Source organism: Oryctolagus cuniculus, chromosome 12 (genome assembly GCF_051225735.1).
Source record: "Oryctolagus cuniculus isolate XC-2025 breed Fujian yellow rabbit chromosome 12, ASM5122573v1, whole genome shotgun sequence".
NCBI lineage: Eukaryota > Metazoa > Chordata > Mammalia > Lagomorpha > Leporidae > Oryctolagus > Oryctolagus cuniculus.
The window spans coordinates 75,383,474-75,671,831 of record NC_142878.1 but is presented as its reverse complement, the minus strand read 5'-3'; the positions used below and the strand labels follow the sequence as shown (position 1 = coordinate 75,671,831).

At 43.9% G+C, this 288,358-nt stretch overlaps 2 protein-coding genes, 3 long non-coding RNA genes and 1 other non-coding gene across 19 annotated transcripts; 5 read left to right on the top strand and 1 right to left on the bottom strand.

The window, feature by feature from the left end:
- The first annotated feature begins 30,499 nt into the window (after window positions 1-30,499).
- On the top strand, window positions 30,500-30,606 carry LOC127483874 (U6 spliceosomal RNA). Its single transcript, XR_007910668.2, has one exon. It is a non-coding gene; the product is annotated as a U6 spliceosomal RNA (small nuclear RNA).
- An 11,628-nt stretch (window positions 30,607-42,234) lies between these two features.
- On the top strand, window positions 42,235-45,496 carry LOC108178254 (uncharacterized). Its single transcript, XR_007910423.3, has 3 exons — window positions 42,235-42,854; window positions 43,047-43,135; window positions 44,685-45,496. It is a non-coding gene; the product is annotated as an uncharacterized LOC108178254 (long non-coding RNA).
- A 1,462-nt stretch (window positions 45,497-46,958) lies between these two features.
- On the bottom strand, window positions 46,959-50,798 carry LOC103351105 (uncharacterized). 4 transcript variants are annotated; one of them, XR_016217576.1, is made up of 3 exons: window positions 50,780-50,798; window positions 47,468-47,656; window positions 46,959-47,243 (listed from the first exon to the last, which is right to left on the bottom strand). It is a non-coding gene; the product is annotated as an uncharacterized LOC103351105 (long non-coding RNA). The 4 variants fall into 4 exon arrangements; XR_016217575.1 differs by lacking the exon at window positions 50,780-50,798 and adding an exon at window positions 48,209-49,003; XR_007910421.3 differs by lacking the exon at window positions 50,780-50,798 and adding an exon at window positions 47,888-48,147 and having other exon boundaries at window positions 47,468-47,799.
- Window positions 50,794-52,424, top strand: LOC149123105 (uncharacterized). Its single transcript, XR_016217577.1, has 2 exons — window positions 50,794-50,948; window positions 51,715-52,424. It is a non-coding gene; the product is annotated as an uncharacterized LOC149123105 (long non-coding RNA).
- Window positions 52,425-56,113: 3,689 nt separating this feature from the next.
- Window positions 56,114-101,631, top strand: ONECUT1 (one cut homeobox 1). The gene is made up of 2 exons (XM_002717743.6): window positions 56,114-57,700; window positions 93,932-101,631. Exons 1-2 carry the CDS (start codon window positions 56,596-56,598, stop codon window positions 94,222-94,224), a joined length of 1,398 nt encoding a protein of 465 aa, XP_002717789.2. The 5' UTR covers window positions 56,114-56,595; the 3' UTR covers window positions 94,225-101,631.
- Window positions 101,632-144,124: 42,493 nt separating this feature from the next.
- On the top strand, window positions 144,125-288,153 carry ATOSA (atos homolog A). 11 transcript variants are annotated; one of them, XR_016218152.1, is made up of 14 exons: window positions 144,128-144,263; window positions 144,562-144,757; window positions 171,712-171,831; window positions 249,925-250,109; window positions 251,404-251,606; window positions 251,891-252,016; window positions 253,096-254,932; window positions 258,863-258,976; window positions 263,794-263,873; window positions 264,938-265,046; window positions 274,942-275,100; window positions 282,558-282,721; window positions 285,084-285,283; window positions 287,180-288,153. XR_016218152.1 is itself a non-coding variant. In XM_089310357.1 (14 exons), the coding sequence occupies exons 3-14, from the start codon at window positions 171,816-171,818 to the stop codon at window positions 287,331-287,333; spliced, it is 3,252 nt and encodes a 1,083-aa protein (XP_089166483.1). In that variant the 5' UTR covers window positions 144,128-144,263; window positions 144,562-144,757; window positions 171,712-171,815; the 3' UTR covers window positions 287,334-288,153. The 11 variants fall into 11 exon arrangements, 7 of the variants coding, with proteins under 7 accessions (XP_069910313.2, XP_089166483.1, XP_051678327.3 ...); XM_089310357.1 differs by having other exon boundaries at window positions 282,558-282,626; XM_070054212.2 differs by lacking the exon at window positions 144,562-144,757 and having other exon boundaries at window positions 144,125-144,263; window positions 282,558-282,626.
- The last annotated feature ends 205 nt before the right edge of the window (window positions 288,154-288,358 follow it).

Genomic DNA, 288,358 nt, shown 5'->3' with positions numbered 1-288,358 from the left:
TGGGGACAACTAACTGAGCACCAAAGGGGAAACTTGTTGAAGTGAAATGGACACTATGAGAAACAGTGACTTGATCAGCTCTTGTCCGGACGGTTGATGTACAATGTAATACTTTATCCATTTTAGTATTTTGTTTGTTTGTTCTACTTAATACTTTTGGTTGAATACTGTAATCAATACACAGTTCTTCTTAAGTGCTGAAACTTAACTGAAAAGTGATCACTGTTAAATATAAGAGTGGGAATAAGAGAGGGAAGAGATGTGCAATTCGGGATATGCTCAAGCTGACTTACCTCAAACAGTAGAGTTAGAAACATACCAGGTGATTCCAATTCAATCCCATCAAGGTGGCATGTACCAATGCCATCTCACTAGTCCCAGTGATCAATTTCTGTTCACAATTGATCATAATGATAGGACTAAGAATCAAAGGGATCACATAAACAAGAATAGTGTCTGCAAATACTGGCTGATAGAATAAAAAAGGGAGAGAATGATTCAACATGGGAAGTGAGATACACAGCAGACTCATAGAATGGCAGATGTCCTAAACAGCACTCTGGCCTCGGAATCAGCCCTTAAGGCATGCGGATCTGGCTGAAAAGCCCATGAGAGTATTTCAGGCATGGAAAGCCAAGACACTCTGGCAAAAAAAAAAAAAAAAAAACACCACCTAAATGAAAGATGTCTGCGAGTGAGATCCCAGTGGAAAGAACGGGTCATCAAAGAAGGAGGTACCTTTCTCTGAAGGGAGGAGAGAACTTCCACTTTGACCATGGCCTTGTCTAAATATGATCAGAGTCAGTGAACTCAGGGGGCTTCCATAGCCTTGGCAGCTCATGACAAGAGCCTAGGGTGATTACTGATGCCATAAACAAGAGTATCAATTTGTTAAGTCAACAACAGGAGTCACTGTGCACTTACTCCTCATGTAGGATCTCTGTCCTTACTGTGCTGTACATTGAGATTTAATGCTATAACTAGTACTCAAACAGTATTTTTCACTTTATGTTTCTGTGTGGGAGCAAACTGTTGAAATCTTTACTTAATGTATGCTAAACTGATCTTCTGTATATAAAGAGAATAGAAAATGAATCTTGATGTGAATGGAAGGGGAGAGGGAGTGGGAAAAGGGAGGGTTGCGGGTGGGAGGGACGTTATGGGGGGAAGCCATTGTAATCCATAAGCTGTACTTTGGAAATTTATAATCATTAAATAAAAGTTAAAAAAAAGAAAAATTACTGTTTTCCTAATGTTGTATTTACAAGACACATACAAATAAATTTTAAAAATTTTAAATTAAAAAAATAAAATGCCCATGTTCCACATCAGAGTATGTGAGTTCTATACCTAGCTCCAGCTCCTGGCTCTAGTTTCCTGCTAATGCAGATCCTGGGGGCAGTGGTGATGACTCAAGTGATTGGGTTTAGATTGAGTTTCTGACTTCCAGCTTTGGTCCAAGCTCAGCCCCAGCCATTGTGGGTATTTGGATAGTAAACCTCTCTCTCTCCTTCTCTCTCTCTCTTTCTGACTCTCAAATGAATAAAAACAAATTTTAAGACAAAGCTTTCACAGGGGAAACAGAGTGTTTGTGGAACTTGAGGTCGCGTGTTCTCAGAGAGCAGGTACTACAGAAGTGTTTGACTTTTTTATCTGGATGAAGCAAAGGGGCAGGAGGGTAAGGAGCTCATATACACATGGGGAGGCCAGAGGGCCAATGAGCAGCTGGCGCCAGCCGAGGGGAAGGCCTGTCGGGAGGGGAAGGTCTTCCTCCATGCAGCGAGTCCCTTAGAAGAGCACACTTATGGAACAGTGTTCTGTTCCATGATTACACACTATGTGCAGCATCTGCAGATCTTGACGGCGTCTACAGCCCGCTTCAGAAAAGAGCTCTTGCCAGTGCTCCTGGGGAGGTGTTTTGTACGGGCTTGCAGGGAGCTCAGCCCTGCTAAGTCCCAGTCAACAGTCAACAGCACCACCGCTGGATATAAAAATCACCGGAACAAACTCTACACTGGGAAACTGACAGAACGGTGATCATTTTATTTCTTGCAGAGCAAAGTGGAAATGATTTCCCTCAGTGGGGACGGAATCTTGGAGGCAGAGAGCCTCGGTTCTTTGGCATGACAAGGACTTGCAAACGGTCTACTTCCCTCTGTCTCTCGTCTTCTGCCACCTCCAAAAGAACAGAGAAGAGCTCAGAGCTCAGAGAGAAGTGAGCTGAACCTTTTAAACTATTTTAGCAGCAATTTGTGCAACAGCAGAGTCCTCAGAGTGATTTTCTCTAAGCTGAAATGTCCTCGGGGGCAGCAAAGGGTAGATGTGAGGGCCTTTGCAGCTGAGCCTGAAGACCTGCGGGCATGGCCTGCCCCTGAGCAGCCCCACTCTGGGCAGACTCCACAGTGAGAAGGAGAGAAGCCTCCTGTGTAAGCCATGTCCGGGGAGCGAGCCTGCTTTCCTCATTAAACCCTATCTCACGATGGTGCTCACAGAATTAACTCATAATAAACGTGAGGGCACCTAGGGCAAAGCAGGGTCTCCCTGAGGCAAACCCAAGACAAGGTTCAGGTAGTATAATTGAGAGGTACAAGAAATAGCCCTGAGCAATTGAGCACCTGAGACTGGAAGGTGACACTGTGCAAGAGTAGCCAATAGAAAATCGCAGGAAGATGTATTCTCAGAACCAGAAGCCACCATGCCTTAAACAGAGTCTGCAGCTATCTCCAGAAAGTCAGGCAGGCATCCACTCCTTTGCAGAAAATTCTGCAGGTAGAATCATAAGATGTTCAAGATGGAACTTGAGGTCGCGTGTTCTCAGAGAGCAGGTACTTTAAAAAAAAAAAAAAAGACTGATTTTTATTTATTTGAAAGGCAGAGTTACAGAGAGAGGTAGAGAGAGACAGAGAGTGACACAGAGAGAGAGAGAGGTCTTCCATCTGCTGATTCATTCCTTAAATGCCCGCAACCACCAGAGCCGAGCCAGAGCCAGGAGCTTCCTCCAGGTCTCCCAAGTGGGTGCAAGGGCCCAAGCATTTGGTCCATCCTCTGCTGCCTTCCCAGGGGTATCAGCAGGGACCTCAAACAGACTAGCTGTGAATTCTTCCAATTCCTGTCCAAGTTGGTCTCGCACTTTTGAAAGCCTCTCACATTCTTCATCTTTTAACTTCAGTTCCCTCTGAGCTTTTGCAAGTTCTTCTTTTAATCTTTCATAGCCCTTTTCTCTAAAAGACATTGGGGGTCAGGTTGCCCAATCCTTTCAGTCCACAGATGAGGAAAGAGGGCAAGGGAAGGGGAGGGGACTGTCCCAAGGGCATCCAGAAGTCTCCTTCCAAAAGAGCCTGGAGTCCCCAGCCTCTTCCTACTCAAATGCACCCCAAGTGCATGGTCTGAGGCTGTCAGACCACCCTGAGGGTGTTGGGAAAGACTTCCCAACCTCTTCAGGGCCATTGGGAAGCCCCAGGGCAAAGCTGGTGGCAGATCTTCCTCCAGCATTCCTGGGTGACAGCAGGGAGGGTGACTTCAAGGTCCCCCAACTTCTCCCCTTCCACAGTCAGTCCTTTCCAGGCCTTCGTTTATCACTGTCGAACTTGAGAGCGAAGCCAGAGGAGGCGAGGCCACCATCTATGCCTTTTCTCCACACAGCTTCTCCTGCACAGAATCCCTTCTGCCAGAAGCCCAGCTCCCAAAACAGTGCGGGGCATTGGCGGAGGTCCAAGAGCTAACAGGGACGGCCGCGCTGACCCGTTTTAACTGAGCTAATTTAGAATTTACCTGACCAAGAGGACCATAAAACGTACTCCCAAAGATGAGATTGTTAATTACCGCACAATGACTCTGGGCTTGGCGGCTGGAGGGAGCTGGAGGGGAAAGGCTGGTTTCCAGAAATAATCCTTTCCTCCTCACCAAATAGGAATTAAATGTGGGAAAGGGCAAAGGGGATGGACGGAGAGATTTGCCCACAGGAACTAAACAGGGTTATAATTAGTTTGTGCGCTTGCAGGTGTCATCTTTCACCCTCTGCCCGCGGAGGAGACTGCGGCTAAGCTCAGAATCCTTTGTGTCTCTTGGAGAAGGGCACTGAAATCCTTGGGGTGTTGGAGGAAGAGCTGGAAGAAGATGACAGCTAGGAGCAAGGCAGGCACAGTCTCTGTGGTGCAGAGAGACGCCCAATGCGATGACCCTCCGAATAAAACACTGTTTACTGACAGCAGCTCCCCGAAGCTATTACAGCGCTGCCTGAGAGCGTCCTAATTAGGGAGGGTTGTCAGCACTCCCATTATAATCCCCAGCTGAGTGAGCTAAGCGTTTATCTCAGCCACTCCAAGTCACAGCCCCTGCGCCAGCCTTGAGTGGCCAGTCTCGAGTTGTTCTTACCTTATTATGGATTCCAGCCACCTCCACGGTTCCTGTGCCTCTCAAATGCATATTGAAGCAGAGCCATCGCCCATTCAAGGGGATTCCCATAGCTGAGATGTTTATCATTCTGCAAAACCGTTCTCCCTAAGTACTCCCTTCCCGCAGGTCTCTAAGGCAGGGGTTGTAAGTTGGATTCAGAGTCCTTTTTTCCAGCCCTTGCTTTGCTGTTTTCTCTCCTGCTGATTCGGTATCTGGGTCTTGACCTCACCAGAGTGGCTCTGAGTAAGCAGGAATTTGTTCACGCTTTTTGACATCTTGGATTACAGTCATGCTTGTGAATCAGTTAAAGATTATGCTCAGCCTGGGGCCAGTGTCATGGCACAGCAGGTTACTGTGTTATCACTCTAGAACGCTGCCACCTACTACACCCAGCATCTCATAGGAGCTCTGGTTCAAGTCCTGGCTGCTCTGCTTCCTGTTCAGCTCCCTGCTAATGTACCCACAAAAGCAGCTGAAGATGACCCAAGTGCTTGGGTCCCTGCCACCCACATGGGAGACCCCGATGGAATTCCAAGCTCCTGGCTTCAGCTTGGTCCAACCCTGGTTCCTGTGGCCATTTGAGGAGTGAAGCAGAGGATGAAAGATCTGTCTCTCCATCTTCCTCTCCCTCTCTCTCTCTCTCTCTCTCTCTGTAACTGTGCCTTTCAAATAAAGAAATCTTAAAAAAAAAAAAAAAGAAAGAAAAAGGAAAAAGATCATGCTCAGTGAACTCATCCCAAGCATGCTCTCCTCAATAACTGTTAATTCATAAAACCCTCTTGAAATTTGAGCTGTGTTAGATACTTAATCTTCCTGTTATGTCATAAACCTTTGCGTGCCATCATTTGTTTCATGCGTAGAAGAGCCTTATTAAAAGGCAGGGGTGTCTTGCATTCTGAATAGGGAAAGCATTTCAAAGAACAATGATAAAGCTCAAGCAGGATGACAAATGTGTAAAAATGTGACCCATGTGGTTACAGTCCTCTGACCACTGCCTCGCTTTGTCACAAGCCCCTTTCTCCATGGCCGCAATTGTCAGGAGAATCCCAGGGTGAAAGAGGGAGGGCTTGAGATGGGCTGATTTTCTCGAAGCACCAGACACTACTATAGGTGAGTGTAGCAAATGTCTCAGGCTTCCCTTAGGCAGTGTGGAGCTGACACCAGCTTAAGTCTGACACCAAAACCAGTGACTTTGTGAAAAGAGAGAAGCCTGGGTAAAATTCACATTAAAGATCTTTAATGTGAATTTGTCAAACAATGTACGACCAGTAACAACCATTGAATCCAGTCATTTCAATTCACAGAGGTATAAATCAACAGTTCAAGAATTTTAAGATTATTTTTAGCTTCTTATAAGGAAAATGTTCAAACCTATACAAATGTAGGGAGAATAATTTGATGAACCCCAGTGTGTCCATCACCCCAACTCAAACACTATGAATCAAAAACTCCACCACGACTACTTCTACCCACCCCCCCGACTATCTCACAATTAAATTCAGACAACTGCTAGACTTTAAGCTGGCTATTCTTGTGCCTTAGACAGTCTATTCTACTTTGACTGATGCCTCCAGTTAGTGCACTGGGCCCTCCCCCTGTAGTAGCCTCAATCCCTACCACCCTTATGAAGGACTTGTAACTGCTGCCTCCTGAAAACGCCTCTCATGTTGTCTTCAAACATACTTTGAATCCAGTCAGGTGTCCAGAATGTGAAGAAGTGACCAGGTGCCCCAAGTAAAAGCAGTTATTGGGGCTGGTGCTGTGGTGCAGTGGGTTAAGGGGTCCCAGGACCCCTGTGAGCTAAAGTTCGAGTCCCAGCTGCTCCACTTCTGATCCAGCTCCCTGCTAATGCATCTGCAAAAGCAGCAGAAGATGGCCTGAATGCATTGGTCCCTGCCACCCATGTGGGAGACCCAAACGGAGATCCAGTCTCCTGGCTATGACTGGGCCATTGTGGAGTGAAACAGCACATCTCTTTCTCTCTCTCTCTCTCTCTCTCTCTCTCGCTCTCTGTAACTTGGCATTTTAGATAAATAAATAAATATTTTTTAAAAAATAAAAGTACTTATTGGATGATGCCAGATGACACTCACACCTTGAGGGACAGCTCTACTCACAGCCTGTGGCATGCAAATGGCTAAGAACTAATGCAAGAACATCAAGTGCTCTATTATCAAAACCCTGGAAATAAGAAAAGTGAAAAAATTCAATGTTCTTACAAACAAAAACAATAGGGGCAGGCATTTGGTACAGGCCATTGCTTAGGGCGCCTGCCTCCTGCATCAGAGTCCTCAGTTCAAATCCTGGCTCCACTCCTGAGTCCAGCTTCCTGCTGATGCACACCCTGGGAGGCAGTAGTGATGACTGAAGTAATTGGGTCTCTGCCACCAAATGGTAGACCTTGATGGAGTTCCAGACCTAGGAACTCCAGGAACCTAGGTTTTGGCCTAGCCCAGCCCTGGCTGTTGTGAGCATTTGGAGAGTGAATCAGCAGATAAGATCAATTCTCTCTCTCTCTCTCTCTCTCTCTCTCTCTCTCTCTCATTCTCTCTCTCTCTTTCTTTCTCTTAGCCTCTTAAATAACATTTTTAAGTTGTTCTAATTTTAGATAAAATAAGCATATGCATAGTTTGTAAACAAGTGTGGCCTTCATTCTATAAATGCATATGGAATGTGATATCTTTACAATGAAACCCTCCCACAAAATCAAAATAGAGCTTATAATACAGAATTGAGAACTAGAGACTCCCATGTCCTCTACAACTATTTATGTATTTGTAACTATTCTCTTTTTTAAGATTTATTTTATTCATTTGGAAGGCAGGACTACAGGGTGGGGGTGAGAAAGAGAGAGAGAGAGAGAGAGAGAGAGAGAGAGAGAGAGAGAGAGAATCTTCTATCCACTGGTTCACTCCCCAAATGGCTGCAGTGGCCAGGGCTGGGCCATACCAGAGCCAGGAGCCAGGATCTTTATCTGGGTCTCCCGTGTGGATGGCAGGGGCTCAAGCACTTGGGTCACCTTCTGCTCTTTTCCTAAGCATTTTAGCAGGGAGCTAGATCTAAAGTGGAGCAGGCAGGACTCGAACCAGTGGCCATATGGGATGCCAGCATTGCAAACAGCAGCTTAATCCATTACACTACAACACCAGCCTCTATTTGTAACTATTCTTTCTGGAATCACATCAGGAAAGCATCCAATGAAAAAACATATTTGTACTCCCTAGAAAGCTATTTACTTTATACCTATTAGCTTAAGGCTAATAACAAATGTACAAATAAATATCTAAGGTGATAATGACCAGTGAGAATTTTTTGGGATCTAAGAAATATTCTTAAAATCAGCAAGCCCCTGATCTTGGCACATCAACAGCTATAAATACACTAAAATGATTTACTTTCAAAGCAATCAAAGATATTCTCCACTGGGAAGCAAACAAGTTTGATTAAGAAGATGAGCTGGTACTAACCTTGTAATTTTCTCCATCAGAGCAATGGTAAATCTGGCTCTTAACGAGCAAATACACATTTACAGATGACATTCTAAGAAATACACATCCAAGAGATTGTACATCTACAGAATAGCTAACTTGGGAAGAAGGGAAACATTTGAGTTACTGGTTAGTAGGGAAAAGGAAGGAGACCTTCTTAATCAGCCTTTGTCAATCACTACTGGGAGCATGAGGAGAATGGTAACCATGCCTTGTCAGCAAGGAAGGCAGAGCTGAAGAAGCCCCAAGAGTTAAAAGCCTGTTTACTATGTCTGGAGGTGGTGCAATCTGTATACCAATCACTGAAGTCATTTGAGGCTTGCCTGTTGCTGACAAATGTAGATGGACAGATATGTAAAGATGATGCGTCATGAACTACAGCTGATGAATTTCCTACAGAAGCCCTGGTACTCACATCAGAGGTGTCAAGAGGTGACAGAGCTACATCACACTGAGTCTGGCAGTTTAATTTGGTGTCGGCTATTAGTGTTGACTCTCAGCGCTATTGCCATTCAGTGTTTCTGCTGGCAAGGTGACACAGACTCAGAGATTGCTAAATTTCTTTGTTGAGTGAAAGAGAGGTTGCCTGGTTTTTTACAGTAACCCCTTGCTGAACAAAGGGGCATGGGGAGTGAATAGGGGAAAAAAGAACTCAATCCACAGGGCTCCTCTAAAACTTTCCTTGCATTATGCATTATTTCGTGTAAGAATCAGAAAATCTGTTGGGTGAAAAATATGTGGGGCAAGGATGATTTGTGCTGCAGGTTTGGCTTAGCTGAGTTAGAAGCTTCTGAGTGCACTGGCATCATAGGAGTACTCTCCCTACACAAATCCTGTTGAAACCACCAAATTCACTCCGAAGGAGACTTCAGTTTGCTCTGACCTCTGTATATCACCCAGTGAGTTCCATTCCCTTCACTTGAAAGAGAGGTAGACTTTGGCAGTGCAGTCAAGAAATCTCAGCCTTCCTTGAGGTGCCCTTACTCTGCATCCCATTCCCACCCCATACCACTGCTGACAGAATGAGAAGCCATGGGGTTCAGACAAGGAGGTGTCTGGCAACTCCTTGCTACCTAAGGGAAGATGACACTGACTCAACTTACATTGACCTGCCATTAATCAGGTCAAAGACTAATAATACACAGCTTCACCCTCACTCCCCAGGACAACATTCCCCTAGAAATGTGCCCTGGTCCACACACGGAGGCCACAGGAAGATGATAATAAAGATTACCACTCCTAAGATATACCTTTCAGAGCTAATGTAAGAGTAGGGGAAGGGTAGGAAGAAACAGAGGAAAAAGAATCTTATTAGTAGTGAAGTAATCTCTATAGCAATGAGAAAAACGTGTCTCAATGTTTAGGCCATTTGTCCAAGTTACCAACTGGGATTAGAACAGGGCAAAGAGGATACCCTGAAGGAGCTCTATGTTATAAAAATGAGAGCAGGTTTTGATGCTTCTTAGCTCCTGCCCTACCACACTGAGCAAGTGCCTGCTCACAAGACTATGCTACTTGTATTTCTAAAGATTGTGGCATTTGCATCCATATCTCATTGGGGCCTCATTCATTGCATGAGTTATTGAAAGCATGCCCAGAGCCCACCCTCCAGTTCTAAGTTCCTCTGGTTCTTCAACTGACAGTCACATTCTCATCCGTTATAGAAGAAAGTTACATATTCCAGGCTGATTTCATCCAAGTCATGGAGTCAACCCATCTAAAATCAACACATAGCATGATTCAGATTTTCTGTGATGAAAAGGTAGAGAAAATTTCCAAGACAGAAATATGTAGGGCAGTCCAAGACAATCTATATAGACAAGGAAGATGTGGGGTCACTAAGCCTGTTTAAGGAACATCTTCGGGATGATTTTCCACCCTAAAATCTTTGGGAAACCAAATTCAGAATTACAGCGCTCTAGTGGGGTTTGTTACCCATGAAACTTTCTCCAGTTGAAAGATCCTGCTACCAACACTCTAGAGATCCTATATCCCTGGCTTATGCTTTCAGAAACCATCTTCGTTCCACAAACATCTTTAGAAAAGTTTCAGAAAGATTCTCCAAGGGATAAAAGGATATATATGCCTGGATATCATGCACAGAACAGAGTTAGGGATAGTTCCAGCTCCTTGCTGGTCACCCATATAGAGTGTTGTGCTCAGCTCTGGGAACTGCACTTTATAAGGGGAATTGAAAGGTGTATGGAATCACAGAACAGCAGCTGGGGCAGCGAGGAGTCAACCACATCACAGCACGTAGGAAAAGGTCCTCGGCCAGAGACCACAAGAACAAGTCTAGTCCAAATCTTGAAATACTTGAAGAGTCGTCACATAAAGATGTTTATGGAGAATGTAGCAAGACCCAAAGAGTGAGAGTTTATGAAGGAAGAACTCTCTTGTGGGAACCTGAAGTGCAGTGGGCTGCCTCAAGAGGCCATGGGTTGTGTCCATGGGGAGTCTGAGCCAATTGTCAAAAAGTGCTTTGGAGAATATTAAAGAAAGAATTTGTTCATCATATAAGAGGCTGGAATAAACTTCTGCTGATGTTCCTTTCCACTCCAACGTCCCATGGTCCTGGGACCTTCTCCATTTAGACCTTGATGAATTATAGAATAATGAGTAAACTTCAGAAATTGCATGTCCTATCAACAGATGAGGTACTAATGGCTGTGGCCAACAAGGGAAGAAAGTGTGAGATAAGGGAAATCATTCAATGGGCCTCTCTATGTTTTCTCCCTTTTCTTTCCTGGAGGCTTCAAGTCAGAAGAAGCTCCACCTTCTTCCAAATCTGATTAAATTTCACTGGTTCCAGGGCTGGCATTGTGGCAAAGTGGATAAAACCACGGGCAACATCAGCGTCTCATATGGGTGCCAGCTTGAGTCCAGGCTGCTCCACTTCCAATCTGGCTCCCTGTTAATGTGCCTGGGAAGCAGTGGAAGATGGCCCAAGAAATTAGACCCCTGAACCCACATGGGAGACCCAGAAGAAGCACCTGGCTCCTGGTTTTGGCCTGGCCCAGCCCTAATCATTGCAGTCATTTGGGGAGTAAACCAGTGGATGGAAGATCACGCTCACTCTCCACCTCTCTCTCTATTTCTCTCTATATAGCTCTTTCAAATAAATAATCTTTAAAAATTTTTTCTAATAAAAAAAGAAATGGATCTCAAAGGTTATATAGTCAAAACCCTTTCATATTTCAACTGACATAAGGCAACTGACATTCAGAAAGGTCAGTTGCATATCCTAACATCACGTTGATAAGTATTAGCAAGGGTGGGCCATGACCATGATTCTCCTGATTCCCAATCCAGTGGTCTTGCATCTGTGAAAGGCCATTTTATCCACTGGGGATACAAATACCAGCCTCTCCAACAAATCAGTGGCAAGGGAAGCAAATATATTAATAAAAATTTAAAAAAAAAAACACTGAAGAAAAGACATTCTTGAGACAAATAGCAAAACTGAATATGAATTGAGCATTATATATTATTTGTTGGCATTTATTAAATGTGATAATGGCATCTAGTATATGTAACATTTAAGTTCTTATCAGAATGTATTTTGGGGTATTGACAAGTGACAAAACACAGTATCTTGGATTTGTTTAAAATACTGTTATGGATTGGGAAATAGTTTGGGTAGCTTTAAAAGGCCCATGCATTTAGGGTCTTGGTTCCCAAAGTCTTACACTAGTGGAATAATGTTAATGTTTAATGGATTAGGGTAGAGATTCCATTTAATTGCAGCATTTAGGCGGTGAGCCCAGTGAGAGGTCTTTGGGTTATTGGGGGCTTGCCCTCAGAAGGTAATTCTCATAAGAGTTTAGTTTTATAAACCAAACATGTTACCTGTTTCTGCTTCCTAACTCTCCATGTGATCCTTCTTCTGCAACACATTCTGACATCTATCCTCACAAGATGCCAGACCAATAGAACCACCTAGTCTTAGACTGTGAATCAGCAAAATGTGAGCCAAAATAAGCCTTAATCTTCCTGAGTTGCTCTTCTCAGATGTTTGGTCAAAGTAATGAAAAACTAACTGACACATTCAGTCCAGAAAAATTGAGGGAAATGGTAATGGATGAAATAAAGTTGGCAAAAGTTAGTCATTGTTGAAGCCGAATAATGAGTACATGATGGCTCATTAAGCTACCCTCCCCACCATTGTGCATAGTTGGTAATGTTAATTAAAAGATTTTTAGAATAAAAAAAAATACTAATCCAGACTTAATGCTGGGCAAGTTAAAAGCACAACCTGTTCCTTGTCTCTGGCTGAATTCTTCTGGGAGGGAATGGGGAGGAGCAGCATGGGACTGGTCCACAATGCTCCCCTGGGTCCTTCACTCACCTCCAATCTTCTCCTCCCTGAGTATGTCAGATTGAGGGCAGAGCAGGAAATCACACTGTGTTTTATTCATATTTACCCATATGTTATTTTGTCTTTCTGCTAACAGCAAATTAGAATCCTTCCAGGAAAATGGTCTTGGGCTGTGTTTTCCAGACCCTAATTCTCTATTAAAATAACTTTGCATTCATCTCATGCATAATACCCAAAAAGCACCTGGCTAAATTAGACACAGCATGAGGGCTCATGAACATTATACCTGTATCACCAATTCTGCCTCCTTTTGCATTGTGCCTTCCTCTACACACGTGAGCACGCATACACACACACATCACACACACAAATTAACTGTCAACTGTGCATATTAATCACAAAGAGAACCTACTCCTGGATCCAAGTGGAAACTTGCCTGTAATATGGATTCAGAATGTGGTTTGGCTTCAGACTATGCTTCTTCTCCATTTAATCCTCTCATGGGACTTGAGTAAGTTTGGCTTTCATAATTAAAGAAGTTGTGTCTTTGTGGGAACATTTGAAATAACTTTGGAGTTGAATTCACATACCACTGAAATGTTGATCTAACAGCTTATAATAGTGAACCCAAGGGCATTCACAGCCCTCTGCCCCATGACATTATGAAATAGAATTGGGGAAGGGTGCAAGGAAAAAAAATCAGAAACTTTGAGTTGTTACAAATATGACCAAGACTGAATAACTTTCAACTCAAAATAATTTACCTTGATTCTACCACATTTGCTCCCTTCCTGGTCCTAACTATTGCTGCCTTGTTTTACTGCTATCAACTCCATAGTGCACAGTTTTTGAACATCAATGATGTTCTCCACTCTTATAGACATCCTTGTGGGAAATCATAAACTTACCAAGTACCATCATAGCCAACTTTATTGTGGAGGAAATGAGAGGCAAGACTCTGTACTAAGGTTTGGATTCTGGGAAATAATGCATGGAGGTGTAAAGTCATGAGGTTTGATTCTAGGCCCCAAACTACTAAACAATTCATTAGTATTTGCAAAGGAACATACCTTGTATTAGTCATCTTTTCATTACTATAACAAAATACCCAAGGCACTCTAACTTTATAAAGAAAAGAGGTTTAGTTAGCTCACAGTTCTGGAAATGAAGGTCTGGGAGCCTTATTTGGTGACCTTCTTGCTGGCAGAGACTGAAGGCAGTGCAATACCAAGGCATGGTAACAGACAAGGAGCATGTGTGTCTGTCCTATGTCTCTGTGATCTCTCTCCTCTTCTTATAAAACCACCAGGATTAAATCATAAAGGCCCCCACCCTAATGACTTTATTTAATCTTAATCACTCTCTAAAGTCCCACCTCTAAACATTATAGTTGGATTAAGTTCCACTCTCAATATTATTAACATAAAACTTTGGGGATTCAACTCCTGCATGTGTTTGGGGGGAAAATCATATTCAAGCCATAGAATAACCATAACTACTCTCCCTACTTCCCTATAACGCAGACTATCTGTACATAGGCATTAATATGAATACAGGGACTAGCTCTCTCAGTTACTTGTGTCTCCCGAAAATCTCAGCACAATGTCCTATACCTCATAAGAACTCAATAAGCAATTAATGGATTGGATCAGAGTGTTGTTAGCAAAATTGCACCAAGAACAAAACTGCAAGACTCACCAATGCTAGTCCCAGTAGAAATTCACCCTGCTCAAAACTATACATAAAGGCAATAGATTTGTAGCCTTAAAGTTTCAAAGTGTTGATGTTTCTAATCTGGAGAAAGAAATAGCTTAATCCTACTGCACCTTTCAGTTTAAGATATTGTATTATACTGCATTCCCACGGACTTACACCTAAGGGTAAAGCTGAAAATTTGCAGTAGTACTCCAAATTCCATTAAGTTGGAAGGTACTAATGCCATCTTAAATGTTAAAGTGATCATATTAAGTGTGTAACTGATCATATAGATAGGATTAAGTGTCAAAGGGATCACATAAATAAGACCAAGTGTCTGATAATAACAATAGATAGAATTAAAAAAGAGAGAATGATCCAACATGGGAAGCAGGCCACACAGCAGACTCATAGAATAACAAATGCCCTAAATAGCACTCTGACCTCAGAATCAGCCCTTAAGGCTTTTGGATCTGGCTGAAAAGCCTAGGAGAGCATTTTAGGCATGGAAAGCCAAGACACTGTGGCAAAAAATAACCTACATGAAAGATCTCTGTAAGACCCCAAGTAGAGTGGAAAGAAGGAGTTATCAAAGAAGGATGTACTTTTCTCTGAAGGGAGGAGAGAAATTCCACTTTGCATATGGCCCTCTCTGAAAACTGACAGAGTTTGTGGACTCAAAAGGCTTCTATAGCCTTGGCAGCTCATGTCAAGAGCCTTGGGTGGTCACGGACGTAAAAATAAGAGTGTTAATTCTTAAATCAACAACAGGAGTCACTGTGCACTTACTCCTCATGTTGGATCTCTGTCTTTCATGAGGTGTACTATGAGAATTAATGGTAAAACCTGTCTTCAAACAGTTCTTTATACTTTGTTTTGTCTTAGTGGGTACAAACAGTGGAAATCTCTACTTAGTATAGAGTTTGTCTTCTGTATATAAAGTGAATTAAAAACAAATCTTAATGAAAAATGGAATGGGAGAGGGAGAAGGAGGTGAGAGGAGACTGAGGGTGGGAGGGCGGGAATAGGGGGAAGAAACACCATATTCCTAAGAGCTGTACATATGAAATTTGTATCCATTAAATAAAAACCTTTTCAAAAAGATATTGTATTGCACTGAAATAAAGATTATAACTTACTCAAGAGAGACCTCTTCTAGTCTCATTCTATTAGTGATAACAAGACCCCATCATTAAGGCCTTTCCTTCCTCACTGGGGAGAGAGAGCTTATGATGGGTGACTGATTTCATAGTTGGCTTAGGAAGCCAGACTCATTCATTAAATAGAAGAAAAAGGACATCAAGGAAAGAATATATCATCAAAAAATAACTCTCTAAACTTAGTTGTTTTTTTTTTCCATTCCTTGAATCATGCCATTAGCATCTTTCTTGTGAAAGGGACAGGTTTGAGTGCTCAGGTGACCCCAGTTGATCCAGAGCATTCATTGAGTACTGATTGTATACAAATTCTTCAATGATATAGCTATTGCTGAAGAACCCACTGCATACCTGGGTCAAACAGGCTCTACCTCAAAAGTTTATTGTTTCATTGAAAAGACTGAAAACAGAGGCAAATATTTTTTCCAACTAGAGAAATACCATTATCAAAGCTAGTACCAAAGATTAGGATGCAAATGAAGCACCCAAGGGCCAGGTAGAGTTGGATTAAAGCCACACAAAAAAATTAATGTAGTCAGTAATATGTAATTCTTTCTGAGCAAGGCATTTGGCGTAGCAGTTGAGCTGTTCCTTGGGATGCCAGTGTCCCATATCAGAGTGCCTGGGTTTGACTCCTGGCTCTGGCTCCCCATTCCAGCTTCCTGCTAATGCAGATGCTTAAAGGTAGCAGGTGATGACTCAAGAAATTAGGTCCCTGACACCCAGGTAGGAGGCCTGAATTGAGTTCCTGCCTCCCCAAGTTGGTCATAGTAAGCATTTGGGGAATGAACCAGTGGGTGAGAGTGCTCGCTCTCTCTCTCTCTCTCTCTCTCTGCCTCTCAAATAAATAATTCCTTTCATTTGTGTAGTGCTCCAGAGTTTCCTAAATTTTGCAAGCCATTGTCTCTTTCCAATTTAGAACAACTTTGTGATGTAGCTTCTATCCTCTCCAATTGCCCCAGGAGAAAACAGCCCCACATAGTTGAGCTGATGTGTCCAAGACCCCTGAGCTGGTAAGTGGCAGAGCTGAGCAGAAATAATTCCGACTTCTAAATCACTGCCCTGCAGACTCTGCTGTTCCCACTTTCCAGCTTTATCCCTCAACACCTGTCTGTGCAGAGGTCTGCTTTCACAAAGTATGTTCAAGAGCACTTTATCATTTGACCTTCCCAGTAAGAGAAGTAGCACAGAAATCCCACAGTCAGCAAACTAAAGTCTTGGTGAGTTTTCCTGCCTGAAGTCACCTAAGCTGAGGCTGCCAGTGAATCCTGACACCCAAGCTAGCCACCGCTCCTCTGGCCAAGTGGAATGTTCCAGGTGGAGTAGGCAAGAGAAAGGACAAGGGCAGAAGGGCCACTTCTGCATTTTCATTTCTTCCTGGGTCCACACCTGTGAGGTAACAGTTAAAACCCATGAGACTGGAAGAAAAAATGCTGCCACACAGAGCAGCCTGTTCTCTGTGCAACTACACCACATTTCAGAGCCTCTCTCCTCACCCCAAGTCACCCTGCACCCCTTTGCTGGGACCGAGACACTGCAGTCGGATAATAAATTCAAGTCAGGCGCTCAGCAGCCCGCACTAACCCGTCTAACCCATCAGTACAACCACCACAATCTCCTGTGTTTTCCATGCTCTCTCTGGAGGAGGAGGAGGAGAGAGTGAGCCCAGGGGCGAGCAGAGAACCCCTCTGGGAAATGTGTTCCCGCAGCGCCCTGGAGGAGCGGGCTAATTGGCTCCAGCGGCCATGGCGCGGGCAGGTAGGCTTGCGCCGCCTTTATTGAGTTGCCGCAGTGGCTTGTTGGGAACCTGTGTTCATTAGCTGTGTGTAAAGTGGTATTAGAGGAGAGACGAGCGGTCCTGTGCTGAATGATTGAGCGCCCCACCTGACGGAGGTGCGTTATGTAAAGGCGCCTTCGAGAGAGTAATCGAGTTACTTAAGTGGATGTGTTGAGCGTATCTGAGCGGGTGCTGCCGCGAGAATGCAAGATCAGGGGGCGTTGAAATGTGACAGGCGACTCCATTTTAGTTGGAAATAGGGCCTCAACCTGTCTGCCAAGTCTCACTCCACTTAGCCAGCTGGGAAGTCTACTTTCTGGGTTTCCTTGGTGCCAACGCGAGCAAACCAGCTGCCTACCCGGGTCCCATGGTCTGACAGTCCCAGGAGAGAAGCAGCCAGGCGCTTCTTCCTTCAAAGCTCCCTGCATCCCTTCCGTGACATGAAGAAGCCCAGTCGCTAATCTCTGGGCTTTAAAACGTTCCAAAAAATCAAAGCACGGCACTAGATCAATGGTGCTGCCTAGGATGTCGCTAAGCAAGTCAAAAGTGGCAAAGAGCTCTCATATTTTAGAGGCATAGTAAGAAGAGGTGTGGATAGCATCAGCTTTGTGCAGAGGCCAAACCACTGCCAACACGGGGAGAGCACCTGAAGAGCCACAGGCCTGTCCCTGGGGCCCCTTCTTTTCTCCCAGGGCCATGTATGTACAAGAAATACATGTAGCACAGTAAGTGAAATTAATATCCTTTTCTATGTGTCCCTAAAAAACAGTTTCTTGCCCTGAGCAAGTGGCTATTTGCAAGGCCCTGCCAAATATTTCAAATTGTCAGCTAAAGAGTGAGTGATCCACCACCTTCCTTTGGCACAAGTTCAAAGTTCAAAGAGGTGGGACTGGTTCCACTGTGCAGTAGGTTAATCCTCAGCCTGAGGTGCTGGCATCCCATATGGGCGCTGGTTCTAGTCCCAGCTGCGCCTCTTCCAGTCCAGCTCTCTGCTATGGCCTGGGAAAGCAGTAGAACATGGCCCAAGTGGGAGACCTGGAAGAAGTTCCTGGCTCCTGGCTTCAGATTGGCGCAGCTCCGGCCATTGCAGCCATTTGGGAAGAGAACCAATGGAAAGAAGACCTTTCTCTCTGTCTCTCTCTCTCACTGTCTGTAACTCTACCTCTCAAATAAATGAATAAAATTAAAAAAAAAAAGTTCAAAGAGGGTGATGAGTCACAGGGAAGAGTCCCTGAGTCCTCACCGTTCTCCGGGCTGCAGGTTAGAGGTTCTGTAGCCTGAAGGTCATGACCCTACTGAGTGAGGACAGTGGCTAGAACCAGACCAGAGAGGCCCAGAGTGGGGAAGGGTGGGCATTGTCCCTCTGCAGCTCACTTCATCCCTGACTTTCCCTGGCCACTCCCAGAGTCAGCCAAACAGACGTGTTAGAAGGCTTCTGGAATATTGAATTGATTTCCACTTCCTTGTAACTCCCTGGTCCTAATGTTACTCCAAGGGCAGAACTTTAGGGTGGATAAGGATCAAGTAGAATTGCTTTTATCTTTTCTTTCGAGTGAATGACTTATGAGGGAATATTCCTTTCAAATTCCCCTTTCTCTGTCTTCCCATTCTTCTTTCTCATCCTTTCATTTTGTACCCATTTCTCTGAGGCAAATGAATAATAAAGAAATGAGAAAAGGGGTCGGTGTTGTGGCACAGTGGGTTAAGTCACCACTTGCAACACCTATATCAAAGCACCAGGTCAAATCCCAGCTGCTTCACTTCTGATCCAGCTCCTTGCTAATACCCTTGCTAAAGCCCCTGGGAAGGCAACAGAAGACTGGACAAAGAAAATGTGGTATATATACACAATGGAACACTACTCAGCCATAAAAAACAATGAAAGGAAGGAGGAGAGATAGAGGGAGGGACATATCATTATGTTCTTAGAATTGTATCTATGAACTACATGAAATTTGTTCTCTTCATATTAACAAAAAATTACTTATTAAAAAATACCTGGGTCCATGCCACCCATGTAGGAGACCTGGATTGAATTACAGACTCCTGACTTTGTCCTGGCCCAGCCCTGGCTATTGTGGGCATTCAGAGATGAACCAGTAGATGGAAGATATCTCTCTGTCTATCTAGATGGCTAGCTAGCTGTCTGTATATCTCTAAATCTGTATATCTCTATATCCTCTGCCTTTCAAATAAACATGGAAAGAAGTAAATAAATTTAAAAAAAAAAAAAAACATAGTCTGGGGCTGGCGCTGTGGTGCAGTAGGCTGATCCTCTGCCTGCGGCATGAGCATCCCATATGGGCACTGGTTCCTGTCCCAGCTGCTCCTCTTCCAGTCCAGCTCTCTGCTGTGGCCTGGGAAAGCAGTAGAAGATGGCCCAAGTCCTTGGGCCCCTGCACCTGCATGGGAGACCAGGAAGAAGTTCCTGGCTCCTGGCTTCAGATCGGCGCAGCTCCAGCCATTGCGGCCATTTGGGAAGACAACCACCAGAAAGAAGACCTTTCTCTCTGTCTCTCTCTCTCACTGTCTGTAACTCTTATCTCTCAAATAAATAAATAAAATCTTAAAAAAAAAAAAAAAGAATGTAGTCAGTTTGTATGAGGATTTGGCCCTGCAGTGAAGATACTACTTGGGATGTCCAATTCCCTATCAGAGTTCCTGGGTGCATGTCCTGCTTTGGCTTTCAGTTCCAGCTTCCTGCTAATGCACACCCTCAAAGGCAGCAGATGCTGGCTCAAGTGGTTGAGTCTCTGCCACACGTGTAGGAGAATCAGATGGAGTTCCAGTCTCCTGGCCCAGCCCCAGCTGTTGTGGGCATTTGGGGAGTGAACTAGTGGGTAGACGCTCTGTCTGTCTACATCTCTTCCTCTCTCTCTCTCTCTCTCTCTCTCTCTCTCTCCCCCCGCTTGTCAATATACTTTTTAAATAAACAAAAATAAATTACTTTTTAATTGTTTTTGAAAGAGCATTGTCAATTTGGATTTGACAAGTCAATTCAGAGGCTAATTGTTTAACTCCCCCCAAGCCATTTGGAATTATGAGAGAGCCCAAAATAATGATGGAAAACAAGTAATGTCCATTTGTTACTATGCGCTTCTGCTGGAGACAGGTTAATGAAGTTGGCTTGCAAAATATCATTTATACTTTGCTCTTAAGGTTTTCTGGAGCATTTTATTTTCCTTCATTTTTTCCCTTCTGAAAGTTTCTTAGCACTTTTTCTTGCAAAAATCACCTTTTCAAGGAGTGGCACAATTGAACATAGACACGCACTCTCTGCTGCAATTCAGAATCCCACACACCCAGTTACTCAGTAGCTTTTCCAATCAGCCGTATCCATGAAAGCTACATGGCAAAGGGGTGCCCCCACCATTATTTTTCTTCTGCAAATTAATGGTGTTTATACTATGCTTTTGCTTACGTAAAATAAAATAAGATATGGATAGAAGTATGCAGAGACATAAAGAAGTAGATAAATCTCTGGTACATCTCTCAAAGGTACACAAAAACCTCTGGCCATAGTAGTTGCCTATCAGGAAAGGGAGAACACTCAGGGTCAGTGGTAGGACAGAGCCTTCTGTTCTCTGTGTACCATTTTACACTGCTGAAATTTTATTATCATTGCATATGTTGCCTGCATTACCTATTCAAAACTCACAATTCAATTCAATTCAAGTGAAAGTAATAAAATAAATGTTTGATTTTAATTGAAGCTGAACTGAACAACCCTGAAATTAATAATGGAACTGGCCAGAGTAGTCAAATTACCCATTGCCAATGAGTTCAGCATTCAGTAAGAGAATTTTATTTCTCCAATTATATAGCAATCCAATGCCAAGTGGAATTCATTAGTTTTAATAATGGTAAAGCAATGAATGTGCTTATAAAATTAATAAATCAGACACAATTTTTTCATGTTGAGAAATTTTATCCTAGAGCATTCAAATTCTATCAGCTGACAAAATCAGTTCACTAACAATGTGAATTCTCAGAGGTCATATTTTTTTACCCCGTATTGTTATTGGAAAGTGTTGTCAAAGAATAAAATTTAAAAATTGCAATACATATGAGGTACTTTTAAAACTTGACAGAAAATGAATTAAAAGATAAGTTTATTTTGAAGCAAAAAATTTTGAAATCCATGCAAATCTCTTTCATAATACACACTTGTACTGATGGATTTCAAAATGTTTCCACCAAAACAAATTTATCTTTAAAATTTTTATTTATTTTTATTTATTTGAAAGGCAAGGAGACAGACAGACAAAGATCCAGACAGACAGAGATCTCCCATCCACTAGTTCACTATCCAAAACCTCCCAACATCTGATGCTGGGCCAAGCTGAAACCAGGAGCCCAGAACACACTCCAAGTCTCCCATATGGGTAACAGGGACTCAACTACTTAAGCCATCACCTGCTGCCTCCAACAATGACATTAGCAGGAAGCTGGGATTGGGAGCCAAGCCAGAACTCAAACACAGGCACTCTGATGCAGGAAGAAGACTGCCTAAGCAGTGTCTTAACTACCAGGCCAAGCAGATGCCCCATAAGTTTATCTTCTAGATCCATCTTTCCATGACCTTTTTCAAGTACCCTCATTTAGCATTAAATTCTACAAGTCTTATAAATGATAGAGGTGAATCCTTGCTGGCAATGTGTGCATACAGGGAACAAAAAGTGTCCTTAGAGTTCAAGATATGACACAGCTTGAGAAACCTCTCTCCAGGAAGGTCTGGAGCATGGTATTTGTAGCTAAGAGGCCTCCTGACTGGGCAGTGAGGCCCGGTTTGCCCAGACCTGGGGAGAAAATGACCGCTTTCCTAGTTTCCCCCATGCCTACCGACCTGAGATATCACGGTTGCCCCTTCTATGTACGCCGATATCCTTCTCTCATAACCTGGTAGCACCTGCAGGAGCATTCAAAGCAAGAGCGAAGAAAAGAGCCCTCTCCACACACGCAGGGACAGCCAGGTGCCTTCGCCACCCCGTCGGGTGAAAAGCCCCTGCTCTGGACCCCAGGATGTCATTACTTTCATCATTGTCTTAGCCTCTGGAGCTGCAAATGTTACACGTGGCAGTTAAATTATCCTGCCGTGTCCCCGATCTCCTTTTAAAGAGTCGTCTTGATGTATGAGCAGCTCTGCAGCCCACTCCTGGAGGCTCTCAGCAGAGCAACGGGGGCAGAAAGGAGACCCCAGCAGCAGCAGCAGCAGATCCTGGGGGACGCTAATGAGGGGCAGGGCCAGCGCCCGGGAGAAACACTACTTATTATTAGCACATTAGCCCTGCAAGGAACCGTGCCAATTTTAATAAGCCACCAATCTGGCATGCCAGCCCCACTATGAAAGATCTGGAAATTCAGGGGGAAAAAATACCAGCCAGTACCGTAATACTTCACTTCCAACAGTGCCTGGAAAAACACTTTTTCATAACAATAAATTCTCAGCACTATTAATTATGATAGTAATCTTAACTGTTATGGTTAACAATAGACATGAGTGTTATTACTTTCTTTTTTTAAAAGTTATTTATTTGAGAGGCAGAGTTACAGACAGAGAGAGGGAGAGACAGAGAGGGAGAAATCTTCCATCTGCTGGTTCACTCTCCAAATGGCTTCAATGGAGGTCTGAAGCCAGGAGCCAGGTACTTAATCTGGGTCTCCCACGTGGATGCAGGGGCCCAAGCCCTTAGGCCATCTCTGCTGTCTTCCCAAGTCATTAGCAGAGAGCTGGATTGGAAGAGGAGCAGCCTGGATGTGAACCAGTGCCCATATGGGACGCACCGCAGGCAGAGGCTTAGCCTACTACACCAAAGCCCCAACTCCTATTATTACTTGCTATCACCTGTATGGTTATCAGTGAGTATAAACTAAATTTCCTACTAGAGGATCTACATGCTAATACTCATGAACTATTATAATATATCCTGTTCACCATTGTATCACCAGACACTGGCCTGGGATATGGCAGGTGCCTAATATTTGTTGGATTTATAGATGGTCGGTAATATATCCTCTTATATCTAGGGGAGAAATGGAATTGATTCAATGTGTTTCAAAGTGAATTCTGACTCCCAAATTTCTATCTGCAGAAATCATCATTTTCTTAAAAAACCAAAAAGAAAAGAGACAGAAAGGAAGTCAGAGATGGGCTACATCCTGGGAAAGAAACTAAGGGGAAGACGGGGGCCCCTGAGCAGCCAGACCGCGGTAGTCCTAAGCTGCCTCGTGGTGCCTTCCCGCAGGGATGCGAGAAGCTGTGCTCTCCCCTGGACAAGATGCCTTGCTGCATTTTGGCCTCTGGCACTTCTCAGGGGTTCCTCCCCCTCTTCGTGCCCTCCAGTGCAGGATATGCCCTGCGTGGCTGATAGGAAGTGTTTGGAACCAGTCCTCCCCAGAATCGGGAAGAGACATCAGCAATGCCCTTCAAATTCCAGGTTTCCATTGTGCACTGATGCTTGGCAAGAATACTGGTACAAGCCTTTTGAAGAGCAATTTGGCAATATCCTTAGCACGCACACTATTTGGCCCAAGGATTCACCTCCTTAAAGCCAACCTGAGGAAATCATCCAAAATACATTAAAGGCTTTCTAGTCAAAGCTGCAGCTCTAATCGTGGGAACCTGGATGTGACCTAAATTTCTAATAATAGCAGAATGGTTTATTCCAGTCTCATGTTAGAACATTACACAGTCATTAAAAAGTATTTATGAAGAGCAACAAGGGTGAATACCTATGTTGTAATTGTAAGTGGAAATATACAAAGGTATGGGTATACAGAATAATCTTAATGATATAAAAATACATGCATAAAGAAAAGATTCAATTTCAGTAGGAAAGAGGCAAATAAATAGTAGGAAAGAAGATTACTGCACAGCAGCAGAGCAGCAGAGTTTGCAGTGTGACATGCCAAGTGTTAGTGAAGCTGTGGAATAATGAGAACTGGCACTAAAATTGGATAATATCTAGTAAAACTGAAGAGTTTCTTCTCGGCATATACCCAAGACAAACCTTGTACATGAATAACTCCCCATGAGGGGCCAGTGCCGTGGCTCACTTGGTTAATCCTCCATCTGTGACGCCGGCATCCCATATTGGCACCGGGTTCTATATAAAACTGAAGCACCCACAACTAGCCTCTGGTGCTATCCACATTTAGACTTTATCAGTTTTATGAGCTTAGAGAAAGAACATTCCAAAAATAGCTGGAAGGTCCTTGGAGAACAGGAGGGAAAAATAAAAACTATGTGCTTCCAAACTAGCTTGAAGGGAAAAATCTACTGACCAGCTCATTCACTTAGCCAACATCTGTATGGTGCTTACCATGGCCAAGTCCAGCAGTTAGTGCTTTACAGATATTAACACATTCAGCCCTCATACTAACCCTCTGAAGTACGCACAATTAGCATTCCATTTGTAGATGAGGAAAGTGAAGCACAAGATCACACAGCTACCAGGTGGAGGAACCAGCAGTCAGAGCCACCCACGCAGCCAAGCTTGAGAATCGACATCCTCACCGCGATGCTGAGCTGCTACCCCATGTGAAGGAGCTGGTAGGGAGCAGGAATATAAACCACATTCCGTCAATGGCCCGGCAAAATAAGTCTCCACACCCCATTTTACTGGGGACTCATTGCTTCTACAGTCCGAGACTTTTCCAGACTGAACTGAATCACGTGAGCCATCTCCACTCCCTATGGGCTAATGAAAGATCATGAACCCCTGATCTCAACTCACCCTCCCGGGGCACAGCCAACCACTCACCATCATTTATTCAAGGGGTTTATTCTGGGGAGCGGGAGGGTTTGAGCAAGGAAGCAAGTCCTCAGTTCAGGAATCTCCAGCCAGTTCCAGAGGAAGAAGTGACTCTTGCTGGGACCTACGAAGGCCTAACAAAGAAACTTTCTTCTTCTTCTTTTTTTTTTTTTTTTTTTTTTTTTTTTTACAGGCAGAGTGGACAGTGAGAGAGAGAGAGACAGAGAGAAAGGTCTTCCTTTTCTGTTGGTTCACCCCCCAGTGGCTGCTGTGGCCAGCACGCTGATCTGAAGCCAGGAGCCAGGTGCTTCTCCTGGTCTCCCACAGGGTGCAGGGCCCAAGCACTTGGGCCATCCTCCACTGCCTTCCCGGGCCACAGCAGAGAACTGGCCTGGAAGAGGGGCAACCAGGAAAGAATCCGGCGCCCCGACCTGGACTAGAACCCAGGGTGCCAGCGCCGCAGGCAGAGGATTAGCCTAGTGAGCCGCAGTGCCAGCCTACAAAGAAAGTTTTTAAGACTGCAAGTCAAAATAACAGCATGATACTTGTCTTTGCACTTTTTTCCAGAATAGCAAAAAAAAAAACAAAAACAAAAAAAAAAGTTTTTCATGATAGCTAACTCTGCCTTTCAAATAAAATAAATAAATCTTTTAAATAAATAACACTAACTTTAAAATCATGAATATATAATTATATTTATTTTTTAAGATTTATTTATCTGGCCAGCACCGCGGCTCAATAGGCTAATCCTCCGCCTAGCGGCGCCAGCACACCAGGTTCTAGTCCCAGTCGGTGTGCCGGATTCTGTCCCAGTTGCCCCTCTTCCAGGCCAGCTCTCTGCTATGGCCAGGGAGTGCAGTGGAGGATGGCCCAAGTGCTTGGGCCCTGCACCCCCTGGGAGACCAGGAGAAGCACCTGGCTCCTGGCTTCGGATCAGCGCAGTGCGCCGGCCACAGTGGCCATTGGAGGGTGAACCAACGGTAAAGGAAGACCTTTCTCTCTCTCTCTCTCTCTCTCTCTCTCACTGTCTGAGAGTCAGAGTTACACAGAGAGAGGAGAGGCAGAGAAAGAGAGGTCTTCCATCTGCTGGTTCACTTCCCAATTGGCCACAATGGCCGGAGCTGAGCTGATCTGAAGCCAGGAGCCAGGAGCTTCCCCCGGGTCTCCCACATGGATGCAGGGGCCCAACGACTTGGACCAACTTCTATAGCTTACACAGGCCATAGCAGAGAGCTGGATCCAAAGTGGAGCAGCCAGACTCGAACCAGCGCCCATATGGGATGCTGGTGCTTCAGGCCAGGGAGTTAACCCGCTGCGTCACAGTACTGGCCCTAATTCTATTTCAGACTTTTTTTTTTTTTAAGATTTTTATTTATTTATTTGAGAGGTAGAGTTACAGACAGTGAGAGGGAGAGGCAGAGAGAAAGGTCTTCCTTCCGTTGGTTCACTCTCCAAATGGCCACAACGGCCAGAGCTGCGCCAATCCGAAGCCAAGAGCCAGGTGCTTTTTCCTGGTCTCCCACGTGGGTGCAGGGGCCCAAGGACTTGGTCCATCTTCTAGTGCTTTCCCAGACCATAGCAGAGAGCTGGATTGGAAGAAGAGCAGCCGGGACTAGAACTGGGATGCCAGCACCACAGGCAGAGGATTAACCTACTGCAACACAGCGCCAGCCCCTCTAATTCTATTTCTTAAACACTTTTTTTTAAGAGTTACCCATTTATTTTGGTAGTCAGAGTTACAGAAAGAGAGTTTTCTGTCTACTGCTTCACTTTCCAGATGGCCACAACAGCCAGGGTTAGGCCAAGCCAAAACCAGGAGTCTGAGCTTTATCAAGGTCTCCCATGAGGGTGTCAGGGACCCAGATAGTTGGGCCATCCTCCACTGTTTCCCAGGCAATTAGCAGGGAGCTGAATCAGAATCAGAGCAGCCGGGATATGAACTGGCACCCTATGGGATGCTGACATCGCAAGCAGAGGCTTTACTCACCATGCCACAACACCAAACCCTCTTAAACATTCTTTTCTTTTTTTTTTTAAGATTTTATTTATTTCTTTGAGAGGTAGAGTTACAGAAAGAGGGAGAGACAAAGAAAAAGATCTTTCATCTGCTGGTTCACTTCCCAAATAGCCATAATGGCCAGAACTAAGCAGACCCAGAGCCTAGAGCCAGGAGCGCCTTGCAGCTCTCCTATGCAGGGTCAGGGGCCCAGGGATTTGGGCCATCTTCCACTGCTTTCCCAGGCCACAGCAGAGAGCCTGATGGGAAGAGGAGCATCCGGGACATGAACTGGTGCCCATATCGCAGAGGCTTAGCCTGTTATGCCACAGCTCCGGACCCTGAAACATTCTTTATATTCCCTTTCTTCCACCTCCATAACACTCTGCCTTAATTGGAATGACAAAATTTTTTTAGTGGATAATATAAAGCTGAATCCAACTATCACAAATTTTAAATAACTCCTCCAAATTAATCTCACCGTAGTATGCTTTGTCTGTGATTTCACAAAGTATCTATTATTATGAAGGGTTCTTGAAGTTATGAGTATTCAGAACTACAAATGATGTCCATGTGGAAAGGCGTTCACAGGAGGTGAAAAATGAAAAAGAAAAAAACTAGGTAAGACAAGAAAGCATTTCTGTATGGAGGAGATTTGTGGGCAGTAAATGTGATTACAAAGGAAGGGGTATTTCTCTGTAACTGAAATTTGACAGAAAAGCCATTAAGATATGACAGCGTTTGAATAGACTAGATTTGGAAAGGTGGAATCATAAGGCTGGAAGAAACTCCAGGAGATTTCCCAGGGTCTTTAAAAGAATAACAATTATTTGATGGTATAAGATACTGAAAAATGTGAGGCAAAATTATCTGCTAAACATCATAAGAATATAAATCTAAACTCTGTGTAGATCAGTAAAAGCAATCTCAGTTAAAAATAGGCAAAAACGAATGCTGTGTGCTTTATTTCTGAAGATCTCTTAGTATAGGACTCCTATACTTTGATACAAAAAGTAGGGTCATCATTCACCCTATTTACCTGGGACTAAGGGCATTCTTGATAGGCTAGATTTTCAAGGATAACAGTAGGACCACCCCAGGCAAACCAAGAGAGGATAGATAGATGATAGATAGATAGATAGATAGATAGATAGATAGATAGATAGATAGATAGATAGAATCTTAGAAATAGGTTTCTGAAACATGTTGTGGAGCACTATAAATAAATTATTACCATGGCTCCTATTATTTTTAATAAAAACAACATAAATGAACTCAGTCATTAGTCTGCCTCCAAATTCCTTCCCTTCAAGCAAAATGGATGGTATAGCGAAACTGCAAAGTTTGTGCACAGAAGAAAATACTTCTCTCTTGCCCATCAAGATGATTACAGTTGAGTCCGTGCAAGATCTATCTTTATCCAACTTGACAGTACTTCATAGTATTTTTAGGTTTTCTTTTTAACTAAGTAGGGCAATTTCTGGAATGCAAGAATTCTCAGTTTGCTCCCTTAGTTAATAGATATTCACAGAGCAGCTAATTTGTGCTATATTATTAATATAACATGGCCATCAGAATCAGCCCTAAAGGCACTCGGATCTGGCTGAAAAGCCCATGAGAGTATTTCAGGCATGGAAAGCCAAGACACTCTGGCAAAAAGATCTCTGTGAGTGAGATCCCAGTGGAAAGAACGGGTCTTCAAAGAGGGAGGTGCCTTTCTCTGAAGGGAGGAGAGAACCTCCACTTTGACTATGACCTTGTCTAAACAAGATAAGAGTCGGAGAACTCAAGGGGCTTCCATAGCCTTGGAAACTCATAACTGGTGCATAGGGAGATTACTGATGCCATAAACAGGAGTGTCAATTGGTAAAGTCAACAACAGGAGTCACTGTGCACTTACTCCTCATGTAGGATCTCGGTCCTTAACGTGCTGTACACTGAGGCTTAATGCTATAACGAGTACTCAAACAGTATATTTCACTTTGTGTTTCTATGGGGGTGCAAACGACTGAAATCTTTACTTAATGTACACTAAACTGATCTTCTGTTAAAAAAAAAAAAAAAAAGAAAGAAAGAAAGAAATTTTCAATTCCCAACTTGACTCTCACTGGGATTAAACATGACAATAGGTCTGATCTGATTTCATCATCATTTTAAAAAAATCATCTATTATTTTTCACTTTATGTTTCTGTGTGGGAGCAAACTGTTGAAATACTTACTTAAGGTATACTAAGCTGATCTTCTGTATATTAAGATAATCGAAAATGAATCTTGATGTGAATGGAAGGGGAGAGGGAGTGGGAAAGGGGAGGGTTGTTGGTGGGAGGGACGGTATGGGGGGGAAAGCCATTGTAACCCATGAGTCGTACTTTGGAAATTTATATTCATTAAATAAAAGATAAAAAAAATAAAATAAAATAAAAACAGAAAAAAAAAATATAACATGGCCAAAGACACTACTATAATTTTCCATCCAATTTCACCTCCTCCCTATTCCAAAGAGGGAAGATTGGTCTGTATGCTGTAGTTTGAACAGTGAAGTGGAAGGGAAGAGTAGCATCAAGCTGGGCTTAGGAGGAGGTTTTAGACAAAGAAGGGGGCAAAATTCCCTAATTTGCACCCTGAGAATGATGAGACAAGTAGGTAGGAAAGGAAGGGGGATTTTAAGGAGGGTTTTAGTGGACTATATATGTGAATCCTTCCTACAGTTTTTGAACAGCACTGTAGAGGGACACCAAGGATTTACACTCTTCTCAAGTGGTGATTACTTGACTGTGGTTATCTGCCATAACCCAAGAATGAGCTGTGTGGGTGCTTGCTTTACACAGGTTACATCAGAACCAAGTACCACGTGTGTTGTAAACATGTAAATGTATGATCAAAGAAAGCAACCATCACTTGTTTGTATTTTATTTCGAGTTCACAGGAAAGATTTCCTGCAAGGTAGTTGAAACCCAAATATTCTTCACACCGCAGTGAGCGTGTGAGTATTAGGGTTTTAGCTCAGCAATCTAAGTACCAGCCACAGGCACATAGGCAATTCAGAAGATTTTCACTCAGGTTCATGGAATGAATAGAACAAAAATAAGATGACTTGGCTTGGTTAAAACGTAAGCTATGCACTTTACTGATTTTGTATTGAATTATCAAATTCTACAAGAACAATAGACAACAAAAACAGAAGCAGCATCATGTGTTTAGACCAGAAAAACATGTGCAGCAATGAAAAAGTTTGTCTACAACAGTTTTTCACATCAGCAAATTAAATTCTGTGCTGGAGAACAGCAGGTATGTTCAAATTTGCTACATCATTTATATTTCCAAGCCTAAGGATTCAACCACGCACATCTGCATAGATTGAAAGATATGCAGAATAAAAAGGAAACTTAGAGATTATCTGACACAACTCCCTTATTTTACAAAGGAAAAATTGAGATCCAAGAGAATTAAACAACTTTACTAGAAGCACGTAGCTCCAGGGGTGTGCCCAGTACTTGAATCCAAGTCTACCAGCTCAGAATCTGCATCTTGCCTGTACTCAACCACTGTCTCACCTGTAGTCTATGTCTCAATCCATGCGCCACATTTCTCACAGCATTTGCAGTATATTTTCTGAAGTATTATCTACACTCACCATAGAAGATTTTATAAGTAATTTCTTCATAATGGACATTAAAACAGATGGCCATCCAGGAGGAGAGACAGTTTTGATTCTTTGTTTGTTTGTGGCTGACAGATAAAGATAAAAACATATGAAAGGGACATGTCTTTTAACAGATGTTCTGTGTCTGGATGGCAGACCAATCAATGAAGCATTGACAGAGGTCTAAATAGAAATTAAATCTTAAGAGAATCAGATAGTAAGAAAATTACAAAGTTGGAATAGGGAATGCCTTTTTTGAAATAATACAAATTTCTGTGCTTGCTTCGGCAGCACATATACTAAAATTGGAATGATACAAAGAAGATTAGCATGGCCCCTGCACAAGAACGACACACAAATTCGTGAAGCGTTCCATATTAAAAAAAAAAAAAGAAATAATACAAATTTCAAAAGCTATAAAGAAAATAATGGATGACTTTTCTTATTTAAAAATGCAAAAGAACTAATAACCAGACACTTTTTCACATCAATGACTATTAAAGACCATTGGAGTTAAAGAAATAGAATGTTGGGGAGAATTCTCAGAGATTGTTAGTTGAATGTGAATGGGAGTGACTTCTTTTCAGTCAAAGATGACAATATCACAAATGTCTACAACATCGAACTCAAAGAAACTCCCTTTAACTTCTTATAATTTGATGCAGAGCATCTACAATAAACCCACAAGTAATATACTTAAAGATGAAATACCTGACTGCTTTCTCTCTAAGACAGAAAACAGGTAAAGATGTTTCCTCTCACCACTGTTAAACATAGCACTGGCAGTAAAAGAAAGAAAGAAAAAGAAATAGAAAACATACAGATTAGAAAGGGAGAATAAATCTGTCCCTATTTGTATATGACATGATTGTCCAGGTAGAAAATCCTAGGGAATATACCCAAAATAGGAAAAATAAAAATACACCCTAAAATTTAAAAACAAGTACAGCATGGTCACAGGATATAAGAATAAAACATAGGCCGGCGCCGCAGCTCACTAGGCTAATCCTCCGCCTAGCGGCGCCGGCACACCGGGTTCTAGTCCCGGTTGGGGCGCCGGATTCTGTCCCGGTTGCCCCTCTTCCAGGCCAGCTCTCTGCTGTGGCCAGGGAGTGCAGTGGAGGATGGCCCAGGTGCTTGGGCCCTGCACCCGCATGGGAGACCAGGAAAAGCACCTGGCTCCTGGCTCCTGCCATCGGATCAGCGCGGTGCGCTGGCCGCAGTGCGCCGGCCGCGGCGGCCATTGGAGGGTGAACCAACGGCAAAGGAAGACCTTTCTCTCTGTCTCTCTCTCTCACTGTCCACTCTGCCTGTCAAAAAAAAAAATAAATAAATAAATAAATAAATAAATAAATAAAAAGAAAAGAAAAGAAAGAATAAAACATAAAGGGCCGGCGCCGCGGCTCACTAGGCTAATCCTCCGCCTAGCAGCCCCGGCACACCGGGTTCTAGTCCCGGTCGGGGCGCCAGATTCTGTCCCGGTTGCCCCTCTTCCAGGCCAGCTCTCTGCTGTGGCCCAGGAGTGCAGGGGAGGATGGCCCAAGTGCTTGGGCCCTGCACCCCTTGGGAGACCAGGAGAAGTACCTGGCTCCTGCCTTCGGATCAGCGTGGTGCGCCAGCTGCAGTGCGCCAGCCGTGGCAGCCATTGGAGGGTGAACCAACAGCAAAGGAAGACTTTTCTCTCTGTCTCTCTCTCTCACTGTCCACTCTGCCTGTCAAAAAAAAAAAAAGAATAAAGAATAAAACATAAAACTCAATCATGGGGGCATGGGGACTGACATTGTGGCTTAACAGGTAAAGCTGCTGCCTGTAACGCCAGCATCCCATTACCAGCACCAGTTCATGTCCCGGCTGCTCCACTTCCTATCCAGCTCCCTGCTAATGCTCTGGGAAAAACAGTGGTAGAGGGCCCAAGGGTTTGGTCTCTTGCCACCCGTATGGGAGACCCAGATGAAGCGCTTGGCTCCTAGCTTCAGCCTGACACAGTCTTGGCTGTTGCAGCCATCTGGGGAATAATCCAATGGATAGAAAATCTCTCTCTTTCTCTCTCTCTCTCTCTCTCTCTCTCTCTCTAACTCAAACTTTCAGAAAAATAAATTAAATCTTTTTTAAAAAAACACAAGTTGTATCAGTCCCTCTGTTAGAAGTTCATCCATGGCTTTTCAAGGCGTTTGGAACATAATACAGATGTCTCTACCAGGACCCTGTGTGATCCAGTCCCTGCCTGTGTCTCCAATCCTGTCTTGTGCCACTCTAACCCTCAACTCCCATGCTTTAACTTTCAAATAGGTTCAGCTCAACGGACAGATTTATTGATTTTGAGCAAATATATTCCAAATTTGTTGGAGTCAGCAGCAGGAAGGTAGCATACTGCCTACATCAATAACAAAAAGAAATTATCCTGTTATTTAACTTAAATCTAGCATTTAGATTCCCTTATTTGTGCCTCATAGATAAAATCTGAAATAAGTTGGCAGGTACCATTGTCTTCTTTGACAATTGGAAAATTCAAACACCCAGAAAGGTCATAATGCATGAAATGGCCATTCCTACTTTAAGTTAGATGTAAATTAAACACTAATGGAATTTCAGGTCACAATTCATCCTACAGAGAAATATTAAGTCAGCATCAAATATATGCTCTTTTGCAAAATGTTTTAAGAACTAGAATGTTACTTCTCTTCCATTCATTTTTTTAAAAAACCATGTTTTAAACATCTGTGAAATATATCTAGTATCTATGATATGGTATTGTTCCAATTCAGAATTATCTCTACAGAGAAAATTTGTTTAGCATCATCATTATGGCAAAGAAGGTCTTAAAATACATAAACCACCCATCTCAATCAGACAACATCATTAATTCCTAATGTCAAATATCAGCTTAGGAATCTGAGGCATTGTAAAACAAAACAAAAAGCTCAGAAAAATAAGCAGAATATGTTTACCAATGTTTAAGAATTACTTTTTGTTTTAATTATATGATTAATTTGTGAAAGAGAATTTTTCATTTTATTTGCTCACTTGTTAGCAGTCACAGATTTTCCTAAGAATGGGGAGAACTAAATTACCTAGAGGTGAAGAAAATATTGATTATTTATGTCCACCTGAGTTCAACAAAAAGAATATGGTACTAAGTACTGATTTCCTATTACTTTTGACAAAAAAAATTCATACACATGAATTCAAACCAAAAATATTTTCTTTTTCTTTTATTATTAATTTTGTTTGAAAGACAGAGTTAGAGAGAGAGGTAGAGGTAGAGAGAGAAAGAGGTCTTCCATCTGTTGGTTCACTCCTCAAACGGCCGCAACGGCCAGAGCTGAGCTGATCCAAAGCCAGGAGCCAGGAGCTTCTTCTTGGTCTCCCACAAGAGTACAGGGTGCCAAGGACTTGAGCCATCCTCCACTGCTTTCCCAGGCACATTAGCAGGGAACTGGATCAGAAGTGGAACAGCCAGGACTTGAACCAGCATCCATATGGGATGCCAGTGCTGCAGGCCAGGGCTTTAACCCACTGCAAATATTTTCTAAAGTAAAATTAATCTGAATGGGAGTTGAAATACAGTGCTCCCTTGCTGAACCTCCCTTTCCACAGTTTTCCTGGGAACCTAAGGTTTATGATATCCACATTTTATATTCCATAGAAGTTGCTGGAATTTTACTTTTGGTCTCGCTGAAAATACAGTGTTTAAAAAAAATTACTGTTTGAAGGCCAGCATTACAGAAAGAAGGAGAGACAGAGGCAGAGAAGATCTTCCATCTACTGTATCACTCCCCAAATGACTGCAATGGCTGGGACTGGGCCAGACTGAAGCCAGGACCCCAGAACTTCCATCCAGGTCTCCCACGTGGGTGTAGGGGTTCAAGCACTTAGGCCATCCTCCACTGTGTTCCAGGGCACATTATCAGGGAGCTGGATCTGAAGTGGAGCAGCAGGGACTCAAACCAGCACTCTTATGGGATACCAGTGTTGTAGGTAGTTGCTTAATCTGCTTTACCACAACACCAATCTTGAAAATAGTGGCTCACTTAGTTAATCCTCTGCCTGCGGTGCTGGCATCCTATATGGGCACCGGGTTCTAGTCCCGGCTGCTCCTCTTCCAGTCCAGCTCTCTGCGATGGGCCAGGAAGGTAGTGGAGGATGACCCAAGTGCTTGGGCACCTACACCCGTGTGTAGGAGGAAGCTCCTGGCTCCTGGCTTCGGATTGGCATAGTGCACCAGCCGTAGCAGCCATTTGGGGGGTGAACCAACGGAAGGAAGACCTTTCTCTCTGTCTCTCTCTCTCTCACTAACTCTATCTGTTAAAAAAAATTTTTTAAATAGTGGACTTTAAAGCACAAGTTTAAGAAGCTTTATATGTTTTATTTTGGTTTTGACCTAATGTATTAGCTCTGCTTCTATTCCTATTTCACATTGCCCATCACACTCTACCTTCTTTTATGGTTCTCTGAGCTTTTATTTTGTCTCCATACACTGCAACGGCAGTGACTATCATGAGGTTTGAATTTATTTTTTAAGGCTTATTTATTTATTTATTTATTTTGAAAGTATTACAGAGCTAGAGGGAGGGACAGAAAGGGGGATCTTCTGTTTGCTAGTTCACTCCCCAGAAAGCCACAATGGCCAGGGCTAGGCAAGACCAAAGCAAGGAGTTTCACCTAGGCCTCTCATGTGGATGACAGGGGCCCAACTACTTGGGCCATTCTCTGTTGAACACGTGGGCCATCCTCCAGTGCTTTCCCAGGCCATCAGCAGGGAACTGGATCAGAAGTGGAGCAGCCATTCTCAAACCAGCACCAATATGGGAGGCTGGCATCACTACACCACAACACTGGCCCCTAGAATCTACTTTCAAAGTCTGCAGATGTTGTATCACTTCTACAGTGGTGGGGGACATTTCTTCTGCCAAGGGCTGTGTGATATTTATAATGTCATTCACGGGCCATACAAAACAATCAACTTAAAAATTAGCCGGCTATACATTTACTGAATTTTGAGTCCTCCCCTGCAAATACATTAACAAAGCCAGACCAAATGATTCTGTGGGCTCTGTGTGGCCTGTGGACTGGGCGTTCCCCACCCCTAACTTAGAGAAATGTTGACTATTAACACACCTGAAATAGCCTTGACTTACCTATAACAGAGGCCATGTCTCTCTCACAATACAGAGCTTCACACCAAGGGCTGCAATGATGTTTCCATGGGCATCGCTGCTGCACCATCTTCAACACATAGCTTTTTTTAAAAAAAAGATTTATTTATTTGAAAGTCAGAGTTACACAGAGAGAGAAGGAGAGGCAGAGAGAGAGAGAGAGAGAGAGAGAGGTCTTCCATCCACTGGTTCACTCCCCAATTGGACACAACAGCCGAAGGTGCGCCGATCTGAAGTTATTCCGGGTTTCCCACGTGGGTGCAGGGTCCCAAGCACTTGAGCCATCTTCTACTGCTTTCCCAGGCCATAGCAGAGAGCTGGATTGGAAGTGGAGTAGCCAGACTCAAACCGGTGCCCATATGGGATGCTGGCACTACAGGCAGTGGCTTTACCCGCTACACCATAGCGCCAGCCCCAGCACATAGCTTTTATCCTCAAAATCATCTCATACTTTCAGGACGATTGCTGCAGCTCCAACCATCATTTTGTCATGATCTAGTCATCAGGAAAAAGAAATGTATAAGGACTACAGGTCACACATCCCAGCTGATTCAAAGCCTTCTAAAGTGCTTTTCTGGAAATCTTACCACAAGGTACATGTTTACCTCCCATGAACCACTTCTTTCGGTAAGAGAAACTGGGAGACACATTTTAACAATATGGGAGTCCAGCCCTACAGCTTGGCTCATTACATGAGTGGGTCCTCACACCCAGAGCACCCTGTGGTCTCCCTTCCACATCCACAAACCCTACCAAGCTGGAGTCTCACCTCTTCCCTGAAACCTTTTCTTGTTACTCTGGTCCAACTGACCTTTCTCTTTTCTGAATTTTCACTGAGCTGTCTACCAGACATGTCAGCAATCCACTGTTTGATGTTTCCAAGGCATATTACGTCACCCAATGGAAGAAAGGAGCGTTTCCTCCAAAACTCCATCAGGGAGTTTCTCCTCCAGAGAAAAAGGAGCCGGAGAAGGAGGAAGTGGTGGGAAGTGAGCACCAGGGCAAAGAGCAGGCTGCAGCCACAGGAACTCTGCAGTGACTATTTTAGCAGTGGGGAGAAACATGGGATAAGAACGGAGATTTAAAGATGAACTTTGGGAAGATTATGGTGTGGAGTGCTACACAAGAAAGGGCAGTGCAGATTTTAAGACACTCTCAGAAAGACAAACAGTGAAGATTTCCATTTTCCTTCTAAGCTTTTTGAGTTGCTTTGTGTTTTATTCCAATATGGTCAGCACACACTACCTACCAGTAAGGACAAGTTTCTCACTGAGGCAGGGCTTTGATTCCAGGACAGTCATTGTCCGCCCAGGACAGCAACTCAGAAAATAACAGCAAGAAAAGCCAAAGGCAAACCTATAGGGAACTTATGGTAATGGAAAGGAACATTAACCAAGAGGAATAATAAATAGAAAGGCATCACAATTATTCTCACATTAGTTTATACTTTGATTTATCTGTGGTTCATCTGAAAAAAATGGAATTTGGAAAATCATTTGTTGGAGTCGGTGCTGTGGCATAGCTGGTAGAGCCACCACCTGCAGCATCGGCATCCCATATGGGTGCCGGTTCACGTCCCAGCTGCTCCACTTCTGATCCAGCTCTCTGCTATGGCCTGAGACAGCAGTAGAAGATGGCCCAGGTCCTTAGACCCCTGATCCCATGTTGGAGACCCGGAAGAAACTCCTGGCTCCTGGCTTTGGATGGGCGCAGCTCTGGCCATTGTGGCCAATTGGGAAGTGAAGCAGCAGATGGAAGACTCTCTCTCTCTCTGCCTCTCCTTTTCTATCTAAATATGTCAAATAATATTTTTTTAAAAAGAAAATCGTTTGTTCGAGTTGAGGAGAGTAGGGAACAGGAAGAGGGAAAGGTTGGCCAATGGGCACTAACTTACAGTTGAATCACATGGTACCCCAAAAACTTGTACATTTTTTATGTGTCAATTTTTAAAATTAAAGGAAAAAACCTTTCCCATGGGTATCACAAAACAAAATGTGAGGGACTGCAACAATGTTTTCCCTTCTTTTTTTTAAGATTTTATTTATTTGAAAGACAGAGTTACAGAGAGAGGTGGAGACAGAGAGAGAGGTCTTCCATCTGCTGGTTTACTCCCGAACTGGCCACAACAGCCGGAGCTGCCCATTCGGAAGCCAGGAGCCAGGAGCTTCTTCTGGGTCTCCCACGTGGGTGCAGGGGCCCAAGGACTTGGGCCATCTTCTACTGCTTTCCCAGGCCATAGCAGAGAGCTGGATCAGAAGAGGAGCAGCCAGGACTAGAACCGGCGCCCATATGAGATGCTGCTGCTACTGGCCAGGGTGTTAACCCGCTGCACCACAGCACTGGCCCCTGTTTTCCCTTCTATATACTGGATCATTACAGAGTTGAAAGAGAAAGGAAAGAGTAAGAACAAAAAAGTAGAAGGTCAGAGAGAGAGAGAGAGAGAGAGAGAGGGCTGTGTTAAGCCAGACTATTGTCTGTTAACTCACACCTCATTTTATACCCTGCTGCATATTAGGAAATGGTCCTGACCAATCCTTCTCCCCTTTCCCATTGGTCTTTATATCTGGGCACATCCACTACCTACCAAACATGAAAAGGAAAATTTGATCTGCACCAAAAATCAAAATTCTGTGATCTGACTAGGATATTTACTCTATCTAGACAAATGTCTATCTTGTCAGTATTAAAACATGTGTTGTATTAAGTAGTATTCATTTTGCGCTAGCCAACAAAAAGAATTCAAGATTTCTATTGTCTATAACCAGCAATGTCCAACAAATCAATTCTGTTCTTTTCTCAGATCCTTTGAGAAATATTCTTAAAATAAGATGGCTTATCTTTTTAACAATTGACACTTCAATTGTCTGAAGCTTCGTTCCCTATCTTCAGCTATTTCATGTTCAGCATCTGCAGATTCCAGTGCCGAGTGAGCTCAGCCCACAGAGTTTCTAATTTCTTGAGCTCTCAGTTCTGACCTGATTCCTGCCCCTAGGGAAATATAATGCTGCTCCTGGAATCTTTCTAAACCACACAAGGACTATTGTGTAAGGACATTTCAGTGATCAGAGTTTATGACTCGGAGCTTCTGCAAATCTGAGTTCTAGTGTCTGTTCTTACAGCACCTCTTGGTCAGAATGTAGGGCTCCTAGCTTCTAGTTAGGAAAACTTGATCAAAGAATTGATGAGACAAATGACACTGGCAAACATCAAGTGCTTTTGCAACGTTAGAGTATGATGACAGGGTGTTGTAGAGACAACAGGAATAAATATAAGGAGAGAGAAGTCTAATGAATTTTTAGCAGAAAATTAGAAGTTAACCAAGTATTTATTGAGTACCTACTGTATGTCAAGCAATTTATTCTCCTGTTCAGTCTTTAACTATAGCAAAAACATCCCACTTTCAGAGGGGACACTGAGGCTCCAAGGAAATGAGCCACTGCACTGGCTTGAAAGTCCGCCTGCCAGTGAGGGCCACGGGATCTGAAACTCTCCGTTCAGAATTCCTTCCACAATCTCACACTGTGTTGGAAAAACTAATACACTCCAGGTTGAACATTCCCATTCTTTATCCAAGATCCAATATTTAGCATAAACCTACCAAAATACAACTCGGGGCAGGCATTTGATGCAGTAGTTAAGATGCAACTTGGGACACCCTGCATCCCGTATCAAAGTGCTTGGTTTCAAGTCCCAGCTCTGCTTTGGATTTCAGCTTCCTGCTAACCATACCCTGGGAGGGAGCAGGTGGTGGCTCAAGTACGTAGACCCCTGCCACTCACATGAGAGATCCAGATGGAATTCCTGGCTCCTGGCTTCTGTCTGTCCTAGCCTTGCTGTTGAGGGCATTTGGGCAATGCACCAGCAAATGGAAGATCTCTCTCTCTCTCTCTCTCATTCAAATAAATATAAAATACAAATAAATATAAATAAAATATTTTAAACAATAAAATGTACACATTTTCTACTTTAGTACAACCTCAAAAAACTAGTTTGCCTCAAAAAGTGGAATTGAGAAACCTCCCCTATTCTTGAGATCCCCTGTTCTTGAAGGACTAGAAAAGGCAGAATTTGCAGAGACTTAACACTGTTCCCAGGGTCCTTAGCAAATGGAATAATGCCTGTCTAATGCAGACTGCCCAGCGGCCTCCTCCTTTTGGACTAGATGAGGCCCTTTTATGGAGGAAGCTGCTAAAATGGCATCAGGCTATTAATGGGAAGAGCATTTACTTTAGATTAAGAAGAGTGTAAAGTAGAGCGGGGGTCCTCTATGACTGGCTATTAGGGATGTTAATTAAATATTTATAATGTCTAAATTAGCATAGTGAAAGCTCAATTCATCAATTTGTTCTGGCCTGTTTGTATGGGGGAAAAAATAACTCCAAATGCCCCCGAAGAAAGATGCTGTGTGAGTCAATAGGAAGATGACTGAACAATTTATTATGATTGTGGTAAACTTTTTATTTTGATTTTATTTAAAGGTACTTGTTGCTGCACCTTACCTTAAAGACCATTTACCACAGTCAATATACTGGAGGGCCATGCATTATTCATTGTTATCCAAGGAAATTTTTGCTAAGATGCTTCAATGCTGAATGCCAGATTGATTAATTGATTGCTTGATAGTTACTTCCAAAAAGAGGGGACTAGGTTTAATGTTGAGAACCTGGAGCTGGAAGCTAGAATGCCTGTTGAAGAACCTAGACTTCAGAGCTTGAGATGACAATCTTCCTGACAGAGCTGTTTTCAGGCCTCATGGTTAGTAATTGAGAGTTGAATCTTCCACTGACAACTGCTAAGACTGTGGCCGCCCTACCCTCAGTGGGGTGGAGAAGCTGAGCCTATTAATACCTACATGCCCACAAGCCTGTGGATGCTTAATGAATGTACTTTATGAATTCCATTAGTTACAATGTTTTACCTCTTTTATTATAGGACAGTCTCAGAAGGGAAAGGGCAACTGTCCAACCTACTTTCAACAGTGGAAGAGCCTGGCCACAGCAGACTTTGATGGAGTTTTCTGTAGGGAGCTGAAGGTCATCGCCATCCACACACACACACACACTGGGGTCAACACTTTCGGGGACTGGGGGGACAGAGAGAAAGTTCTGGGAGTCTTCCCGATTCACTCTTCCCCACACCGGCCCAGTTTTTGTCACATGGTCACAGCAAATGAACTTCTTTTCCCAAAACTAAAAATTAAAACATAAAACTTTATGACGACCTTTTGTTTTGGTTGTAACAAACTTTTTTTTTAATCTTGTAGGTATACCATTTGCTTTTCCTATGGAGAAATGACCAGAAATATAGCTTGAACCCTCTTCATACAGGGTGCATCTGATCTCTCTCTCTCTCTCTCCCTCCCTCTCTCTCTCCCCCCTCTTTCGGACAATCTGGCCTTCCCCAGAGGGAAGCTGGCGCGAAAGGGGTTAAAGGTTCGTTGGTCAAAATAGCCCAACAGAAGGAGCCCGGCCCAGAGCTGAAATCTAAGTGCTAATGACCGCTGCCCTTCACCCCGCTGCTGTCCACCGGCCGGACCTGCGGTCGGGTGGGGCCCGAGACTGGGAGCCGACACAATGTTGTGCATTTAACATTTGAACTTCTCCTATCCGAGGCAGCAGGCCGTTTTGTCCTGGGGTCGCTGACCCTGGCTCCCCCATCAGCTGCCCTGAAACCTTAATTGAATGACAGATGGTCATCTTCGGGGGCGCCAGAAGCTGCGGGCGGCCAGCGACGCAGGGGCTGCGGTCCCGGGCCCCGCCAGCGAGGTGGCGGATGGCCGAGGCGGCAGGCGGCTTGCGGGGGGCCTGCCTGGCCCGCGGGCGCGGCGAGGTCGGTGGGCGTCGGCCAAACGCGCGCGCCGCGCCGTGGCCCGGGAGGCAACCCGGGTCCAGCGGGCCGCGCTGGCCAGAGATCTCCGGGTCCTAACGTTCCAGCCTTTCCTGCAGGCCCAAGGCCGCACGCAGGCGAGGCGCAAGCTAGGCCAGCCGCGAGCCTGGAAGGCTGAAGAAAGAGGACAAAGCCGCTCCCTTCCTAGGCCTTGAGGCCCCGGGCTTCTGCACCTTCCGGCCCCAGGTAGAGGTCTCGGACCTCTGTGGCCCAGGGTCAGCGCCCACGCTCAATACCTCAGCCCCAGGTCTGGGCCGCCGCCCTGAGTCCATACTGGTGGGCGTCACCCCTGGCTGGAAGCCACACGAGCCCCGCGAGTCAGCCAGACCCCCTAGATGGGCCATGGCCCACGCCGGGGCGCTCAATCCCGCAACCTGCGGGATTTGAGGAGGGGGGTGCTTTCTGGATTCATTGGTGAGAGACAGACGCCCCAAAAGACCCCCGGAGGCGCCGCGGCCCAAGCGCGCGGCCTCAGCCGCCTGCCCGCGCCCTAGTGTCCTATTTCTTTAAAATAAAAGCTGCGAGCCCTACAATTACTGGGATTACAGTGAGCGGGTATTGATCTGCAGCCGGCATTGTAGGATCAAGCGGGCGGGCGAAGGCTGACATCGCCGCCTTCCCCACCCCCACCCCCACCCCCAGCCTCCGCCTCATCCAGCAAAGCGCTAAAAAAAAAATCTAAATGTTTGATTTTAGAAGTACCATCAACACCTGCTGCAAAAGAATGACACCCCACCCCAGCCCACCCCCACCGCGCCCAGGCGGTCCCACCTCTCCCCCTCTCCGCCCGTGGGCCTCTTGGGCCCGAGCCAGCCACGCCACCACCTTCAGCCTTATTTATTTATTTATTTATTCATTTATTTATTTATTTTATTTAATTACGGAGGGAGAATATACACATAAGCCAAAAAAAAAAAAAAAAGCCTCCCCGGCAGGCGCGAGCGGGAGTAGCGCGGAGGCCGAGGAAGGCGGTAATGCAGCCCTAATGCACACATAGCTGACATCAACTTCCGTCAGGCAGCTCCGAGAGATCGAACCTTTCGATTGTAACTGGGACAATTTGCATAGTGATTCCCTTTCAGAGCTTTCCCGAGTCCATAACGAGCCCAGGCAGCTATTCAAATGCAAGTTGCATCCCCAAACGCGAGGCTGGCCTGACCAAAAAGAGCCACTCGGCGCCCGAGACAGGCGAGGCTCGCGCTCCGGGTCTCGTCCCTCTCTTTTCTCCTTTCCTCTCCCTTTTGCTCCTCTGCTTCCTGGTCTAACTGGGAGCTGTTTATTTATGGCTGCAAATGTGTGCGTGCGAGAGAAGGAGAGAGCGAGAGGAAGGGGGGGGGGGGGCGGTGGCGGGATTGATCTTTTGCCTGGACTTAAAGATGGAGCCGAAGAAGCTGGAGGGAATTTGGGTTTGCGCGCCGGGCTCCGACCCTGGGCGCCGAGCCCTGCGTGCCTCCGCCCGCGACCACGCAGGAATCCGTGGGCCCAGGAGCAGCCCGGATGGTCCACCTGCCCCGCGGTCGCGCTACCGAGAAAGTCTTCGCGCTGGGGGCCCATCCCACCCCTGTGTTTAAAACGAGCGCAATAAAAGGTATCACCTGCGACGTGTGCTGATTACTTTTTCGTGCTGTGCATTGGGCGCTGGAGGTGCGGGGCGTGGGGTTGATTTATGGGTTGGGGAGGGGAGGAGAAATTGGGGGGCTTGACCTTCGTCCCCCCCCCCTCGTTTCCCTGTTTCTCACTTGAAATTATGCAAATGGCCTCTCGTTTCCCTTCCTCCTAGGAGGCTAGTCCTCGTGCATGAACCCGATCGCATGTCACAGAAGCAACTTGCCGTGAAATCCGCTAATGCGCCGCGACTCGCCCACCAGGGTAAGCGGGGCTCACGGGCGTGTGCGGGAGGAGGGGGCAGACTGGGGCGGAGGCCGGGTCAGGGGCTCCGGGCGCCTGGCCACGCGTGCCCACCGCTGAGCCCGCGGTCACGCGAGCGGGCTAGGCGCTGGGGGCGGAGGGCAGCGGCCGCGTCACGCTCGAGGAGCCGAGCGGGGGCGCCCCCCTCCTAGCCCGCTTGCCCGGCCACAGCCGCTGACAGGTCCTCCCCGCGAGTTTGAAGCAGCAAATGAGAGAGGAGAGGGGGCCCCCGGCACGGTGTAAATAACGCGGGCATGCCCCGCGCCGGGGGCCGCTGTGCGGGCGCGTGTCTGTGGTTCGTGCGCTGTTCTTCCCCTGGGCAGCCTGCGGCGACCACACCTCACCTACATTTGTGTGCCTTGGGGAAACGGAGCTGGGCGATTCACTCACCCGGGGGTAATCCTCAACTTGGAGTTTATCTACGCTTCCTCGGGCTGGTTCGCGGTTGCTAAATCTCCCGGTGGCTTTGCTCTCTCCAAGTCCGACCCAAACCCGCTAAGGATCCCAGGCCAGGGAACTTCCAGAGCAAAAGCAGCTCCGGTAGCCAGAGGGCATTAAGGTGGCTAAATTCGTGTTTTGTTCTGAAGTTTTGGTGGAAAATGTAGTCTCCTTAAACCCGCAGGAACAGCCAAGCACACGTTTTGAGATGTCCTCTGCTCACTCCATTGGTTCCAACGCTGGAAGCTGGCAGTGAGCTTTTTTTGTTGCGGCCTGTTTTATTCAGGGCATACACGGATGTTTTCCCCATTTTTAAAGCCTTGGCATCTTTCTTTTAAAAATGTAGACCGTGTCTCCAATCATTTCACAGCTGGTTCCTTAAGGACAAGATACGTAAGAGCCTTGAGCACTGAATGGTGGTAACAGCAGGCTGTGTTGGACAAATAAACCCCATACAAATGGAAAACAAATTGAACAAATGAAATGCTTTCGAAAGAAGATGAGGGAATTGACTTTGGGGGGTGGGGTGAGCTTAGGACCTGAACTGTCCAGATTTGATGATGACACAAAACCAAATCTAAAAGATTTCCTTTGCCCTTGCATGTACAAACTGAAAAACAACAGGCCTTCCTGGCCATCTCAGCCAATGGCACATTTTGATACAGTTCAAAGGACAATTCAGCTTTGGGACACTTGCATAGTTTTTTTGTAAACTACCCCAATTAGATAACCTTTAGTCCTAGTGGAAAACCATTTTAAATGTATTTCTGGTTTGGGGGTGGGGAGAATTTAAACTCCGACACTTAAATTATTCACTGGTTTCTGCGGGGTTAATTTGATGTAAATAATCTGTTCTCCTGTCAGCACAGGGGGAAGGTACAGGCCTGGCAGGGAGAAAGGACAAGTCAGGCGGTGACAAAGCCCTGTGCCTCTGCTTCCGAAGGGGGAGTTAGGGGGCTCTGAACCTAGCTTTGGTTTTCCTGCATCTCTGTGCTCTTAAAACAGTAACTCAAGATGTAAGTAAAAGTGTTTTCATTTTTTATTGATCCCGCTAACATCTTTCATTATCCAGCATGTAGCCACAGCAAATTATTGCTCATTTGATACTGAGAATTCTATTGACCATGGCTTTCGTCGGAGAGAGAATTCCAACTACTCGGCTGCTCTGCCGTCAGTCAGAGCTGAGGCTGGGGACGTGGCAAAGCTAAAACCCCAGTAAATTGAGCCCTCTGCCTCCAGGAATTGATGGAGATGTGTTCATTACATGGGGCCACGTGGACGTGCATAGAAATCTGCTTTTTACTCTGCTGGCCTTGCCCCCATTCGGGCGAAAGGTCGGCCCCTTTGGAACATAACTGCCTTCTTGCAGGACTGGGCATTCGTTTGCCTCTCCTGGATCCCTCCTGGCAGCCTATTTCCAGCTCTGGCCAGGTTGGGGCGATTAAATGATGCAAGGGAAGATTGTTCCTCATTCTGTGGTCAAAGCCACCCCAGTTTGGACTGTTAAAGAAATTATGAAAACGTCCCCTCCACAAACAAACAAAACCACCTTCCTAAAATGCCCAGATGAACGCTCTCTGGTCCAGATGTCATTTCCTAAATTAAACTGCACCACCCATACCCTACCCCTTTCTGGACCCCAAGTAGCCCTGGAGGGGCTGAGCTGGGGCACAGGGAGCTCGAACATCGTCTGTTCCCTCTGGTCGGTCGGAGTGGGCATCCAGCCTGAATCCAGCGTGTCCCTTGGCAGCGGGGTGGAGAAGCCACCCGGGCCTGGAAAATGCCTGACCTTTGACACTTGGACCTGCAGCTCCAGGGCTTGAGAGGCTGGAGAGGGAGGCCAGCTGGGAGAAGAGGCTGGAGATGAGGACCCAAGGGGACAATGGGAGAGGCTGGGATTGCTGGTGGCGCAATCTGCCTTCACCTGAAAGCAGCCGGGCCACCCGATGCCTTCCTCCTCCCCAGGGCGGCTGTCTCCGGACTTCAGCGGGTCTCTCACCACCTGCATCCTGACGTCCCGCGGAAGGGCTCCCCACCTGGAGGATGCCTCGGCCTCGCAAGATAGGAGCAAGAGGGAGAAACGGCCCGACGGCCGGCAGCGGCTGAGCTAGTGGGCCTCCAGGGCCTGTCAGATTTCCCTGCAAGGAGGGATCCACTTCCAGCCCCTCACACTCTCCGCTTCAAGTGAACCGAGCCACCTGGAGGAGCCAGGTCCCTGGGGACTCCGTGGAGCGGATGGCTTGGTTGGGTTTCATTTCTACACCAACCAAGAGCTAAGCCCTATCGGTTAGGTTCCAGAACAAAAGGAGAACCAATGAAGGACTTGACCAACGAGCCCCCCAGACCACGCGGCAGGCCAAACAGCACCAGCTCCAAATCTGAAGGCGCATTTGGGGACTCTAAGGGACCTGGCTTGGAAGTTATTTTTCTAATGCTGCTATTACGTGTGCATGAAGCTATGTGCACTCCGGGAGTCCAAGATCCCAGACCCCTTGCGCAGCCGGGAGCCACTTTGCCCCGGAATAAGGCAGTGAACTGGTGGGCGCACGCGCAGCTCACGCGGGAGTCACCCACGAGCAGCAGCGTGGAGACGCGGGTGGATTCTGACTCGGCGTGGGGAGGGGGATGTGTAAGATGAGATGCACACTGTGGATTTTTCTGGTTTTGCCTTTTTGTTTTTTAACGTAGATAACTAGCTCCCGGCGTCGGGGTAACCGGCGCGCTCCCAAGGCTGGAAATGTGCACACCGCCCGCCAAGCTTGGAGAATCCAGCCCACGGAGGTTTCGGAAACCCGGTTTTCCTGGTTTCAACCGGACTCTGAAACCCCACGATCCTCTCCGGGGGTGGGGGAGAGTGGCCGGCCCTGGCCAAGCAGGCAGTCCCACGCACGCGCGCGCTCACGCACGCCCGGCGTTCCTAGGATCCAAGGCCGTATGCAAAGCGAACCAAGTCTCCGGAACTGCTCCAATCCAGCAACCAATAAGGCAGCGACGTTCTAAAAGTTATTTGGGGGAACGAGGCTGAAACCTGAAAAGTTAAAGGCACGGCACAGGGCACCCAGCCTTCTACTGCAGCGAGGCAGAACTGAGAACTGCCTCGCTGGCCCGGCGCTGTCACCGAAAGAGACGCGGAAATGTCTTCTCATCACGTACAAAGCAGCGCCCAAGTCCGACGGCGAGCTCACCTCCGTGTAGGAGGCACCCTGGCTCTGCCATCGCACTTCCCAGCCACCCTCTCGGCGCTTCCTCCGGGTGTTTCCAGGCAAATGAAAGGAGCGGGATTCGAGATCGAGATCGTAAATTATTTTGTTCAGCCTTCTGTCTTTTTTATGAAAATAAAATCCAACACTTTGTCATTTTTAATCACATAAGCAGACAATAAATCTAATTCCTATATTGATTTTTGTTCCAGAATCAAGTGATTTTCTGCAGTGTCTGTTGTGTTTCCGAGGCAGGGCAGATTGCGTGGCGATGAGGCTGGGTCTCCGCGAGCCAGGGCTTATCTGGAACACGCAGTTGATGGTGGACTTTGAAGTCTGACAGCAGAGAAGGGATTCTTCCTGGGTGGCAGGAAGTTCGGGTTTTGTCTAATTATCTTGATAATGGTCTCCACTGGGCCACCCTTGGTGTTCTAGGAAAGATGAAAGGTTTTGCTGGTGCTTTTAGGGATTACTGCCTTAGAAATTTATTTATTTAGCAAAATAAAATCAAATCAAAACGAATCAAAAAATGTGCTGATGCCAGGGGCCCGGATGGCACTGGGGGCGTTAGCAAGGGGAACGGGCCCACCATAAACACTAAGTTCCAGACTCGGGGCCTGCGCCGACCAGGAAGGGAATGGTAGGCGAGACCCACCTGGGAGGCGTCAGTTATGGCCAGTTACAGCGCCAAGGCCTCTCCCAAGCGCAGGCGATCCCTTTGCATCCTGCCGCACACCTGCCCCTCCGCTTTTTCAGAAACAGGGCTCATTTCCGTCGGTGCCAGATACACTTGGCGTCTTTCATATAAAAAGCTGTAGGTTCACAGACTCCCCCGGGCCTCCATCTAGGGAAGAGGGGTGGGGAAGGAAGGAAGAAAGCAGAAGAGAAAAATAAGAGGCGGAGAAAAGGAATGAGGAAAAGGAGGGAGGGAGGAAGGGACACGGAGAAAGAGAAGGAGGGGAGGGAAGGGGCTTGGAGATGAAGGGGCTGAAATGGAAGAAAGAAAACGGTGAGAAGGATGATGGCGGGAGAGCAGATTTTTAACAGACTTAATAAGGAAAATACACAAAATTACCCGGTTCCTCCGAGGGAAACTGGTTGCCCTTGTGCACCACCCGCCTTCTTCTGCCGCTGCCCATCTTCTCTTCTCCCTCTACGCACTGAATAAATGCCCCCGGCCTCCTCCACAGCTCCAAAAACCTAAACCCGGGGCGCGCTGCCAGGCGGGAACCGCCACGCACCTCCCTAGCATCCGCGGCACTGCCCCCACCCCGGGCTGCCAGGGCCTCCGCCTCCTGGCGCCGTAGACCCTGGCTGGGGGAAGGGGCCCGGTGGCTCTACGCCCAGCAGAGCGGGGGATGGGACCTGGGCTTGCTATTGACCCTGAGGCTCTGACCTTTCCTGCTGTCCGCCAGGATCAGGCTTTAACCTTTCCCTTCCCCGCTCTGGGCCCTCCCGGCTCTCGGTGGCCCTCTGCTAAGGAGAAAGGGTGGATATTTGCGGCTGATAGGGCAGGCGGCGCGGCCCAGACCCCACGCTCCAGAACCCGGAGCCCAGAGGATCCCGCGCTGCCTGGGCCCTGTTAAGCCGCCTGGCCGGGCATTGGATTTGGGGAGGCGCCGGGGAGGAGAGAACGTGCCTCCACAGTTTCCCGCCCCTGTTTGGAACACCCTCGCTTCCAGTAAAGCGTCCCCTCTCCTGCTCAGGCACCAGCCAACAAGGTGCATTTCGGGGATCCACGGGCGGCAGGCAACAGTGCAGATCCGCACCTGCGCCCCGCACAGAGCCAAAGCTGTTGACTCCTGACCACCTGCGGGTGCCAAAAGGAACCAGTGATGAAATCGGGCAAAGTCCCAGACCGCTGGGCCCCACTGACCTGACTCCCGGCCCCCGCCAGGACAGCAAGGACCAACCCCAAGCCCGCTCCATTCCACCCAAGTCCAAAAGCTTCTCCGACCGGCGTCCCAGAGGGCTCCCCCGCCGGGGACTGGGAGAGAGGGGGCGGCAAACCGGAGGCGGCTGCGGCGGGTGGAGGCCCCCAGTCCCCTAGCTCTCCGAGGCTTGGGGTTTTCGCGGTCTCCCCAGCTGGAGCCGGGGCCGCCAGGAGCCGAGAGCGTTGGGTTCAAATGCATCAAGGCTCTGAAGTCATTTATCCGGTTTCATAAATAATTTTCTTATTACACTTAAGTCCAATTCCTGCCCCCTTCCCGTTTTTATTGCGGGGTTTCAGTGGCTAAAAAGTTTCTAAGTCGGTGGGCCGTTGTTTTCCTTTTTCCATCATTAACATCATTAATATAAGCTATCAATAACCCTGTCGTTGGGAGCCGAGTTTCACGGTATTGATCCACGCAGCTATTCATCTCTGCCATGCAAGACACGGAATAATTTTCGCATTACAGTAGCTTGGATTTGCTTTTAATTCATATTTAAAGCTGCAACCGGCTCAGTGGAATGCTCTGCGAAAGACTAGAGGCGCCTAATTAATAATAAGTTAGAAACGAAGGAAGGCACCGGCGAATAAATAATTAATACAGACATCTATGTCTCTTTGAATATTGCTCCTTTAAAAATTTAGACTTACCAGGACCATACTGTAAGTCTGCAATTTATATTGCGGGGATGATTTAAGAAAGCTATTTTTTTTCCTTGAAATACAATACTAAATTATTTACAGTGTTTTGCAAACCTAAGTTCCTTCATTAGCCAGCCCCTCTGGTTTATTCCTTCCAGGTGGAAAATACCATTTTTAAAAAAAAACTAATCATAATAAGAATCATCAACTTCTGACATGAACTGCCAGCTGAGTTTTGTTTCTGATGGCTTGAGTAGGGGGGCAGGATGGTGGGAGAGCGAGTGTGGGGGTCCCTGTAGGTCCCCAGCCCTAGACAGCTGCTGGCAGCTGCCTTGATTGAGGTTTTGTTATAGACAGAAAACACCAAAAACTATAGTCATTGGCCAGTGACTTGGGGCATCCACTGGTGCTGCAAGGATGCATTTAAGGTTACTCGGGGGTCCTTAAATAGCCCCAGGAGACAGGGATCTAGGATTTGGAGGGTCCTGGGTTCTCCCCATGGCTTAAAAAATTAGGGATTTTTGGAGAAGGGCTATTTAAAGCCAAGATCAGATTCCTGACTAGCTAGGATTACAGTGGGCTAGAGGAGAATAACATTCAAGGAGATAGGAGTGACTGAAAATCGGAGGAGGTTTTTGTGTGAGAGACACTAGGATTTGTTTGCAATGTTGTTAGCAATATTGATTTTTTTTTTTGTTACTTGGATTAATGTATGTTAAACAGGAAAATGCAAGCATTAGTCAAGTACATTATAATCATCTATCGTTGAGAGCAAAGTTTCTTAGATGGGTGGCAGAGACCTGGGACTTGGAGGTAGTTCCCAGGGCTCCCCGCCTTGTAGCCTGGGGTCCGGGCAGTGTGGGGAGAAGGAAAAGGCTTTGCCTCCAGCTCACTCTGGCTCTCCCCTTTTTTGGAATTATCACCTCATTTTTAAGCAGCACAATACCTAGGTTCAGCACCTGCCTGTCTGTGGAGCCAACCAATTAGAAGAACCAAGGGGACAGAGGTGTTCTCGACCTCTGGGGTCCCCAAGGCTCCCCACCCAACCTGCCCATCAGCCCTGCCTCCAGGTCTGTAGTCCTGGGTGACCACCCTTTCAACCTTCTGGGATCTCAGATTTGGGTTGGAGGCTCCTTGCAGCAGAGGGCCGGGCGTGGCATACAACTCCCTGCCTTCCCTCACCCAGACAAAGACACACACAGGGACACACACCTGTTTGTCCAGAAAAGGACACAGGAAGGGGAGGAAGACTAGAGCAGCTGTTAAGGAGCATCTGGATACCCCCTGTCCCCACTTCCCTCTTCAAGCCTGGAACCCTGGGAGCTGGTCCCCCCAGAGTGGGAGGCTGAAGTCCCCACCACCACCACAGCAGTCCGCCAGAACGTTCCCTGTTACCTTCCCCAAAGCCGGCAAGCCCTGCTGCCCTGCCTGGCCCCCGGGGGCGGGGGGGTAGGAACCAAAGCCAGTCTCTTGGCTTTTCCTCTTTACCCCCTCTTTCCCGACCCGGGTCACCCCATTTCTGGACCCGGAGACGCACGCAGCAGAACTCGCCGAAAAGATGAAGGTCTTTGCTGGGCTCCACAGAAACGAAAGGGCAGGCGCTTGGGTTTTGATTGGGTTCAGGAAGGGGCGGCGGGGTGAGAGTTCAGGAAAAAGGCCACTGGGCGCTTGGCGACTCCATAATCCTACGCCTGGATGGCGCTAGGGCCAAAAGGCAGGCGGCTGACCCGGAGTCCCCAGGGTCCGGATCCCGCAGGCTGGTTCTCATGCCAGCTAAGGATAGGGGTGAGGGGAGGTGAGGAGGTCAAGACCTGGAAGGACACGACAGGGCCAGAAGGGCAGGAGAAGGCGGCAGCGCGTGCCAAGTGCGCGGTGGGTGGAGGGACCACGAGGAGGCTTGCCCTGGAGAAAGAAAAGGCCTGATGCTAGCCGAGCAGGCCGGGCAGTGAGGCGCGGGCGAGGGATGGGGAGCGCAGAACCCTGGCGTTTTATTTTTAAATCTTCTAGGTGTCTGCGGGTCAAATAAAGACAAGGGCGGTAACGATTATTCTGTTAAATCTATGGTACTTGACTGCGCAAACACTAATTGATTAGCCACCAAAATGATTTGTTTAAAGAGTTTTCCTTCCCAAGTGTCGCTGCTGCTCTCGGGCCGGGCCCGGCGTTCCCCGGCGCGGTCTGGAGAACACCGCCAAGTGGGCGGTGCGCCCAGGGCCGCCGAGCCCGCCAGCGGCGGAGGGTGCCGTGGCAGGTTCACGCCCGCGGACCCGGGGCTCCCGGCTGCGCAGGGACCAGCGAGCCGCGACTTGAGCCCTTCCTCATCCCTCCAGGGCGGGCGCGCAGCGGAGGGCCGTCGTGCACCTGGAGACCGTCTCGCCCTTCGCCTGGCCTCACTTGGGTCGCTTTGAACCAGGCCCCCTCCTTTTCCCGCCCTGCTGTCCCTCCAGCTTCAGCCTTGTCACTCTCTCTTCTCGCGCGCCGCTCGTCCAGGGCAGACCCGCAGATGGGCAGGCGCCCGAAGATGAGCCGCTCCAAATCTGGAAAATTCCTCGCTCTAGGCGGCCTGAGCCAACCTCCTTAGTTACACACTTCAACGATATAAAGTTGGGCCCAAAAAAGAGAAAAGCTACTGAAAGGATGGCGAATGATGGTCAGCTCCCCCAGAGGTGGGCAGTCGGTGGCCAGAGAGTCATTTGGGAACCTCGAACCCCTGCCTCAGCGCCACAGCGGACTTCTCCCCACAGTGCTCTTGGCTTGAACCGTCCAAAGGCCCTCCGCCAAGCGAACTCCCGCCAGAACGAGTCTGACCCCGGAACAAGCCCTCCTAATTGGAGCGAGGGTGCAGGACAGCTAGCTATGCCCAGGATGGTAACCAGAGGCACTCGCAGAGTGGCCGGACGTCCTCCGAAGGCTTCGAGATCGCCCTCGCAGCTCCTGGACCCGTATCGCAGCGGAATGCTCAGGAGCCACCAGCTCTCCCGCAGGTCCTCTTTGAGAAGTGGGGAAAAAAAGGAAGTGCAAAATTGCTGAGTTAGAAAAATATATTTTTCATGAGCCAAGAAACAGGATTTAAGAAGGAAAAAAAGTTAACAGATGAAGAAAAACTACACACTACATAGGAGGTTAAAGACTGAACAGGGGGGCTGGAATAATTGGTTATCACTTCCAAGGATAAATCTTTGACTAATTTTAAAAATGGTTTTCAATAGTGAAACACCAGGCCACCTTCTTCTAGATTTCCTGAGGTTCTCTTCTAAGTCAACAATATTCTCAAAATTTCTCCTGCGGTGGGAGACTGCACAAGGAGACAGGAGAGCTTGGCAGGAGGCATCCAGGACCAAATCCTCTACCACTAATTCCCAAGTGCTCCACTGTGGCCAGATCCCTAAGAAGTGGTTCCTCACCCTGAGTGTAAGTCTAGCCTGGCTACAAGGCATGAGAAATGCTGGCAGGCTGTGAAGGGGTCAGCCTCTCCCTGGTGCCTTAGGTGAGGGAATGTACCCTAGAACCTGGGATTGCTGTTTGTGAGGCCAAGAAATGAGAGGGGGGCATTTGATGGCTCAGAGAGGCTAGAAACATTTCTTCAGAATGGTCCTGAAAACTGAGACTGGGCCATATGTTACGTCTCTGACTCTGAGACTGATGGAAGGCTCTCCAGAACCTTCTGTGGCCAGCACTGGGAGGAACAGTCTTATTCATCATTTTTTCTTTTCTGAGCCTGGTGTGGTTGCATGGCAAGCTCCAGCCTACCCAGCAAAAGGATTGCACCTGTCCTCCCCACCCCCTAAGGCTCTTTTCCTGTTATTTACAAAATAAACATTGATATCTTCCTTTCCTGAAAATACTGCCAGCAATGAGCATCCAGTTGATAGTCTTCCACTTAAAATATATATATACTTGTATGTAATTGTTTCATTGTTAATTGTTATTAACTTGTATGTAATTGTTGGTTGATATTATTTTTTTCTTTAAACACTGTGCAGCTACTCCAAATCTAAGCAGCTAATAAGTAATAATACACCTTGACCTACCAAATTTCAAGCAATCGTCCCTTGCGCTTTCATTCCTTCACGCACCCAGAGTGAATCACCTGGGTGCTGAGGCGTTGTGCTGGGCACAGGATTGGGAAAAGGAGAGGGACAAAAAGTAATCCCACCCAGCACCCCTTCCCAGACCATTCCCTCTGCTCCCAGAGCAACCGCGGGGTGGGGGTGGGGGGATGATCCCAGCCCTCTCCTAACCAGTGCACACTCACCTGAACTAGACCTGAGAAGAGCGTCCTTCCTACACATCCCACATCCTGAGGAAGAGGGAAATTGGCTGAGAGGTCAAGAATATGCCATTTCTGATTGAGAAATCACTGCAACTCAGTTAACTATGGGAAAACAAAGATTAAATAAAAGGTATGCATAGCCAAGAAAAATGAGGGAGATTTGCAAACTAAAATAATCCTGCACTTGCATTTTTAAAAATGTTTTAGAAAAAAAAAAGTCAAATGAAACATTAAACTGAACCAGCCCAGCCCTTACTAAATTTGTGCAAATCTTTCCCTTGCTCCCCCCCCCTTTCTTAAAATCCCTGGGGGGGAGGGGTTGAGCTCACCTGATCCCAGCCCCCTTCAGGTGGCTTCCAGAGGTTCAGCTGGGAGCTGCCAAACAAGGAGGCTTCCCAGATCAAGTCCCTAATTAGTGATACGAAGAGAAAACCATGAACAATTTGTGCACTTGGTGGTATTTACTTCTTGCTTTCTTTTAACAAACTGCCTTTTGGGAAGACAGTTGTCATAGGGCAAATCAATCATTTCAGCAGGATTAAAAATATGGGGGGTGCGGGGTATGCACAGGGACACAGAGCTGAGCTCAAAGGCTGATGCTACTTAACTCATCATTGGGTCTCAAAGGAGAGCCCAGCCAAATGTATACCTTGTAGAAGAGGACAAAAACAATAAACAAGAATAATCTGTTTTATGCTTTTGTATACAGATAGGAGTTTAAACAGAGTAACTTTGTTTTCTGAGTTCCTTTATGCTAGTGTCATTTTCCCAAAGGCCTTTTCCTCTCCAGGGGCCCTAAATTCTTAGCCCTTCACTGTGCAAGTAAATATGAAGCCCACTGAGACTTCCCTTTGCAGGGCCTCCACACACATTGGGGTTGGGGAGGAGTGTGTCTGGGGCTGAAACTAGCTGTAGTACCCAGTTCCTGGGCCACAGCCACTTTCAAGGATGTCCTAGTGACAATACCCACTCACCTTGACCTCCCTGGTTCATGACATTGCTCTCAGATACGGGCCTGCTCCTGCCTTAGCTGATGGGGACCTCTCCCCAGGGGTTGTTGAGCTCAAGCCTTTGTCCTGAGGATCCAAGGGCCACCACAACCAGCGATGCCAGACCTGGCCTCTGCTGGGAGTGCTGGGAGCATTTGCAGTGGAGACACGGCTGGTGGGCTCCAGCCCAGGGCCCCAACAAACAAATCTACAGACTGTGATGGGCCCAATGCAGGCCACACACATCATGTTCCACCTCTGGGTCCAGGAGGCTGTCCCCATTGTGACCACTGGTCGCCGGGGGCTGAGGCTCAGCACTGACCCGGCTGTAACTGCCAAGGACTGGACAATGGGCACATCTGTCCTTTCTCTGACGGATGAAAGCACCTAAGCAGACACGCTCTGCCTTTTGTTACGGATTTTTCCCCTTTCTTTCATCAATGAAAGGAAGCCGCACGGCATGTGGCAGCCGGGTGTAAGTGCCACTCTGGGAGCCTCCCCACGCGTCCCCACCAGGCCTAAGACCAGGTTCGATCCCGGACTGGAGCGTGACTGTGGGAAGGGCGTAATTACGCTCAAAGCTGAATTGATTTTCAAAGCTGGAGGCTTCTCTGGGGGACGCCGGGAAGAAGGTTTCCTCGTGGGCAGAACGGAGACCCGCATGCCTACGTCCACCCTGCCTGCCGCAGGACTGGCCGGGCAGCGGTCTCTGGATGCTGCTCCAGGAGGGCCGTGGGCACCCGGAAGTTAACGTAGAAACCCACCGGGGCGCTCGCTCCCCTCCCCACACCCGCCACGCGCCGAGTCAGCGGCAAAGCGGGCGCACAGCCTTAATTAGAAGCGGAGCGAGAGACGGACCCAGGCGGCCGGGGACAGCGAGGTATGGCCCAGATCGGGACCTCGGCTCTGAGCGCTCCTCTGTCTAGGGCGCGGATGAGGAAGGGTGGCCAGGAGGACGGAGGGTGCAGGGTCAGCGGCCACCGAGCTGCCTCGGGGCCTTTAAGATATCTGGACCATTGAAGGGTGGGGGAGTGCGGACCCTCGGCAGCGCGCCGGGAAATGAAGCCTCGCTGGCCAGGCGGATGGGCTGAGGACGCAGTCCCCCGGTCTGCGGGTCACCTGCACCGCGGAGAGAGAGGGGGCGACGGCTTTCCAGGCAGGGCGCGCCCACCGCGGTGGGAACCGGGCACTGGCGCCAGCCCACCCGCGCCAAGGGGGACGAGCGGGCCACGAGTCTCCCGACACTGTGGCGGCAGCACCAGGTCGCCTCCGCGCCTGTCTTTCGCACGTGCCCGCGGCTCCCAGGCCATCCGGTGCTGCCGGGGAGGCGCACGGCCCCCTCCTTCATTTGCACGGGGACGTCACGGGCCCGGGCGCGCGGGGACCGAGGGGGTGGGGCCGAGCCGCGCGCATGCGCCCTGCGCCCGGCGGGCGTGAGGGCGGGCCGCGGTGGCGGCGGCGGCGGCGGCCACGGCGGCGGCAGCGGCGGCGGCGGCGGGCAGCGAGCGAACCGCGGCCAGAGAGAGTCTGCAGCAGTAACCGAGCCATGGCTCGAGCTGGCGAGCGGCGAGGGCAGGCAGCAGCCGCGGCGGGCGCGCGGGCCGCGTCCGGGGAGCCAGGGGCCTCACAATTCTGAGAGGGGCGAGAGGGGGCTGAGGGCGGGAGGGTTAGGGGGCACCGCGCTCTCCCAACGGCGCGGATCGTTTTTTTGGAAATTAATATTAAAAAAAAGCCGAGGACGCAGAGGGGAAGGTGGGGGCAAGAAGGAAGGCGAGACACACACACACACACGCACGCACACACGCACAGAGACACAGAGCCCACAACGAGAGGAAGGCAGGAAGCAACATTCGCCGGCAGCCGATGTGAAGACCGGACTCCGTGCGCCCCTCGCCGCCTCTGCCCGACCACATCGATGTGGTGTCCGCCGCCCGTTCGCCCGGATCACGATGAACGCGCAGCTGACCATGGAGGCGATCGGCGAGCTGCACGCGGTGAGCCATGAGCCGGTGCCCGCCCCGGCCGACCTGCTGGGCGGCAGCCCCCACGCGCGCAGCTCCGTGGCACACCGCGGCAGCCACCTGCCCCCCGCGCACCCGCGCTCCATGGGCATGGCGTCCCTGCTGGACGGCGGCGGCGGCGGCGGCGACTATCACCACCACCACCGGGCCCCCGAGCACAGCCTGGCCGGCCCCCTGCACCCCACCATGACCATGGCCTGCGAGACTCCCCCAGGTATGAGCATGCCCACCACCTACACCACCTTAACCCCTCTGCAACCGCTGCCGCCCATCTCCACCGTCTCGGACAAGTTCCCCCACCATCACCACCACCACCACCACCACCACCACCCGCACCACCACCAGCGCCTGGCGGGCAACGTGAGCGGTAGCTTCACGCTCATGCGGGACGAGCGCGGGCTGGCCTCCATGAATAATCTCTATACCCCCTACCACAAGGACGTGGCCAGCATGGGCCAGAGCCTCTCGCCCCTCTCCGGCTCCGGTCTGGGCGGCATCCACAACTCCCAGCAAGGGCTCCCCCACTACGCCCACCCTGGCGCCGCCATGCCCGCCGACAAGATGCTCACCCCCAACGGTTTTGAAGCCCACCACCCGGCCATGCTTGGCCGCCACGGGGAGCAGCACCTCACGCCCACCTCGGCCGGCATGGTGCCCATCAACGGCCTTCCTCCGCACCACCCCCACGCCCACCTGAACGCCCAGGGCCACGGACAGCTCCTGGGCACGGCCCGGGAGCCCAACCCTTCGGTGACCGGCGCGCAGGTCAGCAATGGAAGTAATTCAGGGCAGATGGAAGAGATCAATACCAAAGAGGTGGCGCAGCGCATCACCACCGAGCTCAAGCGCTACAGCATCCCGCAGGCCATCTTCGCGCAGAGGGTGCTCTGCCGCTCCCAGGGGACCCTCTCGGACCTGCTGCGCAACCCCAAACCCTGGAGCAAACTCAAGTCCGGCCGGGAGACCTTCCGGAGGATGTGGAAGTGGCTGCAGGAGCCGGAGTTCCAGCGCATGTCCGCGCTCCGCTTAGCAGGTGAGCCAGCCCTGAAGCTGGGCGCACGCGGGGATGCCGGGGACCAGGCAGCCCAAGGGACCAAGGGAGGGAGGGAAGGAGAGAGGGCCAGGCGCATTTCATCTTGCCTCCTCCTTTCCTCCAGTTGGAGGTTCACGGGCTCGAAGGGGCCCGCGTGCGGCTGCGGGAGACGACCGCCTGCCTCCTCCAGTTCTCTGCGCCTTGGGCTTTGGAAGGCTCTGGGAGCCCAGCCGCTCGGCCTCGGTGATTGCAAGAACGCATTTGTGCCCGGAAGGGCGCACAGCCCAGGGCTCAGAGAAGTCCGCGCACCCGGCGACACGCGCGGTCTGTGCGCCGCTTTTCGGTTGAGCGCTCGGGGTTCGGGAAGAGGGAAGCGACGCGTGCGTGGAACTGCGTGCGGCTGCTACGGGGCCGCTACTCCTTGGCACACGTCCGGCCCTGGGCAGCAGTGTGCCGGGGCTACCCGTCTGGGTCTGGCTGAACTCGCTGCGTTGACCATCTCTGAGGTCTTTTCATGGGCGCCGGCGTGCTCCGGGGAGCCACGCTCTGAAAGTTTGGGCAAACGTTCCGAAGCCGCGGGGGCAGCAGGGGAGGGGGGAGGTGTCACGGACGCTGCCTGTTACCATGCACTCCGCGAGTGGAACGGGTTTTGCGGAGGATAAGGAACCAGGCAGGCAGTGCCGAAGTCCGGCACAGGCGGCACAGCGATAAGAGAGTTGCCAGCCAACGCAGGGACCGCCTTCGCTGCCCACTCGCTTAGGACTTTGCATTTCGTTTTATTCCTCTTTGTGATCCCCCCCCCCTCGTCTGGATTCCGGAGCAGGATGGTGGGGGTGTGTAAATGACCTCCAAGTCTGAAAGCCAAGCTGAGGGCTCGCGCCCAAACCCTGAGCCTTCCGCGGGAAGGCACCCACGGCGCTGCGCAGACACTGCGCTGGGTTCCCCAGGCGGCCTACGGGCCCATGGGAGGGCTGAGGCCAGCCTGAGAAGCGCCGGGGATTTCAGGCGGATTCCGTGACCCACTGAGGGTGGAGGACCTAACGGGAGATAGAGCCGAGTGCAGCGGAGGGCGGACTGGGTTTCCTGGGACCCGCGCGGAGCTTGCCAAGTTGAGTGACTTCGGGGGTCTGCGCCCCACCACCACCCCATCCTCATCTCAACTGGGCGCCCATGCCTGAGCCTCAGCAAAGAGAAAGGCAAAAGCCGGAATGAGGGTTTGTTAATTAACTGATCGTTCTCCATTAATTCGTCCCTGGAGAACGAGAGGCAGTCAATCCGCCCTGAGCCGGGGGCACTGAGCCGTTTCACAGTCTAAAATCAAAGCGCAAGGCCGGAGCCCCCTCCCCCACTCCGTGCCTGCCAATAAGAAGCCAGGCTGGAGGCTGGTGCCCGGGAACCGGCGCTTACAGCCCAGTGCGACCCGAAGCGCTCCTTGGGGCCTGGGGCCTGTGTCTTGCCAGGGCTTCCAGCCCAGCTCCGAACTCTATTGCCGCGGGAAAAGTCCTAATGCTGCCGGCACCCGGGCTGCAGAGGCATGGGGGTAGGCGCTGACCGAGAAACCCCAGGCCGCCGAGGTTCGGGAGAGGCTGGGGCATAGAAGCTGCTTTCCTTCCGACTTCTTCTTTACCCAAGCAGTCCCCGAGAAATGTGGCAAGGAGGTTGACCTAGTGAAGGGTAGCCTGCACCCCATGATGCCACTTGATCCCAACTTCAGGGACTCTCCTTGCCCCACTGCCTTCTGTCATCTACAGACTACCGGGTTCTGTTCAGACACTGCCCTCAAGCCTTGGAAACCCGGCCTCACACCCTCTGACCTCCAAGCTTGGAGACCCGAACTTCAGGGACCCCGCTGGAGGGGAGGCACCCAAGGTCTGCCTAAGAGCTGGGTGTTGGGTAGCTGCTCTGGGGACCCAAGAGGTCTCCAGAGGGGCCGCTTCCGTAGCCCCCAGCGGCGCCTTATGGTGAGCCATGCTGCCCTCGGCCCAGGCACGTGGTCTTTTCCTCGAAAAAGTGGGAACTCTGAAACCTGGCTGGGATGTCGTCTCTTTCAGTTGTGTTTCTTTGATTTTCAGCACAGAGGGCTGGGACGAGCATGCCTGTGTCCATCAGGGCCTTATGCAAGGAACCTGGAGCAATCCCGCAGCTACAAAAACCACCATTTCCTTCTAAGTCTCTCATTAACATTGTCTTTAAAAAAAAAAAAGTGAAGTCGTTTTTCTGAGCCCTCCAAATGATCAGTGCATTCCCTGAGTAGTTACAGGACACCTTGGCCCTGGCAGCAGAAGCTTAGTGCCTGCTCGCCCCCGCCCCCAGCTCCCACTTGCCGAGGTGCCCCTTGCAACTTTGCTGGGGCAAATGTCCATGTGCACATCCATAGGGGCCAGTGCTCACAGAGGTGGGAGCATGGCTTTTCCAGGTCCCTGTCTGTGTCCCCGTGCCACAGAGTCCAAACACTCTGCCATAGGGACGCCTTCCCCTCCTGAAATTACAGGCTGGTGGAAGATGGGTGAGAGGAGGAAACTCACCAAATTAACTACCTTTTTTTAAAAAAAATCAGTATGTTCTCTCCATGTAATCCTTGCTGCTGCCCCCATTACAGAGCACACTGCTCCTGGTCCCAGGTAGGGTGGGGGACTGGGCTGGGCTGTGTGGGTAGGTGCCCCGCCTCTGACGTGGGCGCCTATCAAGACGCAAGGAGATTAGTTTCCAATTAAAGATTCCAGAAGGCTTCTGCGGTAACTGCCGGCACAGAAGAGGCTGCGACGCTCACCCACCCACCGCGTCGGATTCCCGAGGCAGCAGCGCAGCAGGCTGGAGGTTCAGGCGGGGGATGGGGGGGTACTGGGCCACTCTGACCTTGCCCAACTTGGAGAACAGGACACCTCCAAACTGCATGGGGGTGAGGGGTGCCCAGCTGGGCCTCCAGCACTGGGGCCTGCACCCCCTACCTGTCCTGTGTTTGCCTCCAGCACGACCTGCAGCAGACGCTGGGCTTGGGGGAGAGGGGAGGCAGTCCTGAGAAAGTCCTGCCCAACCCAACCTGGGCCGTGTTTGCCTTGAGTGGCCTTGCGGCCTCGCTGATTGATAACTGGCCCTGAGCAAGTCCATTTGCTTTTTGTTAATGTTTATCCCGGCAGGTGACATTTCAGCTGTCCCCTGCAGGAGTGCCATGCTGGGCCATAGAACAGTACTTCCTCACTCTGCGAATACTCCTGGTTGGGGAGAGAAGCCAGGACTGGGCGTATGGGACATGGGAGCCAGCAGGACTGCGGGGGCCCAAGAGTGGGAGGAGAGGGCGCCAGGCGCTCTGCTGTCCCTGCGCTTGGCCTCCAGGCGCCACACATCCCGAGTCGCGCAGCTGCTCACCGCGCTGTCAGCGTAAACAAAGGGCCAGCGGGGCGCGCCCGACCGTGTCCGCCTCCAAGCCTGGGAGCCAAGGGGGCTGCCTGAGGGGTGCGCCTCTTCCGAAAGCCTGGGGTGGTCTCCTCCCAGTGTTGATCGGGAGAGACGGAGCAATCCAAGAGCCTGCTGGGCCGAAGGGTGGCAGTGCGCTGGGGTAGTCCATGGGGACACATACATACACACACACACACCTGCCCTTTTCAAAACCAAAAGGTATGGCTCTTGGGGACAGTCTCCAGAAAGCCAAGCATCTTTCTCACAGCCCGTGTCTGCCCCTTTGAGGGTGTGGGACAATACTTCTTTCTGTGCAGTGCCCATTAGGGAGCACAAACCCAACGAGGCCAGGAAGGTGGTGGCATGGGGTGAAGACTGTATGGGGGAAACCTGCTTGGGGCTGGTGTGTGTGTGTGTGTGTGTGTGTGTGTGTAGAAGGGTCCCCTGTCGACTGCCCCCCCCCCAGGAGGCCCGATGGCTTTTGTTTGTTGACCTTGGTGTCGTCGCAGCTAGGATGACTGCCAGAGACAATAAACTCCATGGCCTGTTGAGGAGGTATCTGGCTGTCCCACCAGCAGGTGCAGCCCTGAGTGCCTTGAAGAGCGATGCCAGGAGCCCGAGCCACCCCTCTGCCCCAGGGCACGGCGTTCACTGGAGACCCAGCTCAGCTATCTCCGCCTGCCACGGACGCTTGGGTCGGACGGTGCTGACAATAGCACAGCTGTGTTGTAGCAGCAAAGCGACTCATGAGCGCGTCTTTCTTGCTCTCTAAAGCCCAGAGCGCGTCTGTCTTTCTCTTCAGGTCTTGATCCCTCTGTGCGCCAAAGGGAGCTGGATTCCTGTGTCCTGATTCCCTCTCTTTGAGTTCACCTGCTCTGGGCAGGCGAACTGGATGAGCGGCGGAAGCCGCGTGCGCCCCCTGCAGGCCGCGAGGCCCGGTGCCAAGCGAGTGCCTGTTCAGCCCGCTGCAAGAGAGGAGGAATCCGACCGCGTCTTTGTTTTTAGAACCCGGCAGTCCTGGTGATTTTCAAGACGACGACCGTTTTGATAGCAACAGGGTCTGGGGAAGGAAGAGGAGATCCAGAGGCACTGTTGAGGTCCCTACCGATGCCTGAATGTTACTTCTACTGATGGAGGTAACATTTCCGTCCCCACAAAGTATACCCCAACTCTAACCTCCGCAAAGGAGACATGCTTTTGGATTGTCTGTCCGAATTGTACTTTTACTGGCTTCTTGTTGTTATAGAAAAGCAGGGGCAGTGTAGAGAAGGTGACCCTGGCAGTGTGAAGTCAGAGGTTGGGGCTGAAGGATTAGTGGCTCCTTTGTTTCGTGGTTTCCCCTTCCAGCTAACTGACAGGAGTCGGGAGGCAGTCCCGAGGCCTTGAGCTTGGAAGCCTTTGTTTCCTTCCGGGTGCGGTGGGTGAGAAACCAAGGGGAGGCGGCCGAGCCTGGGGCTCCAGGCTCGGCGTCAGGACCCTGGACAGGGCGCCGCCGCGGAGTCGCCCAGCCCAGTTCCTGGCGGCTAGGATACTTTGCCTAAGCTGCAGGGAGAAAACGGAAATTCACCGCAGATACTCAGAAACTTGTGTGTGATATTCACGAGCTCGTCAGACAAATGAGAAAATACCAAACCGCGTCGATCAGATGAGTGATCTTTCGGTCCCTTCACTGCAGCTTTGTGTGTGCGTCCGGGTACACGTGCACACCTGCTTCTGGCATCAGAATTGGTGTCCCTGTGGGTGTGACAGAGGTTGGATCATTAAGCTAAAACGTTCAATTCAGTCCCTTTGATCCGTGCTGGGGAAAATCTATAGTCATCTCTAATCTACGAGGTCTTTAAGGAGGTTGTTACTCGGGTTGTTTTGATGTCATCATTTCCACATTCCTGGCAAATTCAGCTAATCAAACAGAGGCTGCTACGCAAAGTTCTCAGAGGAAATCGTTCTTACAGGGCATATTGGTAAAATGTATTCCTGATTTTCTTTTAAGAAAGAAAATCCTCAAGTCTAAGAAAGGTGAGTAATTAAAGAGGAGGCTCTCAGCTTCCATGGTTAGAGGCCTTGTCCTCCAGCTGAGTACTCTGTGGACTGTCTATATGGGAATATTTAAAGTTGATATTTTAACTCAACCAAAGATCCTTGATGGATGGAATGAGAAATGACTAGTTTCATTTCAGTCCTCACGACAGCAGCAGGATTCCCCACTCTTGACAAAATTGAACGGCCCCCAACCTCGGGAACCAACAGAAAGAGAATCTTATTGGAGTCCTGTTGCCAGTGGATACACCTCTCATAAGGCTGCAGCAAAGTATTCAACAAATATTCATTTGATGTTGTTTTCATTATGTCTCTATTTAAATAAGATTAATAATCCCCTTTGGGAGGAAAAAGCCACCTTATCTTTTATCAATAAGATTTTATGGCTTTTTATTGCAATAACTGCATGCTAGTACTAATAAATGCTAATACTAACAGGACGCTAATACTAATAGTAATAAAGCTTAGTTTCCCCTGAGATTATACGATTGGGCTAGGTGACTAGACCAATCACAGAACAACCTGAGGATTTTGATGACAATATATAAATAGCTTATCATATATGTCCCTCCCAATAAATGATACATTATTATAAAATTGAAACAAAATCTAGAAATTTTCTTCTCCTTTCGTAGTAGCTTCTGAGTAGAACCAGACCCTAAAGTACAGCTCATCAGATTTGTCACAGCCATCGATTAGGAAGGAGCTAAAAGTTTGTTGTGCATGTTTTATCTGTTGAATGTTGTGGTAGGAACATCGATAGTCTCATTTAATTACTCACCAGCTATGCTAGTGGCTCTCAAATCCTACACATTGGAATCACTTGTCTTCGAGACATTGAAGACAAAAAGAAAAAATGATGTCTTGGGCATGGGGATTTTTAAGAACTTTAAGGTGAATTTTATGTGCAGAAAAGTTTGGGGCACCCCTAGACTACATGGAAGTTACCCTTTCCTTTCCTTGGCACTCTCCTCAGTGAAGTTTAATAGTTTGCCTGGGCAACATGGCTGAACAACACTGGTTCCTTGAGCTCAGCTTTCCCAGTTCAAAACCCAGAACCTTCTTACCCTCCAACCCAGGCTTCTATTACCAGTATGGGTCCACCAGGTCAGTGGCAGCAAAATGTGGAAATGTCTGATAAACACCAAATTTAGAAAATCTCTGCATAATGAAGTTCTTGAAATTAGAGAGAGAGTATGTGTGTGTATCTTGCCTCTGGGGCTCTCAAATGGAGTTACTTATGGAAACTTATTTCTTTTTTACTCAAGACTTATAAGAGAGCTATTTTATTGCTCTCCTTTGAAGAAGCAGCCAGAGGGAATGTAATGGAGCTAGACGTGCAACCCAAGTCTCCCTTTCCATTTGTTCACTTAAACAATTATTGATGTGCAAGACACATCTCATTAGATGTGGGTAGGGCTGGTCCATTGGGACCCATGCCTGGAGGAGGGCCCAAGAGCCCAGATCCTCCCAGACTTTCCGGCATTGGTGTTCTGATCAGGGCTTGGGTAGCGCTTACATTTCTTGGCTCTACATCAGGGCCTGCCTCACCATTCCAAAGCTTGCCCATTACTCATGTTTTAGGACTCCACACAAAAAATATATTGAATAAAACTGTATGTGTGTGTGTGTGTGTGTGTGGAGAGAGAGAGAGAGAGAGAGACAGTGAGACAGTGATAGAATGACAGACAGACAGAGGCAGTTGTCCAGAGGGCAACTTACAATTTCCTCAAACCCTGCAAATTTCCAGTCACCCACGCGTTTCTCATCTTCCTTTGCATATGCTAAGGAGTAGTCAGGATCAGCAGTTTCTGAAATCACTGCTTTCGTTTTCACATCTGGTGATGATCTCATAGTCCCAAAGAGAGGTTATCGGAGGAACACAATAAACTGTGTGCTTTTCGCTTTCTTTCCTGTCGTCTTCTAAAACAGATCAATGGGGAGAATTAAATAAACAAACGAAGGAAGCACGCCACCTAGTGACCTCCGTGCTCACTGCAGGTCCCGCAACTGGAGTGCGTGCGAGGAGTGGCTAAAGCGATTCAAGTATTGATGGAGTCACAAAAATCGTTCATTAAGGCAATTTAATCTTTGCTATTAAATGTCCTTTCAATTCATTTGGGGTAATTAAGATGCAGTTAAAGTGATTAAATTCTAATTACTTATGCTAGACAAAGACATATTTGTCACACTAATGCGGTTAACTAAGGACTCAGAAAGAAAGTTAACATTTACTTCAAATGATGCAACTGGAAAAATCAGTTCCTCTTTTCATCATTAATCCAGTGAGCTGGGTGATTATGTAATGGTGCTACAAGCTCATTAAATAGGGGAAGTACTGATTAAAATGACTGCTAGGAGGAAACTTGAAGTGTTTCAGAACCGTTTGGTCAGCATTTCTAGGCAAAATTACTCAGAGTTCTTTCCCGGTGGAGACCCCCAACCCCCAGAGATGGACAGCCCCTGAGTTTTAGCCTGACACTAAAAAGAGGCATGCCTCACAGGATGCTTGCTTTATCAGCCTACAGAGGCTGTTAAACCAAAAGGGTTTGTTTGTTTTCATGATGAAGGGGTTCTGGGATGGAAAGCATGGAGGCAGGTGGGCAGGTATGGGAGGAAGAGAGTTCCTAAAGGGAGCGGCCCCAGAATGAGCATTTCCCCTGCAGGTTTCAGAGGCCACCTTGTGTCCCAGGAATGCCCTTCCTGCTCCCAGTTCCTATCTCACTGCTCTGGATGGACAGGGACAGACTGCCTGCACAGGACTGTGCCACATTCGATTATTATGCACATTCTGACACCTGCCTGGCACCTCTGCTACCAACCAGTCTCTTGTCAGTGTTGTAAAAACCAGCTTCGGTTCTAAACTTCCAGAGCACCGAGGCTATTTTGCCAGTCTCCACATACAGATGCATTTAAACTTGGAGAATTTTTGCCTTCCTCACACAAATGACTTTGAAAGGAGGTGCCTAGTGTTTGCCTGGTAGGGGCCAAAGGAAGGCAGTAGGGTGATCCAAGGACAAGAATGACCCGTGTGATAATTGGGGATTATTTTTTCTGGGAGACTCGCATCTTTTTAGTAGTTAAATTGGCGAGTTGAAACCAGGATTGCGGAGGTGATATCTTCCCCCTGTTTATCCCCTTGAATAATACTATCCCTGATCACTTACTTCATCAGCAAAGGAGCTAAGGTTAGCAAATCCATCAGTCACTTAAGTAAAACAACCACCTTCTAAAAATAAGTTGGTCGGTTTGAATACTTACTGACTCATTGCAGTCTTAAATTACTAAGAAAATAAAGCCTCTGGATTAAGATTCCCGCGCCCTGGAGGAAGGTTCTTGCAGTAATTAGCTCTCAGATCTTGTCAGGGAATTCAGCCTTTCTGGGCCAGCCTCCTTCAGTGGAAAATGAAGGGTTTGGCCCGAGGCTCCCTTCCAGGCCACACCTTCTGTGAGTGGTGGCCTCAGTGATGACTGCGCATCCTCATGAAGCCCAGCTGTACCCGGGTGTCTTATCTCAGTTTACAGCTTTGTCCCCAACATCAGGACTCAGCAGGCCAGGCTCCCCTCTCAGGAGGTCAAGTGAACATAGGTGATGCAGTCAGAAGTGCTGCCTTCTGGCACAGAAGCACCTGTGTCCCTGTAACACAGTTGCTGGCAAAGATAGGGACCATTAGAAGCTCTTACGCACTGCTGCCAGGCTTGTAAATTGGCAAACTTGATTTAAGAAACTGATTTGGCTTCATCTTATAACCCTGGACCTCCACATATCTAGCAGTTCTACTCACTGGTACCTACTTGTATTTTAGATAAACTCACAAATACTCCTAGAGATGTGAAAAGACTAAAAATAGAAAAATTATTCCTAGAGAGAAGAAAACACCTGGAAACACCCTAAATGTTCACTAACAAGGAATGCATACATAGATCTTGATGCAGTCATGTAGTGCAATAGTGTACTGTGAGGGCAAGATTGAGCCACAGTTATACACGGCATCGCTAAGTCTTGGGAAGAATATTGAGCTTTTTTTTTTTTCAGTTAAAACTGTAGAAAACCACATCAGAGCAAAGCCATTTTTTATGAAGCGCAAAAGCAAGCAGCACTGAACAGCTCATTGTTTAAGATGCATAGATGTGTGCAGAAATTACTTTTTAAAAGCCAGAATAATACAAAATCAGGAGAGTGCTTACCTTTGAAAGGGAAAGGTCAGAGATCAGGAGCGAGAACCAGGTGTAGCATCACAAGACAGCGAACTTTCTAGTTCTTTTCTTGGGCGGCAGCCTCATAGGTACTTTTTGTTACTGTGCTTCTGATGTTACATACACTACATATGGTTTTGCAAGCAGCAGCTAGTTTTTTAACTTTTGATTTTGGAGAGGAAGAGATGGGTTTTGTCTCGTTCTTCAACTCAATTTGGCGCAAACCAACCCCAGGACATTTTGCATTGCAATTTAGGCAAGTCCTCACCCAGTAACAAAATGTCAGCAACTGTTGAGAGGGTGTGGGAAGTGAAAGAGGAAATTGCATTGATGTGGAAAGAGGGGTTAAATTCTACATTCACTGGAGCACCTGCTACAGCAGACTCTGTGCTCAGGACTGGGGATGGAGGGTTCAACACATTTGTCCTTTGGGACTCCCAGGCTAGTGAGGTAGAGAGCCACCATAGAGTTGTTCACTTGAGATGGGGTGTGTGTGTGTGTGTGTGTGTGTTCTGGGAAAGTGAAGCTTAGAGTGGGATGAAGGGATAATTGTGAAGATCAGGAGGAGGAGGAGGACTAGGGTCCGAACTGGAAGAAGAGGTTTCCAGGCAGAGGGAGCAACAGTTAACATCCCTTTGCAGATTTCTTGGATCTGCTTTACAATGAAACTGGAAGCCTGTTCTTCCCCAAACAGGCGGTGGTTTTCAGTGGTGAGGGGTGGTGGACAGAGGATTTCATATTCCTCTTGCAGAGCAAACCATATTGGCGGGAGAGAAGAGACAAGAGAACATGTTATTTGGGAAAAGCTTCCCAGGTGATTCTAATATAAGTCCAGGTTGACAGCTAGAATATTGCTATTGAGAATTTAAGAATAAATGACTCTTTATTTTTATCCTCATTTACTTGTTTTATGATTATTGCTGGAATAACCTATAGCTCCATCACTTACTGTTGTGAGTGTGTGAATTTGCATCATATCTTTTACTTCTTTTGATCTTTTTGAAATCTAAAGATCACTCAAAAATTCAGAATCCCTGTAGGAATAATTGACTCCACATACTCCTGCAGCTAGAAGTGTAGGTCCTTACCACTCAAAGTGCAGCTCTTGACCAGCAACATCAGCCTCACCTGGGAACTTGCAAGAACTGTAGACCTTCAGGTTCCAGCCCAGACTTAAGGAATCTGAATCTGCCTTCTAACAAGACCCCAGGAAAGTCCTATGTACATTAAAGTCTGAGAAACACCACTGGGGGCCCCATTATATCGTGCAAAACCCTCCATTCCTTCAGTCACTCAGACATGGGTGCAGTGCATCCTGTGTACCAGGCCCGGGCTGAGTGCCAGGGCAGGAAAGAAAGCAAAGTGATGATGAGTGGCATCCTGGCAAAGCTCCCAGGAGGGCGAAGTCTTGGACAAGTGCTGTGATCCAGGTGGGAATACAGTTCTGTGAGAGTAAGAGAGGAAACCAGGAAGAGACGGCAGAGAGATGACAAAGGACCTTGTGTGTCTGTGCCTGCCAAGGCATCTGGGCCCACAACAGCAGGAACTAGAGGGAGGTGCAACCTGCTGCGGGCCAGAAGGCTCAGATTTGTGTTTGGAAGCATGCTAGGGTGGGAGGTGATGGGAAAAGTAGCAGGGGACTAGCTGGTAGCTGAGGTGTGTGTGTGTGTGTGTGTGTGTGTGTGTGTGTTGGGGTGATGATGGATTATAAGGGTCTAACCAAATATCATTGTCAGCAAGGGTGGAGGAAATGGGTGGGCAAAATTCAAGAGCTGTTTATAAAATAAAACAGAGCAGACATGGTAGGAAATGGAGATGAGCCAGGACCTGACCCTGTGGCTCTGGCTGGAGAGCTGGCTGTGTAGAGACGCATGTATATATACATGTATATATACACCTTCAACCACAGAGTGGAGGTACATAGACACATGAAAAGTTTCAGACTAGCCCACCCTCTCTAAACCCTTTCCTAGCAGGCCTGAGCTCCTCGGCCTCTGCACAGCTTTGAGGTATCAAATGAAGAAGATTTCTCTGCCTCATCCCAAAATGCTACTTCCTGGGCAAGAGGTGCTGTGGGCGTGATGCTGGTGAGGTTGTCTCTGTGGCTCAGTTGTCATTTCCCAACAGTGGTGGGCAGTGGTGGTCACGCTGCAGCCAGCCGACCCCTTGCTGGTGAGCAGGCACCCCTGAAGAACCAGGTAAAAGGTTAACCCAAGGTCGTCCCGCCTGTTGGAGAACAGAAGCAACCCTCAGCAAAGGCAGGTCAGAAGCTTTTGTCTATGAGTGAAGGCAGCAGAAAGAGACAGAAACACAGCCCTGTTGGCAGGACCAGGGTTGACTAGTCTTGGTTTGAGTCACAGATTAGTCTGTGACAGGAACTAAGCATTGTAAAGGCAGGTGCATTTTTATAAGAAAGCAAAATTTGCATTTCTCTCATCTAATTGTTTTTGCCATGAGCTCCAAGTTATTTTTTTTTAAAGACTTATTTATTTACTTGAAATTCAGAGTAACACAGAGAGAGAAGGAGAGGCAGAGAGAGAGAGAGGTCTTCCATCTGCTGGTTCACTCCCCCAGATGGCTGCAACAGCCAGAGCTATGCTTATCTGAAGCCAGGAGCCAGGAGCTTCCTCTGGGTCTCCCATGCAGGTGCAGGGGCCCAAGGACCTGGACCATCTTGTACTGCTTTCTCAGGCCGCAGCACGGAGTGGAAATCACAAGTGGAGCCGCCGGGACTCGAACCGGTGTCCATATGGGATGCCAGCACTGCAGGTGTCAGCTTTACACCACTGTGCTGGCCCCTGAGCTCTGAGTTTTTAAAAATAACTGTTTTCCACTGATGTTTATTTTCAATATATATTACTTGCATATCATTTTTTTTTTAAAAGTTAACCTTAGAAGGGACCCAAGGAACACCAAGTTTTCCTTCCAACACATTTCCACATTACCTGGTCCCTCCCCCTTAGAGGAAACCCCTGTACTAGTTTCTCCTGTAGTCTTCAGAGACAGTCCACGGCTTTTCAAGGGTGTGAGTGCAAATGTGTGTGTGTGTGTGTGTGTGTGTGTGTGTCTTTAAAAAAACTGAGGGCTTCTTCCATCTTACAAAGAGTCACTTTCAAGGGAAAATAGCAAATGACTCTTACTTCCTTTAATTGTTTTGGTTGACAGTTGCCTCCCTAGAAATATATTTACATGCTCAGCCAGGAGCTGCCCCGTGCAGTGATTTGAGAAATGAAATTAAAGAGAAATAGCGCAAGTGAACACCCTTCTTGGTAGATTGAAAAAATAACCGCAGGTGCTCCAACTGTGGTCCCCTTAATCCATCTCTTTCATAAAAGCCAACCCAATGTATAAAACTTGTTCAGGGGCAGTGGTTTGGCATAGCAGCTAAGATGCCTCTTGGGACTCCCACATCCCATGTCAGAGTACCTGGGTTCTGAGTCATGGTTTCACAATCAACTCCAGCTTCCTACTCATGCACACCCTGGGAGGCAGCAGGTGCTGGTTTAAGTGGTTGTGTCCCTGCCACCCATGTGGCAGACCCAAATTATTCCCAAAAGTTCCTGGCTGGATCCCTGCTCCTGGCTTCGACCTGGCCCAGCCCCAGCTGTTGCAGGTATCTGGGAACTGAACTCCAGATGAAGATCTCTGTCTATGTGTCTGTTTATTCCTTTATATCTCACACAGACGTAATCACAATATCATTTTACAACACTGCTTTTAACACAAGGGTAGAGATTTTTCCCCAATAACTGTTCTACTATATATGTATAATTTTCAGTTATTCCTTTTTTTAAAAAAATATTTATTTGAAATGCAGAGTTAGAGAGAGAGAGAGAGAGAAATCAATCTTCCTTCTGCTGATTCACTCCCCAAATGCCCACAACAGCCAGAGCTGGGCCAGGCTGAAGCCAGAAGCCAGGAACTTCCTTTGGCTCTCCCATGCGGGTGCAGGGACCCAAAGACTTAGGCCATCTTCTGCTGCTTCCCAGGTGCATTAGCAGGGAGCTGGCTAGGAGGTAGAATAGCCAACTCACAAACCAGCGCCCATATGAGATGCCAGAGTTTCACTTAGTGGCCCAACCCATTATGCCATAACACGGGTCCCTCTATCCTTCTTTTGTCATGACATGACTTATAACATTTTTTTACTATTTGTTGCATAATTACTATATTCAAGCACCTTGAATCTTATTTTATAAGTTTTAAAATTACAGTGCCCTTTTAAAAATAGCTTCTTATATATAAGTACTAGCTTATATATAAATACTAGCTTATATGTATAGTACTTATATATAAGTACTAGCTTCTTATTATATAAGTACTAAATATATATTTTTAAAAGATTTATTTGAAAGGCAGAGTTACAGAGAGGCAAAGGAAGAGAGAGAAAGCAGTCTTCCATCCACTGGTTCACTCCCCAGATGGCCACAATGGCCGAAGCTGAGCTGATCCAAAGCCAGGAACTTCTTCTGGGTCTCCCATGGGGGTGCAGGAGTCCAAGGACTTGGGCCATCTTCTGGCCCAAGCAGAGAGCTGGATCAGAAATGGAGCAGCCAGGACACAAACCCGCACCCATATGGGATGCTGGCACTGCAGGCGACAGCTTTACCCAGTACACTGCAGCACCAGTCCCAATACTATATATTAATGAAGTACTAGAATTACCCAAAACATGCCCACATCATTTATGTGTAAGCATCTTTCTAATCTTTTTTCAATGGGATGATATGTATGTGTTGTTTTGTCATTTTTTATTTGTTTAAATATTTTATTCATTTTATTTGAGAGTTAGAGTTACAGACAGTGAGAAGGAGAGGCAGAGAGAAAGGTCTTGCTTCCATTGGTTCAATCCCCAAATAGCCACTACAGACAGAGCTACGCCGATCCAAAGCCAGGAGCCAGGCACTTCTTCCTAGTCTCCCATGTGGGTGCAGGACCCCAAGGTCCTGGGCCATCTTCTGCTGCTTTCCCAGGCCGCAGCAGAGAACTGGACTGGAAGAAGAGCAGCCAGGACTAGAACTGGTGCCCATATGGGATGCCAGCGCTGCAGGCAGAGGATTAACCTACTGCGCCCCTTGTCATTTTTTTATTTAAAAATTCCATATTAGGGGCAGGCATTTGGCCTGGCAGGTAAGATACTGGTTGAAATGCCTGTATTCTCTGTCTCAGTACCTGTACTCAATTTCCATCTCCAGCTTCCCGCTAAGGCATACCCTGATGGCACAAGTGATTGTGTCCCTGCCTCCCACATGGGAGACCTGGTTTGAATTCCTGGCTCAGCCTTCAGCCTGACCAGCCCAGGCATTTGAGGAATGAACCAGCTGGGTGGGAGTGTGCTCACTCTTTCTTTTTCTCTTTCTCAGTCGCTCTTGCTCTGCCTCCCTTCCTCCTGGTTTCTCTTTCTCAAATAATAATAATTAAATTTATGCTGGAGTATTTGAAAAATTTAAAAGAATTCCTGATAATTGCATCATCCTGCGCTAATGCTTTTCCTCTGCTCCAGGAGCACTATTTTTCAGAAAACATTCTTTTTTTTTTTTTTAAGATTTATTTATTTTACTTGAAAATCAGAGTTATACAGAGAGAGGAGAGGCAGAGAAAGAGAGATCTTCCATCCACTGGTTCACTCTCCAGATGGCCACAACAGCCAATCTGAAGCCAGGATCCCAGAGCTTCTTCCGGGTCTCCCACACAGGTACAGGGGCCCAAGGACTCGGGCCATCTTCTGCTTTCCCAGGCCATAGCAGAGAGCTGGATAGGAAGTGGAGCAGCCGGGACTCGAACCAGCGCCCATATGAGATTCCGGTACTGTGGACAGTGGCTTTGTGCACTACACCACAGTGCCAGCCCCTCAGTAAACATTCTACAGCTCTCCTGTTTTACAGAATTCTGTTTTATGCTATAATTTAGCCAGTTCACCTGTCTTAGACACTTAGACTGGTCCACAAATTGGTGGGATAGGACAAATTTTTATGATTTTCTAATATTTTAGAAGTATAATTTACATAACATTTCCAAACAAGCTCTCCTATCATTGAACATTTCAGTTGGAACATTCATATCCATTCACTGGACATTTCAAACTCTGTTCTATTTATGCCATTATTAATGAATGACAGCAATCAGGAACACTACACCTGAAGGTTTACTGAATATTTGTTTTCTTCCTCCAAAAATAATTTTTCTCTAAGAATTAAAGCAATACATATTCAATGTAGAAACTTCAGAAACCATGGAACATTATAAACAAAGAGTAAAATCTCCCTTAGTATCATATCCAGAGATAATACTGACTTACCCACTGACATGTTTGAAGAATGCAATTCCCTCTCTTTTTTTTAAGATTTATTTATTTATAAGGCAGAGTGGCAGAGAAGGAGAGACAAACAGACAGAGAGAGAGAGAGAGAGAGAGAGAGAGAGATCTTCCATCCACTGGTTCACTCCCCAAGTGGCTACAATGGCTGGTATGGTCCAGGCTGAAGCCAGGAGCCCAGGGCTCCAGCCAGGTCTCCCAGATGGGTGGCAGGGATCCAAGCACATCTTCCATGCTTTGCCAGGTGCATCAGCAGGGAGCTGCATTGGAAGCAGAACTGCTGGAACTCAAACCAGGACTCTGATATGGGACGTCAGCATTCAGGTGGCAGCTTAGCTCTCTGCAGCATGACACCAATCCCCAGTTCCCTCACAAAAGAGCTCCTCTATGTGTTTATCTGATGGTTCTTCATAATTATCTCTGAAATTACTTATATAAAATTCATTTTAAATCTTTATTTTGCATGATGTTTAGTTCATGGAGGATTTATGATTGAACATATCTTAATATAATTAAACATGATTTAAAGCATGATTTTAAATTTTTTATTCTGCAATTATTTCAAATTTATTAAATGTTGCAAAAATCAGATAGTGCAAAGAATATCACTGTACCCTTTCCGTTGGCCAGTTGCCCAGTTGTTGACATTTTACCCTGTTTGGTTCACTATTTTCTCATGCATGGGAATTTTTTCCTGAACTGTTTGCCTGTAAGTTACCTATGTCATGGCCCCTTACTCCTAAATTCTTGATCCAGTGATGTTCTTTCTGGCAGCCTTCTCCTCTAGCATACCTTTCTTAGGAAACATTTCCACAGTGTTTCTTTGTCTTTTGCCACTTTGAAATGTTTAAAGTGTTCCCTCTTTTTGAACTAGAGCATCCTTCCTTTGTGTTTATCTGGTGATTAGGCTGAATTTTATGATTTCTTCCCAAGAAAGATGCAAGAGGAGAGGGTATCCTCCTTGGGGATCACATTCGGAGGCCCACAATGTCTGTCTGTCTCTCACTTAATTGTGAGTTTTAATTTTGATCACTCAACCAAGATCCTGTTTGGTTTCTCCACTGTATAATCACTGGATTTTTTCTCCCACACAAATAATAAGCAATCAGAGGGGAGATAGTTTAAGACCGTGCAAATATCCTACTCCTCATCAAAATTCCCCATAGATGTAACATCCATTGATCCTTGCCTGATCTAATCTTTATCACAATAGATTTAAAATGATTTCCATCTCCGGCATGCCTGCCATGTTTAACATTCTGCTTTGAGCTCTCTGCAGTGTGCAAGAGCCCTCCCTTCTCTCCCATTTATTACTGGCGTGGACTTCTGCATTCCTTTCCCAGTGGCTTATAATTCACTTATTATGCTTAACTATTCTGGTGCCCACGTTGTCCTAGTTCTGACTGGTGGAATGCCCTTCAGTCTGGTTCCTGTGTCCTTGTGACATATGCCCTTTTCCTTCCTTGGGTCCCTTCTTTAATGAGCCCAGGGTTATTTTGGTGGGACATGGTGTGAAGACCAAGATGACTTTGACACTTGTAGTGCCCATGGCTTTTAGGATGACTTTGTTATTTTATTGTTTCAGACAAAACCAGGAAATATATGCACTTATATTTGTGTGTGCATGTATACAAATAGAGACCAAGCTGCCATTTGCAAGGATGACATCCCATATCAGAGGGCACTCTGGAGTCCCAGGCACTCCGCTTCCAATCCAGCTCCCTGCTAATACCCCTGGGAAAGCAAAAGATGGCCCAAGTCTTTGGGTCCCTTATTTAAAAATAAGCCTGATATATCTTAAATCTTAGCACTTAAACATGCATTCACTATTTTAAAGATTCATTTATTTAATATGAGAGGCAGAGTTACAGACAGAGAGGGAAAGACAGAGAGAGAGGTCTTCCATCTGCTGGTTCACTCCCCAAATAGCCGCAATGGCCAGAGCTGGGCCTATCTGAAGCTGGGGCCAGGAGCTTCTTCCGGGTCTCCCACACAGGTGCAGGGTCCCAAGGACTTGGGCCATCTTCCACTGCTTTCCTAGGCCATAGTAGAGAACTGGATTGGAAGTGGAGCAGCCGGGACTGGAACCAGCACCCAGCTGGCATGCTGGTACTGTAGGCAGCAGCTTTACCCACTATGCCACAGCTGTGGCTCCTTTTCTCTCTTTCTTTCTTTTTTTTTCTCTTAGGATTTATTTATTTATTTGGAAAGCAGAGTGGCAAAGAGAGAGGGAAAGAGAGAAGATCTTGCATCCTCTGTTTCATTCCCCAAATGGCTACAACAGCCGAGACTCGGCCAGGTTGAAGCCAGGAGACGGGAACTCCATCCAAGCTTTCCATGTGGGTGGCGGGGACCCAAGTACTTGGGCCATCTTGCACTGCTTTCCCAGGCACATTAGCAGGGAGCTGGATTGGAAGCAGAGCAGCCATAACTCCAACTGGCACTCTGATACAGTGTGCCAGCGTGGCAAACCACTGCTTAACCTGCTGCACCACACTGTCAGCCCCAAGAGTTTTTCTTGCTTTCTCTTATTCCCTTCCTTTCATCCACAGTGAGAACCCTGGCACCCAAAACCTGCTTCTTTTTTTTTTTTTTTAATTTATTTTATTTTTATTTTTTTTATTTTTTGACAGGCAGAGTGGACAGTGAGAGAGAGAGACAGAGAGAAAGGTCTTCCTTTTGCCATTGGTTCACCCTCCAATGGCCGCCGCGGCCAGCGCGCTGCGGCCGGCGCACCGCGCTGATCCGATGGCAGGAGCCAGGAGCCAGGTGCTTTTCCTGGTCTCCCATGGGGTGCAGGGCCCAAGCACTTGGGCCATCCTCCACTGCACTCCCTGGCCACAGCAGAGAGCTGGCCTGGAAGAGGGGCAACGGGGACAGAATCCGGCGCCCCGACCGGGACTAGAACCTGGTGTGCCGGCGCCGCAAGGCGGAGGATTAGCCTAGTGAGCCGCGGCGCTGGCCCAAAACCTGCTTCTTGCTCGCTCTCTTTCAGACAAACACACATTTACTCATTTGCTCAATCCTTAGTACATAATGCATCTAAAATAGTTCCAAAATTGCTTTACCTATATGTATAAAATAAGCCTGCTCAACAAAAAATTTAGGTAGGGTTCATTTTCAAACCCCTTCATACTCAAATCCCATGCACTCCAGCATCACTGGGGACCTTGTTCGAAACCATACAGAAACAAACTCCGGGGTAGAGCTGAGTAGTCTGTTTGTTAATAAGCCTTCAAAGTGTTTTTTTTTTAGATTTATTATATTTATTTGAAAGACAGAGTTACAGAGAGAGGTAGAGACACAGAGAGAGGTCTTCCATCTGCTGGTTTACTCCCCAGTTGGCCGAAACAGCTGGAGCTGCATTGATCTGAAGCCAGGAGCTTCTGGGTCTCCCACATGGGTGCAGGGGCCCAGGACTTGGGCCATCTTCCACTGCTTTCCCAGGCCATAGCAGAGAGCTGGATCGGAAGAGGAGCAGCCGGGACTAGAACCGGCGCCCATATGGAATGCCAGTGCCTCAGGCCAGGGCTTTAACCCACTGCGCCATAGCACCAGCCCCTCAAAGTGATTCTATAGCATGCTAAAATGTGGGCAGCACAGCCCAGACTATGCAGTATGGGTCATTACATGTGTATGTAGGAGACATCATCTACAGGAACACTTTAAACACACTCCATATGTAATAGCCATTAGCCCAGCCCCGTGCAGGTTAACGGTCCTCTGTACCAGCATGGGTATGGAGATGTAGATATAAAAGAACATCAACCTGCAGTTTCTTGGTTCAGGAAGGTGGGTAGTCAAGGGTGGGCACAGCACCCCTTCTTTTCCTCTCTCTGGCTGTGAAATAGACCTTCCAGCCCCCTGACCCCCCCCCAGAAGATTCTCCCCAGCCCCACAGCTGCCTGCCCCCCACCTCAGGCCTTGGCACCAAACCCAGATGTGAAGATGGAGACAGTCCTGCCATGTAGTGCTTAAAGGCTCACAGTTGGTGATGAATCGAATCCTTGCCCTGTTCCCATGCAGCTCCCTCTGCATTGGGGTCACAGAGCAAACACCTCCACCTGCAGCAGGGGACACCATGGGCACGTCTGCCTCTGCACTTGCCCAACCCCATACATCGGCTGCTTGTCCTCTGCCAGACTCTCTCTGACAGCCCATGTCACTGGATTTTAGAGGACCAATTTCATCTGGGGAGAGGGAGGAGGGTTACCTGGACCTTCCCTAAGCCAGCCCCCACATAAGCCTCAAAGCAGGCTTTCCTAGACCTGTAATAATAGGAATAACCTGTGTCCCTTTTCTAAGATGTGTTGATTTGAAAAGCAGAGAGATGGCAGGGGGCAATATCTTCCATACACTGGTTCATGCCCCAAATGGCCTCAATAGCATGGGCTGGTCCAGGCCAACGCCAGGAGTCTAGAACTCCATCTGTGTCTCCCATGTAGATGGCAGGGGCACACACACTTCAGCCATCTTCTCCTGCCTTCCCAGGCACATTAACAGGGAGCTGGATCAAAAGCAGAGCAGGCAGGACTCAAGCAAGATGCTGGTGATGCAAGAGGTGGCTTAACCCACTGTGTCACAATGTCAGCCCCCTGTGTCCTTTGTAAAGAACAGATTCCCAGGTCCCTACCCTAAAATTCTGGTGTGGTCACTGTGTTTTTGACAGGCTGATTCTTTTGATCTTGGAAACTTTTAAAATACTGGCGAGGAGCAAGTGGCTCTCCAACTTTATTGAGCATCTAAATCACCCAGGAAGCATGCTTGACATGTCTGTCTGTGGACCTGCGCTCAGAGTAGGTATAGGATGGGGTTCCAAAAGTGCCTTCTGAACAAGCTGCCCTTTGATGCGCCCGGCTGGCATCGATGCATTTGGCCCACACCTTAATTAGAGCTCATGCTCCAGTCTCAGGGCCCTCGTTACTCAGAGTTTGGTCCCGGACAGGCGTCACCTGGGAACTTGTTAGATGTTCAGGCTCTCAGGCCCCACCCTCACCTGACACATCAGCATCTTCACCTTAACAAGGTGTGCGAGCAATCTGGGATTGAGAAGCACTGATTTAGAGTAGTGGTTCCCAGGCCGGCCATGGGTCAAAGTCACCTGGGAGCTTTCACACATCCCAGGCTTAGGCCTCAGCTCCACCGAATAAATCAGGATCTCAAGAAATGGGTCTTTTGTAAGTTTTGTAAGTTTCTAGGGTGGTTCCAGTGTGTAGGCAAGACTAAGAACTGCTGAGGATCCTTCGGCCTCTCCCTCTGCAAATCCAGGCCGATCTGGGAGCCTGGGAGAAAGTAATGACACCTTTTTTTTTTTTTTTTTTAAGATTTATTTCTTTAAAGTCAGAGTTACACAAAGAGAGGAGAGGCAGAGAGAGGAGAGGCAGAGAGAGAGAGGCAGAAAGGTCTTCCATCCACTGGTTCACTCCCCAATTGGCCGCAACGGCCGGAGCTGTGCCAATCCGAAGCCAGGAGCTGGGAGCTTCTTCCAGGTCTCTCATGGAGGTGCAGCGGCCCAAGGACTTGGGCCATCTTCTACTGTTTTCTCAGGCCATATCAGAGCTGGATTGGAAGTGGAACAGCCAGGACTCAAGCTGGCACCCATATGGGATGCTGGCACTGCAGGTGGTGACTTCACCCGCTACACCACAGCATCGGCCCCAGTAATGACACCTTGACCAAGGACCCAGGGCACCAGGCAAGAGGCCCTACACAAGAAGTACATGACTTAGAAGTTGCCAGAGCAAAAGAAACACGATGGTATTTTATTTCACCTTCATGGGGGTCCTTTATATCTTGAATTTGAATTTCCCCAAGACTACTCCTAAGGAGCCTTCTCATTAACTTGTTGTTATGGTCTCCACCAGACAAACTCTGGATATTTGCTGACTTTATCCATAAGTCTGATCCTTATCTCCTCTATATTTAACTAAGCCCTACATGGGCCAGTCAACACCCAAGCTTAGCAAGGACACAGACAGTGCCTGGACACCCCCTAGAGAAGGGGCTATTTACCCTACTCACTCTTTGTAATGTCCCACCTTAAGTTAATTTCCTTCTGCTCCTCCAGTACTGCCTGCAGCCTGCTCCCTCCCTGGGCCTGAACCACACTCTGGCTCAGTCACAGGACTGGCAGCAGTAGAGCGTCCCTCACCAAGGGCTCAGCGTCCTTCCTTGGCCTCCAGTGTTATAAGTAGCCCCACAGCACCATTAAGCTGCTTCAGCATCAACCATCCAATAAGGGATTGAGGATGTGTCATGGGACTGTATACACAGTTCAGAAGTTAAAGAATTTCATCTCAGATGTCTGTATTTTTCTTTTTTTTTAATATTTTCTATTTAATTTTTTTGAGAGAAAACTGATTATTCCCCTCAAATGCCCATGATAGCAAGAGCTGGGCCTGGCTGAAGCCATGAGCTGGGAATCCAATCCAGGTTTCTCACATGGGTGGCAGGGACCCAACTACTTGAGCTACCATCTGCTGCCTCCCAGGATAAAGAAGCCAGAAATTGGAGCAGAGCCAGGACTGGCACTCAGGGCCTCTGATCATCTTAACTACCAGACCAAATGCCCACTCATCTTAACTACTCGACCAAATGCCCACTCTGGTTGTCTCAGTTTTCTATGGAGCCAGAGCCAACTTATTTCTCCAACTGTGAAGTTAGGTATGCCAAGAAATAGTCCATGGTCAGGACTTACCGACTGTGTAAGAGCAGTGAGTAGGTAAATAAGTAATTATATTCTCCCAGAATGGGAAACAGAATGGAGAAGGCTTAGCAGAAAAATGAGATACTTGGACTTGCTCACATGGGGAGCTTTTTTGCACAGAAAACAGACAGGAAGGACATTCTGAGTAGAGAAACAAAGGATAGAAATGGGAAAGTTCATGATGTCTTGAGGAGTTCTGCGCAGTGTGGCTGTGGTGGGAGAAGTGGCTGAAGTTGGAGTGTCAAGGTCCTTGAATGTTGTGGTAGGGCAGCCGCTCGGAGACGTCTTCCTGGGCTTCGCTCTTGTGAAGCTAACTGGAGAACGCATGTTATCAGAGGAACGGCATTTACAGTTTGATCCAACAGATCACTTTCCAGAAATGCAAGCAAGGAAAACTTCACTAACTTGAGATTAATTATAGAAAATGTTTGATGACTCAGTGAAAAGTCAAAATTGTAGATTATTTTTAAAGGAATTCTATTTTGTAATTTTCAATTGCTGTGAATATTATAAAGTAATATTCATAGCTATTAATTACAGAAATGTGATCAATAAACTTTACAATTCACTGTGGGCCTATATGAGCTAAAAATGCATAGCAAGCATGTAATTCATCAGTATGCCATCTGCTTTGACTGTTTTGTAGGATAAACATTGGCAATGGGGCATCCATATCATGTATTTACAATTACTGGAGTTCAAACTTATGAGGGCCTTTTTAACATGAAAGATAATGATGCAATAAAATTCTAGGAGACCAGGCATTAACACAAGTTTAAGAATTTAGCAATCAGAATTCTTGTAGCTTCCTTTGAAAAACAAGCCACGTTATCCTTTGCAACCAATCAAACAAGCAGGTGCAAGGCAGCTGGTTCTCTCCTTGTCAGAGTCTATATCACAGGGGAGCACTTCCTGGAGGGAGCCTCAGGTTGGTGGGTATCTCTTCCTGCAGGTGTAGAAAAGCTCATGGCTGTGCCCCAGGTGTGTGTGCCTGGCTGAGCAAGCATGGCCAGCAACAGCATAACAGGTATCACTGGAGTAGGAAATGTATTCATTCATTGGAAATGCCCAGTTCAGCTTTCTGGCTCTGGTTCAGCCTGTGCCTACTGGAACACCAAACAAATGAGGGAAGACAGTGTGTGTGTGTGTGTGTGTGTGTGTGCGTGCGCCAGGGTTATGTGTTGTGCTTCTCTGGGCCCACACCTCTGCTCCTCACAATACTATCCCTGCACCTACCACTGGCTCAAATCCAAGCTTCCCCATTTACAGTCAGGGTGACCTTGGGCTGGTCCCTTAGCCTCGCAGAGCCTCAGGCCTCTCATCTTTCGTTTTCTTTCTTTCTTTCTTTCTTTCTTTCTTTCTTTCTTTCTTTCTTTCTTTCTTTCTTTCTTTCTTTCTTTCTTTCTTTTTTTTTTCTTGACAGGCAGAGTTAGTGAGAGAGAGACAGAGAGAAAGGTCTTCCTTCCGTTGGTTCACTCCCCAAATGGCCGCCATGGCCAGAGCTATGCCCATCCGAAGCCAGGAGCCAGGTACTTCCTCCTGGTCTCCCATGCGGGTGCAGGGCCCAAGTACTTGGGCCATCCTCCACTGCACTCCCTGGCCACAGAAGAGAGCTGGACTGCAAGAGGAGCAACCGGGACAGAATCCAGTGCCCCAACCAGGACTAGAACCCGTTGTGCTGGCGCCTCAGGCGGAGAATTAGCCAAGTGAGCTGCGGCGCTGGCCATGGCCTCTCATTTTTCAACTAGAGACAATAACAGATAACAATAGTGCCTCCCTGGGGTAGCTGTGAGGATGCGGAGCTTCCACAGGACCAAGCAGCCTGGCCTCCTTTCACCACGAAGTGCAGAGGCCCCACCTTTCCTGCACTACAGCCAAGGAGCGTTCCCTAGAGAGGAGAGGCTGATGGAGGTATCCCACACACTCATTCTGGAAGGGTCCCAGGTAACAATGCGTGGGCGGGCAGGTGTCTGTCCCAGACCAACTGGGGCAAGGCAGGAGAGGTCTGGGTGACTTTTCCCACCTGAGTGTGATGGAGTCGCCCTGTCCTGGCTTTAACCCAAGCCCTCTGCTCCCCATCCTTTCTTTCCACTGGATTAGCCAGTTCCTCCCACTTCTCAGAGCCCACAGCGACCTGGATGGCCAGCTGCTGCTGCCCCGCTCACCTTGGCTGCAGGCTCCCCGGGCTCCATCCACGCTCTGCTGCAGCTCCTGCCACTGCTTCACCTTCCTGGGCAGTTTTCATGATGTGCATCAGGACACAGCGTTGGAGGCCTCCCCACCAGCTGTGTGCCCATAGGCGAGTCCCCCAACCTCTCTGCCAGCACTTCTTGTGCGAAAACGGAAGAATCCCTCTTCCATCTCATCGGAGTTCAGCAGGGGTCACACGGGAAGACTTTTGGGTGTCTTCAGTGCTGTGAAGTGAGAGTAAGGCGTGAGCACAGTCACGGCTCCTCTCCAGGAATGTCAGCTCTTTGGATCTTTCATTAGGCTTTTCGTGTGCACACCCAGAAGAGTTTCCAGCACCCCCAAGTTCACAGACACAGAGCAGAGAGAGCTGGAGTCCAGCCTCCACCTCCCCCAGCTGGCCGTCACAGTTTCCAGACCACCTGCGCAAGGATTCGCTGCCTGTACAGAGTCTGCCCTTGGTCTTGTAGGAGTTCACTGGTGTTGCTTTTCAAACTGCCTGTTGTGCTGCGCCCTCTGAATTTGCCTCATTGCAAAAACAATGGGAGGCCCAGCTTACAAAAATAAACACAGCACAGCAAAATAACCCAAGGCCAGGCAAATAAGGCTCTGTCCCAGGACTCCCGGAGTCTGAGCTGCAGTCTTGGAGCCGCTGTGCTCTGTCCACTGGCATTTGAGGCTCCACTGTGTGGGCGGGGACTGGCCCGGAAACTGGGCTCAGGGACAGACCTGCCCTTACCTCCACAGTTCCTGCTTTAAGCGTCTGTTCCTACTCTGTCTCGTTTTACTGAACTCTGTTCCGTTCTTACGCCTGCTTGTCCACATGCCTTGTCTAGCGGAGTTAATGCGGAAATGCAGCTTCAGCTGCCGGGAGAATCTGGGGAACTCAGGGGCAGGAAGAGCTGGGGCCTCCTCCTCTCCTTGGTGCATCCCGGAAGTGGTTCTGTCTTGGTGGCAGTCAGCGGTGAGAGCTGTGCCCTTTCCCCACTTCCCCACCCAGGCCCATGTGCAAGCCCAGCAGTTGCTTTTTAAAAAGATTTATTTATTTATTTACTTATTTTTTTTTATTTGAAAGTCAGAGAGACAGAAAGAGACAGAATCCACTGAGTCACTCTCCCATTGGCCACAACAACCAGGGTTAAGCCAGGCTGAAGCCAGGAGCCCAGCACTCTCTCCAGATCTCTCACGTGGGTGCAGGGGCCCAAGCACTTGGGCCATCTTCTGCTGCTTGCCTAGGCGCATTAGTGGCAGGGAGCCAGATTGCAAGTGAAGCAGCCAGGACTAGAACTGCTGCCTGTTTGTGATGCCAGCATTGCAAGCAGCAGCTGCACCCCCTGTGCCACAATGCCACCCCCTCCTCATCGCTGTTGCCGTACCTTCCAGGTTCTCTATGAAGACTTTGAAGCTGAAGCTGTCCTCTCCTTGGGTTCAGTTCCAAAATTTCCTCCATCCTGTTAAATGTGATACCTCACAGAGCTGTTGTCTGAATTAAGTAACGTCTTCAGGGGTAGGTGATTGATATGGCAGCTGTTTGGAGGCACTGGCATTGTGGCATAATGGGTAAAGCCACCACCTGCAGTGCCGGCATCCCATATGGGCTCCATTTCCAGTCCAGCTCCCTGCTAATGGCCTGATAAAGCAGCAGAATGTGGCCCAAGTGTTTGTTCCCTGCTATCTATGTGGGAGACTTAGAAGAAGCTGCAGACTCCTGGCTTTGGCCTGGCCCAGCCCCAGCCATTGCAGCCACCTGGGGTGTGACCCAGCAAATGGAAGACCTCTCTCTCTCTCTCTCTCTCTGGCTCTGTCTCTCCCTCTCGCTGTAACTCTGCCTTTCAGGTAAATAAATACATCTTTAAAAAAAAAAAAAAGATGCTACTTGGAACACTTGCATCCCATACTGAGTGGGTGTCTTGGCTTTGCTGGGGACCCAGCTTCCTGCAAATGCATACCTTAGGAAACAGCAGGTGACAGGTCAAGTGGTTGGGTCCCTGCCACTCCCGTGACATCCTGGAGAGGATGAGTTTAAGGTAAACTCGGGGTCCTAAAATAGCCCCCAAGGACAGGATGCTGGGATTTGGAGGGTCCCAGGTTCTCCTCAAAAGAAAAAAAAGATTTTTGAAGAAGAGCTGTTGAAAGCCAGGATCAGATTCCAGGCTAGCTGCGAGCTACAGTGGCTTAGAGCAGAGTGACAAAATTCAAGGGGATAGGAGAGACTGAAAATTGGAAGAGTCTTTTATGTGAGAGAGACACTGGGATTTGTTTGTAAATGTTGTTAGCAATATGGATCTTTATGTTCTCTCTCTCTGTTTTTTGAATGAATAACTTAATAAATAAAATTTAAATGATGTCTTTAAAGTGACAGAAATGTAGCCTACCATTCCCTCACCCCATCCCCTTCTTACTCTATCAGATACCCTGGCTCCCTAGAAGTAGGTCAGTCCCCAATTTGTCATGTGTCTATGTACATATCCACACTTTCCCCCAAACATGCACACACTTTTCCATATTTCTCCTGAGTGTCACTAAGACAAACAGGAAGCTTTAAAAGGAATTTTACAAATTATGTATAAGAGAAACCTAGTCTTTAAAAGCTAATTTCCCAGACTTACAAGACCTGGTGCCATGTTCACTAAGCACAGAGACTCCGTTCCCTTTCCCACCTCCTCGGAAGGTGCTCTTCCCCCAGGGCCTCCCCTCCACAGCCCACTCCGTCTCTGTGTGCCAGGAGTGAGATTGAGCATGGTACACGGACAGGCTGACACAAGAGCGAGTGTGCTCCGTGGGGGCCGCCCAGGCATCTCTAGAGTGAGCAGTTCAACTCTCACTCTGCTCCAGGGGCCCATTTATTACTGAGAAGCCAATAGTCCTAGACTCTGTCTGCAGTGCCTGCTGCCTCCCCCAGGGCTGAAGTGGAGGGGCTGTTAATACACATCAAGTCACAGAGCTGCGCCTCCGAGGATTGGCAGTTACTCAGCCCAGCTCCTTCTTTTTGCAATGAAGGAATCACTTCCCAGCTTGGTGAAGGGATTTAACCCAGTCTCTCAATTAATAACAGCGGAAACCTGAGCCCAAATCCTCTGCTACCTTTTCTGTCATCTCACCTCCCTTATAGACTGGAAAGGCAGAGAATACCCTGAAATGTGGCCAGCCCTGCCTCCTGCCAGTAAAGGGCCTATTTTTAACCCACCATTCCACCCTGGGGGAAGCAGCCAGCAGTGGGACAGGTATACCAGGGCCTTCAGGAAACTTGTTAAACTACTCAATTCTCCTACACTTGCAAGTAGAAGTTCAGTAAAATGCCTAAAATATCTATTGACTAGTGGCCCCGAGTCCCAAAGAACAGAAGCTCAACTGTGAAGTCTGAGGTGGGTGGTATTATTTTCATCTTTCAAGTTCATAAGGTCAAAGCAACTGTAATGAAGGTGTTTATGTTTTTAAGATTTATTTTTGTTTGTTTGAAAGGCAGAGTGACAGAGAGAGGAGAGAAAGAGAGGGGAGAGAAAGGAGAGAGGAGAAAGGAGAGAGAGAGAGAGAGAGAGAGAGAGATCGATCTTCCATCTTCTGGCTCATTCTCCCAAGGACCACAGTAGCCATGAACTCCATGCAGGTCTCCCACAAGAGTGACAGGAATCCAAGCACTTAGGCTCATCTACTGCCTTCCCAGGCACATTAACAGGAAGTTGGATTGGATGTCGCCTTGAACCAGGCACTCTGACATGGGACACCGATATCCCAGGCAGCAGCTTAAGTCTCCACACCACAGGCCCACCCCTGTGTTGTCATACTTTGGTTTAGATGAGTGTGGAGCAGGACTGGCTGATGGGCTTGCGAAGCCGCTGCTTGCTCCTTCTGAGAAGTCGTAAAGGATGGAGATGATTCCATGGAAAAGCCAACCTAGTAGCTATATGTTCCAAAGGAGAGGGAAAGGTTATCTTGGAAATTTTTTAAAAAACTCTTTATTTCAGAGGCAGAGAGAGTTTCCATCCACTGGTTGCAATGGCGAGGGGACTGAAGCTGGGAGCCAGGAACTCAATTCAGAGCTCCTACGTGTGTGACAGAAACCTAACACTATGAGCCAGGTCTGCTGCCTCCCAGGGTCTGCATTGGCAGAAAGCTGGAGTCAGGAGTCAGAGCTGGGAATCAAGCACCCCAAGCACTCTGAGTTGGGATGCACACATCTTAACCACTAGACTAAATGCCCATCCCACACTGGGATTTTTCTAACTGAGATAATGGTAGACTTTGGAAACCAGCTATGAATTCATTGACTTGGAGGGCCTCCAAACCCACAGGGATGCTAGAATACAGTCTTCCTATTAAAGAGAACTACAGGGAGAGAGAGCAAGTGATGTGTCCAAATTCACACCACAGGTTATAAGTGGAGTAACATATAAGCCTGATGTAAATACAGTGCGTATGCTGGTAAGTTCAAGTTTTATACTTGCATTTTTTTTTGAAAGGTAGAGTTAGAAGGAGAGAGGGAGAAATAGAGAGAGGGAGAGAGAAATATCTTCCATCCGCTGTTTCATTCCTCGAATGGCTGCAACAGCCAGGGCTGAGCCAGGCCGAAGCCAGGAGCCAAGATCATCTTCTGGGCCTCCCATTTGGATGCAGGGACCCAAGCACTTGGATCATCTTCCACTGCTTTCCCAGGTGCATTAGCAGAGAGCTGGATGCCAAGTGGAGCAGCCAGGACCTGAACTAGTGCCCATATGGGATGCCAGCACTGCAAGTTGGGGCTTAACCTGTTACACTACAGAGCCAGCCGCTATGCTTGTGTCTTGACTGAAAAAGAAAGGATCAGTAAGTTAATTTGCAAACATCTAGCATATTCCTTAAAGATTAGTAGTTTTAATCACTTGAACATCTTATTTAATAATGCTCATTACACAGGATGTGAGTGAGATAAGAAAGCCATTGTCTTCCATTCTGCAACTGGGGGCACTAAGCTCAGGAAAGGCAAGGATGTCCTCAATTTTACCTGCCCATCTATCAGCAGCCACACAGCTGGGCTTGGGTTCGGGTTTTCAGAGTCCAACTCCATCTAAGAGGCTGTATTATAAATCCATTTGGTTTAATAAGTGTCTCCTAGGCCAGTATGTCTGTGTCTATATATTCTCAGAAATAGTTACTGTGTAAAGTCCTCTGTGTCGTGAAGTCAGCTTGACTGACAGCTGTTCCAAGAATTATTTTTTTTTTGACAAGCAGAGTTAGACAGTGAGAGAGAGAGACAGAGAGAAAGGTCTTCCTTCTGTTGGTTCACTCCCCAAATGGCTGCCACAGCCAGCAAGCTGCGCTGATCCGAAGCCAGGAGCCAGGTGCTTCCTCTTCGTCTCCTATGCGGATGCAGGGCACAAGCACTTGGGCCATCCTCCACTGCCTTCTCGGGCCACAGCAGAGAGCTGGACTGGAAGAGGAGCAACTGGGACAGAATCCGGCACCCTGACTGGGACTAGAACCGGGGGTACCGGCGCTGCAGGCGGAGGATTAGCCTAGTGAGCCGTGGCGCCAGCCCCAAGAATTTTAATATAATACTATGTTTTATCACATGCATTCCAAGGCAGGGCTTCTTAAGTTCCAGGTAATCAAAGAGCAGCTTTTTAATGGTTTAATTCTAATTTCCATCTGTCCCGGACCAATGGTTTTGATAATACAATGAAAACTACATTACTAGAAAAGTAATCACACACTTTAATGTTGTAGCAGTGCCAAAATACCATAAACCTTTCTAACTGCTTAGACTCGAGTTTCAGATGGCAGATTTTCAGGGCTGGACACAGCCCAGCACACGTCTGGCAGCCACGGGTCCAAGGGAGCGCTGTTCTAAGTAATGCCATTCTGGAGAGAAATTTCCTGAATAAAGAATTCCTCAATCAGATACGTTTGTAAGACCCCATAAACTAGAAAGCATTGGTGCACATGAATATATTAAAGGCTCTGAGAATTCCTGAATTGAAGAAATTTGTTGAGTCACTAATTAGTTCTTCCCAAACTGACTTGCTCATAAAGTGCCTTTCAGTATCCCTACAGATTCATATTTCTTGGTTGTGCCTTGTCTGCTGTAGGCAAAGCATGGCCCAGGTTGCCTGAAATAGCAGCCTCTGTCCTTTGCCGAAGTCCTCATGCCCTGTGTTTTGTTGTTTCCTTTACGTCTCTGATTCCTAAAGTGCACCTGGTCTGACTTTGCCCACCGTCCATGCTTCTGCTTCCTGCATTGTTCTCACCGACAGAGACCAAGGTCAGCGGTCTGTCTGAGACAGCCCCCACTGGGTCCTGCACAGTATCTGCCTGCCGACTGTGTGGAGGTGACTGCTGACAGATCTCCTCCAGCTTCAGGGCTGCCTTTCACAAACAATAGGAGTCTCTTTCCTGTTTAATCCTGAGCTCTGATAAATCATCGCTATCTTTAATGGAAACTACCCTGCCACACATTGCTCTTCTCTAAGCGGTACCTCCACTCCCTGACCCTCTCTACCTTGCGTGTGTGTGTGGAAGCTCGTGACGTCCAGTCGGTGGCTTCCTGCTTCATGATGGGCAGTCTGCACCCTGAAGTAAATATATGGAAACTCCAAGGCATCACTCTCATTCCTACTCTCAAACCAACTCTAACAGCTCTAGCCCTGTGAAAGCTTCTAGACGTAGGATCTTACTGCTGTGGATTACCCCTCCTGGCCTCCTCTGGCCGCCCAGGAACCCTCAACCAGCTTTGTAGTCTGTTCTCCCTCCTACTGATATCTCAGCAACTCCAACTACAGAAGTCTGTCCAGAGTTCTCTCCAGATATATAACCTCATCCATGTATTCACAGACACCACCCCCTGATCCCAAGCTCCCCTTGCAGCCTGAGATGTGTACCAAGTGCCCTGCAGATATAGATGGGCCAGCTGGGGCCCCTGCTCCAAGGCAATCTCACTTCTAGGCTACTGACATTGTACTCTCTGTGAGGCTTGAGATAGTACAATGTCAGAGAGCTTGGGGCAGGAACTTCCAATCTGCATTTCTCCAAATGTTGATATTATATGAGACACAGCCTCAGAATCAGCCTCTAAGGCATTCATATCTGGCTAAAAAGCCCATGAGAGTTTCTCAGGCATGGAAAGTCAAGACACTGTGGCAAAAAATGACCTAAATGAAAGATCTCTGTGAGTGAGATTCTGGTGGAAAGAAGGGGCCATCAAAGAAGGAAGTACCTTTCTCTGAAGGGAGGAGAGAACTTCCACTTTGATTATTGCCTTATCTAAATAAAGTCAGAGTTTGTGAACTCAAGAGGCTTCCATAGCCTTGGCAGCTCATGACAAGAGCCTCAGGTAATTACTGACGTCATAAATAAGAGTGTCAATTGTTAAATCAACAACAGGAGTCACTGTGCACTTGCTCCACATGTAGGATCTCTGTCCTTAATGTGCTGTACTATGCGAATTAACAGTAAAACTAGTATTGAAACAGTACTTAATGCTTCGTGTGTCTGTGTGGGTGCAATCTGTTGAAATCTTTACTTAGTATATACTGCTTTGATCTTCTGTACATAAAGATAATTAAAAATGAATCTTAATGAAAAATGGGATGGGAGAGGGAGTAGGAGATGGGATGGTTTGCTGGTGGGAGGGAGTTATGGGGGAAAAAACTGCTATAATCCAAAGTTGTACTTTCAAAATTTATATTTATTAAATAAAAGTTTTCTAAATAAATAAAAAAACATTTGCAACCTTTAAACAATATTATTTGAGACACTAATAGAGAGTCTCCACCAAAAGGTGTTGTGGGATTAAATAAATTTGGGAGAAAGAAGTGCATGTACTAACACATATTATTAATTTTAGGCTTCTCTCAATGCTCTTGACCTGCAAGTCATCTTTTCAAAGAACCCGGTTTAAGACAGTGTCATTCCTCTGACATCGTTCAGGAAATGCTGGCTCAGGGGTAGCTTCAGCCCAATCAGTCCTGCCAATGCCAAGGACCAGATTGAAAGTCATTAGATACACACCCTGGTTAGGTAGAAGACAGATATCTCTTTGTAATTTCCCTTAGCTCTGCCTTTTGAATGATAAATAAGTCGAGGATTCATCCAACATTCAAGTTATTTACTTTTCCGTAGGTACATGTTCTGTGCAATTTATCATCCAGAGCCCTAATGACTTTCGCGTCTATATTTCTAGCCCAGCTATCTCCCTTGAGCTTCACACTCCATACATTCCGCTGTCTTCTGGACAATCACCTATTGGAGATCTTTAGCAGAATGTCCAGCAGGCACTCCCAATGCATTTTGTCCCATGTGGAAGCGATCACAGCCTTCATCAAGCCCATTGCTCCATCTGCATCCCCTGATGGCCCTAGTGCTACCATCCAATCAAAAACCTGGGAGCTGTTTCCACCTCCACCCTCCCCGTCAAGTTGTCAATAATTCCTCTTGATTCTACCTACTGAGAAGTTCTTCTCCATCCCCAACTGCCTTGGTCTAATTTTGCGTCCTCAATAGAGAGGTTTTCTAGCTGACTTCTGAGGTCAGGTTTTCTGGGATGCAGACCCTGATTCTGTGAGATTTGCCTGCAGGGAAGTTATTGGAGACTGCAAGAGCGAGTAACTCCTGTGGGGGATGGGGAATTAAGCTGAAGTGCCACGTTCGTGCAGGAATAGCCTCATCCAGTCTTACAGGGTGCTCTGGAACTCCGTGGCCCTTCAGACTTGTCCCAAGTCAATGGGGGTAGGCAGAGGGGAGCACTTAAACCAACACATTCCCTCTCTCATGACCCTCCATCCTCCCCCTCCCCCCTCTCCCACCTTCCCCTGCATGTGGGCAGCCTCCCCACCTTCCCCCCACCACCACCACCAGGGCAGCACTCAGGAACCCCTCCTTCCCTATGGATAACTCGGATCTGATGTGTCTGCCGTGACGGCTCATTGCCCACAGCTTGCTTGGCCACCTGTACACTCTGCCAGGGCTCATCAGTCCTTCCCCAGTGCTGCTCCGTCGGCAGGGAGTGATGCTCAGCGCCCTCACCAGCAAACCTGCACTTGTCCTTTCAGGCTCCTGGTGATCCCTTCCTTAACGTCCTCTAGTGGAGAGCGTATCCTGTGTGTTCCTTGTATGCTCCTGCAGCTGTTTGCTTGTGTTTCCACAAACAAACAGTCTTCCTTAAGAAGCAAAGCCCATGTTACACTCATTTTTTAATGTGAATGTATGAATCAGTCAGCAACATCTATCAGTATTGCCCATGGGCCTACTCAAACTCCGTGAGTTGACTTCAGCCTGGCCAATATTTTTCAGGAACTTCATTGAGTTGCCCAGTGAGGGCGGTCAGCCTGGGGAAAGAACTTTGTCACCCGGGACATATAGCTCAGTGCTCGGAGGAAACTGGACAATTAATACATGCTTCCCATTATGTTGATGCTGCCCCTTGTGGTGGGCAAAGGGCATTGCTGGTGAACTAAGCTTAAGTTACAAAAGGCAATGTAAGGTTTGACTTGCCTGCAAATCTGTCTGGTAGGACTGAGTTGCCCTCTCACATTCCTTCTGGAATTCTTGCTCTTACATTTCCTAGTGGTTGGACCCAGGCTGGGGCAAGCTGAAACACCTGGAGAAGGGAATTTCCATGTCTCCTTTCACAATTTCTATCTGTTGTGCTTGCTTTAGAATGTGCATAATATAGCAGACTAACAACATGTGCCTGTCACTCATAAATAAGGGACTGCACACAAAACATTTTTTTACTGAGTATTACATTGTTTAAAAAAATTTTGGACCCTTTTGCTTTTCACTTGTAAAACTTCTTAAGCCTTTTTACTGTAATGTGAATTTAAAATCTGTTATCTCAAAAACTAAAAGGTGGGAAGGAAGGAGGGAGGGAAGAGGAAGGAAGAAAGGGAAGAGGGAGTATCATTATGGTCTTAGAATTGTATCTACAAATCACATTGAATCTGCTAAAAACTAATGAAGAATCAGTTTTAATGAATTTGGAGACTCTGAGATTGGACTCCAAAGATTAGAAATGTCTTTAGGTTTTTACCAATGAGCTCTTTGCCTGGGCCATTGTTGACCTTATTTGTCCCAATGGACACCCAAGTTTTTAGGGAACTCTGAACACCAGGATCTGGAGCAGTTGGGAGGCAGGCAGAGGAGCAGGGCTGCCTGCGGGAGAGCACAGCCCTAATCAGAGCTGGGGCACCATCCAGGGAGGAGTTGAGGAGCCAGACTACACAGAGGCACTAGCGGAAGCAGGAGGCAGCCCCAGGCAGGGTAGCCAACCACAGGTCTAAGGCATGAAGGAGGGGAAGTTCTTGCCTCCCCCAGCAAACACCCCCACAGGCCTCTTTGTATTGGAGAGAGATGAGAGGAGGGCAGTGGTGGCTGCAGGGTGCCTGTGGGAGCCCTGAGAGGAAGCAGTGTGCCCAGGAGCCTTGGGGGGGCAGCAGAACCAGCATGCGCTTTCTCCTCGGGTTGTGTGGTTACTTGGGGATGGCTGAGATGAGGTCACAGGGAGGGCCCTGTTAGCAATGCAGCCCTCAGTGCCCTTTGGTTGCTGAGCTGCCTTAGGCTGGGAAGAGGAGCCCAGGATCTAAGATGAGAGACCCTGATCGAGTGCCAGACCTGAGCGCCCGAGGGCTGCTGGGACACAGGGTTGGGAAATGGGCCTCTCTCTGGGAAACCAGGTGAGGGAACAGAGGGAATCCAAAAGCAAAACTTGCAAAGACAGCAAAAGAGGAGGCACAAAGACGCCCCCCAGGGGGACCTGGCTAGCTTAACTGGTGCAGCTTCGAAGCTGAAGAAGGAGGGTTCACACCTGCACAATTCCTGGTTCTACTGAAGAATCAGCGCCAGGGGTTCGTAGGATGCTGCATACAGAGCTTTCCTTTCACAGAATTCCCTGGAAAACAAATGCAGTTCCTTTGTGTTGTGTTTTTATGCCCTCAATTAGGCTCTTAATGTCCCACCATCAGGAAACTGTAAATCTTTCTTGCTGCCTCAGATGCCTTGTGTCTGTGAAACACTTCAGTTAGCCTACATGCGCTGCTGCATACCACAGCCTTGTAGGATGAGTATGCTGTTATCCACCATTTTGCAGGTGGAGAAGTAAACGTTCAAAGCGATAGGTTCACTTAGCCAAAACTTCACATCCTAGAGTTGAGGAACCTTGGGCCCCACTGGAGTTGACAGGCTCATCTAGAACCACAACAACCAAAACCAAGCAGAAACCCACACCTAGAGAACTGCTCCCGCATCCCGGTCCTCCAGCCCTCTTTACGCTTCCCTTCCAAACCCCCACAGTGCTCAGTCAGAGGTCAGCAGGCAGAAGCAGACGGGCCACTAGCTACAGCCCACGCGTGTTATGCACTCTGCCTTTCTGCTCTGGCTTCTCGCGGGCTATTTGTTCTAACATCTCCCATGTCTCTTTGCAGCCTGCAAAAGGAAAGAGCAAGAACACGGGAAAGATAGAGGCAACACACCCAAAAAGCCCAGGTTGGTCTTCACAGATGTCCAGCGTCGAACTCTCCATGCAATATTCAAGGAAAATAAGCGTCCGTCCAAAGAATTGCAAATCACCATTTCCCAGCAGCTGGGGTTGGAGCTGAGCACTGTCAGCAACTTCTTCATGAACGCGAGGAGGAGGAGTCTGGACAAGTGGCAGGACGAGGGCAGCTCCAATTCAGGCAACTCATCTTCTTCATCAAGCACTTGTACCAAAGCATGAAGGAAGAACCACAAACTAAAACCTCGGTGGAAAAGCTTTAAATACAAAAAGAAATTAAAAAAAAAAAAAAAAAAACCCGGACCTCAAGATAGCAGGTTTATACTTAGAAATATTTGAAGAAGAAGAAAAAAAGTGTTATTTATAGTCCAAAGAAACCAAAGACTTAGCTCACCTGCATTCTGACTCTGTTCGGAGACACACACTTCGGCGGGGCGACAAGTTGGCAACAGGAATTCTGAGCGGGAAAACCCTGCGTCTCACACCTTCCGTCCGCGAACCGTTCTTGCAGTGCTTGGCTGTTGCGTGGCTAGCAGCATAGTGATTTTGAGCCATTGAGTGGACATCTCCTAAGATCTGACTTTTCTCATCTGTTCCACCGCACCGGGAAGGTGTATGGTGTCTCAGTATGTGCGTGAGTACACGCACATACACACACACACACACCACCACCACCACCACCACCACCACCACCACCAGTGGTTAGGGACTTAGGCAGGGCTGGTCTTCAGGAAGGGTTGTGCTCAGAAGTGCAACTAGCATGGTGTGAAGAGTTCATTGGATTAAGAGTGTGATTTCGCCTGTCTAGCCTAACAAATGTTTGAACCTGCCAGGCCCGCAACCTAAATGCAGATTCAAACCCAGCAAAGCAAATTTGAATGACACCTAAACCAGTGCATTCTCTTTGTTTGTTAAGGAATGTTCAGATATTTTTTAAGAGATGAAACAAGAGTCCATCCATTAAGAAAATAAAGAAATAAATCACCTAGGTACCAAAGAACACACTTAATATTATAGTGCAGGTATTTTATTGCAATGATTTTAATAACCAAAGCTATTTTTACACAAGATGCTATGTAAAGTTATACTATACATATGAACTGATCTAGCTGTAATACACATGCCACATAGAATCATGACTATTATTTATGACTCTTGAAGCATTTGAAATATGAGTTTTCAGAACTGGCAAGAAAGAATGTAGCTTCAGGGAAGCAATTAATATCATGGCAGAGAGGTTGGTGTAGTGACTGTGTGCATCCAGATGGCACATTCCTTTCCAGGACCCATAAATGTCACTTAAGCAGAGAGAGAGCCAGGATCCCGCAGTCTGTTCACACAGCTGAGCAAATCTGCACATCCTTCTAAGGTAGCAGCTCATCCGTACCACAGAAAATCAAGTTTCAAATAGGGCAGGTAACTAAATGAGAAAACTTGTGCAAAGTAATGCTTTGTATTTAAACACTATCAAAGAAAGAAGTCTATACCTGGGTTAATTTGACTTAAATTTGCTTTGTGCATTTAGTACCAAATGCCTTTATAAAAAATGTTTTACACACAAATAAGGTGAATAGACCAGTATTATGAAAATGAATGACTCAGTATTTGTAACTACCCTAAAAAGTAATCCGACTGATTATACTGCCAATCCTAGACATTTTATGACTTGGACATCAATGAAAGAGTAGGTGCACCTGAGCCATGGTGGCATTGATGGAACTGCATAGAAAAAGCCAGAGTTCTAGTAGAACACAAGACTTTTGGTTCTGCAAGTGTGAAGCTGTTTATTTCACCAAGCATAACCTCCAAAGCGTACTACATTCTTTCTTGCTAACACGTAAAGCTGGAATTTTATAACATAGATTCCTCTCTCTAACAGGGACAAATAAAAACTAGACCTGAGCTTGCAAATACAAAATTTGAATTTCTATTTTTCCTAATCATTTAAGCGGGACTATAGAAATCAAGGCAAAAAAAATCCAAAAAGATAACAAAATTGTACTAATGGTACCCCAAGGAATCCCTTGATTCCCCAAAACATTCTCTCTGATTTCAACTGAATTATGACTTACATGTGGATACCTGTTGTACTTTTTGTTAATGAATTGGATACTCTATTAATTGCCGTACCTAACTAGAAACAGGAAGTCAAATATTATCCTAGAAATAAGTTGGTTATTGAGATTCACTAAAATGCCAAAGGAAAAAATTAAATCATCTTAATACAAAATGTAGCTCCTTAAGATCCAATCTCACCATCTCGTCAGGTCTGAAATAGGTAAGAGCCTAAAGAGATGAAGCTAAACCAGCAAGCCATGTCTGTGTCTCCTTCAGGTCTGCTGTACAGTAAGGAAAGGAAGCCAACACTGAATTCTCCACTGATGAAATACTACATTTGCCTCAACATATTTTGTCTTAGTATGTTTTTACTCCACCAAAAATTCCAGCTTACAAGTTTCCCTTCTAAATATGGCACAAGTATAGTTCAGCTCTTAAAAGAGACCATTTAATTGACCATGCTTCATGAGATTTGCTAAAACTCTTTTCAATGACATAAATAAAAAGGAAAAAGACTCATTAATTTTTTTCTCTCCAGAAATGGAGGGAATTGGGGGTACAGCTATATAATGAATTTATAATTTAGGAGGGAGGAAAGCCTTATGTATTTAAAATGTGAGAATTTAAAATGCAGGGAATTCAAGCTGTGTCTACACACAATCTTAACAAATTCAGTACTCCAGAAAAACAAAAGTTGAATTCAAACAATCATATTTTTTGCTTTGTTTTTATTATATTACCCCCCAAATTATTTCAACTACATTTTACATTTTCAATCTAGTTTGATACTGTGTGGGCACGGTCTCAAAAAATACTGCTACATTTCTGATATCCCATCTGACTGATTTTATCAAAAAAGAACCAGTTATCCTATTTGCTAACACCAAAGATGATTTTCATACCAGCATTGAATTTGCACCCATTATGCAATTTCAGGGCCTAGAGATATATTTTCTCATAAACAGATGCACAAAGCAGAGCCTGAAAAGCAATTTTTTTACTTGACTCTTTAAGCATACTCACAACCTTTGCTTTTTGGAACTCATAATAGATAAACGCCGCTTCTCACAAGCAATACACCTGTCACACCAGGTACAACACACTCTCCCTGACTTCAGAGATGGCACGTAGGAAAATGCACTTCCACTCCTCCTAACGCAGCGTGGATCAGTGGCTCCTGTTCCTGAACCTACCACACAGAGCAGACCTCAGGCCACCGATTCACCTTCCATTTCTCAATCCTCCAGCAAAATTCCCCTAAAAAAGCCATCTCACTCTTTTATTGGTATGTTCTGTTCATTCCCAAACTGCGCTTCAAATAACACACACACACACACACACACACATACACACTCACACACCCAAGCTTGTCTGTTTTGGGCCATGAACCATTCAGGCCCGCTCACGGTTGGCAGCTTTGCCGCCACCAGAGGGCTCAGAGCTGTTGTGTAGCTTGCACAGCCGCAGAGCCCAGCCTCCAGGTAGTGTTCACAAGCTTTGGCTGTCGGGAACTGAGCTTCCATCCCAGTCCCCGGATGCAGTTGCAAGAGGCCCCCAAAACCAAAGAAAACGTTGGGGGAAATCCAGAAGTTCTAACTGAACTCGTCACTCATCATGTTCTCCCTTCCCCTCCCTCCAAAACAAAGCGTAATTATTTTTCCAGGCAAATATGAAAGCACTATGCTACTTTTGGACGCATTCCACTCCCATCTCTCCCACAGGAAAAAGACCCGTCTTGGCAGGTTAAATGCAAACTTTGCTATACCAAAGAGTCCTTGGGACATTGTCACATGAGCTATACAAAGGCATTTTCCCTAAGAAAGGGCCTCCCTTCTTTGTACAGAAAGGATGAAAACTATGCATTTAGCAAACAAAGAGAAAGCACTTCTCCCTTTTCTATCTAGATGTTTAGGGTGCATTCAAACCCCAGAGGCTGTTTTGAGATGTGTTTGCCTTCTGGGCGATTATTGTGGTGTGGTTAGCTTTCCAGTACATTTGGTAACTATTTCTGAAATAGTAAGGACAAAGAAGCAGAAGGTAAGAAATAGCTACTTCCACGTGTAAAAAAAAAAAAAAGAAAAGAAAAAAGAAAAAAAAAAGAAGTGTAAAGATCTACTATTTATAGTGTGAACCAAAGACGCTACCTCACTCGATTTCCATTGGTGATTTTAATCACATTGATGATACCAAAGAATACCAAAGACATTTTCGTGCACGGCCACGGTCTGCAGAGGGAACCCCGCCCCTTCCTTGCCCCCACCTCCTCTCCCCTCCTCACTCTTCACTCAGTGTGTAAACTTGTCTTCATTCTTAATAACGATACGATAATGATAACAACATCCTTAGGAAATACTACTCTGACTACTGCTAGTTCTTCTTGTGAATCTCTAGGCGAACATGTTGCGAACTTCGTAAACTCCTAGGACGAGTGCCTTGCTTGAACCAAAGTGTTAAACCGCTGTTAACCTCTCTCACCTTATACTCTTTGAATACCTCAGCCTCTTAGAAAGGCCACTAATGAAAAAAAAAAAAAAAGGAATAATTATTCACCGTGGTGCTTTTCCCGTGCAACCATGCAATGAAACTTTCTTTGATACCAAAGGATGACTTTTTTCCCCCAATTTCTTGCTGATAAACCAAAGCTCCTCCTCCTTGTTCCCTCTCGAGTCCCTCCCACCCCTTCACTGGGTCCCTTGGCCAGGCAAGCCGTGCACCTTTTACCAATTCCTCCAAATACCTCATAGTAATAAAGTTTTAGGGTTATGTTGTATAGAGAGTCTATGTGATAAGGCAGAACTTACTAGTTTGATAATTGTTAAGGTTACTTTTAAAAAAAACTTTATAATTCTTATTTATTTTGTAGTTTGTATGTCTGGGATGGTCCCACTCCTTTCCCTCCTTGGTTTGGGGTTTATTTTCTTGGCGGAACTGCTCTGTTGCTCAAGGAAGACTTAATTTCTGGAAATGTTCCCCAGATGGGTTAAGGGTTGTTGTAAAAAAAAATGCAAGAATGGAATAAGAAATGATTTTCATTTTAATGATTACTTATGAAGTTTTTGTGTTTCGTAGAAAAATTTGTTTCCACAGGGTAAAAAAATATATATATATAATCTCTTTTTTGTGAAACTGGTTCCTATTTTTCTCTATAATGTGCTGTGATTTTTTAATTTAATTGCATTTTATATGAGCTTATTTAATCACTGTTTTAATTTATGACCGTGTAGTTTTTAAAGTGTATATAGTAGAATTGAAATGGTCAAAGCTTTATGTTACAATCTTTTGGTTCTTGATGCTAAGATAAGCTGAAGGCCAGAGTTCTCTTAACCGCAGGGTGTATATCCTTAGCTTTTTCTTAGCCGGCACTTCAATGTGTGCCGTGAACACTGCCAGGTTCCCCCTCAGAGCTTGTACATGCCAAAATGAGTGTTTCAAGGTAGTCCTTTTTGTCTTTTAGAAAGAAAGCAGGCAGGCATTATTCGTGTTCTTCCTTTAATTTATTAATTTTTTAAGAAAAGATTACTTTGCAGGTAAGACCTGATATTCCAAAGAATTTAATAAGACCTTTTTAATGGTTCAAAGCACCGGCATTGGTGAGATACTTTGCTTTTTGCTTTTTGTTTTTTGTTTTTTACCATTCACACGGGTATGAGAAGTCAAGAGCAGTAAAAACTGAAAAAGACAAGCTAACTTGAATTTGGAAATCCTCTTCCCAAGTTTCACAATTGCTTCAGAGCAGGGGGCAGGGCCTGGAGACACACAATTAGGCAAAGCTGGTGCAATGGCTTTCTGTGCTTAAGAGAAAGTCAGGGGTGGCCGGGCAGTGGACTTGACCCCTGCCCACCTGGCCAGCCCACAGAAGAAGCAAAACTCGATTGCTTGGGTTCAGTTATCAATCAAATATAAAGAAAACTGTTCCAAAGTCATGTATTCTCCTCCCATCTATTTATTAGAATCTGGTACCCACAGTTGACAGTTCCCTTCCCCTCCTGACACACCCCCACCAGAAGTGGAAGAATTACCCTCAAGTGTGAGGGTCTCCAGCGTGAATGTGCCCCAGACCTATCTCTGGGTCCCGTCCCTCTCCTCATCTTTCGTTTCCCACACTAGAGATGCTCCCTGCCCAGGCCCCCTGCTCGAGGCTGTACAGGCGCTTAGCTCCACTGCAGATGGTTAGCACACACTCGAAACTCTATAGACTGTGGCATCCTCACACGAGCCAGGGCCACTATTTTGATTTCTTTTGCTGAAATGAATTGTTTCAACTACATGTCAGAAAATCATCTATGTAAATATTTTCCTTCTCAATACAAGAATTTTACCTGGTTTTCCTTTTGCAGGGGTGTGTGGGGTGGGGAAGCATTAGAGGGGCTTAGATTTTGGGTCAAATGCTACATTTTCTAAGGAACATTTTTATACTCATTATGTACTTCAGTAGGGCGATAAATATGCTCTGAGCTGCAGGATTCTTCAGTGCTCTGTTGTGTTGGTAGGCATTGACGACTTTTTTTCATGCAAATGCTGGGCAGTGAATTACAGAAAACCCAGGAAAATGGTTAAGGAGGGGTGCTTTCTCCATCAGCAGAGTTGCATTCACAAGGTCACCTTTTCTGTTTCGCTCTTGATTTTTTGTGGTATGTTCTGCATTTATTACATGATCATTGTAGGCTCATTTTAGATCTGTCGTCTCGACCAAGTGCTCAGTCTTTTTAAAAAAAAAAAAATAAACTTTAAAACATTGTCTTCCACTTGCTTCCGTAGTTGTCTTCATATCTCCCTGTGTTTATGGTCCTGTCTGAATAAGCCCGTCTGTCATTCATTTAGACCTGTCTCTTCCCCCTTTTTCTGTTTTCAGTATAACTTTGGGTCTTAGCTGTTGTGCGAGTGTGACTCAGCTTCCCTGTTCAAGTTAGCTTGATGGTTTATTATGTAAGGAGGGTGCCTAAGACAATCATCAGGTAAAAAAAAAAAAAAAAAAAATTTTAAAAAGACCAGTAGAGTAGAAAATCTTCCAAGAGCAGAGGGAGTTCTTCCTTAACAATGAAAAACAAACAAACAAAAGGTAAATAAATAATGAAATAATTCATTTAAAACCTAACCATGAGGGGCTTAGATTTTTGATAAAAGACAAATGTTGCTGTCATTTTTTTTGCCAATTAGAAAACAGTGGTAGTTTCTATGTTGCATCCACATTTCTGACTAAATGATTATTGTACCCAGTTAAGGTTGTTTGCTAATATTTTGTCTCTCTCTTTCTCTCTGTCCAATGCTTCTTCTGTATTTTTGTGTGTAGCAACAAATAGTGTAATGCATTAGGCATTATTCGGGTTTGTTTATGAGTATCTCCTGTACTGCATTAAGGTTTCCTTCATTTCTTTTAAGCTTCGCTACTGTTCTCACTTTATGCCGTGCAATATCATCTGCTGTGTTTGCTAAGCAAAAAAGAAAAAAAGAAAAAAAAAGCAAGTGATGATGCCATCATGCTTTTCAGTGTTAAAATGTTTCAGCATTTATGTAGTCACCAAAATGTAGTAAATAAAATGTTGGATTTTCCAGCACTTTACATTTAGACAATTCTTGCCTTCTTTTGTTTTTATTCTACCTGAACTGCTAAGCTAGTGGCCTGTAGATTTCCATGGAATGGAGGAAAAGTGGAGAGGATGTGATGCTTGGGAGTGAAAGCCAGTGCCCTGGTGAAGTAAAGACTAACTCATGTCTGCTGGAGGAGTGCTAGAATGTCTTCACATGGAGTGGGGCGATGTGGTTCTAGAGCTTGGCCGGCTATACTAACCTGATTGACTGTCAGAAGAAACCAAAATTTCTAGAGAGGGTTGCTCTTTTTTTCTTTTTTAATAGTAGAAAGCTTTTACTTAATAAATATAAATTTCATAGGTACAACTTTTGGAATACAGCGGTTCTTCCTCTCATACCCACCCTCCCACCCCCAAACCGTCTCATCTCCTACTCCATCTCCCATCCTATTCTTCATTAATTAATTTTTAATTATCTCTATATACAGAAGATCCACTCTATACTTAGTAAAGATTTCAACAGTTTGCACCCTCACAGATACAAAGTATAAAGTATGGTTTGAAAACTAATTTTACTGTTAATTCTCATGCTACAACTTATTAAGGACAGAGGTCCAGCATGGGGAGCAAACGCACAGTGACTCCTGTTGTTGGTTTAACAACTGACACTCTTGTTTTTGATGTCAGTGATCACCCAAGGCTCTTGACATGAGCTGCCAAGGCTATGGAAGCCTCTTGAGTCCACAAACTCCGTCAGTATTTAGACAGGGCCATATGCAAAGTGGAAGTTCTCTCCTCCCTTCATAGAAAAGCACATGAGAGGATGGCTCTTAAAAGTCCCCTCCAGTAAACCATTTGTGGTGTGCACAGGTGTGTGAGCACACTCGTACGTTTGTCAGGGGCTGGAGCTGCGCTGGGATTCGCGTGGGCTCTTACTGAGCAGGATGCAGCAAAGGACCAGGAGGCCTGGCGCAGGGAAAGGAGACTGGGTTTGGATGTCTCGATGCACTGACCACTAGTTGTGTAACCCTGGGCAAATTACTTCCTTTCCCCAACTCTCAGTTACCCATGTTACAGGGTCGTTGTGAAGATTGGACACTAGAAATAGGTGACGTTTAGCACAGTGTCTGGCATAGCCAGGATTGCTTGGATAATCTTAGGTGTTTTTATCTTAAGTATCTTAAAATGCAGATTGTTTTTTCCAATTAAAAAACAAAATCCTCATTTGTAAGTCGGGTCTTTCACTGTTGAAGTAGAAGAGCGATTGCATGATAACACACACCCGTGGCAGGAGGAAAGCAGAGAGAGGAGCAAACAGGAGCAGGCTCTCCGTCTAGGGGCGGGGCGGGGGGGGGGGGGGGGGTCTGCCGGCCCTGTGCAGGTCCCCAGCGGGCTGACCAGTACCAGAAGCCAGTCTGTGTGAAGGAAGGCTTTGCAGGCTGAATTGACTCTGAACCTTACAAAGGAAGAAGAGAGCCCTGGACTGAAGGCTTCAGCTGTTAGCAGGCCGCTAGCAACAGCACTGAATCAGCCTTGATTCCTTTCAAAGCAGGTTTCCCTGCTTCTTGGATCTGGATGGGTTTACACTTACAAACATTCAGTGTTTACATGCAAAGAACTTGAGGCGCTTGGTCCCTGTGCCGGCGGGTGTGAAGGTGACCGGGGATTCACTTGCTCTCTTTGGTCTCATTTAAAACTTCACACCCGTCTCCAGCCGTTCCGTGTTGTCACAGGAGGGCCCCATGGCCAGGCCACCCACTTGCCTCCTCTTGAGCTTCCAGCAGCCTGCTGGGGTCAGGACCGCGCAGCGTTTAAGCGGCAGTTCCTTTTTGGTTTTGCTTTTGGCTTCATTTCTAAGGATTTGGGGGGTTTTTGGTGGGGGTGGGGAATGTGAGGTCTTGAAAGCCATCATTCCAGAACAGCAGGCGTTTCCAACGTAGGATGAGACTGTTTTCTCAACCAGCAGTCTGAGCAAACGGCTGAACTCACACCTGGCAATAGGTGGGGGGAAACAGCCAGCGGCAGAGTCGCCACCTCCCCGCATCTCCATCAGCAAACTTGCCTGCTCCCGCCTACCTTGCAGTTGTTCTCGCGCCCGCGCGCGCTCTCTGGCCTTTTTGTGCGCAGCGTTTGGTGGCAGAGGAGGACAGAAAGCCTCCTCTGAATTCCGCTGAGGTCTTTCTCTCCAGACAGATGACTCACGGAGACAAGATGAGCCTGAATTCCTACCATGCGATGGTGGTTACGCAGGAGGCTCTGGACCGAGCCAGTAGATTCTTGGGGCAGGTGGGTGAGCCTGGTGGTGAAGGGTCCTGGCTTGTGACCTTGAGCAAATCCCTTCATCTGGCTCAGCTGAGTTTCCTCCTCTGTAACATGGCATTTGGCTCACTGGTAAATCACCACGTGGGACGCCCACGTCCCAAACTGAAGCGCCTGGTTTGAGTGTCCACTTCTCTGCTTCTGATCTAACCCCTGGCTAATGCACTTCGTGGGAGACATCAGGTGGTGGTTCAAGTACTTGGGTCTCTGCCACCTGGAAGTCTGAGTGAAGTTCAAGGCTCCTGGCCCAGCCCTGGCTGTTGTGGGAATCTGAGGAGTGAACCAGTGGATGGAAGATCTCTGCCTCTTGGTCTGTCTCTCAAGTAAACTTAATATAAACAAGTAAAGATTTTAAAGGACATAATAAATGTTTTTGTTTCACAAAATAGCTGTGAATATATAGTATGTGGTGCTTTGCAGAGAGTCAGCACATAACAAATAGCTGTTATGACTGATTAATTGATGCATAGGCAAGGAGTACCAAAGCAAATTTAGTCCTGTGAGTCACTTTCCTATATTGCTACTCAAAGTGTGATGCCATGAAGAGCATCAGCAGCAGTGCAGAATATTCGAGATGCAGAATCTCAGGCTCCAGCCCAGCTCCCCTGATCCAGAATCTGCGCTTCAACAAGATCCCCGGGTAACTCACGCAAGTTCAATTCCTGCAAGCCCAAGCCAGCGCCATCAGAAAGGCGACCTGGAAATGTGCCTGACTGCTAGGCGTCCCCACAGACTTGCTGCATCAGAAGCAGCTGCAGGTCCTGAGTGAGCCGGTCTGGAATGGTGACTGGATCTGCATCCCATGATTCTGACGGGCCAGCATTCAAGATCTAGGAGGGAGGCTAGTTCCAGGAGCTGGGGGGAGGGGGATCAGTCAACATGAGATCCGGTCCGGTTTCGCCCTCCCTCACTTTATAGCATCGTCAGCCTTCCCAGTCAAGGTCTTGCCCTGCCCCAAGGCCCACAGCCCTCCCTGGAACTTAGTATGAAACCCATATTCTTGATATTCAGGTCGCTTACTGTGGCTGACAAGCAGGGTGACTCAAATTTCCCCTCTGCACCACCAAGCAGTGGACCAAGAAATGCACTCACGGAAGGCGCTGTGTGGGCCAACCCCTTACCGGCCCCTCCAGCTTGTGGCTGCTTCCCAGGCTTGCTCTCTGGGCCCCAGCCTGCCCCAGACTTCGAAGGCCATCCCTTCTGCCTGCAGCGCTGGCCCTCCCTTCACTCTGAAAAACTGCCAGGTCATCTGCACAGCCTGGCGCATCCCCTGCTAAGTCTCTTCTTAAGCATTTTCTCCCGCTGCTGGGCCGTCTGCAGTAGGTGCCGGCTGCCTGTGATTCTCCAGCAGTGTCCTGCCCCCACCTCCCTTTGCTTCCTGCTTTTGTCTGTCCCCTTTCCAACACACACACATATATATGCACACGTGCACATGAACACATACTCTCACACTCACTCCCTGCAAGTGGGCACACCCTCTTTTTTTTTTTTTTTTTTTTTTTTTTTTTTAGATTTACTTATTTATTTGGAAGTCAGAGTTACACAGAGAGAGGAGAGGCAGAAAGAGAGTCTTCCATCTGCTGGTTCACTCCCCAGATGGCTCCAGTGGACAGAGCTATGCCAATCCAGAGCCAGGAGCCAGGAGCTTCTTCCAGGTCGCCCATGCAGGTGCAGGGGCCCAAGGACTTTGGCCATTTTAGCAGCTTCACATGCTACACCACAGTGCCAGCCCCCTCCCTCTGTCTTTCTCACTCGCAAACCCAGTGAGATCACTCTTCATGAAATCACCCACCATGATCCAGCTTTCCTGTTGATCCATTTTGCATTTGCCCTTAAGCTCCATCGCAATGCACTGCCCTGTCAATAACTGAACTGTTTTCAGCTTTGTCAGTAACATCACGGAGCGAGCAGACTCTGGGTGTGAACTCAGAAAAGGAAGGGGGTGCGAGATCCTTGTCCCAGTTATCACCCAGTTACCGCAAGTACCAAACCAAGGCCTGGGGACCTTTGCCTGACATCCTGGGGAGAAATAGATGTGAGAAACACTCACTGCCGAGAGTGACCTCTGCCCTGAGGTCACTGGCGACCCTGAGAGGGCACCTGGACACCAGCACTGTGCATTCTCCCTCAGGGCAAGGGGAATGGCAGGTAAGGATCTCTGAAAAGCATCTCTCCCATTGACACAATGACGACACTGACAGAAATGGTCAAAATCAGCTTTTTCTGAACTCTGGAAATTAACCCAAGTCTTGCAACTATCTAATGGGTCAATTATTTAAGTAAAATAGCCAGGTCTCGGGGCCAGCGCTGTGGCGCAGCAAGTTAAAGCCCTGATCTGAAGCACCAGCATCCCATATGGGCGCTGTTCGAGACCCGGCTGCTCCACTTCTGATCCAACTCTCTGATGTGGCCTGGGAAAGAAGTAGAGGATGACCCAAGTGCTTGGGTCCCTGCACCTACATGGGAGACCCAGAAGAAGCTTCTGGCTCCTGGCCATTGCAGCCAATTGGGAGGATGGAAGACCTCTCTCTTGACCTCTCTCTCTCTCTGCCTCTCCTCTGTCTGTGTAACTCTGACCCTCAAATAAATAAGTCAATCTATTAAAAAATTTAAAAATTAAAAAAACAAACAGCCAGGTCTCAATACAAACAACCAGCTTTGGGATATGGTAACGTGTATCACTCCCATCTGCCACTCCCAGTTCTGCAATAGCCTTGAAAACCCACAATGCTGCACTCAGAGTGAAAATGACAGCAGGGTGCAGATGGCGCTTGGAGCACTCTCAAAGCACCATTCTCAGATCACAAGGAACTTTTTCCTTTTTTTTTTTTTTCTTTTGACTTGACTCAGACAGCAACCTTTGTCCCTAGGGCATTTGTCATAAACAGTCAGGGAGGAGTGTTTCATATTGAAGCTGCCTGAAGCAGCCCCAGCCCTCAGGGCAAAGGAGAACTGGACCAAAAAACTTGACAGGAAAAGCTGGAGATATCCAGGGAGGGCTTTGAAAAGTTCCACTGTGATCCTGGGAATCGACAGCCATGCACACCCACGTAGGATAATCTCCTTTATTTGGAGGCAGTTAATTGTGAACAATAATGATATTTACAAAATCCCTTCCCAGCAACAGCTAGAGTCGTGTGTGAATAGCTGGGGACCAGAGGCTAGCCCAGTTGACACATAAAACTGACCATCCCAGGAGAGAGAGAGGTATATAGGAAGGAAGTATTTATATACTGTTGAAATCAAGTTGGTGTTACTAATTTCTTGAGCAGAGTCTGGCGTACCTCCCACCATCCCACTAGGAGGCCCCAAGCCTACTCATGACTACAGATAGGAAAGCGTTTAACGAGAATTACAATTGTTTTGGACTAAGCTCCTGTGCTAGATCCCTTCAGATCAGGCTTGAAACTCAAGTTTTTGGATTGGAAGTGGAGCAGCAGGGACTTGAGCTCAGATACAGGATACTGGTGTCGTGACAGCTTAACCTGCTGCACCACAACACCAACCCTTGTTGTATTTCTTTCTGCCTTATTCAGTCCTTTTCTGTCTATAAAACCAAACTCCACTGCTCTGCTCATTGGAACACTTATTCTATATCAGAGAATGAAGCATTGTCTGTTTCCAGAATCAAAACCAACTGCAATAAAATCTTGAAATTAAATAACCCCAGCTGCTCCACTTTCAATCCAGCTCCCTGCTAATGCACCTGGGAAAGCAATTGAAGATGGCTCGAGGGCTTGGGCCCCTAAACCCACACTGGAGACCCAGATAAGCTCCTGGTTTCTGGCTTCAGATCAGCCCAGCCCTGGCCGTGGTGGCCATTTGGGGAGTGAACCAGCAGATTGATGATCTCTCTCTCTCTCTCTATGCAACTCTGTCTTTCAAATAAATAAATAAATAAATCTTAAAAAAAAAGTTTGTCCTTTGACAGAAAAATGAAGAGAGAAATGGGCTTGATGTATGCTAACTATTCTCCAAATGTTCAGAGAAGACTAGTAATAAAATAAATACATACAGAGAGAATAATAAAGTTAATATGACAAAATGTGAAGCATTGACAAGTTTGGAACTTTGCAAAAAAAACTATCCACAAAAATTTTGCATAATACCATTCATATCACCTTTATTAGAAATAGTCCAGATATCCATTAACGGGGGAATGGCCAGCAAAGTACAATACCTCTCCCTGTGAGAACCACTCAGTGCCAAAACCCCAGACACTCACAACAGCATTTGCTCAGTGAAAGCAGCCACACACCTGAAAAACAACAGATTGTGGGCCAGGTGTCAGTCTCACAGCTAAGCAGCCCGTATCAGAGAACCGGGGTTCGAGTCCCAGCTCTGGCTTCTGACTCCAACTTCCTGCAGGCCCTGGGAGGCTGTGGTGATGGCTCAAGGAATTGGCTCCCTGCTGCCCACGGTGGAGATCTGGACTGAGCTCCCAGGTCCCAGCTTCTGTCTGGTCCAGCCCTGTTGCTGGCCTTTGGGAGTCAGCAGATGGAGCGCTCATCCTCCTCCCTCTCTCTCTCTCTCAAAAACAAACAAAAAACCTAGACTGCATGACTCCATCTATGTGCTGTTTTAAAATGGGCAAAATCAGACTTCGTTGATAGAAATGATATCAGTGGTTGCTCCTGGGGATGTTGATTCAGGAAGAAGCACAAGAGAACTTTCTGGAGTGATAGAAATGTCCAGTGTCAGGGGACGGCACTGTGGCACAGCAGGTTAGTGCCCTGGCCTGAAGCGCCGGCATCCCATAAGGGCGCCGGTTCTAGTCCTGGCTGCTCCACTTCCTATCCAGCCCTCTACTATGGCCTGGGAAAGCAGTAGAACATGGCCCAAGTCCTTGGGCCCCTGCACCTCTGTGGGAGACCCGGAAGAAGCTTCTGCTCCTGGCTTCGGATTGGCCCAGTTCCAGCCATTGCGGCCAGTTGGGGAGTGGACCATCAGATGGAAGACCTCTCTCTCTCTCTCCTTTCTCTGTGTGACTCTGACTTTCGAATAAATAAATAAATCTTTAAAAAAAAGTCCAGTGTCTTGATAAGGATGTGAGTTCCATGAGTGTAGACATGTTTTGAAACTACACACTTAAAATCTCTGGGGACTGGTGTTGTGGCATAGCAGGTAAAGCCATGGCCTCTATGCTGGTTTGAAACCCTGCTGCTCCACTTCTGATCCAGCTCCACTAATGCACCTGGGAGAGCAGTGGTCAATGGCCCAAGTTCTTGGGCCCCTGCTACACATGTGGGAGACCTGGAAGAATCTCCTGGCTCCTGGCTTTGGCCTGGGCCAGTCCCCGCCACTCTGGCCATCTGGGGAGTGAACCAGCAGATGAAAGATCTCTCTCTTTTTCTCTTTCTCTCTCTCTCTCTCTTTGCTCTTTCAATAAATAAAAAAAAAAAAACTTCTACCCAATATGTGTGCACCTCAGTAGCTCTACATGGGTGCATGTGTATGTCACATGATGGTATTTCCTTCCTTATTGCACTAACGATACTGTATTTTCATTTTTTGTCAATACATTGGTCTTTCCCATAAGCCTGGGAGTGTCCTGGGTCATTTTCATCAGCTCCAACACACTGACTTGCACAAGACTGGCCTTCAGTACACTCTTGTGGGCTTTAATTAAATCCGCGATACTACACATATGCACATGCACACACATGCACACACACCATAGGTAGCAGTCAGGAGATACAGGTTCCAGTTTTGGCTTTGCTATCGCTATGATCCTCAACAAGTTTCTCAACACAGTGCTCAGAGGCTTTGATGCACACACAACTCCCTGGGGATCTTGGTAAAAGGCAAATTCTGATTCAATGAGCCTAGGGTAGGTGTGAGATTCAGCATTTACCACAAGGCTGTGCGGTGCCCTGGCCCCCAGAGCACACTCCGGACAGCAAGGTCTCCTCTAGACCTCCGCTGCCTCTTTGGTAAAAGCAGAGGGCCCAGTTCTCAGGCCCTCCCAGGAGCGCACACGCAGATGAACCCAGAGTCAGGGCTGCACATGCCGAGGCAGTAAGCACTGCAAAGATGGCCATGCACGCCTCGCCAGCCCCGCCCACCATACCCCCAATGCGTCATTCAAATCCAGCAGGAGTTCCAACCGTCTCTCTGTCTTTCTCATAACCACCACTTCAATGCTTCCTAATAGACCAAGTCCTGTAGTCTTTCCATCATTTTCTCTTATGTTTAGGTGCCCTGCCTTGCTCGTGACTTAAATATGTACGTGGCCTGCCTTAGTGGTAAAGTACCTCAGCTCCAAGTCCAATCGGTCAGCAGGTGCAAAGTATCTCCTGCCACATGCCCAGAACATTCAGGCACCCAAGCACTCAGCCACCTGGACATCACAACCCTCCGGGGAGACCTCCGAGCAACCTGGGTGCCACCCAGTTACAGGCAGGGTGTCTGCTTTGTCCTTCCTTGCGGTGCCACGTGAGCCCCCAGGAATCTCTTACACAGAAATGTGGCAGCTTCCTTTGCCCATGCCCGAATCAAGCATCAGTTCTTCAGTCCTCACTTCCGAAGTCCACACAGCTGCCACATCTCATGGCTCCCACCGAAAGCAGGGACTGGGAAAGCGTTTTCTTTAAAAAATAAACAAACAAACAAACCCCTTCACCTAGGCCAAGGCATTGATTACAGTTTGTAAGCTTTTTAATAGACAAATAGTCTGGGAGACAATGTGATGTTTTGGTAGAGCTATACAGCATGGAATGATTAAATCCAGCCAGCTAACACATCATGCTTATTTTTGTGTGTGAGATAAACATTTAAACCTAAGTTTGACCATTTCAAAATATTCAGTATTTTGCGTGGTGTGAGAGATCTCAAAAATTCTTTCCTCCTGGCCGGCGCCGCGGCTCACTAGGCTAATCCTCCGCCTTGCGGCGCCGGGTTCTAGTCCTGGTCGGGGCGCCGGATTCTGTCCCAGTTGCCCCTCTTCCAGGCCAGCCCTCTGCTGTGTCCAGGGAGTGCAGTGGAGGATGGCCCAGGTGCTTGGGCCCTGCACCCCATGGGAGACTAGGAAAAGCACCTGGCTCCTGGCTCCTGCCATGGGATCAGCGCGGTGCGCCAGCCGCAGCGCGCCGGCTGCGGCGGCCATTGGAGGGTGAACCAACGGCAAAAGGAAGACCTTTCTCTCTGTCTCTCTCTCTCACTGTCCACTCTGCCTGTCAAAAAAAAAAAAAATTTCTTTCCTCCTGAGGCTGGCATTGTAGCACAGAGTACCACCGCCTGCAACACCAGCATCCCATATGGGCGCCGGTTCGAGTCCCGGCTGCTCCACTTCTGATCCAGCTCTCTGCTAATTCATTGGGAAAATAGTAAACGATGGCTCAAATACTTGGGCTCCTGCCACCCATGTGGGAGATCCAGATGAAGTTCCTGGCTCCTGGCTTTGACCTGGCATAGTGCTGGCCATTGCAGCCCTGGGCAGTGAACCAGTGCAGGGAGGTATGTCTCTCTCCGTCTCTTCCACTCTCTCTGTCACTCTGCCTTTCAAGAAACAACTAAATTTTTTTTTTTAAAAGAGAGAGGTGCTAAAGAACCAGGATATCTACATACCAAAAAAAAAAAAAAAAAGTTGTTCCTCTACCTCACACCATATATAAAAAAATTACTCAACATTGGGGCCGGCGCCGCGGCTCACTAGGCTAATCCTCCGCCTAGCGGCGCCGGCACACCGGGTTCTAGTCCCGGTTGGGGCACCGGATTCTGTCCCGGTTGCCCCTCTTCCAGGCCAGCTCTCTGCTGTGGCCAGGGAGTGCAGTGGAGGATGGCCCAGGTGCTTGGGCCCTGCACCCCATGGGAGACCAGGAAAAGCACCTGGCTCCTGGCTCCTGCCATCGGATCAGCGCGGTGCGCTGGCCGCAGCGCGCCAGCCGCGGCGGCCATTGGAGGGTGAACCAACGGCAAAAGGAAGACCTTTCTCTCTGTCTCTCTCTCTCACTGTCCACTCTGCCTGTCAAAAAAAAAAAAAAAAAAAAAAATTACTCAACATTGGTCATCAACCTAAGTGTAAGAGCTAAAATTACAAACCTGTTAGAAAAAAAAAAAAAGGGAGCAAATCTTAGTGACATTGGATTAGGTAATAGTTTCTTAGCTCTAGCACAACAGCAAAAGAAAAAGGTAGCTATATCCAACTTCAATAAAATCTAAAATCCAAAGTCTAAAGTCTTGGTGCTTTAAAGAGCACCATTGAAAAAAATCAAAGACAATCTGTAGAATAGGAGAGAATATTTTTAGATCATGTGTTTGATAAGGGACTTGTATAAAGAACATGTAAAGAACTCTTACAACTCAGCCAAAAAAATTAAAAGAGAGACCCCAGTTTTTAAAGTGGACCAACAATTCGAGCAGTGATACTCTAAGCCAGATATAGAAATGTCCAGGCAGCGCGTGGACGTGTGCCGTTAGGGAAATGCAAATCAAAACCACCATGAAGTGTGACTTCCCATTCCCTCAGCTGGCTGCAATGAAGGCAGATCTACTAAGGACAGGAGTGAAGGCAAAGAAATTGAAATTCTTGCCCATAGCTGGTGGCAACGCAGAAAGGTGCAGCTCTGTACAAAACAACTTGGCGGTTCCTCAAAGCCTCAGTCACAGAGTCATCGCAAGTGAACTCCTGGGCATGTAACTAACAGAACAGAAAACACATGTTCACACAAAAACACATACACCTGTGTTCATGGCAGCATTAGTCAGAATAGTCCCAAAGTGGGAATAAACCAAATATCATATATCCGTGTCATAGACCGTTACTCAGCTCGGAAGCACTGCTTCATGCTGACACATGGCTGCATCTCAAAAGCACGAAGCCACGTGGGAGAAGCCACCCACAAAAGGCTGCCCATTGTGGAATTCCTTTGATGTGAGCTGTGAAGAACCAGCAAGTGCATAGAGAAAGAAGGTAGATCTGAGATTTCCAGGAAAAGGAGACATGACGAGCAACTGCTAATGGGCATGGAGTTTCTATGCGGGGTGATGAACATGGTTGAGAATTAGATAATGGTGATGGATGCACAATTTTGTGAATATACTAAAAATCCTTGAATTGTGTACTTTTATTTTTTAAAGGATTTATTTATTTGAAAGGCAGAGTTACAGAGAGGGAGAGGCAGAGAGAGAGAGGTCTTCCATCAGCTGGTTCACTCCCCAGTTGTCCACAATGGCTGGAGCTGGGCTGGTCCAAAACCAGGAGCCAAGACTCGAACTGGTGCCCACATGGGATGCTGGCATGCAGGTGTCGGCTTTACCTACTACACCACAGCACCAACTCCAAATTATGTACTTTTAAAGGATGAATTTCATGGCATGTAAATTATATCTCAACAAAGCTGTTCTAAACATGATATGTTAATTAGCTTGATCAAGTGATACTGTAGATACAAGCAGTTTTTTTTTAAATATATTTATTTTATTTATTTGAAAGACAGAGTTACAGAGAGAGGTAGAGTTAGAGAGAGGTCTTCCACCCGATGATCCACTCCCCAGATGGCCACAACTGCCAGAGCAGCGCCGATCCGAAGCCAGGACCCAGAAGTCAGAAGTCAGGAGCTTCTTCCGGGTCTCCCATGTGGGTGCAGGGGCCCAAGCACTTGGACCATCCTCCACTGCCCTCCCAGGCCACAGCAGAGAGCTGGACTGGAAGAGGAGCAACTGAGACTAGAACCCAGCGCCCATATGTGATGCTGGTCCAGTACCTCAGGTGGAGGATTAACCAAGTGGGCCATGGCGCCAGCCCCCCCCGCCCCCCTTTTTTTTGTGAAGGGAAAAAGGCAATGGAACTAATTTGAAAGTGATCTCAAAGGCTAAATTCAGACATTGTCTACCACAAAATAAGTAATGATAGCACTGGCACCTAACCCATAGAATTTCCATTGGTCCAAATGCATGAAAGTGTGTAACTGAATACATCAGTAAGGGTGGGAAACACCTTTTTATTTATTTTTATTTTTATTTTTATATTTTTATTTTTTTGACAGGCAGAGTTAGACAGTGAGAGAGAGAGAGAGAGAGAGACAGAGTGTCGCTCCCCCTCTTCGTGGAGGAACGACACTAAACCCTGCCTAGGCTTCATATCCGAGTCACGGCACCATTATGTCGCTCCCCCTCTTCGCGGAGGAACAACACAGGACCCTGCGCTGTTCTTTTGTCTGCTCGGCCCTCCCCGGGTTGGCTACCGTCCCTCCACCTCCGTGGAAGGGCGGTTCCCCCTGCCACTTTCCCCACTTCCGCGGGGGAGCGGCACACCGCCGGCCGGCTCTCTCGGGGGCTGCACAGGTGTTCCTTCAGATAGATGTTCCCCTTAGATGTTCCTGGTGCATGTTGTCTCTCTCCTCCTTTATAGTCCTCTTCCACCAATCCCAACTCTGCTACCCACACGCCGAGTACACTGCTCTCCTCCAATCAGGAGCAGCTCCTGCAGCTTGTCAAGTTGGTGAGAGGCAGCTGGGTAGAAGCTGTTTCCTCCTCTCCCAGCGCCATATTGTGGGAGAGCAGATGTATAGAATAAGTCTTAATTCCAGTAACAGTCTAGTCCGAGTTGCTCCCCACACAGAGAGACAGGTCTTACTTTTCCGTTGGTTCACCCCACAAATGGCCGCTACGGCTGGAGCTACGCTGATCTGAAGCCAGGAGCCAGGTGCTTCCTCCTGGTCTCCCATGAGGGTGCAGGGCCCAAGCTGGCCTGGAAGAGGAGCAACCGGGACAGAATCTGGTGCCCCGACCGGGACTAGAACCTGAGGTGCCGGCGCCGCAGGCGGAAGATTAGCCAAGTGAGCTGCAGTGCCGGCTGGAAACACTTTTTTTTTTTTTTTTTGAAGATTTTTTTTTTTTTGACAGGCAGAGTGGACAGTGAGAGAGAGAGAGACAGAGAGAAAGGTCTTCCTTTTGCTATTGGTTCACCCTCCAATGGCCGCTGCTGCCGGTGCACCGCACTGATCCGAAGGCAGGAGCCAGGTGCTTCTCCTGGTCTCCCATGGGGTGCAGGGCCCAAGCACTTGGGCCATCCTCCACTGCACTCCCTGGCCACAGCAGAGAGCTGGCCTGGAAGAGGGGCAACCGGGACAGAATCCGGTGCCCAGACCGGGACTAGAACCCGGAGTGCTGGCGCCGCAAGGCGGAGGATTAGCCTAGTGAACCGCGGCGCCGGCCTTTATTTTATTTATTTATTTTTTTTATATTCTTTTTTTTTTGACAGGCAGAGTGGACAGAGAGAGAGAGACAGAGAGAAAGGTCTTCCTTTTGCCGTTGGTTCACCCTCCAATGGCCGCCGCGGTCGGTGCGCTGCTGCCAGCGCACTGCGCTGATCCGATGGCAGGAGCCAGGTACTTATCCTGGTCTCCCATGGGGTGCAGGGCCCAAGTACTTGGGCCATCCTCCACTGCACTCCCTGGCCACAGCAGAGAGCTGGCCTGGAAGAGGGGCAACCAGGACAGAATCCGGCGCCCCGACCAGGACTAGAACCCGGTGTGCCGGCGCCGCAAGGCGGAGGATTAGCCTAGTGAGCCACGGCGCCGGCTTTTTGAAGATTTTTATATATTTGAAAGGAAGAGTTACAGAGGTGAAGGCAGAGAGAGAGAGAGAGCGAGAGAGAGTGCCATCTTCTATTTGCTATTTCACTCCTCAAATGGCCACAACGGTCAGAGCTGGGCTGATCCGAAGCCAAGAGCCAGGAGCTTCTTCTAGGTCTCCCACGTGGGTGCAAGGGCCTAAGGACTTGGGCCATCTTCCGCTGCCTTCTCAGGCCACAGCAGAGAGCTGCATGGGAAGAGGAGCAGCCAGGACTTGAACTGATGCCCACATGAGATGCTGGCACTGCAGGTGGCGGCTTTATTCACTACACCACAGCACCAGCCAGAATTCCAATTTAGATATGTAGAAAAGAGCTAGAAATAGTCACCACAGGCAAACACCACAGTCCTAATGAACCGCAGTCAAGAAACATCTCGGCCGGCGCCGTGGCTCACTAGGCTAATCCTCTGCCTTGCGGCACAGGCACACCAGGTTCTAGTCCCGGTCGGGGTGCCAGATTCTTTCCCGGTTGCCCCTCTTCCAGGCCAGCTCTCTGCTGTGGCCAGGGAGTGCAGTGGAGGATGGCCCAAGTGCTTGGGCCCTGCACCCCATGGGAGACCAGGAGAAGCACCTGGCTCCTGCCTTCGGATCAGTGCGGTGCACCGGCAGCAGCGGCCATTGGAGGGTGAACCAACAGCAAAAGGAAGACCTTTCTCTCTGTCTCTCTCTCTCTCACTGTCCACTCTGCCTGTCAAAAAAAAAAAAAAAAAAATCTCTGAGTGCTGAAGTCAACAGGTGAAAATAGGAAGGGAAATAAGATACAAGAATTCATGAAAATAGAATAAAAATATATTCTGTTGCAAAAAATGATATTTCTGTATATCAGGAAATCTCCACAAGTTCATAGAAAATGGGTAACATGAAAAAATATGTATTATTTCAAAAATTGTTTTGCACCAAAATAAACTTGTTTTCACTCCATTTTCCTCTTTTTTGCAGTAACCTGATATTTGGATAATGTTAAAGTATCTTCCCCTAATTCTATTACTGATTAATAACTAAGGGAAAAATAGTAGCTTCACAGTGGATAAATCTGACAAACACAGCTTAATCAAGAGATCAACACTAGCACTACTTTTAATAAGGAAGACTTCTGGAGGTCGTGTATCCCCTGATAGACGTCTTAGGAACACTGGAGTGCACAGGGACTTCAACAACCTCACGCAAGGCAGCGGGCACCTGCCTAGTGGTCAAGACACTGTGTCACACACGGGAGTGCTTGGGCTTGGTTCCTGGCTCTGGTCCCTGGCTCTGGTCCCGGACTCCAGCTTCCTGCCGACGCAGACCCTGGGAAATAGTGGGACTGCTAAGTACTTAAGTACTTGGGTTCCTGCCTCCACTTGGGAGGCCTGGATTGCATTTCCAGCTCCCAGCTTTGGTCTTGGTCCAGATCCAAACCTTGCAGGCATTTGGGGAGTAAACCAGAGGATGTGAACATCTCTCTCGCTCATAAAATAAAAAAAATAATAATAAATAAAAAAGTTAAGTCTAGCAAAGGAATTGAAAGATGAAGTTTTGGTTACTCAACTTTTTTTTTTTTTTTTTTAAGATTTATTTATTTGGAAGAGTTACAGGGAGAGTGAGGGGTCTTCCATCTGCTGATTTACTCCCCAGATGGCTGCAATGGCCAGGGCTGGGCAGGCAGGAGCCAGGAGCCTGCAGCTTCTTCCGGGTCTCCCACATGGATGTCAGGGACCCAAACACCCAGGCCGTCTGCTGCTGCTTTCCCAGGCCATTAGCAGGGAGATGGATCTGAAGCGGAGCAGCCAGGACTAGAACCAGTACTCACATGGGATGCCAGTGCTGCAGGCAGAGGCTTTACCCCCTATGCCACAACACTGGGCCCCAGGTACCCAACTTTTTTTTGAAAGCCATCGTCATTTAATAACAGAAATTGGGGAAGATACACATAACATGTTGACATTGGATCTACATTGGCTATATATAGAGGGGTGGGGTTAAAGTGGGGAGAGCTTTGTGGTAGGAAGTCTATAAGGAGAAAAACTGTAGCTTCTGGATTGGCTGGGGCTGGCAGTAGGCTTCAGGGGTGCCAAGGGAGACCTGATGGGATTTGAGTTAACATCCATCCAAGAATGTGAAAGCTCTTTTGTTCTTGGACCGCAACTAGTTAACTAACTAACTTCCCCAGTTCTCCTACCCTCCACTGTGCTACCCTTGTAATTACATTTAGAGCATCTCAGAGCTTTCCTCTTATCTACAGGCAAAGCCATTCTCACCGCACCTTGAGCCTTAACCTTTTCCAGATCACAGTCCCCTCGTTGTATACACTTTGGCCAGTAGGTGGCAGCACGTGATCAGTTTCCCCATCGGCAAACCCGCGGAAGAGAGAAGAGGTTAGAGAGGGAGGTAAAATAACACAGTACCCGGAACACAGAGTGGAAGGTGACAACGTCATTATTGAATGTTCAGTCACTAAAGGGAAATGCCGTTTTTATGGGCACTTAAGTGGTGAGGCAGGGTAGAATGAACTTGTAAACAGTGATGTAAGGCTTGGAGGCAAAATTATCCACCCCACCCTATCCCCACCCTTCCCCAGCCCGGCCTCCTGGGCGCTCCACGCCACTCTGTTGAAAGACTTTTAAAGAACTTTGAAGACTTTTTAAAGAACGAATTAAAAAGAAATTACAAATCATAGGGCAGTACAGAAAATTTCATTATTTTTAAATGATTTTAAAATGTAACTATAATCAAAAGTATGATTTTTTTAATTGCTATTCATGTTTCTTTAGAATTGTGATCCCGGGGCTGGCATTTGGTGCAACTGTTTTTTATAAAAACAACTTACTACATTTTGGTATTTATGATAATTTTTTTAAAAATATTTATTTATTTATTTGAAAGAGTTACACAGAGAGAAGGAGAGACACAGAGAGAAAGCTACCTTCCATCTGCTGGTTCACTCTTCAGAAGGCTGCAATGGGTGCTGGGCCAGGCCAAAGCCAGGAGCTAGGAGCTTCTTTGCGGTCTCCCACACGGGTGCAGGGGCCCAAGGACTTGAAACATCTTTTGCTGCTTTCCCAGGCCATTTAGCAGGGAGCAGGACTGGAAACGAAGCAACCAGGAGGCAAACTGAGAGCCATATGGGATTCTGGCAGCGCAGGTGGCAGCTTTACATGCTACACCATTCACCAGCTCTGGTTCAATGTCAAGTCGCCTCTTGGGACATCCACGTCCTGTCTCAGAATGCCTGCCCGAGCCCTGCTCCTCCGCCTCAGATCCGGCATTCTGCTAAAGCCCATCCTGGAAGGCAGCGCGTGATGGCCCAAGTGCTTGAGTCTCTGCCACCAGCATGGGAGACCTGGATTGACTCTGGATTCCTGACTGGCCTGGCCCAGCCTTGGCAGTTTTGGACATTCAGAGAGTGAACCAATGGATGGAAGACTCTGTGTGTGTGTGTGTCTGCCTCTCAAATGAAGTGAAAAAAAATTTTTTTTTTAAATATTTTAAAAGAATTGTGGACAAGGCATAACACTCAAATATCAATCTCTCCCCCACCCCCACCCTGGTCTCTCTTTCCCTCGCCCTCTTTTTTTTTTTTTTTTTTTTTGACAGGCAGAGTGGACAGTGAGAGAGAGAGACAGAGAGAAAGGTCTTCCTTTGCCGTTGGTTCACCCTCCAATGGCCACCGCGGCCGGCGCGCTGCGGCTGGCGCACCGCGCTGATCCGATGGCAGGAGCCAGGAGCCAGGTGCTTTTCCTGGTCTCCCATGGGGTGCAGGGCCCAAGCACCTGGGCCATCCTCCACTGCACTCCCTGGCCACAGCAGAGAGCTGGCTTGGAAGAGGGGCAACCGGGACAGAATCCGGCGCCCTGACCGGGACTAGAACCTGGTGTGCCAGCGCCACAAGGCAGAGGATTAGCCTGTTGAGCCGTGGCACCGGCCCTCCCTCTCCCTCTTAAGATTTATTTATTTATTTGACAGGCAGAGTGACACAGAGAGAGAGAGAGAGAGAGGAGAGAGAGAGAGAGAGAGAGATCTTCCATTCTCTGGGCAACTGCCAGGGCTGGGCCAGGCTAACACAAGGAACCAAGAGCTCCATCCAGGTCTCCCTCGTGGGTGCAGGGGCCCAAGTACTTAAGCCATCTTCCACTGCTTTCCTAGGCACATCGGCAGGGAGCTGGGTGGGGAACCTGTGCTCTGATAGGGCATGCCATCCTCCCATGCTGCTGCTCCATAATGCCAGCGCCCTGTTCTGTGTTCTCTTGCCGCCCCAGCCGTTCTCACAGGGATGTGCAGTTGCCCACATCTGCACCTGACCTCAGTTGGCACAGCGGCCTGCAGTGGCTGAGCCTCAAGCCCGTAGTTTGCAAGTGTCAGTGCCAGAGCTGGGACCGCAAGGCAAGGCTCTGGATCAGTCTGCCGCTCCCTCCACAGGGCAGGGCCCCTTCTAAGCCCATGCCTTAATTGGGGAACCTGGGTTGTTCTCCAGTGGGCACCAAGGACTCCCCCCTGAAGTTGAGCCACACCAACTACCCGAATCCTCCCAGCAGTGGTTAAGACAAGAGAGATGTGCATTTTAACCATGCTTCACACTCCAATTTCCCTAGACCAAGAACTTGTGTTCTTTTCCTACCCCACCCAGCGAAGCAGAGGATAATGGCTGTGAAACTTAAAACCCAGAGCCAGTGGCCAGAGCTTCCTGCTCCTTCTGAAACTTCTCCCAGAGTGACCTCCATCACTAGGCCTCAAACCAAACAAACAAAAAGAGATCTATTTAAAGATATCCTTTCTACCTCTCCTAATCCATAGCCTGCTGCTAATGGACAGATGGGCTCAGTGGTGTCTGCTAGGAGAGCTCCCTGACCCGCACTGCCCTCCACCCTGAAGCTGCCCCCAGCCCGCCCCTCAGAGGGAAGCAAATGTGGAAGGAGTGGCCTCAGTGTCAGCCCGAGTCGACCTTGCAAGGTCAGAGTGGGGGGTGCTGTCAGGATAGACAGGGATGAAACTGAACATTCATTTCCAACGGGAGCTCCTTCCTGAGTTTCTGGTCCAGGCCCAGGTTGGGCACCCCCACCCCCCCACCCCACCCCCTGGGCAAGGGGCAGCTGACTCAGCGAGAATCTCCAGGTCTAGGCCAGGAAGTTAGAGGACACAGCTCAGAGGTGGTTCATCCCATCCGTTCCTGCCAAGGGGGGATTGCTTGCAGTGTAGACACAGACAGAGTCCCGGGTCTGCATGCCTAGAGACCCTAACTCCCCGAGTGACTGCTATGAGCCTCCCACCCAACCAGGAGCCCTTCTGGGTCCCTGTGACTTCCACAGTGGACTCCGACCCTGGGTGCTGGCTGCAGGCCCGAGGCAGGCCTCTGGTTGCCCTGGAGCTGCTTGCCCCATCGGCAGCTGAGTGGGATAGGATGTGGGTAAGAGGGCTTGGACTCTGTGACGCAAGAACCCTGCCTCTTCGTAACCCATGCCCTGCCCTGCTGACGATGCAAAGCTTACTCCAAGAATTCCGTCCTTTCTAGCGCTCCTAATCCATAGCAGCAGCTCAAGAGCAAGAGCCATTCGTGGCTGCAAACATCTGGATTTGCTGCTAGTTCCTTTCCACGCGCTCCTTCCCCCCTTGTCAATAACGACTTGCTTTTTAAGCAACCAGAATAAAGGTGGAAACGTGGCGCAGCCGTGTTTACCCTGACCTGGCGACCTTCATTCTAAGAACCCTGAGTTCCAGCGAAGGGCATGTGTGTGGCGTGGAGGTGGAGGTTGGCACACAGTCTCTCATTTCATTTGTTTAGACTTTTGGTTCTGTTGATTTCCTGTCGCTGTTTTATGTCATTAATTTCTGCTTGTATTTATCCTCTTTCTGCTCTTTTTAAAGATCGATCGATTGAAAGGCAGAGAGAGAGAGAGAGAGAGAGAGAGAGAGAGGAGATCTTCCATCCCCTGGTTCACTCCCCAGATGACTGCAGTGGCTGGGGCTATGCCAGGCAGAAATCAGGAGCCTGGATCTCCATCTTGGTCTCCCCCACGGAAGGCAGGAGCCCATCTACCCGGGCCACCCTCTGCTGCTTTCCCATGTGCATTATCAGGGAGCTGGATTGGAAATGGAAAAGCCAGGACTCGAACTGGCACTCCCATGTAGGATCTGGTGTCACGAGTGGCAGCTTAACCCACTCACGGCACCACAGCACCAGCACCAGCAGCACACAGTTTTTAAAACTTCAATGCACATCTTTAAAAAACAGTCACATTTTTCTAGCATCAAAATATTTCTCACATTTAACCATATTAATGGTATATTCCTTAAAATATAATTCCCAATTAAAATTGGACGTTCTCAAATTGTTCCTAAAAAGCTTCCTTACAGGTGATTTGTCTAAACTATGACCAAGTGTAGCCTCACCCATTCCACTGGTGTTTCACGTCCCTGTAGGCTCCTAGTCTTCCATGGTCTCTTTTTGTCATGCCGCTGACTTTGAATACCTGGACCCATGGACCTGCACCTCCTGCCCGGCCTCCTGGGGTGTCTCGTGGCTTCTGTGGGACGCTGCTAAGCTCATTTAAGTCCCTGACTTTCCTGGATCCCAGAAATTAACTCTACAAGTGGGAGATTCCGGTGAAATGTTCCTGAAGGACCAGAATTCAAATTTCTCTTGTAAAAAAAAGAGTCTCCCGCTGGAAAGCTGGATTACTTAAATAGCAATGACATAAAGTAAGCAGAGTAGCAACCATGTATCAGACTGGTACTGCTCAATTTACCACATTTATCTTAATCTCAGGAAACACAAAACCTGCTTACTTATTCATGATACGGGTGGGAACGGACGTAGAAGCCTCCCCTCAGAACCCAATAGGACACAAACAGGTAGTCTGATGTGACTTGGAAGAAATCTACATAAAAAGAATCAGCATTTAATCCCCCTACAAGAAATCCACTTGTTTTCTCTTGGAATTAGACTTGTCTACTTCTACTTTAACATTTTATTAATGTATTTATTTTCATTTTATTTGAAAGAGAGAGAGAAGAGAGAGAGAGAGAGAGAGAGAAGCAGACAGGTAGATTTGCGTCCACTGGTTTTCTCCCCACATGCCCACAACTGATGGGGCTGAGCTAAACCAAAGCCACAAAATGGAAACTTAATCCAGGTCTCTGATGTGGGTGGCAGGGACTCCACTACTGGAGCCTACCTACTGCCCCCTAACATGTGCCTTATCAGGAAGCTGGAGTCAGGAGCAAAGTCAGAAACAGAGCCCAGGCTTCCGAACACAGGGTATAGGCATCTCAAGTGGAATTTAACCGTGGTGCCGAATAGCTGGCCCTGTTTTGAGTTTCCACTCACAGCCCTGCTGTGACATTGCTGGCTCAGTCACATGAAGTCCAACCCCGCACTTCATACCTGTTCTACCTGGCCTCTGCCTCAGCCCCAACGTGCAAATGACAAGTCAGGAGGAGCCGAAGGTCCAGGTAGATGAAGGTTGGACGTGTGAGGTTCTACCTTATTCTCAAAATTGCAAGATTTTCTGATTTCAAAACTGCACTTCTCCCAAATTCTAACCATTTTACCAAGTCTGGTGGAATAAATGATTTGTCCTATGGGCTAGTGTCTTACTGAAAGCGCCCTTGGCCATTTCTTCTGCTGAAGGAAATGTTGAGCCTTTTACTCATCCTTGAGTCAGGTCAGCTCCTGCCCTCTGCTGCTTGGTCAGGAGCCACCAGGCAGCTGCTGGGAGAACTGTCTCCAAGTGCTGGGTTATCCTCAGTGCAAACCAGTCTGCGAAGAAGTGGGGAGGCAGAAAAATGGAGGAGGGGGGCCGGCGCTGTGGTGCAGTGAGTTAAAGCCCTGGCCTGAAGCACCAGCATCCCATATGGGCGCCGGTTCTAGTCTCGGCTGCTCCTCTTCCGATCCAGCTCTCTGCTATGGCCTGGGAAAGCAGTGGAGGTGGGCCCCTGCACCCACGTAGGAGACCTGGAAGACGCTCCTGGTTGGCTTCGGATCGGTGCAGCTCCATCCATTGTGGCCATCTGGGGAGTGAACCAGTGGATGGGAGACCTTTCTGTCTGTCTCTACCTCTCTCTGTAATTCTTTCAAATAAATAAAAATAAATAAATCTTTAAAAAAAAAAAAAAACGAGAGGACGCGAGGAGACCGGAGCATGTGCTCACACTGCAGTGAGTTCAAGGAGGCCACACAGGGACCTCTAGCACTGTGTAGATACTTCTGGAAGGCAGTATCAGATTCTGATGCCAGTGGGTGAGAGGCAACGGAGCCATTGGGGGACTGAGGGCTTGGTGTGACAGGAAGACTAATTTTTTAATTTTTTTATTTATTTGATTTTTTAAAAAATTTATTTATTTGAAAGGCAGAGCCTCAGAAACAGAGAGAGAGAGAGAGAGAGAGAGAGAGAGAGAGAGAGCTCTCCTAGCCACTGATTCATTCCCCAAACACCCACAACAGCTGGGCCTGGGCCAAGCAGAAACCAGGAGCTAGAAACTCAATCCAGGTCTCCCATGAGGGTGGCAGGGGCCCAACCTCTTGAGCCATCACTGCCGCCTTCCAGGAAGCTGGAATGGAACTGGAACCCAGGCTCTCTGATATGGGATGCAGGTGTCCCAAGTGGGGTCTTAACCATGCACCAAACACCTGCCCAAGGAAAACTAATTTTAACACATATTTTGTATTATTTGATTTTTTTACCACATGTACATATGACTTTTTCAATAACCACCAGTTGTTTTTTTATTTGTTTTTCTAACCCATCAATGTCTCTACTCCCCAGGGGGGATTTGCATTTTAACGTCACTTTGGCTAAAGGCACTGATAGAACTTCCGGTGGCTGGTTATCAGGGGAGGAAAGAGAGAACACCTTTCCCAATCCCTCTGAAGTCATATGACAGCTCCACACTATTCCCACGTGCTGGGAGAGGGGCCGGGGGCACTTCTCCTGCAACAGCTCATCCTGGACAGGTGGGTGAGGTGAAACCACTCACTCTCCCGGCCAGAGGAGAGAGACAGGTCTTTTAACCTCGGTGTTGACTTACACGGGTTTCAGGTATTCTCTGGAGTGTACTATGAGACAAGAAAGTTGAGATACAACACTTAGACTCATTTGCACTACCTCAATGTGCTGGTTTTATGCACCTTGGAGAACTGGACTGCAAAACCTGTAAAAAGTGAAAAGTTTTTATTACACTTTCCCAGAAATCCTTTGGATATTGTCTTCCTTTTGTTTCTGACACAGAAGTGCAGTGCAGGAGTGGATGGCAAACCGCATCCCCACCCCCATAGGGAAGAAGGTAGAAAAATTACCTCCCTATCACCTGTGTAACCAGACAGGAAGAGAAACCAGATGTGGGTCTATTTCAAAAGAACTAGAATTACAGGTAGGCTATTTAGGTCCTCTTCAGAAGGTGGCGTGCATTAGTCATAAGATCGAATGGCACGAGCGTGTCACGAGTCAACAGGAAATTGATCACATAGTGCGTGAGGACTACAGTTGGACTGTGTGGCTACACAGAAGGAGTCTTGGGAAACTGAGAGGGTGGATTTTTTATCTCACCAAAATAGAGAATGGGGGGATACTGATTTACAGATTAGTTAACAAAAGAGGGAGCAGATATATGAAATATATATCTTGGCTAAAGGTGCTGATAGAATTTCCAGTGGCTGGTTATCAGGGGCAGGTGCTGGGCAGAAAATTCACTTGGGTTTGGACCCCTTATGGGGTAACTGTTCCTTCCTTTCCGAGGAAGGAAGGCTAACCTGAGCAGGTACTACCAAATTACTGATGGCAAGACTATTCAGCCTTTTGTTCTATGGCCTTTCAGAAAATGGAGCCCATTCAAGAATCTACATCAAATTTGATCTAGGTTTTGCAGGTCTACATGGCCAAAGAACAAGCTTGACCTCCTAGCAGTCTCTCAGATCATGAAGAGCTGACAATTGGCTTCCGTGGTGTTGTGGGCACAGAGGGCTCCCAGCTGTGAGACACGGACAGTGGGTAGAGGGTGCTTCAGTTTATGGGAAGGAGAATAAAAAGATGTTGGTTTTGTGGCAAAAAATTTTTTGAAACACAATCATTTTTTTTATCATATTGTGTATTTTTCTATTAATTTTTTTTAAAAAACCCTCACATGGCTTATAGCTGTGTTGTCCCAGATTCTGAATGCCTACTTAGAACCCTGTAAGGAGCCCTGCAGGGGGTGAGGCAGGTGTTATTTGGTGCAGTGGTTTAGTAGCCACTTGGGATGCCTGCATCTCATACTGGTTTTATGTCCCAGCTCTGCTTCCAATTCAGTTTCCTGCTAATCTGCCTCGGAGGCAGCAGATCATGGCCAAAGCACTTGGGCTCCTGTTGCTCACATGGGAGATGTGGATAGAATGCTAGGCTCCTGGCTTCAGCGTGGCCCAGCCCTTACTTTTGCAGGCGTTTGGGGCAGTGAACCACTGAATGAAGTGCGCTCTCTCTCTCTCTGTCTCTCTCTGTGTGTCTGTCTGCCTTTCAGTTAAGATGAAGAATAAATAAAGAATTTTTAAAAGTACTTAGAAGCCCCTTGGGGCAGGAAGGAAGAAGGGCTGCACCCAGGTTGCTGATTCCCAGCTCAATTCCTATCTGTCCAGGTTTAGGCTTCCTGACCTCTCAGCCCTCTTCTCAATCGGGTCTTCTCTGTTAAATTTTTATTTTAATTTTTAGAAATAATTATTTATTTTATTTGAAAGTCAGAGTTACAGTGAGAGCAGGAGAGACAGACAGAGAGATCTTCCATCCACTGCTTCACTCCCCAGATAACCACATTAGCCAGGGCTGGACCAGGCCAAAGCCTGGAGCTTCATCCAGGTCTCGCATGTGGGTGGCAGGGGCCCAGGAATTTGGGCCATCTTCCTTTATTTTTCCTTGGCCATTAGCAGGGAGCTGGATCAGAAGTGGAGCAGCCAGGACTCAAACCCATGCCTGGATGTAGGTGTTGTAGGCAGCAGCTTTACCAACTACCACAACACTGGCCCCTGTTAGATTTTTAAAAATAAAACCCTAAAATAATAAAATTATTATGATCACTAAATCTTTGTTTTTTTACTTCATTCCTTTCTTTTCTATTTTTAAATTTTTGTTTATTTGAAAGGCAAAGAGAGATAGTCTTCCATCCACTGGATTACTCCCCAAATGCCCACGATAGCCAGGACTGGGCCAGGCCAAAGCCAGGAGCTAAAAGCTCAGTATGGGTCACCAGTGAGTGTGGCAGGAACCCACGTACTTGGGCCATCACCTGCTGCCTCCCAGGGTGCTATTAGCAGGAAGCTAGACTTGGAAATGGAGTCAGAACTCAAACCCAGCACTTTGATAGAGGATGTGGGCATCCCACGTGATGTCAGCCGCCACACCAAATGCCCACCCCTTCACTCCTTTTTATTTCTCCAGCAAGGTGAGTTGGCACGGTTTGCTGCAATACCTGGCGATCTCGGGAATTTTGAAGATCAGAATTCATTCACACACTAAGTCCCCGTACTGTAAGTGACTGCATGCAGCCGTGCCCTTTGGCCTGTTGCCGCAGAGACTGCACTAAGCAAAGCTGGTTCTTACACCCCCCTTCTGAGTCGGGAGGCGGATCTGGAAACCCGCGCCAAGTGGACCTCATGAGTCACAGCAGGTGACTGCATTCCCCTTTGCAATGTCATGCCACGCAAGATAAATTTAGTGTCTATTATTTGTGTGGTTTCTCAGGGAGATCAGCACTTTCTAAATAAATTAGGATTACTGGTCTGATCCACTTTAATTCTCATTTCCTTCAGAAGTATTTCTGACCTTTCGTGTGAAAGGTCTGCACGAACTCCTCAAAAACTTTCTGAGAATCAGGCCTGAGATGTGATCTTTTTTTGTCATTAAAACCTGTTTGGACCACTTAGTAACTACAACCAAATCCATGCTTCATGCACAGCTTTCTGGTCCTTTGTTTTTCGTTTTATAGCCCCTCATTCCTGGGAGGTGAAATCAGTGCACGCTGTGTCTAGAATCTACCTCTGAGCTGTGTGTAAGATCGGACATCTGTTTTCCAGGAAATAGTTGGTGACTGCTTCTAAGGAAGCCTAAATGGAAATACTTAATGCATGTACAAGTGGTAAGAGTTTAAGGAGGGAAGAATTCCTATGGGAGAAAATTACTCAGAAGAAATGATAAAAAAAGAAAAAGTGAAAGTGGCACGCTAGAAAGCAACAGAAACCGAGGCGTTTCTAGGAATACAGTAGACTAGAATAAATACCTCAACAAAATGACTGGAGCGGTAGCCAGAGGTACTTTTCCTTGCGTCAGTGACCTTGTAGGAAAGAAGGGAAATTTCCAAGGTGGAGAGAGAGAAATGTGAGCTGAATCCAAACGGTGAGCCGAAGTGCACGGGAAATTTCCCTTTACCCCCTGTAGAGCCTGCATCAGCCTCCCTGGGCTGCCATTGCAAAATACCACCGGAGGGGTAGCGGAAGTAACAGGCATCTATCTTCTCTCAGCTCGGCAGGCTGGAAATCCACGACCAAGGGGCCAGCAAGGCTGAGTTCTTTGGAGGCCTCTGGGCCTGCAGATCCTGCAGTCCTGCTGCCTCTTCCCAGGGTCTTCCCCGTGCACGCCTCCCTGGGGTCCCCTCCACTTACAGAGCGGCCAGTCCTATAGGATTAGGGTCCCACTTGAGGGGATTTGCTTCCAGTTCATCTCTTCTTTAAAGTCCTTATCTTCTGATATGGTTGGTCACATTTCTGAGACACCAGAGGCTGGGACTTCAACCTCTATGAACTTTGGGGAAATACAATTCACATAGCCTGAGGCGAAGGTCAGTGGATGGTGCTGAACCTTAGACTAAATTAAGCCAAGGACCCTGCAAGGGGCAAAATGGTATCAGTCCGGTAACAGCTGCCGTGTGCCGTCGCAAATGAAAATTTCCTCTGAAAGAAAGTAATCTTGGTTTAGGGTTCTGAGGGTTCCTACAGATGAAGATAGACTAATAGGCATTAAGGAAGATCAGTAGAGGAATAGGGCATCTGAGTGGTTATCAGCAAAAACTACAGTTAGGGCCCCCCAAAACTTTAAATTCTAGACTTAGCAGATGAAGAATATAAAATGATAATCTATGAACTGTCTAGAAAAATAAAGTTAGAATCATAAAATTTGAAAGAAGAGACAATGAAAAAGGACGAAGCAGGTGAGTGTTTGACCCAGCGGTGAAGACGCAAGTTGGACACTCCCAGCCTGTATCCGAGTGCCTGGGTTCAAGCTTGTAGACTTTGGTAGGCAGCAGTGATGGCCCAAGTAATTGGATTAGGTTTGCCGCTCCCAGCCTGAGCCGTTGTGGGCAACTGGGGAGTGAGCTGCAGATCAGAGTCCTCTCTCTCTCTCTCTCTCTCTCTCTCTCTCTCAAATAATTTTTAAAAGTTTCTAAAGATAAATTTATTTTGGTGTAAAACATCTTGAAATCCATGTACAGTTTTTTAATAATACGCATTTTCCACGAAATTTTTGAAGACTCCTCCTATATAATATTTGTACTATTTTAGTAGGTACATTGTAAATCATCCACTTAAAAAATGTTCAAATGAAACATATTAGATAATATAAGCATGTCAAAATAATTTTAAATGCTTCTCTTCCTAAACACAATGTTAATAGTTTGGATGTGAGCAATAAGAGGCACTGTGATTCATTACTTTGAAAATCTTGAGGTTTATAGATGGTTGGTTTATTCTGACATGGAGTTTCCATGGATGTCATGAATGATAAAAGATACCTCACCGAAGTTAGAAAAGAAATGTGCATGTAAATCATGATAGCTGATTTCCAATCTCATATACGCATTATGCAAGCACTTTTGTTGAAATTCCACAAGGAAATTTCCATATTCTCTGATTTCAGCCAGCAGTGGTAGCATGTTAATCCGAACGAGCTGATTTACAGTTTCAACAAATGAGTCCAAAACTCATTGAAATTCTTCATCAGAATGATTTTTAAACAAATTAGAAAATTTGTCTCTGAGTTTTGCAGGGGTTAGGTTACAGGTTAGGGACCTGTAACCAGGATGTAGGTGTAGAAGGGAGGGGTCTGAGGACACATCTGGCATTTGATGGGAGAGGGAACAAAGATAAGGATCCTAAGTCTCTGAGTTAGGAGTGGGCATTTGGCACAGCGGTTAAGGTACTGATGTGGATGCTCACATCCCATATCAGAGTGCCTGGGTTCAAATCCCAGCTCTGCTCTGACCCAGGAGGCAGCAGTGATGGCTCAAGTACTTGGTTCCCTGCCACACATGGCGACCTGAACTGAGTTCCAGGCTCCTGGCTATGGCCTGGCCCAGCCCCTGCTGCCATAGCCATTTGGAGAATGAACCAGAAGATGGGAGATCTCTCTCTCTCTCTCTCTCTCTCTCTCAAATAAATAAAGTCATTTCTAAGTCCCTGGGTTCTCTCTCTCTCTCTCTCTCTCTCTCTCTCTCTATATATATATATATATATATACACATATACATATACATATATATATATATAGTTTAGGCTACAAGGCCCACAAAAATATTGAAAATCCATCAAGGAATGGAAATTGATTCTAAGAATACAAGGGCACCTCAAGAGCACAAGAAACTCTCTCCATAACCACATTGCTGGCTTCAAGGAAAATGTCACTCATCCTGTTTCCAGATGCCATGCAGCTTTGGCAATCCTGTATGAACCCCAGTCTCACCTGCAATCTTTGTGTATTTTAAATATTTATTTATTTATTTATTTGAGAGGCAGAGTTACAGACAGAAAGAGGGAGAGACAGAGAAAGTTCTTACATCTGCTGGTTCACTCCCCAGATGGCCGCAACATTCAGAGCTGGCCTCTCCGAAGCCAGGAGCCAGGAGCTTCTATCAGGTCTCCCATGCGGGTGCAGGGACCCAGGCACTTGGGCCATCTTCCACCGCCTTCCCAGGCCATACAGGGAGCAGGATCAGAGGAGGAGCAGCCAGGACACGAAGCAGCACCCATATGGGATGCCTGCAACACAGGCAGAGGTTTAACCTACTACACTATAGCACCGGCCCCTTCAACTGCACTGTTTATCACGGGCCAGGTATTGACTCAGGTCCTTAAAGCCTGCTCTTTGCCTGTTTTCTCCCTCCTACCCTGAAGTGGATGATGTCCCTCCTTTCCCTGTCTACCTCCAGGCTCCTGCCTACTCATGCTTTCTGCCAGCTCCGAGCTTCTCTTTTTCTGCCTTCTCTGAGTTTCTCTGTAAGTCAATGCCAACCCACTCATTCAGCATCCTCTCTCTACCTCCCATTAAGTCATCAAGGAAGATAGTCTGGCTCGTCCTGTCACCACAGTGATGGCCAAAGTGCTCCAGGGACACCTGTCCACAGGTCACTGGTCATTCTCTAGGTGGCTGCATTGGGGCAGGTGTTCATGCCTGGAGGGGTGTCTCATGTCCGCAGGCACAAATTCTGTGCACAGGGAATGCCTCAGAATGGGCTGTGGACCTACTTTTTGAGACTAGCATGAGTGCCTTGGAGAAGGTTCTGGCTGCCTGGACAGTGATTGACAGTGATTGGACAGAGAGAATACTCTGAATACAGTTTGTCAGTTACAAATACACATAGATGTCGTTTACTATCTGAAGCCTTATTTCAGGTGTTAAAATAGGAAATCACACAAATGTTATTGCTACTAGTAGTAAAACAAGTATGAGATGCTACATGGTTAAGATCACAGACTTTGTACCTAGACTGCCTGGGATCTGACCCCTGGCATTATCACTGGCCCTGTGACCTTGGGTAAATTACTTAACTGATAGTTAAGTCAAGCCATACTTTCTTCATCTGTAGAATCAAGCTCATGAGATCTATCTCATCAGGTTTCCATGAAAACTAAACCAATTAATACCTTTGGATCACTTAGAACAGTTACATTACATGCGCATTTGCTCTTTTTCTTTCTTTTTTTTTTTTTTAAGATTCATTTATTTATTTGAAAGGCAGAGTTACAGAGAGGCAGAGCAGAGAGAGAGAGGTCTTCCATCCACTGGTTCACTCCCAAAATGGCCACAACAGCCAGAGCTGAGCTGATCTGAAGCCAGGAGCTTCTTCTGGGTTTCTCATGCAGCTGCAAGGACCCAAGGACTGGGCCATCTTCCACTATTTCCCAGGCCATAGCAGAGAGCTGGATCAGAAGTGGGGCAGCCGGGACTTGAACCGGCGCCCATATGGGATGCTGGCACTGCAGGCAGCGGCTTCACCCATTATATCACAGTGCCAGCCCCTTAGTTAGTACTTTCATACATCTTTTATGACTGTTCTCACATGGTGCACCATGCCTTAACACCTTTACCTAGCACCTAGGAAACTGTCCTGTACAGTTTACCTGTTACACCACAATGCTGGCCCCTGCCCTTTTGCTTTCAATCATGAATTAACTCCAGTTGAGACCAGTCCCCATACATTATATCTGCCTTGCTGGTCTCTGATTTAAGATACAATCTCTATTAGATGATATCTTACATTGTTGTTGTTGTTAGAGATTTATTTATTTATTTGAAAGAGTTATACAGAGAGAGAAGGAGAGGCAGAGAGAGAGAGAAAAAAAGTCTTCCATCCAATGGTTCACTCCCCAGTTGGCTGCAACAGCTGGAGCTGAGCCAATCTGAAGCCAGGAGCCAGGAGCTTCTTCCAGGTCTCCCACACGGGTGCAGGGGCCCAAGGACTTGGGCCATGTTATACTGCTTTCCCAGGCCATAGCTGAGAGCTGGATCAGAAGAGGAGCAGCTGGGTCTTGAACTGGTGCCCACATGGGATGCCAGCACTTCAGGCCAGGGCTTTAACCTGTCATGCCACAGCACTGGCCACTTTATACTGTCTTTAATTATTTCCTGTTGTCAATCTTGATTCTCCAACGTGATTTTATACTTAAAAATATTTATAAAATGGAAAATATTTTCATACTCAGAACTGTCAAACTACTTCCTTTTCATTTCACAACTAATTATAGAGCTTCTTAGTCTGATAAATTCAAGGATAAAAATTCTGAAAAAGGAAATAATACTTGTCAGAATAAATCTTATTTTTATTTCCCTTTATATTATATTTGTTTCAGGATGTTTGTTATGTTGTCATAGTTTGATTGATTTCCTTCTGGAGAAAGTTAAGTTCTCTGGAAGCTTTGATGTCAGTTAATGTATGTAGAAATGAAGTAGGTGTTTTGTGTTTATTAAAAGTGATCCACAAGAATGATACAGAAACCAAGAAGCAAACGTTGATAAATTTTTTTGCTTCAGCGATTTTGTTGGCAGGCTTTCATACTTGTATTTGAATACTGGCTCAAATGAATCTTTTACACAGTGATCAATAGTTGGAAGGATTTACTCCAAGTATTGAAATAATAATGTCCTATCATGTCTACAGATGCAAATTTAAGCAAGTCTTCATGATGATCACATAGTTCAAGACTGCACACCAAACAAGGCAGTAGATACTTCAACCCCTGAATCCATCATTTCTGAGACACAGCTCAGCACCCCCCTCCCCGAACTGAACCCTGTTGCCCTCACCCTGTCACTCACCACAGTTGTCTGCAGCAGCTTCGCCATCAAGCAGTCTAGTCTGGGGCATGTGCACATCTCTGCTCCTTGCTCTCCTTCAGGAATCCATCACAGAGCCACAGCCGTAACCAGTTAACTATGCTTCCTCCCCAGTGCTCTGAGAGAAGAGGCAGTCTTGTGCCTCCCCAGAGTCCCTCTTCGGTGGCCAAAGCTACCCCGCACAATGGGCAACCTTCCCAGCAAATTCTCATCAGCAACATTATCGTGGTGCCGATCACAGAATCAGGTGCTTTCTCCTGTTCCCCACTGAACCTGGTACAGGTCAAAATGCCATTGTGGATGGGAGTGAGGGAGGCACGGAATTTCACATCAAACAGTTCTATCTTTTAAATAGGATATGGCTCCCAAGTTCAAGCAGGCTGTTAAGCCCCAAGTCATAAATTGACAGTGCTAAGAGAGCAACACTTAACCCTGAGCTGGGTTTAGGAGGCAGGCCTAGTAGAAGGTCCCCAGGTTGTTGTGTGTTGCCATTGGAAGGCAGTTTTTGCAAGAGGGTTGCTTTAAAAGCTGTGGCTCCCTGGGTTTCTCTCTGCTTCCTGGGCTTCCACCTTACTGCCCCTCCACACACACTCCACCATTGCCATTCTCTGTCCCCACCAGACTGCTGAGCCAATCTTAGACTATGAATTTCCAAAACCATGAGCCAAAACAAATTTCTCTCCCTCATGAGTGGCTTGTTTTAGGTGTTTCACTGTAGTAACCAAAATCTGACTATTTCAAAGGGTCAGGGTGTATATACCAAGCTAAACTTAATATTGTAGGAGCTATGGAGGTTTCACAGTAAACCAAGATGCTTCAGTCCTTGCCACCTTTACACCAACACTGTGGTTCTTGTGGACCGGTAATGGTAGCCACCATCCCAGAGAGCTACTCCCCAGTCTATCTGTGCCCCTTGGTCTCCAGACACTCCCATGATCTCTGACATCTGAACACTCAGGCCTTTGGTGTGTCCCAGAAAACTCACTTAAATCTCCTCACTTAAACAGCGTGCAGGGACATAAACTTGTGGCCCTTCACATTATAACCATAGTATTTTCTTAGCCCAAATTGTGCATATAAATGTGGGTGCTAAGAAAATATTAAGAAAACACAAGGGATTTTTTCTGTGGCCTGAAGAAAAATATAATTAGATAATCAAGACTAGCAACATGGCATAATTTGCAGATAGTGCAAGATAACATTTAATCAGAAATTGTACCTTAAATCAGAGAGACCAAAACAGAAGATAGAACTCATTGTGGAGTATATGGCCTCAGGAAAAGCATTTGTTCTTTCTGGAATTCAGTTTCTTTGTTCTTTTCTTGGCAGGCAGGAATGATATTAACCTCTTACTATCTTTTGAAGAATCTTATAATACACAAATGTAATAAAATATGGCAGCACTTTGAAAAATTCTTGGTACTATTCAAATGTAAGGCATCGTTCCTATATGTGGTATGATCATCGGTGCTATGATCGTTTACATAATTCTGTAGTTCAGAGAGGGGAGGGAATCTGCTCCGAGAAGGAGGTACCTGTGTACCTGAGCCACCGTCAAAGCATGTGCAGGATTCAGAGGAGGCTTGGGAACCGGGGGACTATGGGTGAGAGGAGAACAGTGAGAGCAGAGACCAAGAAAGACATGTGAGAGTGTTAGGCATTAACAGGACACCAAGCAGAGGGACTGCCTAGGAGACTAGCAGAATATTTGCATGGATAAGAAGACTGTCCAAGGCCGGCGCCACAGCTCAATAGGCTAATCCTCCACCTAGCGGCGCTGGCACACCGGGTTCTAGTCCCGGTCAGGGTGCCGGATTCTGTCCAGGTTGCCCCTCTTCCAGGCCAGCTCTCTGCTATGGCCCGGGAGTGCAGTGGAGGATGGCCCAAGTGCTTGGGCCCTCACCCCAAAGGAGACCAGGAGAAGCACCTTAACTCCTGCCTTCGGATCAGCGTGGTGCGCCGGCCGCAGCACGCCAGCCATGGCGGCCATTGGAGGGTGAACCAAAGGCAAAAGGAAGACCTTTCTCTCTGTCTCTCTCTCTCTCTCACTATCTACTCTGCCTGTCAAAAAAAAAAAAAAAAAAAAAAAAAAAGACTGTCCAAGACAAATGCAGCATCAAGATGGTGCGTGTGTATGAGTTCTGCGGCAAGAAAGGGAAAAGTTGATATTTCTTTTGTTCAAGGCCATGGATTTCCTTAAAAAAAAAAAAAAAAAAAAGGCAGTGCAGTATCCCATGGTATCACAGGAATTGGTTCCAGGATGTCCTGTGGATACCAAAATCTGTAGATGCTCCAGTCCATTATATAAAACAGTGTAGTGTTTTCACATAACTTACATGTATCCTGCCGTAGACTTTAAATCATCTCTGGATTATAATACCTAATACAGAATAAATGCTATGGGAATAGTTGTTAAAAGATATTATTTAGGAAGTAATGATAGCAGAAGAGTCATGTTCAGTACAAATGCAATTTTAAAAAATAGTTTTGATCTGCAGTTGGTTGAACCCATTATATGCAAACCGTGGGTACAGAAGATTGAGTGCCTACTCATCAGTTCAAATGTCTAGAGCTTTAAAATATTTCATTTTATTTCCTCTCCCAAGCACTGTTTCATTCTTCCAAGTGAGTGCATTCTTTTCCTCCCTGATTATATCTACTCCAGGACTTAGCAGAAAATAAGCAACCCCCGACTACTGGTTGAGTTGAGTCTACCTGACCTGCGTTGTCTTCCACCATCCTACTACTACCCCAGTCCTGTGAGTTACTGATGACCTCATCCTATACCAATCAATGGTCATTTCTCTGTCTTTCTCCTTCTTGCCTTGCGTTGATTCTGTGCCTGGTCCTTACTCATTCTGTGTTTCACAGAAGGCTGTATTGTCTACACAGTGCTGGGAACAATCCTATCTCTAATTCCCAGGCAAACAACTTCAGAATTCTGCCTGAAATTTAAGCCTATGAGATATCTATTCCTGTAAACACTCTGTTCTTTTACAAGACAATCTTGCATCCCCTCAGAGGTGGCTAATGAGACGGAGGACTGACACTTCATTGCTAATTATTTTAATTGTTTTATTTTTATCCTGCAGTTGATCTATGAGTTGCACTAGAAGGAATGAAGGAAGGCCTGTTTTGATGAGTTTAGAAGGCAGGAAAAGGTCATCGGGAAGACAGGGGACTCATGCCGGAGGTTTTTGGTTGAAGGAGGAGCAGAATGAGAATACCAGAGATGAACCTAATGTCGCAGCCTTCTTGCAAACCTCAACCTTGCCCTTGAACACTGATCTAGGGACCCCACCTTAGCCTCTTCCCTGGCTTCTCTCCCTCAGAAGAGAGACAGCTTTGATTGCTCAGGGCAGTTCCAAACACAAATAAATAAAAATTACTTTCTGCTCTCCAAAAAACAAGGCCTGTGAGGTTCAGGAGGGAATCCGCAGATGCTTCCCAGGATTGATCCCAGTTTCAATTGCAAAGGCCTGAACTGAAGCTGCGTCTGTCTCCCCCGACTCCTCCCTCATGAGTAGCAGGGAGTGGATGCTAGCCAGATCAAAACTGGAGCCTACATAGAAATAGAACGTCCAGGATCCACCCGTTCTGGAATGTTCTTTGGTACAGATAACACTAAAGCATATGACAGCTGAGGGAACACGTCTCTCCTTTTTTTCCCACATTCCTTCATTGTCCCTAAAATGATAACTTCTGCCCATACTTTGTCCTCTCAGGGAACTGAGAAAATGCCTCTGAGCTGTGCCTGTGAGGAGGAGTGACTGGTAGGATGGAGCAGATGGGGTCAGGGTCACTCTCTGGCTGAGCCCTGCCTGCATTTTCCCCTCTCTGACTGGGTTCCCATGCATCTGGAAGGCCTGTGTGCCCCGGGTGGCCTCCCTGTCTCACCGGTAGTGAGGATGGAGACACTCATGGCAGAGGCAGGAAAGAGGAACTTGGAAGAGCAACTCTCCCTACACACAGGCAGATGGGAAAGACAGGACTCTGGGTGGCAGAAGGCCTTGGCATATGTCACGCATGCTGGTTGTGTTCTCTGGGCAGCTTTACCTTACTCAGGTAAGGAACTTTGATTTCTGGTACACCTGTGTGCCTGCTTCTCAGTAGACTCAGAACCACATGAGCCGAAGTGCGTGCCTGACTGGCACCCAAAGATGTCACTAATGACCGAGGGAAATGGCTTCACAATCGCTCTGCATCCTCTCAAGCATCTTTCCCAAGCCACGTCACCTCCACCCCACCTCTAGTTTCCACTCTCTCACAGCCACTTCAGACCTGGGTTTGTCAATGCATCCTGGGAAAGGCCATCGTTATGGCACAGCTGGTTAAGCCACCACTTGCCATGGCGGCATCCAAGTTCGGCTGTCCTGCTTCCATTCCAGCTTCCTCCTGGTGCACTTGGCAGGCAGTGGATAATGGCTGAAGTACTTGGGCCCCTGCCATCCATGTGGAAGACCAGGATGGAGTTCCTGGCTCCTGCCAGCCCTGCTTGTTGCTGCCATCAGGGGAGAGAACCAGCAGATTAATATTTCTCTGTTTCTCCCTCTATCACTCTGCATTTCAAAGACATTAAATTTTTTTTTAAATCTTTAAAAAAATCCATCCTGGGAGCTACAGCATGTAAAATTGGAGAAGAGGACCTGGTCTCCCTTGGGCATGTCTGGTTCCAGTCCCTTTCAGTGCCACCCCAGCTCTGGTTTGGAGTACACCTTGGATAACAAGGATGTTTGGGATGCTCTCAGGCTTCCAACTCAATATATAATTAAGTCTGTGTGGTTTACCCTATTCAGTTATCAATGTTAACAGAAAGAGTGGAACATCTTTTAAACCCTTACTGTTCTTTGGGAGAAACCATCTTGGGAATAACTTTTTTATTAATGGAAGCTTTCTTAAGACTAAATATTTTTATATCTCAGGTAAATCTTTTTATTTTTATTTATTTGAAAGCAGAGAGGGAGAGACAGAGAGAGAACTAGATCTTCCATCCATTGATTCACTCCTCAAATGGCTGCAACAGCCAGAGCTGGGCCAGGCCAAAGCCAGGGGCCAATAACTCCATCTGGGTCTTCCACATGGGTGGCAGGGGTCCGAGGACTTGGGCCATCACCTTCTGCCTTTCCAGACATTTAGCAGGAAGCTGGATTGGAAGCAGAGCAGCCAGGACTCCAATAGGCGCTTAGATAGAGGATGCTGGAGTCACAGGTGACAGCTTAACACTCTGTGCCACAATGCTGACCCCTAAGGCAAACATTTAATTAACTATTTTTATTATAAAATTTTTTAAAATTTTATTTATTGAAAAGCAGAGAGACAGAAACTTGCTCTCATCTGTTGATTCACTACCCCAAATGCCTGCAAGAGCCCCCACTAGAGGCTGAAGCCAGGAACCAAGAACTCAATTCAGGTCTCCCATGTGAGTGGCAGGGACCCAACTCGTGGGCCATCATGGCTACCTCCCAGTATCCTAATTAGCAGGAAACTGGAGTCAGGAGCCAAAGCCTGGCATTGAACACAGGTTCTGCAATGTGGGAATCAGATTTCCCAGCCACTAGGTCAAATGCCCACCCTTAGATTACTTTTAAAGAAAGATCCACTTTTGTTTCTCACATTACTCAACTACATTTTCAGAGTTATTTGGCAAAAATCATTATTGCAAAGTCTCATAAAAAGCAACGAAATGAAAAAATGACCAATGTATGGTTGGATGGCTGGTTGGCACGGCCATATTGCAATCAGAAAAATTGTAATCCATCCACAGATTTCCAACTGTCATGTCCCAGACTTTTGAGGACTTGGGCTTTGTAAAATGTTACTCCCTTCCACTCTAGAAGTAGACTTTAAAAATTACTAAGAAAGCGTTTTCAACAGTCCTATTTTGTGCAGTTCATCAAATTCTTAGCCATGAAATCTACAGGATGCAAGTTCACATGCATGACTTGAGGTGATAGAATATTTAAATGGAAATCACAGATTTTCCTAAAGTGTACTGTTATAAGATATTGCTGTTGACACATGTTTCTCCACAAAAGTGTCCTTATTATTTCATGCATGGAGCAAATGCTTTAATATCTGCATTACTGTGAACCTATATGAATAGTAGCAATTCTGTTTGAAATTATTTGGGTTGCTCAGTCACAAAAATAAATAGCACATGCTAAGAGAAACCTTAGAAGATTTTCCCTGACCCAGCCAATAACCCAGGCTTGGAAATCTGGCATCTTCTACTGGTTCCTTACTTTGTTGTTCTCTTACATCTTGGTAGTTCCTAAGAACCATGAAATCTTCATCGTGTGACTTTCCAAATTGCTGTCTCCTTTACGCTTCTTTGTCCATAGGTTTTGTCACTCTTCGCTGGGACTTTTGCAAGAGACTATTAACTGCAGTCCCATTCTTAGACCCAGGCCTTTGCCCTGGTCCTTTTTTGGCTGTGCTTCTCTTGGCAAAACAAGGATAGTGCAGAGATGAGGGACAAGCCACGCGGCATCCAAGGCCCCACTTCTAGAGATCACCATGCAATACCACTGCAGCCTGGAACTGTGTCTAAGCAGGCTTGAGTTCCTTTCAGAGCCTGTGCAGGCCTCTTCCAGGGGTCTGGCCTACCAGGGGCGAATGTAGCAAACTGTATGTGCAATAGGGTGTCTGTTTGAAGGGGTATAGAAATGCAGATTGGATGCGGGAGATAGTGTCTACCTACATGTAGGAGAGGCCTTCTTAGTGCTAGATAGCATCTGGGGAAAAGAAAGGATGGACTATGTGGCATCAATAGGTGCAGGGGCTGGGAACCAGGTTCAACTCTCTCTGTGATGTCACATTTTATGTGAGTGTCTGAGTATTTTATTTTATTTTTATTCCACTGTGTTTATCCAACACATTTCTGAGAATTTAGTACTCAGACCATTTACAGTTCTATATGCAGTTAAAAGTCATTCCCTGTTGTTATGAAGACATATTTGGCAAGGTAGTAGGACAGAATATATATATATATATATATATATATATATTATATGAAAATACTTGGTAAGCTTTATTTACATCTTTAACATTTTTATTTGAAAATTAAAAGTATTTATTTATTTACCTGAGAGGCAGAGAGAGAGAAATTTCCCATCTGGTGTTCATTCCCCAGATGCCTGCAACAGTCAGAGTTGGGCCAGGTGGAAGCCAGAAACCGGCAACCAATCCAGGTCTCCCATGTGAATGGCAGGAACCCAACTACAACTTCCTCCCAGGATCTGCATTAGCAGGAATGCTGGAGTCAAGAGCTGGAGCCAAGCAGTAAATCAGACACTCCAATGTAGGATGCAGGCGGCTTAACTGCTAGTCTAAATGTATGCCCCATTTACAGCTTTTATTTTTTATTTATTTATTTATTTTTGACAGGCAGAGTGGACAGTGAGAGAGAGAGACAGAAAGAAAGGTCTTCCTTTGCCGTTGGTTCATCCTCCAGTGGCCATCGTGGCCAGCGCGCTGAGGTGGGCCCACCACGCTGATCCGAAGGCAGGAGCCAGGTGCTTCTCCTGGTCTCCCATAGGGTGCAGGGCACAAGCACTTGGGCCATCCTCCACTGCCTTCCCGGGCCACAGCAGAGAGCTGGACTGGAAGAGGAGCAACCAGGACAGAATCCGGCGCCCCGACCAGGACTAGAACCCGGGGTGCCAGAGCCACAGGCAGAGGATTAGCCTATTGAGCCACAGCGCCGGCCCATTTACAGCTTTTAAATATGTGAACTTAGACATACAGTGTACAAGCCTTTGTGCTCTTGCCCTGTGTCCTGCTAATTTTAGCAGCAGACCTGCCTCACTGCTCTGAGGATTTTCCCGGAATTATTCATTGTGTATCATTTACAAAGAGGTAACATACAGAGCAGCTCTTGAACGATGACTGTAATTGCATTGCTAAGTCCATCAGCTTCTCAAACCACTCATATTAATAAGGAGCTCACAGTCACATTTCTATGAACTAAGAGAGCTACATATCGGCTGAAAGCAACCAAACCAATCAAACATCTATATTTGCATTATATCCTATCCAAAGTTCATTCAAAATGCTTCCAACAGCATGACCTCATTTGTTCCTCACAACTACTCCACTAGGAAGCTAGGGTACAATATCACTCCTATTTTACAGATGAGAAAGCAGAGGCTTGGGAAAAGTAAGTGGCCTAAAAACATACAGCTATTAATGGCAGCGTCTCCCAAGGTCTGAGTCCAAATTCTTCTAAGGAGTATGGGAGCCAGACTGATCCTAAGGTGCACTGATGTGCTTCTTGTATTTGGAAAAGCTACCTTATGAAAGTTCATTTGGTTCCCTGTCTGGTTTAGCATTAACAAGTGTTTCTGGGAGAAATTGTCCCACAGAGTTTACATCTGTAAGATAAAGGAGTTAAAGTAGTTAATATCTAAGGCTTCTCCCAGCTCTGTAGTTCTTTTATAGTCTCTACCCCAGATTGCTTTTCACATTCATGAAAGCAGCCTTGAAACCCATGAACGCACTTGTGTTACATTCATGTGCCGTTATTACACGGCCCCAGGTGTCCTTCATCCCCTCAAGAGACCTTCATCCCCTCATCAGACCAACCGGCCCCAGTTTCATCACAAGTTAAAAAAGAACACTAAGGACAAGATGGCAAACCAACTGTGTTTTTTGGTTGCTATTTCCAAACACTTTTTAAGGACAAGAACACAGGGCAGTATTTTCCACAGTACACTAGTTCCAAGAGATATTAATAGGCTCTCCTTGAAAAGGAAATTTTGGGGCACTAGGTTAAACAATGTCAAGTAGTGATTCTATAGTACTCATATGGCTTCTTGATTACTAAACTGTCTGAGGAGGATTTCCCATCCCCAGGAGCTAGTCCTTCTCAGAGCATAGTTTTGGCAAACACCACTGGAAAGCATTTGGGATCCACTGCATGTTGACAACACCTAGGAATCTATTCCCAAAGCAAATGTAGCATTTGATGATGGCTATATGTACTAAACGTGATATAAGCTGATGATGTGATCTGTTTATTTTTAATCAAAATGCAAGAAAATACCCATCCCTGTGGCAGTTATTTTTCAAACACTTCCCTAGAAAAGTCAATATTTACTGCAGTGCCCAATCAAATTAACCATGCAAACTGGTAGAATAATGAGGACTGTTTGAAAACTTCTAGAAATGGTCTTCTAAAATTGCATTCTGGACAGAACATGATCCATGGAAGAAAATACTCTTATGATTTAATTTTTAAATTTTACAATTTTAATTTTTTAATCCAGATGGACTCATCTACATTTTTCATCAAGCTTAACTCCCAATGTCTGTTAGCTATTTTGAAACATTTATTTATGTATTTATTTGAGAGACAGAGCTAGAAAGAGAGCTCCCATCTGCTGGTTCACCTTTCAAATGCCTGCAGTGACTGGGGATGTGCTAGGCTGAGAGCAGGAGCCAGGAATGTCTCACATGTGTGGCGGAGACCTAACTCCACGAGCCATCACTGCTTTCAAGGTGCACATTAGTGAAAAGCTAGGGTTAGGAGCAGAACCTGAGTTCGAACCCAGGCAGTCCAATATGGGAAGTGTGTATCTTAACAGCTAGACCAAACAATCACCCTTACTTTTAGCTATTTTTGGCAGTGAAATCTACGTGGCAGATTTTATATATTTCTTAAAGATTTATTTATTTATTTATTTGACGGTCAGAGTTAGAGAGAGAGAGAGACAGAGAGAAAATATCTTCCATCCACTGGTTTACTCCTGAAATGGTCACAACGGCCAGCGCTGGGCCAGGTCAAAGCCATGAGCCAGGAGCATCATTAAAGTTTCCCTCCGTGTCAGGGGCCCAAGCACTTGGGCCATCTTTGGCTGTTTTTCCCAGGCCATTAACAGGAGCCAGATTGGAAAGGGAGCAACCAGGACACATATGAGCACCCATATGGGATGCAATAATCTCATCTCACATTCTCTTCTTAACATAAGACCTTGAGACAGATCATAAAAATGTTACGTTTTTCTCCCTTGCTTTCTTGGGAAACTCATTCTTGGAAGGCAGCTGCCACACTGAGTTAAGTCCAAACTCTTCTGTACAGAGAGGCTGCACTGAATGCCCTGGCCAATGGTCTACAGGAGCTACCAAACACATGCGTGAAGATGTCTCCCTCCAATGCCAACCTTCACTCCTTGAAGCACCAGCCTCCTTCCCAGCGGAGGACCCAGACTTTACAAAGCAGAGACAAGCTCGCCCCTCTCTGCTCGGCAGCTTTCCCAGCCTTACGGAATCTGTGAACATAATAAAATGATCATTTTACGCCCCTAAGTTTGGGAGGGGTTTGATAGGCGCACTAGGAACTTAACACCACCAAAGGATAAAATTTGCTCCTACTGAAGAAGTTCAGAAGAATGTATCCAATTTTTTTATGAATCTTTAAGATTTGAGGTAATCTAAGAATCTTAGACTTCTTAGATTTGAAAATTTGGAGTAAAACTGAGGTAGAGCTGGCAGAGGTACAGCAGGGAAGCCCCTTTAGGCCATGAGAGAGATTGGATTCCAGGGAGTGCAGAGAAACAAACTGTAACAAGTGTCACAGGAGCTGGCAGACCTAGGCCCGTCCTACATGGACCTAAAATAACACGTAAAACACATACAACAGGAACAGAAACTTGACTAGTGACGGCTGCAATCTTCCAGGTGCTAACTCTTACATTTCCCATTGGGCCTCTGAACTTGGGACACCTGACCTTAATCCTGCCTTGCTCTGGGATCAGCTGCCAGCAATACAGCCCAGCAGGGTCTGGTCAGCATCTCACTAGCTCTTGACATGGGTAGTGCTGTGGTCCTGGGGGGCAGATACCAACTCATTAACAAAAATATCAGGGTATTAGGTTCAACATCATCATCATCATCACATTGAAAAACAAAAACAAATCCCAAGAGGAATCGGGCTGCAGTACTGGAAACCAGAGCTTAACAGCAAAAACTATTCTGGGTCAGCCAGTCCGAGACAGTCCAAGGGCCCTCTCCTTCAACATGCCAGGGCTCCCTGATGGGCAAGTTTCTCTAATTAACTTCCCTCCGGACTCCTCCCTCACACAAGACCCCGCCCTCTGTCTTGCTCTATTTACTGTGGAAGCAGCTGACCTGGTCGGTGTCGTTTGCTGGTGTCGCTGCTGTCATCTGTAGACTCTCAGGCCCTCATCTGTCTCTTCTATGGCGGAGAAAGCTTCCAGCTGGGGTGGACACGACCTAGTAGGTATGTGTGTCTGAAGAAAGGTGGGTAAGGAGACAAAAAAAACAAAAAAAATTGGGAAGGGATGCATGGGAGGATATGGGGGTGGGGGGAGGTGGAAGAGGCCGAGTGAAGGGAGTATGATTAACAAGGTTGCGGGGGGGGGGGTATGAATCCAAGTAGCTAGAAGAGAGGTGCTTGAATGTTCTCATCGCAAAGAAATGATCAATGATTGAGATGATGGATAACCTACTCACACGGGTTGATCATTACATAATGTGTCCGAACAGTAACTTGACTAGTGACGGCTGCGATCTTCCAGGTGCTCACTCTCACATTTACCCATTGGGCCTCTGAACTTGGGACACCTGACCTTAATCTTGCCTTGCTGGATGTATCAGAACATCACGTGGCTTCCCCAGTGTCTTAAAATTAAGAAGAAACAAGGTGAACCCTGTGCAGGCCGAACGAAACACATCCGGGCAAGTGGGTCAGCTTTGCGCCTTCTGTTTTACAAGGTGTGTAAATGCCCTTCAAGGCTCCTAAGTTCTGTGATTATTTTGAAGTTTCACATTTGCCATGGAAACTGGCCTGAAGCCTTTTGCCAGTATTTATTTGTCTGTGTGGCTCCTGCAGGTCACTTCTCCTGGCAAAATCATTGGCTTTAATGTGGTAGAGTGGTTACTAGTGGCTGAGAGGTTCACAGGAGAGGTTTCTTGTGTTTGTTGAAAGTAGAGATGAGCCCCACTCGGCATCTCCGTGTTGTTTGTTTCTCATTTTGTTCTATTTACTGTTGCACTCATGGAATCTGCACTGTGAGTTTTCAGAGTAACTCCACTCTCCTTTCCTGAAGTCCCAGAAAACATTCCCAGTGCTCCTGTGGTTTCAACCTCTTATAGAGAGGTTTCTAGGACACACGAACCATCTGGGTTTGGGAACAGGATTTTCCTGGATATCCAAAGCAAGCATTCAGGGGCTCATGTATGAGGGGGTCTTCAAAAGGCTCATGGAAAAGGCATCTTATGAGAAACTATGCATGGATTTCAAACTTTTCCACCAAAAACTCATCTTTTAATTCCGTCTTTCCACAACCTTTTTTGAATACCCTCATAGGAAAGGCAAATGAATTCAGTAATGTCATTTTGTGTTTTTAATGAGTGTTTCTCATTCTCACAAACATACTTTTAATGAAACATTTACCAAAACACAAACACTCTTAGTTCATAGAATTTCTGTATACTCTGTTGTTCCATATTTGCTTAACATTCTGTCTTCCTCTCCCATTCATTGACTCCCACTCCTGCTTTTCTTTCTGAACCCTTGGAAAATAGGTAGGTAATCCCATGGTCCTTCAGTGTAGATGTCCTGAGAATACAGACATTGTTTTACAAACCATGGTATAATTAACACATTTCATAAATTAAGTATTGAGTCATTTTTTTATCAATTTTATAGTCTATATTCCAATTTTGTCAGTTTTTCAAATATAAGTTTTTTCTCCCAGCAAAATACACTCAAATCCTGTTTCTTCTGTCTCCTGAAATCCTTAGTCTTTTGTCTTTCACGACTCAACATTTTTGAAGAATGTAAGCCAATTGTTTTATATGTTCTTGAGTTGGTTTATCTGGTGATTCCTCATTAGATTCAGATTATGCACCCCCGGCTGGATTATTACGTAAGTGATTTTGTGTCCTTGTCAGAATATCCTTTCTGGGGATGCATGATATCTATCTGTCCCTCTGGGTGATGTTAATTTTAATCATCCAGTCACTGTCTGGTTTTTGCCCTATATTTGCTATATGTTCCCTGCAATCAGTGAAGAATCCGTGGCAGACAGGGAGACGTGCAAATGTCTGTCTCCTTTGCATATATTTCCCTAGAGCATCCACTCTCACTCAAACCAGTCTTTACCATGGGGTTGTAAAATGGTAGCTTTCTGATTGTATCACCATGGTCTCTACATTTATCAAATAACGTTCTATTGTAAGGAAGAATCTTTGTTTACGACTTCCTTTTTGTTTGCTGGCAGCTTTGCTGATAAAATTCACATACCATACAATTCAATCTTTCAAAGTATACAACTAAGTTTTTGGTACCGTCACAAAGTTGTACAGCCAGCACCACAATCAATTTTAGAACATTTCATCAGCCCAAAGAGAAATCCCATATCTTTGTCAGTCATTACCATATCCGTCCAGACAGAGGGAATCACTAATCTACTTTGCATCTGAGTAGATGCCACCTTTCTGGATATTGTACATCACTGGAACCATAAAATGTTTGATCTAAAGATCTTAGAAACTGACTACTTTTACCTGGTGTAATGTGTTCAGGGTTCATCTGTGTTGTGTGTTGCTGAATTATTACTTATTCATACGGACTGAGGAATTCCTATTTTTATTCAGTGGATTACAATCAGTATTGTCCCTGTGTATTTTGATGTTCAGCTTTCCCAGATGCAGCTCTTTCAAGCTGGATTCTGTTTCCTTTTTTTTTTTTTTTTTTCCTCCAAAGATTTATTTGAAAGGCAGAGTTAGCGAGAAGGTGAGACAGAAAGATCTTCCATCTGCTGATTCACTCCCAAAATGGCTGCAACAGCCAGCTGGGGCTGGGCCATTGGGTGGCAGAGACTTGAGTACCTGGGACATCTGCTGCTGCTTTCTGCTTTCCCAGGCACATTAACAGGGAGCTGGATCAGAAGTGGAGCAGTGCATGATACGGCGCTCTGATAGGAGATGCTGGCATTGCAGGCTGCAGCTTAACCCTCTGTGCCACAATGCTGCCCCTGAGTTCTGTTCCCTTTGGACATGTCCTCATACGTTTTTTGAGCATTTTCTTCCAATCTCTTCTGTACCTTCCTGATTCTTGATCTAGAATAAGCTGTTTATGGAACCCTGGTTGTCTTCAGTGTGGGAACAGCGTTGACGAAACCAAGACCTGTTCCTTGCTACTGATGTCTCAGTGCTATTCTGACATTCCAGAAATCACCAGTTCCCACTAGAAACTCCTTTCCAGCCTAAACCCACAGCATTCTGTTTTGCTTCTCTAATTTCTATTTGTGTCTCCTTTCTTCAGTGAAATCCTATAAACTGCATGTTCTTAAAGTATAAAATTTGAGGGGCCAGTGCTGTGGTGTAGAAGGTTAAGCCTCTGCCTGCAGTGCCAGCATCTCATATGGATGCTGCTTTGAGTCCCAGCAGCTTCACTTTGGATCCTGCTCCCCCTTGCTAATGTACCTGGGAAGCAGCAGAGGATGGCACAAGTGCTTAGGCCCCTGCACCCACATGGGAGATCCAGAGGAAGCTCCTGGCTCCTGGTTTTGGATCAGCCCAGCCTTGGCCATTGTAGACATTTGGGGACTGAACCAGTGACTATATTCCTTCCTTCTCTCTCTAAATCTCTGCTTTTAAAATAAATAAATCTTTAAAAAATTATTTAAAAATGTATAAAAATTAATAGTACACAAAATATGATCAGTATAAAACATTCCAATACCCTGAAAGTTTCCTTGTGGCCCCCTCCCTTTTTGTTTGTTTTATTTTATTTATTTATTTTTTAATCAGTCTGTCTACCCTTACACCTGGGCAATCACAGATAAGTTTGTCATTCATTGATTGGTTTGCCTTTTCTGGACTTGTCCATAATTAAAATCACAGAAGGTGTGCCGTTTTTGGCTTCTAACATTTGCCAGTAGGCATTCCTTCTACTGCTGAGTAGGATTCCATTGGAGGATGTGCCACATTTGATCAAGGACATTTATGCTATCTCTAATTTGTAACCACTACAACTAAAGTTACTAGGAAAAATTGTGTGTAATCTTTTTGTGGACATTGCTAAGTTTTTGGTTCCCTTGAGTAAACACTTGAAAGAAGAATGGCTTATTATGAGTGAACGGAGTTTCTTTATTTCTCTCATTCTTCCCCCTATCTCTCTTCCCCCCTTTCTATATCTCCTTCTCTCCTTTCGTTGCATCTCTATTTATTTGCAAGGCAGAGTGACTGGGAGGGAGGGAGGGAGGGAGGGAGAAGAGGGGAGGGAGGGAGGGAGGGAGAAGAGGGGAGGGAGGGAGGGAGAGAGAGAGAGAGAGAGAGAGAGAATCTTCCATTCAGTTGCTCATTTACCAAATGCCAGCAACAGCCAGAGCTCGGCCTGGCCAAAGGCAGGACCCTAGAATTCCTGAGTAGGAGGTAGGAACTCGAAGTACTTGAGCCATCATTTCCTGTCTCCCCACCCCCAGGTGCTTTAGCAGGAAGCTGGATCAGAAGTAGAGGCGGGACTTGATACCTGGCACTTCCACGTGAGATACAGGCATCCCAAGCAGCTGTTTAACCCACTGCACCACAACATTTGTCCCATAAATTGCATAGCTCTAAAATGCCATTCTATTTTTCTTTTGTGATTGTCATTCATATCTTTTGTCCATTTTTTTGTAGAATAGTTTTTCTAACTTTCATCTAATAGGAATATTAGACCTCGATCTAAATATGTGACAAATATCCTCTTCCAGTTTGTCATTGGTGTCGCTCCCCCATTTGCGGAGGAACGACACAGGACCCTGCGCTGTTCTTTTGTCTGCTCGGCCCTTCCCGGGTTTGCTGCTGGTCCTTCCCGGGTTGGCTGCCAACCCCTGCATCTCCGTGGAGGGGCGGCTCCCCCTGCCACTTTCCCCGCTTCCGCGGAGGAGCGGCATACTGCCGGCCAGCTCTCTCAGGGGCTGCTCAGGTGTTCCTTCAGATGTTCCTGGTGCATGTTGTCTCTCTCCTCCTTTATAGTCCTCTTCCACCAATCCCAACTCTGCTACCCACACGCTGAGCATGCTGCTCTCCTCCAATCAGGAGCAGGATCAGCTCCTGCAGCTTATCAGTCAAATTGGCGAGAGGCAGCTGCGTAGAGGTTGTTTGGTCTCTCTCTCAGCGCCATATTGTGGGAGAGCAGATGCATAGAATAAGTCTTAATTCCAGTAACTTAGTCTAGTCTCAGTTGCTCCCCACACATTGGTATGTTAATTTTAGTTAAGGTATTTTACATACAATTTAAATTTTAATGTGCTAGTCAAATGTATTTGTCTTTTACTTTTTTTCTTTTTTTTTTCTTTTTTTTTTTTTTTTGACAGGCAGAGTGGACAGTGAGAGAGAGAGACAGAGAGAAAGGTCTTCCTTTTGCCGTTGGTTCACCCTCCAATGGCCACCGCGGTCAGCGCGCTGCGGCCGGTGCACCGCGCTGATCCGATGGCAGGAGCCAGGTACTTATCCTGGTCTCCCACGGGGTGCAGGGCCCAAGCACTTGGGCCATCCTCCACTGCACTCCCTGGCCACAGCAGAGAGCTGGCCTGGAAGAGAGGCAACCTGGACAGAATCCGGTGCCCCAACCAGGACTAGAACCCGGTGTGCCGGCGCCGCAAGGTGGAGGATTAGCCTAGTGAGCCATGGCGCCGGCCTTACTTTTTTTTCTTTTAAGATTTACTTATTTATTTGAGAGGCAGAGGCAGAGGCAGAGAGGTCTTTCATCCACTGGCTCACTCCCCAAATAGCCAAACCGGCCAGAGCTGGGAAGATCCAGAGCCAGGAGCTTCCTCTGTGTCTCCCACATGGGTACAAGAGCCCAAGCACTTGGGCCATCTTCACTGCTTTCCCAGGCCATAGCAGAGAGCTGGACTGGTAGTGGAGCTGGGGCCGGCACTGTGGCGCAGGGGGTTAAAGCCCCAGCCTACAGTGCCAGTATCCCATATGGGTCTCAGTTTGAGTTTGGCTGCTCCAATTCCATTCCAGCTCTCTGCTGTGGCCTGAGAAAGCAGTAGAATATGGCCAAGTCCTTGGGCCCCTGCACCCATGTGGGAGACCTGGAAGAAGCTCCTGGCTCCTGGCTTCGGATCAGCCAATGTGGAAAACTGGGGAGTGAACCAGCAGAAGGAAAACCTCTCTCTCTCTCTCTGCCTCTCTTTCTCTGTATAACTCTGACTTTCAAATAAATAAATCTTAAAAAAAAAAAAAAAAGGAAGTAGAGCAGCCAGGTCTTGAACCGGCACCCATATGGGATGCTGGCACTGCAGGTGGCATCTTTACCTGCTGTGCCACAGTGCAGGCCCTGTATTGCTCTTTTCTTCATTACATCTGGAGTTTTGCATCACGGTTAGAAATCTTTTTCCTATACACAGAGAAATTCACTCACGTTTTCTTCTACTAATACAGTTCCAGGTTTGTTTTTTTTTAATTTAATTTATTTAGTTGAGAGGTAGAGTTACAGACAGTGAAAGGGAGAGAAAGAGAAAAAGAAAGATCTTCCTTCCGTTGGTTTACTCCCCAAATGGCCACAACAGCTGGAGCTACGCCAATCTGAAGCCAGGATTGGGCCATCTTCTGCCTTCCTGGGCCACAGCAGAGAGCTGGACTGGAAGAGGAGAAGCAGGGACTAGAACCGGTGCCCATGTAGGATTCTAGCGCCACAGGCAGAGGATTAGCCTACTGCGCCATGGCACTGGCCCACAGTTCCAGTTTTTACATTTAGAGTTCTGAGCTACTTAAATGTTACTGTGTGGAGTATGAAGAAATTAACCAATTAAACTTTTCCTAAATGGTTATTCAATTGTATTCAGATCTCAAGAGTTCATTTTTTATTTTGCTGTATCCTAGGAGAAATCACCTTTATCATATATTTCTATATGTATATTTCATATAGTTCCATGGTTGGTTTAGTTCAGGTGCCAATACCACCTTGTTTTAAGGTTGGAGGCTTTGTTGAATGTTTTAATTATATGGTAGGAGTAGTTCTTTTCCTTGTTCCTTCCTATTGATCTTCCTTTTCACGTTTTTTAGCTATTCATGTGTGTTTATGAACTTTAGTATCAACCTGTGTAGCTCCAAGTCCGTCTTGGTTTCTTCCCAATATAGAAAATTGGCAATTTGAAAACAATAATATACTGCGTAATTATCTTTAACTGTATTCAGGAATATAAGCACCTTGATCTGTAGTGTTCGAGTGTGCCGATGCCGCTTTCTTGAGTATGCTATACATAAATACGGGTAGTTGTTGCTGGATGTAAATAATAAGCCTAGTCACAGAAGGCCTTCAGGGATCCTAGTTTTGAACTCATACCCTATGGGGTATGTACTATCATCTTATAAGCCCATAGACAATACCTGAGTTTCAGTACTTTACACATTGGCAGTAATACACACTATTCATGCTGTCTTATTATTTCTGAAATAATTTGGATCTAAACAATTTTTAACTTTGCCAGCGAATCCCACCAAGGAAAAGAATACCAACTACTTTCTTCCACTGATCATCAGTTTCTTCCATTAATTCCAGGTTAAGAATCTAAACTTCAGATTATAAAGGTTATTTTTAAAAAAATTAATGTTCTCCTTTAATTTTTTTAAAAGATTTATTTATTTGAAAGGCAGAGTTAGAGAGGACAGGGGCAGAGAGATACAGTGAGCTTCCATCTGCTGTTTCACTCCCCAAATGGCTGCAATGGCCAGAACAGCCAGGGCTGGGCCAGGCAGAACTCAGGAGCCAGGAACTTCATCTAGGTCTCCCAGGTGGGTACAGGGGTCCATAGACTTGGCTCATCCTCCACTGCTTTCCCAGATGGGTTAGCAGGAAACTGGATTGGAAGTGGAGCAGCCAGGACTTGAACCAGTGCCCATATGGTATGACAGCATCGCAGACAGTAGCTTAACCCATTACAACACAACACCAACCCCTAAAATTTTTATGGTTTGATTTATTTGAGAGACAGATGAAAAGTTCCCATCCTGTGGTTCACTCCCAAATGCCTGTAGTAGCCAAGGCTGGATTGAGCTGAAGCAAGGAAATTAAAACTCATTCCAAGTCTCTGAGGGCAGCAAGGACCCAACTACTTGAGCCAACACCTGCTGGGCATTAGCAAGATGTTGGGTTTGGGATTGGAGCTGGGACTCTAACCCAGCCAGTTCAATATGGGAGGCAAGCATCCCAACTGGTGTCTTTAACTGCCAGATGCCCACCCCAGATTCTAGAGGATTTATACATTGATAATAAAGTGCTTGATGCCACAGCCTACACATTCTGAACATTAAGAAAAAATTCTCAGCATTAAGATAAAATAAGACAGGCCTCATTGCTAGAGTTTAATCATCCTGTTTGGAAAATCATTCCAGAGCTGACAAATCTCAGAGACAAAGGCAAAAGATTCAGTTGCTCCGGACGCGACTAGCATCTTTCAGATCCTCACAAATGCTAAATCCAAATGCTACAGTAAGGAGCAACAGAAGGAACCCCTTGAATTCCAGGGGAATAGTGATCCTGTGCAGATGAACCTGGGCACACCCCCGCTTGATAACACATTTAAGGACTTACAGGGGATGTCTGCTGGTTAGATGATGATAGAGAGGATCCCATCAGGAAAGGACTTGCTTACCACCATAGAATTTAGCTCTTCTTTGGAGACAAAGAGAACCACTCAAAGGGAATGGTATGATCAGATCTGTTTTTATAGATAGATGACTCTGGCTGTTGAGAATCAAACTGGAGGATAGAAAGGCCTTCGGAGGCAAAAAAGACTGCTCAGGAGGCTGTAATAGAGCAGCAATGAATGCCTCTAAAAGCAGTGGCAGTCACAAGATAGGACTGAAGGGATTTGGGATTTGGAGTAGGAGGAAGATCCATCAAGAATGGCTGATACTCTGAACAAGGGTGTGGGAGTGTTGGATGATTTCCCTCCAAGACATTTTTCCAGCTCTGTCTGACTGCAGAAGGAATAAAGTGTTCTTTAGTCCCAGGTACTACCAGTGGGAAGGCACAGACAAGAAAGAGGAGAGGAAGAAGAAAGTAGATTGCATCAAAACAGCACATACTGATAGATAGGAGGTGCCAGCATGGAGGTCACAGTGTTTGACGATATCCAGTTCATTGGTGGTTTAGTCCAGGTTCTTATTGGGCCAAGGCTGGGGCAGACTAATGTCAACACTGCATTTATGGAGTGCTTTTGCTTTCAAAATATTTCTATTTTAATTCTCCTTTATACTTATCCAAGAATAACATTCTTTCCACTGGGTCAAATGGCCGTTTGTTTTGGACTGCATTAAAACCCTATTCCAAAGTTTTGCCATGGCTTGAGTTTCCAGAATCACTACCACTTCTACACACTTGATCAAGTTTATTTACTTTATTGATTAGTGGATTAGACTGTACAAACCATAAAGTGCACTAAACCTAAGTCTATAGTTTGAATTTTTACATATGTGTGCATTTGGATAACTACCATCCAGACAAAGCTATTGAACATTTCTGGTATCCCGTGAGATTCTCTTGTGCACTTTTCAGTCTATTCCCTGAAAGATTAGTCACTATTCTGACTTCCATAAACATTTTTTGTTTTGCTTGTTGCTAAGCTTTATAGAAATAGAATCATATGCTAGAACTCACGTGTTTTTGGCTTTTTTCACACAACATACTCTCTGAGGTTTCTCCATCTTGTTGCTAGAGCTGATTTTTTTAATTGATGCATACTATCCCATTACACAAATAGATCACAATTGATTTTTCTATTTTCCTGTTGGTGAACATTTGGGTTGTTTCATCTTGTAGATAGTTTGAAAAAAGTTTCTGTGACTATAATTTTGCACACATCAGGACACATGCACTCATTTCTCTTGGATATAAACAATGATATTGATGGATCATAAGGTAGATGCAAATTTAACTCTAATAGAAACTGAAAAATGGTTTTCCAAACAGATCATAGTATTTTTCATGCCCCACCAGCAATGTACAAGAGTTCTATGTCGGGGGCTAAGGCTCTGGCATAGTGGGTTAATCCTCCGCCTGGGGCGCCAGCATCCCTTATGGGCACCTGATTCTAGTCCCTGCTGCTTCTTTTCGAATTCAGCTCTCTGCTGTGGCCTGGGAAAGCAGAGGAGGATGGCTCAAGTGTTTGGGCCTGTGCACATGCATGGGAGACCTCGAGGAAGACCTGGCTCCTGGCTTCAGATTGGCACAGCTCCAGCCATTGCAGCCATTTGGGGAGTGAACCAGCAGAAGGAAGACATTTCTCTCTGTCTTTCCCTCTCACTGTCTGTATTTCTACCTCTCAAATAAATAAAATCTTTTAAAAAAAAAAGAGTTCTATGTCTTTGAGGAACGCATTGGTGGCACAGTAGATTAAGCCACCTTTTGTGACGCCCACGTTAGAGTACTTGTTTGAGTCCTGGCTACTCCATGTTTCTGATCCAGCTCCTGCTAAAATACCTAGGAGGCAGCAGATGATGGCCCAGGTGCTTGGGTTATTGCCATCCTTATGGGAGGACTAGGTGGAGTTCTTGGCACCTGGCTTTGGCCTGGTCTAGCCTCAGCTGTTGTGGGAATTTGGGGAGTGAATCAGCAGATGGAAGATCTCCCTCTCTCCCTATAATTCTGCCTTTCAAGTAAATAAATGAAACTTTTAAGAAAAAAAGTTCTACTTCCTTGAAAATATTTTATATTGTCAGTTTTTTAAATTTTAATTTTTCTGGGATAGGAGTAGGTTTTTTTAAGATTTATTTATTTGAAAGACAGAGTTACACAGAGAGGAGAGGCAGAGAGAGAGAGAGGTCTTCCATCCGCTGGTTCACTCCCCAGTTGGCTGCAATGGCCAGAACTGCATGGATCCGAAGCCAGGAGCCAGAAGCTTCTTCTGGGTCTCCCATGTGGGTGCAGGGGCCCAAGACTTGGGCTATCTTCTACTGTTTTCCCAGGCCACAGCAGAGAGCTGGATCAGAAGTGGAGTAGCTGGGACTCGAACCAGTGCCCATATGGGATGCTGGCACTGCAGGTGGTGGCTTTACCTGCTATGCCACAGCGCCGGCCCCTATTTCATTATCTTTTACCATTTGGATATTGTCTTTTTCCAAGTTTTTATTCTATTCTTTTGCCACTCCTCCCTTTTTTGCATTGATTGTCTTTTTTTTAATAATGATTTATGGGAGCCTTTTAAAAAAAAAAACGCTGGCTCTGAATCATTTGTCAGATATATGTATTGCAAATATCTTCTAGTCTGTGGTTTGCAAAAAAGCTTGTTTATTGACAATTTATTAACAAATGGTATTTCATATTCTTAAGCTAAAGGTTATAAGAAGAATGGAGGTAATTTTAAGGAATTCATCATATTTTTATGAATTAAAGAAGAGAGTTATATTCCCAGATAAGTTATCTTAAATTGTATGAATTTGGGGGGGGGGGGCAGCACTGTGGCGCAGTGGGTTAATGCCGTAGTCTGAAGCGCCGGCAACCCATATGGGTGCTGGTTCAAGACCTGGCTGTTCCACTTGTGATCCAGCTCTCTGCTGTTGCCTGTTAAAGCAGTAGAAGATGGTCCAAGCCCTTGGGCCCCTGCACCCGTGTGAGAGACCTGGAGGAAGCTCGTGGCTCCTAGCTTCGGATCGGCACAGCTCCGGCTGTTGCGGCCATCTGGGGAGTGAACCAGTGGATGGAAGACACACTCTCTCTCTCTCTTTCTCTTTCTCTCTCTTTCTCTCTCCTTCTCTCTCTCTCTCTGCCTCTCCTCTCTCTGTGTAACTCTTTTAAATAAATCTTTTTAAAAAATTTGGGGGCCTAGTGGTTAAGATGCCTGCATCCCGTATTGGGGTACCCAGGTTTGACACCAGTCTCCAGCTCCTGACTCCAGCTTCCTGCCAGTGCAGCCTTTGAGAGGCAGCAGTGAAGGCTCCCGTAATTGCTTCCCTGCCTCTTTGCAGGAGGCCTGGGTTGAGTTCCAGGCTTCCTGCTTCAGCTCAACTTAACGACAGCTATTATGGGCATTTGATAGTGAAGCAGTGGATGGAAATTCTCTCTCTCTCTCTCTCTCCTCCCCCCCCCTCTCTCCCTCCCTCTCTCCCTCTCTCTCTCCCTCTCCCTCTCCCTCTCCCATAAATAAAATTTTAAGCATAATTATTGACTTCAACTAATCATTAAAACATCTGATAACATCTTCTATGGATTCCAAGATTTGTAAGATAATTTCTCCCCATGAGGTATTACTGTTGAGCAAGAAAGGCAAGCAGGTCCAGCAAGACTCCTGGGCATGTGAAAAGTCATATAGAAGTTGCTGCAAGGGTAAGGGTGAAGAAAAACTGATATGGTAAGAGAGGAGGCAGTATTGAAAGAGTAGGTCTAGATCCCCTGTATTTAGGAGGTTACCCTGCCAATAGAATGGGAGAAGTGGTAAGCTGGAGGCAAAGAGGCCAGTTAGGAGAACATCTCCTTGGTCCAGAGAAGTCAGATTGGAAGTGTGGTAGTGGCCTGGAGGCTTGGGCTGGTGTTTATATTATTTTATTTTTTTTTAAAGATTATTTGTTTGTTTGACAGGTAGAGTTACAGACAGTGAAAGGGAGAGAAAGAGAAAAGTCTTCCTTCCGTTGGTTCACCCCCCACCCCCCAAATGGCCACAACAGCTGGAGCTACGCCGATCAGAAGCCAGGAGCCAGGTGCCTCTTCCTGATCTCCCATGCGGGTGCGAGGGCCCAAGCACCTGGGCCACCCTCCACTGCCTTCCTGGGCCACAGCAGAGAGCTGGACTGGAAGAGGAGCAACTGGGACTAGAACCTGGTGCCCAAATGGGATGCTGGCACCGCATGCAGAGGATTAACCTAGTGCGCCACGGTGCTGGCCCCATTGGGTTTAGAAATGAGATAAGGAGTGTTCATTGGATGTGAGTAAGGAATGGTTGGAGAAGTGGGAAAGAAGGACTAGGGGAGTTTGTTGGGTTCCTCACTTGGGTAGGAGCAGGATGCCAGACCAAGCCACACTGAACCCTACCTGGATTGAAATAACAGCCAAATAACTGGTTTCGTTGTGTCTGGTCTTGTCTCACTAGGGTCCAGTTTCAACAGAGCCGTCAGAGTAGACTCTTGAAATGTAAGGAAGATCACATAATGTCCCTGCTCAGTCCTGCAATAGTCAAAGTCCTTAAATAGTCCTCAAGGCCTCATGTGATCTGGGTCTCATCCCTTCTCCAGTCCACATTTCCTTCTGTCTCCTGAACTCCCACCCACATTCACAAGTTCTAGCCACATTTGCTCTTCTCAGGCAAATAAGGGAATGTTCCTTCCTTGAGTCTTTTTTTTTTTTTTTTTAGTAATTCACAGGTTTTTAAAAATAATTTTATTTAAGAAACACAGACAGAGCTCCTGTCCACTGATTTATTTCTCCAAATGTACACAATGGCTAGGCTAGACCAGCCCAAAGTCAGGTGCTGGGAACTCAATTCCTCTCTTTCCTGCCATGGGTGACAGGCACCCAACTTCTTGAGCCATCACTTGCTACCTCTCTTGGTATGCATTAGCAGGAACCTGAAATTGGGAGCACAGCCAGAACTCAAACCAAGGCACTCTGATATGGGATATGGACATCCCAACAGGCTTTTTTTTTTTTTTTTTTTGACAGGCAGAGTAGACAGTGAGAGAGAGAAAGGTCTTCCTTTGCCGTTGGTTCACCCTCCAATGGCCGCCGCGGCCGGCATGCTGTGGCTGGCGCACTGTGCTGATCTGATGGCAGGAGCCAGGTACTTATCCTGGTCTCCCATGGGGTGCAGGGCCCAAGCACTTGGGCCATCCTCCACTGCACTCCCTGGCCACAGCAGAGAGCTGGCCTGGAAGAGGGGCAACCTGGACAGAATCCAGCACCCCGACTGGGACTAGAACCCGGTGTGCCGGCGCCACAAGGCAGAGGAGTGAGCTGGCCCCAACAAGCATTTTTAACTGCTAGGCCAAACACCAGCCTCTCCCATGAACCTTTGCACTGACTGTTCCCTCAGCCTGCAACAGTCTTCCTCTGGAGAGACACATACTAGTTCTTTAACTCCTTCAAGCCACCCCAGTGAGCCTTACTCTAACAATTCTGGTGTTTTTGTGTTTTTGTTTTGTTTTGTTTTGTTTACAGGCAGAGTTAGACAGTGAGAGAGAGTGACAGAGAGAAAGATCTTCCTTACCGTTGGTTCACCCTCCCAAATGGCCGCTATGGCCAGCGCACCGTGCTGATCCGAAGCCAGGAACCAGGTACTTCCTCCTGGACTCCCATGGGGTGCAGGGCCCAAGCACTTGGGCCATCCTCCACTGCACTCCTGGGCCACAGCAGAGAGCTGGACTGGAAGAGGAGCAACCGGGACAGAACCGGTGCCCCAACCGGGACTAGAACCCAGGGTGCCAGCGCTGCAGGCGGAGGATTAGCGAAGTGAGCTGTGGCGCCAGCCAAACAATTCTGTTTTAAAAACCTCTGCAAAATCCCCCTTATTATCTATTCGTTCCTACCTTCTATATCATTTATTGCCTATTGCCATCCACTTATAAGCTCCATAAGGACGGACATAATTGTCTTGTTCACTGATGTTCTAAATATCAGCAGACTAGGGTATAGTGCAGGTGCTCAGTACATAACGTAAGAATGAATAGAGAGGATGGTAGTGAATCTCAAAGGAAATGCAGAAGAGGAGTAGATGCTCTTGAGCGACAAAAGGAATGTTGCTTATTTAATACATTGAACTGGAAGGAACTGTGGGTCCCTTGGTGAATGCAGAAGTGGAGAGGCCTGGAAGTCAGAGGAAAGGATAAGGTGATCATTTGGTGTCTGTTTCCTTCGATCAGATAGTGTGATGTGTATTGCTAGAGTTTATAATGTTAAAGCAGTCTTATGTTTATGCGGTAAACTCTTGGTTATGATATTATATGCTCTTAATACATGGATAGATTCTATGCTAAAATTGTATTTGATATTTTTACTTCTGTGTTCATCAGTGAGATTTGTTTTTCTGAAAATGAAATAGTGTTTTCCATTTTGGGTGGAAATAGAAGTGAAATAGGAAGCTAAGTACCCTTATTCTTTACTATGGGACAGTTTATGTAACAAAGGGATTAGCAGTACTCTGATGGTTTACTGGGACCTTCTCATAAACTTTTCTGATAGTAGTATCTTTTTATAGTTGATCTAGGTCTTTAACTTTTTGATTTCTTAGATGATGATTTTTCTATTCAGGTTTTCTACTTATTCTCTGGATCAGAAGTAGAGCAGCTGGGACTTGACTGGTGCCCTAATACAGGATGCTGACTTCACAGGTGGCAACTTAACTCACTGCACCATAAGGCCAACCCTCCTATACTTTTAATTCCATTTTATGACTTAGTTTCCTTAAGATTATCCATTTATTTTACTTTGTTTTTCAAATGTTTATTTTATTTATTTGAAAGTTAGAATTACAGCAAGAGATAAGCAGAAAGAGAGAAAGAGAGATCTTCTGTCTACTGATTCACTCCCCAAATGGCCACAACAGCCTGGGCTGGGCCAAGCTGTAGCCAGGAGCCTGGAACTCCATTTGGATTTCCCATATGGATGCAGGGAACCAAGTACTTGGATCATCTCTGCTGTTTTCCCAAGCATAATAGCAGGGAGCTAGATTAGAAGTGGAGTAGCTGAGACTTGAACTAGCATTCATATGGGATATTGACATTGCAGGCAGCAGCTTAACCCACTATGCCACAACACTGGCCCCTTATTTTATTTTTCAATCTTTTATTTGAAAGGCAGAGAGGAAGAGGGAAAGAGAGGGAGAGAGAAGGAAAGAGAGGGATAGGGGGAGAGAGAGAATGAATCTACAACCTACTGGTTCACTACCCAAATGGGGGCTGGGCCAGGAGAAATCCAGTAGCCAGGAACTCAATCTAGGTCTCCCATGTGCATGGCAGAACCCAAATACTCGAGCCATCACCTGCTGCCTTCCAGGGTATGTATTAACAGGAAGCTGCGTTGGAAGTAGAACAGCCAGGACGTGAACCAGGCCCTCTAATAGGGGAAACGACATGCCAAGAGGCAGCTTAATTGCTGAGCCAAAAACCTGCCTCTATCCATTCAGTTTAGTTTTAAAAATTATTCGTATAAATTACAAATAAAAATCTGTGATAATTAAAAGTCTTTTTTTTTTAGCTGTAAGTACTATATTAGCTTTTCAATATTAAAATGAAATACTTGAAGCAACCAATTTTCTATGGAGAAAAGGTCTATGTATGTCACCATTGGGAAGTTCATGTCCAAGAGTGGGCACCTCCATTATCTGGGCCTCTTGTGAAGGTGGCATATGGCAGTTGTGGAATGTGCACACAGAGGAAAGATCCCATGCTAACCCTGGAAGCAGAGAAAGTGGTTAGACCCTATGTCAGGCTTTTGTATCCACCATCTGGTGAGAACTAACTTCTGAGGGCACACCCCCAATGCCCTGAAGCCCTCTCACCAGACCCCACCTCCAAACACCACCATGCTGGGGACCGAGCCTTTAGCACATGGGCTTTGGAGGCATTGAGTTTTCAAACCACAGCACTGAAGTTAGAGCAACTCTCTACCTTCTAATATTGTTTGTGTTCTCTTTTTAGAGAATGCCAGACATGTAAACTGAAGCCCATTTAACCAAAGACAAGGGAGAATTTTTGCAGCAGTACTATAGCAACCAGACCTTCTTGTACAGCAATTAGAAATTTAGGTATTCAGGGATTTGGATATCTTGAGGATATATAATTAAGAGCATTTTCAGCCCCATTGGTGCTCCAAGTATATGAAACTCTGAAGAGTATAACAGGGTACCCTCAACTATGTACTCCCCTAAACTATCTGATCTCCACTGGGAATGACATTCACTCTTAATTTTAGTGGTCTCAGAAATATAGCATTAAAATTCTTTGCTGGAATATTGAGTTGCCAGCAGGATCACTACAGAATAGATCAATGTCAATTCCTTGACATTTCAATTTCATCAAGCATCAGATTCCATCTTCTCCATTTTTCTTCAATCTAGTTAATGAATCACCTATCTCTTTATTTTCAGCCTGTTATCTTGGGCAATCCGAGCCATTAATTTTCAGTTTATCTTTTACTTAGGATGAGGAAAAATGTTCACCCTTTTTACTTGTAGAACTCACTTTTATTTATAGGTGGCATGTTACCATCGTTGCAAAAGGCTGGCACATAAATGTCATCATTTTATTATCTTCTACTTTTGGATTTCTGCAAGTCTCATCCTGTTCCTGTATTTCTGACTCTGTGTAGGGGCCAGCATCTAGTTAATGGCTTACAGTTTTGTTAACTCTGCTTTCTGCTCTTTGCTTTGTTTCAAATGGGTTAAATCTCTGAACTAAGTTTTATTCTCATATATTAATCTAAGAAGAGCTGTCTTATGTTAACACAGGAGGCTTTTACATTTATTTATTTATTTGAGACACAGAGAAGGAGAGACAGATTGATTTCCCCTAATAACCACAATCACCCAGAACTTGGCTGAGCTGAAGCTGGGCGCTGGAAACTCGATCCAGGTCTCTCGTGTGAGTGGCACGAATCCAACCACTTGATCAATATCCATTGCTTCCCAATGTCTGTAGTAGCAGGAAACTGAAGGCAAGAGCCAGAGGTGGGCATCAAAGCCAGGCACTCTGATATGAGATGTAGGAATCTTAATCAGTGTGTTAACTACAAAGCCAAATGCCTGCTCCAATATATGAGTTTTAATGCTTCCTTACCAATATATTTGGAAAACTACATATATTTAAAACAAAGGTCAGCAAATATAACTCACAGCTTCTGAAATACAGAACTTGATGGACATTAGGACCCAAGAAGTTTTAGTGTTCCATAGCACCATCCAGGCAAGATTCAGGTCATTATGTATTATGAAATTTCTAATGCTAGTACATGTCTGGCACCCAGTAGGTAGTCAGTGCACAGGCTGATCAAATAATTAACATGCAATGAATTAATATTGTATTTAAATTTTTTCATTTATGATCTGAAAGTAATATAAAATTTTTAGATAGTTTCAAGTCTCAAGATGTAGCTATTTCTTAAAAAGACTGAGAGAGCCTTAAACACAAAAAAATTCCAATAGTTGTACAAAGTTTACAGATAAAAATGGACCATCATGTCCATCATTTGGGACTGGCAGCCCCTCCAGCAACCTAACTGCATCACTTAAGAGCACTTCCCATTCTTTCAGAATGCTTACTCCTTTCTCTGTTGCCCACCACTAACTAGCAAGGCCTCTGTGTCTGCCCCAGCTGCTACTAATTCTGCAGGTAGTTTCTGAGGAATACATATATAGACAAGATTTTATCCACAAACTCTAGAGCAAAATCTTTTTTACCTTCAGAATATCTGATTAGGTGCTAACAGGTTTTTCAAACACAATATATCTAAAACTAAATACTTAACACTGCTGTTTTCACTTCTATACCCATCCCTTAGTGGCCAATCTGATCTTGCTCTGTACTTTTATGTAGAAAATATTATTCTGAAAGGTGGTGGTGGTGGGGTTGAGAATAGGAAGTTGCCCTCTGTTTTTGTCATCACCATCCGAGTTTACTCAGTTCCACCTACTTAAACTCTAAGTCTATGTTTTCTATTCCATCCTACTAGCATTGTTTTATTTCAGATTTTCATAATTGTGGTGGAATGAGAAGGCCATGCCAAGATGGCTGCTGGCAAGCGAGCTTCAGTTACTCAGGAATGGCTTCGAAACCCACCTGGCAACGGAGCCTGCCTGGCAACAGGCTGTGATTGGATGGCTTCGGATACTGCCTGGCAACAGGGTGTGATTGGTTAGGGCATAAACTGCCCCTTGACCGGATTGGCTGCCTTGGCTATTTAAGCTGCTGTACCAACTGAGGCAGCACCACTGGAAAAGCTACTTTGCTTCCACCTTCTCTACCATCCTCTTCCTGTGTCTATCATTTGCTCTGATGTTGAAGCCATCTTTCTAAAACAATCTAAGAATCTATTAAAACCTTTTTTTTTTTTTTTGGACAGGCAGAGTTAGACAGTGAGAGAGAGACAGAGAGAAAGGTCTTCCTTCCGTTAGTTCACCCCCAAGTGGCCACTATAGCCGGCGCGCTGTGCCAATCCAAAGCCAGGAGCCAGGTGCTTCCTCCTAGTCTCCCATGTGGGTGCAGGGCCCAAGGACTTGGGCCATCCTCCAATGCCTTCCTGGGCCACAGAAGAAAACTAGACTGGAAGAGGAGCAACTGGGACAGAACCGGTGCCCCAACCAGGACTAGAACCCAGGGTGCCAGCGCCGCAGGCAGAGGATTAGCCTAGTGAGCTGCGGTGCCAGCCAAGAATCTATTAAAATATTAAAGTTTTGGGTTATTTATAAAATAAAATCCAAAGTCACTACTATGGATGTATTGATTGGCTAGTGCTGTAATAATACTTCATAACAAGCCATTCCAAAACTTAGTGCCTTACAACAATTCTAATGGCTCTTTGGGTCAATTATGGTGGTTCTGCTATTCCAAGTTAGATTGCTCTGTGAGTCAGCTCTGCTTTACTACACGTGTCTCTCATCCTTCTGAGACCAGCAGATTAGCTATTGTTGATATCTGCTTTTCAAATCAAATGGTCAGAAATCCTTCCTCCCTTCTTCTGTTCCTTCTTCTTTTCCTCCCTTCCTTCTTTTGTTTACCATGAGAACTACTGTAGGATTCTCATTAGATGCAATGAATTGATATATTTTGATGACAATATTTAAGGGATCAGTAACTGATTTTTTTTTTTTTTTTTTGGACAGGCAGAGTGGATAGTGCGAGAGAGTGACAGAGAGAAAGATCTTCCTTGTCCATTGGTTCATCCCCCAGTGGCTGCTGCGGCTGGTGTGCTGTGGCCGGCGCACCATGCTGATCCAAGGCCAGGAGCCAGGTGCTTCCTCCTGGTCTCCCATGTGGGTGCAGGGCCCAAGCACTTGGGCCATCCTCCACTGCACTCCTGGGCCACAGCAGAGAGCTGGACTGGAAGAGGGGCAACCGGGACAGAATCCGGCGCCCTGACCGGGACTAGAACCCAGGGTGCCGGCGCCGCAGGTGGAGGATTAGCCTAGTAAGCCATGGCGCCGGCCAAGTAACTTGATTTTAATAGACTTGATAGCCTATGCACTCATGGAGAGTCTTGCTGTTTAGTGAAGACTCCCTATGGCTGTTCCTGAACACAGCCCACACTGGGTTAAGGTTATGTGGTCCTCTAACAGGCATGAAGAGAAAAATAACTCCTATGAAAAGCCTGCTGAATTGAGTTGGTGTTTCTAGAAGGGCAATTCACCTACTATAGGATGTGCCCTCAGCACTTTGTAGTGCATTCAAGTCTCATTAAGGCTGCATTGAGCCCTGGATAGGATTAAGGCAAGCAGCAAGTTTCCTTAGTTCAAAATCTGCACTGCAAAACAGCATCTCTTAGTTAAGAAATGGCTGATTTTCAAATGCCTTTTGTGATGTTGGGTGAAGCCACTAACTTATTTAGCAATATCAACTAGTAGAAATACTTTGAGTTGCATATGTAACTTTAAATTTTCTAGTAGCCACACTAAAAAATTTAAAAATAAGCCTGATATATCTTAAATTTTATCACTTAAATATGTAGTCAATATTTTAAAGGTTTTTTAAAAAGATTTATTTATTTATTTGAGAGGCAGAGTTAGAGACGGAGAGAAGGAAAGATAGAGAGAGGTATTCCATCCACTGGTTCATTCCCTGAATGACCGCAATGGCCAGACCTGGGCCAATCCAAAGCCAGGGGCCATGAGTTCTTCTGGGTCTCTCATGCAAGTGCAAGGACCCCAGCACATGGGCCTTCTTCCACTGCTTTCCCAGGCCATAGTAGAGAGCTAGATAGGAAGTGGACATTTAGGAAGTGAATCAGCAGATAGAAGATTCATATTCTCATTCTCTCTTTCTCTTTCCAATTTCTAGATCAATCATTTTTTTTTTTCCAAGAAAGACCTTACGTCTTGGCTCAGACACCTCCAGAAGCTCAGCAAGCCTTCAAATTAATTAAAGATTCCTGTGGCTTGAAGTTTAGAGACCTTTGTGTTTGTTAGTACTATAGTTACTTCTGCAGGCAGGAACCAGAAAGAATCATTTTTCACTTCCTTGCACCTGTGGTTGTAAAGGTTAGATGCATAGGAGCCTCACAAAAGGCCAAAGAAGCCAACCAATTTCGGGGAACTTCAAAGGCTGTTTAGAGAAGCCAATAGGTTAGGAATGACTCCATGAGCTTCCTGTCTTAGAAATGATCTGCAGTGAATATAAGTAAATAGAGAAAAATTATATAGGGGAAAGATGGTTTATGGGCCCAGCATCAATATACAGCAGGTTAAGCTGCCACCTGCGACACTGGCATACCATATAAGGGCTGGTTTTAGTCCCAGCTACTCCACTTTACAATCTAACTCCCTGTTAATGTGCCTAGGAAAGCAGCAGAAGATGGCCCTGCTACCCTCTCCAGGATGGAGTTCCAGGCTTTTGGCTTTGGCCTGGCCCAGTCCCAGCTGTTGCAGCCATTTGTGCAGTGAACTAGCAGGTGGAAGACATCTCTCTCTCTCTCTCTCTCTCTCTTTCTCTCTTTCTCTCTCAGTGTGTGTGTATTCATGTCATGTTGTTTTGACAAGAATTGTAAGTACATTGTCTGGGTGCAGACGGTGTGGTCCAAGAGGTTAAACTGCCACTTGGGATGCCTGCATCCTATATTAGAGTGCCTCATTCAGAGCCTGCCTACTGTGTTTCAGATGCAGCATCCTACCAATGCACGTGGGAGGCAGCAGGTGATGGATTAAGTATTTGGGTACCTGCCACCCATGAAGGAGACCCAGATGGCATTCCTGCTTCTGGCTTCAATCTGGCCCAGCTCTTGCTGTTGCAGTTATTTGGGGAGTGAAGCAGCAGATGAGAGAGATGTCTTTGACTCATTCTTTCTCTCTCTGCCTTTCTCTTTCTTCTTCCTTTTTTTTTTTTGGATTTATTTATTTATTTATTTGAAAGGCAGAATTATGGGGCAGGGGAAGATACAGGGAAAAACAGAGGTGTTCCACCCACTGGTTCACTCCCCAAATGGCTGCAATGGCTTGGGCTGAGCCAAGCCAAAGCCAGGAGCCTGGAATTCCATTCTGTTCTCCCATGTGGGTGCAGGGGCCTAAGTACTTGAGCCATCTCCAGCTACTTTCCCAGGTGCATTAGCAGGGAGCTGAATTGGAAGTGGAGCAACTGGGACTTGAACAGGTGCTTATATGAAAAGCAGGCGGTGGCAGCAGCTTAACCTGCTGCACCACAACGCTGGCCCCTTGCTCTACCTTTAAATAAATAAAAATTATATTTTTAAGTATAGTTTGATTTTTTTAACTTACTATGTCAGAGTAGATTTATCTATATATTTTAATTAGTTATATATATTTCTTTATTTCTATAATACTTTATGATGGAAAAGACTTACTGATTGGCATAGTTTACATTTTCTTTAATGATTCATTTATTTATTTGAAAGTCAGAGAGAGAGAGACAGAGAGTAAGAGGGAGAATCTTTCACCCACTGATTTATTTCCCAAATGCTGTTAATAGCCAGAGCTGGGCCAAGCTGAAGCCAAAGGCCAGGAACTCCATCTGGGACTCCCATATGGGTTGCAGGAACCCAAGTATTCAGCCATCATCTGCTGCATGCTAGGTGCATTGGTAAGGAGCTGAATCCAAAGCAGAGAGGCTGGGCCTCAAATTGGCACTCTGATGCGGCATGCAGGTATACCAAGCTGTGGCTTCACCTACTCAGCCACAATGCCTGCCCTTAAAACACTGATTTTCATGTGATGACTCTCAACCACTTATTCATGATCATTCTTAAGCTTGGGTCATAGTTATAATTCTGTGTCACTCGAGAGATTTTCTTAACACTTTCAAGTGAGTACTGTAACTTTTATAGGATTAAAGGCCTCCATGTTTTTAGTGGCCACAAGAACTCCAATCTCTTTTTCATCTAAAGGCCAACTTTTCTGACTCTCCTACGTCTTGAAATCTATCCTTCTCTATAGGGATGTTCTTTTTTGGATTTGAGGTCTACCCTAATCCAGCATGACCTCATCTTAACCTGATGACTTCAGCAAAGATCCTTTTTACAAATAAGGTCAAATAAGGATGTCACATAGCTTTTGTGGGCAGCACAATTCAATCTTCAACCGGTTCCTGCTATTATGACATAATCGCTAAAGTATAATAAAAATGTATCTTTCGCAAATGAAGTTTCTGCAACCCACCAGTTTCCCACTCCCTAGCTTCTTCTCACTAGGAAGAAAATGCTAGCCAGTAATGGATACAGTCAATAGACATGTACAAGCCAAGTTTATTAACACAAAGGCTAACATTTGTTGGGCTCCCACATCATGGCCTTTGCTAGGTGCTAGGGAGCAAGAAGAAAAAGGTACCAGTCCCTGCTCTCATGGAGCTCATTCTGTAGGCTGCGGTGGTTTCATTCCCTTGGTCATAGTAACAGCCTTGTATTGATAAAGTTAGCAAACCAGTTATCCTCTCAATGTTACATACATATATATACACACACATACATATATAGAGAGACAACCTCCATTATATACAGTTTTTTGTATTATACTGCTCATTTCACAAAAGATTTGCAAAATTTGAGGGGATGACTCTTGAAGATTAACTTTTTGAAGTTAATTATTCATGATTTCAGAACAGCTGTCCTGACTTCCTTGCTTCACTCACCCTACCCCTCACCAAGTATAAACCAGACGTATTTGCTCTGCTTGGGTTCCCAAGGTATGAATATTTATCCCCAGCACAAAGAGTCAGTTGCCATTTCAGAGCCTTATTTCCAGCTACTCTGAACATGTTTTATATTTCAGGATTGTTTTAGGAATAGAAAGAAAACAGCAACAAAAGAAAAAGTGAAAACTCAAAGTAGAAAGGAAAGATTATTTACTGTCAAAGTGTAAACGTCTCATTTTTTTGTAAGAGAAACTAAGGTTATAGAACATCACTTGACTGCTGCGATCCAAGTGTAAGATCCATGAGTGTAGTGACCTTCTCTGGTTGCAGTGACCTTTGTGTTCTCAGAGACTATTGGGAGGGTACTGGTACTTTAAAATGTTTGGAAAGTGGAATTAAGAGATGTTTATTGTGGTGCAAAAATTTGAAGTCCATGCTTTTTTCCCATAATTTACATCTCCACAAATGTTTTGAAGACTGCTCATATGCCAAATAAACTTATCTTTTAATTCCATTTTATACAAACTTTTTGAGTAGTAGACAGAGAGTGAGTGAGTGAGAAGGGGCGGGGGAGAGAGAGAGAGATGGAGAGAATACTTCCATCCAATGGTTCATTCCCCAATTGCCTAAAAGGGCTGGAACAGAATTGAAATCTCCCACAAGGGTGACAGGAATCCAATTACTTGAGCCATCAACTCTACCTTCCAGAGCCTACAATGGTAGGAAGCTAGAGCCAGGAGCTGGAGCTGGGCATCAAACTCAGGTACTTCCATACGATTTGTGGGCATCTTAACCTCTGCTCCTCACATGTGTGCCTAGCAGAGTGAGTGGTTATTAAATGTGTGTCCTATGAGTGAAACAATAATTTGAATAATGAATGAGTCAGAAATGTACTTCTTAATTCTCTATGAATACAAAATTTGGAAGATTTAAGATACCCGATAAAAATCTGTAGTCTAACAAATGTTCAGACATCATCATTAATCTCTGCACTGTTAAACTTAATTATTTAAAAGAGAATAGTTTGTGCTCCAGATTATGCCATATTCTTGACTTCTGTTCTCAACATTTTTCTAACCTTCATATCTCTGGCAGATTAGAGGGAGAGGAGCTAAATCACAGATCTTGCTCTCTGTTCAGGCATTGAGACTTTTACAATAGCTGTTATCTGGCTGCAGCTCTTGTGCTAAATTTAGGATTTTAGATGATCTGTAGCTGTTCTTGCCTCCAAGTACCAAGGTTAATTGAGAAGAGACTGTAGAATAAGTACAACTTCTGTTCATTTTTTTAAAAAGTACATAATACAGTGTTCAATCATAGCAAAGTCATATCCATTGGGAACTAACCTTTATGGTCCAAAGATTAAAGGACTGTTGCCATTTGTCAGAATTTTCAAGATGCTAGCTCATTTTTGTGAAATGAAATATTACCCTCCTGAATGTTCTGACCTGTTCTAAGAGTTATAACTTGCACAACTGCAGTTATTGTTACTGTGTGTGCATATATATATGTGTGTGTATATATATATATGAAATACTTTTTTCCTGATAGAAAGTTCATGGTTTTGATCTGAAGCAAAAAAAATTCAATTGCCAATCTTGGACCTTACAAAAACTTTTTTGATGTAAGAGTAATACACAGTCACTATAAAACTGTAGAAACAACAGTTCAAAGAATAAAGAAAAATCACTTTTAGACCTAGTACTTCCCTGTTGAGATTCTTGTATGCAAAATCATTTCTTAAAAAAACAAGCTTTTTTTCTAATGAAAACATAGAGCCATGCAAATTTCGTACTTCTTGGTTCTGTTTGGGCTCACAGCCCCGTGTGCGTACTTTGTCTATACACTGAGTGGTTAATGGCTGTAGCCTTTGTTAGGATTGCTTTTTTTAACTACAGCAGATTCTTGTCATGTGTTTGTGTTGCAGTGATGACACAACATCACAACACGAAATGTCATCATGTCACATTGTTAGAGCACAACAACACAATTACAGCTCCCTAACAATAACACGGTGTCAAAAGTGTCCTCTTGCCCATGAGTCAGGGTTTTAGAAGTTGTAAAAGTTATTTTTAGCGCAGCCAGTGCCGCGGAAGCGTGGCTTCCGAAGGCTACTAAAATCCCTAGTGATTTGGGAACCTCTGGGGTGAGGGGCGCTCGCTGTTCTTAAACTGGCCCCCTCCCGCGATACCACAGGATGCCCCGGTCCCACCGTGCGCTGCCATCCCCTGGGGGCTGGCTCACAGCTCCGCGCCAGCATGTAGGGTGGAGGAGGAGGAGACTATAATTATCCTCCACGTCTGGGGCAGGCCCTCGGATGACATCTCCCCAGTTACCCCGCGCTCTAATCCTGCAGCTCGGGTTCCGGGACTATAGGAGGCGAGCGCCCACGAGGCGTTCACCGCCTGTCGGGCCTCGAGGGCTCGGCCGGCTACACTCCCAGCGGCTTCTCCTGCGCCTTCCCGCCCGTCGGGGAAGCTGCGTGGAGTACCCGGCCCCGGACAGACCAAGTAGCGACCCGCGGCGCGCGGCGGCGTTGCCATAACAACTGGGCGCCAGCGCCGAGGAGGCCGCCGGAGAGGAAGTGACGAGCGGTGGGTTGGCTGTTGTTGGGACACGTGACCCGGGCAGTGTTTTGACAGGGCAAACAGCAGAGAAAGAACTGGGCGAGCGACAGGGACCGGGAGCCGGGGCGCCAGAGCTAGCGACAGCGGGCGGGCGAGGAGCTGGCAGAGCCGCGGGGCGGGCGGGCTAAGCCCGGGGGCCACGGGGCTCGGGTGCGAGTCGAGCAGGGCGAGGGGCTGAGCGCAGGGAGCGGAGCGAGGCGGCGGCGGAGGCGGGGGTGGATGGCCTCAGGGGCGCCGGGGAGCCGCGTCGGGCTGGTCGTCGTGCGCCCCCATGGTCCCCTAGCGCAGCCCCGGGGCCCGCCGCGCGCCGCCCTCAGCGCTCGCCAGCCCTGCGCCTGCCGGAGCCGCGAGTCTGAGGTGGGAGTGTGATGTGAGCCGCTGGGCGAGCGGTGGAGGGCAGTGCCAAGAGGAGGAGGGACTGGGACGCGTGAGGAGTGCGAGTTAGTCAGCAGAGGTCGACGGAGCGAGCCGAGGAGTGGGCCAGCCCGAGGGCGCCATGAAAACAACTCTCTGGCGGGGAGAGGGGCAGGCGCAGCGCTCGGTCGTGCGCGGCTGAAGGAAATCCGGGGGCTGCGGCGGGACGGAAGGGGGGCCGCGGCGGGCCGGCTGCGCGGAGCAGGGGCCGAGCGCTCCGCCGGGGAACGCCGTCCTCGGGGCCCGCCGAGCTCTGGGCGGTGGGAGGGGGCGACCCAGGACAGCCCGGCCGAGTTGGCTTGGATCTGGGGGCTGGGCGTGAGGCGATGACTCGGGTTTCTTCCTGACCCTCTCGTTGTGTAAACTTGGCCGCGGCTGCCGCAGGAAGGCTAGCCAGGGGGTAATTACACAGGTGAGGCCCGGAGGCCGGCGGGCGGAGCTCGGCGGAGGGGCGGGCGGGGGTGGGGTGGGGGCTGGAAGAGTTTCCTGCGAGCAGGCACCAGGTGGAAGAATTTCCCTGCCAGCCATTGCGGAGGTGCCACTGTTCCCACAGGCGTTTGCTACCAAGTGGTTAGTTAGCTTGTACTGCTCGAATCTTTTTTCTTCTTCTTGCCTGTACCTCCAGGTTATAAATAGCTCCTGCTTGGGTTCAGAGACGCTGTGTCAGAGAAGGACACATTGGCCAGGAGAGCTCTGGGGCGGGGAAAAGGGGTGCTCGGGGCCGGGAGGAGATGGGGGAGGCGGTGCCGAGGGAGTTTGGCTTTTTTCAGACCTGCCCTGGTGCTGTCACCGCAGTTAGTGCCAGGAAGAGGCCTAACGTACCAGGAGTTGGTTTTGTCTTTGTTTTTGTTTTTGCAAGGCCCTGGTGTTCTAGCAGCACCAGATTAATTATATTTTCATTTCTTTCAGCATTTTAAAAACGAAGCAGAAGCCGTTGAGTCAGCAGCGGCGAGCCTGTTGAAAGAACCCACACGTGTATTTCACACCTCTCTGCTTGGAAACTGGATGTGAAAATGAAGCCAGACCGAGGTAAATGATTTATTTAAATCGAGTTTTTTTTTCTTTTGTTTCTCTTTTCTTTTGCCCCCTCTGTGCCTCATTTTAGAAGTGTTAAACCAATTCTGCCGCAGGATCAACTATTTTTGTGTCAGATGGGATCATCTGTTTTCTGTGACAGATTCCAGCTGGTGAGGTAGAAAAGGGCATATGGAAGAGAGGGTTAGGGTTTGGAGGAGAGGACACGTTCTTCAAAAATGCTTATAAAACAGTAGTTTCAAGAGAATCTGGTGTATTTAAAAACGAATTTGTCAAGAGCAGTGTGTGTGTCTGTTGCCACCATACTTGATGTCATTTCAGGTTTACACTAAGTCGTTTTTTTAGCTAAGGTCATTGTAGGTTCAGCTTTGAAGAAGGGGGCTAGTTTTTTAAATTTGAGAGTTTGAAGATGATAAATTGAAAAGAAAACTTAAGATCGGGTGGACAACTATTGTTGTATTACATAACTGCTTTCTTTAGCTGACTTTTGTGCTTTAAGCAAACTGCAATAGTTTGCAAACTACTCCAGCTTCCCATATCACTGCAAGTGTGTGGACAGGAAGGGGTACTGAAACTGCTAATGGTAAGTACATGTGGCTTACCTTTCGAAACCTGTGTTTGCAGCATTTACGAGAATAACCTATACACTGTGCTTTTCAAGGACTTCAAAGGACTAGTTTGTCAGTCTTCTCAATTATGGCAAGGATCAGTTTTAGAAGATCTTCATTTAGTATGGGTTAGTGCTGAGGGCTTTTCAAGTCCCATATGGGCTTGATTCCAGGGTACATTGTGAAGAGGGGATTATTGTATGAGGACTGAGTCCATTCTAAATCTGAGATGGTAAAATTGGAAATATTAATTTTTCCCATGAATCAGAGGCTTGTTCTTTAAAAAAGATATGTATTAAACTAGTTGTTCTGTCATCTTTTCTGAAAATGATTAGAAATAGCAAATTTTCTAGTACAAATATGTCTTTGGTTATAGTGTATATTAAAACACAAAAGAGAGAAGTTGGAGAAAGCTATACAAAGTATTTTAAGTGTTTGGCTGTTACCTCAAATCAGGCAACAGCTATGTATGTATGAGGTATTAACAAGTGTATTGCTATTGAGCAGGTTGCTGTGCACAATGCTAAGTTTAGATTTTTAGATTACATCAGTGACTTTGGAAAAATAGCACCAAGGTCAGTAATTGCATTTCAAAATAAACAAGCAAATAAAATCAAAGTCACTATTTGTTTTGGATTGTTGTTAAATGTTGCTTTAAAGTCACAAGCAATTTTAAAAATACTGTTTACACACTGTCTTTTAGTCAAAACACAATAAAATGTTTAGTTATATACTAATACAGATTACCAAGGAAAATAAAAACACTTATCAAGATTTCCAAAGAAGTGAGTTTTTTTCTTTTTTGCTTTTAAAATTATAATTTTGTTTAGCATTCTTGAGTAAAAATCATGGGATTGCAAGTTTAGTATTGTGATCATATTCCGTAATAACATGAGCCAGTATGCTCATGTACCCAAAGTAATATCTTTTACTTAGCAAACTAGTGCAGAAATACTGAAACAAGCTTTTTGCAAATACACTTATTATGTGCAGGATATATGTATATGTATGACTACATACCAAGAATGTTTTTAATTGTAAGCCTGATATATGGAGATTTTTCAAAAATATTAATGCTTCCCCTCCCCATCATGTTTAAAAAAGAGAATGTACAGGGGCCGGCGCCGTGGCTCGCTAGGCTAATCCTCCACCTGCGGTGCTGGCACCTGGGGTTCTAGTCCCGGTTGGGGTGCCGGATTCTGTCCCGGTGATCCTCTTCCAGTCCAGCTCTCTGCTGTGGCCTGGGAAGGCAGTGGAGGATGGCCCAAGTGCTTGGGCCCTGCACCTGCATGGGAGACCAGGAGGAAGCACCTGGCTCCTGGCTTCGGATCAGCGCAGCGCACCAGCTGTAGCAACCATTTGAGGGGTGAACCAATGGAAGGAAGACCTTTATCTCTGTCTCTGTCTCTCTCTCTCTCTATATATATATAAAAGAAAAGAAAAAAGAAAAAGGAAAAAGAATGTACAGAGACAATATAATTTAACATTTAGTTCATGATAAAGGGACATTTTATGAGTTTCAGTTTTGTACTGTCATAATCTAGAAATACCCTAAAGACATATTTAAGTTCATGAGTTTTTTTTTGTTTGTTTTTTGTTTGTTTGCCTCTAGCTTAAATCACTCTAGGCTACTTTTTTTTTATGTGTCTGATTTTTTTGTTGTTGCTGTTCCCTTGCTGTCAGCAGTCTTTAATGTGCTTATTCTTGCCTCCATTTAATTTTCTTGCTTTTAGTCTCTTCCTTAGAGAACAAGATAACGTTAAGGTTTTTTTTATAAAGTGAGAGTCAATAAGAGAACCTCTCAGATATTCAGAATCTGAGTAAAGTGTGGATTTTCATATGGAGACTAAGTGTTTCATTAGTGGAATTCAGTTGTATTTCAGAGTTTTAAAGTTTCTAGATAAGCTCTTGGGGCCTTTTATTCTACATGATTAGGTATGGTAGTTGATTGGCTAATAGAGGAAGTTCAAGTGGGGCATTAAAAAATTTAAAATTTTTTTACCTATCTTTTGAAACAGAATCAAAGACTTTTCTGTGGGTGAGATGGAGTCTGTGTTTTTAGAGTTGGATGTGGTCTATCTTATGTAAACCATAGCATTAATGCACACTTAAGATTTCTAGTTTTGATTTCTTTCAAGTATGACTTCAGAGTAATCTGAGGGTGGAATCCTACATTTTTAATAATTTTAAAATAAGTTTTTGACTTTCCACACAACTTTATAGCTGTCTATGTGTGCATAATCCAGTAGGAATTTCTTTTAGAGAGACAATGTATGTTTGTGAAAATTATGCTTATAAGAATATTTTTTCCAAAATATTCATTTCCACAGAGATAGTTTTTTTTGCACTATAGTTCATAGAAAACACCCTATTAGTCACTGATGTTCAGTATCAGCAGTGTCTGTCATTTCGGTTTTTTTTTTGGAGGGTATGCACTGGTCAGTCCTGCTAGCTAATGTGGTGAAGGTCATTTAGGAGAGTTTCTATTTTACTTAGAGATAGTTGTCATTATATAGCACAGTGGCTGTATTTTAACAATATTCAACAGTATTATAGCATATTTTCAGATAAAGAATTTTGTAAAAAATTTAATTACTTATGTAACATTACCTGTGTTGTTGCCAAAGATGAGTCTTTGATGTTGTCATCAGTACAGGCTTTGAAATCAGACCTATCTGTGTATACATGTTCCTTTACTTACTTGCTATGTAATCTTTTTTCACATTACTTAATCTCCAAGAGTCTCAGTTTACTTATCTGTAAAATGGAAATTTCAACTTGTCATAGTTGTTAGAAATAATGACAGTGGCACCTAGTGGGTATTAAATAACTCTTGTTAAATAAAATATTACAGATGTTTATTCGTTGGACAGTTGCAAAATATACTGTGCAGAGGTAAGGAAATAATCATCGTACACTAATCTAACACTGTTTTGTTCTGTTTTGCATTTGTAGTGTTCAACCTGCCAAGGCTCAAGCAGATTTAATAGGCTTTTAATATATAGTTATCTGAGAAAATAAAAAGCTGCAAAAGGATACTTGATACCTATGTATAATCTATTTCTTTATACTGTCATTTGCTATTGCAATTAAAGTTTAATTTATGTGGGGAATGATGTGGGTGGATGAAGTTTACTGGGAATAGATTTTTAAATGGTATTAACTACTTGGGAGAGCGGGGCCACTGAAGAGGTTAAACAATGTTATTCCACCTTGGACTGAAAGATGTACAAGTTTGGACCTAGTCCTGTATATAATATGTCATATCTATATCTATATGTTTCAAGATAAACCTAAAATATGGTTTTTGTGCAGATATAATTAAAACATTTTACATTGTGTTAAAAATATTACTAATTTTATTTTTAAATGATACCTGAATTTATCAAAATTTTATGAAAGATTAAGACTTAATACATGGTGTTTCAATTCATATTTAAGCATATTGTAGACCATTTGTGATTATTAAGTCGAAATTGCAAAATCTGCTTCACAAACAAAATAGCAAACAATTTTATGTGAGGTTAAAATTGAGGGTTGTTATCTTAGGACCACCCCTCCCCAACCTTTGATTATGTTACAAATTTTGGCCTTAGCCTTAGTATTGTAGTGATTTAAAAACTTAACCAATAGCAGAATAAAATCCTGTTAACGTCGAACAGTTCTTCCCTGGGTAGCTTAAATAGGACAAAAGAATTGATAAGGACTAGAAAAAAGTAGCAAGAGAATCAGGTGCATTCCTTACTTGCTAAGAATAGTTCATTGTCAGCCAGAGTAAATCAAACAATAGAAATGACAGATGTTGGGGCAAAGGAAATGAAATGTTGACCAGATTAAATAGAACAATCTTGTGCTAAACTCTAAGGTAGAGGTGGTAGTGATAGTGTTAATAGCAACAGCTAACTGTAGTGCACACTGTGCATCAAACCATGTTCCAAGTACTTTATGTCAGGTAATCAAAATGACTGAAGGTATATGCTGTCATCATCTCCATTTTATAGATAAGTAAAACTAGGTCACAGAATTGTGATAACTTACCCAAGGTTTCATGGCTAATATAGAGGCAAAGCCATCTGAAATGAGCTCAAGTATATGCTCTTAACCCCCTGACTGGTAGTAGCAAGTTATGTTCAAGTATGGTAAGCTACTATGATGAAGTATTTTAAAGATATGCTTGAGAAAAAACAGGTACTTGGTGAGCACTGCGGTATATTGTTTTTTTTTTTTGCCTCAGCTTCCCCCCCCCCTTTTTTTTTAAGATTTATTTATTTGAAAGAGATAAAGAGAGGTCTTCCATCCACTAGTTCACTCCCTAAATGGCCACAATGGCTGGAGCTGAGCCAATCTGAACCCAGGAGCTTCTTCTGGGTCTCCAGGGACTTGGATCATCTTCTACTGCTTTCCCAGGCACATCAGCAGGGAGCTGGATTGGAAGTGGGGCAGCCAGGATTGAACCGGCGCCCATATGGGATGCCGACGCTGCAGGCCAGGGCTTTAACCCGCTATACCACAGCGTCAGCCCCAGCTTCTTCATCTTTACAATGGTGGGAGTAATAGTGTCTTGGGTTTTGTTTATTTTGAAGATTCTATAAATTATGTACATAGCATACTTCAGAAAGTGATTGGAGATATTCATAGTGAACTGTTTGTTATTTTTAGACATTTTCTAAAGAAGATGCCACTTGATTTGTGGAAGCTCAGTTGAAGAGGTTAGTTCAGCTGCACGTTTTGTAGTTATATGCCCTGTGATCTCAAGTTAAAGGCTGGCCACTATTGGCTTATATCATCCATTAATGTTGATGAGTCTGGACACATCAGTAACTCAAGTAATTGCTAGCTTAGTACAACTTCTGAGATTCATATACTAAAGGGATTAACATAATAGTACCCTATTTATGTTTTTGCTGTCATCAACTAAGAAGAAAATAATTTGGTGGACTGCCTACTGTCATTTTTTTGAATGATAAGAAAAAAGATAATTGGAAGTTAGAGTTAATTGAAAAGCTAATGTGTATATAAGAAGAGTGACTTCAGAAAGTGAAGAAACCTGGGTCTGGTGCTGTGGTGTAGAAGGTTAAGCCTCTGCCTTTGACACAGACATCCCATTTGGGCGCCGGTTGGAGTCCTGGCTGCTCCACTTCTGATCCAGCTCCCTGCTAATGTGCCTGGGAAAGCAGTGGAAGATGGCCCAACTCCTTGAGCCCCTGCACCCATGTGGGAGATCTGAAAGAACTCCTGGCTCCTGGTGTCAGACTGTCCCAGTGAAGAAACCCATGGTGTCTGAACCTTCCACATTATGAATAAACACAGAAAAAAATGTAGTTGTAAAAGAGCATTTATATTTATTCATTTTGCTCTTGTCAACTTTGTTTATAGTTATGATAGTGTTTTCCCTCCTGAGGGTGAAGATTTCTACGCTAGGAATTTTAAACTTTGAATAATTTATTGCTGAGTTTGTTAATGAAAAGGTGCAGTTCTTGTACCTAGAAACAGTCCTTTTGTAGTGGATAGAATAAAGTCAATCAGTAAGTAGTTTTCTGTTTGCTCAAATGACTGACAAATCAGAATAGTTCCTTAATTATGTTGGAATTTCTTACTAAATTGAAGGAGGATTGACTGGATACAAATGCCAATCGTCAATCAGAATGTTAAGACTGAAAGTCCATATATAATACCAAAACTCCCAATAGTAATCTGAGTTGAACTTTCTCACATTTTCCTTTGTACGTAAGAGATACTCATACAGTAAAATTCTGATGAGGCCTTTAGCATCTTTGTTCACCATACCCAGTCCCACCGACTTCCTTTTAGGTGTCTGATTAGCACTCAGGGACTTGTTGTGCAAACTATTTTTTCTGCCTAAAATCCTTTCTTCTCATCTATGGCTCCTTGTCATTCTTCTGTTCTATATTTAAATGTTATTTATTTTTTTGAGAGATGTTTTCTCTGACATTCCTATGTAAATTGCTTAATTAATGTGAACTGCTGTTAATATTATTTAATTAGATGTCCTACTTTATTCTCTGTTCCAGCCACCTTTATTTCCTTCATAGCATTTATAGGTTTTGTAATAATTTTTTTCATTGCCTGTCATCTGTCTGTACAACCAGCTTTCAAATTCCATGAGGCCAGGAGTGTTGGCTCTTGCTCACAGTTGTGTGCCCATTACCCAGCAGACAGTCTTGCACATGAGGGTTACATTATAGGTGCACAGGAGATGCTCATTATGAATTTGTTGAATAAATTAAGAACAAGTGTTTGTCCATGTTTGTGGAGCAGATAGGCATAGAAACAGATAGTTAGCAGTCACCGATGATTTTACTGAAAGTTTGTAATTTAAGGATTTGTTTGAAATAATAGTTCCGACTTAGGCTAGTAACCCAACTCTACCTAATTCTTTCTTAAATACTTCTAAAAATATTTGCTTACAATTTAAAGATTGTTTTTTCATTGATCATTTAGTTCACTTAATAGAACTAAAATTCTGTAAAATAATTAAAGAGCCAAACCTCTTTGATATTGGTGATTCTGGTTTATAAACATTTGATTAACAGATGATCTGTGCACAAACTTTTGCTAGAAACTCTCTGACCTGCATTCACTATGCAGAGTTTGTTCCTATTGCTTTTTCTCTGAGTGTATATTTGTTTTTAAATTGGTAGATCCTAGGTTTATGAGTACAAGAAAGTAGGAGTAGGATAGAATAAAAGGAAAGAGTAGAAGGATTTAGAGTTTAGAGAGGGGACCTGTTCTGCCACCAGTTTTGTGACTTGAATCAACCCCAAATCTGTTTTCTTATCTATAAACTATACCCAGCCCAGTGATGCTTCTGAGCTTCAGGTGAAAGTCAAAGAACTTTGTAGACTCTGCATGCTATACAAATATTGACAGAGATATCTTATAGGTGGGATCATTTGTGCAGATGAATAAGGGGCCAGGTGTTTCCAAGTATAGCCAACTGAGTCTTAGTTGGAGCACTCTAAAAATAGTCATTCACACACTTGAGAATTTTAGTATTTTAAAAATTTGTCCTTGGTTCCTGACTGAACTTCAACCAACCAGAAGTCATTTAGATTGATAAGTTGATATTTAATCATACATTTTTCAAAAAGTACTGAAATGATGGCCATATTTTGGTTAGTTCAGATGCTACTCTTGAGCAGTGTGCTATAATTGCAAGAAGAGCTAAGACCCTAAGGCTATGGATCAAACTGAGATTGAAATTCTAGGTTTGGCATTTACTGGTCAAATGACCTTGAGAAAAATACATAATTTCTCTGAATGGTAGTTCTTTTTGCTCTAACCTTATTAACACTAAGTCTTGTGGGAAAGGTAAACTGAGAACAGATGGCTTGGCACCTAGCATATGCCTAGCACAGGTTTGGCTTGGTAAATATTTTCCTTAATTTCCAAGGATACACAACGTGGAATGGCTGCACTGAGGCAATGAATGTTTCAGTACTGTGTTCTAAAAACAAGTTGTAACAGGTAGAAGGGTTCAACAGACCATTATTATATCACTGTCAGCCTAGTGTTTTACAACATACAAGAAGGAAAAAAATCAAAATCAGCCTTGAACTACAGCACTTTTAATGTGAATGCAGTGGCAGAGGGAAAGTAGGCAGTTTGGATCATGGCCAACTATTTCTAGATGATGACACCCAGTAAGCAGCAGTTTAGAGCAGCTTTAGGGCAAAGAGATTGAGGCAGGGGTGGACACTAAAAGGATGTTGATGGAATATGCAGAGTGGTAAGGTGTTGCCCAAAATTGCTTTTTTCTTTATTTCAAAAGTTTACCCAAGATTGATCCAGTGCTTGGAGCATGGTGCTTCTGCTCCTATGACCCAGAATTTAGATTTGCTCTATTATGCTGCAAGTAAAGGCCATTATGGATTTTAAAACCTTTTTTAAAGGTAGACCACCCTGGGAATCTAGCCATATGTAACGTATAAATAATATTTATTCTAAGCATTATATGTACTTAAAAATATATCACTTTTGGGAGCCCAAGCAATTTGTATTTGAGGATTAACATTCAAAATTAATATGAAGCTTCTGTATTTTATTTCCTCATCTACCAAATGCATGTTCTTGGATAGAATTAGTTTTCTTTTTTTGAGTCTTTTTTTTTTTTTTTTGACAGGCAGAGTGGACAGTGAGAGAGAGAGAGACAGAGAGAAAGGTCTTCCTTTGCCGTTGGTTCACCCTCCAATGGCCGCCGCGGACGGCGGTGCGGCCAGCGCACCGCGCTGATCCGATGGCAGGAGCCAGGTGCTTTTCCTGGTCTCCCATGGGGTGCAGGGCCCAAGCACCTGGGCCATCCTACACTGCACTTCCTGGCCACAGCAGAGAGCTGGCTTGGAAGAGGGGCAACCGGGACAGAATCCGGCGCCCCGACTGGGACTAGAACCCAGTGTGCCGGCGCCGCAAGGCGGAGGATTAGCCTAGTGAGCTGCAGCGCCAGCTTAGAATTAGTTTTCTTTTAATCCATCCCTTCTATCCCATCTGTCTATATCAAGATAAAACAAAAGTGGCAAAATATTCACAATAAATCAGTTTATTCTAACATTAGAAAATCCTTTTATTTTTCATCAAATAAGCAGTTTTCTTCTGTGAAGAGAGATCATGACTTGTCACATTTACTGAGTCATTTCTACTTAAATTTATAACAGTATGAAATTTTAATCCTTAATATTGGCAAAATTCTTTTTTTTTTTTTTTTAAGAACAAATTATTTCTTTATTTGGAAAGAAAGTGACAGAGGAAGAAATCTTCTTCATCTGCTGGTTCGCTTCCCAAATGGCTGCAATGGACAGGGCTGGGCCAGGCTGAAGCCAGGAGCCAGAAATTCCTCTGGGTCTCCTATGTAGGTAGCAGTGGCCCAAGTACTTGGGCCATCTTCCACTGCTTTCCTCGGTGCAGTAGCAGGAGAAGGATTGGAAGTGGAGCATCTGGGACTTGAAATGGCACACCCATATGAAATGCTGATATTGCAGGCAGCAGCTTAACCTGTACTACAATGCCAGCTACACTTTTTTTTTTTTTTTTTTATTTAGGTTTTGATCTTAAAATAAGTTTAGGCTAAAGGCCTTTGGTCCTTTTTGTGTTTTGTATGCCTGACAAAAAGATAGTGATGTACAAAAAATTATTATCTATTCAATTTAAAGAAAAATTTGCCATAATATTTCCTTAAACATCTTACTGTGCTTGTTCTATAATTTAATTTACATCTAGTTTTTAAAAATTCCAAACCCATAGAAAATTTGAAATAATATAATTAAAATCCATATGCACTTTGATAACTTAATTATAAACATTTTACCATTTTTGCTTTATCTTTGTATACATGGGATAGACTGGATAGAGGGACAAATAGAAAAGACAAATAGACAATAGGAGTTTGGAGGGGAGGGTGTGGGGGAACTGGCTGATACCAGATAGGAGAGTTAATATTTTCGCAGAATTTTGGTAATTTAGCTTTTTGAAAAAACCATTACTTGAACAGAATGGATTTAAGACAAAAGTATATGAAATTCCAAGTGTTAGTTGACAGAAACACATGGGAAAGAAATGTATATACAAATGTATACCAGGTATACCAGCTGTATACCTTTCCTTCAAACTTTGCATCTAGTTGCTTGACAACAGCCATGGTGGCAGTATTTACTCCCTGGTTATCGGCAATGCTGTAAGCCAGGGCATTTTTTTTCCTGCCCCCTCCAGGAGCCACTTTTTAAATATTTACCATCACACTACAACATATATCTACAAAACATAAAAATACTTATTTCTGTACCCCAGTACCATTATTACACTGAAGAAATGCCACACATAATACTAATAACTAATACATGCTTGATATTCATATTCCCTAGTTGTCCCCATAACATCATTAGTCATATTTTTTTAATTTATTTGAAAGGCAGAGTTACAGAGAGAGGGGGAGAGATAGAAAAAGAGATCTTCCATTTGATTCACTCCCCAGATGGCCACAATGGCCAGGTCTAGGCCAGGCTGAAGCCAGGAGCCAGGAGCTTCTCTGGGGTCTCCCTTGGGTGCACGTGCCCAGTCACTAGAGCCATCTTCCACTGCTTTCCCAGTTGCATTAGCAGAGAGTTGGATCAAAAGTTGAGCAGCCTGGACTCAAACCCGCACCCATATGGGACATAGCGGCTTAACCCATTTTGTCAGAATGCCACAATGCCGCAACTCCCCCTCTTTCTCCAGTGTGTTTTATTTATTTATTTATTTTATTTATTTATTTTTTTTGACAGGCAGAGTGGACAGTGAGAGAGAGAGAGACAGAGAGAAAGGTCTTCCTTTGCCGTTGGTTCACCCTCCAATGGCCGCCGCGGCCAGCGCGATGCGACCGGCGCACCGCGCTGATCCGATGGCAGGAGCCAGGAGCCAGGTGCTTTTCCTGGTCTCCCATGGGGTGCAGGGCCCAAGCACCTGGGCCATCCTCCACTGCACTCCCGGGCCACAGCAGAGGGCTGGCCTGGAAGAGGGGCAACCGGGACAGAATCCGGCGCCCCGACCGGGACTAGAACCCGGTGTGCCGGCGCCGCTAGGCGGAGGATTAGCCTAGTGAGCCGCGGCGCCGGCCATCTCCAGTGTGTTTTAAAGCAGTAAGTCGCTTTCTGTTCCAGAAGGGATTTAGACTCTGCTACTTGACAACATTTAGAAAGGTTTTAGAGCATACCATAGAATGTGATAACAGAAAGACTAGATTATTTAGATAGGAGAGTTAATGTTTTTGCAGATTTTTGGTAATTTAGCTTTTTGTAAAACTATTACTTGAACAAAATGGATTTAAGACAAAAGTATATGAAATCCCAAGTGTTGTTTAGTTAACAAACACATGGGAAAGAAATGTATATACAAATGCATATATATTTTAGCATAAACTTTTTTTAAAAATTATTTGAAAGGGAGAGACACACAGAGAGCTTGGTCATTCATTGGTTCACTTCTCAAATGACTGGTTCTGGGCCAGGTCTGAGCCAGGCTCAAGCCAGGAGCGGAGAGTTCCATCCTGGTCTCCCATGTAGGTGGTAGGGGCCATGTTCTGCTTGAGCCATCTTTCACTATGTTCCCAGGAAGCTGGATTGGAAGTAGGGTATCTAGGACTCAAACCAGCACTCCAGTATGGGATGCAAGCAGTAGCTTAATCTGCTGTGCTGCCCAAGAATTATATGGTGTGTGTGTGTTGTGTGTGTGTATTTAAAAGATTTATTTACTTATTTATTTATTTGAAAGAGTTAACAGAGAAGGAGAGGCAGAGAGAGAAAGAGAGGCTTTCTCTCTGCTGGTTCACTCCCCAAATGGCTGCAATGGTCAGGGATGGTCCAGGCTGAAGCCAGGAACCAGGAGCTTCATCCAGGTCTCCTGCATATGGGTGCAGGGCCCAAGCACTTGGGCCACCTTCTGCTGTTTTCCCAGGTGCATTAGGAGGGAGCTGGATCTGAAGTGGAGCAGCTGGGACTTCTCCCACTTGGGATGCCAGTACTGCAGGTGGCAGCTTTACCCTCTATGCCACAGTTCTGGTGGCAAGAATTTTATATATATTTATACATAAATACATACATACATACACACACATATGTATTTTAAGATTTATTTTAAAGGGAGAGTTGCAGAGAGAGAGAGAGAGAGAAAGAGGTCATGCATCCGCTGGCTCACTCCCCAGATAACCACAACTGCCGGAGCTGTGCCATCCAAAGCCAAGAGCCAGGAGCTTCTTCTGAGTCTCCCATGTGCAAGTAGGGGTCCAAGGACTTGGACCATCCTCCACTGCTTTCTCAGGCCATAGCAGAGAGCCAGATCGGAAAAGGAGCAGCCGGGACTTGAACCGGCGCCCATATGGGATGCCGGCACTGTAGGCAGCAGCTACACCTGCTATGCCATGGCGCCGGCCTCAAGAATTTTATTTTTAAACCCAAGATCTCATGCTTCCTGTTTGACCTCATTTCCCAGTTATCTCCAAGTTGTTCTGCCTTCGAGCCGCATATGGCTTGCTGTTAGTCACTAAAAACACTTTTGACACTTTTCAGACCTTTACGTCTGATGTCTCCTCCTGAAATGCAGATCTCATGGCTTTTTTCTTTATTTAGCTTTCTACTCAATTGTCACCTCCTCAAAGAATACTTTCCTGGCATCTTTTCACAAAGAGTTTAGCTCTTCTAGGCTGTGTCTCCTTTTTGTTACCATACTACAGTTTTCTTCATAGTTCTTATCACTGCTTAACCTGATGTTGCTTTTTCTGTTTTTATCCTCAGCAAGAATATAAGCTTCATGAGGGCAGGGATTTGGTCATGTTTGTTCACCCCTGGTCCCTGATGTGTAGTGACTGCTTTTTATGTATTTGGTGTGGAATCGGTGCTTTCATGCATTTTAGTATCTTTATGTACAGCATTAAAACCTAGTATCAATGGAAATTTTTATGCATTTTTTCCTATGATTTGTTAGCTTTGTAACCTTAAGATATAACTTTTTAAACTATTTTTGCCTCTAAATGTGGGTATATATGCCTATTCCAAAGTTATTGTGGAATCAGATGATCTTTGTGAACATTGTATATAAAGGAGAGAATATAAGTAGGTATTAACTTTTTAAAGCATTTTTAAATACATATCAGCTATAGCACTAAATTCCAGAAACATACAGAAGGGTAAGTTAAGGTACTGTGAGTCTAGCAGAGATAACAGACCAATAAACAGGTAAATATCATGCAGTCTGTGACATAATTTATAACCAGAGTGTGGAGGAAGCACAAGCAAGAGTATCTAACGGCTTGAAATTCTTGGGGAAAATTCTCTTGAACTGTGATGTGTAAATTCAGTTCTATTTTATTTTCTCAAGCTTCAAATTTTATTTTGGGAGGCCAGTGCTGTGGTGTAATGGGAAAAGCTGCTGCCTGCGGTTCAGCATCCCATATTGGTGCAGGTTTGAATCCTGGATGCTTCACTTCTGATGCAGCTCCCTACTAATGCACTTGGGAAAGCTGCAGAAGATGGCCCAAGTCCTTGGGCCCCTGTACCCACGAAGGAGACCCAGGAGAAACTACTGGCTCCTGGTGTCAGACTGTCCCAGCTCCAACCATTGCAGCCATTTTGGGAGTGAATAACGGATGGATGATTTCTCTGTCTCTCCCTCTCTCTCTAAGTCTGACTTCCAAGTAAATGAATTAATTAAAAAAAATTTTTTTGAAACAGAACTCCCATCTGTTACTTCACCAAGTACTCTAAACAACTGGGGCTGGGCAGAGCTGAAGCCAGGGACAGCAATGAGGCCATTCTGCCTACCAGAGTTTGCATTAGTAGGAAACTGGAACCAAGTATTGAATCCAAACCCAGATGCTCTGATGTGAGATGTGGGCATGTTAAGATTTATTAATTTGAAAGACAGACACTTCCTATCTGCTGGTTCACTCTCCAAATGGCTGCAACAGCTGGGCCAGGCAGAACCTGGAGCCAAGAGCTAGGAGCCAGGAATACCATCCTGGTCTCCTATGTGGATGGCAGGGGTGCAAGCACTTTGGCCACCATCCAGAGCCTTCTCAGGTGCACTCGGAGCTGGCACTCCAGTATGGGATGCTGGCATTGCAAATGGCAGCTGTGCCACAACACCAGCCCCAGGATACAAGCATCTTAGCCAGAGGCTTAACCATTAGGTTAAATGTCTACTCTGGTAAACCAGTTTAGTTTTCAATGATACGTCTTGACTTCTCTGGAAATGTCTGTTGTTGGTGGTGGTGGTGGTGGTGGTGTAGTGCTTGTGGGTTGGGAACTCATGGCCTAGGATATACTTCGATACTTTAAACAAAAACATCAATATCCCTCGAATTCCTGTGGTAGGGAATCTTTATCCTGTTCTCTTAAAAAATTACACCGCTAACATGAATCTGTCAAAGAAGTACAAAGTTCAGATAAGTCAAAGGGAGAGAAATAATCACAATGTAATTGGACATTTCACAATTTGATATAAATCTTTCTGGTCTATATGTATGTAAACATGACAGGTTAAAATTAAACTATTAATGCAAATAGTTTTTTATTTAATATATTCAATGTATTTTCATGTCATCAAATATTTTATAGTATCTAATAGTTATGTGAATTTTTGTATACTTGTATTATTTAGCCGATTTGTACTTTATTTTAAACATTTTTCATTGTAAAATACATATATCTGTTATCTTAGCCATTTTTAAGTGTACAATCTTTTTGTATTTAAGTTGTGTGTGTTTTTTATTATAAGTAGCACTGTAAAGAACTTTTCTGTCACTTAATCTGGGAATATGTATTTTTTCCAAATAAAAGATGAATTAATTGATGAAAGTGTTTGCAGAATTAACTTTTGAATATTGAAAAATCACTTTTAATAATGTTTTTACAAATTTATAGTCCCACAAATGGTATATTAGAGTAATAGTTTATTTCCTTTGTCTTAGAACACTAGATTCTGAGATTTCTTTTGTTCATTTTCTTTTTTTTAAATATTGAATTATTTATTTGAAAGGGTTAGATAGAAACAGAGAGAGAGATCTTCCAACCACTGGTTTACTTCCCAGTGGCCGCAATGGCTGGAACTGGACCAGGCCAAAGTCCGGAACCAGTAGCTTCTTCCAGGTATCCCATATGGGTAGCAGGGGCCCAAGCACTTGGGCCATCTTCTGCTGCTTTTCTCAGGCACATCTGCAGGGAGCTGGACTGGAAGTGGAGCAGCCGGGACGTAAACCATTGCCTGTATTGGATACCAACCTCACCCACTATGCCACAATGCTGGCCCCTCTTTTAGTCATTTTCTAAGTGCTGTTCTTGAGTCAGCTTCCTGGAGTGGAGGTGTGACAGTTGGAACAATGAAAGGAACATGAGTGGACAATTCATAATTCAGATTTTGCCGCTATTACTTACAGGCTGGGTAGATTTATGAAAATTAAACTCTTTAGGTCTTATTGCCCTAAAATTTGTAACAATGGGAGTAACAGTTCTTAAATGTTGGCTGTGATGGTTGACGAAAATAGTGCATATTAGCAGCTGGCTCACTGCCTGAGTTTTCTATGAAAACAAAAATTGTGCAGGGCTGGCATCTCCTAAACCTACTTTTTCCAACTAGGATTTTTGAAAGTCTATAATAAAGTTTACTAACAGCCATATTTATGTCTGGAATCAATTTATTCTGTGGGGATAATTTCCAAAGTCTTCAGTGCTTGTACCATCATTTTATGAGAATTTGCTTTCATGAGTGTTGTACTCAACTGCAGGATTCTGTCAGTCCTTTAACTTTCTGCTCTAGCAAGGACTGAGCCTTCTGTGAAGGTGAACTCTGGCCGTGATCTCCTTTGTTGATTGAATAGTGTATTAGCTTACCAAAATTTAGGATAAGAAAGAAACCCTATGCCTTCCCTGGTTGGGTAGAGTTCGAATTTGCTGTGTGATGAGTTTGGATTTATGTACCTATGTGTATATACACATAAATCTTCATTTATAACAATAGACATCCCCCCAATTTTTTAAGATCACACTAAGAAAAGTTATGATTAAATAGTCATAGTAATATATTATGTGTGATTTTAACAATATATATCACTCCTACTTTTCGTGTATCTTGCATGAAATATGTCGTTTTAAAAAATGTGCAAGTAGTTTTGTGTACATGATCACTGGGCTAAGTTTTTTTTCTTTTTGCTCAATAGTATTTATTGATAAACTATCCCATGGTAGGACCTCTGTTATATAAGCTTCCTTCAACTGGTATTGGGGCACTAGTAAGCATTTTGGTATGTTTAAAGAGAACTTTTTGGAAGAATAAATGGCACCTTATTTCTGTTTTATTGAAACCAACATGGAGATGTTGATTATCTGACAGTCTCAAAATCAGTTTTTTAGCTCTCAAGTTACACTGTGACCTACTATTATAAAAATTTCCTAACACTCATTTCTGATGTTGGCCATTTCTTCTTTCTTCTTTGCCATCTTTGTCTGCCTATCATATATAAAGGAATACTGTCATCTTATATGAAACCTCTTGGGAATGTGAACATGGCACACAATACCAGCCATATCATGTCTATTGTTTTCTGATGCCCTTTTTCAGTAAGTGCATTATTTTAAATTAACTGTGTATTATAATTGACATAATGTAGAAAAACCTAAGGTGATTTTGGGAGACTCTTCTCCTTGCAGGCAGAAACTTACATTCTGTGGGATTAGAGACTCTTGTACCTCCTTCATGTGAGCTTAGAGAATGAAAGAGGTCCCTCCCGAGAATACTGATAAGTTCTCCTAACTGTGTTAAGGAGAAAGTGGACATTTGTTCACATCCCTCCTCAACCAAATAAACACTTAAACAGGAAAAATTTGGCTGTAGGTGGGATTTGTTTAGTATATTATGGTAGAAGGAAAACTAAGCAGGAAACTTCAGATTCCCAGACTTACTTAGTACTACCACTATATGTGGGAATAATCAGCCTTTTGACCATTGTTTGCCTTATCTAATAGTAGATTCAATTCAGTGACCTGAGAGGTCCCTTCTAGGTATGAAATTTATTATTCATAACTCCCTTCTTGAATATTGTTTATCTAGGCTGGTGAATCCTTAAGTTGGTATATTAGCTATTCAGAAGTTGGAGTAAGGAACATACCTATGTCTTTGAGGAATTATATTCACACTTTAGCAATTATTATATTGATTGAATGCTGATCCTGGAGGCATACTTCCATAGTCCTGAAGGTTGTGGTCTAACTCTGGCCTGTGCCCCTCTTTGTGGCTTATGTTGAAGAATTCAGGTATCTACATGGGTCGGGTACTCGGAACAGTTAACAAACAAAAATCCTCAAGTTACATGTGGTACAGTATGTTCCATTATGAAGGGCTCAGAACATGAAAATGCTGTTGTTCTGAAATTATTTTTTTTCTTTAAGATTTATGTATTTATTTGAGAAGCAGAGTTAGAGACAGAAAGAGGGAGAGAGAGAGAGAGGTCTTCCGTCCGCTGGTTCACTCCCCAGATGGCTGCAATGCTGGAGCATGGCCAGGGCAAAACTAGGAGCCAGGAGCTTCTCCTGGATCTCCTATGTGGGTTTAGAGGCCCAAGCACTTGGGCCATCTTCTACTGCTTTCCCAGGCCATCAGCAGAGAGCTAGATCAGAAATGGAACAGCCAGGGCTTGAACCGGCACCCAATAGGTTGCCAGCTCCACAGGCAGAGGCTTAACCCACTATACCACAGTGCTGGCTCCTGAAGTTACTCTTAAAAATCATTCTATTGCTAGAAGTCAGAGTTGGAAAGGTCTTGGTCAGTGTGAGAGTCTTTCCTTCTTTCTCTCTTTTTTTTTTTTTTTTTTTTTTTTTTTGACAGGCAGAGTGGACAGTGAGAGAGAGAGACAGAGAGAAAGGTCTTCCTTTTCCATTGGTTCACCCCTCAATGGCCACTGCGGCCGGCGCACCGTGCTGATCCAAAGCCAGGAGCCAGGTGCCTCCCCCTTGTCTCCCATGCCAGGTACTTATCCTGGTCTCCCATGGGGTGCAGGGCCCAAGCACTTGGGCCATCCTCCACTGTACTCCCGGGCCACAGCAGAGAGCTGGGCAGGAAGAGGAGCGACTGGGACAGAATCCAGCGCCCCGACCAGGACTAGAACCCGGGGCGTCGGCACTGCAGGCAGAGGATTAGCCTATTGAGCCGTGGCGCCGGCCTCCTACTTTCTTTTCTATTTATTTGAGAGGTAGAGTTAGAGAGGGAGAGACACAGAAAAAGGTCTTCATCTTCCGGTTCAGTCCCCAGATGGCCACATGGCTTGAGCTGAACCAGTCTGAAGCCAGGAGCCAGGAACTTCTTCTGGTCTCCCACCTGGATACAGGGGCCCAGGCGCTTGGGCCATCTTCTTCTGCTTTTCCAGGCTATAGCAGAGAGCTGGATAGGAAGAGGAGTAGCCGGGACACAAACTGGAGCCCATATGAGATGCCAGCACTGCAGGCAGAGGCTTAACCTACTAAGCCACAGTGCTGGCCCCAGTGATCTTTGATTTTTGCAACTGAGAAAACAAGGTCCAGAGAAAAAGAATCTGCCCAACTACAGAAGTAAAACTTTATTTCCTGCTAGTTGAATATCTTCAGCACTGTATTTCCTCTGGCCTCTAGTAATAGCATAATTGCTTCAAGATTCTGGCACCAGAAATGCAATAATGATCATCTGGATTTTCTCAGGGAACTCAAAAGAAACAAAGGCTAAATGACTATATTTTGACAATGTTTTCAGAGTAATACATACTTTTAGGAGTAAACAGTCATAAGTGGACTCAAAATGATAAATGTATTACTATTTTTTTCAAGATTTTATTTATTTATTTGAGAGATTGAGTTACAGAAAGAGGGAGAGACAGAGAAAGATCTTCCTTCCGTTGGTTCACTCCCCAAATGGCCGCAACGGCTGGAGCTGCGCCGATCCGAAGCCAGGAGCCAGGTGCATCTTCCTGGTCTGCCATGTGGGTGCAGGAGCCCAAGTACCTGAGTCATCATCTGCTTTCCCAGGTCATAGCAGAAAGCTGGGTTGAAAGATGAGCAGCTGGGACTAGAACTGGCACACACGTGGGATGCCGGCATCGCAGGTGGAGGATTAACCTACTGTGCCACAGCGGCCCCAAGAGAGGTGTATTTCATTCTTAAAAGTAGGATGCTAGGGGGCCGGTGCTGAGACTTAGCGGGTAAAGCCGCCACTTGGAGTACAGGTATCCCAGATGGGTGGTGGTTGCAGTCTTGGCTGCTCCACTCCTATCCAGCTCTCTGCTAAGGCCTGGGAAAGCAGCAGAAGATGGCCCAAGTGCTTGGGCCTCTGCACCCATGTGGTAGACCCAGAAGAAGCTCCTGGCTCCTGGCCTTGATCTGGCCCAGCTCTGGCCGTCGCAGCCTTCTGGGGAGTGAACCCACGGTTGGAAGACCTGTCTCTCTATCACTCTGCCTCTCTGTAACTCTGCCTTTCAAATAAATAAATAAATCTTTAAAAAAAAAAAAAAAAGTAGGATGCTAGGAAAGAGTTGAATATAAGGAAATTAGAGGTAATGTCTTAAAGTTTTATTCTTTTAAAGATTTATTTAATTATTTGGAAGTCAGTTTCGGGGAGAGAGGGAGAGACAGAGATCTTCCATCTACTGGTTCAATCTCCACATGACCACAGTAGCCAGGGCTGGGCCAAACCAAAGCCAGGAGCCAGGAGATACTTCGGTGTCTCCCACATGGGTGGCAAGGGTCCAAGCACCTGGGCCATCTTCTGCTGCCTTTTTTTTTTTTTTTTTTTTTTTTTTTTTAGTTTTTAAGCTTTTTATTCAGTGAGAGAAATGCATTGCAGATTGAGGCCCTCTCTAAGAGAGAGATAAATCTGGATTCATACCGAACATCAGGAACCAGCCATGTGGAAGAGCTTGTAGGCCAGAAAGCATGGAGCGGGTGGCCAAAGGCACGGGGCACCTGCTGCTGTTCACAGGCACGTTAACAGAGAGCTGAATCAGAAGTGGAGCAACTGGAACTCAAATCAGCACCCATAAGAGACACTAATGTTGCAGGTAGAGGCTTTACCTCCAAAGCCACAACAACATCCCCAGTGTCTAAAATTTTAAAAATCAATAAATAGTGTAATTTGTTGTTCGGAAATGCAGAGGAAAATACTTCTGCCTGGTTTTATTCTGTGAATAATGAGGCTAGTGATAGTACTTACTTAAAGGACTGTTGTACTGATTAAATTGGGTGATACCTATAAAGTGCTTAGAATAATTCTTGATTAGCATAAATATATTAAGTGTTGACTGTTATTACTGCTGATATATTAGCATTTCTGCCATAAGTAAAATGAGCACATTTCCAAAATGCTTTGAAGGGAAAACACAAAGCTTAAGAGGTTGAATGAGGACAAGGAGAAGCCTTCTTTGGTTGAGATGGTTAGGTAAGAACTCTCAGAAATTGAGGAGAGCACAAAAAGGAGCCAGCTGTGTAAGGAGCAAAACAACATTCCAGGCAGGCAGTAATAAGTACAAAGGTCCTGAATTAAGAAACACTCTGGTGTGTCTTCAGAACTGAAAGATTGGCACTGGGCCACAGTTTGTACTTCCTTCCTGTCATTTCCTCGTTTTAGACCATCTTTTTCTCTAGAGGATTTGTTCTCTATAGGCAAAGACTGCGTCTGACTTCGTCCCTGCTATATCCTTCACATCTGTTACTTGCTTGGCATAGAGCTGACATTTATTGGATGTTTGGGAAAAAAAACAACAACCCTGAGATGCCTGTTGCTCAATAAGTGCCAGTGCCTTGTGGATGAGGATTTTCTTTCTTTCCCTTCCCTTCAAACAAGCATTGCAGCAAGTAGTGAATTGCACATGGTAATTTTTAAATTTATTTAAAAGACAATTGAAAAAATTTATGTACATTTATAAAGTCTTTCACATTACATATATATATTAGATTTATTTATTTGAAGTTGGAGTTGTACACAGAGAAGGAGAGGCAGAGAGAGAGAGAGAGGTTTCCATCTGCTCATTCCCCAAATGGCCGCAACGACTGGGCCTATGCCCATCTGAAGCCAGGGTCTCCCATGCAGGTGCAGGGCCCCAAGGACTTGGGCCATCTTCTGCTTTCCCAGGCCATAGCAGAGAGCTGGATCAAAAGTGGAGCATCCGGGACTTGAACCGTTGCCCATATGGGATGCCAGCACTGCAGGCAGCTGCTTTACCCACTACACCATGTTGCTGGCCCCTATATGTGTGTGTGTGTGTATTCTAAGTTGTATTTTGACTCGTAACAGTAAGTCTCACAGAATAAAACATTCAAAAAATTTTTTTAACTTTTATTTAATGAATATAAATTTCCAAAGTACGGCTTATGGATTACAATGGCTTCCCCCCCATAACGTCCCTCCCACCCGCAACCCTCCCCTTTCCTGCTCCCTCTCCCCTTCCATTCACATGAGGATTCATTTTCAATTCTCTTTATATACAGAAGATCAGTTTAGCATACATTAAGTAACGATTTCAACAGTTTGCTCCCACACAGAAACATAAAGTGAAAAATAATAGATGATTTTTTAAATGATGATGAAATCAGATCAGACCTATTGTCATGTTTAATCCCAGCGAGAGTCAAGTTGGGAATTGCTAATTTCTTCTTCTTTTTTTTTTTTTAACAGAAGATCAGTTTAGTATACATTAAGTAAAGATTTCAACAGTTTGCACCCACATAGAAACACAAAGTGAAATATACTGTTTGAGTACTCATTATAGCATTAAGCCTCAATGTACAACACATTAAGGACAGAGATCCTACATGAGGAGTAAGTGCACAGTGACTCCTGTTGTTGACTTTACAAATTGACACTCCTGTTTATGGCATCAGTAATCTCCCTATGCACCAGTGATGAGTTTCCAAGGCTATGGAAGCCCCTTGAGTTCTCCGACTCTTATCTTGTTTAGACAAGGTCATAGTCAAAGTGGAGGTTCTCTCCTCCCTTCAGAGAAAGGTACCTCCTTCTTTGAAGACCTGTTCTTTCCACTGGGATCTCACTCACAGAGATCTTTCATTTAGGGTTTTTTTGTTTGTTTGTTTGTTTGTTTGTTTGTTTTTTTGCCAGAGTGTCTTGGCTTTCCATGCCTGAAATACTCTCATGGGCTTTTCAGCCAGATCGGAATGCCTTTAGGACTGATTCTGAGGCCAGAGTGCTGTTTAGGACATCCGCCATTCTATGAGTCTGCTGTGTATCTCGCTTCCCAAAACATTCAAATTTTTAAAAAGTATTTAGCTTGATATAGGGCCAAACTTTTTTGGGGGGTGGCGTGAGGTGCATTAAATGCTACCTAGGATGGACCTGGTTTATGCCTGTTTTACCTGTGTCCAATCCTGGTTCCAAATTGTCTTCTTTCACTCTAAATGTGTCACTGTTTGACAGCGAATTTTATGGTTAGCTTAATTACTAGCAGTGTTGCTGCCCTGCTCAGATACTCAAATCTTTTCTTACTTAACTGATATTTCATTTTGTACTTACATAGCTTAAATATAGATTGAGATAGATAATTGACCCAGCTTTGTTGTGTAGGGTATTGCATCTAATATTTTATAATTTACATGGACCCTTGTATGAAGTCAAGTGATTGACAACATGGCATGCTTGTTTTGGATTTGGTACAAACCACTTATATTTTGTTTCAGAAATGTTGTTTCTAAAATGTTTCTACCATAATACAGATATTTTGGGAAAATCATTTTCAAAGTGATCTGAATTTTTCTAAGTTTTATTTTACTTATTTATGAGATACAATATGATATTCCATGCATGAATTCAGTGTGATTATCAAATCATATTAGTTACATCTCCTTAAACATTAAAGTAATTAACTTTTAATAATTATATGTATTTATGGGGTGCAGTGTGATGTTTCAATAAACAAAATGCTCTCACCAAAATGATCTGAATTATTATGAACAGTTTCTTTTGCAACAAACAGTGATATATAATTATATTGGCAACATTTTTAGAATTTACTGTCACATCTGGTAGAACTTAAGATATTTGGATCTTGCGTTTTTCTCTGAAACAAATACTTCTTGAGCTCCTCCCATGTGGCTGGCAGATACATGGTAGAAGTACAGTGATGAGCAAGAGCTACTATGGCCTCTGTCCTCAGGAACTTGTAGCTTAAAAAAAGAAGAAGAGATACTGACAGGTTTCCTGAGTCAGCAGACAATTCAGGAGCTGAGATTGTTACCTCTGTACTGTGTTTTGGAGGAGATGAAAGTTGGGACTAAGAGAACTGATCAAGAAGAAGAATACTTATGGATGGCTTGTACATACTCAAAGAATTCCCATACCATAATACCCCCTTCTATTTGTGGTGGCCTTAAATATTGTTACCTTGAAATTGTGTGTGTGTGTGTTGGATTTTTTGTTTTTGAGAATGTGAAATGTAAATTCACTCCTTAATCAAGGTGTTCAGTTTATGTGATTATAGAGCTTTTCCATATTAGTTGATGCAGCCAAAACCTTCCTTCTCTACAATGTTAGAAACTACTGAGGTATTCAAATGATGAATATTTTATAAACCGAAGCTACCTAATAAAGTGGAGAGCTTTTTTTTTTTTAAAAAAAAAAAGATTTATTTATTTGACAGGCAGCATTACAGAGAGCCAGAGAACAGAGGCAGAGATAAAGAGAGGTCGTCCATCCATTGGTTCACTCCCCAAATGGCTGCAACGGCCAGAGCTGGGCAGATCCGAAACCATGAGATTCTTCCTGGTCTTTCACAAAGATGCATGGGCCTATATGGGATCCTGACACTGCAGGTGGCAGCTTTACCTGCCAAGCCACAACACTGGCCCCAGTGGGGAGCTTTTTTTTTTTTTTTCTTCCAAGATTTATTTATTTATTTGAAAGTCAGAGTTACACAGAGAGAGGAGAGGCAGAGAGTGAGAGAGGTCTTCCATCTGCTGGTTCACTCCCCAATTGGCTGCAACGGCTGGAGCTATGCTGATCCTCAGCCAGGAGCCAGGAGCTTCTTTCAGGTCTCCCACGTGGGTGCAGGGGCCCAAGGACTTGGGCTGTCTTTTACTGTTTTCCCAGGCCATAGCAGAGAGCTGGATCGAAAGTGGAGCAGCCGGGTCTTGAACCGGTACCCAAATGGGATGCCGGCACTTCAGGCCAGGGCATTACCAGAGCTGGCCTGTTTTATTTATTTATTTAAAAGGCAGAGTTACAGAGAGGCAGAGAAAGAGAGCTTCCATCTGCTGGTTCACCACTAAATGGTCACAACAGCTAGAACTGGGCCAGTCTGAAGGGGGAACTTTTTTTTTTTTTTTTTTTTGACAGGCAGAGTTAGAGAGAGAGACAGAAAGGTTTTCCTTTTTCTGTTGGTTCACCCCCCAAATGGCCGCTACAGTCTTGGCGTGCTGCGGATGGCGCGCTGGGCCGATCCGAAGCCAGGAGCCAGGTGCTTCCTCCTGGTCTCCCATGCGGGGTCCAAGCACTTGGGCCATCCTCCACTGCACTCCCCGGCCACAGCAGAGAGCTGGACTGGAAGAGGAGCAACCGAGACAGAATCCGGCGCCCCAACTGGGACTGGAACCCAGGGTGCCAGCGCCGCAGGTGGAGCATTAGCCTAGTGAGCCGCGGTGCCGGCCAGTGGGGAGCTTTGATAGAAAGGTTGATTCTAGCATTTGTGTAAGGAAATATAAAACTCTTGTATGTCTCTACTCAGCAAGTTATATTCAGTAGTTAAAATTTTTTTTAAAGCTTTATTAATTTGCAAGAGTTACAAAGAGAGGAAGAGAGACAGAGTAAGGTCTTCCATTCACTAGTTCATTCCCCAGGTGGCCACATCAGCCAGGGCTGAGCCTGGCAGAAACCAGGAGCCAAGAGTTTCATCCAGATGTCCTGTGTATGTGGCAGGGGCCCAAGCACTTGGGCCATCTTCAGCTTTTTCCAGCCATTAGCATATAGTGGGATCAGAAGTGGAACAGTCAGTATACAAACTGGCGCCCATTAGGGATGCGAGCATCCTAGGCAATAGCTTTACCCGCTACGCTGTAATGCTGGCCTCAGTAATTACCAAATTTGTGTGCTCTGTCTCTCTGAGGCCCTCTAAACACCTGTATTTCTGAAAGGTAGTATCACCTCTAATAAATAATAAATATGCACCTTCAAAGTCCATGTTGGTTGAATGTATTAGGGCAAAACCAAACCTATTTCAGAACAGTGTAGAGGAGGGTGGTAGTTGAGAGACAATATCACATGGAGTGGTGACTTCAAAATCTTTTTTGACTGCAGTCCACAATTAGAAGGTATTTAACATTGCTGTTCTATGACAACACTCCTGCTTCCCCCTAAAAACATAGAAGTCAGTTATCAATCTTGCTTTTCTCACTGGTGGCTGATCTTTTTATTTTTCCAGCTTAAAAATAAAATGATAGTCCCAACCCCTTAATTTCATCGCAATCAATCTTATGGATTGTTTTAGCACTTAGAACTAGAAATAGCTGGATTCAAGGTTTGATTATTGTCACATGTTCAGTGTAAGCTTCAGTGATTTCTCTGAGCTTCCTAAAATTGGGATAACGTATTCTTTTTTTACAGCTTTTTACAATGACATAACCTGAGTAAAGTGGTTGAGCCAGGTAGTTATGAAACACAAAGCCAATCAATGCCTATTTTGATTCTCTCCAAAGTTTGTTAATGTGGAGAATTGGGAGGATTCCACTGTTGATAATGATGAGTCTGATTCAGAGGAAAAGTAATTTAGGTTTAGACATATTACAATTTGAGGTGTTAAAGGTTGCTAGAAGTATCTAGTCATGTCATCTGGAAACAAGCCTATGTGAAATGACCTCAGAATAGCAGGTTTTAAAATTGCCAGTGAATAGTATTAAAAAGTAAAAAGTATTAATAGTAAAAAATATTAGAGGAGATAAGGATGGAGTTCTTCTTAAATCTACACTAGTTTGACTAAATCTGTACAACTCTTCACTCTACCAGGTTTCTGTGAACATCTTCCAAAATTTAAAATGTAGAATCTTTCATTTGTGTGACTGTTTGACACTATTGGTAGAGGTTGCAGTATGTATCAGTGATAGGTGAATGTGTAAAAAACAAAACAAAACATAGAACATGGAGTTAAACTTGTGGTAGATGAGTCTAACTCACCAGTTACCTTAATTTCTATAGTTTGATTTATTCATCTACAAAATACTGTTTCACAACAATGTGATTGTCACAGGGACAAGTAAATATAGGATCCATTATCTCCTTAGGAAAGCTGGTTTTACTTTGTCTTTTTTGCGGAGGTGGGGGTAGTCAAAACATTTTTTTTTTTAAAGATTTATTTGAAAGGCAAAGTTACAGAAAGAGGGAGGGAGAGATAGAGAGGGAGAAAGGTATTAGATCTGCTAGTTCACTCCCCAAATGGCTAAAATGGCTGGAGCTGGGCAGATCTGAAGCCAGGAACTAAGAGCTTCTTCCAGGTCTCCCACGTGTTTGCAGGGACCCAAGTATTTGGGCTATCTTCTGCTTTTCCAGGCCATTAGCAGGAAGCTGGATTGGAATTGGAGCAGCCTGGACTTAAATGGGTGTCCATATGGGACATATGCCACAGTGCCGACCCCTTTTAAAGCATTCTTATTGCTGCAGTGGGAGGGTTTGAAGATTCCTTGAGATTCAGTGATTTCTGCTGAGATTTTCCTTTGCACTGTAGTCCCTGAAAGCCATGGAAAAGCTTTTAGTAAAATATTTTTCAGAATAAGACATTCTTGATTGGTTATAGCTTTTTTTTTTTTTTTTTTTTTTTTTTTTTTTGACAGGCAGGGTGGACAGTGAGAGAGACAGAGAGAAAGGTCTTCCTTTTCCGTTGGTTCACCCCACAATGGCCACTGCGGCCAGCGTGCTGCTACAGGTGCACCGTGCTGATCTGAAGCCAAGAGCCAGGTACTTCTCCTGGTCTCCCATGCAGGTGCAGGGCCCAAGTGCTTGGGCTGTCCTCCACTGCACTCCCGGGCCACAGCAGAGAGCTGGCCTGGAAGAGGAGCAACCGGGACAGAATCCAGCACCCCAACCGGGACTAGAACCCAGGGTGCTGGCGCCACAGGTGGAGGATTAGCCTATTGAGCCACGGTGCCGGCCAGTTAGAGCTTTTAAATATTAAATAAAAATAGCATTCTTTTTAATATAATAGCAAGAGATTAGCAACATGGCAGAACATGCTTTAAAAACTATGGCGGGGGTGGGGAGGAAGTGTTTGGTGTAGCTGTTAAGTCCTGGCTCCTCTTCTGATAATAGCTTCTTGCTACTGTGCACCCTGGAAGGCAGCATATGATGATTCAAGTATTTGGTACCTGCCACCTATAGAGGGTCCTGAATTGAGTCCTGGACTTTCTGGTTTCAACCTAGCCCAGCCCTGGCTGTTGTGAACCAGTGGGTGGAAGATATCTGTTTCTCTATCTCTCTCTATCACTCTGCCTTTCAGATACATAAAATCTGTCACTCTACCTTTATTAAAAATTTACTTTTTAATTTAAAAATTATTTTAATTTTTACTTAGTTTTTAACAGATTCTATATGGTTTGTAGACACAATTATAATAAATGTTAAAGAATTTGAGACACTAATTGGAATGTCAATATCCTATATTAGAGTGCCTGGGTTTGAGTCCTAGCTCTGCTCTTGGTTCCAACTTCTTTCTGATTGGACACACTGGGGGCCAATAGGCAATGGCTCATGCAGTTGGTTTCCTGCCAGACACGTGAGAGACCTGTGGCTCTAGGATTTAGGGAGTGACTCATCAGACAGATTTCTCTCTTTGCCTTTAAAATAAATTTTTAAAAAAATTTTAGATGAAGCAGCATAGGTAAAGAAGAATCTATGTGCATCTTGGCACAGTTTTATGTAATCATGGTGACATTAATTTATAAAGACAAAGTGTTATGGAATACTAAAGATGAATTATTTTACCTGTTGTAGATACTTATTAAAATCTGACTAGTATGTGTACAAGATATTATTAGACAAAGTGTCCAGTAGCTTAGATTATAAATAACTCCTGTTCTAGCTCATTTTAAACAATGTAGTATGAATGGTGCCAAAATACAGGCTAGAACATTTTCTTCTCTGCAAGATCTTTGATTTTGTAAACAAGACTCTGAGGCACTGCTCCTGGAACTAATTTAGGTCATCATAACCCAAAATCTTCTGAGGGAAGAGAACCTTAATTAAGTGTCTTAGATACTTTTTAATACTTTAATTTTAAGGATGTGTTATATCTCTTAAAGCACCAGTATTTTGGATTTCTGCTTGGCCATTTGGCTTATCTGTACATTGTCATAATGGAAACAAACCACTGGGTAATCTTTTTTTTTTTTTTTCTCCAAGGGAAAGGGTTTATTGGTGGGGAAACCCGACAGACCGGAGGGAAAGGGTGAAGAAGGAAAAGAGGGAGGAGAGTGAGAGAGAGCTTCTTGGCCTTTTGGCTAAGATCAAGTGAGAGCGAAAGAGAGATCAAGAGACAGGGAGAGAGAGATCGAAAGAGAGATCAAGAGACAGGGAGAGAGAGATCGAAGAGAGCGCCACGTGTTCAGGAACAGGTCCTCTTAAAACTTTGCCTAGGAGTGGGGAGTTTGGAGGTGTGGGCAAGGAAGCAGGAGCAGTGACTCCCATTGAGACAGGGGTGAAGCTGACAGTGGTGGTTGGGCCATGGGGGTCCCCTGACTTCCAGCAGTGGCTGAGGGGCTAGAGCCTAGGATGGTGTCAGAGGTGTAGATTGTGCCACAGATAAGACTGCGCCATTTTACTAAATTTTCCCCCTTTTGTTTTTTTAGAAAGCAAGAGTTGTATGGGATTACGTTAGCCCCAAAAGTCCAGGATGGGTAAAGGGACAATGATCTGTCTTTAGAGCTACTTCCTGCTGGGCAGTCATTTTTGCAAATGTGATTGCTGTGAATCTCCCTGTGTGAGAAATTAACTGGAAATTAATATTCCATGGAAATTAATGTTACTTATTTATCCCTATTTATTTAATTTATTTAATTTATCCCTGTACTAACCTAACAGCTAAACATTTTTTTGTTTTGTTTTGTTTTTAAAAAAGATTTACTTATTTATTTGAAAGAGAAATCTTCCATCTGCTGGTTCACTCCACATATGACCACGATGGCTTTGGCTGAATGAGGCAGAAGTCAGGAGCCAGGAGCTTCTTCTGGATCTCCCATGCAGGTGCAGGGGCCCAGGACTTGGGCCATCTTCTACTGCTTTCCCAGGCCATAGCAGAGAGCTGGATTGAAAGTGGAACAGCCGGGACTTGAACCAGCACTCACGTGGGATGCTGGCACTGCAGGCAGCGGCTTTACCCACTATGTTGCAACACCGGCCCCTCTAAACATTTTTATTTCAGTAAGAACTCTTGAGTTTAGTGAAGTCACAAATTCTCCTTTTTTTCACAGCTGTTGACAATGTTGAATTTTAGCTGTTGTTGAACTTAGAAAATTTTGATGTCATAGAAATCTTTGGTAGCAAGATTTAAGTTTCATGTCTGTTGTTATCAAGATGGTTGCTATTAATATATGAGGATACGTCAAAAAGATTCATGGAAAAATGGAAAAAATATAATGTGCATTTTTCACAACTTTCTGAAGATTCCTCATATTGCCTGTTTTGTCTCTCTGTGTGTGTATAGCACACATTTCACCCTTTATTAACATTGTGTAGACCTGATATCTGCAAAGGAAAAAAGAAAACTTAGATGATTTGTGAGCCAGATATTAGGCTGAGTGAATTATAACACTTAGAGAATTTATTTCTGCTTTATAGGTGAGGATATAGGATCAGGTAGGTTAAAAAATTTAATAATATAGCTTGTAAATAAAAAGAACTGGAACCTCCAGACTATCTGACTGTCCTCTGTTATGTGTTTTAAGGGACTTTTCCAGTAATCAGATTGGGTTTTGTTCAAGCAAGTTTGTACTGCCACTTCTGGATACCCCACATACCCAAAACACCATCTTGGATGGCAGTTTCTTGTTTGTATAGCATGTTGTGGATTTCTAGATATTTTTATCTTACCTTATTTGATCCTTTAGAATATATCAACATTGCAGACAAAAAAAAAATGAGGAATTATAAAGAAGTGTTTAATATCAAAAAACTGGTTGAAGCAGTGGTTGGACCAGAACCCAGGTCTGTGATTCCTGTGTCCTTCCATTTTCTCAGGATTAGGTATGTGAGTAGTAATGAAGAAGTGAAGTTGTTTTTATTTCTTTTGGTTTTTTAAAAATTTACCTATTTATTAGAAAGGCAGAGTTACGGAAGGAGGAAGGGGAGAGAGAGAGAGAGAGAGCTTTCATCTGCTGCTTTAAGAACAGCTGAGCAGGGCCATGGCTGGGCCAGGCTTAAACCAGTAGCCTGGAACTCCATCCAGTTCTCCCACATGGCTACAGGGGCCCAAGCACTCAGGACATCTTCCGCTGCTCTTCCAGGTACTTTAGCAGGGTGCTGGATCAGAAGTATAGCATCTGGAACTTGAACCAGCACTCATATGGGATGCCAGCATTGCTGACAGCAGCTTAACCTGTTGCACCACAATGCTGGCCCCCAGAAGTGTAGTTTCATAAATTAAACCTTTTGTTGTTCTCATAATCACAACTACAATCAGACTTCCTGTTTCACAGTCAAATCCAGTTTACATGTGTTTAAAGAAGTAATGACAGTTTTGACATGTTAACATGAGATTTAGCTATTTAAACTTTATTTTGTGGGGTTATCCTTGTCTTATAGAAATGTGTATAAGAAAAGGATTGTTAAGAGAAGGGTACAGGCATTGGGCACAGTGGTTAAGACATTTCTTGGGACTCCCACATCCCATATTGGAGTGCCTGGATTCAAGTCCTGGCTCTGCTTCTGATTCTGCCTTCCTGCTAACGCACATCCTGAGATGCAGCAGGTGATAGATAGCTGGAGTAGTTGGGTCTTTGCTACCCACATTGGAGACCCAAATTGAGTTCTGGGTTCCTGACTGCAGCTTGGGCTAGCCTGAACTGTTGCAGGCATTTGGGAAATAAACCAGCAGATGGAAGATATCTGTCTGTCTCTCTGTCCTTGTCTTTCAAATAAAAATAAATAAATAAATAAATAATTTTTTTTGACAGGCAAAGTTAGACAGAGAGAGACAGAGAGAAAGGTCTTCCTTCCATTGGTTCACCCCCCATATGGCTGCCACAGCAGGCGTGCTGCGCCGATCCAAAGCCAGGAGCCAGGTGCTTCCTCCTGGTCTCCCATGCAGGTGCAGGGGACAAGCACTTGGGCCATCCTCCACTGCCTTCCCAGGCCACAGCAGAGAGCTGGACTGGAAGATAAACAACCAGGACAGAACCGGCACCCCAACCGGGACTAGAACCTGGGGTGCCGGCGCCACAGGCAGAGGATTAGCCTAATGAGCTGCGGCACTGGCCGAAAATTATTTTTAAAAAGAGAAGCACCGATCTGAAGCCAGGAGTCAGGAGCTTCTTCCGGGTCTCCCACGTGGGTGCAGGGGCCTATGGACTTGGGCCATCTTGTACTGCCATCCAGGCCATAGCAGAGAGCTGGATTGGAAGAGGTGCAGCCGGGACTAAAACCTGCACCCATATGGGATGCTGGTGCTTCAGGCCAGTTCTTTAACCTGCTGTACCATAGTGCTGGCCCACTTAGTAGTAGTTAAAAGGACAAATTAAAAGTACAAATAAGGATGAGTTAAATGGCTCTGGAAGACCCAATTGAATCCTAGCTTTCTATTTTTTCTCCATCCTTGTCTCCCCTTTGGGTGGCAGAGGCCCAGACACTTGGATCATCTGCTGCTGCTTTCCCAGCAACAGTAGCAGGGAGCTGGATCAGAAGTGGAGCAGCTGGGACTCTAGTCAGAGCTCATATAGATGCCAGCATCGCAGGCAGGTGGTTTAACTCACTGTACTGCAACATTGGCCCCAGCGTTGGTCACTTAGATCTAGTTACTTGGGCAAGTAACAAGCCAGTTTTCTAATCTGTGGGGATAGCAAATATCCAAGTTAGAAGATATGGATCCGTAAAAGGATTAGCATCATGCCTGGTCTACAGGCCAGTATTCAGTGACTATTTAATATATATGTATGCGTTGTAACTAGTCAATGTACATATATATGATGGAACTTCAAAAAATTTGTGGAAAACTGGGATTAAAAGATGCTTATTTTAGTCCAAGACTTTTTTGAAGTCCATGCATAGTTTTCCATAATGTACATTGTCCGTGAACCTTTAGAAGACCTCTCTATGCAAGGATTTTAAAAAGTTTTTGCACTACATAAACTTTTGTTTCATTTTGTTTTTTTGAGAAAAAAGAAAACACTCCCATCTGCTAGTTCACTACCCAAATGGCTAGAAGGCTGAGGTCAAGAGCAGAGAACTTGATTGAGGTCTTCTGTGTGGGTGACAAGGACTCAACTACTTGGATTATCATTGCTTCCTCTTAGGCTTTGCATTAGCAGGAAGCTAGAATCAAGAGTTAGAGCCAGAAGTTGAACTTAGGCACTTCAGTGTGAGAAGTAAGTGTCTTAATTGCCAGGCTGAACATCTTCCCCTAAACTTATCTTTTAATTCCCTTTTCTATGGACATTTTTTAAAGGATTTATTTATTTGAAAGAGTTACAGAGAGAGGGAGAGACAGAGAGATCTTCCACCCACTGGTTCACTCCCCAAATGGCTATAACGGCCACGGTTAGGCTAGGCTGAGGCCAGGAACTCCATCCGGGTCTCCCGAACCAGTGGAAAGGGCCTAAGCATTTGGGCCATCTGCTGCTGCTTTCCCAGGCGCATTAGCAGGGAGATGGATTGGAATTAGAGCAGCTGGGTCTTGAACTAGTGCCCATATGGGATGCTGGCACAGCAGCAGATGGCTTACCCCACTGTACCACAGCACCTGCCCTTCCATGAACCTTTTGAAGTGCCCTTGTGTGTAGCAGCCATTTAATATATATGATAACAATCATTACTTTTAAAGATTCTTTTTTTCTACCAACAGTATTTCTTTTGGTTTAGGAAGTGTCAGAGATAGCCTGGTTATCTCTAAACTATCTTAGTATCAGATTTTGGCTGTTTTTGGTAGCAAAGAGAATAGATGTCCTGAAACAGATTATTTTTTTTAGATTTATTTATTTATTTGAAGGGCAGAATTATAGAGGGAGAGACAGAATGCAAACTTCCATCCACTGGTTCACTTCTCAAATGGCTGAAATGTCCAGGGCTGCACCAGACCATAGCCAGGTGCTTCATCCAGATCTCCCACATGGATGGCAGAACCCAAGTGCTTGGGCCATCTTCTGCTGCTTTCCCAGGCGCATTAGCAGAAGGCTGGATTGGAAGTGGAGCAGCTGGGGCTTGAACCCAGTGCCTATATGAGATGCTAGGGTAGCAGGTGGTAGATTTACCCAGTATGCCACAAACCTGCCCTGAGACATTATTTTTTTTAAGATTTACTTATTTTTACTTGAAAGTCAGAGATACACAGAGAGGAGAGGCGGGGGTGGGGGAGGGTCTTCCATCTGATGGTTCACTCCCCAATAGGCCTCAATGGCCAGAACTGCACCAATCTGAAGCCAGGAGCAGGAGCCTCCTCCAGGCCATTCTCCACTGCTATCCCAGGCCATAAAAGAGAGCTGGATGTGAAGTGGAGCAGCCGGGTCTTGAACCAGTGCCCATATGGGATGCCGGTGCCTCAGGCCAAGGCATTAACCTGCTGCACCACAGTGCTGGCCCCTGAAACATTATTTTTTAAAATTTCCAATTTTATACTTGGAATATGTAGTTTAAAAAACACTTATCAGGGGACTGGCGCCGTGGCTCACTTGGTTAATCCTCTGCCTGCAGTGCTGGCATCCCATATGGGTGCCAGTTCTAGTCCCGGCTGCTCCTCTTCCACTCCAGCTCTCTGCTGTGTCCCGGGGGGCAGGGGGGATAGTGGAGGATGGCCCAAGTGCTGGGGCCCCTGCACCCACATGGGAGACCAGGAAGAAGCACCTGGCTCCTGGCTTCGGATCGGCGCAGTGCCGGCTATAGCAGCCATTTGGGGAGTGAACCAATGGAAGGAGGACCTTTTTCTCTGTCTCACTCTCTCACTATCTATAAGTCTACCTGTCAAATAAAAAAAAAAAAAAAACCTCATGGGGAGGGCTGGCACTGTGGTGTACCAGGTAAAGCCGTTACCTGCAGTGCTGGCATCTGATATGGGCACCGGTTCGTGTCCCAGCTGCTCCATTTATGATCTAGTTCTCTGTTATGGACTGGGGAAACAGTAGAAGATAGCCCAAGTCCTTGGGCCCCTGCACAGTCATGGGGGACTCAGAAGAAGCTCCTGGCTCCTGGCTTCAGATCGGCATAGCTCTGGCCATTGTGGCCATCTGGGGAGTGAACCGCTGGATGGAAGACCTTTCTCTCTGTAACTCTGCCTTTCAAATGAGTAAGTAAATCTTAAAAAAAAAAAAAATATGGAAGACCTATTTTTCAATTTATTTCATTGCCTTAGAGTAATATAAGTAATTTACGTTTCTTGAATGAGTCCATTTGGAGAACATACTTATGAGCATACCACCAGGGATCTAGGGAGGAGTTTATTGTGTTTTGAGGTTGAGAATTGAGAACATGAGACTAGTACTTGGGTAGAATTTTATTTTTGCAGATTTGCAGTGTGTAGACTTTCGAGATTACCCCAGTAGATAATATGCCATTTTTTAAAAACATACCTATTATAGCTTTGTTTACCATTAGGAACAAATCACAGAAAAGCAAGTCTTAAGAAATATATAAGGCCGACGCCGCGGCTCACTAGGCTAATCCTCCACCTGCGGCTCCTGCACCCCGGGGTTCTAGTCCTGGTGGGGGTGCTGGATTCTGTCCTGGTTGCTTCTCTTCGAGTCCAGCTCTCTGCTGTGGCCCGGGAGTGCGGTGGAGGATGGCCCAAGTGCTTGGGCCCTGCACCCACATGGGAGACCAGGAGGAAGCACCAGGCTTCTGGCTTCGGATCAGCGCGGTGCACCGGCCGCACCGCCGGAGCGGCCACTGTGGGGGGTGAACCAACAGAAAAGGAAGACCTTTCTCTCTGTCTCTCTCTTTCACTGTCCACAGTACACTGGCCATAGCGGCCATTTGGGGGGTGAACCAATGCCTACTGTGGTTTGCATTAGCAGAGAGGTGGAACCTGGAGACAGAGCTGAATATCCAACCCAGGACGCCCATGTGGAACTTGGACATCCTAACCAATAACTAAACCACTAGGCCAAGCACCTGTTCCAAAGGTGGTGCATTTCTTGGGTACATTTTAACTGTTTGTAATTACATACTCTGACTAAATAAATTTGTTTTTTTCTTTAAGTTCTCCACCTGTGTGATGTCGATCATTAGTTTTATATTATAGATATATCTATATGATACATTAGCCTTTAATTAAAAATAAAAAAAAACTGGGGCCGGTGCTGTGGTATAGCATATTAAGCTGCCGCCTGCAGCACCGACATCTCATGTGGGCTTCGGTCCGAGTCCTGGCTGTTCCATTGCTGATCCAGTTCCCTGCTGATGTGCCTGGGAAAGCAGTGGAAGATGGCCCAAGTCTTTGGGCCCCTGCACCCACGAGGGAGACCTGAAAGAAGCTCCTGGCTTTAGACTGGCCCAGCTCCAGCCATCATGTCCATTTGGGGAGTAAACCAGCAGACTGACGATCTCTTGCTCTCGATCTCTGCCTCTGCCTCTCCCTCTCTATAACTCTACCTTTCAAGTAAAATAAATCTTTAAAAGAAAAAACTTAAGGATTATAATTAAATATTCTAAAACTACATAGTGACTGTATATTTTTGGAAAAATATGGGAACTGGTTGATTTTGTAGTATAATTTCTTTAATCCAAAATTTAAGAATTTAGTTTCCTCTGACTTTTAGTGATATCCTTAGTAGATAAATGCTTAGAGCTGATTTTATTATTTGAACAATGAAGATAATGAGATTTGTTCTATCTACTTCCCATGGTTGTGAAATCAAAGTTAAAAAGTATAGAATATATTGGGGCCGGTGCTGTGGCGCAGCAGGTTAACGCCCTGGCCTGAAGCGCTGGCATCCCATATGGGTGCCGGTTCGAGACCTGGCTGCTCCTCTTCCGATCAGCTCTCTTCTGTGGCCTGGGATAGCAGTAGAAGATGGCCCAAGTCCTTGGGTTCCTGCACCCTCGTGGGAGACCCAGAAGAAGCTCCTGGCTCCTGGCTTCAGATTGGCACAGCTTGTGGCCATCTGGGGAATGAGCCATTGGATGGAAGACCTCTCTCTCTCTCTCTGCCTCTCCTCTCTCTGTGTAACTCTGACTTTCAAATAAATAAAAAATCTCTAAAAAAAAGTACAGAATATAAATCAGTGGTGCTAGGTAGGCAATGAAATGTACAGACATGGTGCCTCTGTTTCAAGCACCTGCAGTGTGATGGAGGAGACTCATGAAACCAGTCACTTTGTAAATAATTATTTGACATTCTATGAGCTAAGTAGTAAGAAAAAAAGTACAGGGAGCCTGAGACTAGCGTTAGATCATGGAAAGCTTTACAACTGAGGAAACTGAAACTCATAGTGGCTTAATTATTTTATATGTGGCCTCACTGTTAGTAATTGGCAGATTTCATGTTTTGAGCCCATAATGGCCTGACTCCAAAAATCCTTACTGTGTCCATGATGCCATTCTTTGTCTGAGTCATCTACATCACAGGCTTATTGTGTTCCGAAATATATCTTCTCTCTTGTTATTTCTTAGGGGGCTTACAATCTTTCTCTGGATAGTTCTAGAGCCAGTGATCAGATCCTTTAGAGTAATAATTGAAATTTAACCCTTCCAGATTGTATTACTTGTACACCATACAATCCCAGCAATCCTAGAAGCTGCTTCAGATGTAGGAATCTTGTAGATTCTGGGGGCTGATATAAAACTGCAGTGTTGTTTGTGATCTCTTGGTTAAAAATAGCCACATGGTATTCATGGGGTGCTTTAGTAGTGCCAACATTTCCATCAGCCTCCCCCCCCCCAACCCAAGACATTCCAGATAAACAGAGATCTGGGTGATAAACAGCATGATTCTGCTGCACCTCCAGCCTACTCCCACGAATCTCTTGTAGAAATCCTAGTGCTAACACTGATAATCTTTTTTTTTTTAATAGAAGAATGCAAATAAAAAGGGTTGCTTTAAAATTTTGAAATCTGTTGGTGTGATGGTCAGGTTAAATATTTCAGAAATGAGGAATTTTTCTGATCTTCTGTGTCGGTTCATTTCCACTACCTGCATTGATTCTCTCAGATAACTATAAATTGGGGAAGGCTTTTTATTGTTAAAATTTGTGGAAACATTCTAGACTTATATGTTGAAGTCTAGTACTTGAATCCTGGGGGGAAGAAATTCATGCCTTCATATCTCCAGGTAATTGTATCATAATGAAAAATAGACTTAGGTTAAATTTGATTATTTTATTTAAAAAGACAGGTTTACTTTAAAAACTTAGATTTTGTATTGTTTTTGGAGTTTGTACATAACTGATTATTTTCCTTTTTTGAATTTTTCTCGTCATAATCTGTTAGCCCATTTTTCTTGCTCTCTTAAAAGCCATTGCATATCTTTGAAGAAAGACTGTCTGAAGCTCTATCCCATTTTAAATATTTAATTGGTTGTGCTTTTTTAGGCATTTGTAAAGCTTATTGTAAAGTAATTCATAGTTCCAGATAGATGAAGACTAATGCTTTGTTCTAACTGTTGTACACTTTTATCTCCATGTTTTCTGCTCGTTTCATTTGGTAAAACCTGATTTACTTGAAAAGTGAAGCAATAAATTGGTCCCCTCCGCTGCCCTTTGTCCTAAGTTTTACATGAAGCACTAACTGAAATAAATTTTTGTCTTACGAATTTCTCTTCTAAAGGCAACTAGATACCCACGTTTTAGTAGCTCATGACAGAATACTTTGTCATTACTAGTCTACTCTTCTTTGCTTTCAAGTTGCCTAAACACAGCTGAGTTCCTAAGAGGAGCAAAGAAAACATGACAGTGCTGCCAAGTAGACAGGAAGCCGTAGTGGACCTAGTGAGCAGGGGAGGTTGAGCACACCCTCCATCCAATCAGCTGTGAGTGCTGTTGCTATGTGCGCTCTTACTCTGCTGCCTTTGTGAAAAAACCTTACACGGAGGGAAGCCGAATCAGCACCCAACGCTGAACATTTGTTTTAACCGCTGCAGACATCTGGATCCTTCAGTTACTGACAGTAGAGCTATTGACAGCCAGAAGGCAACTTCTTTTATACAAGGATTCCAGTATGGTTTTCAGTGGAAACAAAGGACTTCACAGAGAAGGTGTGTAATGAAGTGTTTTTAACGGCTTTATTTTTAAGCTTCCAATTTTCTGTAGCTGTTTACCAGTTGTGGTGCTTGCTTTACATGAATCTTTAGAAAATAAGACTAAGAAAATGATCTTGCTTAGAAAAACATTGAACTTAGGGAATTTTCTTTTGCTTCCTAGACTATGTTTAATTTAAGCAGCATTGCATAAAAGATTATTAAAATGCTGATCTGAACAATGAGTAGGAAGAAAAGAAACCAAATACAATGTGTTCACTTTAATGGGGGGAAAATGTGATAGAAATGAGAATACTGGGAAGGGAATGTAAATTAGTCACAAGCATTAACTGTGTGTGGGGGCAGGAGATGTTTTTTAAGTAAAAGCTGTTGAGAATATATTTGAAAGAAGTTACACATTTTTACTTGATCTCATTGTTTCTGAATTTGATAAAGATGTCAATTTAGCTTAGTGAGTTTTTTAATGTGGTTAAGGATTGACTTGTTTTTTGCAAAGCATCTCTGAAGATGTACCTCAAATTATGCATTCTCTTAATTATTTGAACCATTGACTCGTTCTGCGCATTTTGGATGAAGGATAGTAATATAATCCAACAGCTAATTCCGTGTAGTGTCCTATTAAATAAATGTCTCTATAGAAAAGTGAAGAATAAAAGATTTTGAAGACAACATCCCACAAATGGTTAAATTAGTATTTTAAAATTAAAGTAGGCCCCTGAAATGTATTAATTCCACATCTGGTTTTATTAATACTGCAAATACAGTAAAAATCTTAATTAAATCACTAATTCAATATTTGTTGGTAACTGGGCAGAATATAGGTTGCAGTTTGTTTATATGGGATCTGGAAAAACTGGTTTATCCAATGGATTATATGAAAGTTTAAAAGTATTTCAGAGAAACAAAAGGTTTGCCTTTTTTTTTTTTTTCTGCGTTTTCTCGAATACTGTGAAACTAGAGTTTACATAGTTGGTTGAGCCAATGAGGCAGAGCAGACTAGTTAGCATAGAGCCCATTTTATGAACAACTGAAATTGAGCTAATAACAGTTTTTTGTTGACTTGCTCAGTTTCACATGGCTATCTAAGTGGTTCCTTTTAAATTCGCTATTATGGATTCACTAATGTTGCACAGTATTCATTATATCTGATGAGTAAAGTTAAAATATGTTGAAAGTTAATATTAAGGCTTTATTTTTTATCTTTAAAAATGGTATTTTGGAATAGGATTGGTTTTGTTTTCAAAAAGTAGCTGTCATTGGAAAGTCTTAGCAATCAATGTTAACATTTTTGGTAAGCAAGAAGACACGCTGCTTTTCCTTGAAACCAACTCAAAAAAAATCTATGCTATTTTGCTCTTTGCTGATTTTTTTTTTCATAAAGTAAGTAGATTAAACAGTCTAGAAGAGAGTTGTAAGAACTGACTTTTAAATTCTGTCTAGATACTTGTATTCTGTTTTTCACATTTTGTCAAATCTGTACTTTTTTTTTTTTTTAAGATTTATTTATTTATTTGAAAGGCAGAGTTACAGAGACAGAGAGACAGACAGAGAGAGGTCTTCCATTCACTGGTTCACTCCCAGATAGCCACAATGGCTGGAGCTGCACCGATCCAAAGCCAAATGCCTCTTCCGAGTCTCCCACCCAGATGCAGGGGCCCAAGCTCTTGGACCATCTTCTGCTGCTTTCCCAGGCTATAGCAGAGAGCTGGGTAGGAAGTGGAGCAGCTGCATCTCGAACTGGCGCCCATATGGGATGCTGGCACTGCAGGTGGCAGCTTTGCCCACTGTGCTGGCCCCTGCTGATTTTTTTTTTTTTTAACAAGACACACATAGTACTTCTATCAATATAAAAAGACTTCAAAAGATGCAAATTTACAAATGAGATTGGTCCTAAAGGGTAAAAGAAGTGTTTCATATAGACCTACATGCTGCTAAACTATGAAAGGCTCTGGTATTTCTTAGTTTTCCAATTTAAAATTTTTACAGCAAAATAAAGTTATAGTCTGGATTTAGTGGCCTCTATAGTTTAAAGGACTCATATCTAGAAGAGGCTTTGTGTGTCAGGGGCAAGAACTTGCGTGGAAGGTAGGAGTGGGAGGCAAGGGTTGCAAAAGGAACCCATGTTCAGTAAGTGCAGGCCTAACCACATGAAGGTCAGTCAGTCTAGCCAATTTATGAACTATCGTTCTCATCAGTTATTAGTTTTATTTTCTAATAGCAGAATCACACAAAAAACTGCTGAATTTGTTTGGTACCCTTTCCCCTCCTGGATTATTCTTTATTTACTTAAAAATTTATTTGAAAGGCAGCGAGACAAAGATTTCCCATCCTCTGGTTCAATCCCCCAGTTCCTGCCAACATCCCAGGCTGGGCCAGTCTGAAACTAAGAGCTAGCAACTCAATCCAGGTCTCCCACTGGGTGATAGGGATCCAAAGTACTTGAAGCATCACTTTCTATCTCCTGTGGGCTATATGTTATTAGCAGGAAGCTGGAATCAGGAACAGATCTAGGACTAGAACCCAGGCATTCCAATTTGTGGTACTGGGATCCCAACACAGTGTCTTATCCACTAGGCCAAATGCCCATACCCTTGGTTTATTTCTAAAGAATTAATAGAATTTTCAAGAGTGGGCTGTTTTCATTCATATCCTTCAAAAGAATAAGAAAAATGAAATTGGTAAGAAAATTGTGTGCAGAGACAGCATTGTGGCTCAGTGGGTTAAGCCTCCACCTGATGCTGGCATCCCATATGGATGCCGGCTTGAGTCCCGGCTGATCCACTTCTGATTCAGCCCCCTGCAATTGTTAACTGGCAAAGCCTCAGAAGATGACCCAAGTAGCCCCAGCTGTTGCAGCCATTTAGGGAGTTAACCAGTGGATGATCCCCCCCCTCCTGTCTTCTCTCTCTCTCTCTCTCTCTCCCCTCTGTCTCTCTCTATAACTAAGCCTTTCAAATATGTAAAATAAATCTTAAAAAAAGAAAATTGTGTGTACTGCTATGTCTCACAAAGGTTTCACCATTTCGTTCAGTGGGAATAATCTTGGCAGAATCCCAGATTTTATCCTGGGCTCAGCACCTAAAGATGTTTTGTATATTGGAACATCTGAAAGTCCTGTTCAGTGTCAAAACTTAAAGGTTATTGAGTTTATAATCTGGTCAATTATAGTATCATTGTTAGCATATTTCAACTCTTTGAATCTATTTATTATTTGACAGTAGAATTTTTATTATCTTTTTCCATGTCAGATCTGTGAATTGTCTGTTCTTTATTGTACTTGTGGAAAAATATTTCAGTTCTCAAAAACAGTGATTTCTTTTTTGTCTTGATTGCTTGATTAAAAACCAAATAGAAATGCTAATATTTATCAGGTGCACTGATTGCTTTAACTTTTTAAATAAAATGTTTGTTTTGAAATCATTTGGAAATAATATGTAAATACTATCTCAGGATTTTTTTTTTATCTGAAATTTAAGACCTCAGAATGGGAAGGAATAACAATGTGAAGTTTTCTTTTATTCTAGGTCTTCTCTGAAATCTTTATTTTAATTTGAGAGAGAGAAAAGCAGAGTGTTCCCATTGCTGGTTCATTCCCTCACATCCATAATGGGAGCCAGGACTAATCTAGATCTCCCAAACTGGATAACAAGAAACCAGTTACTTGAGCCATTATCACTGCCTTCTGTGGTATACATTTGTATGAGATTGGAGTTAGGAGCTGGAGCGGGGTATCAGATCCAGGCACCCCAATGTGGAATGAGGAGGTCTTAACCACTGGGCCTGATACCTGCCTCTGCACTCTTTATCTAACTGTTTCTACTTCAGATATTATCACAAATGTTTGATTCTTATATGTGTGCCTCACAGTGTGATGTGATACAATGTTTCTTTGACTCTTCCTTCCAGAAGTTCCATTTCTTGTTTAGTCTGAATCCTAGAAGATTCTGCTTTGGGAAAGGCCTTGTAGCACAGTGGATTTAGCTGCTGCTTACAACACCGACATCCTATATCAGAGGTAGATGGAGTCCTGGCTGCTCGGTTTCTGACCCAGCTTTCTGCTAATGTGCCTAGGAAGGCAGCAGAAGATGGCCCAAGTATTTGGGCCCTTGCCACCCATGTGGGATACCAGGTTGGAGTTCCTGACTTGTGTCTATAGCCTAGCTCAGAACTGGCTATTTTGGACATTTGGGGAGTGAACGAGCTGGTGGATGATCTCGCCCTCTGTCACTCTGCCTTTCAGATTTGCATTCAAAGTCAACTGGGCAGGAAACTTTGAATTTTTTTTATAGATTTATTTATTTGAAAGGCAGAGAGAGAGCAAGGGAGAGAGATCGATCGATTTTTCCATCTGTTGGTTCAGTTCCCAAATGGCTGCCACAATGAAGCCAAGGAGCTTAGAACTCCATCTGGGTCTTTCAAGTAGATGGTAGGGGCCAAGTACTTGGGCCGTCTGTCTGCTTCTACTGTCCCAGGTACATTAGTAGGATGCTGGATCAGAAGAGGAGCAGCTGGGACTGTATCCAGGATTCTGATATGGAATACTGGTGTCAGAAGCCACCACTTTACCCTCTGTACCACAAGGCCGGTCTGGTAGTTTGTCTTGAAAACATTTTGTGAGGCTTTTTCACGTATCAGTGGTGTTATTGCATAAACTGTATTCCTTTGGCAAAGATGTAATCATTCTTATATTCTTAAAATTTTCAGATATGATATTTAAACATGGAGACCTGAGTTCTTTAAGATTTATTTATTTATTTGAAAGTCAGAAATATACAGAGAGAGAAGGCTAAGCAGAGAGAGAGAGGTCTTCCATCCACTGGTTCACTCCCCAGCTGGCCGCAACGACCGGAGCTGCACTGATCCGAAGCCAGGAGCTTCCTCTGGGCCTCCCATGCAGGTGCGGGGGCCCAGGGGCTTGGGCCATCTTCTACTGCTTTCCTAGGCCATAGCAGAGAGCTGGATTGGAAGTGGAGCAGCCAGGTCTGGAACCAGTGCCCATATGGGATGCCGGCACTGCCGGTCAGGGCATTAACCCACTGCACCACAGCACCGACCCTGAGACTTGAGTTTTAAAAATATGGTTGTTTACAGTCTTCCTTCAATCTGATTATATAATCATTGTGATGAGGCCCAGCTATAAAAGTAGCAAAATGAGGACTATTAATTGCAAACCTGGAATTATCTTCTTATTTTTTCTTTGCTGGTCTCCTTAGTTTTATTCTTTCAGAGACTTCTGAACATACAAGGACTTGAATGAGGAGGTTTTGATAAGCATAAGGATAATACTGTTAAAAATATTAGAAAGGAGTCAAGATGGGGTATTAAAAATAACCAAGCCCTAAGGCTCATACAAAGCTGGACCTAAAGTTCTGCTATTGGCTTCCTTTCATTTAGCGTATGAACAGAAAACTCTGCCAATTAATTATATGTATCCCTGCTCTTTAGCACTGTAAGCTATATGTGTGGCACTAAAATCTAACTTGAACTTTGTTGTCTTAATATATTTAGAGTGATTTTTAAGCTTCAGGTTTTGGGTGGCTTGTCCTGAATCATTCTATGTAAAAATAAATAAGTTAACTTTTGTCGGTATTTTGGGAATTTAAAGTGTAATTTTTTAGACTATCTTGCTGAGCTTCACATTTACAGACATTTCTAGATTCTTGATTTTCTGAGATACTTCATGATCTGGAAAGATGTGAAATTGAGGCGGAAAAAGAGAAGGTAGGGTTCATGGACAAGTAAATGACTAAATATCTAAAGAAACATAATAGCCAGTGATGAGGAAATAAAAAATGAGAAAATTGGAAGAGAAATGGAGAAGACAAAGATTTGTTGTCTGGTATAGTACTATTATTTTTGGTATGTGCACTCCCCTAGTGCTGCCTTCTTCCTCCCTACCCCATGCCATGCTGATTGGCTAATCAATTATTATATCTCCTGGATATTTGTTTACTGGAAAGTAACTTGTTTCTGACATTCCTTTGAATTTCTCCACCAGGATTGAGCTAAGGGTGACCTTGTAATTACCAGTCGTTTTTTTATTTATTTGAGAAGTAGAGTTACAGACAGTGAGAGGGAGAGACAGAGAGAAAGGTCTTCTGTCCACTGGTTCACTCCCCAAATGGCCGCAAAGACTGGAGCTGTGCTGATCCGGAGCCAGGAGCCAGGAGCTTCTTCCGTGTCTCCCACATGGGTGCAGCGTTCCAAGGACTTGGGCCATCTTCTGCTGCTTTCCCAGGCCATAGCAGAGAGCTGATGGGAAGAGGAGCAGCCAGGACTAGAACCGGCCTCCCATATGGGATGCCGGCACCACAGTGGAGGATTAACCTACTGTGCCACAGCACTGGCCCCACCACTCATTTTAATGACAAGGGGACAGATCAGCTGCCTAGGAGCCAAAAATTAAATATCATCAGAGAAATGATGAATAAAAGTATCTTAGAATATAAAAACTTCAAGAATAGGGGCCGGCACTGTGGCGCAGCAGGTTAACGCCCTGGCATGAAGTGCCATCATCGCATATGGGTGCCAGTTCTAGTCCTGGCTACTCCTCTTCCGATCCAGCTCTCTGCTGTGGCCTGGGATAGCAGTAGAAGATGGCCCAAGTCCTTGGGCCCCTGCACCCACGAGGGAGACCTGGAAGGGGCTCCTAGTTTCGGATCGGTGCAGCTCTAGCCTTTGCGGCCATCTGGGGAGTGAACCAGCAGATGGAAGACCTCTATCTCTGTCTCTACCTCTCTGTGTAACTCTGTCTTTCAAATAAATAAAATAATCCTTTAAAAAAAAAAACTTCAAGAATAAAAATCTAGTGATATGGGGCTAACCTTGGTGGGGGGAGAAAATTAATGCTTCAAAGCTAAAAGACTCAGAAAACACTCCTTTGTCATTTTTGTAAGTACGTAACACTTCAGGATCCTTCTTAACACAGTGTTTTCATTGCCTTGAGCTGTCATTTTTATGTTATTTTGAGGAAGGGCTTAATTTTGGTTCTATCCTGGTTTTCATATTTTCTTCCTTTTTTTTTTTTTTAAACTTATTTGAAGGATTTACTAGAGTTGTGGGGGCAGGGAGGAGAAGAGAGAAAGAGATACTCCATCCACTGATTGATTCCTCAGATGGCTGCAACAGCCCAGGCTGGGCCAGGCCGAAGCCAGGAGGCTAGAACTCTATCTGGGTAGCAGGAGCCCAAACACTTGGGCCATCTTCCCTCCCTTCCCAGACCCATTAGCAGGGAGCAGGGTCAGAGGTGGAGACCTGGGACAGGCTCTGGCAGCAACATTTTAACCCACTGTGCCACAATAGTATCCACTGGTTTTTGTATTTCTTTAAAAGGAAGAGTTACAGAGGGGCAGAGGCACAGAGAGTAAGAGAGGTCTTCCATCCACTGGTTCACTCCCCAAATGGCCACAATGGCCAGACCTGCACCAATCCGAAGCTGGGATCCAGGAGCTTCTTCTAGGTCTCCCTCGAGGGTACAGGAGCCTGAGCACTTGAGCCATCTTCTACTGCTTTCCCAGGCCATAGCAGAGAGCTGGATTGGTTGGAGCACCTGGTTCTCCAACCGGCACCCATATGGGATACCGGCACTGCAGGCCATGGCTTTACTACTATGCCACAGCGCTGGCCCTGGTTTTCGTTTTTTTATCAAGTGCTAAGATTTTGTGATTTCTACATGAACTTGTTTATAACAGCCCTAGGTTACTCAGAATCAGAGAATAAACAAATTTAAGAAGAGAAAAAAGACAAACCTTCTCTCAGTGTACTCCATTTGGTTACTGTCAGGGAATCCGGTAATCCTGTAATACTGCCTAAGTGGCTTCTGCATTAGGCCCAGACACTACTCTGCTGCTGATGAAAGGGAGAAGAATTCTTTTAAAAGAAGTATCTTGGGACTGGTGTCGTGGCATGGCAGGTAAAGGCACTGCCTGTGACACTGGCATCCTACATAGGTGCTGGTTCAAGACCTTGCCATTCAACTTCCGATCCAGCTCCCTGCTAATAGCCTGGGAAAAGCCAAGAAGAATGGCCCAGTACTTGGTCCTCTTACCCACGTAGGAGATGTGGATGAAGCTCCTGGCTCCGCCCCAGCTATTGTGGCCATCTTGGGAGTGAACCAGCAGTTGGAAGATATCTCTCTCTTTATAACTCTTTCAAATAAATAAATAAATCTTAAGAAAAAATAAATATCCTAATTTCACTTGTGGTATTGATATATTTGTATTTGGCAATGCATACTTGCCTTAAATCACTTCTCAAAAATATCCACACAGGGAAAGAATGATTACTCTTATGTTAGCATCTCATTCTGACCCTTTTGAGAATTGGCTGAAAGCTGTCATTTCCCTTGCTGGGGGGAGGGGAATGCATCTGTGTATAAGTACACATATTTTTGTGAAAAATAACCAGAAGTTCATAAATTCTCTTAGGCTAATAAATTTTTTAAAAGATTTATTTATTTACTTGAAAGAGTTACAGAGACACAGAGAGATCTTCTATCAACTGGTTCACTTCTCAGATGGCCACAACAGCTAGAGCTGGACCAGACTGAAGCCTGGAGCTTCATCTAGGTCTCCCACATGGGTGGCAGGGTACCATCCTTCTTTGCTTTTCCCAGGCCATTAGCAGGGATCTGGATTGGAAGTGGAGCATCCAGTACACAAACCAGTGCCCATATGGGATGCTGGCATCACAGTTGGTGATGGGTAAAGACTTACAGCACTACAACATTGACCCCAAGTTAATAAATTTTGTTAAACATAATTCTGTTACAGTTAAAACATAAAAGCCTTATTTAAAAAAATGTGGCTTAAAACAGACTACATAGGGGTCGGTGTTGTGGTGTAGTAGTTTAAGCCTCTGCGTGCAAAGCTAGCATCCATATGGGCGCAAGTTTGAGTCCCGGCTGCTAAACTTCTGATACAGCTCCCTCTTAATGGCTTGGGAAAGCAGTGGAATATGGCCCAAGTGCCTGGGCCCCTGCACCCACATGGAGGACCTGAAAGAAGCTCCTGGCTCCTGACAGTGCGGCCATTTGGGGAGTGAACCAGCGGATGGAAGACCTCTCTCTCCATCTCTCCTCCTCTCTGTGTGTAGCTCTGATCTCAAATAAATAAATCTTAAAAAAAAAAAAGACTAGATAACGATTTCAACATGTATATGCAGCAAAGTGTTACATTGTGAGTATGGAGTCCTGTTTTTTAGCATTAAAGGACTTAGTAAGTTGTTCCAATATGCACTCCATACATAGTAGTCTTGCAAATGGATTTGCCCTGGATGAGTATCCAGTATTCTTGTATTCTTATGTTCTGAATGGGCTTCTTACAGAGGGCTTAGTACAAGACGAATGGCCTGGAATGCGGTGCTTAGATTCCCAAAACCCACCTGCAGTCTCTGGGTTGCAGACTGAGATTAGAGAGACCTGAAGAAATCATCTTTGGCCTTGAGCTGCCACTTGGCATCTCTTCCAGCAATCATTGTGCACCAGAAATGGCACATCCATTCCTGGGAAGGTCACTTAGTTCCATCTCTTTTGGTTCATTTTTGTTTTTTAAACATTTATCTTGTTTGTTTGAAAGGTAGAGTTACACAGAGAGAGAGAAAGAGAAGTCTTCATCTGCTAGTTCACTCCCCAAATGGCCTCAATGACTGGGGCTCAGCTACTGTGAAGCCAAGAGCCAGGAGCTTCTTTGGGGTCTCCCACATGGTATCAGGAGCCCAAACACTTGGTCTGTTCTCTGCTGTGTTCCCAGGTACATTAGGAGGGAGCTGGATTAGAAGTGGAGCAGCCAGGACTCAAACCAGCGCTCCAATGAGATGCTGTTGCTGTAGGCGGCATCTTAACCTGCTATGCCACAGCACCAGCCCCTCTACTTTTGTTTAAGGGAGCCAAGCAGAACTGATAATACTGAGTATGCTCAAGTTTCTCAAGTCTTAATTAAAAACAACCCTGTCTTCCATCCATGTTTTATTTCTCTGAGAGTTTTAGGTTTTACACATACACACACACACTCAGTGGAAAATATGAATATGGAGAGTACTTTCAAGAAGGAGTCATGTTATGTGGTAGAGTGAAGAAGGTAGAAAGGATGAAGTGTATTTTTTTTCGGACCAGCATATGTTGTAACCATGTTCCCATGAGACAACTGAATTAGGTTAACTTTAAGGATAATTTTGGAAAGCTGTGCCAGTTATTTGAGATTAACAAAGCTGAAAAAAAAACGAAACAGCACTAGAATAGAGGATTTTTGCCTTTTTTAGCATAGAGTATTCTTTTGACTGTATGGCTAAACCTAATACTTGACTTTTTGAGAAGCAGGACTGTGTGTACTTCTGTGCAACTGTTTTCTCAGCTCTTTGTCCCAAAGTTCTTTCTGCATAGGATATGTAATGATAACCCTACAGGAAACAGAAAGATAATATTTTTTTAAAGATGTCTTTATTTTAAAGGCAGAGTTACAGAGAGGCAGAGGCAGAGGCAGAGAGAGAAAGGTCTTCCATCCGCTGGTTCACTCCCCAAATGGCTGCAACAGCTGGAGCTGGGCCGATCTGAAGCCAGGAACCAGGAGCTTCTTCCATGTCTACCACATGGGTACAGGCGTCCAAGCTCTTGGGCCATCTTCCACTGCTTTCCCAGGCTGTAGCAGAGAGCTGGATTGGAAGTGGAGCAGCCGGGACTCAAACCAGCACCCATCTGGGATGCTGGCACTGCAGACCAGGGCTTTAACCTGCTGAACCACAATGCCATCCCCGATAATACTTTCTATTTGAAGATTTTTCATCATCCTGAAACGGTGATGACATATGTCTGATGTTTTACACCAAGCACAGAGGAATGAAATGAAGTTGGGTTAGTGTAAAGAAGAAGGAAATTAATAAAATCTGTAGTGTTATGTTTATGCCCATTCATTTGTAATGTGTGACTAAAAGCATAATTCTGGCAGCCTGAACTTTTGAGTTGCCAAAACAAAAGGATGCCAGTAAATTTCCTTGGTAACACTGACTAGTTGTAATTCTTAGATCTTAAATATCATGTCCTCTAGGAACTTTCTCTGTTGTCCAAGATTCAGTTCCCTCCTAGGAATTCCCAGGGCACCTTGATGTCTCCCTATTTCATTTATGACATCACCATAAAGTAGCTTTATGTGTATCTTCTTCATTAAACTATCTACTTAAAGGTAATAAAAGTAGCTTGTTCTCCATTGCCTTGTGGAGATTTGCATTTCCCTGACAGATTTTGAACAAATATAAAGTACTTCCTGTTTTCCCACACTTACTTTTACAGGTTTTTCACATTACTCAGAAGTTAGTTTCCTTTTTAAGAATTATCCCCAGCTCCTCATAGAAACATTCTCTTGGTTGCTATGATTAGTTTATTTTTTTTCCAAGATTTATTTATTTATTTGTAAGACAGAATTAGAGGGAGAGAAAAAAAGAGGGAGATGTACCATTCACTGGTTCAGTCCTCAAATGGTCACAATGGCCAGGGCTGGGCCAGGCCAAATCCAGGAGCCTGAAACTCCGTCCCTGTCTCGCATTTGGCAGGGGTCCAAGCATTTGAACCATTGTGTTCTGCCATCCCAGGCACATTGGCAGGGATCTGGATCAGAAGTGGAGCAGCCATGGGGCCGGCACTGTGGCGCGGTGGGTTAACAACCTGGCCTGAAGTGCTGGCATCCCATATGGGTGCTGGTTCTAGTCCTGGCTGCTCCTCTTCCAATACAGCTCTCTGCTATGGCCTGGGAAAGCAGTAGAAGATGGCCCAAGTCCTTGGGCCCCTGCACCCGTGTGGGAGACCCGGAAGAAGCTCCTGGCTCCTGGCTTCAGATTGGTGCAGCTCTGGCCATTGTGGCCATCTGGGGAGTGAACCATCAGATGGAAGACTTTTCTCTCTCTGCCTCTCCTCTCTCTGTGTAACTCTGACTTTCAAAGAAATAAATAAATCTTTAAAAAAAAAAAAAAAAAAGAAGTGGAGCAGCCAGGACTCAAAGCCATGCTTATATGGGATGCCAGCATCAAAGGTACCTGGTATGCCACAACACCAGCTCCTACTATGGTGAATTTGATCTGTCATCCCCCACAAACCTATTGAGGCCTGGAAATTCTAATGATCAGTATGGAAATTAGAACTGAGAAATTTATCTCCTTTTTTTTATTTTTGACAATTTAAATCTTTTTGCCCTTGGGCTACAGATGTCATGAGTGATTGCCTAATGCAATTTCATTCTTTTAAAACAAATGTTTCCTTGTCCCTAAGAGAATTATATTGATAAGATAGAAAGCAGTTGGTAATTAAAATATGACATTCAAGAAAATAATAAAGTAATAATTATCTGGAAAAGTTAAGAGCTGGATTTTATCTCTTTAACCAGAAAAAAGCTGAAAACAAAGAGAAAAAATATGAAACGTTGAATGTTTACTTGAGCATCTGTTCCTGCTAAGCACTATGCTGGGTGATAGCGAGAGAATTGGTTTTGTTTTCATGGAACTGCAAATAATGACTTAATTTTTGTTGATAAATTTTAGTAAGGACAAGTATAAGGTAATTGAGCTATTCTGAAAAAGCTGTGGAACTGGGTGGTAAAAATACCATTTTAAATGTTAAAGTGATCATATGATCATATGGGTAGGTTTAAGTGTTGGGTAATAATAATAGAATTAAAAAGGAGTGAATGCTCCAACATGGGAAGCAGTCCACACGGCAGACTCATAGAATGATAATCACTTTAAGTAGAACTCTGACCTCAGATTCAGCCCTAAAGGCATTCTGGTCTGGCTGAAAAGCCCATGAGAGCATTTCAGGCAGGGAAAGCCAAGACACTGTGGCAAAAAATGACCTACATGAAGTACCTCAGTGGGTGAGACACCAGTGGAATGAAGTGGTCATCAAAGGAGATACTTTTCTCTGAAGGGAGAAGAGAACTTTCTCTTTGCTTATGGCCTTGTCTATATACTGACAGAGTTTGTAGATTCAAAAGGCTTCCATAGGCTAGGCAGCTCATGTCAAGAGCCTTGGGTGATCACTGACGTCATACATAAGAGTGTTAATTGTTAAATTAACAACAGGAGTCACTGTGCAAAATGGACCTCTGTCCTTAAAGAGTTGTATTATAATTATGTCTAAGTGCTCGCCAAAGATGTATCATTCTTGGGTGCTTCTTTAAAGTTAATTAACTTTCAAAAAAAAAAAAAACAAGTAAAATTAACTTCAAGATGCACTGACTCAACAGTGCTTGTCTCAACTGTTGAACAGTTTTTTTGGGTGCATATTGTTGAACTCTACTTAGTATAGAGTTGGTCTTCTGTGTATAAAGTTAATAAAAAACGGATCTTAGTGGAAAATGAGACTAGGAATGGGAGAGGGAGGAAAAAGAGGGGTGGGAGAGTGGGTAGGAGGGCAGGTATGGTGGGAAGAATCCCTGTATTCCTAGTTGTACTTTTGAAATGCATGAAGTTTGTATTCTTTAAATAAAAGGCTTCTTTGAGGGGGAAAAAAAAACTATGGAAAAAGGTAATGAGATCAGAGAAGATGAATGAAGCTTTAAAGAATTATGTATAGAAGCTGAAGTAGAGGTCCTCTGATTGTTTCTTTTTTAAATTGTATTTAAGTTATACAAGTTTCATGTATTTCATTTATTCAGATTTAGGAACATAGTGACACTTCGATCCCTCTCTCCCTCCCACCCATACTCCAGATCTTCTTCCTCCTTCCTCTCACATTCCCACTCTTAATTTTTCCAAAGGTCTATTTTCAGTGTACTTAATGATCGTATTGTTAGTCCTACAGTATAAAAGAGTTCAACAAATAGTATGAAGGAAAAAAAAAAAACCAATCACTGTTCCTCAACAGAAGAGACAAGGGATACAAACAATCATTGAATCTCAAAATGTCTGTTTTACTCCAATACATTACATTTCAGGTACTCTATTAATTATCTTAGATCATGGAAAGCATATGCCATCTAAGTCTAATGGTTTCCATTTGCTTCCATCTTGTTGCCATCTGGGGAGTGAACCAGCAGATGGAAGACCCCTCTCCCTGTCTCTACTTCTTTCTATAACTCCATCTTTCAAATAAATACTTCAAAAAAGAAAATGTAATGAAGAAATTCTCACAAGAGCAACAAATATACATGTAATTCTGAATAACATAATTGTAAAGGCTTTCATAAATGGTGAGATATAAACTTAAAGAAACTGTTTTTTAAAAGGTGGTTGAAGTGGTTTTTTGAGTCACTAGCTATAATTTTTGGGAACCACTGATGTATTTGTGAGATATCCAAAGATTGGAAATGCAGTGAGAGTGTTAAGAGAGTTGAAGTTGATCTCTTCTTGCACAAAAGGATGAATCACTTGCTAACCACAAAGTTTTTCCAGCTTCATGATGAAGCCTGCCAGGAGGGGAGTACTGGAAACAGGAAGAATTCTGGTGATTCAGTGGAATACAGAGGGTGGAGCATTTTGAGGTTATCCTGGGGAAATGTGAGTTTGGCTACAGCTTTGGAGGCATAAAGAGGAAGTGATGGGATATAGAAGCAGTCAGATTTTACCACTCAAGGCTTTTGGAGACAAGAGAAGGGAAGAAGGCATAAGGTTGCAAGTCATAAAAAGCAAAACAGCTGTGGTTGGGGCAAGTTTTGTACTCTGATCAACACCCCCATGATTATTTTTAGTTTGTGGTAGGCTAAATGTAACAAAGTCAGCCTATGCTCCTGGTCGAAGGGTACAAATAACAAATGAGATTGTGGTGTTTTGTTACTCGAAAAATTGGCTTAAATAGAGTCAGATTATTGGAATTGGAAAGAGCCATCTATTTTTATACACTTTCATTTGACAGGTGAGTTTGATGAGGGTCACACAGTTTAATTGAACTTTCCTCAGGTCTCAGGGCTAGTTTATTATAAAGCTAAAATTAGAATCCAGATCTTTTAGCATTTTTATATATTTGTAGGTGTTTAACATTGTTTTCACTTGATTTTTGTTTTATTGAAAAACTTGGAATATTAAGATTATAACAATAAATAATGACAAAGACATTTGCCATTGGAATTTAGTGGAAAAATCTAAGCAGTGAATTTAATGAGATTGGCAAATTTATCTTCTAAGCAGGTGAACTTAGAATAATAACAATAAATAATTGATCATTATACTACATTCAATTGACTATAATTCTAATTGTGTACGAATTGGCTGAACTGAAACCAGTGTAGTCTGGCTATAGGAAATATTTTATACTTGACTGCATGAAGCTAATGATAATGATCACAGAATCATCCAATAAAACATTAATTGAAAGTATTACCTAGCATTAAATACCATCTGCTTGAGCCATTACCACCACCTGGAACCATATTTACATGAAACTGGAGTTGGGAGCCAGAGCCAGATATTGAACACAGGTACTCTGATTGCGGGCATCCCAACCAGCATTCTAACCACTTAGCAAAATGTCCACCCTGGCCCACTGTTTTAAAGGAAAAATAGAGCAGTATGAAACTGCCTTGGTGAGGGGAAAGATTAGGAAAAGTATTGCTTCTGTTCTTACCTACCTTACAGCAAGGCGATATCTTTACAAGAGCCATTTACAATTAAGCTATAATTTTCCATCCTAAGTAATTCATTTCTCCATGTTTGCCTAGAGAATAATAAATGAATCCACTTGAACAAACGGTTATAAGGGTGGCATTGTCTGCCTGTTTCAACAAGTTGAATCATTGAGCTGATCAGTAGGTATTCTTTCTTGGTGCTATTACATCATCTCATTTTCTTTTGGCAAATTCTCCTTCTCAGAAACTTCTAGACCTTGCCCTCTTTTTTAGAATTGGCAATTTTTTGGTTTTTGTGCCTTTTTGTTTTGTTTTGTTTTGTCTCATTTTTAGTTTATTTGAAAGGCAGAGTGATGAGAGATCTTACATCCAAAATAGCTAGGGCTGGGCCAGGCCAAAAGCAGGAGCCCAGAACTCCATCGGAGTCTCCCACATGTGTGGCAGGAACCCAAGCAGCAGCATTTGCTAGGAGATTAGGAAGAAACTTGACTGGAGGCAGAGGAAAGACTCAGTCCAGGCATTCTTATGGGATGCTGGCTGCTTAACCCACTGAGCCACAATGTCTTTCCCAGCTTTCTGTTTTTGTGGAACTTGGTTTCTACTCTCTTCCCATCATTATTCCTTAAGATGATAGATAAGATTCTCTTGGGCTAATCAAGTTGGGGGCCATGGTGAAGGTGGTAAAGGAACCCATGCTGTTAGACTCATGGTTGCTATTCATGCAGAGATTAAAGTGAAATACAAGTAGCTTTCAACTTTTGATGGGGTTTTCCAAGGACTGGTACTAAACTATGGGCAAAGGTTTGTTCTCTATGTGTGATCATGCCTTCTAACATTTGTTTTTAAATGCTTTTTCTTTAATGAAATTATGATGAAAGTAAAAAATTCATATGTAGTACTTTGTTTTTTCCTTTTAATTGCTTTTAAGAAGTGAAATATTAACATTTTTTCAGTGGTGGAGCTCCTTAATTCTGCAACTTTAGCAAACTTATTTTAATTTCATAGTCATTAATATAATTCCTTATAAGTTTATACTTTATTGAAAAATCACAAGAAATACAAAATTATGTTATTTAGAGTAATGGATTTTTAAATTCATTTTTCTAGTTAATACTCACACTTACTCTATTACAAGGAACTTGTTTCTTTGACTTGTTAATAGCTGTAGGATTTTCCATTATGTTGACATGACGTAAAGCATTTTTCTTAGGTAATCTTTGTCAAACTGTAAAAAGATTTTCTTGCTATAATAAATAGAACATGAATTTTTATCATCGTGATTTTTTTATTCCTTTGATTTTTCGAGAGATGAAATATTCTCTATGCATCTACTTTATTTCACTTTATCTGAAATTTTTCTCGTATTTAAAAATAATGATAGGTTAAAATATTTAAATAGCAGTTGCTTTAATAGAAGGGAGAGTATTTTGTTAACCATATGAAATATTTCCCCTTCTGTTTTTTTCTTTAGAGATATTTAGATTTTATGCATCTTAATCTGACAGTATTTTTCTGTTATTTCAAAGCTGAAAAAGGTCTCATTATTCTGTGGGTCAAATAAATATATATTGAATATTCTGTTTTTCTCCCTTCAAACATTGGTTCTGACTTTTTTAACCCATGAGATAATTATTTTGTTAAAACATGTCAAGTGCTGTTTCTCAAAGTGATATTCATACATCATCTGCATTAAAGCTATAAACTTTGTTGTTAAACGTGCAAACCACTTGAGTCAGACTATCTGGGAGTCTGGATGGGTGTTTGGCATAGTGATTAACATACTGTTTGAGGTACCCACATCCCCTATCTGAAGGCCTGGGTTTGGGTCCCAGCTCTGCTACTCATTCCAGCTATCTGCTAATGTGTACCCTAGTAGGTAGACATCAGATGATCGTTCAAGTGGTTGAATTCCTGCCATCCATATGGAGGAACTGGGTTGAGTCACAAATTTCTGGCTTTGACCTGGCCCAGCCCTAGTTGTTGAGGTCATTTAGGGAGTGAATCAGCTAGTGGGAGCTCTATCTGTCTTTCTATTTCTCTGTGTGTTTCTAAAATAAAATTATTTTTTAGAACACATTTGTTTTCTCATACACAGTTCTGGAGGTTGAAAGTCTAAAATGGACCCAAGCTTCTCTTGGGCTGATCATGGAGGTGCTGGAGGAAAATCTGTTTCCTTGACTTGTCCAGCTTTTGGTGTCTTCTGCATTCTTTGGATCATGGCCCCTCTTTCTGTCTTGAGAGACAACAATGTGGCATCATCTCTCCTCTCTGTACTTCTCTCTTTTTAAAGAACCCTTATGATTTTCTTGGGCCCACCTGGGTAATCCAGGAATATTCCATATTAATGTGAAGTTATATATTTATACATTCCAGGGGTTGAGGGGAAGGACATTATTCTGTCTACTGCAATACTTATAACACATTATAATTTGAGAACCATTGATGTATATCATATACTGGGCCGGTGCCGCGGCTCACTAGGCTAATCCTCCACCTTGCGGCGCTGGCACACCGGGTTCTAGTCCCAGTCGGGGCGCCGGATTCTGTCCCGGTTGCCCCTCTTCCAGGCCAGCTCTCTGCTGTGGCCAGGGAGTGCAGTGTAGGATGGCCCAAGTGCTTGTACCCTGCACCCCATGGGAGACCAGGATAAGTACCTGGCTCCTGCCATCGGATCAGCGCAGTGCGCCGGCCGCGACACGCTGGCCGCGGCGGCCATTGGAGGGTGAACCAACGGCAAAGGAAGACCTTTCTCTCTGTCTCTCTCTCTCACTGTCCACTCTGCCTGTCAAAAAATTAAAAAATAAATAAAATAAAATATCATATACTGAATATTTCTCCCTAAATCACTATATGCATGCATGCTTAAACTGTTAGTAAATAATTTCTGTCTAAAAAAGCTTTTGCCTGGGCCCGGTGCTGTGGTACAGTGAGTTAAAGCCCTGGCCTGAAGCGCTGGCATCCCATATGGGTGCCGGTTCTAGTCCTGGCTGCTCCTCTTCTGATCCAGCTCTCTGCTATGGCCTGGGATAGCAGTGGAAGATGACTCAAGTCCTTGGACCCCTGCACCCACGTGGGAGACCCGGAGGAAGCTCCTGGCTCCTGGCTTCGGATCAGCACAGTTCCGGCCGTTGCGGCCATCTGGGGAGTAAACCAGTGGATGGAAGACCTCTCTCTCTGTCTCTACCTCTCTGTGACTCTGTCTTTCAAATAAATACAATAAATCTTTTTTTTTTTTTAAAAAGCTTTTGCCTTGAAGTTGTTTTTTTAATCAAATTAGTCTTTTGTGGAATTCTCTAGTAATCTTTATGAAAATACCTTTTTTTGTAAAGAATAATTTATTTGAAAGGCAGAGGGAGGCACAGAGAGATCTTCTGTCCACAGGTTTACTCACCAAATGGCTGCCAACAGCTGGGGCGAAGCCAGGAGCCAGGAACTCCATCAGGATCTCCCACATGGGTGGCAGGGACTCAAGCATTTGGGTCATCTGCTGCTTTCCCAGGTACATTATCAGGGAGCTGGATTGGAAATGGAGCAGCCAGGACTCAAACTGGTGCTCATAGGAGATGCAGGCAGTGGCTTAACCTGCTGTCCAAGTCCTGAAAAAAATATCTTTAGTCAAATAAAAAGTTGATAATGCTTTTTTGTTAAGTATTGCTTATTTGTGATTTTAGAAGCCTTAGAATAAAATATATAATTTATATGTGTCTTTGATTTATACCACTACCCAGGAAGAAGGGTAGGAGTGCAGGTGGGAGGGAGAAAAGAGTGGGAAGAATAACCATGTACCTAAATTACTGTTTATGAAATGCATGAAGTTTGTATACCTTAAATAAAAGGTTCCTGGGGGGAAAATGAAAAAAAAATGATTTAAAGAATTAGAGAGGCCGACACTGTGGTGCAGCATGTTAATGCCCTGGCCTGAAGCACTGACATCCCATATGGGCGCAGGTTCGAGACCCAGCTTTTCCACTTCCAATCCAGTTCTCTGCTATGACCTGGGAAAGCAGTAGAAGATGGCCCAAGTCCTTGGGCCTCTGCACCCGCATGGGAGACCCGGAAGAAGCTCCTGGCTCCTGGCTTCGGATTGACGCAGCTCTGGCCATTGAGGCCATTTGGGGAGTGAACCAGTGGATGGTAGACCGACCTCTCTCTCTCTCTCTCTCTCTCTCTCTCTCTCTCTCTCTCCCTCTCCATCTCCTCTCTCTCTGTAACTCTGACTTTCAAATAAATAAATAAATCTTTAAAAAAAAGAATTGGAAAAGTAATACAAACTATTTGAAACAAAAGTCATTCAAAAAAGTATATAAACAAACAGTAAGAGGTACTAGTTCTTCTAAACCTTATCCTTTATTTCCCAGGGCTAAACAATGTCTAGAGCTCTGTACATGTAACTCCAGTCTTTGTCCTGTCCACATAGAAGTATACATAATGCTATATCTCTTTAAACTTTAAAAAAAAAAAGTACTTGAAAAGTAGAGCGATAGAGAAAATTACAGAGAGTGAGAGAGCAAATGATATCCCATTCATTGCTTTACTCCACAGACAACAGAAGCTAGGCCAGGCTAGGGAGCCCAGAATTTAATTCTGTCTCTACATGGTGACAGGGAACCCAAATACTTGAACGATCATATGCTGCCTCCCAGGGTATACGTTAGCAGGAAGCTGGAATCAGGAGTGGAGGCAGGACTCCAACCCTCCAACCTAGGCAATCTGATATATATGGAGGTGCCCCAAACAGGGTCTTAATCACTACACCAAATCCCTACCCTGTTCTTAAAACTTTTTAAAACAAAAATAAAATCAAATACTGTTCATAATTTTATCTTTTCTTTTTTTTTATTTGACAGAGTTATAGAGAGAGAAAGAAAGGTCTTCCTTCTGTTGGTTCACTCCCCAAATGGCCGCTACGGCCAGCACTGCGCCAATCTGAAGGCAGGAGCAAGGTGCTACTTCCTGGTCTCCCATGCGGGTGCAGGGGCCCAAGCACTTGGGCCATCCTCCACTGCCCTCCCAGACCATAGCAGAGAGCTGGACTGGAAGAGGAGCAGCCGGGACTAGAACCCAGTGCCCATATGGGATGCTGGTACTGCAGGCAGAGGATTAACCAAGTGAGCCACAGCGCCAGCCCATAATTTTATCTTTTCATGCAATGATTTTTTTTTTCTTTTTTAAAAGATTTATTTTTCGAAAGGCAGAGTGATAGAAGAAGAGAGAGAGAGACACCTTCCATTTGCTGATTGATTCCTCAAATGGCCAAAATAGCTGGGCCTAGTCCAGGCTGAAGCCAGGAGTCTTGAAGCTCCATCCAGGTCCTCCATGTGGGTGTCAGGGGCCCAAGTAGTTGGGCCATCCTCTGCTGCCTTCCCAGACACATTAGCAGGGAGCTGGATTAGAAGTGGAGTAGCCAAGACTCCAACTGGTGCTCCAGTATAGGATGTTGGCATTGCAGGCAACAGCTTAGCTCACTGCACCATAATGCCAGCCCCACAACAATACTCTTGGTATCTTCTGTAGAGACATAGAGAAATCTACTTCATTCTTCACTTCAGCTAGCTTTCTTTTTTTTAAAGATTTATTTGTTTATTTTTGAAAGTCAGAATTGGGGGGTAGGGCAGGAAGAAAGAGTGGATCTTCCATTTGCTGGTTAGCTCCCCAGATGACTGCAACTGCAAGTGCTGGACCAAACCCAACCCAGGAGACTCATCCAGCTCTACCATGTGGGTGACAGAGGCCCAAACACCTGGGTCATCCTCTACTGCTTTTCCTAGGCCATTAGCAGGGAGCTGGAATGGAAATAGTGCAGCTGGGACACCTACTGGTGCCCATATGGGATGATGGCATCACAGGTAGCAGCTTTACCTGCCATGCTACAACACCAGTCCCCAGAATAGCTTTCTGTAGTAGAAATAAAATGTTTGACTTTAAGTCCTGTCATTCACTTGGTAATCACATGAAGTAGATAATACTTGGATATTTGTGTTATGGTATTTTGGACTTTGCTATTTTAAAAGTATAAGGTGGTCCACTTCTGATCCAGCTCTCTGCTAGTGAGCCTGGGAAAGCAGAGGAAGATGGACCAGCTTGGACATGCACCAGCTCCTATATGGGATACCCATGGCCGCTTTACTCATTATGCCACACTGTTGGCCCCAACTTTTCTACTTTTAAAAAAGTACTGTACTTTGGTTTTTAAAAGAATTCTGGGTTCAGAGTTTTCTTTCTTCTTTTTTCATTACTTAAGCATTTCTCAAATTGTCTTTCTCTTTGCTAAGGGAAGTGTCTTTCTGATATTTCCACCACCTTGACCTCCCCTTCTAATTTACATTTTTTGAATTAAGGAGAGTGCTGGGTTCTGGCTTCTTCCCTATGCTTTAGCTTTAGTTTTAAAAGCTTATAGTTTTTAATTTGCTACAGGAAGTAATTTGGGGTACTTTTATAGCCCACCTGTTTATTCCCCTCTCGTGGAATCACTGTTGTACATTGACCGTTGTCCATCATCTGCTTACAGAAAACTAGGTATGTTGGCCGGCGCCGGGCTCAATAGGCTAACCCTCTGTCTGCGGTGCCAGCACCCCGCGTTCTAGTCCCGGTCGGGGCGCTGGATTCTGTCCCGGTTGCTTCTCTTCCAGTCCAGCTCTCTGCTGTGGCCCGGGAAGGCAGTGGAGGATGGCCCAAGTGCTTGGGCCCTGCACCCATGTGGGAGACCAGGAGAAGCACCTGGCTGCTGGCTTCGGATCAGCGCGGTGCACCGGCTGCACCGCCAGAGCGGCCACTGGGGGGGGGGGGGGGTGAACCAACAGAAAAGAAAGACCTTTCTCTCTGTCTCTCTCTTTCACTGTCCACTCTGCCTGTCCAAAAATAAAACTAGGTATGTTTTGTGTAGTTTCAGATGTGAGCGTCAATCAGATTACTGTTATTCCATCGCGACCAGAAACAGCCTGGTGACTACCAATGTCAAGCCAGTCACGTTAGCTACCCCACCTGCCTTGTGCAAAAGTTGGTAGAGTGGTGGATATGAGGGCAGGTATTTAGCCTAGTCGTGAAGACACTTCAGAGGACCTGAGTTTAACTCCTGCCCTTTAGTTCCTAATTCCAGGTAACTGTTAATGTGCACCCTAGAGGCAGCAGTGGTAGCTTAAGAAGTAGTTAGGTTCCTGTCACCCAGAATTTCTGGCTCTTGACATCTACCCTCCTCAATGCTTGTGGACACTTGGGGAGTTGTAAAACTAAAATTTTACAGTGAATGTTTTACTTTACAGAGTAGTTAAAAAAGGTCAATCTTGTTTTCAAGTCTTTATATAAATGTTAGTTTTTACTTTTCTTTGGCCATGAGTTATGTTGTGTATAGTCATACTACATTTCTTAAGATGGGAAGATTTTATGCTTTATTGCATTCCTTGAATCAAGTACTTTATGAAGGAAATGCCCCATGAAGTGAATATTTTAAAACTCATATTCTGGTTCTTTTATATAAAAACTTCACTAAGAATGTCTTCTTACTATATAGATGAGTACATTTATAGTGGGCTATTAAATACTTTTAAGTATATTGGGTATACCATTTAAAGATTATGTATTAACTAAAAAACTAACCTGATAAATCTTACCATAGCAAGGAATGTCAGAAGTCAAAGGACAGAGTCATTTTTTTTAAAGATTTATTTATTTGTAAGTCAGAGTTACACAGGAGAGGAAAGGCAGAGAAAGAGAGAGAGGTCCTCCATCCACTTGTTTACTCCCCAATTGGCCACAACAGTTGCACCGATCCGAACCCAGGAGCCAGAAGTCTCCCCCAGGTCTCCCACGCGGGTGCAGGGGCCCAAGTGCCTGGGCTATTCTCCACTGATTTCTCAGGCAACAGCAGAGAGCCGGATCAGAAGTGGAACAGCCAGGACTCAAACCGGTGCCCATGTGGGATGCCAGCACTGGAGGTGGTGGCCTTACCCACTACACCACAGCACTGGCCCCAGAGTCATATTTTTTGTAGAAGTTTCTGTAAAACTTATAGAAGATGAGAATCAGCTTGTCTAGAGTCCCTCAGTATTTGAATTTACATCTCTTCGGTTATACAGCCTATTTCCCCCCAGTTAAGCCACGGTGTTTCACCATCACAGTTCTCTAGAAAAGTATCATATTTCAATACTTCATGTTTAAAATTAGAGTTTAGACATCTTAATTAACCCATAGAGAATAAGAGTTGGGGCCGGCGCTGTGGTGCAGCACGTTAACGCCCTGGCCTGAAGTGCCGGCATCCCATATGGGCACTGGTTCTAGTCCTGGCTGCTCCTCTTCCAATCCAGCTCTCTGCTGTGGCCTGGGATAGCAGTAGAAGACGGCCCAAGTCTCACCTACATGAGAGATCTAGAAGCTCCTGGCTGCTGGCTTCGGATTGGCGCAGTTCTGGCCGTCGTGGCCAATTGGGAAGTGAACCATCAGATGGAAGACCCCTCTCTCTCTCTCTGCTTCTCCTCTCTCTGTGTGTAACTCTGACTCTCAAGTAAAAAATAAATAAATCTTTTAAAAAAATGAGAATAAGACTTAAGAGAACTATTTGCTGAGTTATTGTCAGTATTTTATACTCACCAAATTGAGAAGCTATAACTGTACAAAAGTTATTTCTTCAAAAGACACCCAGTGACATAGAGAGCAAGCTGTCAACCACTGGTTTACTTCCCAAATGCCAAAACTGAGCAAGGTGGAAGCCAGGAGTCAGGAACTAAATTCAGGTCTCCTAGGTGCATGGCGTTGCCCAAGTACTTGAGCCATCACTGCTGTCTCCCAGAGTACATATTATCAGTAAACTGGAATTGTAAGCAGAGCCAGAACTATAACTGAGGCACTCCAGCATGGGATATGGATGTCCCAAGCAGTTCTGTAACCACAAGGCCAAATGTCCGCATCATAATGCTGTAACCTTTGAATACTATCATGAACTAAAATTTAAATGGAATGAGCTCTTTTTACTTGGAAATGTTTTTAATTAATGGATGTACAGCTAATTGCCTATGATGGAGGGAAAGTTATTTAAGAAATACTGTCATAGGTCTTGGCTGGGTGTAATAATGATTTATATAACTGCATAAATTATAAAATCCCACAAATATATTTGAGTGCTCATTATATGCCAGTCATTATTATTGGATATTAAAGATATGTCAACCAACAGACTGATAAAAATCCCCACCTTGTGGAATTTACAGGGGGCAGAGAGGTAATTATCATATTAACTAACTAAATCATACAGTTTGTAGGAAGGATTAACTTGCTAATAGACTTAATTTAAGCTCCGCTGCCAACAGAAAAGAATTCACAACATCTAAAGGACTGCATTTCACAATGCAAACTGTATCCTTGGGAAGCAAGAAATAGTTGTACCACTTTGTTTTCGACTCTGTTTATTGCAAGTTAGTGACCTTTACTTACGCATAAAGCAAATACTGCGTTAATGTGAAGTCGGAGGACTTTCTGGTCAATTCCAAAGGAAGCATTTTGAGTCAGATTAATTTCTTGGGTCAGCATTGTGTGTTAGAACATTTTATTTCCTTTTCCAACCAATAAGTATCTTTTAACTTTTCATTAATGATAGTTTTCAGTTTTGGCGTTTAGTTCAATATGAGATTCCTGCTTGCAAACTTGATTCTTTCATGGAAAAAGAGTAAAATTCACTTTAGAAATAATACATTTGGTAAGAGCATTTTGGATTTTGGATTTTCAAATTAGGAATATTAAACTAGTAAACTCTTCAAATATTTCAAAATCCAAAACTCTGAAAATGGAAACCTTTAATGATCCTGGCATTTCAAATAAGGGATACTTAACCTGTACTGTTAATTTTAAAGTATCCAAAATTATTGAGGTAATATTTCACATAGATTTTATTCAGTCACCTGTGTGTGTGTGTGCGCGCTTATGTACATGTATGTATATGTGTATAAAATTTATAAACTACTAGGTCTGAGTTTAGTTGTCAGCTTTCTTACAAGCTTGAGCAATAGCATTGGAATAAGTTGAAAAACACTTTAGAACAGTGAAAATAACTGAAATTCCTAGTTCTCTTATGTCATGTAAGTTCACTCAGTCTGCCTTTCTTTCATTTCCATTGGTGAGAGGTAACTGGTTGTCCAGATCATCAGCAATAAGAGAACTGATGATAAGAAATTAGGTAAAGCTTTTCTTTTGGCTCCTGGGAGATTGAGTGTAATGAATATGTGAAACCTCTCCTAAGTTACTATCAGTTGAAAGAGACTTTTGAGCATTTTGGAGAAGACACTGTTATATGGTAGAATTTTCTATTACATGGCATTATTTAAGGAAGTATTTCTCTTGAGATACTAATGCCTGAGGACCAGGAACACATACATGAATATTGTTTCCTTGGGAAGTGTATGTGTGTGTGTGCTTGCTGCACATTGCCTGATGTTGTAAAGATCTCCAACTTACTGTTTTTTTTTTTTTTTCTTGCTTAGTGTAGGGCTAGAATCTGAGCTTACCTGTTCTCTAATTGAATTCTTCAGAGTTGGTCATATTTTATTTAGCATTGATCTACAAATGCCAAAGCCTTTCAGTAAGCTGAATTGCTACACTCATACCTGCTTTCATTTTGTTTGTATTTTTTTTTTTGGCTTCTGTGCCAGAGGCTGTTCTAAGCATGGATATTAGAATGCTAAATATGTCAGACCTGGCTTATACACACATTGACTTTCTAGTGGAGGTAGGGACAAATAGGGTATTATAATAGTTTAATAATTACATGGGCAGATGTAAATCTTATGAGAGGATATCTTTTCTGTATCTGCTTCCCATTTGGCCTGAAGTTTACCTGAAATCAGAGAATCTAAGTTAGCAGATTTTCAGTTTCTCTATTGAAACATACGAAGTTTCTAACAGTATACTCATCCCTTAAGCCGTCTGTCTCCATTGCCTTTCCTTTTGGGTGTTTTCCATCTTATCACAACTCTTCTTTTCCAACTTTATGCAAGTTTAGAATTTGGATGGCCATGGCAGACAAGAGTCTACATTAATACAAAGATGTTAAGGAAACAAAACCAAAATTTAAAGTAAGGCAGGTAAATACCCTGTGTCTCAGTGAAAAAATAGTGTTCAGAGGGTTTGTTGCATGGGCAGAGAAACAGTGTTCTGGCAGGAAAGCAGACTAGTAAACTGGAAAGTTACATTCAAATTCTTAGGAGAACTAGAATTGGAGATTAGACATCGGCATATTTTACTTTAAGGACAGGAATCCAAGCTCAGAAACTGGGTAACCAATACAGAGTCAACCTTGTGAGAAAGCCAACAAATACTTGTCTCTGTGATCCCTGTCTGTGATTCTTCTTTGAGTTTGAATCATAATTGAACTACTAGAGGGGTTAGAGTTTAGGTAGGCACACTGGTTGATCTAACATTTTACATACACTGGAGACCTAGAGTTTAAGACATCCCTTTACCGACATGTTGATGTTTGAGCAAGTCAATTACCTTTCAGAAGTCCAATGCTTTCTTTGAACTCTTTATTTCCTAAATTCTACACAAAGGCCAGCACTTGCATCTCTCTAAATTATGTTTTTTAACTTTTCCTTGTACTTTTTTTTTATTTTTAAGATTTATTTATTTACTTGGAAGGCAGAGCAACACAGAGAGGGAAGAGGTGGATATCTTCCAACTGCTGGTTCATTCCCTAAATGGTTGCAATAGCCAGATCTGGGACAGGCCACAGCCAGGAACAGAAGCTCCATCTGTCCGGGTCTCCCACATGGGTGATGGGGACCCAAGTACTTCAACCATCATGCACTGCCTTCCAAGGCACATTAGTGGGAAGCTGGATCAGAAACTGAATATCTGAGACATGAACCAACACCCTGGTATGGGATGCTGCGAGCTGCAAGTGGCAATTGAACCTACTACACCACAACATGGGCCCCAAACTTTTCCTTGTCTTTTTGCTAATTAAAAGTTGGTTGTTTTTCTTTGCCAACAAAGATACCAAACTTCATTTTAATTAACTGAAATACTTTATTTATAAGCAGATATAATTGTATAGTTTTGCCAGGCATTATAAGGGTGGATAGTGTTTCTAAATGAAATCACTGGAATCACATGATCTAGACTTTTTCCATAATACCTAAACTGAGACAGCTTTAAAAAAGGGAGGAAATAGGGGAGAAAAGAAGTAGATACTAGAACTTTTTCAATATCAAGAATCCTTGAAAATATCTTTCTGTAAAATTTTCTGGAATCTATGCTGTAAATTGGGAGGGGAGGGTAGCCTTGAGGTTTTTTTTTCCTGAAATAAATATGAATATGAACTTCTGTAATTGAGAACTGTTATGAATACTAGAATTCCAAAGGAGGCATCAAAGCTGTTCTCCAGTTACTGATAATGTGTATAAACTTGGGCTGATAATTTTACAGATTTTATTTTCTCATCTGTAAAATGGGGACAGATCTTTGTATTTTAAATATTGCAAACACATATGTGGTACTCACTGTGTGCTAGGCAGTATTCTGAAAATTTTACAAATAAGTCAAACCTTTTAACCACCCTCTGAAATCTGATTTTATTGTCATACCCATATACTTAGGTGAAAGGAAAAAAAAAAAAAGAAAAAGAGAGGTTGTATAAATTATACAAGGCCAGACAACTAGCATGTAGCAGAACTGATTGTTTGACCCCAGAGTTCAGCTTCTAACCTTACCCTGTGCTACATCATGAGAATTAATAATTGATAAAATACTTCACAAACTAAGTTGATGGAGTTTGCCTTTGTTTAATTGAATGTTTGGGTTATGTGAAATGAAAATTTATAGCCTCTTCTCAAAACAAAGCAGAAAATTATTATAAAAACATACAACTTAGTTTTTTAGGGTAATGCATAATACTGCAATGCTTTAATCATGAATTTGAACTTTGGCAGTTATTGTATAAGGTAGATGGGAGTGAATATATTTTGTGAAATTTAAACAAGCCACACTCAAGTCTAATAAGTAGCTTTTTAAAAAAGTCAGTTCATGATAAGTTTGCTTACAGGTTACTTACATTTATCAAGAGTATGAGAAAAATTAGTTTAAGTTTTAAAAATTAAGTTTTGTTATCAATGAAAGTAAGAAATATTATTGTATTTGAAGACACTATTCTGTGGGACTATTTATAAATGCTATTTTAAAAAGAGCATGTAAAATTGCTGTATCTAGCCACTTCTTTTTACATTTATCACTGAAGTCAACTTTCCCTCTTTCCCTCTACTTAACGACATTTCATGGTGGGGCTGGTGTGCAGTAGCAGGTAAAGCTGCCATCTGCGACCCTGACATCCCATATGGGTGCCTGTTCATGTCATGTATGCTCTACTTCCTATCCAGCTCCCTGATAAATGGCCTGGAAAGCAGTGGAAGATGGCCCAAGTGTTTGGGCCTCTGCCACCCATGTGGGAGACCCAGATGAAGCTCCTGGCTTCAACCTGGCCCAGTGCTGGCCATGCAGCCATGTGGGGATTAAGCCAGCAGATGGATAATCTCTCTCTATCTCCTTCTCTCTCTGTATCTCTTTCAAAACAAATAAATGAATCTTTAAAAAATAAAGGCATCTCATGGTATATTAAATAAGTTGTAGTAGAAATCAAGAAACTTAGATTCTATTTGCAATATACAACTTTGAGCAGGAAAGCTTTTTTGTTTGCTTGTTTTATTTTTATTTATTTGAAAGAGAGAGATACAGATGGAGAGAGAGCTCATATCTGCTGAATCATGCCCCAGATGGCAGCAATGGCTAAGGCTGGGGGAGGCCAAAGCTGGAAGCCAGGAAGGTCTCTCACATGGGTGACAGGAACCCATATACCTGAAACATCACAACTACTTCCCAGGGTCTGCATTAGCAGGAGGCTAGCCTCAGGAGCCAGAGGCTGGAATGAAGCTCAGGTACTTTGATATTGGGACACATGGGCATCTTAACCAAAAGGCTAAACACCTGTCCCTGAGCCTGAAAATTGATGTCTTTGGAACTATTTTTCTCATCTGGAAGTAAGGTAGATTAGACTAGATGTTTTCTAACATCCTTTATAATTCTCAAAGCAGAAATACATAATACATGTACTTTAGGTTAGAACTTATAAATGAGAAACCAGAAATATTTCCATTATTGTGAAATTTAATCTACCAGTAGATATACTTACAAATCCACAAAATGTTGATATTATTAATAAAGAATGGGTGGATTGGTATAACTATAGAGCTACTCACCTACTACTAAGTTTTACCTGACTTGCGTTGATTTGTCCTTTCCTTTTCTTTTTTTTTTTTTTAAAGTTAAGGTCTGATTTATTAAGATGGTACTGTATACTTATTTCACATACCTAATTCACTCCTGCACACTCGAGTGGGATTAAATGATGCAGAAACATGCCTAAATCCATAATCCTACTTTTATATCACCTTCTTTTTTTTAACTTTTATTTAATGAATATGGATTTCCAAAGTACAGTTTATGGACTACATTGGCTTCCCCCCACCCCCCAATGACTTCCCTCCCACCCACAACCCTCCCCTTTCCCGCTCTCTCTCCCCTTCCATTCATATCATGATCCATTTTCAATTTTCTATATATACAGAAGATCAGTTTAGTATACATTAAGTAAAGATTTCAACAGTTTGCACCCACATGGAAACACAAAGTGAAAAATACTGTTTGAGTACTCATTATAGCATTAAATCTCAATGTACAGCACATTAAGGACAGAGATCCTACATGAGGAGTAAGTGCACAGTGACTCCTGTTGTTGACTCAACAAATTGACACTCTTGTTTGCGGCATCAGTAATCTCCCTATGCTCCAGTGATGAGTTTCCAAGGCTATGGAAGCCTTTTGAGTTCTCCAACTCTTCTCTTATTTAGACAAGGTCATAGTCAAAGTGGAAGTTCTCTCCTCCCTTCAGAGAAATGTCCTTTCCTTTTCCATGGTCACTTTTGTGATCATTGTCCAATGTTTTGGAGAATGTTGGCTGAAGTAATCAGTACAGTCTGTCCATAGACCAGAGTGAAACTCACCCAAGCAGAGGTGAAATTCTAATAACCTTAAAATTGTCTGCCAGCAGTAACCATTCATAGCCTAGGTGGCTTACATAAGTTCTGCAGAAGAGTACAAAGCAAGTGAAAGATCATTGTGGAAGGGAATTGGAAGAGCCTCTTTTGTGTAAAAGATAGTCAGGAAATCTCTTCAGAGAGCTTTGGATTTGGTGGAAGGGAGAAGTGGAAAGCATGGTGAGCCACAGCAAAAGGTGGGAAATGAATAGAGCACCATATAGACACCAATTTGGCTGGAACTGAAGAACTATGTAGGGATCAGTAAAAGATGAGTTCAAGAAGCGAAGGCAAAGTCAATTAATTAATAAGAGTCTTGAACTCATTCAGTTCTGTTTAACTCCAGAAAACAGCGTTCATATCAAAGTCTGAAATGTACAGTGAGTGTAGCTTGCTCTATCTATTGGCCCTGGCCCTAATGTTAGGCTTAAGAGCTTAACCCTGGTTTCAGTAGGCAGCTAGAGTGCAAGTAAATAAGCAAACAACAAAACAACTTTAAGCTGAGAAAATTTTGATAGAATGGCTTTTCAGGAAGATTAATCGACATTAGAGTACAAGATAGAAACAAAGGAGCCTGGAGTCCTAGACAATGGCTAGGAAACTGCTGTAGTAAATCAGGAATAAAATAATAAGAATCTAACTAACTTTACTGTTTTGAAGATAAAATGGAGAGGTTTATTACAAGAAAATGTAAAAGAACGAATGAATAGGATTTTAGTGACTGACTTTTAGGATCTTAAAGAGAATCCCCTGCCTCCATCCAATAGACTTAGAAGAGGAAGCATTTTGAACTTCTTTTCTTCTAGTTTTGGAATTCAAGAATAATTCTATATGAGTGATGATCTCATTTATTTAATACTTGTTTTTCTAGAAAGGGCCATTGTGATACATGAATGGCTGTTGTGCTGAGAGGACTTCAAGAGAGTAGGCCTTTGTACTTACCCATGTATAATCTTCAGAATAAGTGACAGTGTATGTCACATCTGTTTAGTCTTCCATTATCACCATGTACTGAGCTCACTACTGTCAAGATTACCAATGATTTTCTTATTAAATCCAGTGGCCACTTCTTTGTTTATATTTTATTAACCTTCACCAGTGTTTGAGACCATGGACCATGCCCTACTTTTTTTTTTTTTTTTAAAGATTTTATTTATTGAGAGGCAGAGTTATAGACAGAGAAGGAGAGACAGATCTTCCAACTGCTGGTTCACTCCCCAAATGGCTGCAATGGCCAGAGCTGAACTGATTTGAAGGCAAGAGCCAGGAGCTTCCTCCACATCTCCCACATCCGTGCGGGGGTCCCAAGCAATTGGGCCATCTTCCACTGCTTTCCCAGTGCACTAGCTTAGAGCTGGATCAGAAGAGGAGCAGCTAAGACATGGACTGGTGCCCATATGGGATGCTGGCACTGCAGGCAGAGGCTTAGCCTTCTACACCACCACACTGGCCCCCACATGCCCTACTTCTTTTTTTTTAAGATTTATTTTATTTATTTGAAAGACAGAGTTATAGAGAGAGGTAGAGACAGAGAGAGAGGTCTTCCATCTGCTGGTTTACTCTCCAGATGGCCGCAACAGGTGGAGCTGTACCAATCTGAAGCCAGGAGCCAGGAGTTTCTTTTGTGTCTCCCACGTGGGTGCAGGGGCCCAAGGACTTGGGCCACCTTCTACTGCTTTCCCAGGCCATGCAGAGAGCTGGATCGGAAGAGGAGCAGCCAGGACTACAATTGGCGCCCACATATGGGATGCCAGTGCTTCAGGCCAGGGCTTTAACCTGCTGTGCCACAGAGCTGGCCCCAACACATGCCCTACTTCTTAAAATGATTTTTTTTCTTGTGGCTTCCATTGTATCATACTTCACAGCTACTCTTGCTGGCTAATCTTATTCTACCAGATCCTGCTTTTTGGAGGGTCCCAGTGCTCTGCCATGAATTCCTCAATCTTCATTTAGCTATATATTCCTTCATACAACACTGTCCAAATGCCAGTTATCGGGCCAGCATTGTAGCACAGCAAGTAAAGCCTCTGCCTGCAATGCCAGCATCCTATATAGGCACACTGGTTCAAGTCCTGGCTGCTCCATTTCTAATCCAGCTTCCTGCTGATGTGCCTGGGAAAACAACAGAGGATGACCCAAGTCACTGGGCCCCTGAGCCCATATGGAAGACCAGGAAGAGACTTCTGGTTTCTATCTGGCCCAATCCTGGCCGTTGTGGCCATTTGGGGAGTGAGCCAATGAAGGAAGATTTCTCTATTTCTCTCTCTCTCTCTCTTTCAAGTAAATAAAATAAATCTTAAAAAAATGCCATTAGTCTACAAAACTATACCCTCACCGTGAACAACTATAGTAACCTAACTAGTAAGCTACTATGATTCTTTTCCCCCTATTTTTGTTGACAAAGTACCCATGCTGATCATCTTACAATCTAAATAAAATTATATCATTTCTCTAAGATCTTGCAATATTTTTCTCTTGCAATATTTTTCCTTTGCAGTTAGGATAAAATCTAAACATATCACTTTCATGTCAGCCTTTTTTTTTTTCCCTTTTTTTTCCAATATAGGCACAACACTTAACACTCTTGTTTTCCTTATTAATCAGTTTTTGGTTTTTTTCAGGCAACACTAGAATATTTACTGTAAGTCTAAATACCTAGGAAAAGTGCCTACCACATGCTAGTTTTACAGTATTTGCTGAATGAATGAAATACTAGCACCTACATGCTGGTTGTCTTAATTGAGAGCCTAATTCTTTGAGCATCATCTCATTAATTGATTGTTAATATCTATTCTCAATAGCTTTGATTCATATCCATATATTTATTTCACATATTATCAGTATGACTGTATTCTAATTCTTACCTAACATTTTAAGTGTATTTTTAAAACAAAAATAGAAAATAAAGGTTTCAAATTGATGAGTTCCAATTTCTGAACTCCAGAACCAGTATACTGTTAGCTGTGTGTGTCTTAATAAATGCCTACATTAAGTAAACAAAATGTGACCTACTTTAAAAGAAATAGTAGTGGTTATAAGAAGTAATAATTATTTAAAATACAAAACTGGGCAATGCTTTTATTCAAACATTTTTTTGAGTTAGTTGCTGTTCTTAGTCTAAAATCAAAGAATAGTTATTTATAATTTAGTGTGTGTGTATGTGTGTGTGTTTGCTTTACAGGACTGATAATATTTTATTTTGTGTCTCCACATGTGTATGTACATGTGATCCCAGACACATGTTCATATACTTTTTTAAACATTGTGTTTTCACTTACATTTTAGACATCTCTCTTTGTGATAAAAAGATCTAATCATGAGTTAGACATAACTGTATCACAGTATATTTGATTAGACCCATATTACTGGACATTTAGATTGATTATAATTTTTTTTTACAGATGTGTTTACTTGAAAGCCAGAGTGACAGAGAAAGAGGGAGAAAAAAAAGAGGAAGAGATCTTGATTCTACTGATTCACTCCCCAAATGGCCGCAATAGCCAGAACTGGGCCATGCCAAAGCCAGGAGCCAGGTCTTCTACATGAGTGACAGGGGTCCAAATACTTGGGCCATTTTTCTGCTGCTTGCCCAGCTGCAATAACAGGGTGCTGGATTGGAAGTGGAGCAGCCAGACCTCAAATCTGCATTCCAGTGTGGGATGCCAGCTTAACCTGCTGTACCACTCACTCCCAAAAATAACATGTTTAGAGGAGCTTCCTTGTTTTTTTTTTTTTTTAAATATTTATTTATTTATTTGAGAATCAAAATTAGAGAGAGGGAGAGATAGATCTTCCAATGATGTACTACCTAGATGGCTGCAATGGCCAGGGCTGAAGCCAGGAGCTAGGAGCTTCTTCCAGGTCTCTCACATGGGTAGCAGGGGCCATCTTCTGCTGTTTTTCCTAGGCCATTAGCAGGGAGCTGGATTGGAAGTGAAGCAGTCAGGACTCAAACCAGTTCCTGTATGGGATGCTGGCATTGCAAAGTGGGGCTTTATCCACTATGCCACAGTGCCAGCCCCTAAAGGAACTTTCTTATTAGTACTCCCTCAGATTGTTCCCAGGCTTCTTTTTTTCGTTTTATTACATGATGTAAGAGGCCCGGACTCTTTCTATGACCTTTCAAGGCTTCAGGAATCAGTATCACTCTCTCTGCTCCATCCTCTGTCTCCCCTACCCCCAGTAAGTTTTTAGCTAGGCTTTGGTAAACAATGTTTAGAGAAAAAATATATATTATTAATGGTATGGTTAGAGGCCTGCAGTTGGACCAAGGTGAGGATGCAGATATGGTCAGCCAACTGAGTATGGTGGTAAAAGGTTCTGGATTTGGATCTAAAAGAATTATAGATTGTTACAAAGTAAATTTCACAGTTTTTAAGATTGTTTAATAATAATGAAAAGTTTGGATGATATTTGAAAAGAGTAAAAGCTATATTATGTGTACAAAGAAATATTTGAGATGATGGATATGCCAGTTACATAGATCTGATCTTTAGACATTGTGCACATGTATTGAAACATCATGGGATCGGTGCTGTGGCATAGCAGGTAAAGCCACTGCCTGCAATGCCAGTATCCTATATGGGCACTGGTTCAAAACCCGGCTGCTCCACTTCCGATCTGACTCTCTGCTATGGCCTAGGAAAGCAGTGGAAGATGGCCCAGTGCTTGGGCCTGTGCACCCACATAGGAGACATGGAGGAAGCTCCTGGCTCCTGAATTCAGAATGGCCTAGCTCCGGTCATTATGGCCCTTAGGCTTGAGCCACTGGATGGAAAACCTTCTCTCTCTGCCTTTGCCTCTGCCCCTCTGTAACTCTACCTTTCAAGTAAATAAATAAATCTTTAAAAAAAAAAAAAAAAGATGATAAGCTTAAATCTGAGTGATTTCTTTAAAAAAAAAAATCATAGTGTACTCCATAAGTATGTTCAATTATGTGTCAATTAGATGTACAAAATATATATTTACATATATTTTAACAACCAAATAGTATGAACCTAGGTTTGTTTGGTGTGAGTATATTTTCCTAAGATAATGCTGCAAGGTTGATGATAAATATCTCTGAATAGAAATTGAGTTATTTTTACTTTTTATTTGTAGTCTGAATTTTATGCATTTATCAGTAAATGTGTTATGTTTAATTAGAAAAGAAATTCAAATTTTTGTAATCATATTTTTGAAGTTTTATTTTCTCTCTGCAATAGTCTATTTAGACTGACATAAGATACTGTAGACATGAGTGTTTTAAAGGACTGAAATGTATTTCTCACAGTTCTGAAGGCTGGAATTTCAAGATCCAGGTGCCAGCATGGTCAGGTCCTGATAAAAGCTTTATTTCTGGCTTGCAGGCAAATGGCCACTTTGTGGCCTAGAAAGAGATAATGAGCTAGAGATCTCTTTTTCATCTTTTAAAACTGATTTTACTATTGGCTATAAGGCTATGACTTTATTTATCTTTTTTTTTAATTACCTTCTGAAAGCCCTATCCCCAAATAGTCAGATTAGGGCATTACAGTAGCAATATAGGAATTTTAGGGGAATGCAATTCAGGACATAGCACTCAATAATTCTTACTCTTAAACTAGTGAATGCTTTTTGCTTTTGAAAGATGCCTTCTGTAATCTCATAAAAATAATTTAGTTATTAATCAAGGTGCTTTTGATTACAAATTCTCAAATTATATTTGAAAAGCTTAAGGGAATTGATTAATAGGAATACAGAGTTCTCGCCCAGTAGACCTCCTGAAGGACTGAAACATTGTCAGGAATCAGGCAACTATTTTTTCTGGCTGTCTGTGGCCATAGATTCTCTAGTTTCTATTCAACCTCTAGCTTGTTTCATTCTGTTCTTTGCATCCTGTGGGCGTTGCATAGCTTCTGAGTATACATTGCCTCAGGTCAAGTCATAGCAGGTAGTGGTCAACTGACATCCCTGTATCCTAATTTCAGTGTACTGGGAAGGAACCTTTGACTCAGCTTGGGTCGGGTGCCCACTTTGAATCAGTTGGCTCTGGTGGGTTGAGAAAGATGGCCGTACCGTTTAAAGAAAGTTGTCACTATTCACTGTTGGCATTGGGGACAGTATAACTGTGTGATCTTTCAAGTAAGCAGATAGATGTTTTCATTTTACAGAGGAAAACATTAAGTGATTTTGCTTTAGAAACAGTTTACTACTATAGAAACCTTCCTTACCACCATCCTCCACCACATATTCCTACCTATGATTTTAAGTTCAGAACTTTCCCCATATATTACATTGATACCGTAACTTTTGGGACCCAAGAATAATTAAATTACATCTTAGCCATTTGCTGATCATACATTGAGTCCTGTGCAGTGACTTAGTGTGTTCTTCCCTAGCACTTCCTAAGAAAAGTTGAGAACCTTTATTTACGTAAGCTTGAATGATGCTAAGGTCATTATGAGTTGTCTGGGTGCTCAGCAGCCATAACCAAACTGATAGATCCCTAAATGTGTCTTGTATCAAGGACCCCTAGTTGAGCTAAAAACTTAACAAACCCCCACTATAGGATTTTTACTTTTAGAATGCAGAAAAGATCATAACAATGTAAACATACTACTGATTCAATGATGTTTTATATGAATCTATATTTTAGTAATCTCAGTAATATCTATAGATAAAAAAAATTAGTATCACCTATACATGAGATATTACTTAGATGACATCTTGGCATTCTGCAGTTTAGAAGCCACTGCTCTGCTACAATTCTTAGCTCTCTGGGATTACAGCTCCACTTCTGTGCTGGTAGAACAAGGCGAGCCCAGAGAATCTCTTGGGAGCTGAAATCATGCTGTATAGCCTATGACAAGCCTGAACTACCCTTGAAAACCTACTGTGAAAAAGAATTGAGTCAGTTATTTTCTTATACCTTTTGCCTGCCTCTTTATGAAGGATGCTATGATTTAACTCAGTGAAGCCAGGAAACCCTTGATTTATGACCTAAGTTTGTTGCTGGAGAAGAGTGGAGACCCTCCTTTCTCTTTTTTCCAATTGGAACATTATAAATAAGGATTCTGTTCCTGGAAATGAATTCTGTGTCCTAAGAATAACTAAAATGTGCTGTTAAAATATAAGGGAGTTTCAAAAAGTTTGAAAAATACACACTGTCTTTTCATTCCATTTTTTAAAAAGATTATTTATTTATTTGAAAGTCTGAGTTACACAGAGAGAGAAGGAGAGGCAGAGAGAGAGAGAGGTCCTCCATCTGCTGGTTCATTCCCCAGTTGGCCGCAGCGGCCAGAGCTGCGCCAATCTGAAGCCAGGAGCCGGGAGCTTCTGCCAGGTCTCCCACGCAGGTACAGGGGCCCAAGGACCTGGACCATTTTCTACTGCTTTCTCAGGCCATAGCAGAGAGCTGGATCAGAAGTGGAGCAGCTGGGACTCAAACTGGCGCCCACATGGGATGCCAGCACTGCAAATGGCAGCTTTACCCACTACACCACAGCGCCGGCCCCTCATTCCATTTTCACATAGTTTTTGAAGCTCACATGTTATGTGTCAAATATATATTTTCATTTATAGTTTTCCAAACATAAAATGTATAAAAATGTATTTTATAGCCCTAATGAAAGATAGAATGAATGGTATTTAATAGTACAGATTTGGGAATCAATCTGTCTTGAGTCAAATCCCAGCTTTGCTACTTAGCTGGATGATCTTGGGAAAGTTACTTAACCTCTATATGAATCAGTTATCTACAAAACAGAAGTGGTAGTCCTCCCCTTGTTTTAGAGCTGCTCTGAGGATTAAATGAGTTGATGTATAGAAAGTACTTGGAGCTGGTATTGCTTGACAATGATAAGTTACTATTTAAATGTTGGTTGTTGTTTTAGATAAACTTTTATAATTGTCTTACAATAACAGTTCAGTACAGTTTTCTCCCAAGGCTGCTCCTTTTCCTGATAAGCCTTCCTGAGGCTAGAAATAGGTATTCGTCATGTGCTTCAAGGATGTTGATAATCTGGCTCCAGTCTCTTCTTTTGTAAGCTTTAGCCACACAAATTCTCTGTTCAGTTTTTGCTTTTTCTCCACTCATTCCATGATTCACTGTTCTTTTTGTTTGGAAAATCATCTCTAATTCTTAGATTTTGATATTAGCAACTATATGTGTTCCAACTTTGTTCCTTTATTCCCTAATACTATGTAGCAAACATTTGAGATATTTGTTTCTTAATTGTTGGAGATAACAACTTTTTCAGGATTGCATCACAAATTGAATTTTGTGTGCACATTCGTGTACAAATATTCAACTTATATAGCAGGTTAAAATTTTTTAAAATTAAGTTAAAAATGAGACCGCTTGTGAGAAATTTTGAAATTATCACGACTAAGTGAAAATATTCACAGGTTAGATTGTTTCAAACCATGTAATAAACAGAATGTCTTGCTCCATGATTGCAAAACATGTCTCCGGCTGGATAATTGGAGCATTTCTCCCTCTGACACTATTACTGTCACAGAGCAAAGGCTGAGAGGACCCTGTGGCTGTGAAGGTCCACATCACAAAATTAGTTCTTCAAGAGCAAAGAACTGGTTGAAGAAGGCTGAGAGGAGAGATAGCCAGAAACATGCAGTTGGGTCTGCATCTTTTTCCCAATATGTAACAGCAATAAAGCATTTTAGCTAAAAATACAACATAAGACATTTTAACCTTTTGACTGTTAATTTTTGCACAAAAAATCGCTGTTCCTGACATCCAAAAATAAAATTATAGGATGACAGATTGCTAAATATTTAGTATTTTAACTAAAATTTTCATAAAGATAGTTTTATACCCCAATTTAAACAGTTCTGTTTAACTGGAATTATTCACCATTTCACTTCTCAATACTTTGTGAATCAAGGCTCTGCTCTTGTATTATTTCATTTTTATTCTCTCTTTAGTGAACATATAACTATGGAATACGGCAGCTATTTTAAGAGTACATTAAAGTGGGGACCCTTCTTTGCTTTTTTTTTTTTAATACCAGATACTCTAGATGAATATTTTGAATACGATGCAGAGGAGTTCTTGGTCTCTTTGGCCTTGCTAATAACAGAAGGACGAACACCTGAATGTTCTGTAAAAGGTCGAACGGAAAGTTTCCATTGCCCTCCAGCACAGTCTTGTTACCTAGTAACTACGAAACATGAATGTAGTGACAAGCTGGCCCAGGTGAGCATTGTTGTGTTGCATGCTTTTTCTTTATCTTTTATATAAACTAGTTTAAATTCTGTCATCACTTTCATTATATCATAATTTTCACATTTAAATATAAAATTCATTGTAACTGTACAGAAAAACAGTCCTAATCCCAGACCATAAACATAACACTAGGTTTTAATCAAAGCTGTTGAAGGGAAAGCCAAGTAGCTTTGTTGATCAGCTGGGAGGGGCAGCAAATTTTTTTTTTTTTTTTTTGACAGGCAGAGTGGACAGTGAGAGAGAGAGAGAGAGAGAGAGAGAGAGAAAGGTCTTCCTTTTGCCGTTGGTTCACCCTCCAATGGCCGCCGCGGCCGGCACACTGCGCTGATCCGATGGCAGGAGCCAGGTACTTATCCTGGTCTCCCATGGGGTGCAGGGCCCAAGCACTTGGGCCATCCTCCACTGCACTCCCTGGCCACAGCAGAGAGCTGGCCTGGAAGAGGGGCAACCGGGACAGAATCCGGCGCCCCGACCGGGACTAGAACCTGGTGTGCCGGCACTGCAGGGTGGAGGATTAGCCTAGTGAGCCATGGCGCCGGCCCAAGGGGCAGCAAATTTCATACCCTATCTTTAACTTTCTTTGCTGCTGTGACTTAGTATTCTTTACTTTTAGAATCTGAGCCCTGGCTTATCCTCTGTGTGTCCTTATTCACTTAGTAAATAGATAGTATGATTATATTTCCCATGTTGACCAATTTCCCTCTTGTATTCTTTACTCTTTTTTTTTTTTAAATGGGAAGATAACTTTTTACTGTCATGTTTTTGTATGATCCTGTCAAAAATATTTTGGTAGTAGCATATTATTTGCTTTAAGATTTTTTTCTTCTAGTTATTAGTTTCTCAAATGTAGTCCAAAATATTAACTTTTAAAATTCTTGTCTAGTTTGAACATTTAATGATAGTTCATTTTAATTTTCAGATTTAAGAATTAATCATCTCTATGAAATTTGCAGACTGGGTAAGGCCAGGCCAACTCAGAGCGTATCAGACATTATATATGACAGTTCTTATCTACTAGACAGTGCAAAGGTATCCTCCTCTAGCAAACTGAATCATAAATGTTCAATACTAAGCCCTGTACTCTAGAGCTCACTCATATCACTACATTATTTAATGAAGAAACCTGAAGAGCCAAACCTAAGCAAAATTCTGTGATAGATGACTCATTTCTCATGTAGGTGTCAGCTTTACAATTATGATTTTCAAATTTAAATACAAAATTAGAGAGTTAATGAGACATTTTGCTTATATTCATTTTCTCCAGTGTCGCCAAGCCAGACGAACCAGGTCTGAAGTCACATTGTTGTGGAAGAACAACCTTCCGATCATGGTGGAAGTGATGTTACTGCCAGACTGCTGCTACAGTGATGATGGTCCCAGCACAGAAGGAATCGACCTAAATGATCCTGCAATTAAGCAGGATGCATTACTGTTAGAAAGATGGGTCTTGGAACCAGTTCCTCGGCAGTAAGTTGTTGACCTTAGTTTGAAGTTGTTCCTGGTAAATCAAGTTTTCTATTACTTCCTATAAATTATTTTAATAATATATCATCTCTCTGAGTTCCCCTGTTTATATAGTAAAATTGAGATATTTATTATTTAGTAATTGTGACTTTAAGTGACATTGGTAAGTGCATTTCTGTGTTTTTGAAAGCACTCATCCTGAGTGATGTGTTTGTTTCAGCTTCTGCCTTTATAAAATTCAGCCATTTTGTATTTGCTGACATATTATGCTTTGTTACTTCTCTTAGGAGTGGTGATCGATTTATTGAAGAGAAGACTCTCCTGTTGGCTGTCCGCTCATTTGTGTTTTTTTCTCAGTTAAGTGCTTGGCTTAGTGTTTCTCATGGTGCTATCCCACGAAACATTCTCTACAGGTATGTCCAGGGCAAGAAAAGCACAGTGTATTTTCACGCACATTGGTTAGTTATTGAATGATAACATACCTTCTAAATGGTTTATTTTCTTCATGTCTAAATATAATTGGATAAAATTTACTGAGATATTTTTGTAAAACAAGATTGAGAGATTTAGATTGGTACAATATAAATTTTGCTTGTTAGGTTAAATTTGGTCAGGAATAGTGTTCAGAAAACTTAATCTTCCTGTAAAGAACCAAGAATGAACTTGATGCTGCCATATCATAAATTGGAAATGTTTTCTGGAATGCCAAATTTCTATAATGCTAGTCTTAACTTTCAATATCTTGAAATATATAAAAACATACATGATTATTAACAACTAGCTGTCTCTTCAGGCAGGTGGCAGTGGGATTGTGTCTCTTAGAATTAGCTGAATTTGTTTACTTACTAGTAAATATGAAGTCCTTTTTGTTGATAAATATTTTTAAACTATAACATTCTTGAAGGTTCATATATTTTTTTAAAGATTTCTTTATTTATTCGAAAGTCAGAGTTACACAGAGAGAGGAGAGGCTGAGAGAGAGAGAGGTCTTCCATCCAATGGTTCACTCCCCAATTGGCCGCAATAGCTGGAGCTGTGCCAATCTGAAGCCAGGAGCTTCTTCCAGGTCTCCCACGCTGGTGCAGGGGCCCAAGCACTTAGGCCGTCTTCTACTGCTTTCCCAGGCCATAGCAGAAAGCTGGATCAGAAGTGGAGCAGCCGGGTCTTGAACCAGCGCTCATATGGGATGCCGGCACTTCAAGCCAGGGCGTTAACCCGCTGTGCCTCAGCACCAGCCCAAATGTTCATATTCTTAATACTGCTTAAGTGGTCTCATGTCCTTAAAAAGGTCATCTTGTCCAAGTACCCTATTGGGCCATTTACACTGGTTTTATTAGAGTGCTATTCATGGTAAAGTGGCTGAAAGTAATCCTTAGTAGTAATTAACATAAACAAAACTGGCAATTACTGTTTTACATTTTAAAATAATACACACTTATAAAGATATAATTTTTATAATCTATTGATTTCAGTATTTTTTGTGTGACTCTAGAATCAGTGCTGCTGATGTAGACCTACAGTGGAATTTTTCAGAGACTCCAATTGAACATGTGTTTCCTGTTCCCAATGTTTCCCATAATGTGGCCTTGAAAGTCAGTGTTCAATCCTTGCCCAGACAATCTAATTACCCAGTTTTGAGCTGTAGTATTCACACTAATATTGGCCTTTATGAGAAAAGAATTCAAGAACTTGAACTTAAAACCCATCAGCACCACGGTTCTAATGAAGGAGAACAATGTAGTACAAGCAGTTCACAGCATCCGTGTAGCAAACAAACTTGGACCATGGCACCTGAAAGTGTATTACATGTTAAAAATGGCACAACTCCAGAATATACTTCAGCTATCAAAAATGTCAAACTGTGTCCAGGCACTGGCAATAAATCTGACTATGGGACATCGCAGGCCAATATTCTGGGCTTTAGCGGTTTAGGAGATATAAAGTCACATGAAACATCAGGGAGAACTTTAAAGTCATTTTCAATGATTGATTCCAGCATCTCTAGCAGGCAGAGTTCCTGGAATTCAGTTGGTGAGACTAACCCTTTAATAGGCTCTTTAATTCAAGATCGACAAGAAGTTATTGCAAGAATTGCTCAGCATTTGATTCATTGTGATCCAAGCACTTCACACGGTTCTGGACATCCATTTAATATTCAAGAATCTAGTTCACTTAATTCAAAACTTTTCCTGGCTTCACAAGAAAATGAAAATGTGAGAAAATGTAAAGAAGCTTTCTCCATTTCTTTTGGTAGTCCAGAGTTTACCTCCTCAGAAGACAACAAGGAGAGGAAAATTCATGGAAAACCGGAAATTCCTCTAAGTGAAACTTACATTTCTAATAGAATTTATTCTCGTCAGTCTGTTGGAGAGACTAATCCTTTGATAGGCTGTTTACTGCAGGAACGGCAAGATGTGATTGCAAGAATTGCTCATCATTTGGAACATATTGATCCAACATCACATATCCCCCGACAGTCCTTCAACATACACAATTCCAATTTGAGACCTTCTAAAGTGTTTAGGAGTTCATATGAAGACAAAAACTTGTTGAGGAAAATTAAAGGTGAGGCCTCTGTTTCCATTTCTCATACAAAATTTTCCTTGTCAGGAGATAACAGTGATGGAAAAAGTTCAGTACCTGATAAATCTCTTAATTCTTTTAAATGCAATAGTAAAGAAAAGTTTTCTTTGAAGCCTCAAATAAGAAATCAGTGTCAGAACAATCCTAGCGAATTCATCCAAAGTGCATATGAAGAGACAAAGAACAAAGATGATAGTTTATTGACTTTCTCAAATATATCTACTTGCAAAGAAAATAACATAGATTTGATAAGCGGATTGGAAAACAAACTATCTAAGTCTCAATTTAAGGAACAAGAAATTGGCGATAGAATTGGTAAACAGTATTCAAATTGCAACAGTATTAACAAACAGATCTGCACAAATAAATACAAGGAAAAACTAATAAAAAGTGAGAATTATAATCCAGAAGCTTTTGACAATCTCCAACCTGATAATTCAAAAACTGACTCAAAAGTTAAAGTTACTATGTTGGAAACGTCAGAATATTTGAACAACTATGAAAATAAGTGCTCAAATAAAGATTCAAAAAGACCTAAAACGTGTGAACAAAATACCCAACTTAATAGCATCGAAAATTATCTCAACAATGATAATGAAGGTTTTAAATGTAAAAAACTAGACCAACTGAAAGATGAACAGGATAAAAAAGATCCAACTGATGAAAAATCTCAGACCTCTTCTCAGAGAAAAAGTATAAAGGACTCTGTCTCTACATGTGAACAACTGAAAAATACAGAGGTGTTGGTAAGTAACAACTGTCAAACAGTATTTGATATTTCAGATATAATTCTCAAGTGTTCAGTATGCTTTGAATTTTGTTCACAGGAGATGTAAATAGAAAAGCCCAAAGTGCCCGTTATGTATAGAACACAATCTGATATGATAAATCTACAGAACTATAAACACCCTTGCAAATATTCCACTCTCATAAGAGCAAATCTTGTTATTAGAATGAATAAGGTGATGTGATTTTAAAAAATAGTGTTATCTTTTTTCTTTTTAATTGGTAAACATTAGTAATTTTTTCATTATCTGTTAGGTCTGTCATTTAGATCTTTGAAGTCTGGTTTCCTCCTTCCCCTTCCTGTCTATAGGTGTATTATTCTTTCTCCTCAGAAGCACCCAGGTTCTTAATATTTAGTCTTTGGATTCAGGAGAATGAATGCTGTCTAATATGCATAAACAATATGTTGATTTTTCTATGTTCTGTGTATATTGCTTTCTTCAATATCACATGATTATAGAACATTTAATTCTGATATTTCACCATGGGACATGTATGACAGTTATGAGGAAACTAGGACTCAGAGAATAACTGAAATACTAGCAGCTTTACAAGTCCTTAGTGGCTTAACTGGCCCCCAGGCCCTTCACTTGATTTGCAGTCCTAGGTTTCTTCTGCTTCATAATAATCAGACAAATTTGTAGATCATACAAGTCCTTGTTTCATTTGAGTTCTTCCTGTTGTCCTTTGTTTATTTAAGTACTTATGAATAATTGCTGGAAAGTAAGTAGGAATCAGAAATTAAACTTTTGTTAACTTAATGTACTGTTTGTTAGCAGCTCTGGCCTAGTATAAGTAGAGTGCCCATAGTGTTAAGCTTTGGGTTAGTTAATGATTTCATAGACCTTTGATGTACTATATAAAGAAAAGATAATTTTCATTTTAATCAACTGACTTCTAACTTCTAGGACTTATTATTAGGATCAAATTTCCTTTATTTCTCTAAACAAGTATACATTTCGATTTTATGGAAGTCTAATTTTTTTTTAAAGATTTTATTTTTATTTGAGAGGTAGAGTTATAGACAGTGAGAGGAAGAGACAAAGAAAAAGGTCTTCCATCCACTGGTTTGCTCCCCAAATGGCCACAATGACTGGAGCTGTGCTAATACAGCGCCAGGAGCCAGGACCTGCTTCCAGGTCTCCCACTTGGATGCAGGGGCCCAAAGACCTGGGCCATCTTCCAGTGCCTTCCCAGGCTAAAGCAGAGAGCTGGATCGGAAGAGGAGCAGCTGAGACTAGAACCGGCACCTATGTGAAATGCTGGCACCACAAGCAGAGGATTAACCTACTGCGCCACAGTCCCAGCCCCAGCCCCAGCCGACTAGTTTTTAACTGCCTTGAATCCAAATCTGAATGACCTTGATTGATCATCTTTACTCCCTCTGATTGGTTTTTATATATATTTATATATTAATATAAATATATCTTTATATATATGTGTGTGTGTGTGTGTGTGTGTATATATATATATATATATTATTTCCAGTTCATTTTTTACAGTATTTTTGGGCCAGACCAAAGTTAGGAGCCTGGAATTCACCTACAGCTACACGTGGGTGGCAGAAACCAAATTACTTGAGCCGTCATCTGCTACCTCCCGGAGTGCACATTAGAAGAATCCTGTATTGGAAGTAGAGGAGCCTGACTTGAACCCAGGCACTATGATAGGGGTTGTGAGTGTCCCAGGCAGTTTTAACCACTGAACTAAATGCCTATCCCCCATGTTTCCAGTTTTTATCTACCTATCTGGCTCTAAGATAAGCAGTTTAATCAAATGATAGTTACTAATTTCTTAAAATTATAATTGTCCCAAAAACCTACCATGATCATAAGATTATATTAACTCTTGGGATGGGTGTTGTGGCATAGTGGATTAAGCTGCTGCCAGGAGAAATACATCTCATATTGGAGTGTCAGTTTAAATCCTAGCTAATCCACTTCCAATCCAGCTTCCTGCTAATGTACCTGAGAAGCAGCAGGTGATGGCTCATTTGCTTGAGTTCCTGCCATGTATGTGCAAGACCCACATGAAGTTCCAGGCTCCTGGCTATAGTTTGGCTCAGCCCAGGCTGATGACAGACATTTGGAAAGTAAACCAACAGATGGAAATTACCTCTCTGTCTCTGTCTCTTTGTCTCTGACACTCTGCCTTTCAAAAAATAGATATGTAGATGATAGCTAGATAAATAAATTATTATCTCTCTATCTTTTTAAGAAAGAATATATTAGCTTTTCATGATCCATTCTGATGTTAATAGGGATCTGACCATGTTATTTTTTTTTCTCCCCCCACCCAGAAACCTTTTATTTAGGGTATACAAACCTCATGCATCTCATAAACACAAATTTAGGAACATAGTGATTCTTTCCACCCTACCTGCCCTCCCACCCTTCTCCTTCTTCCTCCCTCTCCTATTCCCATTCTTATGGCCATGTTATTTTTCAAGCCATTAAGATTCTTTTTTGTGTGCGTGCTTATTTAAAGTATTTCATATGCCATTTTTACTGTATGCCTCTATTTACACATGTTGGCTTACTTAATCATCTTATGATTCTATCAAGTTACTTCAACTAATGTCAATTTACAAATGAGAACTTAGGCTAGAGAGGTTAAATAAATTGCACAAGGTCTCACAGCTAGTCAGTGGAGCCAAGATTCAAATTATTGCTTTCCAATTTTTACTCATGTGTTTTGTTTGAATTTCTGATGTTAGGATATACGTTTGCTCAATTCCTTCTTTTTTTTTTTTTTTTTTTTAAAGGACTTATTTGTTTTGGGGGCTAGCACTGTGCTGTAGTAGGTTAAGCCTCCACTTGTAGACCCAGCATCCCATTGGGCTCTGGTTCATGTCCTAGCTGCTCTTCTTCCTATCCAGCTGTCTGCTAATGGCCTAGGAAAGCAGCAGAAGATGGCTCAAGTGCTTGGGTCCCTGCACCCATACAGGAGACCCAGAAGAAGCTCCAGGCTCCTGGCTTCACATCCTCCCAGCTGCAGCTGTTGTGGCCATGTGGGGATTAAACCAGCCAATGGAAGACCATTCGCTCTCTGTCTGTAACTCTGTCTCTCAAATAAATAAATAAATAATTTTTAAAAATTTTATTTATTTGGGAATCAGAGTTACAGAGAGGGAGTTAGAAGTCAGAGTTAGAGAGGAGATACAAAGAGAGATCTTCCATCTGCTGGTTTATTCCCCAACCCAAATGGCTGCAACAGCCTGGGGCTGGGCCCATCCAAAGCCAGGAGCCAGGAGCTTCTTCTGGGTCTCCCATATGGGTGCAGGGGCCCAAGCATTTAAGCCATCCTGTGCTGCTTTCCCAGGTGCACTAGCAGGGAGCTAATTCAGAAGTGGAGCAGCTGGGACTGGAACTGGTGCCCATATGGATGCCAGTGCAGCTTTACTTACTATGCTATAATGCTGGCCCTTAATTTGCTCAATTCTTAAGACTTAGTTTATTTCCTATATCATGAACCCCCCCCCCAAATACATAATGCTGTGATTGGATTTTATATAAATTTGATTTGCAGTATTAGATTTCTTTATCAGGCCCTATCAAGTTGTATGCTCTGAAATCATAAATGATTTTAACATAGCTTTGTATTTTAGAATATTATACTAATTTTTCTATCTGTGAGTGGTTTTTATTCAAATTAAAGTAAGGTATTAGCTTATTAAATGCTTCAGAAAAACTTAGATATTATTTTCTACTTAGAATTATTTATGTGTGTGGATATAGACATCAGATACAGGTATGTATCTTTAGCTTCACCACCAGGGATGCATTACCCCAGAATGTATTAGACATTAGGAATAAGTAATGTAAAAAACTGCACAAATCCTTTAATGGTATTTGAGTATTACCATTAAAATAGAATTCCTTTCCTAACAGAGGACTACAGTGAAACATTCAAGTGTCTGGCAAAAACACAATTTTCATTCATTGGATGGAACTTCAACCAGAGCCTTTCATCCTCGAACTGGATTGCCTCTCCTTTCAAGTCCTGTAAGCATTTTCTTTTATCTCATGCTTAGAACTTGCAAGCCTCTGAAATATTTACAGATAATTTTATTCAAATTTTAGTTGAAAATACCTAAGTATCTTTAAAATAAATTTCCAATTGAAAAATACTTTATAGCATATTTAATGGCTAGGTGGTAATATGGAAGATAAGTAAAAATTGAATAAAAATGAAGTTTGTTCTATTAGGGATATGAAATTTCTCAAATTCTTTAGCCAGTTCTTTTAATTGTTATAAAACCTAAAAAGAAAAAAGAAGTACCTGGTTTCAAGTAGATTATATATAAATAGATTGTTATCTTAGTAAGTACTGACACCACCAAGTGGATCACTTGGGAAAAATAATTCATGACTTTTTTACTTGGAACTCATCTACTTAATCATCTTATTTCTATACAGATGAATATCCCTACTCCGTTTTTGCAAATAGATTTATAGATCTGAGTGCAGTGATTAAAAGTATCACTTTGGAGTCACACTGACTTCACTCTAGTTTGTGACATTAGATAGGTGATATAATTTCTTTGTAGCCTTGGTTTCCTTGTCTGTAAGTAAGGATGTTAATATCTACCTTAGTGTTCAGCCAATGATAAGTGTTATTCCTGGCACACAGAGAGCACTCACTGAATAATTGGAATGACTGCCTTTTCAGTTAAACATGAGGTAAGCAGTCAGTATCACTGCAGAACTAGAAACCTGATATTTTGTTACTAACATAAGGTAGTTTGTTGATGAGTGTTTTAGTATATTCAAAAAGTATAATGCCTAGAGTGTATTCCAAAAACAGTTACTGGGGCCGGTGCTGTGGCACAGTGGGTTATGGCACCAGCATCCCATATGGGCCCTAGTTTGACTCCTAGCTGCTCTGCTTCTGATCCAGGCCCCCGCTAATGCACCTAGGAAAGCAGCAGAGGATGGCTCAAGGGAGACCCAGAAGAGGCTCCAGACTCCTGGCCTCCGTCTGGCCCAGCCCTGACCATTGCAGCCATTTGGGGAGTGAACCAGTAAATGAAAGATCTTTGTCTCTCCCTCTCTCTCTCTATAATTCTGACTTTCAAATAAATAAATAAATCTTTAAAAAAAATAAGAGATCTGGAACTTAAAATTAAAAATTGGACCATGGCTGTTTATCTTAGAGAAATTAAATTCTAAACAATTTAAAACAACTCCAAATGTTTGTTTTACCTATGAGATCTTTAATCAGGAGAAAATTTATCAGCATTGAGCTGGCATAAAAACCACTATATACTTCTGGTCATTATTGAATACATTATTGATATTTCTGGACTGAATTGATACAGGAAGACCCATCTTTTTTCCCAAACATAGAAATTCTAAATGAAATATAACAACTTCTAATACATAAGAATAGCATAATAACAAGAAACATAAGTCCTGGAGTATGAATTTGGGGGAAAATTATGTCCCTTTAGGCCAGGGGTGGGAAATGTCTGGCCCATGAGTTATATAAGGCCAATGAAGTCATGTGGTTTGGTCCTGCCAAGGCAATTGCAGGAAGGACTTGAAATTCAGTAAATCAATAGCAGGCTGGTTTTTAAGCTGATAATTTTGTTTGGCCAATATATGATGTTGTAAATATCCAAATGTCCATTGGCAGAACAAAGATTCACTGCTAGACTATCTGAATCCAATGCAGTACTAGGGTTGAATGCCTTTGTTGGCATAAGAGACAAGGCTGCAAGTCTTGAAATCTGAAAGTGGACTCCTCGAGAAGCCAGAAATGGGGAGGACTGGCCTTCCATAAATTGAAGAAGAGAAAAAGATCCCCCCTGTTAACTCAAGCATGCATCAGTGAGGTATGGGAGGGGTAGGGAGGAGAAGCCCCCCCCAAAGAATTGGACTTAAACCCAAGACACCCTGGTAGGGTTTTGAATTTATGCTACCTCTGTGTTTAAAGACATCTAGCTAATAAATGGCATAAAAACTAAATTGGAACCCATGAAATAAATTCAGTACCAGCAGAAGAAATATGAAACTATTCCACATCTGTAATCCAGGACACCAAGGGTGTATTTTCATAGAAAATACCTCTTGCTAAAGATAATATCAGAGGGAGACTTGCACTATGGTACAGCAGATTAAACTACTGACAGCAGCACTGACGTCTCATATGGGCACCTGTTCAAGTACTAGCTGCTCCGCTTCTGACCCAGCTCCCTGCTAATGTGCCTGGGAAAACAGTGGAAGATGGCCCTTGGGCCCCTGTACCCACATGGAAGACCTGGAAGAAGCCCTGGCTCTTGGCTTTGTCCTGGCTCAGCCCTGGCCATTGAGGCCATTTGGGGAGTGACCCAGTAGATGGAAGACCTCTCTCTCTCTCTGCCTCTGCCTCTCTGTAATTCTGCCTTTCAAATAAATAAATAAATCTGTAAAGAATAATAGGGGCTGGTGCTGTGGTGCAGCAGGTTAAAGTCCCAGCCTACAGCTCTGGCATCCCCTACTGGGGCACCGGTTTAAGTCCTGGGAAAACAGCAGAGGATGGCTGAAGTCCTTGGGCCCCTGCACCCATGTAGGAGGCCTGGAAGAAGCTTTTCACTCCTGGCTTTGGATCGGCCCAGTTCCATCCATTTCAACGATTTGAGGAGTGAACCAGTGGATGGAAGACCTCTCTATCCATCTCTCCTTCTCTCTGTAACTCTGCCTCTCTAATTAATTAATTTTTTTTTTTTTTGGACAGGCAGAGTGGACAGTGAGAGAGACAGAGACAGAAAGGTCTTCCTTTTACTGTTGGTTCACCCTCCAATGGCCGCCGCGGCCGGCGCACCGCGCTGATCCAAAGCCAGGAGCCAGGTGCTTCTCCTGGTCTCCCATGGGGTGCAGGGCCCAAGCACTTGGGCCATCCTCCACTGCACTCCCGGGCCACAGCAGAGGGGTTGCCTTGGAAGAGGGGCAACCAGGACAGAATCTGGCACCCCGACCGGGACTAGAACCCGGGGTGCCTGCGCTGCAGGCAGAGGATTAGCCTATTGAGCCATGGCACCGGCCTAATTAATTAACTTTTAAAAATAATAATTTTGTTTAAAATGTTCTGAGAAATACATAAAGTCAAAAATGGGGACTTAGATGAAGAAACATTTATTTGAGAAAAGGATTAAATAGAAATTCTAGATATGAAAATGACTTATTTGAAGTACACATACATACACATACATACACACATACATACATACATATACATGCAGGTGGGTTATACAGTGGACTAGAATCAGTCAAGTAGAGATTTAGTGAATGGGTAGAGAATTTTTAAGAAAGCATTTGAAGTATTTCATAGAGAGAAATAAAGATGGTAAGATGTGAAAGAGCTATGGAGGACAAAATAATATTTTTAATACATCTAGTTCCAAAGTTCCAAAAACATGCATTTTTTATGAACTATTTTCCATGAACTTTGTAAGAGCTCCAATTATTCATGAATTTTAACATTTTTGCATGAAAATAAATCTACCTTTTTTAAAAAGATTTATTTATTTATTTGAAAGTCAGAATTACAGAGAGAGGAGAGGCAGAGAGTCTTCCATCCGATGGTTCACTTCCCAATTGGACGCAATTGCCGGAGCTGTGCCGATCTGAAGCCAGGAGCTTCCTCTGGGTCTCCCATGTGGGTGCAGGGGCCCAAGGACTTGGGCCATTTTCTACTGCTATCCCAGGCCATAGCAGAAAGCTGAATCGAAAGAGGAGCAGCCAGAACTCGAACCGGCACCCATTTGGGATGCCAGCGCTTCAGGCCAGGGCTTTAACCTGCTGCGCCATAGCGCCGGCCCATAAATCTACCTTTTAATTCCATTTTCCCCATAAACTTTTTGAAGTACCTTCACATTTAATATTGATTCTAGAAACAAAGCTTACTTACATGTTGTATATCGTTTTACCTTTAATTCACATTTGAGTCTTTTATTTTCAGGATGTTTTGAGTTAAGTGGTAGTTTTATTATTTTTTTTAAGTTTTTAAGTTTTTTATTCAGTGAGAGGAATGCACAGGAAAGTGAGGGCTTTAATTAGGGAAGAGGGAGAAGTCTAGAAGCTAAGTTGGGTCCATACCAGGCAGAGGGCAGAACAGGAGCGAGCCACGTGGAGCAAGCTTATGGTTATGAGCAGCCACAGGTGGCTGAGCACAGCAGCAATGCAAAGGCAGAGAGCAGGCCCTGAGCCACGTGAATGAAGCAAGCAACCAGGCAGGAAAGCAGAGTGGGCAGCCCAGCCGGGCAACAAGGGAAGGATCCACCAAATTCCAGGCCTTTTATTTACTCCCAAAGTGGGCATGGTTACATAGTCTGATTGGCAGGTGAGTGTACAGGTGGGGTAGTTTGTTTTAAATGCAGTTTTATATACAATTGTGAGAGCCTTAGCATTCTTGGAAATGTTGCAGTGGTTGCGATGGGACAGTTCTGGCAGGACCCCAGGTTCCTATCTGTGTTTAATTCCTTTTTTTCCCTTTTTACTTTAAAGATATGAATTGTGCTCTTTCTCCCCTCACAATAAAGAAGTACATAAAGCTTAAAAAATTACTTGCTTATTTAGAAAGAGTCCATATAATATTTTATTTTGGGAAAAAGTGGCTCTGCTTCCAAAACGTTGAAACCTAGTAAAAATGCTTTTATCAACCATCTATATTTTTACTAGTTAATAAAATGAGAACATAAAGAGAAATGTGTAATAATTAGTATTTTAGGTAAGTTGTTTGGAGGGGAATAACATATACTTAACTTTCATTTGGAACATGTTTCAGCAATTCAAGTAAAAATTGCAATCTTTAATGCTACAAATGATTATTTTGTCCTTAGGTTCCTCAAAGGAAAACACAATCAGGTTACTTTGATCTGGATTCTTCATTACCACATCTGAAAAGCTTATCATCTAGAAGGTATTTAGCTTTAAATTGTTTTTTGTATATAAAATGGAATTTCCAAAAATGCTGCTTTTTCACAATAAATAATTGTCACTCTAACATTCAAAATTGTAGTATGACTCTTGATTTTCTGTATGATATTATATACATATAGTTATTCAAGATGAGAAAGGAAGAAATTAAGACCATGAGTATCAACTGTGTATTGGTTATCATGATACACAAATGGATTGATTTTAGTATTTAATATTTAAGTGAATTTTCTGTTTCTGGTCATTAAACTCTACCTCTTATTCTTTTGCAAAAACAAAAAAACCAACCCAAACAAACAAACAAAAAAAAACAAGCCTTGACAGTTTCTTGCACATTGGAAAACAGTACCCTGATTGTATTCTTCAGTTACATAATCTTCTGAGATCAGGTGTGTTCAGGGTGGTATGACTGTAGACAGTTATATAATCTTCCTTTCTAATCTCATTTTCAACTGAAAGTGGGGATTGATACAGAAGCCTGCATTATTATGCAAATGTTTCTAGTAACTATGAGCATATTATAAATTTCACCTTGTAACCTTTTAGAATGATTTTTATGTATATACAATATATGTGCTTTATCAAATAACATTACAGATTATAAAATATAATAATTTTAAACTTGAAATTTTTTACTTTAAAATTTGATGACATTAATTTTATTATGGTTAGGTTGGGAGACATTGTTTGAATTTTCCTAATTTAATTTTGTGCAAAAGTAAATTAGGTAACAGACATTTGGCCTGGTGGTTGGGACACCTGCATCCCATGTGAGAGTGCCTGGGTTAAAATCTCAGAGGCACTCCTGATTCTAGCTTCCTACTAATGTAGACCCTGAGAGGCATCAGGGAATGGTTCAGATAGCTAGGGCTCTGCCAGCCATGTTTGAAACCAGTTTTAAGTTCCCAGACTCAGCTATGCAGGCCTTTGGGTAGTGAATCGGTAGATGAGAGATTTCTCTCTGTCTCTCAAAAAATAAGAACAAACAAAAGTGGGTGAGAAAGTATTATGGTTAATGTGTTGTTTTGCTGATTTGTTTTTTAATAGTCCTCAACCATGTTTAAACATTGAAGATGATCCAGATATTCATGAAAAGCCGTTTTTGAGTTCTAGTGCTCCACCTATAACAAGTCTTAGTCTTCTTGGAAATTTTGAGGTAATATGTTTTGACGCTATTTTATGATTTGAAATTTCTTAATTTCACCTGTGTCTAGGGTGTCATTTATGTCTTTAACTTTGTAAAATGGAATAAATATATTGTCTTTTTCCAAAACCTTGAAATTCTTTTTTCTTTTTTATTTTTGTGACAAGGGAAGTTGGAGCAATAGTTGATAGTGGTATCATAGAATTGGATTATCTATTAAAAGAGATAGAGTGCTTGGGTGAAATCACGTGGGATAGAGTTATCTGACTCCATAGCCAGGAAGTTAGAATTGACCATATCTTCTATGGGTGAAATTGTCTCTAGGACTCCATGAAAAGTTATGGTGGACTAATAGTAGTAGTTCCTTCATGACAAAGGAGGTTGATATGAAAAATTGAATTATTCTCTGTGTTCTGTTTGTAACTTTTCCATAAAGCTAAAATCTATTCTATAATCTTACTTCTAAAAATCAACTGATTGGCCAGCATCGTGCCTCAATAGGCTAATCCTCTGCCTGTGGCGCCGGCACACTGGGTTCTAGTCCCGGTTGGGGTGCCAGATTCTGTCCTAGTTGCTCCTTTTCCAGTCCACTTCTCTGCTGTGGCCTGGGAGTGCAGTGGAGGATAGCCCAAGTGCTTGGGCCCTGTACCCGCATGGGAGACCAGGAGGAAGCACCTGGTTCCTGGCTTTGGATCAGCGTGGTGCACCAGCTGCAGCGGCCATTGGAGGGTGAACCAATGGCAAAGAAGACCTTTCTCTCTGTCTCTCTCTCTCACTGTCCACACTGCCTGTCAAAAAAATTTTTTTAAAAATCAACTGATAAAGATCTTAGATACATGTACTCCTTATTTAATATGAGTATTTCTACTTGGGATCAGTTGTGTCATTAATTCAGTTGTCTTTAGTTAAGAGTCAGGTTAACTTTAAACATGAATCTGTAAATAATATTTTAAAATTGATTTTAATTGGTGAAGTTCTTAGGAGAAAATAATTGAAATTTTGAATTTTTATTAATAATAAAAAGGAGTATTGTAGCACAGTGGATTAAGCTGCTGCTTAGGACATTTGTATCTCATATTGAAACTAGAATTAAGTCCTAACTACTTGGCTTCCAATCCTACTTCCTACTAATGCTTCTGAAAAGCAGTACCTGATGGTCCAAATACTTGGGTCCCTGCTATCCACATTGGAGTCCCATACAAATTTCTGACTTCGGACTGGCCCAGCCCTCATTGTTGTAGCCATTTGGGTAGTGAATCAGCAGATGGAAGATACCTCTCTCTCTCTGCCTTCCTTGCTGTCACTCTGCCTTTCAAATAAATAAATATTTATACATTAAAATAAATAATAAAAAGTTGTCTTTTAATATATTAATAGTATGTTTATAGCTATTTTAATATTGAGGGTATCTTTCAAAGTTTTAATAGAAATAAAAAGGTATTTTGTGATAAATTTATCCCTCTTCCATGTCACCTTCAAGGTATCAAGTCAGATGTTTTAAACTATCATAGAATTAAAATTGCATAGGCCATTATAAGGACCAGGTGCTAAGCAACCTTTCTACTACAAGAAATTTAAGAGGTAAAAAGAGCAGTCCGATGTGTGAAAACCCTACAAAAAGGAAAGATGGTTAAATGATTGGTATATTGTTTTCAGAGGATTCTGTTTACGCAGATATGCATACATTTTTCAAGCGACTTAAGAAATTCAGAATTCTGAGACTATCCGTTTCATACATCCACTTATTTGTAAAGATTTGTTTATTTAAAAAACAGCATGACAGAGGAGAGACACAGAAAGACATCTTCTACCTACTGGTTCCCCTAATGGCTGGGGTTGGTTCAGGCGAAAGCCAGAAGCCAAGAACTCCATCAAGATTCCCATATGGATGGCAGGAACCCAAGTATATTTACCATCACCCACTGCCTTCCCAGGTGCATTAGCAGGAATCTTGATCAGGAGTGAAGTAGTCGGAACTCAAACTGGCACTCTTAATATGGGATGTAGGCATCCCAGTCAGCAGCTTAACTTGCTGTGCCACAGCACCCACCCCAAACATCCATCTTTTCATGAAGTTGATACTCTGCAATAATTACCATTGATATCTGCTTTACTTAGTGAAATTTTTTTCAATTTTTTTTAACTTTTATTTAATGAGTATAAATTTCCAAAGTACAGAATATTGATTACAATGGCTTCCCCCTCATAATGTCCCTCCAACCCACAACCCTCCCCTTATCCACTCCCTCTCCCCTTCCATTCACATCAAGATTCATTTTCGATTCTCTTTATATACAGAAGATCAGTTTAGCATACATTAAGTAAAGATTTCAACAGTTTGCTCCCACACAGAAACATAAAGTGAAAAATACTGTTTGAGTACTAGTTATAGCATTAACTCTCAATGTACAGCACACTAAGGACAAAGATCCTACATGAGGAGTAAGTGCACAGTGACTCCTGTTGTTGACTTAACAAATTGACACTCTTGTTTATGGCATCAGTAATCACCCTAGGCTCTTGTCATGAGCTGCCAAGGCTATGGAAGCCCCCTGAGTTCACTGACTCTGATCATTTTTAGACAAGGCCATGGTCAAAGTGGAAGTTCTCTCCTCCCTTCAGAGAAAGGTACCTCCTTCTTTGATGACCCATTCTTTCCACTGGGATCTCACTCACGGAGATCTTTCATTTAGGTTTTTTTTTCCCCCAGAGTGTCTTGGCTTTCCATGCCTGAAATACTCTCATGGGGATTTCAGCCAGATCCACATGCCTTAAGGGCTGATTATGAGGCCAGAGTGCTGTTAGGACATTTGCCATTCTATGGGTCTGCTGTGTATCTCACTTCCCATGTTGGATCATTCTCTCCCTTTTTGATTCTATCAGCTAGTATTTGCAGACACTATTCTTGTTTATGTGATCCCTTTGGTTCTTAGTCCTATCATTATGATCAATTGTGAACAGAAATTGATCACTGGGACTAGTGAGATGGCATTGGTACATGCCACCTTGATGGGATTGAATTCGAATCCCCTGGTATGTTTCTAACTCTACCATTTGAGGTAAGTCAGCTTGAGCATGTCCCGAATTGCACATCTCTTCCCTCTCTCATTCCCACTCTTATATTTAACAGCTATCACTTTTCAGTTAAGTTTCAGCACTTAAGAAGAATTGTGTATTGATTACAGTATTCAACCAAAAGTATTAAGTAGAACAAACAAAAAAAATACGAAGAGGGATAACATATTAAGCTGCTCATCAACAGTCAGGGTGAGGGCTGATCAAGTCACCGTTTCTCATAGTGTTCATTTCACTTTAACAGGTTTCCTTTTTGGTGCTCAGTTAGTTGTCACCTATCAAGGAGAACAAGTGGTATTTGTCCCTTTGGGATTGGCTTATTTCACTCAACATAATGTTTTCCAAATTCCTAACAGGAATCACTTTTCAGCTAAAATTTAAACACCTAAGAATAATTGTGTGTTAATTACAGAGTTCAACCAATGGTACTAGAACAAAAAAAATACTAAAATGGATAAAGTATTACATTGTACATCAACCGTCAGGACAAGAGCTGATCAAGTCACTGTTTCTCATAGTGTCCATTTCACTTCAACAAGTTTCCCCTTTGGTGCTCAGTTAGTTGTCGCCAATCAGGGAGAACATATGATATTTGTCCCTTTGGGACTGGCTTAATTACTTAGTGAATTTGACACCCTCTGGCTGTTTAAAAGGGGGGATGGTATTCTCGCTCCCCCCTTTCTCCCTCTGTAACTCTGACATTCAAATAAATAAAAAGTCTTTACAAAATAATTAAAGAGGGGCTGGCACTGTGGCATAGTGGGTTAAAGCACCAGCCTGCAGTACCGGCAATCCCATATATGGCCAGCTGTTCAACTTCCAATCCAGCTCCCTGCTAATGCACCTGGGAAAGGAGCAGAGGATGGCCCAAGTCCTTGGGCCCCTGCACCCATGTAGGAGACCTAGAAAAAGATCCTGGTTCTTGGCTTTGGATCAGCTCAGCTCCAGCTGTTGGAGCCATTTGTGGAGTGAACCAATAGATGAAAGACCTTTTTCTCTTTGTCTCTACCTCTCTCTCTAACTCTGTTTTTAAAATAAATAAAAATAAATCTTTACAATAATAATAATAATAAAATAAAGAGAGGCCAGTGTTGTGGTGTAGCTAGTAAAGTCACTGCCTGCAATGCCAGTATCCCGTATGGGTGCCAGCTCATGTCTCAGCTGTTCCACTTCCTATCCAGCTCCCTGCTAATGTCCTGGGAAAAGCAATGGAACATAGCCCAAGTATTTGAGCCCTTGCCACCCAGAAGACCTGGAAAAAGCTCCTGGCTCCTGGCTTCAGCCTGGCCCAGTTCTGGCTACTGTGGCCATCTGAGGAATGAACCAGCGGACAGAAGATTTTTCTCTGGCTCTCCCCATCTACCTGTAACTTTGATTTTCAAATAAGTAAATAGATCTTAAACAAACAAAAAAAAGCAAGGGGGTGGAGGATGGACTTTAATTATTAACTTGGCATATTGGTCTTGTTTCATGAAACAGGGAAAAGTCTTAGTCCTATAATGTTGTTAAGGATAATCTTGATATTTTGGTGTTATTTGTGCAGCCTTAGATAATTTCTATAAATAAAATGACCAAGAATAATAGCCAAGTAAAAGGCTGTCCATCTGATTTCTGTGGCTAATTAGTCATCTTTTATTGCCACAATTTAGAGTTTTCTACTATAAAACCTGTCATATCTATTCCTGTGATTCCCTTCTTCTGTCAGTTCAGTCCAGTATAATATTGTCAATAATCAGAAATGAGTTATTTTTCCCATATTAGGGAATTGCACTGTCACTATAAAATATCTTGTATTTGCTAGAGTTTTATATAAATGGACTTATATTTTCTCTTGGAACACTGGTTTGGTGGCTTCTTTCACTCACCATCATTATTTTGAGATTATCCATGTTGTCCTGTGTATTAGATTCTACAAAATATTCCTTTTTATTATTGTTGTGCAGATATGCAACAATCTGTTCGTTCACCTGATTCTAGAAATTTAGGCTGTCTCTCTTTCTTGGCTAGCAAAAATAAACTACAGCTAAATTCATGTATTAATTTTTGTGTGGACATAAATTTTCATTTTGAAAAGAATATAAAGTCTGTGTAGGGGCCAGTGCTGTGGCGTAGTAGGTAAAGCCACCACCTGCAGTGCCCATATCCCATATGGGCTCCATTTGAGTCACAGCTGCTCCACTTATGATCTAGCTCCCACTTGTGTACCTGAGAAAGCAGCAGAGAATGGCCCAGGGCCCAAGTCTTTGGGCCCCTGCACCCATATGGGAGACCCAGAAGAAGCTCCTGGCTCCTGACTTAGGCCTGGCCCAGCCCTAGCCATTGCTGTGATCTGGGGAGTGAATCAGTGGATGGAAGATCTCTGTATCTCTCTGCCTCTGCTTCTTCTTTCTCTTTCAAATAAATAAATAACTCTAAAAAAAATCTGAGTAGTAGGGTAGTTGTATATATAACTCTTCAAGAAACTACCCAGGGGGAGGCACTGTGGCATAGCAGGTAAAGCGGCAGCCTGCAGTACGGGCATCCTGTATGGGCACTGGTTTGAGTTCCAGCTGCTCCTCTTCCCATCCAGCTCTCTGCTGTAGTCTGGTAAAGCAGTAGAAGACAGTCCAAGACCTTGAGCCCCTATACCTGTGTGGGAGACCTGGAAGAAACTCCGGGATCCTGGCTTCAGATTGGCTGTTGTGGCCAGTTGGGGAGTGAACCAGTGAATGGAAGATCAATCAATCTCCCCCTCTCCCCCTCTCCCCCCTCTCCCCCCTCTCCCCCCTCTCCCCCCTCTCCCCCTCTCTCCCTCTGCCTCTCCCTCTCCCCCTTCTCCTTCTCCTCCTCCTCCTTTCGCTGTGTAACTCTGACTTTCAAATAAATAAATAAATCTTAAAAAAAAAAAAAACTACCAAACTATTTTCCAAAGTGGCTGTGCCATATTTTAATTGGTACAAGCATTGTGTGACAGTTCAAGCTCCTCTACATCCTGGCCACTGTTTGTAATAGGCAGTCGTTTTCATTTTAATTATTATGGTTTTAATTTGTATTTGCCTAATGAATAATCACCTTGAACCTCTTTTTCAGTGCTTCTTGCCATATAGGCATATATGTTTTCCAACTATTTTCTTCAAGACTGAAGTTTGGCTTTACGTTTTTGGAACACTGTGTTTTGAAGAACAAAAGATTTTAACTTTTCTGAGGTCTAATTTATTATTTTCTTTCGTGTATCTTGCTTTTGATGTTGTGTTTTGAAAAATCCTTGCCTAGGCCTAGTCTTTTTTACTTTGGCACTATTGATATTTTTGCTAGACAATTATTTATTACAAGGGGGCTGTCTGCATCCCAGAATGTTGAGCAGAATCTTAGACCTTAACTTACTTGATCCCAACAGTAGTATACTCTTTTTTTTTTTTTTTTTTTTTGACAGGCAGAGTGGACAGTGAGAGAGAGAGACAGAGAGAAAGGTCTTCCTTTTGCCGTTGGTTCACCCTCCAATGGCCGCCGCGGCCGGCGCGCTGCGGCCGGCGCACCGCGCTGATCCGATGGCAGGAGCCAGGTGCTTTTCCTGGTCTCCCATGGGGTGCAGGGCCCAAGCACCTGGGCCATCCTCCCCTGCACTCCCTGGCCACAGCAGAGGGCTGGCCTTGGAAGAGGGGCAACCGGGACAGAATCCGGCACCCCTACCGGGACTAGAACCCGGTGTGCCGGCGCCGCTAGGCGGAGGATTAGCCTAGTGAGCCGCGGCGCCGGCCTAGTAGTATACTCTTGATGAGCAAGCAAAGAATGTTTCCAAACATTGCCCTGTGTCCCCTAGTTGAGAACCACTGGCCTAACCCAAGGTCACAAAGGTTTTCTTTTAAAAGTTTGTATTTTTTTTTAAATTTTTTAAAGGTTTTATTGTTTGAGAGATGGAGTTACAAGAGAAGGAGAGGCAAAGAGAAAGGTCCTCCATTTGCCGGTTCACTCTCCAAATAGCTGCAACAGCCAGAGCTGAGCTGACCCGAAGCCAGCAGCCCAAGAGCTTCTTCCGGGTCTCCCATGCGAGTGCAGTGGCTCAAGCACATAGGGCATCTTCTACTGCTTTTCGAGGTCATAGCAGAGAGCTGGATGAGAAGAGGAGAAGCTGAAATGTGAACTAGTGCCCATATAGGAAGCTGGCGCCAAAGGTTTAGCCTACTACACTACAACACTGGCCCCTAGAAGTTTTTTTCACGTGTAGATATGTGATCTATTTTAATCTTTGTATATGATATGAGATGTGTGGTCAAGGTTCATTTTTATGCATATAGATGTCTAATTTGTGGAGACCAATTTGTGGGAAATTGATATTTGAAGTTGTTAAGCCTACCAATCCATCAAGTTTATTCATTTACATATTCTTTTATTTATTTCATAAGTTTTTTAAAGATTTATTTTTATTTGTTTGAAAAGCAGAGTTAGAGAGAGAGAGAAAGATCTTCCATTTGCTGGTTCACTCCCCAAATGGCTGCAATGGCCAAGGCTGGGAGCCTTGAGCTTCTTTGGGTCTCCCACATGAGTGCAGAGACCCAACTTGGGCCATCTTCCACTGTTCTTCAAAGACGCATTAGCTGGGAGATGGATTATGACTGGAGCAGCCAGGACTCGAACTGGCACCCATATGAGATGCTGGGATTGCAGGCTGTGGTGTTACCTGCTATGTCACAACGCTGGCACCTTTCATCAGTTTTTTTATAGTTTTCAGGATACAGAATTTTGGCATACTTTCATAAAGTTATACATGAGCATTTCATGTTTTCTGATGTTATTATAAATCATACATATAAATAATTCCCTGTTCATTGCTAGTATATTCAAATATGAGTTGTATGCATGTGTAACACCTGTGATCTTGCTTAGCTCACTTGATCTTGTTAAAGATTCTGTGCACTTTTTTTTTTTTAATGTGGACAATCATATCAATTACAAATAGGGACAGTTTTATTTGTTATCCATCTGCCTTTTGTTTCCTTTTCTTGCCACTTTACAGTGAGTAGGGCCTAGCATGTACTCTGTCCTAATGTATTAAATTCAAAAAGCTCTAAATTATCTTAGATAAAGTTAGCAACTATTATTAATTGTTCATTTTATCCACAAGCATTTCTCTATTTGCTTTTCCTAGGAAAATTTTTTCTGTATTTAGAATAGGTTTCTTATTTAAGAAACATTTTGTGATCACCCTACTATATGTTGTGCTATATGCTTGGAATATGATGCTAAATGCTGAAGTTCCTGCCTTAGGTTTATAGTCTATTGGAGAAGAAGGAAATAGAAATAATTTATAAACCCAAGTCCTCAGTACTTACACATCTGCTGTTTTCTGCTAAAGGAATTGGGGAAAGCTTTACTGAGAAATGGTCAGAAAAGATATGCAGGAATTTGCCAAGTGAAATTATACATGACATGGGAAATAGCAAGAGATTTCTGAAAGAGGGAACCACCATATGCAAAGCTGCATGTGTAAAAGTAGTGAAAAGATCGGGTGGCGTTGAAATGCATGACCTGGAACTGGATCATGGGGCTCTGTGCATTTAAGGAGGTGATGAGGAGGTAAGGTGGAGTAGAGTAGCACTTAGATGCCTTGCTGTGGAGCTTTGACTTTATTCTACAGAAAACAGGAAAACAATATTTTTAAGCTGGTGAATGATATAAGACTTTTTTTTTTTTTAATAAAAGACTGTGATAGTAGTACAAAGAATTCACTAGGGAGTGACAGACTATAATTAGATTTTGCATTTGTTTGGATGAGGATCGACCTTGGTTAGTGGTGGTAGGGATAAAGAAGACTCCTTGAGACTGAGGGTAAAATCAGCAGGGTATAGATTGGATTGGTTGTAGTGCAGGAAGGGAATAATAGAAGGCTGGTTGTAATACAGGTCATTGGTCTTAGCTTTTTGACCAGATTTTAGTACAGCTGATGCATCACTGTTTCCAATTTAGATTGTACAGACCATTAGAATCATGAGTTTGTAGTGTTTCTATTCAAATAATTACTAGAGGAATGCTATTCACATTTCATAATATATACAGGTATGTGTTGAAAGCTTCTGAGGGTTTAAAGTGTTTCTCATATCTGGAAAGTCTTAACTATTGAAATGTGACTGGGCTAATGAAGGATGGATTAGGAACTTCTCTATTGTTTGTATTTCTGTACTCTTAAGGTTTTTCTAGTGCACATTTATCCTTTCTAAAATTAAGCAGTACAACACAGGTCACTGCAACTACATTTTTAAAAGAAGCAGTTATTTTTCAGCTAAGGTTCCAAGTGCTTGGCTTCCTCTTTTTATGGAACTTTGGCATGTTACCTGTTAAATTCCAAGGGCTTTTCTATGCCTAGCATCATGAATAGGCACTGTGAGAAAGAAACACCAGGTCATATTTTTAATTTACATACAGATATAAAAATAACATATTAAACAGTTAGGTCTAACCAGTGGTGCAGTTCTAAGAGAGAAATTGGAATTTCACTTGGAATAGTGTGGTTGAAGATTGATAGGAGATGGGGGTTGATGTCTAGATGAACACGATGTGAGGGCAATCTGGCTGCAACATCTGTTACCCCATTGATCACCAGGATTGATTCGGCTGATCTGGCTGGCTAGGCGGGTGTCCCCTTCCTACTCCACCACTCCTCCATATGCGTCCCTCCTGAAAGCTGTGCACTTGTTTGAAGAGGACGATCTTGCCCACTAGAGGAGGACCGGTCTTCGGTCAAGGGTATACGAGTAGCTGCACTCCCTTGCTAGAACCTCCAAACAAGCTCTCAAGATAGATGAACAAACATATTAATTTTTCTAATTGCTTTTTTTTTAACATTTATTTCTTCTAGGAATCTGTCTTGAACTATCGTTTAGATCCTCTCGGCATTGTTGATGGTTTTACTGCTGAGGTTGGGGCAAGTGGTGTTTTCTGCCCCACACATTTGACTCTTCCAGTTGAAGTGTCATTCTACAGTGTTTCGGATGATAATGCTCCCTCTCCTTATATGGCAAGTATTTTTAAAATTGTCTTTTTCTGCCAAAATGAACCTACTTAATGACAAATGTCTTTAAGTGTTTTTGTGCAATGCCTAAAAGTATAAAGTATTCCCTGAGGGAAAATTGTAAGCTGAATACAGAGTAATATATCAAAATAATACCTCACAACTTCTTTCTAAAGTAGCTCAAATATCAGATTACCCCTTTTGCATTTGAGAATGGTGCTTAAAATTTACTTGTTTCTATGTGATTCAGAAAAAAAAAATAAAAATTGATTAGTGAGTTTCAGTCTTGTGGCACAGTGGGTTAAGCTGCCATCTACAGCACCAGCATCACATATGGGCACCAATTCAAGTCCCAGCTGCTCTACTTCTAAACCAGCTCCCTGAGGATGCACCTGCGAAAGCAGTGGAAGATAGCCCAAGTAATTTGGGCCCCTAGACTCACGAGGGAGACCCAGATGAAGTTCTTGACTACTGCCTTTGGCCTGGCCCAGCCATGGCCATTGCGGCCATTTGAATGGGAGTGAACCAGCAGATGGAAGATAACTCTTTTCCTCCCTCCCTTCCTCCCTCCCTCCCTCTCTCTTTCTCCCTTCTGTAACTCTGACTTTCAAATAAGTAAATAAATAAGTCTTAGAAAATTGATTATTGACACCATAATTTCATTTTACTGCTTTCATACAAATTCTTGAGAGCTTTCTGTGCACTCTCATCATACAAGGGTTGCCTTCCAATGTGACCCTTATCCCAGTGGAGTTTAGGTAAGAGTTTGTTGGCCTAAGGCTCATATAAGGGCTTCCTACTCCCCTTTTTCCTGTGTGGTTTTCAGATCTTTCCTGTCTAATCCTAAAGTTCTTTTAGAATACCACAGTTTCTGGGGCTGTTGTTGTGGTGTAGTGGGTAAAGCTGCTGCCTGCAATGCAGGCATCCCATTTGGGTACAGGTTCATGTCCTGGCTGCTCCACTTGCAATCCAGCTCCCAGTTACTGGGCTGGAAAAAGCAGCTGAAGATGACCCAAGTACTTGGACCCCTACCACCTACGTGGGAGACCTGGATAAAGCTTCTGGTATTAGCCTGGCCCAGCACTGGCCATTGCTGCCTCCTGGGGAGAGAACCAGCAATGGAAGATCTCTCTTTCTCTGTTACTCTTTTTTTTTTTTTTATAAGAACTTTTCTTTCATGATTTTGTTTATTTGAAAGAGTTACAGAGAGTTGAAAGAGACAGACAGAAAGGTCTTCCATCCATTGGTTCACTACCCAGATGGCCACAATGGCTGGAGCTGCGCCAATCTGAAGCCAGGAGCCAGGAGCTTCTTCCAGGTCTCCCACGTAGGTGCAGGGGCCCAAGGACTTAGGCCATCTCCTACTGCTTTCCTAGGCCATAGCAGAGAGTTGGATCAGAAGAGGAGCAGCCAGGACTCAAACCAGCACCCATATGGGATGCCGGTGCCCATATGGGATGTCGGCACTTTAGTCCAAGGCTTTAACCCTCTGTGCCACAGCACCAGCCTCTCTGTGTAACTCTTATAATAAATAAATAAATCTTAAAGCAGAATAAATGAATCCTAACTCTTTCTGACTCAAGCCAATGTCTTAGTAGAAAGTTAAAGAGCTAAGAAGAATTAGAGTACAGCTTTGAACATTAAGATCAGTCCTATGATTTCACTTTTCCAGTGTTTTATTCCAATGTATTATAGGTAAAATAAGCCTTCAAATGGCAAAATGATATAGAATTCTGGTGTATGATTAGTATCACAAAATTTCCAAAAAGCAAAGAATAAGTGACTAGCAATGGAAGTCTATAAAAAGTTTACAGTGGTAGTATCATATTTGAAATCAAAAGTGAGTTTTTATGTTAGGCCTTACACTGGGAAATACAAATCACTATAGACATGGTTTTCTAACTTGTAACCTGGTCCAACTGGTTCCACTGCCATGCCTTCTAGGTTTTAGCAACAGTATCTTTTGTAATTAATAAAAACTGAGAACAGAGACTTCTGCATAATGAGGAGAGGGACAACAGAGAGGAAGAGAAACTACTTTTTAGGGACTTAAATATGGCCTCCTTGTTATTGGCCCAATTTTCTCAAGTAAGATTATTTAAATTTTCTCCAGTTTAAAGGTGAAACTTTGAGTCAAGAACTTTGTCAGTTTCAGTTTGATAGGAAAAGAAAATTGATGTCTACTCATTTTTTCAAAGTTTTCTCAAATATATATGTATAGAGGATAATCCTGAAAATACCCAACATTGGTTATTATCAAATAATAACAGAACCTCCCCTCCCCCCGAAACTTACCTAAGTATCTCATTTACCAGCTGTTATTTATATGTTGTAGAAAGATGGCCCTACTTTTCCAGTATGCTTTTGGAAAAATTACTGCTAATTTTTGACAGTTAATAAAGTAGAAATTGCTACTAACATAAGTTAAGTACTAGAATAAATGCCTATCATACTGGGATACTTACAATACTAGAAATCAGCTATAAAGACACCAATATTTCTTTTCTAGGATACCTTGAAGTCTCATCAGTTTCACATTTTCTGTTGGCACATAGTAAAATGGGATAGAAAGTTAAAATCTTGAACACTATAATCTCATTTTTTTTAAAGATTTCATCTATTTATTTGAGAGGTAGAGTTACAGAGAGAGGAAGAAGCAGAGAGAGAGAGAGGTCTTCCATCCACTGGTTTACTCCCCAAATGGCCACAATGCCCGGAGCTGGGCCTATCAGAAGCCAGAAACCAAGAGCTTCTTCTTGGTCTTCCATGTGGGTGCAAGGGCCCAAGCACTTGGGCCATCTTCTACTGCTTTCCAAGGCTATAAGCAGAGAGCTGGATTGGAAGAGGAGCAGCCAGGACAGGAACAAGCACTTATGTGGTATGCTGGCACCACAGGCAGAGGCCGACTACACCAGAGCGCTGGCCCTGTTCTGTCATTTCTCAACAGAATCCCTGGTGACCATTAGGGTGATTTAGAAATAGGATAAAAAAGTGATTTGGCTTAAAGTCAGCCTAAGTAATTATCTTTGAGAGAAATTCATAAGAAAGAGGTAATTTGAACTGTGTATGAAAAAGCAACACATTAATTTTTAAAAAATTATCGATATTTAAAAAAATAAAGTATTAGGGATATAAAGTATGTTGTCACTATATTTATAAAGTATATGGATACATACAAATGATCACCAAATTTGAATAAGTATTGGAAAGGATATAAATGAGGTTAGTGTTTTGAGTTCATTTATCCTTTTAAGACTCTCTGACTTCCTTTTCTCTGATAATATTCTTTAATCAACTATCTCTATCCCTTATTTTTTTGCTAAGTCACTTTACTTATTAGAAATAAGTTCCCTTTGTGAATGGCCTTGTCCAAATCTCTTTAGGGAGGGTGGGGAGGGAGAGAGGGAGAGAGGTCTCCCACGTGCATGGCAGGGGCCCAAGTATTTGAGCCATCTTCTGCTACTTTCCTGAATGAGAAGTGGGGGCTGGATTGGAAGTGGAGCAACCAGGACTCAGACCACGCCCAGATGTGAGATGGTGGGCATTGCAAGCAATGAGCCACAGTGCCAACTCTGCAGTCCAGATCTTAGACCACAAATCTTTTCTCCTGTAAATTAATATAATTACTTTTGTTCTTCAGGAAATATTTTTTATCTTTGGGTAGGTTAGTCTGTTTTCAAAGGACTTACTATGTTTTATAAGATAATATATACCATGGGCCGGTGCCGCGGCTCAGTAGGCTAATCTTCCACCTAGCGGCGCCGGCACACCGGGTTCTAGTCCCGGTAGGGGCACCGGATTCTGTCCCGGTTGCCCCTCTTCCAGGCCAGCCCTCTGCTGTGGCCAGGGAGTGCAGTGGAGGATGGCCCAGGTGCTTGGGCCCTGCACCCCATGGGAGACCAGGATAAGTAACCTGGCTCCTGCCATCGGATCAGCGTGGTGCGCCGGCCGCAGCATGCCGGTCGCAGCGGCCATTGGAGGGTGAACCAATGGCAAAGGAAGACCTTTCTCTCTGTCTCTCTCTCTCTCACTGTCCACTCTGCCTGTCAAAAGAAAAAAAAAAAAAGGAAAGATAATATATACCATGGATCAGCAGAACTGAAACACAAAACTCCTTTTTATTACTCTAATAGTAACCTATTGCTCTATTGGTAACTTTGAGACTTTGCATCACAAATTATACAAATGAGTAACAAAGGTAAAGTTCTAGCACAAAAAATTCTATCTTGTGGTGTAAAGGTGGTATAGAACTTTTCATCAAGTAATTCCTTCAAGATTGACTCAGAGCCATGTAATTTCTCAGTTCAGAATGAATAGTAAAAATGTTTTGCAGTTGTTTTATGACAAGATTTAGCTGTTTAGAAGCTATTATATGGTGAAACCAGGCAAAATAGCTAAAGCAGATATGTCAATAGCAAATTTAGGCTGTGACATGTAGTTTTTCATACTATCAGGGCCATGTATGGTTTCCATTTCTAATGAACCAAATCAAGATCGACTTCTTTCAGGTTTCTACTTATTTTTTGCATATTCTATATTCAATAATTTGAGGAGTTTTAATATAAAAATGTGAGTAAAATTAGTTTATCTTATCCTTATTCTTCTATCCTAAAATGCAAGAAGAAAATACATTGCTACTTTTTGTGTTAAACACTACAGCTCTTTGTAGCTATAATTATTAACATGCTGATCAATTAAAATAGTGAAATTATGAAAATAAGAAATATCAAATGCAATATTAGTAAATTCTAAAAATTTCTTAATCCTTTTCTAAAATTTCTAACTTTCAAATGCTATTACCTTGTTTAGAAATTGTTTTAAAGTGCTGACTTAAAAGTTTTCCAGAACTGCACATTTATTCTTTATAAGTTGTTTTAGTTACTACTATTGTGTTCTGAAATCAGTCAGAAAATTTTATGTATTAAAGGAAATAAGTGACCGGTGCCACGGCTCGCTTAGCTAATCCTCCACCTGTGGCGCTGTTACCCCCCGGGTTCTAGTCCCGGTTGGGGCCGCCGGTCCTGTCCTGGTTGCTCCTCTTCCAGTCCAGCTCTCTGTTGTGGCCAGGGAGTACAGTGGAGGATGGCCCAAGTGCTTGGGCCCTGCACCCCATGGGAGACCAGGATAAGTACCTGGCTCCTGCCTTCGGATCAGCGCGGTGCGCTGGTCGCGGCGGCCATTGGAGGGTGAACCAATGGCAAAAGGAAGACCTTTCTGTCTCTGTCTCTCTCTCTCACTGTCCACTCTGCCTGTCAAAAAAAAAAAAAAAAAAAAAGAAACTCGAGAAATGTCACTTGATGGGATAGTCCTGTTTTCTATTTACTTTTATATAGATTGGCATGTAAATGTGTAATGATGGTATCATGTCATGTAGAGCATGCAGTTGTTCTACTTAACTGTTTAGGAAAAAAAGTATTAGTCTAGTTAAAGCAAACGAATCACTTTTTTTTTTTTAAAGATTTATTTATTTGAAATTCAGAGTTACACAGAGGAGAGGCAGAGTGAGAGAGAGAGAGAGAGAGAGAGAGAGAGAGAGGGAGAGAGAGGTCCTCCATCCACTGGTTCACTCCCCAGATGGCCGCAATGGCCAGAGCTGCACTGATCTGAAGCCAGGAGCCAGGAGTTTCTTCCGGGTCTCCTGTGCAGATGCAGGATCCCAAATAGCCATCCTCCACTGCTTCCCAGGCCACAGCAGAGAGCTGGATCGTAAGTGGAGCAGCCCGGACTTGAACCAGTGCCCATATGGGTTGCCGGCACCCCAGGGCAGGGCGCCAACCCGCTTTGCCACAGTGCCAGCCCCACGAATCACTGTTTTTTAAAGCTATTTGAAAATTACTAGCTGTAGTCATATGGTCATCTGGATTATTAAGATGCTTTCACACATTCAGTTTGAACTTAGCTGGTATTAATTTATACTTAATTTATATTATTTGGACTTCTGCAGTATTTAGAGCATCCGCCTCAAAAAAAAAAAAACCCACTTCACATACTAGAGCAGTCTCTTTCAAACTCTGATGTACATATATCATCTGGGGAGCCTTGTTAAAATATAGATTTGACTTGGTCGATCTAGGGAGAGACCAGACTTTCTGCATTTCTTATCAGTTCACAAGTGCTGCTGGTCTGAGCACCATTTTTTTAGTCTCAGAATAACTTGAGGATGCCAGTACCCTTTAGACAACTCTGTTGCAGTGACCCTAATTTAGCTTTAACATTAACTCAAACCTTAGCCCTTGAATCTATTGTGTTCTGATTTAAAATAAGTTTGGATTCTTAGATTCCTTAACTTACAGGTAAGTGGCCAAAAAAAGCAATACCTTAATAAGATTGTGACTAAGGTACAACATGATATGTGATTATTTATGAAGAAATACTAATTCTTAGAAAGTTGGGTTTTGTGGCCAGCACCACGGCTCACTGGGCTAATCCTCCGCCTGCGGGGCCGGTACCCCAGGTTCTAGTTCCGGTTGAGGTGCCAGTTCTGTCCCGGCTGCTCCTCTGCCAGTCCGACTCTATACTGTGGCCTGGGAAGGCAGTGGAGGATGGCCCAAGTGCTTGGGCTCTGCACCCGCATGGGAGACCAGGAGGAAGCACCTGGCTCTTGACTTTGGATCGGCACAGCACGTAGCGGCCATTTTGGGGGTGAACCAATGTAAGGAAGACCTTTTTCTCTGTCTCTCTCTCTCTCAAAAAAGAAAAAAAAGAAAAGAAAAAGAAAGTTGGATTTTGTAGCCTTTGTATAGAGCAAACCAGTCTTAAAAGTTTCTGATTGAACGGCAAAAGGAAGACCTTTCTCTCTCTCTCTCTCTCTCTCTCTCACTATCCACTCTGCCTGTCAAAAAAAAAAAAAAAAAAAAAAGGAAGGAAAAAAAAAGTTTCTGATTGAAACTTCATTTTCTGTGTTGTCTCAAATGTCTGTTCTATAAAGTAATTCCCAGGTAGGGATCCTAAATTCTCAAATTTCCTTTCTGCTTTGTTTCCTGTCTCTAGTCAGAAATTCAGAGATATAATTTACTTCAGCTCCCTGACTGAAGAATTAACTTTGTTTTTGGCCACAACTTAGATCCTTCCACACTTGTGACTTTTTCTATATCCAAAGAGCAATGAATTGTTTGGCTTATTCATTCTCCCTTTCTTCCAAGCGACATGGGAATAATCCTATAATGTCCTTTTTTTTCTTTTAATTAGGGAACTTCTTATACCTTACTAGAAATTTTAAGCAGTGTGGCCATTGATATTATGTATTGTTTATTGCAACTTCTCTAGGACAAACAGTGAGTTGTTTTCTTAGAGGCAAAACCCTTACTATTTCATACTCATAGAAGGTATCTTTGTTAACTTCAACTTTTTATCCATAGAGATAGAATTATGAAATTTTAATAAATGTATGATTTATCCTTATTTTAGTCTTTTATATACATTATGCATCAGTTTGTACTCAATTTCTCTTCTTTTATTTCAAGGGTGTGATTACTTTAGAGTCCCTTGGTAAAAGGGGTTATCGAGTACCTCCTTCAGGAACAATACAAGTGGTATGTGTTTTATAGTCTACAATTGCAATAATCATTCTCTCACATACATATAGAACTTAGCCCTTTCTCCTGCTACTGCTGCTGCACCAACTTTGGTAAGTAACAGTGGGCCTGCAGCTTGGTTTGGAGTTTCCCTGCTCTGCCCCAGAAGTGACCATTTGGGGACCTCCATAAAAGGAAAGCATTAATAAGCTGATCAAGGTGAATGTTACAGAAAAATAATATATTACTATTTGCATAACTTAAATGAGCTCTTTCCAGTTTAATTAGAGCCTAACATTACTGTTTCCTTCTATTTAATAAATTAAGGCAGATTGAGATTGATATATTTAAAAGGGAAACCTGAATATTATTATTGCTTTGGCAGGAATACTAGAAAAAATATTATCCGTTGTGCAATATTTCCCAAATGTGATCTGATGAGATGATCATGTAAAACACAAATGTAACCTGACAAATGTCAGGGCAGAGAAGGCATCATTCCTTTTGATCTAGGCATTAATCTCATTTTGGCTCGGGAGAATTCTTCTAGCCCATAGCAGTTATTCTTGTAACTTGATATCAAGGCCAGTATGCAGTTGAATTCATATCCAGGTTTGACCCAGTATAATCCTGCAAGCCCACAAGTTTATCGAAGTTTGCAGACTGAAAGGAATCTCGCAGAGTGGAAAGGATCATAGCTGAGGCTTATTCTTTGCATTTAGTATAATTTCTAGTTCAACAAGCCTTTTTTTATTGTAATTGTAATTGTAATTAATTTATTGGAAAACAAAGGAAAGAGAGGCAGCCTGCGCACTCCCCAAAAGGCCACAACAACTCAAGCCTGAGTCAGGAACCTGTTACTCAATCTGGGTCTCCCATGGGTACTAGCAACCCAATCACTTGAGCCATCATCACACCATTCAGGGTCTGCACCAGCAGGAAACTGGAGTCAAGAGCCAGAGACAAGCATCAAACCCAACTACTCTTATATGAGACATGAGTATTGCAACTGGTGTGCCAGCTAGCAGGCCAAATATCAGACACCCAGCATGTCTTTTTATGAAGTTTAGCCTCAGTGTGTATCACCATTGTTCTAATACGACAAATAATCTGTACATTTGTTTATTTCATATTTTACCAGACTGAAACATGATACTGTACAATCAGTACACATATGTATATATTGTAATATATATATTTAATAAGAGTCACTGCACATTAATATATTAGTTTTATGTTGAATGGTTTGCTTGAACTAAAATAATAATCTTCTGTTCACTTGCCCCTGGCTGTCTGGCTCATGAGAAAGCATAGGTCATTGGAAAGCTAACTGTCTATTGTCATAATAATGAGACATAAACCCAGAGGTAGCACATTGAGCTTTTGTTTGGAGACTGTGATGTTAAAAGTTAATTTGAGTATGTCTTTCATTCTTTATATAGTTTAATAATTTATGAACGTGGTTTGAACTCCTGGCATGCTTGTTGTTGTGGTTTTTGAATGTATTAGCCTTAATCTTAAGACTCACTAGATTGCAAAAATTGGATCATAATATTGATATATTTCTTATTTCGATTCAGTGAGTGATGTCCAGTGCCACGGATGAGCTTCTGAAAGCACGGGCACCAAGTTACCTATTGATGTGTTGGTAATTTGGTTAAAGTTAGATCAGCAGCTTGGGGTTTAATTTAAAAATTAGTGCTTTTTAAAATAATGTTCCTTCATTTATTCATAGCCAAGTATTAATTGAATTCAATTCAGTGTTCATTAAGGATACATATTTTGCTCTAAGATGATATGTTTAAAAATGAAATCCTCACATTACTGCAGATTTTGAAATGATTATCAAGTGAGGACATGAGTACTTTGGCTCTAATAACAGTGAGCTTAATTTTCTAAACTTGGAAAAATTTCCAAATATGAAAAAAATCTCTTCTTTGAACACCTACTTTTAATTTTACAATAAACATATGTACCTAAAGCACCAAGAATTCTGGTTTATTGAACTGTTTTATTTAGAAAGTTCTGTTTACCCACAATTAAAATGTGAGGGAAAATGAAAACTCTATCTTGAGAATTTTGCAGCTGATACTCTTTAGCAAAGCTGATAATAACAATGTCAAATAATTGAACTGAAATAGCTTAACCCAAAAAAGGTGTATTTTGCTTAAGCTTGCAGAATTATTTCTTAAAAATCTGAATAAGGAATAAAAGTTATATATTGCTTTTAATATGAAATTGCTGACCAAAAATTTTGATTTGTTACAGGATTTTTTATTGTGATATAAAAACTTATATGGAATGTTTTTAAAAATATTTTTCAAAATTTTGAAATTTTGCTTATCTATGATACTGAATTATATCCAGTGAGATTCACTTGTTATTAAAAAGCCTACTTAATTATTGGTATGGTAAATTCTCATTCATGTCAACAAATCGCTGTTTTTAAAGTATAATTCTCTATTCTTTCTTCAGACCTTATTTAATCCTAATAAGACTGTGGTGAAGATGTTTGTTGTGATATATGACTTGAGAGATATGCCAGCCAATCATCAGACATTCCTACGACAAAGAACTTTTTCTGTTCCTGTTAAACAAGAAATGAAGAGAAATATTAATAAAGAGAACATCCGACATACCGAAGAACGGTTATTACGCTACCTCATACATCTGAGGTAATACTTCAAATTAATATGAAAATGTTATTTTAGGACAGCTCTATATAAATTTGTTTGTTTAAAAAAAAGAAGTGTGGCCGGAGCCGCGGCTCAATAGGCTAATCCTCCGCCTGCGGTGCCAGCACCCCAGGTTCTAGTCCCGGTTGGGGCACCGGATTCTGTCCCGGTTGCCCCTCTTCCAGGCCAGCTCTCTGCTGTGGCCCGGGAGTGCAGTGGAGGATGGCCCAAGTGCTTGGGCCCTGCACCCGCATGGGAGACCAGGAGAAGCACGTGGCTCCTGGCTTCAGATCGGCGTAGCTCTGGCCGTAGCAACTATTTGGGGGGTGAACCAACGGAAAGGAAGACCTCTCTCTCTCTCTCTCTCTCTCTCTCTCTCTCTGTCTCTCTCTCTCTCACTGTCTAACTCTGTCAAATAAAAAAAATAAAAAATAACAAAATATGTATATACACAATTAGCCACCAGATCTTTCAGTTGGTTTAGGAAAAAAATCTACGAACTTGGAATTTTTTCTTCTATGTTGAGGGAAAAACAAGAGAAATTAGTGTTACAAGGTAAACTGGTTTATCTGCCGGTAAATGTGTGCAAGTAAAGACTCCATCCTGGCCGTTGCCTCGGCTCACTAGGCTAATCCTCCGCCTTGCGGCGCCGGCACACCGGGTTCTAGTCCCGGTCGGGGCACCGGATTCTGTCCCGGTTGCCCCTCTTCCAGGTCAGCTCTCTGCTGTGGCCAGGGAGTGCAGTGGAGGATGGCCCAAGTGCTTGGGCCCTGCACCCCATGGGAGACCAGGATAAGTACCTGGCTCCTGCCATCGGATCAGCGTGGTGCACTGGCCACAGCGCGCCGGCCGCGGCGGCCATTGGAGGGTGAACCAACGGCAAAGGAAGACCTTTCTCTCTCTCTCACTGTCCACTCTGCCTGTCAAAAAAAAAAAAAAAAAAAAAAAAAGAAAAAAAAAAGACTCCATCCTGCAGATAGTGGCAGGGGATAAAAAGAGTTTCATGTACAGTTGTGGTAGCCATTTTCATTTCATTGCTGACTTTTCTCTTGACTTTGGATAATGGTCTGGTTTTATTTTGATAGCTGCTGCTACTGCTGATAGCGATTCTTTCTCATCCTGTTGTTATAATCAAGACTTGATTATGGCCGGCACCGTGGCTCACTAGGCTAATCCCCCACCTGCGGCGCCGGCACACCGGGTTCTAGTCCCAATCGGGGCACCGGATTCTGTCCCGGTTGCCCCTCTTCCAGGCCAGCTCTCTGCTGTGGCCCGGGAGTGCAGTGGAGGATGGCCCAAGTGCTTGGGCCCTGCACTCTATGGGAGACCAGGAGAAGCACCTGGCTCCTGCCTTCGGATCAGTGCGGTATGCCGGCCGCAGTGGCCATTGGGGGCGGTGAACCAACGGAAAAAAGGAAGACCTTTCTCTCTGTCTCTCTCTCTCACTGTCCACTCTGTCTGTCAAAAAATAAAAAAATTTAAAAAAAAAGACTTGATTATGTCGTATGATGAAATGTTTTTTAACGTGTGTAATCCATTTTAACTACTCCAGATGATCAGGGGCTAAACTGTGCAAAATGGGTCAGTCCCTGCTGGAATCACAGAGCCCATAGTGTGATTGGCTGATGGACCTGCAGATGAGGAAAGATTCATGTGCTGTGAAGTCAGGCCTTAGAAGGAAGCTTGTACCTGAGACCCAGGCTTACTGGAAGGTGCATTACAGGCAGTGTAAGAGTGAAAAGGAATATGAAGTATTTAGCAAGTAGCCAACTGAATTAGAAGTTAGTGTTCACCTAATACTGTGTAAGATTAATTCTACCTTCTTTCAAATTTTGAATTACTTAGATTTGTTTATTTTAAGGACTAATTTCACAAATGACTCTTCTTTTTGTTTAGGTTCCAGAGTTCTAAATCTGGAAAGATCTACCTCCACAGAGATGTACGGCTCCTGTTCTCTAGAAAGTCAATGGAGGTTGATAGCGGTGCTGCGTATGAACTCAAATCTTACACTGAATCACCAACAAACCCTCAGTTTTCACCAAGATGTTGATAAGAAGTGACGGTTCAAAGTGTTGGCTCAGTACCTAAGTTTGAAAGTAAAAATTAGCATAGAATGGAGTGTACCAAATTAACAGGAGAGTGGATCCTCTCCCGTTTTCCTGGACCAGTTTTTAGCAGAAGATTCCTGAAATGAGATCTACATATTCCAAGTAGACTGGAAACACTCATGTCCTAATCCTTTTTGTACTGTTGAAACCACTTCATTGGACATGTTGCGATAGCAAACCCCCCTGTTAGATTAGTGTTTACACATTTTCTCTCTCAGTTATTTAATATTTAATGTTTTCCTTAATACTCAAGTGATGTTTGTCTCTAGTGTTCTAATGTAGCACAAATTCTATGTAAAATCATACTATGTATTTTTGACATTAATGTTGAAATATGAAATATATGCACAAGTCTTTAATTTTGTGTGATGTGTTTTAAGTGCTATTCATTTTAAGTTATTGAAAATGAGAATGAAATGTTGAGCTTCTTTAAGATTAACGCACTATGCAAGCATGTGTACTTTTTATATCTCTCAAGTTTAGTTTTTATAACACCATCCAGGTTGCTATCTCACGTGCTGAATTGGCAGTGCAGTGTGGATTAAGCTGCTTCACATTCCTCTTGTAAGTCAGATCCTCATGCCACTCATATGCCTCAAGGATTCCTCATCCCCAAAGCAGTTCTATTTTTCCTCACTCTTATAGAGGCTTTACATTTAACTGCTGTCCCTTGCTAGATAATTTTCTCAAATTGTTAAAAGAATATGTACTTTGAAAACAAATTAGTATTTATATTGTAAATATATGCAAAAACCTGAGAAATGTGTATCTGACTTTTATTTTCAGATGAGTCATGTATATTGGGTGAATTAGCCACCAGGAGGTTTCCATTACAGCTCTAAAGCTGCCAAGATGAGAGGGAAGATGTCTTGGGTCTTGTCCTAGTTATCACTTCCTTGTTAAAGATCATTTGGCAACTTGGAACACCACCAAGCAGGGGCACTAGCCTGCGTACATCAAAGTCTTC

Bases quoted from the DNA above. Each gene is read 5' to 3' on its own strand.
- ONECUT1 (XM_002717743.6), top strand. From the start codon at position 56,596: ATGAACGCGCAGCTGACCATGGAGGCGATCGGCGAGCTGCACGCGGTG. The intron at 57,701-93,931 runs GTGAGCCAGCCC...GTCTCTTTGCAG, and splicing joins GTCCGCGCTCCGCTTAGCAG to CCTGCAAAAGGAAAGAGCAA.
- ATOSA (XM_089310356.1), top strand. From the start codon at position 210,285: ATGGTTTTCAGTGGAAACAAAGGACTTCACAGAGAAG. The intron at 210,322-249,924 runs GTGTGTAATGAA...TTTTAATACCAG, and splicing joins CAAAGGACTTCACAGAGAAG to ATACTCTAGATGAATATTTT. The intron at 282,627-285,083 runs GTATGTGTTTTA...TTCTTTCTTCAG, and splicing joins CTTCAGGAACAATACAAGTG to ACCTTATTTAATCCTAATAA.